The sequence below is a fragment of the Tyto alba genome, unplaced genomic scaffold (genome assembly GCF_018691265.1).
Source record: "Tyto alba isolate M040663 unplaced genomic scaffold, T.alba_DEE_v4.0 Super-Scaffold_1, whole genome shotgun sequence".
In the NCBI taxonomy this organism is placed as follows: domain Eukaryota; kingdom Metazoa; phylum Chordata; class Aves; order Strigiformes; family Tytonidae; genus Tyto; species Tyto alba.
Window position 1 is genome coordinate 18,919,921 of NW_024881261.1, and position 241,540 is coordinate 19,161,460.

Genomic DNA, 241,540 nt, shown 5'->3' on the forward strand with positions numbered 1-241,540 from the left:
TATTTTCCAACATATTTAACACTGGTTGGCCTTAGTGAAGGAATGTACTGTGCTTTCTCTGAGAGAAATGGCATAAATTGACTAAGGAGAAACCCTGTGAGTGAAGATGGATATGTGTGTGTGTGTGTGTGTGTGTAGAACTCGAGAACCTGTTAAAGGATAAAACGAAGATATGAATGATGGCACTGAGTCCAAGGGAACCACAAAATCTTTGAAGGTGGACAAAGCCTTGAAATGAGCTGATGGCTAAAGTTTTTCCCAGTTTGAAGCTGTATGTGTTTCAAAGGATCTGAATGACTGTTAGTACTCAAATATACACAAAATATGTGGGCAGTGCTGTGAATACGCAACTTGCTGTTCACTGCATACCTATACAAGATTCTCAGTGGGCCTGAGTGAGGCAGTTCTGATCTTGTGGCAGGAGTGATGTATTACTAAGATCAGTTAATCCTCATATTAAATACTGAGCTAACTAGCTTGGATGCTTGCTCAGGATTGAAAGAGACAAACCTTTCTATGTTGTGTCCAATGTGTATGTTCCTTCATAGCAGCTCAGTTCAGGGCTAAAATTAAATTAGAATGAAATTTAGAAAAAGGTAGATCGTGGAGAAGCTGGAAACAAGTATTGGGGCTTCCAGGGTTTTCACATTGAAGATGACACCTCCTCCCTTTCCCTAAGCTGGTAATCATGCAGAGAAGGATGGCAATGAGGACCCTCTAATTGGTATAGGGATCAGCTGTGGAGAACTGATGTCAGACCTTCACCATGTGGAACTGATGAAGGACAAATCACCATCTGCATAGTGCAAGTTATTGTCATTCATTGCCAGGTGAAAAGGTTAATAAACTTGCTGTCTGATTAAACCATGTCTCTTGCATCTTGTTTTTTATTTCTGCATGTCTGAGACAGGTTTCAGCTGCTGTTCGGTTGCTTGATCTCACATTTGACTTAAAGGTGAAAAATTTTCAGTATACTATATGGATGGAAAAAAAAAATTAATACAGTGATCTTTAATCCTGATGGTTATAGTGAACATAACATATTGAGGATGGTGTAGGGGGGTTGACTAGAGCTTTTCTGAACAAGACTTGCAAGTTGACTAAATGAAAATGTGAAACTGTAGAAAGTGGTCTTGCTCGGCTCATAGTGTTTAAGCTGTTAAAGAAGTCAGCTCTCTCATCTGGGATTCCTTTCTGCCTTTTTTTTATCCTTTGTTTTTACAAGACACTGATTTTATCATAATAATTCTCATTGTTGATCAAGAAGGTTACTTTATTTTGCTATATTCCTGTTTTTATTTGTTTGTTGGAGGTGTTTACAGTCTTTGTTTTATTTATTCTAACAGGAATTCCTTACATCTTAATTTTTAAAGTTTTGCCTAGCTTATGATGCATCTTCCCTGCTATGTTTTCAGCTGAACTTCCTGTAGTGAAAATGCAACATTGTAAGAAAGTTAGAATTACACTCTTCCTTTTGAGGACATACTGTCTTTGTTTAGATAACTGAGTACTCTTAAATCTGTGCAGCAGTTGAACTAGAAAAATGTTGATGATTAAAAATTGAGAGAGTGTGATTAATATATGTAATTCTTTGTATTAGCTTTAAACAGATTTAGCTCTAATTTGATGATGGTCTGATAAGTGGCAGAGAAAGAATTGATTCACTAAGTAGCTACAGTTATTAACTCTGATTAATGTAACTGGAGAATTGAGGTGATGCTCCCAGTTTTCAAGATCACAGTGCTACATATTTGCCTTATATAATATATTTTAATTGTCAGTTATTTTGTGTTCCTTTATAGTTTATCTAATCTTTCTAAGAGATTCTACTTAGCAGTGTCAAGTTTGTTGAACTCTGTACTTCGAAGATTTTTAATTCTGCTGCACTCCCTTTTCCTACAAGTGTGACTGCTCCAGAATCTTTTTCACCTATTGACACTATTTTCACAGTTCTTCAAAAAGTTAAGGAAATTATTCTAGAACTACTTGTTCAAAGATGGGAAAGGATAATCCCACCTTTAATTGTTAGAGTTGTCATACATCTCAGATAGGACATCTGAGTGTTGATGATGAAATTACAGCTTTCAGATAAGGCCATTTAGCATGAAATTCAAGTAACCACTGGACAGAAAGTTTATTTAAACAGAGTATTGTAGATCAGATCTAGAAAGAAATAAAGAAGTGACCCTGACAGTAAGATAAATTCAGTCCTGGGTTCTCTCAGTGTGTCTCCTCATACAGAAAAGGAATTTCTGTAAAGAAAAGAAGAGTGGAGCTGGTATCTGGCAGTAACTTCAGATTCTGCCTGATGCAGTGATGAATGATGAGGCAATTGAGGGTTCACCATCTGGCAGCCATTTGCACAGTTTGAGACATCTAACACTTGATGATGTTTAGATACGTATTCTAGAAATTAAAAAAAGACTCTCTAACTTGACAGGATATATAAATATTGTAGTTTTTTGAGATTTTTTTGTTGTTGTTGAAACACAGACAGTGGTGGTTCTCCATGATGCTCTGTGCCAAATAAAATGTTGTTATAACTTGCTTCTAACTGTTCAAATAGGGCTTATGTGCATCTTAAGTGATTCTTAAGAGTCTGACTATTTCCTCTTTATTGTTTGCCCATGGTTCCTCAGGCAGAAGAAGGGTTTAGAAAACTGATGATGATGATACGTTGGTGCCCTGTTCTTGTACTGGTATCTTCTCCTTGTTTCTGAGATAAAGCACTGTAATGAAAAACTAACAATATATATGATACAGGATAAATTCAAGAGGAGTTAATAAATGTGGGTTTCTTATTCTCTTCAAGGAATTTGTCTGGAAGAAACTGTAGATTATTTACTAAAAAAAAAATGCTCACTACATTTTTTTAATTATAAATGCATAGTTGTAGTATACAAACAACTTTCCCCGTGAATCAGTTGTTTCCTTAAGAGTTTAAACTGGGATTATATTGTTTAAACAGTTGTTGGGGTGATGCGAGTGAAATGATCAACAGTTTTGTATCCACTTACCGTGCCAAATTATTTCTCTATTTTACTGTTTCCCAATAATTTCTTAGTTATTGACTGCTTATGCCTTAGATGCTGTGTAAATATTTATTAATTTGAATTAATATAAATATCTGGTTGTTGGGGGTGTGTTTTGTGTGCCGGAATGCCTTTTGTTTAGGGTAGGTAGTTGCCATGTATATGTTGTGTGTAGGATGAAAATTGGAGAAATAGCTATAGATGGCCCAGCACAGCTGGGAAAGGAGGGAGGATTGTCAGACCACCTCCATTTGCCCTTTAGCTGTCTTGAATTACCTTCTGTGCCAGTCCAATAGCAGTTTGCCCATAGAAGCCACCAGTATGTGTTTTGTACCGTCTCATATCTGTCAGTCCCCCGCATTCTCTGCACCCATAACCTTGGCCCCTACTGGGCATTCACTGAGTTCCCTGTAAAGCTCTCACAGTATCCTACATACTGAATTGCATTTGGTATCTCTGGCAGCACGCACCTTCTCTAAATAATACCCATCTTTACCATGACACCCATTCCTTACTTGCCCCTCGTAGAGTTGCTGTTTCTTCCCACAGTCCAACCAGCATCCTCAAATACTTTTCTAATCATCCTTTCCTTGACAACTTAGTATTGAAAGGCTTTCAAACTTAGCACATTGTGTGTCAGTTCTATTCCTTAATATGGCTTTCCTTAGACTAAATAATAATGTAAGTTTTAACATACTGTTTTTTTTTCTCAGAAGTAGAATTGCTGCTGACTTTAAAATGAAATTAGCTTGAGTAATGAATTATAGGTTAAACTGATACTAAATTAATACAATTTTATAGTCTTTGATTATGTTGGACTGTTGTAGTTTTTAATCCCAGATGACTGGGGAATAAGGAATTATTAAACATTATTAACTATTATTAATACTAACTAGAACCAGCTTGCACTTAAAGTATATGCAGCAGTGTAAGGAAAAAAAATCGTGAAATTAGTTTTGTGTCTCATGTTTTCAGACTTAATACATTTTGTGAATGTGTGTGCTGAAAGGTTGCCAGATTGTTTATTTTCATTATTCGTTTGTCTTTGTTGGCTGATCTCTGCATCCAGGATGATTCACTAATGCTGGATCTAGTTTCTTACACTTTTACTTTCCTTTACTAACAGAAGGAGCACATTACATTTCTGACATAACTTAAGCCTTGTAAAATGAACCAGTGTAGTTATTAATGGATTTTGTTGGCTAATCTAGTGGCTTTAGAAAATGTCAGCATGTGTTGAATACAGTGCAGGCTTAGCTGTCTACTTCATGTACTTCTATATTCAGATTTACTGGTGAGTCAGTGTGTTCTGAGTTGAATCTACAATAGGAAGAATATAATTTTGTATAATTTCAGCACTGTTTTTATATGCAAATGTATGTATATGTTCGTATGAGGATCTAGGCTTTGGCCACCTATATGCAGATATACAAGTAAGGGAAGCAACAGGGAGTGATAATTCTAGAGTAAGTTACAAAATAGTTTTATTGGTTGAGCTTGTGAGTTTTACACTTGATAACATTTATAACACTGTTAACACACTTCATAACATGTCTAATGAATTCCAACAGTTTAAGGAATTTGCTTGGCACAGTGAATTGAAATCTGTTGATTACAGTGGAAAGCAGAGACTGAGAAGGGTGTAATGGGGGACACATGAAACCCTTGTCATCTGTTCAGCAGAGCTGCAGCTTCAGATATTTTTGCAGTTGTACATAGATCAGAGGCTCTACCATCATGTTTTTTACTTGCTGTTTCATGAGATTTTAGCATACTTGTACACCAGATAACTTTTTTCCAAGTCTGTTATGTTCAGAGTGCATTTAGACATCACAGCAAACATCATCTAAACTGAAGCTACTACTGAGATGTGTGGTCCCTACCAGGCATTCTTAGTATTTCGTATTCATGGAATATAGTGATCATGTGGCCACAAGGTGAGTCAATTCATTTGGATGAAAAGAATAGTTTTCTGACGAATCAGCCAGCTGAATCAGCTTAACGCTGTGTACTCATGATCTCTAGATGCACGAGATGAGGGAAGTGGGGACCAAAGGTCAAGAGTGAGGGACAGAGTGGATCTACCAGTTTTGGTGGCAGCTACCTGCTAGATTGACATAACTGAAACATTAAATTACATTTTCAAATTGGAAAAATGTGTAAACTACCTTAAGCAGCATTTTCCTTCCTTCCTCATGCTGCTCATTTTCTCCCTTGTGCTGTTATAGCACATATGTTTGTACGACCATATATGAACTGGATTGGGAAAATGATTTAGCTGTGAAGTAACTTGAGCAAAAAATTCTTGAGATGGATCAGTTGCCTATCATATTGCTATGGTCATGAGAGGATGGGAACAGCTGGACATAGACAGGGAGCTTCTTAAGCAGACATTATTCTTGATGAGGTGGATTTCAAACAGGCACAAATAGAGCGATGCTCGTAGAGAGAAATGGGCAGGCATTTAGCCTCTGGAGTTGAGGAGGGAGGTGACTAACAAAACCACTGTTGGGGAAGATTTGAGATAAAGTTTCTAGAGAAAAAAAAAAAAACTGAGAGAAGCAAGGCGGGACATGTGTGGAGATACTTTGGCATAAGAGAGAGGTGGGAGAATGATGTTGAAGGAAGGAAGACTGGAAGACTAGTTTTGGCCTCTGAATGAGCTTTGTGGACAGTTTGGAATATAAATGGACGTCTGGTTTTAGCACGTTTCTGTTTACAGAAGCCCATCAGCAATATGATTTTTTTTTTTTTTTTTTTTAAAAAGTTTCTCCATAAAGAACGCTGTAAAAAATTTCAAATTAAAATGCATGGTCAGTTTTGTGATTTCAGATTCATTGTTAAATGTTAAAGTTGCATAATGATGTTGTCTTTTTTGCCTCATAGAGTGATGTTGTTTTGTAAGAACTTCATTTGGCAATGAGCATAGTAAGAGGTATATTATTTGCAGTGACAATCCATTCTATTGATTTTTATTCCTGGTTTATCAATATTACAGGGAGTACATTTATGAATATATTTTGGTGCCTTGTATTTTCATTTGATTGCCTGGAATTTTTCTGATGCAAACAGGAAAGATGAATCAGTAGACTGAGATGTTTTGATAGGTGAAATAAATCCTTAAAAAATCAGTAAGACTATTACTAATATGTATATATGTTTTATACTTTTACAAAGTAGTATTGTTACTTGAAATAGCAAGAAAGAAACTTAAGAGATCAAGAAAAATACAACTTTCTCCTTCTACCTCCTCCTAGATCTTTCAACTTTGATCAGCATCATTGTATGTAGATTTGTACTCAAAAGCATGGAATGGTTGCCAGAAGGAATAAGTTAGGAACATTTCTAGACAGATTGCTTGCAATTTTCTTCAAGTATGTAGTGGCAAAAAGTTACGCAAGCTGTTATCTGGGGACTTGAAGAGGAACAGGAAATGGTAGAAGATAATTGTTGAAGTGCTTTCCTCTTTTGTGTGTGTATAATGCTGAAGTGTGGTTTGTTTGTATTTGTTAGTGGTTTTTAGTTTTTTTTTTTGTTTGTTTTTTGTTTTGGTTTTTTAAGTGAAATGGGTAAGATTGATGAAAGTGAACTAAAATAAATTTCAGGGTACAGTTTAATTATATAGGGATTATCAGGGAATATAGACTTAAAGAATTGCTTGGATGTTGGTTTTTCATTGTATCTCCTCTACAGTTGTGCTGTTACAGTATTTTACAGGGTTCTCTGTGAACTGTGTTGGTAACATGACCCCAGTTTAAGCCCTGTCCCTGCCACTCTACCCAACTAGTGCTATCTTATTCTACAAAGCTTTTCTATAAAATGTAGCTTTTATTTTCCATTCTGGTATTAATCTCTCTCTTGTACAGGATCTGAGTTTACCATCTTGAAACTCCTCTGGCTGCTCTGGCATGCACATGCATTTTGTAATGCATGGAGAATGTAGTTGTGGCTCTTTGTTCTGTCTCTGTCGCTTTCCTTTGCAACCCACCCAGATTTCTCTTATGTCGTTAAAACAATAAAATTGAAATCTTGATTGAAATATGTCGTAGTTTAGGCCTGGTTGGCAGCCAACCACAATGCAGCAGCTCTCTCTCCCATCCCCTCCGGCAATGAGAAGGGACAGAGAGCCAGGCTTGGGGTCCGAGATAGGACTGGGATGGGGAAAAATCCCCCTTTTATGATCATGAGCAAGAGGCAGACTCGTTAGGGGAAGAAAAAAAAGAACATACTTTTATTACAGACACTAACAACACATAACAGAGTAAGACAGTGAGAAGCATTGCCACATCTTGACAACACCTTCCCCCCACCCCTCCCATCTTCCCGAGCTCAGCTCTGCTCCCGATATCTCTACCTCCTCCCCCAGTGGCGCAGGGGCAGGGAATGGGGGGTGCAGTCAGCGCTGCCACTTCCTTCATGTTCGGTGAGGGGAGTGTCCGGAACTTGTTCCTCCTCGTGGTCCCCCTCTCACAGGAGACAGTCCTCCACAAACTTTCTCCGACTTGAATTCCTCCCATGGGCCGCAGCATTCCCCACACTGCTCCATCATGGGTCACCAACTTCCTCCGACTGGATTCTCTCCCACGGCTGTAGCCCTTCCCGGGCTGCTCTGGTGTGGGACACCCCCGCATGCTGCAATCCCCCCAGCACTGAATTACAGCAGCGGGGCTACCTTTTCCCATGAGACCCCGGCCTTCTTTGGGCACAGAACCTTGATTATGCTGAGCAGGAGCAACAGGCCATAAATCAATGTCTGCTTTACCGTAGATCTTCATGGGTGGCAGGGGGGGCCGCCCTGCCGTCTCACCACAGGATACAGGGGGTCTCTGCTCCGGCACACCTCCCCCCTCCTTTCTTCCTCCGTTCCTCCACTGACCTTGGTGTTCATGCAGCTGCAGCAACTCCTCCTCACAAGTCCCCCTGCCCGTCACCACGTCCCTTCTTAAATACGTTATCGCAGAGGCACAGCTGATTGGCTCAATTTTCCAAACAGCAGTGGAGCTGACTTGGAGCTGGGGGAGCTTTGAGAAGCTTCTCACAGGGGGCTGCCCCGATAGCCCCCTCCCCTGCCACCAAAAAACTCCACCACTCACTCAACCCAGGACAAAATATTAAATTGCTTTTTTTTTTTTTATGCATTTACAGTATAGTTACTGTCAGAAGAAAGAATGCTGTTCACTGACTAGCAGACTTTTAAGCCGTGGATTTTTAGCGAAATGTAATTTTTCTTCAATTTGTTTTTCCTTTTGGATCACACCCCCACCTCTCTCCCCCACACCCTCCCCTCCCCCCACTTATAAATATAGTTACACTTTTGCATTTCATTGGGTGAGAAAATAGCATATCAAATATCATAATAACTGAAGACTGTGTTTTACCTTTTTATTTGTGCCAAATTGCTTTTGGATGAAGATTAGTAATCAATAAAAATGAAATCCGGCAATCTAAAATGGTTTAAAAACATTAAACATGGTTACTCAAGAATAGTGTCAAAATAGATTTTACACTTCAAATTACTTTCATTATTAAGCTTTCCTGATTTTAGCCCTCCCATTGTTCCTAGTTGTTATATCAACTAGAGATGATATAATTACTATGTTTAGCTAAACTTCATCAACTGAGCTGAAGAAGGTAGTCCCTTCTGCGTATGTTGATAGTGCCTGGTTCAACATTTAGTGGATCTGTTCAGTAATCAGGCTGCTGTACCTATCCAGTGATTTGCCTCAGTTTTGTGATATGTTTTGCTACTGAAGTTTCAAAATTTTAGTTTTTCCCGTTTCAATTGAATTTAGACTGTTTTAGTAAACTTGGGCCTTAATATTTCTTTCTGCACTTGCCACATTTTTAATAATACACTTGATGTTTTTAAACATTAAATATGATGCTATAAGCATGTATTTGTTTAATTTTAATTCACCAAAGGTGTGTGTCCTTTTTTCTTCTGTTTCCTTTGTTGAACTATCTATAACCCTTTACTTTCTGATTCAAGATTTACTTCTATCATGCTGTTGGCAGGAAAGAAGTTGAGAATTAATGGCAACATTGAAGGGTAGATTAACTTTTTAGCTTAAAGTATATAAGTAAAGGGGTAAAAAAGATTACCGATAATATTTCAGTCTTTTGCCCTATTCTGCCTTCATGCTTTTTCAGTCATGAACTTCTGGCAAAAATACTGTGTTTTCTTCATGATTTTGTGATGACAACATAAAGTTTAATGAAAACAGAAACTACGTAACGCCAAAACAATTGTAGTTGTGATAGAGTTTAGTTCTGAACAGGAAAATAGTTTTAAAAGACAATGTAGGTTTAAAATTAATTTTGTTCTTCAAAATGTTTTAACTTATTCTGGCTATGTCAGAAGAATTACAGAGAAGACATTTCCTTTTTTTCTCTTTGTATATATCTGCTATGTTCAATTTCAGTGTTATAGCTTCAGTAAAATTAGTCTTCTGCAGTCATGTAGCTTCCCATAGTGAAGACAGCTATTTAAATATATAAAACGTGACTGTGATTTCCCCAAATTGTAAAGTGAGACTTTGACAGATTTAAATGTGTATTTTGGAATTCTCTAGGTCTCAGTATAATTAACTTGTGTTGTTTCATGTTCCTTTTCTTTACATAAAAAAAATTTCTTTCAGTTGTAGTTGTGAGGGTGGATTCTGTGCCATGGATTCTGTTCAATATATGTATTTTTTTCTTTTCTTTTCTTTTCAGAAAACCAACTTGGATGCCTTATGGGGAGATGCATCTTTGACATGGATTATGTATTTGGTTGTCTTCTACAGCCTAACGCAACAGTGTATGGGCTACGTATGATAGAAGAATTAGTTGTGGGAAGAGACCAGTTGAATGGCTACATCACAATAAGCTGCTGGTTTAAAAATGCTTGTGTTTCATGCCAGTAATCCAAGGCTGGGAAAGCCTAGTACATGATCAGTAAAAAAAATTACTTTTTTTAAAACTCAGTTCAAAAAGAACAAGTCGCCAATGCATATTTTGCCATGTGTTCCCTGATTATTTAACACTGAATCTTTTATTACACTGAGATCATGGTGTGAGGACTGGTAGACAACGCCCCCCTGTCATCCTCAAACCCACATCTAGCAACTAAAGACTGTCAAGATGACCTCTGAGGAGATGACAGGGTCTGTTCTTGTCTCTGTGGTACAGGGTAAAGTGATACCTGCTCAGTCAGCTGGAGATGAAAATACTGAAAATGCTTTGGACAACAGTGTTATAAAAAGACATACTGCCAGTCCAGGAAGGCAAACCACACACACTCTCTCATACTTACACAGACTTGAAGAAGAAAGTCTTCAAGGCTCAGCGCCCAAAATATTCACTCTGGCGAAAGAACAACTGACTAACGACAACAGTAATGAAAATTTCTGGGAGAGGAACAGCTCAATCCCTGATTCGGTGGAATTTCTTAACATTAACTGTAACATTGTACAGAAAAACTACAAGAGCAATATCCCATGCAGTCAGTTGTATAAATCTTGTGATCCTTTATCAGGGGCAGAGGCATGCCTGGAAACTGGAATTCCTGTTTCACTGGAAAGAGCCATGCTTGCTGAAATTCAGTTGGAAATGAATGGACCTCCATTAAGAAGCCAGACAGCAGTAAGTAAGAATGACAGCAATGATGCTGATAAAGTGGCCTTTTTTCACTTTCATTGTGCTAGTGAAAGGAATATATCAAAAGCTTTGTGCAGTTTACACAACGGCTTCATTTTGGATGGTTGCTTGCAGCCAGTAAGTGTTGGTGATGGTAACATCACTGGTTCCCCGGCCTGCACTTGCAGATTAATGGAGTTGACAAATAATTGTGAGAATAAAAATGGGCAGCAGCTGTATGAAGACGCTTTAAGGGAAAAGTATTTATGTCTGGAAAGAGCACCACGAAAGGTTAAAGTGGCGTGCTCAGAACACAGCTTCTGTGGAAATAACTTTACTGGAAGAATGCCCTCAAAGCCCTTTCTGAGCCATTTTGAAGACTGTAATGATAACTGTGAAGAAGAGATGGAAGACGATTTTTTTAGAAACAAAAAGGAACGCTCTACTTTATTAATAAGACGTTTCTGTAAAAATGATAAAGAGGTTAAAAAATCAGTTTATACTGGAACAAGAGCAATTGTTAGGACTTTACCTTCGGGGCATATAGGAACTGTTGCTTGGAATTACGTTGAGGAAAGGAGGAACAACAGTGGCTTGAAGTTTTCTAGGATTACAACAGAACAGCTAACTATAATCCAGTCCTTAATGAAATGGGAATTTAATTCCTTACTTGAGAAATCTTTATGGTATGAGGTAAGCTTTTCATAGTGTTGGTTTTTACTATTTTTTTGATAAAAATTTTGATCACCTGGTGACCTTTTCATTCAAAAAAAAGCCTTTGACTAGTAAACACTTAGTAACATTGAATAGGATATTTCACTTAACCACATTGAACTTATGTTGAACATTGCTCTTTAGAAGAATGTATTGTCATCCTTTAAAATTCATTTTGGTTTAAAATAGGCATGGGGAAAACAATATAATTTTATATCTCTGTAACATCTATACATAGATATGTACGTATTTATATATCTATATAAAAATGTATATAGGTACATATTTATATGTAGATGTGTATATAAATGTATATATGAATGTAATATACCTATATGCAGATACAAAATTATATACACATTTTATAGATATTTATAGTTTAAGTAAAAAAAGGAAGTAAAATAGATTTATTAATATATATTATAGATATACACAGTTGAATATATATGGCGTATATGTGTATATAAACATTTGATGCATATATTAATGATATAATAATTCCACGGATTAATTTGTCTAAAATGATAAGTGACAGTATTAGATCACAGTGAAAAATTTCAGTGCTCTAAAACAGAAAACATAGTATTTTTCCCAAGTTACTGATATTTATAATGCTTCTAAACTTGCAAATAATTAAAAAAGTTATGTAATTGAATAACATATTTTAATGTGTTTATATGCCCTGATTTGTATTATCTTAAATTAGTACAAAAAATTCAAAGTTTAGAATGAAATAATGAATGCATAAATCATTATTGTAGAAATGTCATAACACATCCTTAATAAATTTTTTTAAGCAGTAAAAGATTTTGTGATGGTAGAAATTACATAGTTGTCAATGGAATTTATAAAATACTTTGACCACAGATTCTCAAGGATTCATCTGAAAAGTTACTACTGAGAAAGAAAGGCCGGCAGGATGATCACAGCAAGAGAAACTCTTTCAAGGAGAGTAAGAGAAGAGAGGTTTACTGAGCTTAGCAAAAAATGTTGGTGCGATTTTTCTCTGTTAAAACGTGTGAATAAGCATTAGGGAGGGGAAAACAATGAAGCTAAAGGAGAGTATGGTCAGATAAGCTATGCTTATAAACAGGTCCTGAATAAATGTAGGTTGAAAACAGGAAGAAATTTCTAGCAGTTAGTGCTCAGACTCTGCATCGGCTTTCAGTAGGACTGAAATGGAGGAAAGCTTACTTACTTGTACAGAAATATAGAATCATTTAGGTTGGAAAAGACCTTTAAGATCATTGAGTCCAACCATAAAATAGATGAAATGGATAATATGAAATTTTGTCAGTGATAACAGAAGAGTGGACTTGGTGGCTCTGGGGCTCCATGACAGTTGTGCCCTACAGTAATATCCTCATGTCCTTCTAGAAACTATTATTTTTTACTTTTAAATAGTCGATTGAAGATTTCTGTGAACATGTGCGAGTTAGGTTTTTGTACTAGGTTGCAAAGCTTTGTGGCACTGTTCATTACTGTGATATTCATTATCCTAATCAGTGGAAGTACACACTTGCTGGTACAGCACATGTGCTTCATGGTCATGCTCTCATTAAGGAATGAATATGAGCCATGTATTTACCTAGCATGGTATCTGCTCAGTACACTTGTATTATTATTATAAGGTTTTTTGCGAAGAGAAGAAAGAATGATTCGTGGCTGTAATTTTCTAGTGTAATTTTCATTTATATAGGTATGAAAAGGGAAGGATGTGTTTAGGTTTCTTCACTGGACATTTCCAATTTGATTTGAGTTCCTTAGCTTTTAACATGCATGCCTGATTCACCACTTTCCACCACTGCTGCATAATAATGAATGTATAGCATTTTGGAGTGTGAGGGCTTTAATTTTAATATTTTTTTTTGTAGTACATATAGAAACTCAGAAATAAATGTAATAAGTACTCACTAAATAATTACTTAAATATGAAAAGTACTGTCTACAAATGAGCAAAAGATTAACAGGCGCGGTAAAGCACTCTGTGTAATTACAATGCACAGAATGTTTTCTCATGAGGAGAAAAATCTTTAAACTGTATGATTTTAAGTCCTTCTTCTTCCAGATGGCAATTACAAATATTTTTCTTCTTATCAACCTCTGTATTTAATCTCTTTATGTATAATATGCATCAAACATTCTTAGCATTATTCTATTATTTTAGTAAAATATTATTTCTGCATTAATATTTCTATTTGCTTATGACTTATATTAGTAGCATTATGGATTATTTTTACAGAAACATAGAAATTAACTCAGTGGATGTGACAAATATATGGACCTGTTGAACATATACACTGGGTTAAAATAATTTAATGAATTATGATCATTTGTAGGAAGTTTTCATGCTAATAATCAAAGGAAGAAGGAGAAAGTAGTACATGAATGTGGTAATTTGTTCTTTCTTTCCCCTTATCTCACCCTCTGAGCATGCATTCTGTTTGGAACAGCTAAGTGAACAGTAGTTCTGTTCTTCAGGGGGAAAAAAAGTTGGAGAAATTAAGTTTTCATAGCAGTACTGGTGTAACATGGAACAATAGAGACCTTTATGTTTTAAGTCGGAAAATGTGGGTCTCATTTGTGCATATCCCTTGCATAAAAATTCTAGTGCTAATAAAGGAAAGGCACTGAACTGTTGTCTTGATGAATATTTTTTCTTTTTTCTTTCTCTACATAGAAAGGTGGGACTGAGGCTTTGTATTATATAGAAAATACATGAAATTATATACTTTTAAAAATGTAGCATATGATTAGTGTTTATAGATATTTTATATGCAGATTGAGACTCCTCTGTTCTGGATTTAATGTATGTGTTGTATGAAGAGAGAAGATTTTTATGTTGAATATTTTTTTCTAATTCTGCATGTAGTTATTGCAGCTGTATACAGTGCAGCACTTACTCTTATCAGATGGATATGTATAACATGGCTGTTGTATCTATTTGTGAGAAATTTGCCTGTCTGTGTTGGAACAGTGAAAGCCCCTCACCTTAGTACATCTTTAATGTGTTGCAAATGCAAAGAATTTGCCATAGGAACAAATAATGAGAGTGCAAGCTTTGGTGTTGTTTTTTTCTTGGCTTGGCACAGTGTATTCACTACTTGGGTTCAGCTCAGCTGCATCATACCAGCAATCTGACTAATTACAAAAGTCAGAGTTTCTGGAGATGTTGAACCATCTGTGTAGGTGAGATGTTAGGTTCATAGTGCTGAAGTATGCTTCTTTTTTTTCCTGATAATGATGGTGTTTCTGTAGTGATGTAATGTAGTAAGACAAAAGTAGCCAGGTCCACCATTGACTGAGATACTAAATTTGAGCAGCTCACTAGACTACTGTGGGGTGATTCTCTCAAACCAGGTAAATGGCCTGAAGATCTCCAGATGACAGCTGCAACAACATAGTTGCAGTGCGTAATAGCTAAATTCTTTAGTTAAGCTTATTTTGCAGGCATCAGTACCATCTTTGCTGTGTCATTCAATTCCTGATGCCAGCAGTTTGAGCTTTAAGAAGCAAGAATTCTGCTGGCTTGTTTAACTCTTCTCAGATAGAAGTTAGCACACTAATATATCTTCCACTCTTCATAGCTGCTAAGGTGCTACTGAAATGCCAAATGCTAATAAGGCAACAATTAAAAAAAAAAAAACTTAATTGCCCCCACATCCTTTTCCAGACAGAATAATTATTTTATTATAGATTCATCTTGTAGGAGTGTTTAATGGTTTATTTAATGATTTGGTATAGTAGTTCAGGACTTGTTAGCATCAGATATTTTTTCCATGTAGTGTCCACAGTGTTTTTGATTCATGTGTAAAATCAATGTAATGCAAGGATTTTTGATTATGCATGGCTAATGTAAGGAGTCTTGTGTTAAGATTTTTTAAATTTCCATAAAGTTGAGGTGTAGTCAGTTGGTGGCATCTGTTAGCAAAGAATTAAGGAGAGAAAAAAGATTTGGAGGTAAAAAATTTTTACTATCCTGTTTTACTAATGTGATACTTAAAGTAGTCTTCTTGGATAATATTTTTAAAGAAACAAAGCCAGGCACAAGTAGTTTTCTGTTTAATAGATGGTATTTGTCTGCATATTTTTTGGTTTAGAATTCATTATTAATCTGAATACATTCAGAATTAAAATTAATATATTGTAATTAACATAAATGTTAATTTTAATTCTGAACCTATAGAGAGCTCAGTTTCCTCCCCTGCAGTCCCTCCCCATGAGAGATCTATAAGCCGCTGTAGTCAGTGTATCTTTGTTGCATGCTTTTTTGGCATTTCTGAAAATGGAGATAGATTATTTCCTTGTCAGTCGTGGAAATAACATCTTCTTTGACTGCTTTGACAACCAGTGGCACTAACTACATACAGGAGCACTTTACATCAAATGCTAATGTGTTTATGAACAAAGGAAGGATGCTGTATGTTCAGAAGAACATTTTTTTTGGTTGCTTTTCTCAGGTGTTGGGTTAATTGTAACCTCTTATTGATAATACTTTGTCAGAATGAATAGTATAACACTCTTTTATCTAGTAGTATCTTGGAAGATACAATTTTCCAGTGTATTTAAAACATAATTTATATAATGAAGAGGCCTATATTGATTTTTTGGAAGTGAAATAAAAACTTGAAAGCATCTGACTTACCCTCTGTGTTAATGATAATAATAATAAGCATTAGAGTCCTTGTGTATGTGCTGTGTTTCACTCAGATGACCGATTTGATTTAGTAGAACAGACACAAAACCTGTTGGAGTGGCCACATGAAATCACCTGGCAATAGAATTCTTATTAGTGAAGTTATTCTGCCAAACTCTGTGAGATTCACAACTGATGAAGCAGCCTAAAAAATTAGATTCTTACAGGCTTTCACTTCTTGATTCTTTTTAATTTTTTCTGTAGGAAATTCAGGTCTAAATTTGCTGTGATACCATCTTTCTGTTAGGATTATGTTGTTTTCCCACAGGTTTTTCCTTCTTGCTCCACATTTAAAAAAATTGAATTCATTAAATGCATTTTTACTTTCTTCCCTACCAGTTTTACACACATACCTAAAATGTAACACTGCTCTTTATGCTAAAGTTTATGCCATACTTGTACTTCTATTTAAAAAAAAGATAGTTTGCAGTTCTGGATTGTGGATTACAGACAGATTTGAGGTTTGAGATTTTTTGTTTTTCCATTTTGAAATAAATGCATAATAAAAGCAAATAATCTGCAAGTGATTGAGGTTCTCCTCCTAACATTTTTTTTTTATCTGACTGTGCATGAGTATTTTGTCTGTTACTAGTGTTACCATGTTTTTAGACATAAATGTTTTTATTAATATGGTAAAGTAGTTAGTAGGTATGGATGAGCTGGTTTTTGTTCTAACTGGACCCAGTGTTTCTTGGGTTTTGTTTTTTTTGTTTGTTTGTTTGTTTTTTTGCAAAAGAGTTGCAGTCTTTTTTTTAAAGAAAAAAGTTCATGACCAAAAATGACTATTTGGAAAAAAGTCAAGGAAGCAAAGAGAAGCCAAATAGGCATGAAATTATGTTTTCCCTTCAGTAAGTGCTGTAAAAATAAATTGAACTTTGTTAAATGAAGCTCTGTACTTATATTTGCTTTGGGTTGAGTTACCCCGGTTTTAAAGGCTAGCTTTAAAACTAGAAAATTTACCCTGTGTCTGTAGAAGTAGTTTTTTTACCATAATGTGTGATAGAGTTAGAGATAAATCTCTTAATACTTTGTATTATTTTGTAGTTGCCTTATAGCTTTAACAATTTTGAGCCAAATTACTAACAATAAGTTTTAGCTGTGAGCACACTTAGGTATTTAGAGCCAATAGTGTGGGAGTCTTGGCAGGAGCAATATATTATGTCTTCAGTTTTTCCACATTTTCTAACTTTCCTTCTAGTGACTGTTCATTAACTGTAAAGAAGCATGAAGATCTGTTACAGAAAATCTCCCTGCAGCACATTAAAGAGTTCATTTTAGAGTGCTAGAGTTGGAAACTTCTAAATTCTTTCTCAGTTGAAACTAAGTTATCTCCATTACCTGTATGAACTGTTGAAAAGTTTGGGTTGTTTATCCTGGTATGAGTGAATAAAAACTGTGCTGTATAAAGATTAGTGTGTTGGTGAGTGAATAATTAAAATCTGAACTGATAAGATTTCATACAGATTTTAATTTATTTTGTTTTTCTGCAGACTTTCGGGATCTTTTAAAAAGAAAGTGTTCTAAAATGGAATAAGCTTGGGTTGACAATAATTGGTAGGCCTATATCTTATTGGTATGAAATTTCAAGAAGGACTTACAGGAAAAATATCTACTGTAAAATTATACTTGCCACAATATCTAAGGATCCTCCCTGAGATAAGAGGCTATTTGGCTTCTCTATTTGTGTAAAGTGATTGATATAGTATGTTATAAGCCTCTGGTCATGAAGAATTTTGCTTGAAAATACAGACTGGTGACAGCTTAAAAAAAGTAATAACTATTAAACATAATACAGCTGTTAGGTACTGTCCAAGTACATATGAGCTGAAGTATCAAGGGATGGGAGAGCTCTGTGGGTGCTCCCACACCAACCAGAGCTAATTACATCAGCGCAGCAGTTGGAACCAGCGTGACTCAGGGCAGTGTGACAGCATACAGCTTTCATCAGGAATGTCGGAAGTGGGGCAGCTCTGGAAACACAAGCATTCAGCCTGAGCATTTGTTACCACTTTCTTCTTTTTTTTTTTTTTCTTTTTTTATTCTCCTAATGATTACACTAGAAAATTATGTAGTTAGAAGCTTTACCTTACCTGCAAAACACATGTATTGGACAATGATCATACTGTCCTGCAAACTGTATGAAAGTATCAGTAATTTTTAAAAAATATTTTTAACTGTAACCAGATATAATAATTTTTGAACTGCGATTGAAGACTCATTTTTGAGATGCATTCATCAATCCCCTAGTTGAGTATGAGTGAGAAAAATAGGCTGGATTGGCTTGTGATCATTCTTACTTACAGATAATATTCTTGTCTTCCCATTTGTATGAAGTTCAGAAGAGTCTTTTAATCTCTGGAATTATAACAGTTATTGTAAAAATTTATGATTTCCTTAGTATAGCAAATACTCATTCAAGATAGATACCTACAGATAAATTTGCTGTCATAGTATCGAAAAGTATGGCAGTAATGAAAAAGTGTTGTTTTTTTTTTTTTTTTAATCTTGAAATCAGCACATGCAGTTGTTGGACTAAATAATCTAACTCTTCTGAAAATATAAGATTTTTCTCTCCCCCCTCTACCCCCCGCTTTCCCAGTACCTGTAATGCCTATTGACTGTTGCCACTATTTGGATTTTGCATCCACAGTAAAATAATGAAAGCTTCTTTTAAGATGATTAAAAGTGATTCTGATGTACTCTTCATGATTATTTTTATTTTATTTTCCTGACACTAAAAATAGTTTTCAAGAAATCACAACAGATGCAAAGTTTAATTAGGAAAGTGTGGGCAAAACAAAGGTGGTATTATTATTATTATAATAATTATATTATTATTAGCTGCTCTAGTTTCATGTTACAGCAGTCTTAGTTCTTAAAGTGTTTAGGAATTCCCTTCATGTATTAGAGAATGGGTGAAATTCTGGTCATATTGTAATCTGTTGAAAATCTCCTATTGAGATAATGTTACTTGGCAGGAGAAAAAGAAGCATGTGCAAAACGGAGCTATTGGCTTCATGGGAACCATAATTTTATGTCAAACATTTTTTAATAGACAGACATATGCCAAACTTATATTAAGCAGTTTTAAAACTATAGTTTTAAACTAAAAATATTGTCTATATAAATACTTATAATGTATTGTAAAGTAGTCAGGTGGGATCGTTAATTTGATATATAAAATTTCCTTCAGTATTCTTCAGTTGAATATGTTGTTATTTACTGTTCCTGTTACCATGCTGCTTGGAAGCTCTACTTCTAGACTTGAATCTGTTGTCCAAGCTGTTTTACAAACAAGTGGTGATCTCATCTGTTCTATAGACTTAGAGGCAGTTAGTGAGCTCACTCAGGTTTTGGAGAAGATAAACTTCTCCCAAACACTCTCCATATGCTGTGGCTAAATTTTCTTTTATCTCAGCAGGCTTAGTAGCTGTGTGCTGCGCTGTAGTCTGTGGAAGAGACATACCCTAAGTTTCCAGTGGGGAAAAAAAACATTTTCGCACCAGTTCCAACTGTTAATATTTGGTCCTTTTAGAGTTATATGCATAAGAGCAAGGAAAAAACAAGTTTGTTTGGGTTTGGTTTGGTTTTTTTTTTTTTTTGAATGTATGTAGCCAATCAACACTGAAATACTTCTAGGCTGAATAAAGTTTTGAATAATAATTCTGAATAGTTTATATTTCGGCAAAAACATAAGAATGTATTTGAGCCGTGGTGAATTGTTTCAAATGTGATTGTGAGTTGGATTGAGAAAAAATCCCTGAGAGAAAACTGTCACCAATCTTCTCTGTTTTAAATTAGGAATTTATCTTAAGTAACTTTGCAGACTTAGAGCATCATGCTACAAACTTGAAGCCATTATAGTTCTGACCCTGGGTGTATGTAAGAAATTTTGCTTTATATAAGCATGTTACGGTTGCCATGGGAACCATAACATTGTACTTCCTGTCATTTACAATCTTGGGTTTGCGCTAAGTGGCTTGTGTGTGCAAATGTATGTATTTTAAAGGAAAAAAAATATTATTTCATGAACATTCGGAATATTTCCTTTTATGAAATTGACTTGTATTCTGGCTCACCTACATGTCCTTTTGAAACTTACCTTACTTAAAATACAGTCAGGGAGAATTACAGGAGTGCAAAATCTTTTGCTAGGTGAACATTTCATTGCCATCTAGTGTCTTGACATCAGCATAAAGGAGGTTTTGGTCTATTAACACCAGGTCATTCAACAGGTTGAGGCTGTAGAAAAGATAGAGATTATCAGCAAGCATGAAGTATAGAATATGAACTATGGATCATATTTAAAACAGTAGTGTATTAATTTTCTTATTCTCTGGCAGTCCAGAATAGAGGTTTTTTTGTTTATTTTCTTTTTGTTTCTTTCCTTTAACCAACAGATTGGAAATAGACTTTTATTATAATTTGAATGCTGCTTCTGAGCAACAAAGTTCTTTAGGCCTTAATCTTTAGCAGGCATTTGTGAATCACTGCATATTTAGTTTAGCTTGCACAGTGTTTCTTTGCCATTGGTTTGGGAAAGCTGCAGATACAGCTTTTGTAAATGATGATCAGTTTTGAGTCTTTTTTTTTTTTTTTTTAAGTTTTGAACACATTTCTCCTCATGCTTTAGCTTTGACCAGCTGTTTCCTGTTTTTCCTCTCAGTGGTTCAGCTGCTGAGGAGATAAATGCATCAATGGTTTGTTTCAGATTTAAAATTACCTTTATAAAATGATAGAAGAGTAAAACAATTAAGTTGGACACCATTACAAGTAAAGTTATGGGGAAATTCAGAAGATGAAATATTGTTTTCTGTACCTAGATCTCTCATAGATTACAAAGCTTTTGCTACACAGGGAGCTCATTTGATACAAGAAAATTAATCAAGCATCGGAAACACCAGGATGAAGCTTTATGTGGGGAATTTGGGTGTGTGTGGTGGAATTTTTCAAGCAGTTCCAAGTTTTTGTGTTCATATGAGAATATTTTGATTTATCTGATCTATGATCAACATAATGACCTGACCATTACATCATATTTGTCCTGTTCAACCTCCCTTCTGTTTTTTTGATTGATTTGGATAGAGGATATGTTCATTTTTGTACTAATACAAACTGTTTTGGGATTTTAGAACTGAGTTTGTATATGTATTTTTGCAGAGTAAAGCAGAGCAGGTTTAAAAGGGAAAATGGAGAAGAGTTGGTATATTACCTGTCTCTTAGGACTGGCTCGTGCAGTACACTTTGTTTCTTTTTGTTTGTGGTGAACTTACTCCACATCCACACAGATAACAGCTGCATTTTCTCCTGGCTCCAGACATCTTTCTTCAGGACCTTTAAATTAATAATTTACTAACCCGGAAAGTGTTTACATAGATAGTACTGAAAATATTGCCCTCTGTCTTCAGAATCTGAGGTTGTCATGGTGTACGATTGTGGAGGATCACTTGTTGCCCCTTCTTTTTTTTTGTCCTAGTGTAGGAGGCTGTTCAGTGGCATCCAGCATCACCTCTCCCTTGATCTGCTTTAGTTCTCCCTGTGACCTAAGTGGTCAGATCTTACTTAGTCTGGAACGCCTGGCATGGTAGAAAAGCACACAATCGGAGATAGTTGATAGCATGTCAACTCCAATGGCCAGTGATCCTCCTGGATTAAGGGCTTAAATATTCCTTGCATGAATTTCTTATCACTGAGTAGCAGAGGAAGAGCTGGGGCTTTGAGATGGAGGTCCCAGCTCCAGAACCTTAGAGCATGCATTTGCTCCCCTGGACAAGATGCTGTATCCCTCAGCTATTTTTTACCTTTATGCATTTATAGGCCTTATCCCATACCGTTTTTAGGGCCCTGCAGACTTCTACAAATGCCAGCTTTAATAGCATTTACTTCAGGGTATGGTCCAGCTGTTGCCGTTTGAAAAAAAACCACCCCTGCAGCTTACACTGTCTTCATTTCCCTATGGCTTTCCCAGGCTCCTTCTCTCCAGGTTCCTTTTAGTGGATGACTCCAAGATCCACTCTCTCTTTCTAGGCTTCCTGACTTTGGAAGTCTCCATGGGGTTTCTCACTAAATTCTGTGAGTGGAAGAGGAGAGCATGCCTGTCTCCGTGTCCATCCCATGTCCCTCCCCTCACCCCAACTTTTTTTATAACTCCTCCTAATGTTCTTCTCTTTTTACTTCAAGCCTATCAGTAGCTGTCTCTTCTCGTTCCTTAGTGCCGTTCCTGAACTTCGCTTCAGCTTGACTACTGTTCCCTAGGCTGGTGGTCTTTATGGAGCCTCCTTTATCCTTTAGTCTTTTATATAGAGAAAAGACTTTGCAATATATTTCCCTTTAGTTCACTGCTACTAGATCGTATTTTTTTCATAGTGTTCATAGTCTACTGTTCAGCCAAGTTTAATAGTTAAGGCTGAAGTTCCTTCTTCATGCAACTGTGTGGTCTTATTGGGTACTCCTGCTTCTATTTGACTTGCATTCAGATTTGTTGAGCTCATACAAATTTCTATGTGGCATCCGTGCCCCTTATAGCTATTATATTTCAGTTTTAGGTTTTTTTTGGTCCTATTCCTTTCCATGTTCATTCGTTTTTTTTTTTTTTTTTTTTTTTCTAGTGAAGGTTAATAAGCAGCATTTAAACTTCACATTGGACGATTGATATGCACATGGTTGTAGTATTACACTTTTAGACTAAAATTGGCTTTCCAAAATAGCTGGTATTTTTGGCTGAAGTTAAATGTCCATTTCGTCAAGCTATCGTAGATAATCCTACATTTGTAACTTTTTGCTGTTGTACTCATCAGGAAAAGAGAAGTATTTGCTAATTGGTATTTATATTAGGCATTAACGACCAGATTCCTCTGATCATTGCTTAATTTAAATTTCTCCAGTCTGCAAAGAAACACAAGGAAAACAACAGCCAAGATGAAAGCAGATTCACAGGACATATCCATGTGGTTGTGACTCAGTGGATCCAAGAGAACAAAAAATGAAAAAACCTTTTTTATTAAGTAAAAGAAGTGGAAATTGATTTAACAGTACTGGGCAGAATTTGCTAATGAGATATGAAAGGTAGTTAACTGAAAGAACTAATGAAAAGGAGACAGTGTTCTATGAAAAACTTGGAAGGAAAATAAAAGAGATGGTTGACAAAGAGTCCTTTGAGTTTTGGGACTTTAAAAATGTATAGAGCAAAAAACAAAAGCAATATCTTATTTCCAAACCTAACCAGAATTAAAGGTTTTACTGCTTTTCTGTGGAACTAAGACATATGTAAACCAGTGCTAATGTACAAAGTTTGCACTTTCTAGTAGAAATATGAAGAAAATTAATAGAATTTAGAGAGAGATTGTTAGTCATCATTTGATTTCTTAAGCCATTATGAAGTGAGGCACTCTGGCAAGGCTTGGTGTGACAAGGCCAAGCATGTGTGGTAAGGCTCAGTAGTTGGGCTATTTTGCTAGATTCTTGGATTTTTAATTAGATAATGTTTTATAGTTGTCTTTTTTTCCAGGAATATTTTCTGCTATGGAAAGTATCTGATGAAAATAACATGCTTTTTTAAAGTGGTTGGTAGTTTAAAATAAGAAAATCTGCAAGTAGAGTTACTGAGTCTCAGGTTTGTTAAAAATCAGTTTCAAATCCTTATATGGGCAACAAATTAAATAATGAGGTAGAATGAAACTTAATTTTGGAAAGCTCAGAATAACAAAGTTTCTTAGAAGACAAAGATAGGCATATCAGAAAATTCAACACTGCTATTGATATCTTGAGTCTCCATTCTTTCTAGAGACTTAAAGACTTTCACCTTTTTCCCAGAGAGCAGATCTCCCAAAGTTATCTTGCTTATATATTACCATTATCACGGTAGCAGCAGTACTTTACCATGTGCACGTGCAAGAAGCGTTGTTTGATTGCTTAGGTCACATTTGTGTATCATTAATACTATGTGCACCACAGCCTGGAAACCTGTGACTGAGTCCATGATTCAGCTGGATCAAATTTTGTAGTTTTTCCCTGAGATGAGATTATTTACTTCATGTTCTGTTGATAAATACTATGTTGGCCCGTATGTAAGACAATCTAGACCATAAGTTGGTTTTGTGTTTTTGGAGAACAGAAGAAAAGTTGACATTAAATGTAATTTTAAAAGAGAAGTTAAAATGAAAAGCCCCATAAGCACTGTATCATCATCCTGTCATCCAACGTATGCCTCTGCCCCAGCTGTGTCCATATTATCCTATTTAATTTCTTCCCTCTTCTCTTCCCTTCAACCTGCAGTGTAGCTAACTTTAGATTTTAAATTGCTGCCTTCTTTGCTATGGTCGTCTTGCCAGGCATGCTGATTTCTTTCAACAGTGTGAGTGGTCTGAGGGCATTGAAGCCCAGGGTCCAGCCCTACTGGTGCAGCCAAAATGTTAAGACATTAAAGTCTTCAAGACCTCTTAAGACTGGGAAAAAAATTCTTAATGGAATGTCAAGGTTACCATTGTGGGAAAACAAGTAGTTTGGGCTATATTTGTCTAGAATAATCATTTTTGTGTAACATTGAAAATGATATTTTTTCTTCTGGATATTTGCCTCATTATGAATTTTTTTCCAAGAAGAAAGGTTCATAAAATTAAAAATAGATTAAGCACTGACAAGTTACTAACTGGAAACTGGAAACCACACTGTTTTTGTAAGAGTTCAGAGTATTGTTGCCACTGAACATCCTGCAGTTTTAATTCTTATACTTCTCTTTTTTAACTTGTATAAGCAGCCCAGCACTATAAGCAAATCACTGATACCAATTTTTCTCTAGCACAAAACAACTGCTCATTGAAGACCATTACCTCATTTTCTCTGTCATCTGGTCTTTTGTAATTAGAGGATCTCCTTATTAGTATGTCTGTTAACACATGTGGCCCAGCTGTTGGTCCTCTGCATTTATTAACACAAGACCTAGGTAAGAATGAAGGCTGTAAAATAAATTCTGTTTGTGTTTCCTGCCTGAGTCAAATTTGATTGTAGGACTTGCTTTAATCACATGGCTCTAGGACCATGAGACTTTGTAGATCCCTGGTTCAAAGGCTGGCCTATTTGCTAACTGTTGCAGGTTGCTACTGTCCAACCAGCTGTTGAGATGATGTCTAACATGGTGCCTTTGTCTTAGCTGAATACTGTGAATGGGTGCAAATGATCTGGCTGGTATCAGTCAGAGAAAGCATGGAGATTTGAACTATTCTTTATCAGAATTTAGCCCCCCAAACCGGAGGGAGATGATATGAGAGAGCTTTTTTTATACAGTAATTCTCATTTTACTTTTTTGAAGGTAGAATTCTCACTTTAGTACTAATAAAAAAAAGTTATAGCCAAAATTTTTAAATACAGGCATTTAAATTATACACCAAAAATTAGTGATTAGTCTGTGGGATAAAATTATCATTATTTCAGAGATGCTGAATGCCTTGTATTTTTCATAATCAGACCAGCAACGTTCAAAAGGTTTATGGATTTACAGGTTTGATTTTAGGAGTCCAATTTAAATATTCAGGCCTAAATTCCACTGAAACACTCGCTCAATGTGTTGACAAAGATTTTTTTCTGTTCGGCTACCATATCTGCATAACTGTCATCACTTATTTCCACTTAGACCTAGTTTGCATATATATATATATATATATATATATGTGTGCGCACACATACATATACATATATATTCAGATTATAAATAACTGTGAATATCTGATGCGATACCCATAATAATAAAATCTTTGTTTTGCATCACTCCTCCTGACGATACAGCTTCATTAGAGAACCTGGGCAAACTATAGTGGCAGAAGAATCCTTATACTGTATTAATGCTGACCCCAGTCTCTGCAAGGATAATTTTACAGGTATACCTTTCCTGGTAGAACTGTATTAGCATCTCCTTGTTAGGAGAGAAAAGACTAAAGTTTCAAAACAGCTCATAGACAACTATATGTACTGTAAGTGTGGAAATTCATTTGGTTTTCCATACCTTGAATACAGCACGTATCTGTTCATTTGTTGAAACTGTATAAATTCTAAACTACTACTGAAATGTGTACATTTGAAGAAAAAGAAGCAAGAAAAGTCTGATCTTCACCCATGTCACTGAAGTTTGACTGTATTTGAAGCAAAATGTGTGGCATATGCCATCTGGTGGATAGAATTATTCATACAGTTTTATTGGTAATCTTGATATATGTAACAAGCAGCTTCTGTTAACATTTTAAATCCATTCCTGTTCTATGCTGAATTATGACTTTTAATTGGCTTTAGTGGATATTTCTGTAGTCAGAAGGAAAGGGAAAAAAATCTAAAAACTGGATTCAAGACAAAATGAAATTCTAAGCTTGGCTTTGGTGTATGATTAGTGAACTGGATGCTTGGAAGAAAAAACCCAAAACCCAGATGGAAAAGTAAGCATTTCCCCCCACCTCAAATATTAATTTTAAAGGTTTAAAAATGTGTGCCAATTAGTCAAAGATCTGCTGTGATACACTCTTCTTAAGGCCCTGCCTTACTGAAAATTGTGATCTGTTTGACATGGTCTTTGCTCTGTGTCTGCACCAATGTGGCAGGTGAGACTGAAGTAGACTTTCAGAGCTCCTAGGCTCACACTGTAGCGCAGCTTTCAGGTTCCTTTGCGCACTGGTCAGAATTGCTCTTTGCCAGCCATTTGGGGAACAGTTTCATCAAGTACCATTTTGAACAGAAAGCTGTGCTTTAAAAAATGTTAGACTGCTGACAGATGTGAATGTAAATGTGAATTGAGTATTTTAAAAACCTAGATTAGGCAGATACAGTAAAGAGTGTGGCCAGTATTAAATTTTTTTTTTTTTTCATACAGTAGTGCATGGGTGCATGACTTCAGGATATACATTTCAGGGTAGTTTTACAGAGTGGACATAGTGTGGGATAACAAGTGGAGCAGTCAATGTATATTGATTCTGATAGAGAATTTCTGTTGGTGCATAGTTTTCATTCTTTGCTCTTTTAGTGGACATGGAGGAATCTAACATCCTGTTATCTACTGGAAGACTGATATTGCAGCTCCCTCATTTTTTCTTTAGACTGATCAAACCTAATGTATTAAATTTATTTTTTCTAAACTTAGCATATTAAAAAATAATTGAAAAAGTACTTCATAATGTCTTTCATACTGTGATTTACTACAGATCAGATCGAATAAAAGCTTGTTTGGTCTTATAGTCTGAAAAGGAATAAATTATTCAAATACACTGTAATCAATGCATGTGTGAAATGGAATTGTCATCACCCTGTTATGTCATTGTTCCATTAGCTAATGTAATGGCAAGGAGAGAGCTGAAATACAACACAATGGAAAAAAAAGGTAATGGTATTGCTTCTACATGCTCCTGGTTTTACAAAGCTAGTTCAGGTGCCTGCACTATGCTGCACTGCATTCCCAGCTCTGAAGGTTTATTAGTTTAGTCATGGTGCACAAACAAGATAGAGATTTAATTGCACATGGAAACATTCATGGTTTGTTTTATTACTAGAAGTAACTGGCTACTTTAGAAGTATTTAAAAATATTCTTCTTGTCAGTAAATTTACTTACAGTAGACTCAACAGACTTATTATGTGACTCAAAACTTCATGGCTCTGTTATTCTTCTTGTAACTAATTTATTTCTCAACATTCAAAGATAAGTAACGCTTAAAAATCCAGAAGAATTCACATTATTTGCAAAAATTACAGTTGAAATGTGTTTGCATCATAGTATAATAGCTTCTTTCTGAACTAAGGTTCTTTGGCACTTTTTTATGTCAAATATTTCATGAAGGAACAGCATGTACAAGCTCACCCCCCGTTTAACTGTTTCACTGGTTAGGAAGCACGTGTTTAGTAGAGTTCTGCTAAAATGGCTACAAGTTTATACTTCTTCACGTGGTTCTGTATTCTTTCAGAAATGTATGTATGCTATATTGGGAGTAAATTAATCTGGTTTGTGCTATGAATCTTACTATGTCTAAAATGTTTTATATGATTGTTTACCCTCAGAAAGCCCACAGCACTTCAAAAGGTTCAACAAACACTGGGGTCTAAAGTTGCTTTGGAAAGGTCCTTTCCCATCAATTTTTTAAGCATTTTCCACATGTTGCTGTTGTCTTCCCATGAAATGCTGGATGACTCCTACCATATTATATTTTTAAAAAAGTATTATTCCCAATATGATTGAATGATGGTCAGCCAAAGGATAAGTGAATTCTGGCCTAAAACAGGCCAAGAGATTAAAAAAAAAAAAGGGGGAGGGGGGATGTAGAGTGTGGGTGTCTGTGTAGATATATTTTCCTCGTGTTTGGTGGGGAGAGGGAAGTGTTTTTGTGATATTTAAAAGGTAACCAAGGACTCCTTCAAGCAATTTGTGGTGAAGCTTTCCTCCACTCTCACTGAAAAGCTGGGCAGAAATTTTCTTGTTTTCATTTCCAACTGAAGAACACAGGGAGGCAGGTCTTTTTCCACCCTATGAGACCAAGCAGAAGAGTTAGGTCTTTTCATAGGCTTCATGATGTCATGTAGGTCAATTAGTCTAGAGCAAACATTTTATTTAGAAGAATAAGGTCCTTGATATGTATGTCAAACCTTACTTTTCTGAGATTTACACCCCCACCCCCTCTTACCATCTTGGGAATCCTCACAAAACGGTTTAAAGTTGGGGTTTGATGTTTTGCTGACTTTCTTCTGCAAACCAGACAAAATAATCTTTCCCTGAGGTGAATTTGCCCATCATGGAGCCAACCTCCCTGGCTTTTTTGTGCTTATATGGCTTGAACAGAGATGATATTTTCTCTTGGATAGTCTTATGTCATGACAGTTATGTTTATATGGATATAAACAAAAAGAAGATTTATTCCAAGCAAATTATCTGAATATACAAGATTTATTCAATTTGCTTTGTTGTGTTGCTTAAAATGTCCTATGTGTTCACATACACATTTGAAAAACATTTAAAAAACTGTATTTATGAAAATGTTTCTCTTGGCAAAATGATGAAACAACCACATTTTTTTCATATAAAGAACAGTGCAAACACTAAGATAGAATGTATAAAAGAAAAATTTAAAATTAAATTAATGTTTTTTTCAATCTTTACTGCTATGCATTTCAAACAAGTTTAGGCTTTAAAATTTAAAAGTTTACAAAAAGTCAAGCCTAAATACAGCCTGTGAATTTCAAAAATCATTGGAATATCATTCTTCAGTGATAGCCACTAGCAGATTTTTAATGTTGGAGATCAGATTCCTTGTTGGAAAAACCTGGTTGCCCATTTTACTTTCTACTAATTGAGTAAGATTGTGGGCAAAGCTTTTTTACTTGTTTGTACCCTTGTCATGGCTATAGAAAACAATTTTTCTACCAGTAGGTGGAATCAGATGAAAATCTTAACTATTAAATAGAGTGCGTAGCTGTGTTTTCTGATCTGGCCAAAAGAAATCATCCGAGTAGCTCCAGGTTTGAAGTTCACAAATAATAGCAGTTTTCGAAAAACCATTTAGCTCAGAAGAATACAAATTAGGTTGATATAAAGTTAGCATTTATATTTAAGAATAGCATGGCTTTGATACTGGTTCTCTGTGTGCACTTTTGCATAGTCTCCTGGATGGGCTAAAAATGTTCTGTTACTATATGCTGTTTACCACTGTCAGACTGTAAAACTTTCTCCAGAATGTTGTCTTACAGTCATGTTCTGGTATTTTTGCACTGTCTGAGTGAAAGAAAATACAGTTATTTGTTAATATCCATAGCTGTCTAGTAGGCAGTAGACAGTTTCTTTTGGGCAGCTTTTTTTTTCATGGATATTTAGAATTAAAATCTTCAAACTACAAATACTGACCTATATGATGCAAAAAATAAGGTGCTAAAAACTTAAGAACATGTGAGCTTTGTAGACACTATTTTAGAAAATCATTCTGAGCATCTTTCTAATTTTTTAGAATTATATTTATTTTAGACCTCTTATGAAGAAAGCTGACACTGTAATTCTTTTCTTTATATGTCTCAGGAACATTCATAAGAGGAGAAAAAAAGAAAAGGAAAAGGGAATGAAGGTTTCCCAGTTACATTGTGTATATAAAGTTTTGGCAGTTTTGATTCCTTGTTAATTTTATGTATGATTATTAAGATAACAGGATTGTCATATATTTGTATCTTCTGAAAAATGCACAAAACTCCGTCTAAGAGTAACTGATTCATACAACAATTTATCCTTACCCAGCTCACTGAAAGAGGTATGTAATCCCTTGGAAAGGTCAGGCAGTGGACAAAGGTTTGTCTAGCCTTGTAATTGTGGCAGTTGAAGGAGAGTTGTTCAGTGAAGAGGGAGATACTGGAAGTTAGAATTTACAGATTTTCCTTCAGGATTTTCCTCTGAATAGTTCTTATTTTGGATATATTATTTATATACTTATTTTCTCCACTTCTGCTGCTTGCAAAACTGTAGTAGTATTATGCACTGATTTTGGGGTATAGTTTTTCCTCCTCCTGGGCATTCTGAAAAGAGAAAAATTCACCTACCTGGTACTCATAAAACTTTTCAATAAACTTTAGAAATTAGGAAATATACAGGAAAGAAAATGTTAAGGTCTTTAGTGATGGATTCTGGCAAGGCTTTAACGCAGACTTTCCAGTTGGTCTTTGTCAGGTATAAAAAGTGTAAGCTAGACTTCAGTCTGTTTTTCTGAATTCCTCTAAAATGGTCTCTTGAATTTTTTTCTTCCTTCCTTCTTACCAGTAATTTTATGAGCTGGAGAGTTCCCATTTATGTTCTTGGAGGAAATAATTTTTCATGGGAATGTTTTTCTCCTTTCACCGAGAAGCAGCTTTCCAGGGATGGTTTGGATCAAATCATACAGAATATTTGTGATGAAAAGCATAAGTTACTGGAGCTCAAAACATAGCTCACACTTTCTCAGTAAAAGGACTGGAGTACTTAATGTACTGCAAATACATGTCTTGGTACAGACACAGGTTCCAAAATATCTAAGAAGCCAAAGCCCTTTGGGATAAACCTACACAGACAAATTTCATGAAAGGTGTGTGGGAGAACTTGTAACACCAGAGTTCGGCATCTGGATTTTTCTGCTTTGGGACAGATTTGGCAAGCAGACCAAAGAGGATGTGTTGGATGTTGTCTTCATTTCCACCCCCCCCCCCCCACCCCCCCCCCCATTCTCCCCCCACTGTATACTGTAATACAATTCCTTACAGATATGTGCTCTCTCCAGTTCCATTCATATTGAGAAGTAGAAAGCTAATGATATACGCATGTAATGATTTGTAGGAAACATGGAGTTTTCTTCCATGTTATAGCACAAATATTCTGCTCTTTGCAGTGTCAAAGAAGGTCACTGTGAACTTAACACTATTTTGGAATTGACAGACTCTTAATTAAGAGGTCATATAGTCAGTCTTCTGCAGAGATGGTTTGGTCTCTTTGGAAGGAGAACAAAGCTGCGTAATAGTGCACCTTCACCTTTTCATTAAGAAAATCCTGCAGCTGGGGAGAATGTCATCTTCTGCTAAAGCAGGTTGCACCATTTATGCCTCATGCTGGCACAATAAACTCTAAACTGTCATCCCTCAGGTATTTTGCAGTGGTTTGTTTACTTAAAATTCCTTGACATTATTGAGAAAACAGCTTTTCTTCCTTAGACTGGAAGAACAACAAATAACAAAAAAGCTGTTGATGTGGGTTGGAGGGAACAACGTTGATCATCTGTTGGATTCCACAGATGAGTGGAATCTCTCATAAATCTCACGCTATTAGGTCCATATGTTGCGTCAGGGAAAAATGAATGAAAAGTGTATTTGAAGGGAAAAGCATTTGGTTTCCTTGCTAACCCTTTTCTAAGATGAAGAGAGCAAGGATGACTTACTGGTGCCTGACTCCTGACTGCTTTAGGCATGTCAACACTTACCTCATGTCCTACATGCAATACTTGGAGTTCCTGATGAGATCTTAGAAACAGCTCAGGCCTAAATGCTTAAATGAACGTAGACTTGCCAGCTACCTTCTCCCAGTCTTTCCTTTTTTTGTGTAGAGAGGCACTTTAGGGTGCTGTGAATTTAGTTTGACAGGCCTGCTTGTGTAGAAAAGAATATGGTCAGGCTCAAGGGGACATGATGATCTTAAATTCAACTGATAGAGAGCATTACCAGACTATACATGGAATTTAGATAGTGTTTTGTTCTTTTGCACAAACCCTAAGTCTGCAAAGAGGAAGGAGAATTTAATTGTTTATCTGCCAGAAGTGCACTTAAATTGTATTTGAACAAATCTATTAGATTTTTGTTTTGTTGGGACTGCCAAAGAACAGATTGGCTGTCTTGAAGTATTTCTTTGCATAGTGGATCATATTGCACATTAAAGAAGCTTAAAAGAGTAAAGCAGTTTCTGTACTAGATGGTATCAGGGTTCACACTATTTGGATAATGACGTGGTTATAGGCACTTAGAGTGAAGATTTTATTATGGACTCCAGGAGTTAGGAATTTTCAGTTCAAATTATATCTTTTGTTCAGGTGCTTTATTCAAAATTTTCAAAGAACATTTTGCAGCAATTGTAGAGTAGTATCTGTGAAAGAACGTGAACCTTAGCAGCATATATGGGTAAAGCTACAGATTCTAGAGCTGCTTAGCTAAATCCACTGTATATTTTTAAGCCATTATTTTTTACTTGTGTTTCTTATGAGTTACCTTTTTTCAAAACCAGTTTGCTAACAAATCATTGGTATGTCCTTTAAAATGTCCATAGACTGGAAAATGTCAATACATTATGACCTAAATGCCAATAGATATTTGCCAACAAACCTAAAATTTATCTTGAAATAAATTCGCTTGTACTTAAGCAGTTAAAACTACTTATCCAAACTTTATTATATTCCCTAGTTTGCTTAATTCAGAACGATTGTTGTTCTCCTACTTTCCAGTGTCAATATAAGCTGCTGCTGGGACTGGAATGATTAAAGTAAAGATGGACATCTTTTTCATTACTATCTCCCATGCAAAAGTGGGGCTACCCATTATGAAGAAAGTGGTTTCAGTGAAATAAAGGAACAGGTTTGTCATGTAAGATGTCCATTTTCTTAATATTAGCAGGTAGAACATCTGTAGATATTTCTTTCTGTTTCCAGTAAAACATTTGACAGGTCAGCTAAAGAAGAATAGCTGGCTTCTGTAACTTTTAGTTGCAGGACATGTATAATGATAGGGGATTTCTTTGAGGAGCTAGTCAGTGCTGCAAACCTCAGTGTGTTTAGAAGTGTATCCAACATGTTTTCTGTGGGAGAGGTATCTTTAAATATTTATGATACATCTCTATCAAAGCTACTTGATTTTGACAGATGCTCTTCAACAAAGTTAATCAGTAGCTAGAAAACAGAAAGAGTGTATGTACCTAGTATGTTGTCATTATATGTAGAAACACACTTGTTACGGGGCATAAAGTATGCAAAGAAGAGACTACAGTTATCCTTCTCACTGATGACCCCCATGGACTCTCTTTCCAGCATACTTTTTCTGTTGGCCTTTTGCTCAAATGTTACTGATAGATCCCTATTTCCAAATAAAGTAATGAACTTGGTATATATGGAAGAGGTGTTTCCATGTCTTTTCACGCTTGGGAATTCCATTCCAGTAAAGACTTACATCAGTACTGATACCATGAAAAAGTGTTGTCTTCTAGACACAAATCCTTACAGGAAAAAAGAGCCAAATCTTAGCATATCCTGTAGTCATGCCTTGTCAAGCAAAAGTACATTTTCCCTGACAATAACAGGTAAGAAATTTCTTCTGGCCTTCAGCACTTGAGGAATTAAACAACAAATTGATATTAGGGAATTTTGGGTGCAGGTATTGTTATGCCAAGGCAATTCCAGAAAATCAGTTATTAGAGACACACAAATTATTTTTTTTAAAGAACAGTTCTCCACAGATACTTGTATGATATTTCATTATTTTTAGTAAAAGTGAGGATTCTTTAGAAAATTAGATACAGTGTATTCCAGAAGGTCCTATTCAGCAAAAACATGCATGTGAAATTGTCATTGCCTCAGTTCCAGAACAGTGAGAAAACTGTATTGTAATGCCAGAGCCTACAGTAGTTAAAATGGCTGCAATGTACTGATCTTTGGAGCGTTTAATGACGAGGTTTTGTGAATTTTTGTAACATTTTTTTAAAGGACTCAGCTATTTCCTGCTATTTTTACATTACTTGCTGGATGACAAGTACTGATAAGTACTATTAGTATAATAATATTAAAAAATTTGTTACAGTTTTTTCAGAAATTATTTTATCTGTGTTCTCTGGGTAGAAGTCATGGACAATGATGTCTGCAATATACCCTTTTTCTGTATTTGTTGCAGTCTGTTAATTACTGTAAGAGGACATTAAAGGAAGCTATCAGGTTTTACTGATAGTTGGATATTTTTCATGTTGCTTACTTTCCCGACACTCTAGCATGCAGCTGTAGCATATCTTTTCATAGTTTTTCTTCTGTGTTAGTTTTTCCATAACTGTAACAGGAGATATTTTAAAGGGGTGAGTTATGTTATTTAAAATATGTTTTCAGAAGATATGCAACTGTCATGTTTACTGTAGAGTTTCTGCTACTTCATGGCTTTTCTATTTTTACCTCTATCATCATTACCTTTATTACACATTTGGTTTGTGTTTGTCTCATTTTTCTCGTTATTCTCACCTATTGTGGCTTTTCAATCAGTGTTTGTCCTCTGATGAAATTACTCAAGAGCAGTATTCGAGAGTAAACTAAATAGTAACAAGGCCCACTTCTGAGATAGTTACCCAGGTTACAAGATACAGATTTATTCAAGTTTATTTGAAGTGTGACCCACTTTAAGCAGTCTTCCCGAGGGAGTGTAAGGCTGTGAAGCCACAAAATACCCAGGGTCCTGTAGTGCTTGTAGCACCATGTTGACTCCTTCATCTGTATTTTAATCTAAAAGAAAATGTATTTGTAAGGCTTCTTATTTCAGTTCCTGCAATAGGAAAAATTCTTCTTCATCCACTTTGTGTTCCTCTGCAACCCTCTTAAGGTAGCATACAGTCATCCTTGGAATTTCTAGGTTTGCAAAAATTACTTGTGAAACAGACCTTTCCTTTCTAAATTGTGCCCCCTTGTGAAGAAATATGATGGATCAATAAAAAAGGACATCTGCAGCATTACAGGAGAGCAGTGTGCAGCAATCTCAGCAGTATGCTTGGGAACTGTTTCAAGAGGACAGTAATTAGAAATAATCTCCTTGTGTTTATATAACTCGGCTCAAAGGTTTTTTTCCTATTAATCTGTATATTTTCTGCAATAATGTTGCATTAGTAGCTTAGAGATGAGAAATGTAATGTGAGAAGAATTATTTTACTTTTCCTTACCGTGAGTTTACATCATGCTAGTCACGACATTTTCTGTATTTAGAAAAATATTTTAGAAATTACTTAATTGCTAACATTGTAAAATATTTTTTTCTGTAAATACATACAATAGCAGCAGTCAAAGACAGTGCTTTCAGATAAATTTAGCATTGCATCATTTCGTTTGCAGTAATGTAAACACAAAGTCCAGTATGTCAGCAAAATTAAATATTAAATATTTCAGATTTTATTATCTGTGTGCCGTGGTTAAACTAAAATGCTTATGGATTTTTTTACAATGAACAGATTTCCACTGACTGTTGGAAAAGTAGACTTGTGGGAGCTGCAGAGGTGAGGCAGCACCATGTGAAATGCAGTGACGGGATTAAAATTTGGCAATGTACTTTTTTTCTCTCCAGGCTCTTAGGCAGTCTCTGTAGACGAGAACAGACTGTCATCTTGTATTGCTGAAAGCTAACTTGCAGTTTCTGCTTGTGTCTGCTTGTTTCAATTTCTATACAATTTTGTCATTTTTCCTACCAGTTGATATGATATGGATATGGTGAAACACAAGGGGAAAAGGTATGCTTCATGTAATATAACATATAAAAAAGTTTTTCTTACTGCAGGAATAACAGGAAGGCTTTACTTCTTCAGAAAGAAGAATGTAGTGCTGCAGAAAAATATATTCTTTCTATATTAAGTAGGATATTTCTTATTGAAACATGCTTCTTTTTCAGTTTGTACTTACTCTGCAGATGTAAACAATTACTAATTTCTAAAAGTCTGTGTTGTTTCCTTTTTATTTAAATTAGGCATACTGCATGTGAATGTTTACTAGCTTATTGTTTGTAATTGATTGTAAAGCCACATACAGAATTTTAGTACTTAAAGTTATAAAACTTGGATGAACTTCTATCTACTTGTTTGCTTAGTCTGGGGTTCTGATTCTATAAATAAAGTAATATAATTACAGATTTTTTCTTACTTTGTTGCTTTGATAAAATACTTAGACACAATTAATGAAGTTGGCATTAAAACCCTCAATGAATACCTCACTGTTACTGTAAATTGATGAAAAAACATTTCATGTACAGCAAGGATTTATAGAAAATGCTTGCTATTTTTTAGTAAAGTATATTGAAATTATAAAGTGAATATATAAGATTTTTTTTTTAATATTTGGTAAGAATATAAGTGAAAGCAAATTCTGCACCTATCACTTCACCCAGTGTAATCAATAGAAAAATGTTCAGTAGAAATACAATCAGGATGACATTTGATTATTATTTATGTTTTTATAAATACTGAAAATACTGTTTTGTCTTACTCTCCTATCATATGCACATGAAACTAATATTACAGGCAGCCCACTACACACTAGCAATAACAATGAGAGAATTGTTTCCTCTTCTCAAACATAGTTTGTACTTTTAAATAGTCAAAAAAACTTGAAAATTGGGTAATGTTCAAGTGTACTGGACTAGTCTTCCAGTAAAGTACTATGTTTCAGGAATTTAAACTATGAATAGTGCTTTTGACTTGACCCAAGCAATTTATTGTGTAGGTTGGTTAATGAGGAATCCAAGTACCTACTTGTAAAAATAACGTAATAATGTTATTTCTTAGTACGTAAGCTCTGGTGATTAGTGAGAATAAGTTGTGATGGTTATACTTAAACACAAACTCTGTATCTCTGTGACAACTTGTCTTATTTTCACTTACATATGCGGGAGGAGTTTTACCTCTCCGATGCCTTTGTAGTTTAGTGTTGTAGCTTTACTATGTTAAAAGGAAATAGGCTGGGAACATTATGACAAATCTTTGAGGTTTCAGTAAAGGGCTCATATATCTACTTTTTTCTTTGTCCTGCTATGAAGTGATAAAAGGTAACTGAAGGTTAAGGTGGTGTTACGTATACTGTGGTAATGTCTGGGAGCATTAGACTGTGGGACTTAATTTCCAAGGAGGCAAAAAAATGCACAGGAAGATAAAATTCCTATTTTAAAGTGTATACACAGTGATAAAAAAGGTGAGCTGTTATATATACATATATAACATATGATTAAATGACCATGTTGATAAGTAGCATGTATGTGAATATGGGCTTTTGATGATGTATTAATAAGTCCAGGGGAGTAATGCAACATGAAGAAAGTAAATACACAGGTGGCCAGTCAGGACATAAAAAAGAATGACTGGACTAAAATGTTAAATTACAGTCACACTTCAGTCAAGTACAGATTGAAGGTGCAGAGTTATCAAAACCATCTCAACTTAGTTTGTGGAACAGTATTTCTTGCCATCTTTACTCTTCCTCTCTTAATTTTGAGAGATCCCATGACTCTTAAGAAGTGTCATTTTTGTATCAGTTATTTTAATAATACTAAACTAGTGCCCAAACTTTCCATCTTAATTTTTGACAAGCAACTAAACTTCCATCATTGCTTCATTTTATGTTTTCATATGGTCTTTGATAGAAAATATTAATAGGTAGAGAAGTGTATTCAAACAGTTTGTAGAGTAACATTTGGAATATAAAGACTCAATTTTAAAATAGATTGTAGAAGTACGTGTCTCAGAAATTACTTTTTTGCCCTTTTCTATGCAAGTATTATAATAGGTTTATAGATTTTATGTATATTTAGGATTTGATAAGCCCTCTGTTATTAAAAGCATAAGAAAACTTTACCTTCCATGGGAATAGATTGTCCTTGATATGCTACTGAGAAAATAAGGGTCTAGAAGTTATCTCTGCTTCTTTATTCTGTACTACGGTAAAGATCCATTAGTTCTATATACCCTTTATAAAGTATTTTTTCCTGTTTTTTTTGTACCTGACATTGCCTCATGTTCTTACTGTAGAACCATTTGAACATAAAAGGCTTCCTGCCTATTCTCAGAATGATGCTACTGTGACAAAAATGCCCTCTAAAGATCTTAACAGTGTACATGTCAAGTTTAGAGTATTTGAGACTTCAGTAAATGTTATGCTACTACTAGAGTTTCATGGAAACACACGGTGCATTCAAGGTTTTCCTGTCCTTCTATGATAATTACTTAAAATGAAACAGCAAACAACCATTTTTGCTTGGGAGTTAACTGAAACATCTACTACAAATTTCCCTCCCTCAAGTACCTGAATACTTTATTATGTATGTGAAAACTCGTTGCAGGTAGTTCAAAACAAATCTGTACTCAACTCTCCCAGAGCTATTGAAGGGCACTATTTCTCTCTAAGATATAGCTTTTGGAAAATTAAAAAAATCCTAAATTGGGTATGTGTAATTATAGATAAATGAGTCCAAGTTTTTTTGACACCGGTGTGGTGGTATAAAAAAGAAGCTTATAATAGGAATCTAAGTTTTTTCCTTCATTTTGAGAGGTTAAGTATATACATAGTGCACTTCCACATGCAGTTCAGTGTAATATAATTGCAATTTATAAAAAAGGTTGCACTGAGCAGAGTGGCTATGAATTTTGGTAAGGAAGCTGTTGTATATACAAAGTTCAGTTGAAGCTGACACTAAAGCAAAATAAATCTCATGGATGACTAAACTGTAGTCCCTGGGTCTGTAACAATCCCAAGAGAATAAGGAAAGTTATTTTAAAATATTTTTGTTCTCTAGTCTTAAGCCAGATGACTTAAATTCTGCAAATCAAGCCTCAAGTGACATGCCACTCCAGTGGAAAAAGAAATGAGAACATATATTCTGGTCCTACAGAATCGTACTTAATTCATTAACAATTAAAAAGTGTAATTTAAATACTGAACTAATTTGCTCTCCTTTTCACTCCCATTTGGTCGGTCACTCATTCTCATTCTCTCTTTCTTAAAATAAGCATATTTACTTCAAAAAAACATTTTTTAACTGTGATAAGGGAATAAGAACTTTTGAAAATTGCAGAATATTAGATTATCTGTTTTGTGCAATTCAGGCAAGTAGAACTGAACTGGAAATATAATTAATGAATCATTGTCCTGTGTTTTGATCTTGGAATTGGATTCCCAAACTCCATTTGGAGACAGCAAAATAAACTCATCAATTTTAATCATAGTGTTACCATCATTTCATCTTTTTAGCAGATCTGGATGAAACTCAAAAACTTGAGTAACAATTACTTTGGTAAATACAGCTTTATTCTAGTATACAGTTGTCTTAATAGAAGTATGGCTGTTAGTGTGTATTAGGTATCCATAATCAAAATTGTGTAATAAAAATATAATGCGAAATTTTAATCTGCTGTGTTCTTCAAGACAGTTATTTAGCTTAAAGCAGCATTTGAACACACCAGCTGGACACAAGGAAAAGCAGAAATTATTTCCTTATGTCACTGAATTGTGTATTACCTGTTCATGCTGTTTTATCTTAAACTTTACTGAACTTTAGATACTTTCTATAGATATAATATGGTCTTCCTTAGCAATTAATGACTAGAGAAGATGAATAGCATTGAAGGTAGTATGTTACTGATTCAAGATACCAACATCAGTAAAATTGCTTCATTGTACCATGCTGGATTATTATAATTGCTTGGTTTTAGACAAAAATTTTAATCTGAAAAATTACGTAATGGCCCCACTGCCCCCCCCGCCCCCTTTTTTTGGGGGGGGGAGGAGCTATTAAATGTTCATTGTGAGCAGTGATAAATGGATGAAGACTCACTTTTTATCAGTAAATTAAAATTAAATGCACAATTTAAAAATTAACTTCAGAGTATCAATATTCTGTTGTTACTTTGGGCAAGGAGTGGTGCCTTTTCTATTTCGAGGTAATTAAAAAAAACCTTAAAGTGGAAAATACCTCTTTATAGAACAAAGTTATTTTGTTTCATGAAATCATGTTCTGTAGCCTGACCTAAAAGTCTATTAAACAATTCAGTCATGAAAACTCTGAGAATTTCCTGGCCCCTAAGTACTATCTAAAATAATCTTATAATTATTCATGTGACCCTATGAACCCAACAGCTGAAGTACAAGCAAACAAATAGGCATGGATTCAGTGTCTACAAAATTAGAAAATGAGAACTAGATTTCCTGTGCTAAAGAAAATGGTCCAAGTTGCTTTTTTATTAGCTATATGCCATGGGTAGGATGTGTAAATTTTAGAGCTGTAGTAATATGGCTACTGATATTTTACAACAATAGAAATTACAATTGGTAATAAATGAAAATATTTAGAGATACAGCAAGGTTCTGTTGCACTTTACATTAATGCAATACTTAGGTTTCTGACTGTAGACCTATACTGTAGACTGTTTCTGATAGATTTGGAAAGACCCACCTTTCAATATAAATCCACAATGTTTAGTACAATAAAATCCCAGTATGAGTCTTTCTTTGATACAAATAATAATAGTGACTGTATAAATACAAAGACAGTTTTATTACATATCCTTTGTCTTTGAGCTTTGACACATTTACTCTGAGTTGGAGACCTTTGTCAGCAATTCTAAACAGTTCATTTAGTTGAAGGGATGCAACTTAGCACTATGTAAAAACCTAATTAGCCAGTGCTGTGAACTTTAACCCCTACCATTGATTATCTTTTGACTTTTAATATCAGAGACACAGGAATAGAATAGACTGTATGCTTTCTGAATCAGTTATGTAAGTATACATATTAAAATTATATTTTAGAAGAGCAGGTAATCCCAGTTTTGCAGAATTAGTTATAGCTAACTTTGGCGAATAGATAAGGTTGTGGAAAGAGGATGACAAACCAAATGTTTAAGGGCTGGTAAGACACAGTCTTTTCTATACTGTGGGTTACCGCTCAAACTTGCTGCCAGTTTGTAGTTTAGAAATATGCAACTAAGCTAATTTTTCAAAGTTGTTTAAATAATCAGTTCACATCTGTGGGGATGCAGTTATTTTGAAATGTATGAGTTCTGTGGGAGCCTTTCCTCAAGTGGGAAGATAACGTTTGTTAGTAAGGTATAAAACCATAGAGATTTCTGCCAGTATTTGATGTGCATGGGGTTTTTTGTTTGTTTATTTCTTAAAGAAAATCTAGACTCACTATTGCTCCAAATATAGAATAATAATTGAAAAAACCAGACATGTGGGAAGGAGACTGTTGGGTTCCTTCTGCACTGAATGCTTGGCATTCACCTGTCTTGAATGCGCCTGTCACACCATCAGTGTTTTGGAAATGAAAAACATGAACATGATGCCTATTTGAAACCTGTAATGGCCAAATTCAAATAATTAATTTATGTCTACCTTTGAAGAAAGTAAGCCTTTAAGGATGTATTAAATAGAGTTTTCAGTGGCTTCTGTTAGCATTTCTTACTATTTTGTACTTGCATTTGGAAAGCTGAGATCCATTTTAATAGTAGCATCTGATTACTGTTTGATGTTCAAAGATGTACTATGAAAGGTGGATTTTACAACAAAAATGTGTGTCTCTCTTGAGTTGAAATTCTTCAACCGTGGCACATTTAATATTCTAACACCTAAGTGGTTTGACTGAATTATTTCAGTCTCCTTTCTGACATGGAGTTTTAATCCTAATTACTGTCTATTGTAGGTAGTATACTTAGCTACAGTAAAGCTTCTATTCTCTATTGAAAAGTCAACCTGCTAGTCTTTCTTGTTTTAAATGCTTTTAATAGCACACCTGAGAAGTTTTATATGAATGGAATACTTTTGTTTTTCATCAGCAAGAGATATCAAAGGTCATTATTAAAATATATTAAAGTAGTATGAGTTTTGAACAAATGTATGTGTGATGCATGTACTTTTATGTTAAAATCTCAGGAGACAATTTTGAGAACTGATAACTTGAGAAATTTCAATCCACATGATTGAGTGTTCAAAGATGTGACCTACATCAGACAAGTAAAACTTAAATTCTCAGTAAATAAAGGTGCTCAGTTATTTTTAGAATAGGTAGTTACTTTTAGAATAAAGTTGAAATAACACAGATGTTTGAATACAGATGTATTTAGTTATTAAGACAGAATATTGTTTGTAAGGTAATTTGTTGATAAAGGTTTAGAGGAAGTAAATAAGCACTCATTTAGAAAATAAAAAGAGAATACTGGCTGCGCAAAGAATTGATGAGTGGAATAATTAACAGAAATTTAGCTCAAAGTACTAAGTTGAGAATTACTAGAAAAATATAAAAATTATGATTTAAAGTAAAGAAGTTAGCAAGAGAATTTAGTAATCAAATAATTAATAACTATTAAGAAAAATATTTTTTCACATATACTTTTGTGCCAGCAGAAATATAAATAGTTGACCTGGCTGACCACAAAGTGATATTTTTGGCCTTTTCTGGGTTAAGATTACAGAAGTCTTTCTTACTGGCAAGGACATTATTTCATGTTGCTGAAAAGTAATGTGGAGAGCTCCTATGTGGTGTTTGGTGTCATCCTTTCATTTTCTCCTTAATCAGACTGAAATTTCAACAATTTATGAACAATCTTTCAAATGACATTTAATTGATGTCTTTTGTCAGCCTGTTTTATATCTTAAGATTATTATTCTTAGTAGTTTATTACCTGTCATAAGAAGTAACAAGCACTATTTTACTGTTCTCCACTGGACTAATGATTCTTTAAGAGCAGGACTTTTTGTTGGTGGAGATGGTGTGGTAGATCTGTGCCCCATTTATATCACACTGCTTTTTCTGTCTTCCAAATCAATGAAGTCCATCTTTCCTTCAGTAATGGCTTTTAAAATACTTAGTACTGTCACCTTACAGAAATGGAAAATGAGTAAGTAATAGCAACCAAGTTTTACCAAAAGTGAAAATGATGAAATGATGACTTGTTGGCTTCTGTTACAGTTACTGGTCATAAGTAAATCCAACTCTCAAATTTATTTGTTTTTTCTTGTTTGTTTTTTTTTTTTTTTTTTTTTTAAACTGTATCATTGTTTTCTTATGATCATGAATGAAAAGATTTTCCCTACTAAAGACATTGCTCATATACCAGAACTGAGTGGGGATGGCTGATATTATTTCTGAAGAATGTTGAGTTACATTTAAGGATTGCCTCTGCAAGACAGTTTGATCCTCATTAAATTCAGTTTCTGTTTCTTGAGATGATCTCATCCTTAACAGGATGCAATTCACAAGAAGTATTGGCTGGTGAGGTAATGCACATTCTGTAATTGTAATTGAAGCTGTAGAAAGTTCACAGAGCATCAGTTAATGAAAATTAATATTTGGGCACATCTGTGCTTGTTCACTCTTTTGGCAACCTTACAGCTGCTATTGATACTGCTCCCTGTGTTACCAGGGTGAACTCGTCTGTTTTCCCGTGAGACCTCTGCTGCTCTATGCCATGTTGCCCAGTTACAATTTACTGTGTAAAATTTGATACACAGCACAAATTGCTGTTGAATAAGTGACCATTATTGCTCTGTAGCATGGTACTCTTGTCTTGTGCTCTGTTCCAGCACTGTAAAGATCCCCATCTTCCTAATCATAGAAGAGAGAGCGAAAGTTTGAAAAGCCTTTGAGAACAGGCATTGCAACAAGGCTATTGACAAGACAGTTGCTGGAAGGCTGACCAATGGGGAAAGGTCACTGCAGTGTTTTATCTAAATTGTTAGAACCTGAAGCTCATTTACCGAAAAGCAAAGGAAAACATCTGGGCCTCCCACAGTGACTGTAACACTAGATGTTACTAGAAAAGCTATGAGTGAATTAGTTTGTTGTGAGTATGCTGGAACAAGCATTGACTCCTCTGATTAAGAGGTGCCTGAAGACAGTTACTCCTTTCCTGTGATGTGTTCTTTCCTTCACATGTTTAAGGGGACTGGACAGACTCTGCTGCATGCACCTCATGGGCCAGTCATACACACTCTGCCCCCAGGAAGGCAACTGCCTTTTGCCTCAGTATATTTATTCCTGTTGTAAGGAGAAAGTAATAATATATACTAGACTGCATCTTGGCTTCATCTGTGCGGGTCCTTCCACCACCAGTCCCGCCCTCTCCCATTCCCCTGTTTCTGGGCTGTGCGGGCATAACATACAGTGTTTGCTACTACTCACTGCCGGCAATTGCACATTATGCAAGCAGAGATCTTTTTTAAAAATCACATTCTTGTTAAATGCATTGAAAAATGCTCACAATGCAACAACACCCCCCCTATCCCCTTCATTTTCCTCTATTTCCTTTTTTTCCTTTTACCTGCTTCTTCTCTTTACTGCATTCAAAGCATCCTCAGTGCAGTCGTACTGAAGTTCTTTCTACCTCAGCTATCTACTTGGAAATCCTCCCCTTTTTATTTCCTGATGCTTCCATGCTGATCTGCTGCTGCAGTAAACAGACCTTTCCATTTCTTGTTCTTAAAGCAGTTACTGGTTTTCTTCTTTATAGTGTACCAGACAAAAGCACCTGTGAGTCACAGCACCCTGAACATGCCTGAACCATCCTATAGTAAATAGTGCATTTGTCAAGTGCTGGGAAGACTGTAGCAGAATTGATTACTGTGTGTATGTATTTTGAGCAAGGTTTTCTCCCTGCCTCTCTTCCCCCCCCACCCCATCCCCAAGACAACAGTATTCTTAGTATGTTATGAGGTACACTTCAGATTGTACCATGGCACTGTGTTCTTTTATTTTCTAGGCATTTTTTCAAATACAAACCAGCATTTCAGCAGTCTAGGGATATTTTAAGGAATTTTTCCATTACGAAAATTAGCATCTCAGCAGTCAAGATACTCTGTTTAAGCACCATGTGAAAATACATAGAGCAAGATATGAGCAAATTAAGATGTAGAGAACACAGTTAACCCCTGTTGTTCTGAGCAGTCTTTGCACAATTTTGTCTATTTCACTGCAAATGTGTGTTTATAGCTCCAGCTTTCTTGTTGATGAGTTGCTACTGCAGCTCTGAGATTACCTGCATACAGATCTCCAGAGGCTATTTGTCATCCTGACCTGCTGTAGTGGATAGTGACCATGTCACACTGTGCCAAAACAGTCCTTTACTGCTATTTCTTGAACACAAATGCAAACCTGCACCAAATGGCCGAGTTTCAGCAAAAGTTCCTTCAGGTGATGACAGTTCTTTTTCTCCTGTTGGCAAAGCTGCAGGCAGGCTAGATGGCAAATGCTATTGATGAAACTGCTGTCAGTTCTGCTTTGCAGGGCAGTCGTTGGCTTGTAGAGCCAGCTGATAGGTGACATTCAAACACATCTCCAAAAACTGTTGAGTATGAAGAAGGGCATCATGATATATAACCATACGATTTTATTTTTATTTTTATTTTTATCTGAGATGGTTGTTATACTTCAAGAATGTTGCCTGTTCGGCAAAAAACATGGCACATGAGATGCTGGGAGAGGATTCATGGGAATTTTTGAGTTTGACCCCAACTTGCAAAACTGCAGTTGCTTCCAGATAGCTGTTTCCATATTTGCCGCTGTGCATCTAGGAAGAAACTCTGCAATAGTGTCACGATAAACAAGAAATCAGAGAAGCTTGGGATAGGTAGTGCATCTTGCGCAAATTTGAGTGGCAGCACAATTTACTAAAGCTTGTGGATGACTGTTTTGTCATCATCCACTTCATCTTGAATAATAAGTTAGGAATGACATTTAATTGACTACAGATTTTATCCCTTGCACTACTTGTCTTGTAAAATACCAGAACTTAGTTAAGACATGTAGCTAAAAATTTAATAAGCTCTTCTGGTGTGTGCTCATTTGGTCACAGGCTGCCAAGTGCCACCAAGAAGACAATGTTCTAACAGTCTGAATGTCTAGCTTTTGTACTCCAAACACTGAAAAATACTTACAAAAAAGCCTCACATTAGATAAATTTCTCAAAAGGGTTTCTGAAGGCCTCATCTATTTGACTGCTGACATGAACAAGACATGTCAGTGAACAGAGCTAAGAAACAGTCCTGACAGAGCAGACCTTTCTGCTGTTCACATCATCATCTGTCAAACACAGTAACATCCTTTAGCTTTGAACAACTTGCATACCTGTTTCAGATACAGGGCTCTGGCATGTCTTCTTGAGAATCTGAAGTATATGATAGAAGGGCAAGTATATACACTATCCTAGACATAACAGAAAATGCATTCTCATGATTGATAAGTAATCAGAAATTGTTACAACAGATTCAAGTTTTAGAAAGTCCATGAACTAAAGATTTCCTTCTTCCTGAAGATCTGAAAAGTATACATACTAAACTTGTGTCACCCCATTCTTTTTCTTCTATGAAAGTCATGTACTGATGGTCAATTTTTGATCTTTTTTGAATGTGGAACATTTTCAGTAATGCACATTTGAACCCAATACTTGGTCACCTCCAGTCTCTCCTGCTGTCATTTAATTTTTTAAATGTAATTTTGTAGCTGGAACCTTAATGTGATAAATGAATACTTAATGCATAATAACATGAAGCTTCTCTCATGAAACAGATTTACTGTCCTGAAACAGACAGATGGTGTAAAATTGTAAAAAAAAAAAAAAAAAAAAAAAAAAAAAGTAAATTTATCAATTTGTTTAGGAAAAAAAAAAGTGTATACATTTGCAGTTCTTAATTTTTGCAGGAAAAGTTTGAGTCGTAATAAAGTTGCACACAGATGTTTATTAACTTGCTGTTCAATATTAAATATTTTTTCTTATAGGCATGTCTTTCATCTACATTTTTGTGCAATTAAAATATTTTTCAAAATTTGAACTGATGACTTTAGCAGTTGCAATAGAAAATATGATACAACCATTTTTGCTGTAGCTTTTTAAGGTGGGTTTTTTTATTAAAAGAGGTTTTTTTTCCTTTGACATTGCAAACATCAATCTGTACAAAAACTGATTTCTTGCTGTTGTCTTAACCAAATTTTGTGGTGAATTTCTCTTCTGAGATGCCTGTGCTTTACGAGATAACAGAGAGGAAGTTGATTGAGAAAGCACTGTAACTAGATTCTGTATTGCTGTAAGCAATAAGTATGCACAAGCAAATAAACCTTCTCAGAAATGGGATCTCTGGCAAACACAATGCTGAGAAATGGGTAATTTATTTGGAGCTAGTTTAGGTTGGAAAGCTGTAGTGCTTTTCCAGAGGTGGCCTTCAGAGCACTGTCCAAGTGTCTTTGTACCTGTGATGCTTACTCAGACTAGATAATTGTAAATTAAAAGTGCAGAATTGACTGCACAAAGCAGTGGGATACATTTCTATTTTTGCACAGCAGGAATTATATTTGAAAATATGAGCTAGATTAAAAACCAGGTCAGTAATTATTCTGTATTGGTTTAGAAATCTGTATGAGTTCACATGACCTGACTTTAAATCCCATCAGTGGCAGACCTTTCTTCATAAATTGGTCTGATTTTCGGCATTTCTGCAGATCCCAGTTGACATATGTTAGAACAAACAACTTTGAAAATCAAGTGGTTAGCAATTTAGCATTGTTCGAAAGTGACTGGTTCTCTCACAGTGAACTAGATCGAGGGATAAATGTTAAAAATAATTATGACCAAAATGGCTGTTGTGTTTGTAGCTAAAAAAACGTTCTTGGGCTATGACCTCACTCTTGTGTAAGCAGAGTAATGTTGGGTGATATTTTGAGATTAATTAGATGAACAATTTTTCAGGTAAGAATGTTGGGAAATGTAATTTATTAATAGAAATTTCATTAGGAAATTTGTTTATTTCCACTTCTAAAATAATACCATTTTTTCAAAAGATGATAATAGTAAAAGAGTAATGGGAGAATATTATTTCATTTTTGTTTAAAAAAACCCCTGACGCCACAACATCCTTAGAAGAAACTGGCCAGTGGCAGGTGCTGGTTCTAGGTAGGCAACATCTTTACAAAAAAAAGTGTTTCTTAATCTATTCTGCATTTGTATTTTAGTAGTGATCTTGAAATGCCATGGGCTGATCTGTGGGTATGGTCATAACCTGAATGAGATAAATTTGAGAAAACCCAAGATCCTTCAGAAAATGATGTGGCTATTAGCATCACTTCTTTTAAAAATTTTATTAAATAAATGCTCTGAAGTGTGATTCTGGAGTGCCATTTTGGAAGACATAAAACTGAAGTATTGACTAGTGGCGTTAATGCCTAATTGTTTTGGTCTGAGCAAATTCTCATTCTGATAAGTGTGTTTCCTCTTTCAGTCCCCCTTCCGTCCACCCAAGTTCACTTTACATATTCCATTCTTTCTGTCCAAAGTGCTTTTTCATAGCAGACTGTTGTTGCATGCCACGCTATAGATATTTGAATCACAGTGTTGTGAAGAAATACATGTAAAAGCGATTGGAATGAATCTTGGATGTGACTTTCAAGAGATCACTCTTAGCTTCATTTGATCAATATTAATGAGGGTTTCCTTCTGAAAAACCTGCAGTGCCAAAAAGAAAAATCACCACCAGAATTTACTCATTTAAATTAAATTTTTCTTCGAAGACAACAGATTTAGAAAGAGCAGTATTTCCTGTGATGTTATTAATTGTGTTTAGGCTTGTATGTTCTGTAAAACCTTTGTGTTTTCGAAGAAGATATTTAAGTGACCTTCAGGACATGCTGTTCTGAGAGTTGTTAATATACCATTCTGGTTTACAGGCATTTAAAATTGCTTTAAAAATATGCAACAAATTAAGGTTTTGTGTTGCAGGAATACTGTGTACAGGCTGTCAGCAGCCCTCTGTAATAGAAATGTTCTGTAGGTAAGCAGCCAGGAAACCAGACTGGAATGCATAGTACCATTTGTGTGTGTATATATATATATATATATATATATATATATATATATATATATATATATATATACTCGCACCTCCTACATTTCAGTGTTTCATTTTGATCAATCAAGATATACTGATGGAGGTTTTTAGAAAAAGTTTGGACGGATGTCAGTCAGAAACAATGCAGTGAATTATTAAAGCCCCGTTAGGGCCTATTTTCTGTTATTTTTATAGTGTAGGAGCATAAGCATAATTTTTTGTGGCTGTTCTTTATAATGAACTTTTTGGGTAAACATATTCTTTATTATTGTAATGAAGTTAGAGAAATTAAGCCTGCTTCCTAATAACAGGAATCTTTGGTCTGTTCTTATTTCTAGTTTCTGGGTTTCATATATGCCGAGCAGCTGCTAGATGTTTGGCAAAATGATAGCATGCCCCCAGGTTCTAAGCTAAGGCAGAAAAAAACATGAAAAAGAGAAACAAATAAAAGATTGCAATAAACAGGAAGAGATACATCAGAACAATTATTTTTATGAACTGCTATATCCAATACAGCAGCCCTTGTGGACTCCAGCTTCATTTTGGGGGAATATCTGTCATAAGCTGTAGGGCTAAAAGTGGCTATGGTGTTTAGGTTTATGCTACTTTTATGTAGTAAACCTACAGTAATATTAGTGGAGAAAAGGGCATGCTGCACTTTGCAATTGCTGTGATGATTAAACAGAAGAAAAGATTATAAGAGAAAAATGAGGAATAGTTTCAAGGCCAGCATGGGTTACTTGTCCTTACAGTTATTTTTAAAATAATATTTTAACAAAATACGTCTGTTGTCACTGCAAGAAAGTTTTATTGCCTGAAGGTTATCAATAAGTTAACTTGCAGATACCATTTTAAGTTACTAGAAGCAAAACTGAGGTTTTTTTAAAGTAAAGTTTTGATGATTTATTGCATATGTTATAAAGAGCTGAAAAATATATTTTGTTCCCATTTATTTTCCAAGTATGGACATGGTTGTAAAACTACAAGGATGGAATTCTGCATGAATTTAATAATTATTTTAATGCTAATTTTAATTTTTGAGTTTGAGGACGTGTTTTCCTTCTGTAGTATTCTGGAAAATTTTATGTTGTAAGTAATTTTTTTTTTTTTTTACTTACCATTAAAATCTCTTTTAAAAATAGAAAAAAGTAAAAATCTATCAAAGCCACAGTATACTTTCATTGGAATACCAGTGTATTAGGATATGAAGTTACTCGTTTCAGCTCATTTCTTATTTTAAAAGTATCATGAAAAAGAAAAAGAAGCAGCATTATAATGTATGCTTTTATTGTCTACAGTAAATATTAAGGTAGTATAACTGCATATAAATTTTACCATTTATATGTGTGCTCATTTATAGTAGTATAGGTATAGAAAGTTCACCCTAAACTCCTTGTGTCAATACTTGCACTACTTAAAAAGAAATTTGAAGTATGTTTAATATTGCAATGCTTTTAGATCTAGATACTGTCCTCAGTTTCCTGTGAATTACTGCTTGATATGTATTATGCGAGATATTGCAGCATCAGACTGCAGATGGCCTTGAAATGTTCAATTTGTTATGGAAGGTATAAGTGAATCAGGAGCTATATGCCTTTGTGAATCGTTTTTTGACAGGTAGCTGTCAGTTTAGTACTGCATTTTACTCTTTTTGGTTCGCATTCATTTTTAATTACATTATTCTTTGGTAGTGATATAGATAAATATAACTACATCTGCCAGGATGAACTGTAAATCCTAGTTTGAAATCAATTTTTTGTCTCCCAGGCAAGATTAAGTTTCCCCAGTTGTCTGGTGCAATCTCACTGAAAGGTGATTTTCCCTATCATTTACCTGAGGGATATGTTCCTGTTTTGATTGTTTCAGTTCTTTTCAGTGGCTGATAAGTATACACGTTTTAAGTCTGTATTTTTTCCTAGCCTCATCAGTGAGCAGCAGAAGTAACACATTTAGATCTTTAACATATCAAAACAAACAGTATTTGAAAATGTTACATGAAGTGCAGAGTCTTTGGAGACAGCTAGTGCACTGAAGTCTATTTTATACAAAAGAGATTAACACCATTATTCTATGCATAATCTCTCCAGCAAAACACTGTCGCCTATTTCTTTCAACAAATGGTTTCTTTGCTTTGGCAGCTGAAGGAAATTTTAGTTGTGTAGGCAACAGAACATGCCTTTATAAGTTGCAGAACTCAATTTTAAAAATATTTTGGAAGGTAACTGCAGTTTTGAGAAGTTAAATTATTTTCATTAACTAAATATTATTTTAAACAAGCTACAAAGACTAATTATGTCTACTATGTGTGACACGCTCATAATCCATGCATAAGGCAGGTTCACTATTTTACAGTACACCTTTTGGAAAGGTGTATTATATGCACATCCCACTGTTCCTTGGAAACACTTAACTGAGTAAAGGTCTGCACATATTCTATCCAGATAACACACACTGTGAGTGCATTTTCTTTCTGAATAAAGGTGGAGATGAGAGGTGTTCTTGCTGAGAATCTGAGTCCATAAAACTGTTGTATACCAAAGAAAAGACGATAGAGGCTCAAGTAAAGTCTTAATATTTCTAGATGCCTCACAACAAATAAATTTTGGAAAATTTGCAAGGAGGAGGGAAAAAAAAGATACCACAGAATTTCACTGTGTAATGTATCACAGAAGCTGTTTGACTGAGTACATGTGTGCTTGCACCGTAGGACTGGATGCGATTTCTACTGTGTTGGTGGATATCTCTATTTTTTTTATATATGGCAACAAGAAACAAGCCATTAATCACAAAAAAAGACATTAAGCCATCAGCTTACTTCTTGTGCACATCTAATGACTGATGGGGAACAAGCCCATGAAAATTGTCTCAGCACCTGTCCTGGTAACAGTCATAATGACCTTTCCCTATGTTAATTTTTAGTTTGGTAATTTACACTTTTATAATTACAAAGCATAGATCATTGTAACAAATTATTAATGTTAATCAGTAAGTCAGCATACAAGAATGCAAAGAATCAAGTCTCTCCTTGTATACTAAATGAAAAGATTTCTTCCAGATTCTTGCTTTGATCATTAGACTCTTTTAAATAAGCAAACATGACTTAGTTGCTAAGCCACAGACTGAAGTTTCATTAGTGTGTTAGCACAAATATTGGAAAAAGAGTGCTAAACCAATATTAGATAGAGGACCTGTGCGTAGGCTGGACATAATGCAATGAACATGACACCAGAACATTTTGCAAGATTGCTCACAGTGATTAAAACCATTTCTGTTTGCAAAACCCCACCCTGCTCAGCAAGAAAAAGTGCAAACCCTGAGTAGATCTGTTTTCCTGATACTGATATCTGTAAGACTTTACTGAAAGTACAGTAGATTTAGTAGTCTTATAAATAATGTTGTGTATGTACTTTATTTTAAAAGTTGACCAGATGTATTGATGTGGCTTCATTTTTTTGTCTAGTGGTGGTCCTTAAAAATGGTTTTCATTAGAATGCTTTTAACCATATATATTGAAAACCAGAACACCATCTTATTTAAATAGCCTGTTTTGGAACTCGACTCAAAATCTTCACAAATCAGTTTTGAATTCATAGATATGTCAGGTTTAATGCATAAATGCAGTGTTTTAACACAGTGCCTTTTTGCAGAGGCTGTTGAGCTTTACAAGAAGTCATGCTGGTTTGGAATTTTTTGATGTTTAGTTTATTATCTTAAGCAAATGAACTAATAGTTCATGCTTTTGCATTCTTCACAGATCTTCAATGCAGTGAGAGAAGAAGAAGGAGCAGAAGATATTTTTGAATATTTTCCTCATCTTCTTAGAAAGCTCCCAACACTTGATACAGACTATATATGCAAAGGTGATGGTTCTTGTGTAAAACCATGTGTAGCAGGTGCTTACTGTCAATATCGTGCCACTTTACAGAGGACTGCACTCTCTAACTATATAACTGGTGCTTTACTAGAAGCAACTACATCCTTAGGAGCAAGAAGTGGTCTTTTAAATATCTTCGGAGGATCAACTGGAAGAACAATGCTTAAAGGTAATGAAGTTTTAATTTTTTTAACCCTGTCCACTTTAAGTATAGAGTGTATTGCAAAAAATATAATACTATGTAATATTCTGTAGTTTATATACTCATATATGTAGTTAACATATAAAAGAAGTTTTTCATGTTTTCAAAGATTTCCTTTGCAAACTCTTTGTGTCATAATGACTAGTTATGTTAGTTTATTAAAGTAAAAATGCATGCAAAACTGAAAAGATTCTTACAGACACCTTTTCAGTTTTGTTTTATTTTTAGAGTTGTTCCTGTCTGCATCCAAAGTTAATGCCTAAGCTATTGTCATTAGGGTGTTCCTTTGTATAGTATTTTTCATTTACCAAGTGCTCCTCTTGCTCATGGGCTGACTTGGTTCAGAACTTGAGAAAGGAGTACATACTCTACTTGGTTATTGTTGTCATACAGCTAGCTGTCAGCATGGCACTGTGTGGTAAGCATCTACAATTCATTACTGATTTATTGTTGGTCTTCTCCCAGATCCATCATCTTTCTAGTACTGGATCATTTCAAATAATGTGGGTATCACCTATGTGGAAAATGCCTGTTGGAGGGTGGATGTTACACACTAACTTTCCATGCTGATCATCTTTGTGTGCAATGAGAATACCTTTATATGATTTATTTTGGTGCAAATTCATTGCATTAAAACAGGGTTTTGTACAGAATAGTAACTGCATTTTAAATTAATTTTTAATTAATGCCTAGGATATTTCCTAAGGTACTCCAGCATTTGGCGTTTTATCATTATCTGATATACTGTAACAAAAGGATGTAGTATCTCAGCTGTGAAACTATAGAATTGAAGCATGTGGGTATTATGGCTTGCCCAAGATTTACAAGGATATGACAAAATCAATACAGTATTCTCAGTGCATTTCCTTAACTTGTGCAGATATTGACCTCATTTTTACAAACAAATGCTACAGTTGTGCTTGGATCAGGTTGTGTTATATCCCAAAGAGTTGTCCTTTCCAGGTTTAATTAGTCTTTCTTTAGGTGAATTAAATGACAGAGAGAGGCACTAAAATGATGCAGCAGTAATTAGCTCAGACTCACTTATACACTAATATGGCTCTATCTATTTACAGACCCTGAGCTAGTGACTGCACATGTGTACTCTGTGTACCAGCACACTTTGCACTAGTCTGAGGATTTCTGTGGTGGCTATATTACATAGTGTACACTTCTTGTTTTCTGAGCCCAAGAATGTGAGACCTTAAAGAAAAGGTCAGCATCTTGAATTTGATTTGCAATTCCACAATTTGTCTACGTAGTAGAGATTTGATTTACTGCAGTGTTCTGGGCATGATTTACTGTAGTGGTCTCCATTGAGGAAGAGATGTGCTGCAGCTTTAGGATACTGAAGTTTTCTGGATGTGGAAGGTTCGTGTTCAGGTATGTCACAGTGATTTAATATACTGGAGAAATTATAAAGGTATCAGTAACAGAGACCTCTCTAAAATCACTTACAGAGTGTTACTTGGTAATGTTACTGAGACATTAGCATTAGCAAGGAACCCAGTAGTATTCTGAATTCAGAGCTGTGGTTATCAGTCATGGGTGTGTACCTCTTAAGGAAGAAAATTGTCCTGTCCATGCAAGTTGATAAAAAGGTTATTTTCATCTATCCAACATCCTTTCTTACTGCTGAATTTAACTTCAACCAGAAGATAATCTCATCTAAACCTGAGAACTTTTAATTGACATCGGTAACAGCTCTGTTGTCAAATGCAATGGAAGATTTATCTCAGGATACAGCATGTCATTGGACCACTTCTCTTAATAATTGTATGGAGGTGTTGAAAAGGGGATATATTGATCCTGGTATGGTTTAATATTTGTTGTGGTTTAACCCTGCTAGGCAGCTAAGCACCACAAAGTTGGAAATAAATATTTGCTTTGATAGACAGAGGTTTTGAGTGCCTGTGTAGTAATGTCAGTGCTGTGCTCTGAGTTAGTATTAGCAGCAGGAGAATAGCATTATGTCATTTTAGGTTGGGTTTCTTCACATTGCTGAGCCTGCTGAAGAACAGAGGGAAGAGTCCTTCTCTGATTTTATTTTTACTGTTTTGATCAATAATATCAAATGTTGTTACTGGGTTTCACAAACTGTGACAGGGCAGATTTTCAAGTGTTGGCTTACTTCCCTAAAAACTTAAAGAATAGGTTCTCAGGTCTTTGTATGTAATTTATTTATTTTTATTTTTTTTGTATTAGAACATGTTTTACAGGTCTTCCTTTGCAAATTCTTTTTCAAATAAAATTTTAATGTAGGAAGATGTCATAGGACAATTGAAGGTACAAGAATAAAGGTCCTAATGGAAGTTCAGGAGAGCATTGATATGATGTTTGTTTCTTTCAGAAAGAAGGAAATTATAGACATCTAGTTTGTGCAAGATGGTGCAATGTAGAGACACTTAGCTGTTGCTGACTCATTCAGACCTGAACTAGAGTATTCTCATGATGCAGCGAAATCCCCTATAGTGGTTTGACTGAAAACAATATAGACAGTCCTAGTTAATAATCCTTTAAAATATGACCCTTACTGGTGATGGCACTAGCTGAGATGGTGGTTTGAGTATCATTGCACCATACTTTGCTATATAGAAGTAGGCATGCCCAAAGGTACCGATTATATTGATTACTTGAAATAAATAAAAGGAGCCACTAGCAAATAGAAATGTGAACATCAATAGCACTGACACAGGTGGAACTGGAAAACATTATGAAAACAAAAGATGATATAAATTTCTTTCAAAATAATTTGTAATGTTATATAAGCATAAGTAAAAGAATTGTTGAACTATCCAGTTACTGTTCTGCCACTTGGAAATCTGAACTCAAATTTCCTTTGTGTCCTGTAAACGTTGTAATAGCTAAAAACATTGTAAATGAAAGCTGAAAGAGGTAGTAAACTATTATGAAGTAATCATAGTAGAACTTTTCTGCAGTGGATCCAGTTCAACAGATTTTTACCCTGTAAAGATGTACTACATAAAGGTGCTATTGAAGACTTGCTGTACTGCATGTTACTACTTACAGTGTTAGTGATAAATACTGTTGTGTATTAGTGTAAAAGCTTACACATTTGAGGCTCTGAACTGATGGCAAGTGGCAATGTCAGCATCAACTTTAATCACTTTTCTTCTTCCTGTGTTCTTGTTCCTAGAAAAAGATTTCACTTCAAAAAATCCTGTAAAGGAGAAGTCTAATAAGGGGCGAAGTCACCTTGGCCTAGTACTGTCACTGTGTGTTTCATTTTGTCAAATTGTGTCCCGAGTTAGAGATCCCTGAATTGCCTTAGATATTTGTACATGTATTATGCATTTCAGCTCAATGAGTTAATAAGACTTCATCAAAATGTTTACTATAACATAGGCAAAATACAACTATGTTTAAAACATGCAGTGAATAATACTGTAGTTTTTAATGCCTGTATACTTTGTCATGTATTTTATTTAAACATATCATTACCTTTGTGCAGGCATTATGCAAATATATTCTGAAGTGTAAGAGGATTCAATTTTTATTTGATTGAAAAATGTGGATTAGCTGAGTAATTCTAGTTTTATTTTGTAAAATGTTTGGGAGTAGGAAGGTTGTATATGTGACTTTAAAATTACTAGTGATTAATGATTTGAGGAAAAAGGTCTTTTACTAATATATATGAAACAAGATTTAATTTAAACACGTTCTCTGGCAAGTAAACATAAAATTGTAGGCTTCAGTTTACTGGATTTTAAACCTCTTTTTGTTTTTTTATTTGCTTGTTTGCTTGCTTGTTTGTTTGTTTTTAAATAAGTATAGTTCTTTCTGTTCCAAATTAGGAAACAGCTTGGTCAAACCTTTTTTTCAGGGTTGGGGAATGTTGTCTACTGACCATGGTCTTTTTTTGTGTAGCATGTCATGTTTCTGTGACAAGAGGAAGTAGAAACTAACAAATATGTGATTGTACTGAAAGGAAAATTTGAGTAATCTACCTGTGCATTTTTTTCTGTGAGGGTGATAGCTCTCTTGAGAAAAAGTTTCCAACTGAACCTGAAAGGTGGAGTTTTTATTCTACTTGTATAAATAGTTATAAGTTAGCTAATCTTTAGTGTTTTATGATGGAGTTTATTTATAGGCTCAATGTAGTCATGTGTATGACTGTGAACTGTAGAATATCTCTTAATGGCATGTGGCTGAGCAGCAGGTATGAAGACTGGTTGCTTCCCCTCATGACTTTCAACTTTGTGGGAACTGCATTTTTAGTGCCTTTAAAAAAAAAAAAAAAAAAAAACACAACAAACCCTCAGAGGTACTCAGAATTGCACCAAACTGCTTCACTCACACAAGCATTTTACTTATTTTTTCTGAAATTCTGAAAATACAGAAGTATCCCTATTTTTTGTCTAGATCATAATGACTTACTGTCATACCTTATTCAAAACAGTTGCAAGAGCCAGCAGAGCACAAAGTTTTTTTCCTACCATCTCAAATAGTCACTGAAGCCCTCACAGTAGGTGTATGGACCTTTACTGTTCAGACTGGGAGCAGATGCTTTTCACAGGTGAGAGACTCTCAGGGGAAGTACTTGAAACTCTTCCTTTTCTCTTACCAATGAAAAAACCCCCATAATTTGTGCACCTGTGTTGATCAATAGTATACCAGTGTAAGGGAGAATTAAGTTTTTCTGGTAAGAGAGTCACAAGCCATTTAGAAAGTTACAGCTCAGACCAATAAATTCAGTCTGAAAGCAGTAAAAAGCTGATGCACAGGGTATGTAGAGGGGGTGGACTACTGAATTTCACACTTTGAGTTCTAAATTGCTCTCAGGGACAGCCCACGTACAGATTGTGTTGCAGTATATCCAGTCTTGTGCCAAAGACATGTAACATGATAGCAAGGTCCATGTCAAGTAGATGTGTATCTTCTACCAGGTAAAACCATTCCTCAGATTTGCCACAAGGTAGGCTTCAGTACAGGCATGAAACTGTGGTCACAATTTAGACAGTTGTCAACTTCAAATATTACTGCACTTGAAATGATTTTCAAGACAGTTCTTAAAAAGCTTCAAAAGTGGAAGTGAATTTGTTTACTAAAACCAGTCTGTATCCGCCAGTCTTGAAAAGATCTCAAGGGCTGTCGGATTTGTGTTTCGAGGACCTCTTCTGGACCAGACAACATTCCACTACTTTTCTTTTAAAATGTTTGCAATTCCTGGAGATAAAGTTCAGCATTCTCTTGCACAATCTGTTTAAAGAGAAGCCCATTACTTTAATGGGGAGTGACTTTCATGATTTAAAAGGAAGGCTTCTCAAACTTTTATACCCTCTGTAGTCAGGGATTTTAGGCAATAACTACTCCAGAAATAAGGATCCTGATGGTAGAGTGTCCCTATAGTGCTGGGATAGCCTCCTGTTTTTTTGTCTCCCTAGCACTAAGCACATTGCGAGTTCTTTGTGTTCAGTCCTTCAGGAGTTCAGTGACTTGAGCAGTGAACCTTACAGTCACAAGTAGTCCGACTCCAGGAAATACTGTTCTGAGGTTATATTCGGTAGCTAAGGACCCTAAATGCTCTGAGTCCCCAGGGTTAGGATGGTCTTGTGGGCAGATCAGCTGCCAGTGTTGTTAGATCCAGAGAAGGCTTCCAAACATACCAGACCTCTGAAGCCAGAATTCCCAATCACGTGGATCGGGACTGAGAGGCTTTCAAAACTCATGTAGGGCCTGCTCTGTAGGAGGCTTATCTCTTGGGCCTTCAGCAGTGAGCCTGCAAGCCCTGCTCTCAGATGGCTCACAGAGCTGTCAGGCTCCCAACTGAGGAGCTGTGACTCTGGTCCTGGTAGCACAGGGACAGTCTGACAGTGGACTCCCGGGAACCACAAATGTCTGGAGTTCCCACAGCTGGTCAGTGACATTCACATCCTTGTCAGCATCTTTGTTACTGGAGAGAACATAATTTTCGTGTATGAACACTGAAGACACTTCAACAACACTGTTTTAGCATCTCTGTATGCAACTCAGAATTTCTGGTTCATAAGAAGTTTTGAGAATGTCTTTCAATGAGATTTGGACTGAAACCAGATTTCTTCCCATGGAAATGAAATCCTGATTCTCAGCTTGTTCTGTTTCTTACAAATTAATTGTTACAGAAGTTTGTTCATAGTTGAGAACAGGCCAGAACTTTCACTGGAATCATATTTGAGGAATCAGTCATTGTCACAGTTCATATAGTGTTGACATTTTTACACAGAAAGTGCAAAAAGGTTTTGGCCCTTTTTTAATCTTAAAGAAGAAACTAGAATATGTAAAAATGTTTGTGCTTTGTATATGATACCTGTATCCAGAGTCATTGTTGGAAAGAAACTTGTATCTTTTCTTCGCTGTCCTGACTGCCTGGCGCCTCTCCTCCCCCAGCCTCTCCCTCCCCTCCACTTACAAGGATAAATTCTGTAGCTTTGTAATTGAAGAAAACCAAAACAGAAGTAAAAAGAGATGTCTGAGGACGGAGAAGGCTGCAAACATTTCGTACCAGTATTATTTTCATTTTATTATATTTCAAAGCTGTTCAGGTTTGATGCTGCTTTCTTGAGTGATATAAATTGGACTACATCCTTGATCACTGTTGTTCACCTTCCAGCGAAAGCTCACTCAGAACTTGTTAAATAGACAACAGCAATTTTTGACCAAGAACAGAAGGAAACTGGTTTGTGATTAACACGGAGGCAGACTGTATTGATCTTGAGAAAATTGACTTCATTCATCCCTCAGTATTCAGAGAGAACCCTTTTTCTATAATCAGACTTTGCCATCATCAAAGACTGGGCAGCAAACAGGACCCAAGTCACTGTGATTTCTCACACTGCTGTTTCTCGTACCATTTGCACAAGGCTTATAATATTTTGGAAATTCCAGGATCCCTGTAGCTGGGACAGTTGTCTGACAGCTATATGTCAGTGTCATGGGCAATAACAAGCTTTATATACACAGATTTAGGAAGGCCAACGTGATTTAGGTGTTCTCTGTGTTTTCAGTCCCAAAGGTTAAGACCATCTAGAGTAAGGGATAAAGACAAACAAGCCGAGATTAAGACCTGAAAATATGAAATGTGTCTTGGGCTAAGTATCTAAGGTAAGATGGGTCAGGCAATGCAATATAGAAGAGAAAATCAAATCCAGAAGATATGTCAGACAGTAATTAGATAATGTGGCCTGAGGTGAGGGTGTGAGTCAGGAAATGAAAGATTTCATGCTACTCTGTTGGCTCCAGGATGTAGGTCAGGAAGACCAGGAACAAGTGCAGGTCACCTAGTTAGGAGCAGAATTAAGAGTTATGTGGCAGGAAGCATACATTAAAGCTGAGATGGCAGAAAAAAGAGGGAAGATTTGGGAGGACAGCTGTAGCTAAGGGATACCTGGAACTGTCTGGAGTCAGTTATGGTGGTTGTCTCTGTAAACTGGCAGAATGGAAAGATCACTGCATTCAGTCTCCCAGACCTGTCACCATCTGGTCAGGTCTGGTCACAGCCAGGTTGGGTACAGCAGTGACAGTAGGAAAGGGAATTAAGGAGGATCCTTGCCAACCTTAATTTAACAAAAATTTCCTTTAATCCAACGTGTTTAATACATTGTAGGCACAAAGCACTAAGCTCTGCCAGCAGCTTGTCTTCACCAGCAGAAAAGAGTTTAAATTCATAGAATGAGTCCGACTGTGCTATTAGAACTTTGTTGTGAGAAAGGGAATGAAGAACATACTGTCTATGAATGAAGGCTGAGAGAGCAGAAATTTGTGCTAAGTGATGTTAGTTTTAAAATGAAACTTCGTATTTTTTTTATGAAGAGTAATTAGTCTTCAGAAATAATGAAATGGGATTCTAAGTGCAGATAGTTAATCCCTGAGCTGTGTATTATTGTTTATTATTTTAAAGGTCTGAACATTTGTTTGAATGGGCCTTGTAAAAGTAGTGTCCATGGGAACTTTTAAAATGTAGAATGGAACTTTTCTGGTATGTTTATGTTAGCATGTCAGTCATAAGCAAAAAACCCCAAGGACCTTAAGCCTCAAGATAACTCAAGAGTCATCTCTAAAGATTCCCTTGAAGTTTTGTTTCTAGGAAACAAGTTAGAAGAGTAATCAACTTTTGTAGGATAATGCTTTTTGATTTATATCCAGATACAATTTTGGGGGTTAAATTCTGAGATACAGTGTACAGTTTTCTTTGTAGAATCAAGAACATCCTGATTTTTTTTCTTTAGGTTTTCTGATAATTGCTTTTATAATTAGTGGGAAATTCTTTAGTATTGACCCTATAATGATGAGAAATGTTTAATCTAATGGTTTATTTTGTATTTTTGTAGGGAGATAGCATTAATAAAATGAATATTTATAAATAAAATTATTTTAAAGTTTTATACTGTATCCCCATGGGATCATCCTTATGTTATCATATTTAACATGAATTCTTCAGGAATCTAAGCGTACTAGTTTTTAGCTGGAAGTTGGAAACAACTCTAAATTGTCATTCTTCCAATTAAGAAAGAATATGCTGGTATTGTCAATGAAAAAATAATGGTTCGTTGGCCAGGTTCCGTGATTGTTCTTCTAGCAGAGGTTTTTCAGACAAGACGTATATTCACCGTATAAACAAAGTGACTCTGAGTGTACTGCTTGCATTCCAGTTCTGCACAGATCACGCTCTCAGACTTCCTGGGGAAATGGAGAAAGGTTTCTTGTGGCAGTGTATTGTTTTTCAGTCTTGTGTACTCTAGCAAATTTCATAACTAACTTTTCACTGATGTAGTCCTGCTGCTTGTGAAAGTGATGTAAAATGTGTGTAGACAAGACTAAGGTTAGAATGAAGAAAATAAGTGATAAAAATGCCAGAGGCTGGTATTAATGGCTCCTGGTTTCAAAGCAGAGTTTTGGTGTCTACTTAGTTTATGAACATGGATGCAGCCTGAAAGTCTATGCTGTCTTTTTAAGTCCCTCTATTTGTAATTTCTTTATGGTTAATCACACTTCTGGAAGCCTCAGAGAGGTTTTCTTCTCCTTTGCTTCTCAAAGAAACTTCTGAATTGTTGCCTAAGTCATAGTCCTTTGTCCAGTTAAAGCTAATGCTATTTCCTTTTATTAGAGACTCTAGTGCAGAGGGCATAATAGCTGTAAAGGTAGGGCATTTGCTAATAAAGAAACTCATGTCACTGTTTTTGTAATGCTTCAGCTGAAGTTTCCTAAAACAAAACTAACTTCGTTTATTACTTCTGGCCTGTTTAAACAACACTGATATAAATATAACTTGTATAAAAGCTTGGGTGTAGGCTAACTTATTTCTTTATACATTTAAAGACATTTTCTTTATATATTTAAAGACAAAAAAGCAGAAATTATATCGCTCTAGTTTCTAATTCTGCTGTCAAAATCAAATGCTTTTAGTCTTAGCAGGATGTATACTCATCCTTATTTTCTAAACTTCCTTCCATTCGAATCCCAGTGTTTCAGCTTTTATCTGGGGAGGTGGGTAACCTGACCTTTCAGTGAGCCAGCCAAATGCATGTCTTCTTCATGGCTTACACAAGGCATGTCAGTTATGCATTTTGCCACAGTTTGTAGCTTTAAACTGAGCAGCTGTTGCCTGACTGTTAGTTTGGACAAGTGCAGCGTGCGGACTTCTTGTGGTATTGGAAGTACCTGCTCTTCTGGCAATTTAGGAGGAATCTAAGATTCAATGGAAGACACGTTTGTTTGCTGGTAAGCTTTGCATTTCTGTGGCCCATAGTACATGTTCTGATTTTAAGTAGGTAGCTAAAACAAAGAGATAGTTTTATTTCCAGACTTAGAAATAGATTAGGCAAGGGGTTTGTAATCTAATGTTGCACCTATAATGTCTGAATTTAATAACAGTGCTACAAGGACACTTAAAACTGTTGCTAGGTGGAAAATGGAATAAGGATTTAATATACGCAATATGAAATATAAAGTCCTCTCTCAAACTTAAGTGTGTATTTTGTACTTCAATTTGTTCAAAATGGAATGCAATATAAATACAAGTAATTTGGATATACTTTGCATTTATTTGGTTCACATTGCAACTATTTTGATATCAAATTATGTTGTAGGACATTCCTTTGTTTCTTACTCTACAAAAATAAGAGCCTGTTATGAAAAATGCTGGACAAAATATGAATGTCAGATATAATAAAAGTTTTTAAGAATACTAGTACAGATAATTATTTTTTTCCCTAAAGTTTATAAATGACTTAAATGTTACAAGTTAGTAACATTTTTGAAAATCTACTGCTGCTTTTTTCTTCATCAAGCTTTTGTTCTTGGATTTTCATTATACAGGTTTATAACTTGTAACCAAGTTGTGTTTTGTGGATGCTTAAAGCAGTTGATTTTTTTTTCCCTTTCTGAATTACATGAGTACATAGCAGCATGTAAAAAAAATGTTTTCCTACTAATTGGTTGTAAAGAAACACCTATATTTACTTTTTTAAAAAAAAAAAAAACCTGGCATATGTAACCTGAATGAATGTTCGTAATATTTTACTCTGTGAAAGGGATGTCTTTTATGTGCTAACCCTCCCATTTCCCTAATCTGGCTGTTAGCTAAAGGCTATGACAAACATTCAACATTCAAAGAGACAGTATCCCATTGCAATAGAAAGATTGTATTGGTTGTCAACACCTTTATTTTTCACCTCAGTGGTTCAGACAGCACAGAAAAAAAAAAAAAAGCCCTGATATCACATGTATCTGCATTAATTGAAAAACTGTTGTTTTTAATCCCTTCATTTAATCAGTGATAACCAATCTGAGATACCTAGTGGGATTATAAGAAATGGAGGGAAAATTATTTTATTTAATTTCAGAAATGTTAAAATTATAAATTCAGCACAGACCCTGCCTTTGATAGACTGTTTTGTGATGTTTTTAGCTTTGATTTGAGGTAGAATGATGCAAGCATTTTCTAGAAAATAAGATGATATGAAAATTTTTGTTAGTTCATCATTTGTTTAGTTTTTATTTAAGGGGCTTCATAGTGACATAGTTTTTTAACATTTAGGTATTTGCTTTAGAAATAGTTGTTATGTATAAAAATGCATTGCTACACATTTTAATAATTCTGAAATAAGTAAATTACCAGTGAGATTTATCAAGCACAAATTGAAAATATTTTGCCTACAACATACCATAACAATAAAAGAACTAGAAATACAATTTGATGCTAAAAATACCATTCTTGTGATTAATGTTGCACAATTGTATAGCAATTAAATATTTTTATCCTTCATTTCCTGTGGACTTGGTACAACAAATTTCATGAGCATTTTCGGCTTCCTTTATAAAGTGTTCAGATCTTCTAGAAAGGGGATAGATCTGATGCTGATACATTAGATCTCCTCTCTCCAAGCCCCCACAATCACCATTTCAATTTCTCTTTCCTCCGCTATTTTGGAGTAAAGCACGGATACATACCTTCTGACTTACCACTTCTGCTGTGGCAATATGGTTGTCTTCTGAGAGCAGTTTTCATTAGGGTGAAAAAAGAAATCTCAATCTGGAAAAACTATAGTTTTGAATGCCTTTTATATGTTACTGTTAGATTTGGAGAAGATTTGATCTGAAGTTGTTCACCTGTATTTGCTTGTTCAGAATTAAATTGCAAAGCTCTGCAGAGAAATGGAACAGGTTTCTTTAACATGGATATTTCCTTATAAAAAGTGACGTAGTTATTGAAGTATCATAAATATGTATGACCTTTTCTAAAAATTCTCGTAAGATTTTTTTTTTTTTTTTTGTCAAATAAATTGCTCTTTTTGAGTGTCTAGAAGTTTCAGATTAGAATTCGGAAGAATTCAGATTGTAGACATTGTTATTCTTTGGGACCTGATCCTGAAAGTAGCTATACCTAAAGCCATTAAACTACATGTGTTGTTTTGTTTTGTTTTGTTTTGTTTGTTTTTTTTTCCCAACTACACTTTGTTTTGTAGAATATTTGTAGGTAATACTACCATTTCCTACTACCTCTAGCTATGGAACTGCAGCCACTGGAATTGTATTGAGACCTCTGCAAATCTCTGAAGGGCATAATGTGCCAAATTTCCAACTTGATTTTCATGTACCCAACCATCCTGAGCTGCACAAGGTCATGCTAGAATTCATAGGTTAAAGACTTTACAGATATTTATAGAGTTCTTTAAAATGTCATTTTTATTGTTGAATAAATTAAACAAAAACAGTATTATCAAAGATCACAATAAACCATTATGGCATTAATAATTCAAGCTAAGAAACCAGTACAGTAACTAATTTGAACTGAAAAAGGTAAAAAAACCTGTTTAGTGTGGTCAGAAAAGATTGCTTTTGCCATATTTGCTGAGTTATATCATAGTAATTAATTCTGGGTTTGTGTCAGTGTAGGTACTTCCTTGACTGAGAAAATGTAATTAATATTTTATGAACTTATTTGTGGTGTCATACATTAAAGCACCATGAAGTAGTTTTGTTATTATTTAATAGTGTCTTCAATTTGAGAGAGAAAACAAACCTTAAAAGCAGAATTTTCCTCGTTTTAGATCTTCATAATATGCTGTTCTGTAAGTGCCATGAAGTAGAAAGGATCAAATTAAATCACATAGTTCTTGTCTACCTCATAGGTAAAGGATTTGTGAGTGTAAAATCTCCTAAAAGTTGTCAGCAAGCCATTCAAATATGTGCATGGAACACAAAAGAGAAAGGTGCTGGCTTCAAGTACTGGTTGTCTTGAAGATAGTGGTAAGATTTGGCATACAAGCTTAGTGTTCTGCAGGAAAAAAACTTCAGGTATTTTCTATAACCATATATAGAGTGAATTGCTTTTAAAAAGGCAAGGAAAAACTAAAATATATTTTAAATTCCTGTTAATGTTACTCTTAAAAAGCATAATTCCTTTCTTTGTGTTTTCCATAAGCCTTGTAAAAAGCATGGAAACGGTAGTCTTACATTTCTATTTTATTTGACTTACAGCAGACTCTTGCAGACTACCTTCCTTCATGTTTGATCTCTCTCTTATATAATTGAAAGTTAAAGAACTGCAAGGGTGTTGAGTGTCACAAACGAAACAACTCCAATATTTCCATAGTGTGGAAATTCACTACACTTTTTAAAAAGGGAAATAAACTTGCTCTTGTTCCATTACTTTTGGCCACCACAATGAGTGGAAGTTACAGCCACTTCTTTGATGGTAGATATGGTTAGTATTGTAATATTTTATTTCTAAGTGATAGCTACAATAACAAAATTGAGGGAGTCATGAAACTAACAGTTTTCTGATTCTATTGGGCAGAAAATTATGTCACTTTTTATGTCAGCGTGGGAGGACTGGTGAGAAACAGCCTGCAAAAAAGCACTTCTTGGTTACAGTGCATCACAAGCTAAGTATGCCATGTTGTGGTAATATGTTTGCTGTTTTACTGGGAGGCAAAAATAAATAAGTCTTATGTAAAATTCATGCAGCAGTCCTCTCAGTCTTGTCATTGCTGACTGTCTAGCTTTAAGCACTTTCTGTAGAGTGAAGTTCAGGGGATACATGAAAACCTTCAGCTAGATAATAACTACTCTAAGGAGAAAGTAAGCAGTTGTCCTTTATGTGTCTACTGGGACAGAAAATGGATCTAAACATCAAACACCTCACCATAGGTATTGTGATAGAAAGGGGATTTGACAGAGGAGGGGTCCAGGCAAATTGAAGGACTTTTTTTAAATGTCACTTGAAGAAACACAGGTGGTGTTGGCTGGCGTAACTAGCAGGATGAAAGCAGCAGAAGTGGTGAGGAGATGCATGTGACTGAATACGGAAGGACTAATTTAAGAAAGATTTTGCAGGAAATGGAAAGCTTGAGAGGCAAAAAGAAAAAAAAAGTTTAGTGATTGCATGAATGATGGCACATCAGATTTTAAGACAGGACGGCAATAAGAGCATCTTGTTTGGGAAAGTAAAACAGCTCACAGTCAATGGGGGGTGATTTATTCTAGTTAGAGTTTGTCTGTTGACAAGGACCAACTGTTCTTGTTACACCTTTTTTCTGCTGGATTAAAATCTTTAAAAACTGACGTATTTTCCCCATTGGAGATGCTTCCATATCTGCTACAGTCACCTCTCAATTCTTATTTAATTGAACTAAAGTTATGCATTTCTGATCTAAATCTCTTCCACCAGGTCTCACTTTTCAAGCCTGGAATAATCTTATAGCTCTCTTCTGCATGCTCTGTGGTTTGTCCATGTCTTTAAAAACATTGAAAAGATAGTATATTATTTGTGTTATTGGTGATTTATGCGGGAGGACCTGTTTTGCATTTCTTGTGTCTAGAATACTTCCTATTTCCGATAGACTTAAAATGTGTACACTAGCATGACTACTTTTTGCTTCACTATTAAAGTGATACTTAATGACTTGTAAGGTGAATGATAAACTACCATGTAACAATCCTGGAATCATTTGGGTTGGAAGGGAGTGTGCTGGTCATTTAGTCCAACTCTACTCAGAGCAAGGCTGATGTGTTTTATTTTCCTAGTTGATTTGTTTTCTTAGTACGTGAACAGTATTGTTGTCAATGTTAGCCCTAATTCAATTTTAAGCCTTAACCACAGTACAGGTAGCAGTGGCACCATAAGGAAGGGAAAGAGAACTGTTAATTTTTACTATGTACTTCTAGATAAATAATTAGTTGTATTTGAAGTCTTCAGATTAAGGGAGATATTTTAAAATCTGAGGAAGTAATCTCAGAAGGTGCTAATTGTGTTTTTGGATAGCAAACCCATTAATTTTGAAAGTTTTTATGTTAGAAAAGGACTGCAAACATATTTTCTAGTATAATTTGCTAAAGCTAATGACAAAGACACCATTCATTAAAATGTCTTGTGACTGTTTAGAAGAGCTTTTATGTAGTACGTATTAATCCTGTGAAAACCAGATGGAATAAATACTTTCATTTTTACAAGATAAGTAGTTACAATGGTTCAATACATATAGCTGTGCTTTGTTTGCTTGAACACAATCTTGGATAACCGTATCTTCATTAATTTAGCTTACATTAATTCCCAAATGACATGAACTAAACAAAAATAATTATAGGAAATAATTGCTTATAGCAGAATTTAGTCTAGCAGAACTACAGTTCACTAGTGAGTATGTAAAAAAGCTTGCACGGATAAGTATGTCTTTAAAGCATTTATATTTGAGGTATGAAGAAGTAAGTGATACTGAGGCAAGTTGTAGATGCTGAAATCTCTATTACGGAGTTAAGGTTGATTTAATAGTTTGTGTAGTCTATTGTTTGACTTCTTTTGGCTTCCAGACATATGCCTGCCCTGTTGTCTGCAGTCTGCTGTATTCTACTAATCCCTCTATGGTTTAAACTCCTGAGTCATTGAACATATTTCAGTTCTAAGGCTATATCACACAGACTCCTCCACTCAGTAATTTAAATACGTCTGAAGGAAAGAAAATCTTTTCAGCTTTGACTTCTCGTCAGTTCTTGTTACTGTGCTGAGCGCTTTTCATTCAACTACATAATATTTTTCCTGTCTCAGGACTATAGATTCTTGGACTTCACGGTTTTGTTAAGCATACCAGCACTTCTATTGAGATAGAGGCATGCTTTAGAACAGCTTTTGAGGACATGAGTGAATTTCAGCAAGGAACTTACTGGTTTATTTGTTTTGTGTCTGTTAGCCTGGTTAAATCATGACTATTGGAATAAACTGAATTGAGAGAGCTCATAGAAACAGAATGGAATTTTTTAAAGCTAAATAGGCTATTAAGAAGTGGTGAAAAAAAGGCCATGTGTCTAACTGCTAGATCATATTAAGAAAATGTTATTAATATTATTTTTTAAATGAAGAATTAACAAATTGAGATATTAAGACATTTGCTTTAGTTTGTCAGGAAAACTGCCACATTCTTTTCAGACCAGGCCCATGCCATTTACTTTAAGACCCTACTGTTCAACAAATAATTCAGCTTAAAATATGTTTTTGATGATTTTTCTAAGAAATTTGCAGGTAAAGTTTTACATACTGATGTATAGCTGTAGGAAGAATACAACCAAAGATATTAAATTTACTGTCTCTGAATGTTAAGTAATCAAAGAAGCAGTATACAAAGGAGTTAATTGGTGGTTCATGATCTGCTCTCTGAGTGCTTTACACAAGTAAATGCATGTACTTAAGTTCATTTGGAGCAGCTGAGAATCTTACACATATTTTGTTGATTGTTATCATCTCCAGGAATTTGAGGATTTCCTTAAATGGAAATTGTATAAATGCATACACAGTTGTATGTTTATTCTGTCAATAAAGTCTTTGCTTTCTGGTACATTTAAAAATGTTTTAGTTTGTTCATACAGCAGTGTTTTTCACTTAGTGAGGTTTACTTTTTTGTATAGGAGTAGCAAAAGATTCAAGAATTTCTAATAAGCTTATTTTGGGTCATGCCACCATATTTCATGGAAGTTAAAAGATGATCTAGCATTTGCTGACATATATATACAGGTGAATTTTCCTTTTGACTGTAGAAAATCCATATGTGAATTTATGAAGATCTACCTGCACATTAACAGTGTACATTTGCTGACTTTTTTTCTGAGAATATAGCAGAGATATACTAGCTCATATACTAGCTTATCAAGAAAGATGTACGGAAAGATTTAAAGAGTGAAAGGCATTGCATTATATATGACATGTAGGTGTTCAAACGAAATGGTATGATGAAGTAAAATACTAGAATTTTATAGAAAATAATTTTTAACTAGGCAAAACATTTATTTTTTTAGTTACTTGTTTGGAATACTAATTATTTCTCCTGGAAGAGTATTTTAAATGTATGCAAAGAGCTTTAATTTTTTACAAAATACAGGTAATAATCTCACAAATAGAGAAATCCTTTTGACCGGTTATATAATCAAAAGAATAATACATTTTCTTAATGTTTGCTGTGCTTCCATTTCTACACTTCTTGGCTGGACTGTCAAGAACAGTATTTGTTTTGATGAATACTCTTTCTGTCATAGTTGGACATGTTGAACATAGAATCTGTTACTAAAACATGTACACAAATTTTGCCTTTCACCTGACAAGTATCTAGCTCAGTGAGTTACATGTTATCCCAGCTAGACTGCATCTTGTATGTAATTTTACAATACACATTAAATTCTGGGTTGCCCTCAAATTGCATGGATACCTGGTAGCTCACCTGGCCATGTCTGTACTGCACAGCAGTCGTGGCTCTCACTGTGGAGTGGTGAGATAGCCCAAGATGGCTAGGTCCTTCAGTAATTGGTGCAGCCACTGAAATTAAGTGACCTTGCCTTTGATCTGTTCTCTATGTCAGCGGAAGGACGTTGACCATATTGACCTGGGTTTTGCTGAATTTTATTTTTCTTTTGCCTTTTAAAATGCCTCTCAGCTTCCTTTAAACTGGACTCTTGGCACAGTCTTTGTGATTCCAGAAATCTTGCTAAGAATAGATGGCTAGTAGCAATACTTTCTTAAAAGAAATACTGGCATGATATAATACTTATATAACATCACAAACATGACTTACTATGATGGGAAGTTGTAAAATCATGTTAATCCTTTATAACAATAGTATATGATTTTCCTTTAGCTTCCCTTTCCTTTAGCTTCCCAACATCCTCCTCTTGGGAAAAATCAGCTTGTTAAGGATGCCTGCTGTTACAACCCTTTTGAAAGTTTTCTGCTAATTGGTGTAATTAGATGTCTGCATTAAAAAGTAGCTTTTAAAATTACCTTTTAAAATTTGGAAATTGCATTCTAAATTCAGGAATAACTTCTTTAATTTAAATTTGTAAACTCATTATGCAATCCTTATCTTTACTTGGTAAATTGAGCTATGGTAATTGGTGTTTACCAAGTAGGTATTGTACCACACTGGAGACTTGCATTCAAATTGCAATTTAGAAAAAAATGTGGGACTGAGGGTAACTAAGAGGATTACTGCTATTCTAGGCAGAGAGGTTGGATTTACTTTTCCCAAGTTAAGAGGGGGAAGTATTCTATACAAGAAAGAGCTGAATTACTTCCCTTCTGAACCAACTCTATGGTAAAAATTTTATTTTATTCCTCTGTAGTTACAGGCTTTCCTTTCCATAGGCTGAGTTCCTGGGTTATACTTTAACCCTACATGAAAAATACTAATTTGACATTTTTTTGTACATTTACAGTAATCTGGTTTTAATAGATACTACATATTCACCCATGAGCTCGGAGAAAAGACTGTGTCTGGGGGAAGAAAGAAAGAACATACACTGATTCATCCCGAAACAAACAATAAACACATATTAGGAAAGCCACCTGTGCTTTTCCTGCACTGATCCTTTTCCATGTTGTGTGTTGTATTATACATGAGATACTCTGCAGGTGTCCTTGGCCACCTGCATTGGCAGACATTCTTAGAGGTTCCCACAGCTTTCAGTTCCAGTGACTACTCTTTTAGTATGTCTTAAATACTTCTATATACTATTATGTCTTAAAATACTTGTGTGCCATTTCTTTAATAATCTTTAATAATTCTTTATGCCATTTAATTTAATAATAGTATAAGTGCTAAATGGTTGTGATTTAAGAGTATTAACTTTTCCCTTCACACTGTTGTGAAACCCAGCAGTTTCTTTCCAGTTTGTCATTCTTCTCCATTTTTGGCAACTTTTTTACACGTATATGTCCTTGGTTCATTCATTTATTCTTGTATGATAGAGTCTTGTCGTATTTTCCTCTACATAGTGAATTTTGAAGTCAGAGGTAGAATTACTGCACTGTAAAAACTATTTCTTCACAGCAGTATAGAATTCACTAATTTTAGTAACTCTTTGTTAATTAACTGTCTAAATTCTGGTACTTTCTATAACAGCACTTTGAAAGGCCATATTGTTTTTGGTAGGTTCTTCCTGCTTTATACTGCTGACATGAATAATATAGAAAAATTACCACAATGGTTTTGTGATATTCCAGTACAGTTTTTTGACAGATGCCTTAGTATATCATGCTACCTTGTCTGTTGTGTCTTAGGGCATTTCTTTGTGTATATTAAATTTACATTTTTGTTTAAATACAGATATATTTCCTGGATTTTATTTTTGTCTGAAATCTAAAAATCTTGGATATCAAATTAAGTTACAGCTGATACAATAATTCTTCCATTGACAAAATATTCTCATTATCAGGGAATGTTCAGAGCACACAATAGAATGAGTTAAAGAACCCTTACCAAAGCCAAGTGGCAAAGGTGTAGGTTGAAGAGTTTCCACTACAGTTATGTGGATAAAAAGTTGAATTTGTATCATTCAAAGTGGAATATAAAAGAAGTGAACAAAGCTCCTTAGCAGATCACACAAAGATATTTTGAACACAAACGCACAATCAACAATATTTGCGGTTAGTAGTTCTATTCTCTGTCCTTTTTCTGTGAAATAATTATGTAGAGGATAAATCTCAAACTAGTGTTATGATTGGTACCTGCTGAAAGCAGGCCAGAATGATGAAAGCTCTAAATTGATCAAACATTTTTAAAGTGTATTACATTCCTTTGAAATTCTTTTGCTGCTAAGCTTCAGGGCTTAAATAAGGAACATTTTATCAAGTGTTGTTTTTAGTGGATGTGACTTGGATTAATTTTGTTCTAATGATCAGTAAGAATAATAACCAAAATGCCTTATGCAGCAGATTTGCCTCCTTTGGTTCATGTGGAAAATCTGGTAGCATCTTTCATGCACCAGACTGTCTTATGTAGGAAGATTCATGAGGCAAGAATCATTAATCATAAAGAATATACACCTCTGAGATCTTACTTCATTCTCATGTTATTGACATAATTATACTTAAAATTAATTTCTCAGGTTGGCATCTTCATCTTATAGTGCTAACATCAATGGCAGTTTTAGTATTTTCTTCTCTCGGTATGCCACTGAAGCCATAGTGAACATTCTTATAGTTTTTACCTGAAAGGACTATATTTAATGATTGTTTTCCACAGTGAAGCAATTTTCATTGGAATAGTTATTTGAATTCAGAAATTCCTCTTCTGTGCAGTATTTGGGTGACTGACAAGACAGGCACACACATTCCTCTTTCCCCCTATCCTTGATGGGTCTCTTGTCGCATGTTATCTGGCCTTTAGAGTGAGACCAAAGTAAGGAAGATTGTTACGAAATTTATTTCTGAGGATCTTAAAGTCAAACATGCAATTTGTGATTGTGGTAATTGTTAAAAGCTGTGCAGCCAAGGAGCAAACTGCAGCAGATCATTAATTAAATGCTGGGGTGGCTCATGTGGAAGACCAGTGCCGTCAGACTAGAAAAGAGTGCCTCAAGGCTGAGGCTCTGAAACATTGAAAATGTCTGTTGTTGCAGTTATTTACATTATGAATGCTATGTATTACTGCAACTACAGTCTCTCAAATTTAAAAAATGCCTAACAGAAAAAGAAAATATGAAAAATGAAGATCACGAGCCTCTGCTTTAATGGGTACCTAACTTTATATACATGTTATTTTTAACATCCTTGTTTTCTGTAGGTATATATGTATTCTCAAATTACATTTTTGCTTAACTTTTTTCCTATTCTCATTGATTCATAACAGAGCTGTTTTATTCTTCAAACTGAAGAAGTACTTAATTTGTACTTTATGTAAATGGAAAAAAAATGAAAATAAATTTAATTTGATCCATCTTGTTCAAAATACTCAATATTGGAACCTGATCTGAGATTCCTGCATTCTATTTAACCACTGGATATTTTTCTATTGCAGAGTTAACTCAAATTTGTATGCTTTTTAGTTTAATTTTGTTTTGTCAGTGCACAGAAACTCCTGCTTTGATTTTGGGCGTGCTTTGTATCAATTTTTGTGGGTGAAGTTAGAGCATGGGTTCTGCTTTAACTCAGGCAGTAACTTGTTCATTTTGCAGTGAGAATCGTACAGATCTCTTTCTAGACCACTCTTTTCTTCCAAAGCCAACTCATAAATCTTCCCTTTTGACCATTTCTTTCTTATGTGCTAGAATTTATCTGGTAATTTATATATACATTTATTTAGCATTTGAACTTAACATTACATGTGCTATGCTGTATTTATATCCAATATTTTAAAAGGTCTTGAATACAGATGCTGCATAGAGAATCCTCCTGCTGCTGTGTTGCTCAAGTCAAGATTCTAGTAGACTACCACTGTGACAAGCTTTAGGAGAAGGATTTGTGAAACGTGTGAAAGTAGAATATTTCTGAAAACATCTCCAGGAGATTGGCAGAGGAGGAGATTCATCACATAGGATTTCATTGCAGGAAAATAAGGAAAAACCTGAGAGTTCAACAGCAAGGGTGGTGGTGTCATATTAACCCCTTTACAGCCTTTCCGTGTATCTGTTACATTGGGATATAAAGGTGTAGATTACAAGTCAGACATTATTTCCCGTATTTCCTTCACCCAGCTTTCATGATGATAGTTGCCTCTGAAGCAATAAAATCTTGTGTCTGCTCTTGCATAATGTGGACTGCAGCATGCCACAGCAAGGCAGATGGCATGTTGGTATCAAACAGCTTTTGAGATCTAGTTTTCAGCCAGCCAATCGGATACTCACTGTCTATCTACCAAATTTATAATTAAACCTTCTTCTGGCAGGTGTTCTGAAATCAGGATATAGTTTCATGAACTACAGCAATAGGTGAAGATCCCCTAAAATAGCAGGGCCCAGGTGGCCCATTGCCAAACATGTAGACTGAAAGCAATAAAGATGCTTTCTGACTAAACATGTAGATGGTGGATCTCGTCATACTTGTGACAACACACACTACTGATTTGTCTGTCCTTAGTATCTATGAACATGTCTATGTTCAGCCAAACCTTGTGTAACACTAGGTGCCCTCTGTAGTTGAGGTATCCATATGCTACTGTGGTAGCCTCAGAGTCATTTGTTAGGGGACTGCCTTCAAAGCATATTATTTCAGGTGCAGAATAAACGTTTGCTGGCTGGGGTTAACCCACAATATCATACTGATTCTTACACAGCTATTCTGAAGGCATTGCTAATCATCCTGTATCCGCATGAAGATGCAGTCCCAGCTCTCTGCTAGTTGCCCTGAAATGGAATCAAGAAATCACCATCAAATGGGATAAATTTTGTCCTAAGATCTGCTACTATTTTTGCAGAGTCAAAATTACTGTTACAATGCTACTATTTTCTTTTTTTTTTTTTTTTCCAGTGAGCATACAGCCAGAAGCAAAACCAACAGATCCATTTATTATGGACGGGTCTGTGAGTGTTTCTATCAGCTGTAGCCAGTACCAGCCAAACTGCATACAGAGCAGGAAATGGTTGGTTAAATGTGTTGACAGTATATGGTAATTCAGAGACAAGCAGCCAAATTCTTCTTTTGTACACTGCAAAATATTTCCGTGAATGACTCAGGCTAGTGGAGTGGTAAAAGCCCTGGCATACACTGCCAGAAATCTGAGCAGCAGTGTAGATGTAATTACACAGGGGAGTTCGTAGCTGTACACTTGGGATGATGGGAGGCAGGCATGGCAATCTCAGGTGTGGTGAAATGATGGTGATACTTTAAATTCCTCCCATATAATATGTCAGTGCTCATATACATAGTTTACAACCAGGATCTTCTGAATCCAACCACAGAGTTTAAATGGGCTTTCAAGGTCTTACTTGTGGGTAGTAACTTCAGAAAAATAGAAGGATTGCTATGTAATTGTTAATTTAAAGTTAATATACTAATAAATACTTCATGTTGATCTTCTTTAACTCAACTTTAAAAGCTGAATGAATGTTTGTGCATAGTTTTTACCCTGTGAGAGTGTTTATCCACAACTTTCTGTGGTAAAAAAAAATAATAATTCTTTCCCATGCCTGTATGACTCAACTGTCCTGATAAGTATATAATTTCTTTAGTCACCTTAAATTTGTTTCAAGTCAGAAATTATATAGGCAGGTTGTATCTTTAATTCTACAGTACTTGCCATTTTTTCCTGGGATTTCATTTGTCTGATGCTATAATTGCAAAAGATAAAAAAGAGCGCACAGTTCAGAGTCTGGTTTTCAGAACTGAACCCTTTCCCATTCGCTAAAGCACAAAGTGATTTTAGAAGTGAGTGGTTGGTGTTACAAGCACTACATATCTTTCTGTTTGCCGAATTCCACTATGTCGGTCAGTTCGCGAGTCAGGATTCTGTGGTATATAATTGTAATTGAATTCAATTATACCTCAACATGTTTGCTGTCTTTTAAGAAAAAATTATCTCCAGAGGTTTCATATCTCTATTCAACAATAAAATCTCAGTCTCAATGGAAATATTTGTGTGTTTTATTTTCATAGCGATCTATTTCCAGCAAAATTCTGTTCTACAGATGATTTCTATCTTTTTCTTTTTTCCCTTTGTACTGTAGAAACTATTATTCTTTTTACCTGGCCCATTGTGATGACTTGCTGCTGCTCCACCAGAAAAGATCACCTTCTTGAATGTCTTACTATTACCATGATCAAATTAAACTCAAAGCAGGTATTCTCAAGCTAGCTGTGTAGTTTACTGTTTCTATTCCAAACCTGAAAAAGATCTTGTGCCCCCAGAGTACATCTGTAATATTATTTGGTCTAATAAAAAATTATTTTCCATACAGACCCTGGCTAAATTAATCTTCTTTTCTTCAAGTCATCATCCAAGAATCTTCCTTTGCTCAGAGTATTATCTTCTGCTTACTGATGCTCAGGTCATACTGAACTCAAATTTTATTTAGTGCAAGTACCCTGTAGCTCCAGAGCTTCCTTGCTGATAATTTACAGTGCATGCTGTATGCAGTTTTAAGAGGTAGCTCATAGTGCTAGATTTAGGGATATGGAGAGGGATCATATGCGTCTTCTGATTCTTTGATTACTTGACTCATAAGTAAATTTGAAGAAGAAATGGGATCTATTAATTTCAGTGGTTTCTACAGCAAAATTAAACTTGAATTTGATACTGTTTTGTGGCAAGCTTCCCAGTGAGTTTAATATCAGGCCCTTTGATACTGGAGTGACTTGTTTGCAGTCAAAATTGATAACGGTGAACTCATGTTCATTAAAAGAGAGAGAGATGTTTTTAATTATACAGAAGAGCAACAGGAAATTAAGAAAAGCTTGTTGGTTTGGTTATTATGGTACTGAGATATGTCACATCCAATGGACAGCAAAACAGTGCTATCCCAGTTATGCTGTTGTGTGTCTGAAGCAGGTGTTCAATTAAGCTGTCATATATTACATACGTAAATGTCTTCTGTTTGGAGGAGTTTTTTATTGCGCTTTCCCTCTTTTTTGAATAGAACACTTCTGTATTGTATATATTGACAGTTGTTCACTTGTGAATCTTTTTTGGTTTTTTTTTTCCATGGTCTGCTTTTATTTTCTCACTGTAAACATAATCCATATGTTCTCTTAAAGCATACAAACAGTTCAGATGATGTTTGTAGCATGGCTTGTTAAAAAGGCTTCTATTATAATCCATTTATTGCATTACCTATTAATACCAGCTGAGAAAGATTATCCTCTAAGATTTTTTTGTAATTTCCATCACAGTAGTATAATTTAATGGAAGTAAAGTCTGTTATCAAAAAAGCAACTGAGTTACAAGATGTTATGATAGGTTGAATAATTATTTATTCTTACTGCTATTGAAATCTTTTTTTCTGATTTCGAACACATAGTTTGTCATAATCTTCCCCCGGTAGCTTTCTAGAGAATGAGCACTTTTTTAGTGATTATAATTTTCACTTTACTGCTTTCAAACTGCTCTTTTTTAAATGTATAGAGAGAATACCTTTTTTTTTTTCCCCTCCAAGTAAGTGTAGAAAGAAAAGCAACCCAGAAATAAAACTAAGACACAAATCTGGTTATCTTATTTGTCAATTCATCAAACTGTTGAAAGTCAATTTGCATCTTTTTGGCAGGCTTACCCTTTCGAGATTGTGCTCATTTGAAAAATACGGTGGCTTTACCTTGGGTGTACTCCCATACATATAGCACATACCTACAAGTATCAAATGTAAGAGTTGTGTTTGAGTTAGAATGAAAGTAATTCTGTACCACTGTCCTTACTTGGTCACAATTCACATGGAAAGTGATGTGATTTTATCAGTTGGCAACTGTAATTTTATGCAGGATTAGCACTTTTGACACTGATGTGATTGCAGTCGGGACTGTATTTATTTTCCTTCTGTCCTAGTATGAATTCCACATACTTTGCTCAAACCCAATCCTGAATTTCTGCTTAGAGAAAATTGATGGCAGCAGCCCAGCATTTATATCATATTCTATATTAATAAATTATGTGTTTGCATGATGAAATAAAATTTAATAAACAAACACCTTTTAATTTTAGCTTTACAAGAAATATGGTAAATGTACACATAATTTTGCTTTTATTTTAGGACATATCACATGTCACATAACTACTGTGTTTAGTAGAGCATACAAATGTGGAAAAGTTTTATGAATGATGAGAGATAATTAACACGAGCAGTATTTTTCATGGTTTTATTTTTAAAAGTTTCTCTGAATTTTTCTTTAAAGTGAACTCTGTTTCTCATATTAAAAAATACTGAATCAACCTCTTGCTAATGTAGCAAACAAACATAATATGGTTCAATAGAGAAAAGCACCAGAAAAAACATTTTTTTCAAGACTGTCTTGAAACATTTCTTTATACACACATAAAAACGCACACACAGTTTTTACATACTTTAAATTTATTTTTTCATTATGGTTTTTATAGAGCCTATACATATGCAAGATATATGGAAATTCTGAGTTTTATAGTAATGAAGACTGAGTTAATTTGAAGTTAATCTGTTGGCAGAAGAGCTCCTTACTAAACGTTGTAGAAAGTTTTTAAATAAATTAAAGTGTGTAATTCTTGAGGCAGCATTGTTTAGAGTATAGGATGAGCCTAGGCTGAGTAATATCCTGAAGCACACATTCTGTATTTTTCACCCATTCTTAAATAGAGTATTCTTTTGTTAGAGATGAGACCTTTATTCCCATGTGTATCAGCAGTGATTAAGTCAACCCATGAGTCCTTTTTTTTAAAGCTAGTCAGGGGTTATTTTGTTTTGGTTAATAAAAGCAGTGTTTGCTATTTAAAAGATTATCAGCTTCAGTTGTTTATCAGAAGGATAAGCAAAGCTATCAATTCCAGCTTCAGACAACTTGCAAATGAATAGTCAGGGTCCTCATTTTCTTCTACTAGTTTTAGCATCAACTTGATGTAGTAGAGCACAAAGAATAATACCATTTACTGCAGCAGCAGCTAATTTTTGTGAGGATTGTATCCTGCCTTAACTCTAACAAAATCTACTGTGATTTTTGGCCGGAAAGTAGTTCCATTCTGCAAGTTAATCTAAGGACCTGGTCTTCCTTTGAAGCACAGAGATACGATCTATTTCCTGAAGAACATAAACTGACAACACAAAGTCAGAGGACTTGTAGATGAGACTGGTTAGGAAGTTTTATAGCAGAAATGGAGAACTGCAGATCAGTTCCTGGCATGAAAAATGATAAAAGTCTTAGACACAAAGAAGGGACAAAAAAATAGTCTGGGAAAAAAAGACTAGTTTAGTACAGGCAAATAAACACAGAGAAAGAAAAAGGAGTAGACTTTTGTGCAGAGTATAAATCATGAAGGGTGGTGAAGCTGAGAATGAGGATCCTGGATTTTCTGTGATAAAACACAGAAGACTGGAATGAGGAAAGATTAAAAAATCAGAATCTGGAGAGGTGAAATATGTCAACAACCAAGACTTGTAAAGATGTGAATTATGGATGAAAGAAGTATTTTATAGGTGTAGAAACAGTCAACAGAAATAAGTTATATTTCCACTTCTTTAGTATTTATATCCATACTTCAGCCATGAGCTGGGAGCCTTTGTAATTCTGTTTGGTCTGTGTGCCTCTCCTTGGGTATTGGTTGCAATCTTGCTGCAGCAGCTTATTCCATGGACTCTTTCAGTAAAGACGCAGCACTTATTTAGTTCTTCCAGTTTAATGGAGACTCGAGAAATGCTAGTTAGAAATTCCGGTTTTTGAATCAGGAAGAGTTTTATTTATTTTCTATCTTCTTCCAAATCCAGCAATACCAGTGGCTGATCTTATTCAGACCATGACTTGAATCATGTTTGCTTAGCTTCCATGAAAAGATTTTCTTTTTGACAGCTTCATTTTTCTGTTGGAATGAAGCTGTCTTGTGAAGCCTTCATTACAGAAGATGATGGTTTCAGTAAAGGTGATTTCATTAAAGGCTTTAAAAATCCCTGCATTAGCTTTCTGCTGGATTTGAAATAAAATTAAAATGAGATATTCCTAGTAGTTTCTGTCAGTCCAAAGATGTAGTGTGAAGCCACCTTCTTACCTCTGGTCACTTCAGTGTGTTGAGCCTTGTTCTTAGATGTGAGGTTGTAATAAGTGGAGCCTGAAGGGTGATTATATGTAGGAAAGACAGTGTGCAGTAGGATCATGATTAGTGCTCTAGCATGTTGCAAATTCAGTGTCAACCTTTGCTAGCTTTTGAGGTCTTTGAGCAAAGCTGGAGTTCTGAGACAATGTTGAATGTACGTCTGTTGAAAGTGTAAATGTGGGCAGGTTTTGTAGTTGATATTGTAAGGGAGAAGGTGAATTACTGAGAATGACACCTAAATATCATCAGCAAGCAGTGCATCAGGGAACAGCTCATCTTTACTTGCATGTTATCTCGCTTTCATCAGTCACTACTTGAGTGGGCACTCCTTATAGAGTTACGCCTTCCTTTCCTACTATACTGATAGATATAAGGTGTTTATAATGCTAGTTACCAAATAATGTTGAATTTGCAAAGCACCAGTATTTCTGTGGCATTGCATTGTCCATGCTACTTGCTGTCTTGTCTCCTGTGTTATGTGATCACCTGCAGCCGAGCCATGATCTGAGCTGTCTGGTCCAACTGTACTTTCCTGACCTCCCCAGAGCTCAGATGTCACGGACAGCTACAGCTTGTTAGCAGTTGGGATGTTTTAGTTGCCTTCTGGGAGTGCCTCTTCTGGTGCAGTTTTGTCTGAAAAGGATCCACTTTGTGTGCTCAAAGACTGTAAGCTAAAGCACAGTAAATGAGGATGTTTGGGAGATTGGCTTCAAAAGTGTATTTGTGATCTGAAATAAATTGGCAGTGTAGACACAACCTGTACACCCTCAGTTTCAGCAGTGAGGCACAGGAGAGGTTGGTACAAGCTGTACTTTCTCTGCCTCCTCCTGGCTGACAGGGTGCCTTGTATTCCCAGGTAAGTCTTTGAGTGAGAAGAGCTGTCGTGTGTGGGGTCAGTGAGGCACTGTGACTTCTAGGGAGCAAATCAGTAGTAGCAGACATTTGCATCATGCCTTCCCTGTCTTCCTGTTTCTAAGATAATGCTGGTTGTGACAGTGACAGTTTGGTCCATATATGCAGAGTACTACGCAAATATACAATTCCTGTAATATAAAATCAACATTACATTTTGCCTTTTTTTTTTTTTCCTATTTTCACATAAGCTTATGTTCTGTTGCAAAGTGAAGAGCAGTGTAAATGCGCAACTTCAAGAGCTTTTTCTTACAAAAACTTTCAGAATTGTTCTGTGCAGATTGAAGTAGAAAAAAGAATTGGAGTATCGTGTAGAATCAAAGCAAACAAGACCGAAAGGAAACCCAGAAGCTCACTGCACTTCACCTGCTGCCCAAAGCAGGATTGACATGTCAATATGATATTCTTAACTGTGTTTTGCCCCCCCCCCCCCGAAGTTTTTCTTTCTGGAGTTTCAATGACAGAGATGTCTTGATATCTGCAGATATTGTAAAATACTACTTAAGTATACTTGAAGTTATACCTGTTTTCTGCTATGTAACCAGGATATTGCTTGTTGCAAACATTACTTTTTTCGTTACCAGTCTATATACAGAAACAATTACTCTTTGACTCTTCAAAAGGCTTTTACGTATTTGAAAATTTCTCAACAGGTTCTGTTAGCCCAAAGGCAATATTTAGTGCTGCTATAATTTATCTTTTGACTTTAAGTAGAGTTTATTAAGAAAAGGAAATTTTCTGTCTTTTTAACTTCACACTGATTGACAATAGAGTTTGTATAAAATGAATGTAACAAGGGAAACCTAATGTAGCATATTTTATGTTTATTAGAAAAGAATGAATTGTAATCAGTCATGAATTTGGGGATTTTTTTAGAGAACAAAAAGGATATTTACTCCCTGTATGAAACGAGAGTTTATTGTTATAAAAAAAAAATCGAAGTAAAAGATAGATCTGGCGCATACCATCATTATGTGTACAAAAAAATTTCTAAAGATATTTTGTGGAGCAGTGCAAAAATGTAAAGTCCTTTTCCGGGGAAGGAAGAAGAGTACAGAATATTATAGTATGACTGTTTATACATTTAAGTAATTCTTGAAAAATTATTGTTCAGAGAACCCATTCTAAACTTATCTAGTCAGAAGATTCATGCTCACTCTTTTGGAATCATAGTGTTGATGTTTCAGGCTTCCCACATGGTCTTACAAAGCTTGGCTTCTTCCTTCTTAGGAAAAGTTTTATTTTTCAAGCGACATCACTGCTAGGATATTATAAAACTACCACAAATGTTTTGTAATAATGGATAAAACTTGCATACTCCCAAATATATGCATTTCCCCAGAGGAATGGAAAATGTTTTGTAACTTTGGACATGTAGTTTTACAGTGCAGTGAGCTCAGATAAATTGTATCTTATAGCAAGAGGAATAGGAAGAAAAATGCTGACCCACATTGGTTTTATGTGATCATTATACATTATTTTTTGTGGCAGTAGAGTCCTAATGTCCCAGTCAAGGCCTCAAACCCCTTTGTGCTGCAGGCTCATAAAATGGAGACAAAGCAGAGTCACACCCTGCTCAGATGATCCTTTTATTTGACATTTTGACAAGACAGCAGGTGACTGAAGCAGGCATTTGTGTAAGTGAGGAAGCAAGCATTTTTTGGCAGGTAGCTTAACAATCTCAGAAGCCCCAGTTACCAGCTATCTAGAGAGACATGCAGAAGGACCCCAACCAAAAGAATGTATTAGGTTGTTTAAATATAAAGTAGTTAAGATATAGTGTACTGCTGAATAAATTAATGAACAGTTTCAGAGAACAAAAAGAACAAGTTGTCCTGCTTTTGCATAGCCCACTCTAAGAGTTAAAGATGAAACCTAGTAAATTTTTATTTGTTTTGTTTTAGAACGTCAAGCGTGTACATCTATGGCTGGCTCCAGCGTCCTTCCCTCCAACGTGGCTGGTATCAGCAAAGAGCTGATCGAACTGCAGCACCTCATTCAGTTTCCAGAGGAGGTTGCCAGCATTCTGACTGAGCAGGAGCAGGAGCTCTACCGGAAAGTCTTACCCATTGACTACCTCTGCTTTTTAACCAGGGATTTGGGTAATGCTGAATGTCAAAACAAACTGCCATCTATTAAAGCTTCCATATCTGCTACTATTCTTTCTTCCCCCAATGGTGAACATAACGCTGTAGAAGATCTTGTGACAAGGTTTAATGAGGTAAGACAAAACTTTTAAATTACTTTTCATAAGGGTTATTACCTGATTCGTGGGTTAGTTATTTCCTTTATCTCTCAGAGCTGAAATTAGCTGTAATGACAGATTTTTCAAACAAAAGTTAAGATGACAAAGGGATTTGTTTAACTAAATAAGTTCCACTGAATTTAATGGGAGTTATGTGACTGATTTGTTCGGTGAGTTTGGAAAACTGCAGCCTAAGTTTTTCTTGCATGTTTTACAGTAAACAGGAAGAAAAAAATGACAGACTTGTATTTCTTTGTGTTTATACTGACAGTATGGGGTATACTTTCAGTCAGTTTATTATTTTGTTCAGGGGCTGGAGTTTTATTTATTTGTTTTGGATTTTTGTAGACTAAGCATGATCTTAGGTCAGCACAGAAGTATTATAAACTAGAAGTTTCTGTATTCTGTATAACTATACTAATCTGCACTATTTATTTATTTATTTAATCACTGTGTATGTCTTAAATATTGTTAGACGAAGAAGTATCATTTGGCATGACACATATCCATAAGCCAAATTGTGAGTTCTTTACTAAAAATTTTACTTTTAGGAAAGTTATCCTCTGAGTTTAATCGGAAATTGATCAAGTATTGAGAGAACTGTAAAAAAAATCCAGCTCAAAAACCCAACCCAAAACAAATTAAAAAAAACCCCTACATAAACCGTCAAGTTTTAGCTGCAGAAAAATGGAACAGTTTCTTTCTTCCTTTTTTTGGGTGAACCATAGGCAATGTCAGCAGTTTCATTCGCAGAAGTGGAACAAAATGAAGATAGTCTTGACATATGCTCTTTTAGTTTGTTATCTGCTGCATTCTTATCGTATAATAAGAGATAAAAATTGTGCAGGTATCAAAAAGACAAAATTAAGTAGAGTAGACTATGTAGTGAACTTTCTGTTTCTTGGGCAAATAGGAATCTGTGACTGAATATCTAGGATGTTTTGAAGTGTTCCTGTTGCTTCCATGTTGTTGATATTTAGGAACTAAAATAGCGTAAATATGTTAGCCTTGCTCACCTAATTATATTATGGGAATACAAATAAAAGTTGCAACTACAATATTAAGTCTTTAGACAGAGCCTAAAAATTGTTTAAATTAGCTCTAGTTACTGTATTTGGGAAAACACTGTGTCTGGTGCATAGCTGGAGAGGAATCTAGCTGCTGACTCAGCTAGGGTCCTCCTTCCTATGATGATTCTCTTATGGTGATCACTATAGTGAGGGCAGTGGGAAAAAGGTGAAGTGGTCAAGCTCTGGTATGACCTGGAGATGCGCAATGTCAGAGCAGTTTGTTAGGATGTTTTGCAGTTAACTGTACAAATCAGATTGACTGTCGTGTTCTGACACTGAACAGTCACAGGACTGAAGAGCAAGTAGGTGGTGAAGATCTCTTGTCAGAAGTGACTGAGACTATCCCATATCAATGAGACTTTTAGCATTAAAGTTGCTTTTTGGTAAAATTGTCAACATTATCTTTTTTTGTTAGAGGTTAGTGACTTTGCAGTTTCTGTAGTCTAGCATTACTTGTTTGATAATGCTAGAGGATGATTTTTAATGTAATTCCTGAATATCTGGTATATAGATTATATAATATTTAAAGCAATGGATTATTTTATGTATAATCTGGAATAATTTTTTAAAAGCATAGATGTTATATGTTTAAATAGAGTTATTGTACAATATTCACTGCTTGTAATAAATCACTTTTTTGTTATCTGCTTTATCATATGGTGGTGTATATCAGTTGACATAGCCAATCACAAGCGTGAACTTTCAAAATGTCTTTGTTTATAAATGGCAAGAAAATTCTTGTGCAAAGAGTCATGCTTTTGTTGGCAGAAGTCAGTGAGCACTTGCTGATTTTTTTTGGCACTGCCTATAGAAGTACTGAAGTGTATTTATAATGTGGGAGCCAGAATGACTTTTAGGATGACAGGCTTCTGATACATAATGGGAAAAAATAATTTTATGCTATTGTTCTGTTAAATGAGCAATTATAGGACATGGAGGATTTTCATCAAGCAATATGCTTTTTAGTGATTTTTCTGACACTTATTACATATTAATGAGGAACACTTTATAATACTTGTTTAAAATGACAGTCAGTAATTGCTGAAGAATTGAAGGACTGAATCAGAAATCAGTTGCCCTCTGCAGTAGGTAAAATTGGTACTTGAAGAGAATGAACATGGCTGAATGTGTAGTAAATAACTGCAGTTTTTCCTATTCAGTTCTCATTTGTAGAAACGTGTGATAGTGGGCATACTGTCTAACACTGGATGAAGCCTGTAATGTGCATTTTCTTTTGCTGTATTACCTGGTTAAGGTGTTTTGACTTAAATTACTGGAAGTGATTCAGTGATCACATTAATACTGATGATCCATGAGGAACAGTTCCTATTTTTTTTTTTACTCCTGAAAGGCAGGATGACAGTAGCTGGAGCTTTTGCCAACTTCAGTGTCTCATTATATCCATAGCTTGTTTTAACTTTTTGAGTGTCTTGCAAGATTTCTGAAAACTATTGGATCTCTTAGTATGATAATGGAAATACATTTTTGTCAGATACTCCTGTTCTGATATCACAGTGTTGTAAGCCTAATGAGAGGATCTGAAAAGTGAAAAAAAGTTTAAAAACCCCTCAGAAACGAAGTTAAGAAGCATTTAGTGAGAAATCTGCAACACAAATGGCTTAACACCCAAGGAGAAAAGTTGTGGTTGTGCCTCAGGCCAGAAGGACTTTGTGTTGAAGTGTGATGTGTTAGCCTTTTACTTGACAAGGGTTGAATAGGCTTTTGGCCAGCCAGACATTAACCAGTATCTTAGTGTTACCGAGTGACAGTGCAAAAGATAAGTAGCGGTAGGTGGTATAGATGTAATTTGTGGACTTTGCTTCATTTATTTGATTTTATTTATTTATTTATTTATTTATTTAAATAGGAGCTCTATTCCTGCTTTAAAGCTAAAGTAACCAACTGAAATGATTAGGAGATTTCCTTAGTTCTTCGAGCTTGTCTTTGTGGCAAGGTTTCCACAGCCTGCTTGCACCTTGCCTGAAGAGCCACATGATTTGTTTTTAACCTGCAACAATCTGAAAATAGTAGTCATAATGTCAGTGTGTGTTCGGGGTGTCAGTGGACCGAGTCCTCTATATTATGGAAGAGGTACAATTTGTTTGCCTCTGAGAGCGGTGATTACTGCTCATCTTGCACTGTTTTGCTTGGCTTTAGTGAGTGCTTTGACCTTAAATTCAGGGGTACAGCATGGAACTCTACTGCAGCTAGAGATATATTTGATATATTGATGTATTTGTCACGGATACTGGATGAAAGTAATAGCTGCGTGGCTTTTGTTTCTGATATATGAAAATCTTAAAAAATATAAACAACAAATATTGGAGAAATAGAATACCTTTATTAATATTCACAGAAGATGGAAACTATAGCAATATAGATCCTCTTAAAGTATAATTTTTTTCTTTTGATTGTCAAGAATGATAGGGAAAAAAATGTAGTAGTGTAAGTAATGTAGAGACATGAAAGACGGATAGCACAGATTAAAGCTACTGTCAAGTACTCCATGAATAGTAGGACAAACATGCAACTGGCAAATTCTGTGCTGCTGAGACTGGGAAACAGAAACTGCTGTTGTTTAAGAGACCACAATTAGAGCTTAGACCTGACATACAGTTACTAGAGGGGATTCAGGCATTATGTATTTCCCCACATCTTATTGTGTCATCGGTTTCCAAGTATCAGTTTACTATCTACTGTGTTAGTCAAGGTGGCAGCCATGGCAAGAAGCTTGATCACGCAATGACCTATTTAAAGAATATGTTGTGAGAAAAGTCAGTCATGAATGGTCAGCTTGAATCCCACAAAATGGGATGGAATACATTCTCAGATTGTATTTCATTTGTATTTTTAAAATTTTGGGCCATTCCAGCTCTCAAGTCTGTACAGAAATTCACAGGGAAACAAAATATTCACAGGAAAATAAGAATCTTATAATCTGCTATTGCTGCAGTTTGTCTGCAGAATTTAATGTCTCTGGAATTTTCAGACACATAGAAGTTTATATAATATATGTACCAGTCACTAAAGATTTGTAATGTTTACATATATAGACATGTTTTTTTCAGGTTTCACTTCCCTAGAGGTACTATAGAAAGGTGATAGTCATGGTGGAGATTGCCACTGAAGTTAAGTAACTTCTGTAATGGTGCTATAGAAAGCCTGGTCAGTACTGTTTAGGAAATAGTTCATAAAAATAAAGTTAAATTTAAAAATAATCGAAGAAATAGATAAATTTTCAACACATGGAGTAGATGCAGTAGACTTAAAAAAGGAAAAGTTAAAAATGGTGGATAACCATAGAAGGATGAGAGATGCAGATGAAAGGTATTGCCAAATCACTATGATTATGTACCATGCTGCAGAAAGAATATGGATTATTGTGTAGTAATTATCAGGCATTTGATGAGGAGAACAGAACTGAGAGAAATGATACAATGCTCTTAATGGATTTGAAATACACATATTGCAGAATTAATGAAAATAAATGAATAGGTTTTACTGCTTAAGAAGGAATGCATCCTGGTGTTCTGCAATTAGCAAGGTGGTAATTCCCATGTTAAAAACAGATCCAATCAATAGTGTAGTATCAAACACTGAAAAACAAACCAGAAGTTGTGTTAGATTTGAAAAGAAGAGAGAAAATTATATTGTGTTCACTTACATCTTCAGCTCTTCTAGGCAGTGCTTGTACTATCTTAGACATGTAAATGTGGCTGAAATTGGAACTTAATTTATCAGAAATGTTCTTTTACACTCCTATGAGTAAAATGCAGCTTTTTTTCAGTTGTTCCTTAATATTGAAGTTTAGATCAGACGTAAAAAATATACAAAGTCCAAGGAGAGGTTAAATTACTAAAAAGAAAAAGTTTAATTGCTGTGCCTTTAGGCCCCAGATATATTCCTGAATTTTCATTGATGCAGTAAGCATCCTCATTTTCTAGGATGGTAATTTGTAATCTTAGCTGTCATAAAGTTTGTGTGTTTTGACCTCTTGTCTCTGTACTGTATAGAAAATTTAGCAAAACTTCTTTGTAATATTTCAGAAGACATTTAAAGGGGAAACTGAAAACATGGGAAGTAATTTTGTTTTTTAATTAATGTATTGTAGGAAAATTGGGCACTAGAATTAATGGATCCTGTTGTTTTTTCTCTCCCTTTCTCCTTGCAACAGCCTGAGGTTTCAAATGATCTCAGAGAAAGGGAATGACATTTCTGTCCCTTTAACCTATTTGACCTGAAATTCTGTTATACCTGTTGTTCCTGTGGGTTGTTTGTTTCCTTACCTGTTAGTATCAGTAGTTCTGTCACTTTATAAACGTTTTGAAGAAAACATCGTTTCAGATATTCTGGATGCATTTGGTTCAAATTTTCAACAGCAGGTGACTAAGTAAGATTTTTATGAAGTAAGTTTGGTAGAATATTCTAAGTTTGCTCCAATTCTGGTTTTATTGCCAGAAGACAGTAAGGAAAGCCTTTTTTAAAATGATGGACTTTTCCTGTGTTTTTAGAAGGTGTATAGCTCCAAACTTGGAAATATTGCAGTGCAGGAATTAACATCTCTTTAAGTCTTTTTCAGGTAGAGAAGTATCTTTTTGTACATTTTAAGGATGCATAGTATCCCTATATAAAGAAGGATAAATATATTGCTAAGCTGGATGTATTTGAGAAAATACTGTGGGTCTGTTACATATGCCAGTTTATAGCATGTAACTTTGATTCAGTAATTAATTCAGATTTACAGGAGTGGAAGAAGCAAATCCGCCTGTAGATATTTCAAGTATTCTTAAATGTTTTCACTTTTTAGGTTTGTTTGTTTTTTTTTTTTTTAACTATGCTGGAAGAATTTAAAGCTCTGTTGTAGCCTGTGCCACATGTACATAGATGATTAGAAGGTATTTTGCTATTCAGTTTTTATTTATCATGATGATTTTGGGCTACATGCATTGAGTATCACCAACTATAAATAAAGCCCATAGTCTTTGAAAGTTTGATTAAAACTGTAGTTATGCAATAGTGGAGACTTGGGCACAACGTATACTCATCAGCTGAGACCCAGCTGATATTTCATTGGCTTCTGTTATTATCAAATTGATCATAGAGTCTTGTCAGAGCAAAGCAGTGGATCAAGCTAAACACAGACATTCTTTCCTGTTACTAAATGTAATTAAAAACTGATTCTGAATTAGTGGCTAGTGTGGGAGAAGGAGAGTGAAATATAGTAACATCTAGCTTTGCAAAACTATTGACTTTGGATTCTCTAAGACTGTTCAGATACTAGTAGTAATATATTTTTCTGTTCTGATAGAGCACTGACTACCAGAGGTTTAGTTTTCATGGATGTATAAAAACTCTGGGAGGAAACTATTAAGGAGATTCTGCAGTTACCAGAGCCCTGGTAGCTGGAAAGAGATTAGGAAAATGGTACCTGAATGTGTTTAGGACTCTGAGAACTGTAACAATGTACTTTTTTTCAATCTCTCCTTGTTGCCTACTGTGCCTTTCTCTTCTTCATTTAGTTATTTTCTCTGATTTCTGTCTGGTATTATGAATTTGCCCTGCTTCTTCACCTCGAGTGCCATGTGGTCTTTATATCATATATTTATGGTATGTCACAGTCTTCCTGGCCACCTCTTTCTTTTTCTGCATCTTTGCCCTCCTGGGCTCTTGCACATTTGTGGTTTTTACTCCCAGTCACTCTTCTGCCTCTCACCAGCAAAGCAACCACAGAAACACAAGTTCAGTGTACAAGTTGTAAACAATTATCTTTATGTAAACATTTAAAATAATTTCAAGCATTGCTTGACATAAACATTAAGAGAGTCTCTTGTAACTTGATCTTTCTGGCCACAGCTTCAAGTCAAAGAAAAGCAATAAAATCTTAAAACAAAATGAAGCATTTAATTTTCCATGCTGAGATATGCGTACAAAGCAATTGCGATGTGTTAGATTGAAAGTAGCACCAGATTAAAAGATCATTTAGACAGCTGTCTGAATGTAGTCCCACTATGGAACTGAAAATGCAAAATAAGATGGGCAATACATAAGGTGATTTTTTTGGAAAAATTGATTTGCCAGAAAAGAATCTAAGAAGGTAAAAATGTTTGAACTGCTACAGTATAGCACTGCTACTGGGCTGGTTTCATCATTCACTAAGTCATTCTTATATTCAGTAAAGTTAATTAAAAATACGGCTATTTAGGACACTAGCTGATGATAATTTTATTCTTAATGGTGTAAACTTGTAAGTTTTCTTCATTGTTCATTCAAAACACAAATTTAAACCCTTCACCAGCAAACCAGAGACATATCATTTTACTGAAATATTGGAATGTAAATAAATATTTCAATCTGTCTCTTAGTTGAGCATTTTTTTGCAATGCCTAAATGGGTTTGCATAATACTTTTAAAAAGATTATGTTTGTACAAATATGAAACTGTTTCCAGTCCTTGTTTGGAATAGTGTTTAATCAGATTTAAAATGGTAAATGTTCTTTGTAAGGTTATATAATTTCACTCAAGCATGTAAAATGAACCATCCGTTCATAAGATATGCAATTTAAAATACTCAGATATTAAAAATGCATCAGAAAATTATGTTGCATATTATAACAAAAGCCCCAAAATTTTAATACGGGAACGTTAATGAAACCAATGTAAAATAAACCAATTCTGTATTATATACTGTGATCCTTATATTCATCCATATGCACTGCTGGGTATGTGCACAGTTAGCAATGCAAAGGAACTCATGATACAAGCTATTAGTGCTAATGCTGCATACTGCTAGTGCAGTAAACATCGTAAATATGAATTTGCTCCTTATAGTTTGATAAGAATAATATTCCCCAACAACACTTCTGCTTTGTGGAAAGACTTTGTAATGTTGTGAAAGATGGATTTAGGTTTTTTTAAAAGAGGGAGAAATCAGAGTACACTGATATACTAAGAATTCTGCTTTTAAACAAGATAATGTATATTTTTCTTTCTTGCCATGAATACTATGTGATATCTAACAAGGATTATTGTTTTACATGGATTATTCTTGTTATTGAGATTTTGCTTAAATTTTTTCATTGTATCAACCAAAATCATTCAAACCAAAATGTCTTGGTTATATCTAGATATATGGAAAATCAACTTCTTGTTTTGTATTCAGGGACTTCTCATACACATAGTTTACACATACTTACGCTTTCTCGCTTCAGTATAGGCAGTAGTTAAATCAGCTACAATTTATTATAGAAATACAAAAGTATTATTTAAAGATGACTAATTTTTGTATGTTGGGCGTTAGGGAAGGTATGTACTGTAATCTTACTTTGTAGTATGCTAAAAGATTTTATTTTACTTGCTAGCAATGGTGTTAAACTTCAGGTAGATGGCTTTGCAAATTTCACCTCTGAAAGCTGCATCCCTCAAGTATTATGAAGTTCCTAAAAAATGTAATATAAAAATAGAAGACATAATTTCTTCCATGTAGCATCACCCATTGAAGTGTGTAGCTTGAGAATTGCTGTAAAAGCTTTATAAACTTAAGAGCTAGGGAAATGAGTGTAAAGCAGTGCAAATGATAGAACACTGGGCTTTGCAGATGGAGATTCTCAATAGTTTCCTCGCTCAGTACCACCCCTGCATTTACATTCTGATAAAAGATAAACAATAAATTAATTACCATTAAAAAAACCCCACAGACTACATGTAAGGAATAGTAAATAATTATATATATGTATTAATTACAATCTTGAGTATTAGGAAACTAAAAGAAGAAAAAGAGTAAAGTAAATCTATGGCAAATTTAGGGATGCAGTTAATTCAACATGCATTAAGCGCTGTTCCATCCTGTGTACTACATGGAGCAGGATTCCTGTAGAGTAAATGGTAACTAGTCCTGTAGTTTATACTTGTAAGGACTTTGAGGTCATGTGCCATACCTTGAAGATCAAGTTCCATCATGGGTGTCTGTTTCACATCCTGCATATTTTATTAGTAAAAGCAGCTGAGCATCAGTAACAGGGTATATCCTGCCCCTGACAAGTTGGGAGATTTTTTGCCTGCATATAGACCTGACTTTAAATCAGCAGTAGGTCAGTGATTAGGTAATCAAAAACACAGGCTCATTATTTTTTGAACTATTGATACAAATTTCCCATGTTTAAAAGTTTAGGGTGGTTTGTCTAATTTTTGTTAGTAAAATGCTATAAGTTTCAAAAATGTATTCCTCCTACTAATTCTGACAGTTGAGTTATAGGAACTTTTCTGTCTCATGGCCTTTTTTTTTTTTTTTAAATAAAAAAAAAGTAAAGGGAAATCTGAAAATCAGAACAGAAATCTCTGAAGCCTTCTGGGAATGTGATGTCCTGAAAAAGAAAGGATTCTCTATCCTAAATAAAGGTCTGTCATTGCTACAGTTGTGAAAAATTCCAAGTTAAATAAGTTTAAATGCTGAACGAGATTCAGTCACTGACTTAAAAATATTCACAGTCTGTTTGAAGATTAACGCTGAGTTGTAATATGCTTTTCCCAAATGTATTAGCGATATCTAACTTGAGTTTATTTGAAAACTTTGATCAAAGTAAGATAAGACTAAAAACCTTTAAAAAACCCAAGTTTTTTGAAAAAAATAGATTTTAGTGAAGTTAAAATAGTAAGAGGTGATATAAAAACATAATTTCAAAAAACCTAAAACTGTATCTAGATCTAGATCTTTTTGTACTACCGTGCTTGAGATCATTGCTCACCTACACTTTGTATAGCCTGGACCTTTGAAGTAGATCCTGTGTGCTCAGATTCAGATTTGAAGGAGGCTCTTATACTTCTGAAAATTTCCAAATGAGGCTATTTTACAACATATCTGAAAATAATTTGGCACAATGTTGTCAGTGTTTCTCTGTATTAGGGCACCAGAAAATATTTAAACCTTAACTAAGTATCTGTTTGATTTGATTTTGCTTGTTTACTACTTAATAATAGTATGTAGTAATCCAGAAGGACACTAATTTTTATCCATCTGAATGAAAAGATGGATGTTATTCTCTACTTGTTTAAGTGGATTGTGTTTTAATTTATGACTTTTCTTGTGTCTTGAAATCATGTGGATTATAGTAATGAAGCCAGGATACATTTTCTCATACTTTTCAGACTCATCAGCAATGCAGCGGAAATCTAATTATAGGTTTGCTGTGATGATTTTTGTTCTGAAGGGAGTTTAAAATGAGTTACATAAACAGAACTATGTAAATCAAGTGTGAAAAAATTAAACTAAGGAAATAGTGATTAATATGTTGATATATAGATTGTGATCAGATGTTTAAGTGATATCTAACACAAAAACTTGGTCCAAAAAGTGTTACTGCTCGTTCTGAGAAATACTCGCAATGTATTTTGATCTTCTTGGCAAGGCTGCTACTGTGTGCTTTTGGCTGGGGCGTGCGGTCTGTGGTCCTAGAGCTGGCTAGTTCAGACATCACCTGAGCTGCAAAGCCCTCATGCTGCTGTAGTGGCAGCCTGAGAGCTAGGAAGCTGGCTTCCTGATGGTACTTCATCCTCGGGTTAGGTGCTCCTTGCGTGTGATGCAGCTGGGGAGGCAGCTCTGCAACCCAACCAAGAATGAACTGCTGGGAGAGGAGGTGCCATCTGTATCCAGCTGGTTTGAAGTGTCCCGAGCCTGTCAGGATGAAGCTTCCCTTTGTTCTCTTCCCTCTACTAGAAAACCCCTTTTGAAGGTAGAGATCACACCTGGTTTTAGTGACAGAGAAACCGTGACCCTTCAAAATACTGTCTGTGCTACTTGATTGCCAAAGTGGGAAAACAGGGTTTTGAATTCCACTTCCAGGTGAATTCCATAGCCACCAAGAAATAAATACATACACAGAATTGTTCTCTGCTTTTCTTTTGTGTGAGGTGCATCCAGCTCACAGACAGCATCTGAGGAATCCCACTTCTGAACTTTCATTTGAATGAAGATCTTGAAGAGTTTGTTCTTTCTTCAATACCATCTGTGCAGAGGAAGTTTATGCATCCCAGGCAGCAAAATATAGTATATGTATATTGGGTATTTTGAGGATCCAATGGCAGCTATACAGATATTTGAGAATGGCAGTGATTCCTGTGGAGGCATACCTTTGAGGATATACCCTGGACTGCTCACATATTTATCAATATATCACAAAATTAAAGAGTATGTTTACTGAGTGTTGTTTAATGAGTGTATGTTTTAATTAATATACTTGTTTCCTCTAAGATGCCATACATGTTTTTTCCTGAAGATTGCAGTCCTTTCAACTTACCTACATTTCATTGTTTGTATGTCATTCATTTTAGCTGTGGCCATAATGAGTAATCTTCTCAATGCCATACCCAAGCTATTCCAGTGTACATTTATTGAAAAGCTTTAGAATATTGTTGTTAATTATAAAGTTCCTGGATCCATCAGTTCAATCTCCCTGGGCAGAATAAAATCTTCAGGGAGTTCAGAGCTGGGAAATGACCTCAGTGATCTAAGGTTCAGCTTTGATTTTCTGCTCCTTTAAAGCCTATTCAATTCAAACGGATCTCCCACCTTCAAAACTTCTATGAGGAAAATCCCTCATGGCATTTTAAGTGAATAACTGACAGTTCTGCTTATTAATTCTGTGTTTGTTTCCCAGCTGGGCTCCAGGTTCACATTTAGTTTTGGGGAGATGCCCCCTGAGCTCTGTTATCAGACTAAATTCTTTTCCCTTTCCAGCTGTCTTCACCAAAAAAGCTAGGAGCAGAAAAGCAGTTGTAGATGTTAGGCACAGCACTTGGCAAAAACCTCACTGAATAAAAGGAGACAACCTTTGCTCACAGCTTCTTTCCTCTGCTCCCTTCTTTCTGACAGAACTGTTGCATTTTATTCACATCTGTTCTAGTCTGAGACTGATGAAACCATCCAAGAAATCAGTTTTGGGGCATCAGGCTATTAGGCTTTTTGAGATTCCATAATCCCCCTTTCTGGGGACTGTATGATGCATTCAGATTAATCAAGCAGCAGTCTCTGAATAATTAATAGAAAAACTTTATGGAGACCTAATGCTATTCAGAACCACCAGAAAGGTCAATTTATACTCCTGGCTACTGCTAGATATGATGAAAAAGAATGGTCAGTCAAAACAGACTGTAGCATATCTAGAGGAACAATTCTGTTTCGTTCCTAAATTCATCAATATCTAAAATGATACAAATTAAATTTTCCATAATCTACATGTGACAAGTATCCCAGCCTGCTTCTCACACTTTTCCTGGTCTCCAGGAAAAATGAAAATACCAACATTTCTAAAGCAGGCATGTTCATTATTTTTCAGGAGTGGGTTGTATCTTTAGATATTCTGTTCTGTCCCCTGATTCTGCCCAATCCATTATATCTACCTTTGTCTAGTCTGTTTTAAATTTAGAAATTAGGACACTTTATTTTTCCTTCTTGTTCAGTGAAAGTTTTAAAAAATGTTTTCTACTCTTCCTGTATGTCTATTCTTGTCCTGCAAGAGGAGTGAGTACAAACTTCATGGGAGATTACTGCCTTTTGCACACTTATTTTGCTCTTACATATACATACGCCATCTTGAGGCTGCAAAGGCTGGTTCACGATGACCTTTATCATTTTTTGTTTGCTTTTACACTGTGTTTGCAAGAGTTCATCATAACTGTTTATATCAGTCTTAAACTCTCCATTAAATAAAATTTTAACAAGTGACTGTCCTAGTTTCAAGGTTGCTTCTTAGTGTGGAGTCTAAATTCAATTACCTTTTTAGACATTCTTTTTCAATTTTGATACTGTTTTCTTCTGACTATTACGTCTTTACTACCTTAGATTAAAACAGATCTGTTTAAAATTATATTATTCTTTAAAATGTTTAAACACATATTAATCAAAATGTCATTGCCACACTTGGTATTTCATACCAAACAAATACTAATTTTTTTGTGAGATTGTTTGTTTAGCATCTGCATTCCCTTATAGAGCCACTTCTGGAAAATGGGAATAATATCCAAAACCAATATGTAATTTAACTCCAGCATACACAAGCAAATCTATGTCAACCTTGAATCACAGTTTTAACTGTTTTGTTTCACAATTTCTGACTTTTTAAAATTCATTTATTTTATTACCTTTTATTCTGGTTTTGCCTTCATTTGTTCCTGTGACATACAGTGCTCTGGGTTTTCTGTATTTTTCCATACCTTCATGCTTTTCAGGTATACACTTTGTTGATTCAGTTTTTACATTTTAGGAATAACCAGTTGAGCACTTCAAATCAAATTTCAGCTAAATTCAAATTCTCATTCAGAGCTGGTGCAGCCATTAGGTATATCTTATATAGGGCAGCCAATATTAATGGTTTTCATTTATTTATTTTTGTATTGTGCCCTCTCCAGCGACAATGCATTAAGACTGTGTCTGGGAAAGCTGCTTGAGCACGTTTGCGTGTATGACATTGGACCATGGTACTTGTTCTACTTTTGTTGAAAACTCTGTACCTGCTACCTGCTCCTAATCTTTTCTATTGTTACATGTTAGTTATAAAAATGTACAGTAATTACTGAAACAGTAGTTAACATATTTTCCTTCACTTATCACTAGACTTGAAGCGTGTTTCTTCCAACTGTCTTCCATACCCAAGGTGTTTGATGAGGGCTAGAGCAGGTGGAACAGTTTCTTAATGGGTCTGTTGTCCCATGATCCTCACAATCCCGTTAGAGCATCCCCATCCCTGGGGTACACACCCTGAGTATGTCCTCACCGCGTGAAAGACAGAATGATTTTATAACCTCATTTCTTCAGCAATTCAGTCTTGAATATTTTTTTTTTGCATATTCATTGCATGTATTAGAGCTATGGCTTGTCTTTTCATCTGTACATTTCTTATTTATTGTTCTTGATTGATTTGGGCATCAAAAAGATCAAATAGTAACTTAGATTTCAGGAGTGAGAGGCTCAGAACACTGTGTATAGACTTGTGTAAATGGAAGACCTATATATTTTTAGTAGTGTTCTTTTTTCTGTTAGTACTAATGCATTTACATTTTATTTCACATGCATGGTTTTTTTTAAATAAAAGTCTATGCCCTTTGAGCTGTGAACTAACATTTTGTAATTTTTATAAGCCTCTCCTCACACTGGTATTGTCTGTAAACACTTGAATCCTTCAGGACCAAAGAATGGAACTTGTGTCAGTAAACAAATCATGTTTATTGCTTCCTAAGTGTTTACACAATGACAAAATTCAAGACCTCAGGGAATCATATTGTAAAAAGGAACAGTTGGTTTAAATTAGGTTTCCATGTGAAGTATAGCTACATTTTATGGATGTTGTGGGAACATAAACTCAAAAGAAAATCTGCACACTGATGAAATGAAGGTTTGATTTTTATTTGTTTAAATACAAACAGAATCATGTACTAAATTAATTTCTGATTCTGACATTAATTCATCATTGAACAGAAGTTGTGAATTATTTTAAATATTCAGTGCTTATAAGAGTTAACAAATCTATACAGCAAATACAACTACCAGTTTTGTGAAATTAAGCAAAAATAAAAATTGCAATATATCAATTTTCACTGTCCATGTTGTAAGAACAAGGGCTATTTGGTGTGAAGCTGAGATTTTTAAGCTATGTTAATAAGAATTTGCACTGTGGATCTCTCTGCTAGCTTTAGAAATCAGCATTACCTTAAGCTGTCCATTTTCTTTCATGTCCTGAATACATATTCAGAATATTTTATATTGATACAGTACTTTTTTGTTTAATGTATTTCTAGAATAGCTAATGCTTTAACTGTTGCAACGTGAGTATGTCTGTGTGTAAGGTCTGTTTGCAATGCATATGTGATTTGGCCATGAGTGTATAAGTAGAATTTTGACTGATGCCCTCCTGATGGAAGGAAACCAAAAAACCCTACATTATTATTCAAGTATGCATGAATGCTCCAAGTGACATTGCTTTGACTGACTGTACTGTCTGTTTTATTTTACAAGGTGAGCTCGTGGGTTACCTGGCTGATCCTGACTGCAGGTTCTATGGAGGAGAAACGAGAAGTCTTCTCATATTTAGTACATGTGGCAAAATGCTGCTGGAATATGGGCAACTACAATGCTGTAATGGAATTTCTGGCAGGGCTAAGGTACTGGCATCTCTTTTTATTAAATGGCTTTTCACTGATAGATTACACTGCAGCATCCTTTAAGCAGATGTCTGTGGAGAACAACGGACTAAACAGAAATCTGTGGCTAAATCACATCATCTCACCCTGTGACATTCTAGTAATCCCTTTTGGAAAAATGAAGCATGCTAAAAGCTGTTTTTTTTCAAAATGATCTGGGGACATCATTGGTTTTCCTAGTACATGCTAAATACATTATATTAGAAAACACGCTTTTTTTTACAACACAAATTTTTAAAATGTGAAAAGAAGATGAGAAAGCAGTTGTGGTTTATCTAATCAACTAAAACTAATGTAACTTGGGGTTCAAGTTTCCAGAACACAAGTGAAACATAATTGTGGTAACAGTTCTGAAATTGTTCTAAAATTCTAAAAGGGCCAGTTTTAAATTGCAAAAAAACCCCAAACAATCCAAAACATCAAAAAGCCCCAACAAAACCAAACAAACAGCTAAGCCTCTTTTTTCAATGCCTCTAATTTACTTAACACTGACTGATGTTGGGATCTCATGCTGTCACGGTCTTATATAGCCAGACCTGCAGTGTCTCCAGGAGAAAGACAGAGTGTGAGGTTAAAGACAGTTTGTTGCTAGCTTTCCTACAGAATTGCAGTTCATACTGGCTGGTGTGCAGGAAAGCAGTGCCTTGGGTAGTTCAGAGGGCAACAAATGGGATTGAACAGGGAAGAGTTAAGATCAGGTTTCCCATCTCTTAGCTTTGACCCTCCTTGTATATCCTGTTTGTGTAACAAAAGTTTAAAGTGTTTGTATTGTGATCTTTGTGGTTTAGTAAGGATTCTCATTGAGCTATTTGTTTACATTTTTGGTACATAAAACACATTTGAAACACTCATAGGCACAGGGGAGTCTTTTTGAGCAGAATGCATTCACAGTCCTCAAACCATGTAAGTTGTGAGGGAAAATGCAAAGCCAGTTAAGGGCTTAATTTTATGTCTAAGGCATCTGCACAGCACAAAGGAAAAAGAGGAGAGGAAGGCTAGTGCTGATTAGCAGGGACAGGGACAGAAAGTGGGGTTAAGTATGTTCTACTGTTAGCCTTTCTACAGACCTTTTGGTGTGTCTGGGGCCAAGGGTGGGTGGAAAGGCCTTATCATTGCATAGACACATACAGCTCAGAAGGTGAGAGAACTCCCAGCAGTACTTACAGTCTGCAGGGAGCATCAGGAGCCATTTCAGTTTGAAATCAATGATTCTCTTCAACTACAGCACTGCATTGGTGTCTGAAAGCTGGAACATGGACTTGACTTACTTATTTCCGTGAAAAAAAATAAATTATTTTGGGAGTGAAATGGGGAAAAAAAAAAATCAATGCAAATTATTTTAAATAAATTTAATTTTAAAACCCCCAACCTTTTCCTAGCTTTATGGATTGTTCATAATACAGTTAAATGAATTTGTAATAAACCATCTGGTTTATCTTTATGGCATTTCTTTAATATTTTCTTATTTCTTTCCATGCCCTTATAAATTTAAGACAATGATGCAGTGAAAGTGTTAGAAACCGTACTTGTATGTCTTATGCATCTGGGCTTTTATTAAAATGTCAAATGTTACACCATTAGATCAGATGGCTTGTTTCTCCTTCTTAGTTTTGTTCTTTAATAGTTTAAAGGGGTAAAAATGCTCCACTAACCAGTATTCTCATAAAAATGACCTTGATTTCATTCATTTATTTCTGGCTAATGATGGTAATTTCCTATATCACATATATGCTGTGGATATTGAACTTGAATGTAAATTTGTGTTAATTTTTTTAAAAAATATTGTATTATCTTTTTGTAATAGATCAAGAAAAGTTTTAAAAATGTGGCAGTTTATGGACCAGACTGATATTGAAACCATGCGAAGTTTGAAAGATGCTATGGCACAACACGAGTCATCATCTGAATACAGGAAAGTGGTTAACCGGGCACTCAATATTCCAGGCTGTAAAGTTGTTCCTTTCTGTGGTGTATTTTTAAAAGAGCTTTGTGAAGTTTTGGATGGAGCATCAAGCCTCATCAGACTCTGTCCACGATATAACTCCCAGGATGAAACATTAGAGGTAAATGAGATTGATATTCTAAGAGATTATGTTCATAGCCCTCCAGTGCTTTATTTTACATTATTTTATTTTATATTATTTTATATGAAGGCATCCTCTAATTAAACTTTTCTAAACCAGACTGTTACCAGACTGTTCAGTTACGTGGACCTCGGTGTAATTCCCATAGTTACTGTAGCAATTTAGATTTGGTTGTTTATACCTAGTTCAATATTGGAGTACTGAGAAATTAACATTAGTACCAAAGGATCATGTTTATACTTTGGGTAAAGTAAATACATAAATCCTTAAAGATGTAACTATTTATATACTCTCACCTTCCACTTAACTCATTGGGAATTGGAAGGTTTTCAGTTCCTTAAAAACTGATTTCAGAAGCTCAGTGGATCAAGCATCTTGTCTATGAAAAGAGGCAATTCCTTTCAGTTTTATCATTTTGGTTTTAAAAGAAAAATTCCTCTGTTACATGAAAAAAATTTAAGACTGAGTCTTTTAAAAAGTTTTCAGAAGTTACTGTAATTTATGTTACTTGTATGCAGTGTTTTGGTCTGTTTAGGGTTGAAAGTAGGTACAAAATCCCATTAGAAGCTAATAGGAAACATATACTAAATATCCTTATTTCTTGTAAAAATTTCTCCAGTGAGAAATAGATGATACAATATTCTATTTATTACTATACTAAGCTTTTAGTTATCTCTAGTTTGTTTCAGATTACAGTGGACAAGATAATTTCTTGCAACGAGTAGGCCAAGATGGTTTAAATAATCCAGAAAAAGAATCAACAGCAAACAATATATTTCAAACTATTCGGAGCTGCAATCGCAGTTTGGAATCTGAAGAGGGTGAAGATAACTTTAGTGAAGGGAGCGATTCCAGAAAAAACTCTTTGAAGGACAAAAACCGGTACCAGTAGGTCTCATTTTATTTTCTATTGTCATCTTTATATTCCATGGTTTTAATCTTTAATTTCCTCTCACCAAGGCTTGCTTTTGGAAATAAGGGCAACTTTAACATCTTCCCTTGTATTTATCCTCTTTCAATTCAGAACTTTTCTGCCTTGCAGTTATGCTAAGTATCTGATACTCAAATGCTTGGAAACTCTCTGTATAGTTATATTTTCCCTCATGATGTAATTACTTCCTCTTACGATAAGGGTAAATCCTTTTCGTCTTACACATAGAGCTTTAAAAATCCACAGTTATGACTGCAATTTTGATCTGTGGTGACAGGAATAGCACCAGGACATATCTGTTATCAGAGCTCAGAACATTATATTCTGCATGCTCAGGCAGCGTTCTCCCCCTTGAAAATAAATGTTATTTATTATCCTTTAAAAGACCTCTTCTTTTAAGGACATGTTTGTATCAGGCTTTTAAATTATGTCCAGAAAACATTTGTAAGTCAGTACACATTTTGCATTTTCAGGTTGCTGTAGTCCTGCTGTTTTGAATAGAAGTTTACTTAATTGTGGCCCACGTAAAAAAGCCCAGTGTTCAGTAATCTCAGATTTTTACTTGAGAGACCTGGTTTGTTCTGTACTATTCACCAGCAAGAAATATGGTAAATGCAAAGTTTAAGACATCACTTGATATTCTAGGATGTTGTTTTGCAGTGAAGTTGCAGTCCATATAGTCATAGGTGGGTCAGGTACAAACTAAGTAATTGTGTTAGAGTAACTTCAAATTAAGTAACAAAACTGTACTGTTCAGACATGAAGTGCTGTAAAATTATATGAGGGCTTGCATAAAAGAGCATACTCTAGGTCACTGTTTGAGTTTTTTAATTGATAATGTGCGTCAGAAATACCCATATGTTCAGAAGTATCCAACATATTTCATCTACTTACACATAAAATCTAGTAAGTGACTGCCTGATAATGAACTACCATTTTCCTGTTTTAAATGTATTTATTTCATTAACATGCAATTCTAAATTTAATTTCAAATAAATAACAGTTGTTTCCTGAAAGAATGGTTTCTAATAGAATTATTCACATCTGGCTTTAGTTGCTTCTGGAAAATGGCACAGTAGATTAAGCGAAGACAGACAGACCCAATTCTCTGTCCATTTATGTTATCTCTTGAATTACTTCAGTTCAAATACATCTTCCAGGAATTATATTTGTTAATTAATATTCTTTAAAATCAGCTTGCAGCTCACAGTTCAAATGGAGAATAAGGTAGGGAAATAAATACTTCACTTGGATGAACAAAGTAGAATTTAAATATAAAAGAACAATATGGAGAAAATGAAGGGCTCTTTTCTATGTGTTTGTGAAATCAGTTCTTGGTGAATTATTTATGCTTTATGTTTAAATATAATCCAGTAAAATCCACTCTAATTAAAGTAGGAATTAAATGCAAGAAAAAACGCCTAATATGACACTGAAATTAAAGTTTAAAATTTACATGAACAAAACTGCAGATCAGTCATTAAAGTTATGTTTCCTGATTCAGGCTACAAATTACTCAGTTATTAGTGTCTGGAGTTCTGGTTCAGTAAGTACTGATTTTAACAGTATAATGATTTGTAGAAAAATACTTCTGAAAGTATTAATTCAGCTGAAGTACCTCATTGACTTTGGAAATTCTTTATTTACCTGTTATCTCTTTCCTGGGCACTCAGAGAGCTGGGTGAGGCACAGGAGCAAATTGCTGCAGAGATAGAAGGGCCATATTCTGTTGTCCCTGTTATATGGAGGATGCAATATTTGGTTGATTTTAATGCTATGAACAACTAGAGTTCTAAGGAAGAAACTTAGGTGTCTTTCTTGTGAGACCTAAGGCATATTTGCATACAGTAATATAAAATCCAAATTCTCTAATGATTATGTATTACATGATAATTGTACTATTGTGGTCATAAAGACAGAAGAATACACTGTATAATATGTGTCTCATTACTTTAAAATTTCAAGGAAGATTTTTAATTAGTTTGCCTTTTGCTGATTTGGATTAGTATTGTGGAACATGAACACACCAAAGTGGGTAAGTTAGTTTGATTTAAAGAAAATGAAAGGCATCTGATAAAATCAGTGGGTAGTGGGTATAATTACTTTCCCAGTTGTGTTAGCAAATAAGCTCTATCACTCTGTAATCAGTTACCCATCTAATTACCCTGAAGTTCTGTATGTGCCAGAGAAATATAAAGCTTTAATCCTTATTAGAACTCTGTCTTGACAGTTGTCAAATAAAGGTAAGCAGGAAAAGAAAAAACATTTCAAGTTTGAAATACAGTTTTTATGGAATTGTTAATCAGATGACCTGTTAAGATACTCTAGGATTTGATGCGTTGCTTTATTAGCTTGATCTCATCTTCGATTTTAAATTTTCCTAATTACAGTAAATACTTTTTAAAATAATAGGGGATAACCTCAAGTTTTTTCCTTTTTGTATCCCATGTAATTTTTCCCTCTAGAACTGCAACCTATTTTAATGTTTCCTTTATCCTTTTCATTTCCTTGCATCTCAGTGCAGCACATGTAAAGAAAGCTGCTGATTCAAACCGAGTTCTGTAAGTGTGTTCTCAGTAACTTATAGCTGTATTGCTTTTGGCAGCTCATGTCAGAGGTTATGTTTCTGTATATGATTACGTGTGTGTGCTTGGCTTACCTGCTTCTTGTACATTTTAATCTGCAGCATGCTAGTGCTATCAAATGTGAAATAAGACATAAACGAAACTCTGTCATTTCTGTCTCCACTATACTAGACTTCTCCATCCATGCACATCTAGTCTGAGAATACATTTTCTAGCATTTTTGCAGAGACTTACTTGATTGTTTTGAGTGCATGGAGGAGAAAGTGCTGCTTTAGTTGTTTGTTTAGTTTAAAAATCTTCATCTTGTATAATACAGGTAAATATTTTAATGAACATGTGTCTGGTAAGACTCTGCTAAGACAGTTTATACCAGTTCGGTAACAATGCATGACCTTTGTTTTTAGGAAGATTTCTTAAGGAAATAGAGCTACAGTTAAGGCTGATACAGTTATTCTGCCTTTGTCAGTCCCCTCACCACAAGCAGTAAGTCCTCAGCTTGTTGGCCACATTTTTTCTAAATTTGACAGAGAGGTAGAGATCTCACTGATTAATAAATTTGTAGAGCAATCATTAGAATTGATGAATGGAATAAGAGAAAAATTCAAATTAATTAGTGCCCTGTGTAGAGAAGAGTTTGAGGAGGTGTTAATGGTTATCTGTGCTGCTTAGCTTAGGGACATAGTATGTGTGAGTTGGAACAAGTCACAACATGAACTGTCTTTTGCTCAGCTGGTAGGACATGGGCAGGAGCTGAAATTACTGTGGTGATAGGAAGGGGAAGCACTAAGGATATTAGGACAAGATGCCTTAAAGAATATGCAGAGGAAGCTGGTTTGCATTTTATTAGCCTTTGGAAAGCTAAGTTCATTAAAGCAGTATCAAAATATTGAACATTTGTGCATTCATACATGTTGGAAGCTTCTGCAGGGAAGAAATTTTATTTAAACTACCTCATTTATTAGTTCAGTATTATTGCTCTGTATCTACTGTTTCAAATTATGGTAAGATATTTCAAAAATTTTGGTTGTTGCATAGAAATTTCATGTTAATATTTTGCTTAAGTAAAATGAAGTTTTCTAACGGAAAGTATCTGATAAAATTCTTGCTTCATTCTTATGAGGAAGATATGTATTTTAACCACTATTTTGCAAGTGTTAATCAGATAATATATATAATGTGATAGGTGTGCACATTATATCAATAATAGAATAGCGATTAGAAGTCCTGTCTTCAATCCACTAGATCCTGCTAACAGTTTCCACATACAGTACTTGATATTTCAACTGCAGCACTCTTATGCTGTGGATTTAGAAATTGGAATCGCTTGGCTTCAAGATCCAAATGGACACTTTTTTTTTGTTAATGTAATGTTTGGAAAGTTCTAAGATAATGTAATTATATTGTTACAGGAGTTAAAATTAATTGTAGCAGCATCTATTAATTAATTCAAAATTACAATAATATAAATTGTAATAGTGTAAAAACTACAGATATTCCTGTAAGTCCAAATTATATAATGACAATAGTATTCTTTTTATTTAAACTACAGCAGAAAAAATACTCATCGATCATATCATAAACCAGCACATGTATCTCTAAATACAAGTCTCTCATCTTTGATCACATACAGATTTATAATCGGAGATCTTTCAGATTCTGAAAGTGATATATTTGAGCAGTTGAAGGAGTGGGACGCAAATTCAACAGAAGAGCAACAAAAAGCTTTTTGCCATGGGATAGAACTCATTCCCTGGTACGTGTTATCTATCAGGGCTGATGTCCATCAGTTCTTGCAACAAGGGGCAACTGTCATTCATTATGACCAGGAGACACATCTCTCAGCACGTTGCTTTCTTCAACTTCAGCCTGACAATAGTACTTTGACTTGGACAAAACCCACAACAGTTTGCCCTGCAAATGCTAAGGCAAAACTGAGTGTGCTGAGTAATACTGCTGAGCTTGGTAAATATCAGTTTCTTGGTAATCCTGGACTGGTAGAAGGTTTTCTGGACTTGTTTTCAGCCAAGGCTGTATATATGGGACACTCTGGCATTGATATGCACACTGTGTGTGTTCAAAATAAACTTTGTAGTATGTCCCTTGAAGAAAATGGTATAACACTACTTTATGGACTTCAGACTACTGATAATAAGTTGCTGCACTTTGTTGCTCCAAAATACACTGCCAGAATGCTGTATGATGGATTGCTGGAATTGACTAAAGCTGTAAGAAAAATGAGGAGATTCCCTGATCAAAGACTACAGTGGCTACGGAAACAGTATGTTAGCCTTTACCAGGTAAGAGATACTGTGATTTTGTGTAAGAAAGGTTCAAAGATGTAAACAACTTAATGTAATGCAATTAGTCTCTATTAAAAGTAATCTAACATTAAAGATGACCACCAAATCTCCAACTTTTTAACATGTTTTAAGTCAGATCTCATTCTCCACATAATGTTCTGTCAAACCTTGCATGTTCTCAATACAGTGAAGTTAAATATTTTTTTATTATGAAACTTTTCATATGCTTGGAGTTTTGGAATAAGTATTATTAAAGAAAAAGCAATGACTGTACTTGAAAAGGATGCTGAAATACTGAGTGATGAGAGTTTGGGCCAAAAAAATCCCCAAAATAGCAAACAAAATATCCCTGTGGTATTCATGCAGTAATTAAAAATTGCCTCTTGATGTTTTGTCTTTCATTGGTTCCTTAGAGATGTCTATATTACTGCTTAAGAAAATGTGTCTGTTCTTATTCTCCTTGTTTTGTTAACACTGAGAATTTTTGTAGGAGGATGGAAGATTTGAAGGCCCCACCCTGGCTCAGGCTGTTGAACTGTTTGGGGGCAGACGATGGAGCACAAGAAACACAAGCACGGGAACTCTCACCAAAAGTGCTGAGAAACCTAGTGTACAGAGGAACAACACTCTGGGAATAAATACAGCTAAGAAAAAGAAGAAAGTACTCATGAGGGTAGAATATTTTGTTGCTTATCTAGCTGGTTTGTTTCCTTTGTACAGTTACTGTGTACCTAGCTGTATTCTGAACCAGAGAAAAGAAGTTAGATGATAATTTTAAAACTGTTTATTGCAGATTCAGATTTTGGGCTTATTGTGTTCCAGTAGTTTGGGTTTCTTTTCTCATGCTTGAAGTATTCTCAGGACACGTAGTCACTGGGGCTAGCAGAAGGGGACAGAATCTTATTGAGTTGAGACCTTTAGGTGCTACCTCAGTGTAAAGGTAAAATAAATAAAAGTGTTAATGTGCAAAGTGATGTTTGTAGGCTGGTGTCAGTTTCTTTGCTTCTTTTTGTTTTCATGATACCCGAAACATCACCACAGTTATTCTGCCTCAGATTGGCATGCAGTTTTACCTTCCTTGGGTGACAGAAACACTGGATTTTGTCTGGCAGTCTCCTGTCTTTTCCTGGACTCAACCACTTTCAGCAATAGCCAGGAGAGAAGAAAATACAGGGTCTAGCAGCTCTTCACTATCCACATGTTCTAGTGGGCAGGTAGCGGAAATCCTCAAATTACAAGACTCGTCCTCTTTAGGTCTCCTATGCACCAGCAAAATAGCATAAAACCAACCGCACCACTTTAGAGAGGTGTGAATATTCTCATCTTCTGTGTGATGTCAAACTGAGGTAACACCTAATGGTCCCACACTTCACTATGTATCCTGTTTAAGCTTTCTCTTTTCCACTCGTGTTGGCCTTATAAGAGTCTGTTTCATAAGGAATAGCTGATTTATCTCATGTTTTTGTTACAAACTGCATGGATGAAAAATGGGAATAGTAATGTTTTTGGGATGTTTATTATGATGCTCATTATTTCTAGGGTGAAAGTGGAGAGGCCACTGATGATGAAATGGCAACTCGAAAGGCAAAAAGCTGTAAGGAATATCGTAATAGAAGTGGTTCAGATCCTCAGGATATTGATGAACAAGAAGAACCAGGTAGATATATTGCCTCAGTATGTAAAAGTTCCTCAGAGTTTTGCTCAAAGTCCTTTTATACAGACATTTTTTATGATGTTACAATATACATTTAAAATGCCATAAACTTTAAAATTAATTTCTGTAGTTATTCATGGTTGTTCTTTCATTTAGTTTCAGTATCACTTCCATACCATTCAGATGAAATGGATATGTAAGTGTTGTTCAGAATGTATCTTTTTGACTCTCTTACGACAAATCTAAAATCTCTTTAGTGCCTTACTATGCGTTAGTGAATTATGATATAGATCTCTTAGACAAAAGCATTTTTATTGGTCCAGATGCTGTAACTGTGCTGTAAACTTGTGCTTTCTCCACAGAGCAAAATATTATTATTAATACTTCTCCATCTAACAACCTGCCAACAAGAAGAGCTCACTCTCTGACAGCATCTGGATCTCCTAATTTAGGAGCTACATCATCTTCACCAGCAAGACCAGTCTCCTCTCCTGTAATGTCTTCAAGCAAGAGTCAATCTAGGTGAGGACAAAAGCAATGCTTTCGTTTAAAAAGAAAAAAAGTACTGTTGCCTAATTATCACAATATGTAGTTTTCATGCCAGATTGACAAAATCTGACAAAAACAATTCCAGAAGTGTCATTAGCCTTTTGATAGACATCTAAACCACATTGTCGAACAACACAGAACATTTAAGCTGAAATACCATGTATCTGAGGATGGCTTTGTAGCAAGTCCCTGAGCAGCATGCTTCAGTTTATGGCTGTTATGGAAGCAGAATGGAATGCTGTTCCCAAACTACACAGATATGGAGTTTAACTCTTTCTCCAGATCTTCTCCAAAACATAGTTATAAACCTCTTCTGTATAATGAAAATAACAGAAATATTATTGGTGTGTGAACTGAAGTTCTGAGGTTTCTCAGCACAAGTCATTTCTACCTGGGGGAGTATTAACTTTTGTTGACATTCCTGGTGATGACTGCAGTACTGTGTCGGGGAATTGGAGGAAGAGGTTTGAAATCTTTCTCTTACAGGCCTCTTCTCCTTCAACATTCATTCTTTTTGTGTTGCTTGAACAGTGCAAAAGGTTATGCTGTGGTTGTGCAGTGACATAGTGCACTATTATATTAATTCTATAAATAGTAATGGTGGTGGTGGTAGTAGTTGGAGTAACAATAATATAACAATCATAATATGTCAAAGTTGTGGATGGTACTTTATGACATACAAAGACAGTCTCAACAGAGGCCTTCCATTGCCTCTTAACGAAATGAATATTGAGGTGAGTATGAATCTTGGGGTTTCCAGGAAAGCAATGGAAAACAATAGAAGAGATCACTGCTGCTTGTAGAACATTATTTTAGAAGAGGCATGTCTTGTGTAATGGTTTATGTTGTGTATTTCTTAGGTTTTTTTGTTTGGTTGGTTTTTTTGTGTTTTGTTTTGGTTTGTTTTTTTTACACTTGGATTTGGCAATAGGCGTGAGTAGCAGAGAAACCTGTGGACATCTGTGGTTGGCTGCTTCTTCTTTTAACAGTACCTTCTGAGACTCTTACTATGTTCTTTGCTTTTTTGTTCTTCACTGTTATTCACAACCATGGGATGAACATACCAGACTAGGATTTACCTCTGTAAGATATTTATCTTTTTTAAGGATTGGAACAGATTTCTTTTACATTAAACTGAAGAAACACTGCTTTACTACCGCTGGAAAATGCTGCTGTTTTGCAAATTTGCTTTTTGCTTTTATGCCAAAATAATTGTTGTTCTCTAAATGAGATTAAAGGGCTCAACAGAGAACTCACATTCCCAGGGGAAGGACAGCTAATGTTCCTTTAAATCCTCTCAGTTCTGGGTTTCTGTACAGATCCCTGCATAGCTTAATACTATGGGCCTTGCCAAGTTATGACAGGTTTTCCCTGGCAAAGTTGGCTGGTAGCTCCACAGCGTTGCTTGGTAGAGCTCTCCCCAACTTGCTATGACCCTTCTTGCTAGAATTTGCTTAGGATACAGCTGTATGACTGATCTGCCCTGAGGAAATCTTCCTCAGAACAGAATTACATGTTTTATCCATTATCTTGACACAGTTTTCATGAGCTGTTAAAAGACGTGGAGCACTGGAGAGAGTTCTATTCTTGGTATTTACCCTTCAGATCCTTGATAGGTCTGAACTGGGCTTGCCAGTTTTCATGTGTGTGGACATGTGCCTCAACTGTGATCAGTAAGTCTAACCTATCAAATAGTTGGCACTCTGGTTTGCTGCAAAGTCCTGTGATCATCCACCCTATATGTGTATTAATTCACTCTTGGGACCTCTTTTAGAGTAAACCAGCTTGTTACCTCCAGGATGTAATTTAGGTGCAGTTCTGGGAATATTTGCTGCAGAGACTTCTGTAATTAGATAGTATGGATGGAGACCTTAATCTCAAACCATCTACAGTATACTGTCTTGTAGGACATACACCCAGCAGGGATTGTGTACCTTCAGGCAATCCACGCACAGTCATGGCATATCCTATTGCTTTGTGTTACATTAAATAAATGGCAGTCTGTCAGGTAGTAACATATGCCACAGTTTATTTCAGCCACTTCAGATAGAATACACTACAAAAATGAAAATGATGTTTTGGAACAGGCAAGCACCATGGAGGACCAAACCAGACCTGAGCCAATTGCTTGGCAATGCAGAGCAATGTCGACTTGAGCGTTTCTGCCCCACTCAGGAAAAGTGGCAGGAGGGATGCCTTTAGCAGTATAGGTGTAACTGACAGGGGAACAGATTGGGGCAGTAATCCACAAGCCGTGGTACATATAGTCTGCAAGCAGTGAAATATTCTTTCTGGAAGCTGCTGGCCCTAACAGCAGTGATACACAAGCAAAGTAAGTTTGGGAACACACACAGGCTGAACACAGACATCTTTTGTTTCTTTTTGCTCCATTTTTGTTGTTAATTCTGCAGTCTCATAAAAATTAAGTTATATACTTAGTTATACCCAACCAGTTTTGTCAGTAGCATCATAAATTAAGATAAATTGAAGTATCCATTTTCCAAAGTAACAGAAAGTTGGAATGACCTGGATAATGAAATAACCTAGAAAATACAGGATCCACTAGGAGTGCTTGTATGCATTTATATGGCTCTTCACAGATTAGAGCCAATAGATTAGCAACTGGATTTAGACTCAGACACTGACAAGGCTTCATAGTTGGATGTAGTGCTGAACATGAGTTGGTTGTGCATGATCCCTCACAGAACCCAGAATTTAGGAGAGTGGGGAGCAGAGGGTTCCACCAGGCTGCACAGAAGTCTTTGCAGCACAGAAAGCTGAGCTGGTAATAAATGATTGTTAGCTGCAGTGTAGCAGCTAGAAGGAGAAGATCAAGAAAGATTTCTAGTTCTTTTTTTCTAGCCATATACATGCATTAACTTTACCTGACTAGTAAATTAGATCAATGTCTCCACCAAGTGAGAAGTGCTAAATAAAATAAAATTTCTTAAAGTAAAAAAAAAAAACAAAACACCTGAGTATAGTGATAGCAATTTTAAAAGAGGAGGCCCTGGCTATCTTTGTTATACAATTTAAATAATACTAATTCTTATAGGTGGAGAAACAGTATTTTCTTACAGGCTGAAAAACAGTATTTTTACATGTGTAACTCACAACCTTGATATTCCCGACCTCCTTACAAATAATTTACATTGATAGCAAATCCTCGTATAATCCAGATGTCCAGATAATTTCCAAACACAGGTAGCCTGCAGCTGTCTTCTGTCATTTTTTTCAAAGCAGAAGAGCATCCAGTAAATTCCCAAGTTCTTTGGAAATCGAGCGCCTCCTGTAAGGTGGAGGAAACAGGGGAAGGGGTGGCAACACCACGGGGAAACAAATAACAGGATATGGAAAATTAGAGATGGGGGCTTTTTTGCAAAGATAGAGTAAACTTCCTTTCATTAGCTGTATACAGGTGTAATCCAGACTGGTACGAATTACGGTTTTGGTTGATGATGACAGTGTGGTTTCCTTGGGGTTTTTGGCTTTTTTTTTTAACAACCTGTATTTATTACCCATGGAATCATTGTGGAAGATACCGTTTAGTGATCAGATCCGATGAAATGCTGAGCATTATCATCTGCTGCTGGTCTTCCTTTCAGTACTCTACAGTTCCAGTCTGTTTTGGAGTCAAGAAACGTTCCTCATCATGGTGTATTTTTCTTGTCTGCTAAAAATGTTAGGAATGATTTTAGCCAAAGAGTTATATGCAGTATGTAACTTGCCATAGTGATGTCAAACAAATTGAACATTATCAACTAACGTAGATGGTATTTTTAAATACTTTAAAATCTTTTCAATTGCATACATCCTTTCCAGTCCAGGAGTAAATTGAGGAATCTGATCTAGCATATTTATGTAGAAAGTCACCTGCTTGCATCCAAGTGACTGCAAACGTCTTTAGGAACACTGGAAAATAAGCTGGTCCTGTTTTTCCATCACAGCTGCTGGAACTATTTGTACTGAACCTAATGACAGAATTCATAGATTGATGGGTTTGTAGATTTGAACATTACAGAGCAACGACGTCTGACACCTGGTCACCTAGTCTGATATTTTGAAACAAATACTGTATCATCTGGAGTTATTTATGGTTTAAACTAGACAATTCTTGATATTTGTGCTGGCTGCTTAGATCCCTTCCTTTTCAGGTTGCTGGTGCTGGTGGATCCCATTCCTGCAGTGTGTGTTCGTTGGTGTTTAGGCCCAGGAAGGGGCTCAAGAGCTCAGCCCATCATTGCAAATTAGTACATGAAATTCACTAAAGACTTGTTCATGCTGCTGAAAGGATAGTTCAAGTTGGGGTGTAACTACATTTACTAGTGTAAATCCTGTAGTAGCCTAAAGATTTTGGGATGTGGTTTTTGGAAACGTACTGGCTCTGCTTCAAAAGCTTTGTTCGGCTGCACAACTTAGATTAACAATTGCAGTTATAAAGGAATTGGCTGGGTTTTGTATTCCTCAAGTCAACTAAAGTAATTAGCAGCAAACAGTTACTTGTTTCTGTGATCATTTTCTGCCTTTGCTCTCAAGAAATTCCAATCTGCTTTCCTTCCTTCAGCCCTCAAAGCTGAAAGGAGGAAGTCATTAGAACCTCATTTCTAGAAGGAAATGGTCTCCAGAGGCTACTGCTCAAGCCTAAAAGAAAAGGAGGACTGTAGCTTGGCCTGTCTTTGAGATATCTGATGAAAATCCTGACTGTTCTTGGGGAGTATCTAGGAACCCATGGGCTATTCCTGGTTGAGTGCCAGGAAAGGGGAAGCATTATGCTTCTTAAAACCTGCACCATTACTGCTCCCAGATATAAGAAACTCCAGGTACGTAAGGAAAATATTTGGTTTTCTTACATATCCAGTCAGAATACTACTATCTTATTTTGACAGTGCAGAGCTTTATGGAATTCTACATCCATGTTTTATGTTTCCTTTAGCAAATCTTCAATGAACCTCATAAAGAGCCTGCACTACAAGAATACTGACATTGTTTTCTTTAAAGGGAAAATGAGAATGCTTGCATTTATGCTGTTTGCATCAGGACCTTTTGCACATGGAAAAGTTTTAAATAGCATGCATATACACTATTAATTCTGTCAATGTCTGCAGTTGTCTTGAGCAAAAAGAATAGCTGCTATAAAACAAGAAGGTACAAACTGTCTTTATACATCTTATAAGATACTGCTTTACTTGTTTCTTCCAGATAATAGTAATAAATGCATTAAGGAGAGCACAAATAAAGTGTTAATGCAGTAATGCATATTTCAATATGTAGAAATTTAAAGTAACCAAACTACAACAGTCTCTTTCTGTTTTAGCACATGGAGCAGCAGTAGCTGGCATGGCCGCGTTAAAGGAGGAATGAAGGGGTTTCAGAACTTCATGGTGTCTGATAGTAACATGACTTTTGTGGAATTTGTAGAGCTCTTCAAATCTTTCAGGTAAAATATATTTTTATTCTGTACTGATTTTATTAATCCAATGAAATTAACAAGTTTATTAAAGGGCAAAAAATTGAACTTTTCAACTCTTTTCACAGTGTCCGTAGCCGCAAGGATCTGAAAGACCTTTTCGATGTCTATGCTGTGCCTTGCAATCGATCTGGTTTAGAGCCTGCTCCGCTTTACACTAATTTGAAGATTGATGAAAATAGCAGTGGATTTCAGCCTGATTTAGGTTTGTTAAAGAGGAAAATACAGCTGTTAGACTGCTGAACAGCTTCAGTTACTGACCTTAAGAAAAAGTGTCTCAGTCAGTCTCGAAGAACTATCAATTATAAGTTTTAAGTAGAGGATTGCTGCCGTACCCCCACTAATACCTAGTTAGCAGGATCTAAGACAGGTTATTTGTCCAGAAATGAAGGGGAGGAAAAGTATTCCTGCTTTACATTAACCATATGTATTTGTAACCGGTATAGCAGAGGCATAAAACTTGTTACTGAGCGGCTGGGCCCAACACAGGGATCTGTATCTGGTTGCAGGAGCTCTGGAAAGGCTGAAATACTGAGCAAATGCAGGGAGGAGAAATGAGGAGGCTGTGCCTTGTTTCTCATTTGCTTAGTTTTTTCCTGTCTGGTTTCCTAGTAGATCTGCTTTATGTGTGACAAGGGGGAAGGAAACCTCTGTACCCCTTCACTTTCCCCAGTTACCATAATCTAAATCTGGAGCTTTGTCCACCTGTAGAGAAAACAGTCTTTTTGCCAAGGAGCCTGTGGGGAAGGTACAGTACAATTGGTGTGTGGGACTGGAAGAAGATAAACAGTGATTGCACAAGAAGGGTATGGGGTTGTACACAGCAAAGGAAGGACTTTGAGGCTGTACATGGTGGTGAGAGGAAGCAGGAGGGTCCTGTGTGACAGCATGTGAGAGGCTGTGAATCCATGTTAAAGGTTCCAGGATTTTGTTTATCATAATTGAACACTTGCAGTCTGCTCCCACTGTTTTCATACACGCTTAATACTCTTTCTTTTATTAGTTAATAGAAACAAGATGGTATTGTTCTAATTTACTATGTCAGTGCTAAAATACTCAGATACTTATGTGTATTATGTATTACGTTATATTCTATACAGTGTATATAAATATAAGCTACGTAATTATGTGTGTTAAATTTCCTTTTTTTTCTTTTAAGATTTGTTGACTAGGAATGTGTCAGACCTTGGTTTGTTCATTAAGAGCAGGCAGCAACTGTCAGACAACCAGAGGCAAATATCTGATGCTATTGCTGCTGCCAGTATTGTAACCAATGGTACTGGAGTTGAAAGCACATCGCTGGGAATATTTGGAGTGGGAATCCAGCAGCTAAATGACTTCCTGGTGAATTGCCAAGGAGAACACTGCACCTATGATGAAATCCTCAGTATTATCCAGGTCTGTAATACAAATATCTTGCAATTCCTTTTACCTGAACTCTTGTTACTTCTGCTTTCCCTACTAGCATTATCTGCCTTGTAGTCAGAACAGCATATCTGTGTGGATATCTCCTTTCACAGTGACACTGTCACTACAGTTTACTTGAATTTCAAATGTAATACTGTCTTTATTCTGGGCTATAAAATTTTGCACATGTCCATAAATATGTTCATAAAAAGAAAAAAAAAATAATGCAAATAAACAGTTTAGTGGCTGTGTGTGCTTTATCCAGAAAGGGATGTCACTATTTGGGGAAAAGTATTCATGACAGTGAATTTCATGACAGTTTTCTCTTTGTCTGTGACCACCTTTGATAGAGCTTAACCCTAATTTGGAACTTGAAACCCCCACCATTTCCACATATTTTTATTTTATTATAAAAAACTTCCCAGGGCAAACATGGACATTTCATTCCAATATGTACAATGACTGAAGTGATTAGGAAGTATGTAGAAAATTTTTAATTCTTCCAAACATGCATAATTAGTATACTCCAAAAGTAAGGCCCCTATTAGCAGTTAGCAAAGGCTAAAAACTGTATATTTCAACTATCAACATGTAATACAAAATTGCAAAGTTTAAAAGACAGAAATTCTAAAGAAACATCAAGTTAGCGCACCACAATTCTCTCTAATTCGAGATGGTGGTGTGTTGTGTTTAATCACAGTAGATAGCAGAAGGATGCGTGATTATAGATCCCTTCTATTTTCAACTGAAGTGCTGGCTGTTTTGAACAGGAGGTTGGATTAGATGACCTCCCACCATCCTTTCCAACCTAAATGATTCTGTAATTTACATTTACAAGTTTAATATGTTTGTTTAGTAATTTGTAAAACAAGCATGAGCATACTGCAGGCACCTAATTACTTGAGCCACAAAAAGGCTGGTTTTACGTACTAGGTGGTTAGTTCAATGAGCAGACTACACTGAAAATATGAAGAAGCCATGTTTCTAAGAATTGTTATTATATACTTCTTAAATCTCTTCCTCTTTTTAGAAATTTGAACCCAGTGTGAATATGTGCCAGCAGGGGCTGCTATCTTTTGAAGGATTTGCAAGGTAATTACTTATGTGCTAGTGTATTGAGGTTTGTATGACAGTCATAAAATACTTAGCACAGCATAAAATTTCCTCACATCTTCTCATCTCTAGATTTTTGATGGATAAAGACAACTTTGCCTCCAAAAATGATGAGTCACAGGAGAATGCTGAGGACTTGCACTTTCCACTGTCATATTACTACATAGAATCTTCACACAATACTTACCTTACTGGCCATCAGCTCAAAGGAGAATCCTCGGTAGAGCTCTACAGCCAGGTATGCAGGATTGGGTCATTGTGTAGTTTTCAACATGAACTTGTTTGTTTAACTGGCAAGTTGCAGAAACATGACCTTTTTGCTTTGAAAAACTAAATGTCATAAACCCCTACTTGCAAAACGTTGGAAAACATGATGTGTGGGAAAGCTGCCTGTAAGCACAGTTGTGCTCAAATGCCTTTTCAAAGGCAAAAAAATGGGTTTAGTTTGAGATTCATAGCATTTAGACACCAGTCAGTCTGACCCAACCTACTAAAATTAGACTTTCCCACAGGAAAGACTGATCTAATATTTTAGTTCATTGAGATGTCAAAAACACTACTCAAATAATGTACATCGTACTGCAAAGACAAATTTTAAATTGAACTATAACTTCTAAAAACATTACTTCTAGGAATATTCTACATTTTTTTTTAGATTTTATGCCTGGTTGGTGGTGGACAGGAAAAGAACGATTTCTCCCTAGGGGTTTTGGTTCTGTTTGCTTGTACATATATGTATATTTGTGTGTCTGTGTATTTACCAAATGCTAGAGAAAGCATCAAACTTCCTGTGAGCATTGTTTTCATTACTCTAAATGTTAATGACTCACCATTGAGAAGGGTTCATCTGGTGTCCCATGTGCTGCTTTGCCTGAAGTTATAAGACAGAGGGGTGAGGCTGTGTTAGGAAAGCCTAACATGATTGCATTGAATAATGAAATTTCAAAGGAGGTTCCTTTAGTAGCACTATGCAGAGTGATGTGACTATTGTGTTGCTAATAGATGGGAAGTGAGATAGAGCTCAGCTGACTTAAAAATTTGCATGATGCAGAAAAGCTTCTTCCTATCCCTCAAGTAGTTGTTGCCAGAAGAGAAGGGCACTTTCTCCTGGCTCTTACAGAAGTGGTGGTGTGCCAACTACTGACACAACTGTCTGAAATCTAATTACTCAGGTTTTGAAGGGGTGAAGTAATTTTTCCTTTGTTCATGAGTGTTTTTGCTGGAAATGGTTTTGATTGTTGAGATGCTTGTTTTCAGTAAAATATTTAATTGTAATACAGAGAAGTCTTTCAATGATAGGCATGCTAAATACTGATAGCAATAATAAGCTGGGCTGCCAACAGATGGGTTAACTTATCTTTCCTTCCATCATTCCTTTTTGCTTTCTTCAGGGGTTTTCTAGCAAGTAGGGCTTTCTAAAACAAATAAATAAAAAGTAAATGGATGGGTGGGTGGGTGGATGGATGGATGGATGGATGGATGGATGGATGGATGGATGGATGGATGGATGGATGGATGGATGGATGGATGGTAGCAATTTGGAATAATCTGCCACGTTGCTTTATAGCTGCTTTTGCAGGTACAAATATGGAAATGTTTATCTCCCTCAGAACATTAAGCTAGCTATACATTAAGAACCATTTTCTGCATACAGACTACATGTGTCCTGTAAGACAGAATGAAGTTCAAAGCTTTATGATATTTCTCCTGACAACATAAATGGTTTCTTAATTTTCCCAGTCTTTCTCAGCCTATGGCACGCAGTTAGCTGGGGACTGTAGCTTCTGTGGGCTATGTTTGTGGAGATTGCTCTTTCCAGCACTTTTGCTGAATCACTGGGCTTTCATTTAGCTCTGCGAGGTCTGTCTTCTGTTTTGATGGCATGAGACTGTGGCTTGTACATGCTTAAACTGTTTAATTGCATTGTAGGTTCTTTTACAAGGCTGCAGAAGTGTAGAATTAGACTGCTGGGATGGTGATGATGGGATGCCTATCATTTATCATGGGCACACTCTTACTACTAAGATCTCTTTCAAGGTATGCTGGTAATTGCTCATGGAAACAAAAAATGAGAAGAAAATCAGTAACTTTTTCTCCAACGAGGGAAAAAATTAGCCTGCTAGAAAAGTAGAAATCCTAATGGGATAAACCCTAATAGAATATGAACTATGGACTATGTCAGACATGAACTCCTCAATTGTAAACATTACACTTTTCAAATTAGTTTTTGTAGCATATGTACTGTAATTTTCTGTTTTATTGTCAGCCTAACTAAGTAGCTGTTACCAGTTCTGTTGTAACAAGATTCTAGGTTGATCTGTAGGAGTTTGGTTTGAAAGCAAATTTGAAAGAATCCACATTCTTTCCTTTTAGAGGGGAAAACACATGCCTGCTTTTCTCCTCTTTCAACTAACAGTAAGTTAGCTGCTGCAAAATAATCACGTTCTTTCAATGACCTTTCTTTCTCACAGGAGGTAGTTGAAGCTATTGATCGAAATGCATTTATCACCTCTGACATGCCAATTATCATATCAATAGAAAACCACTGTTCATTGCCTCAGCAACGAAAGATGGCTGAAATTTTCAAGGTAGGCCATAAATTGTGGCAAATTATTTTAAGTGCATGCCTTGGGATTTTCCATAATATATCACATTCTCTGTATTTCAGAATGTATTTGGAGATAAGCTGGTAACAAAGTTCTTATTTGAGAGTGACTTTTCTGATGATCCCATGCTTCCTTCACCTGGCCAACTGAAAAGAAAAATCCTGCTTAAAAATAAGAAGCTGAAAGCCCATCAAACACCAGTGGATATATTGAAACAAAAGGTAAAGTCCTTCCTTAATAGCAGCCAGTGAGAACTAACTTTTGTAGAAATAATTCATTTGTGTTTGAAGTTTTTGCCATTCCAGTACATACAGTTGAATAATCTAATGAATATTCATGCTTGGAAAACTCAGAGTGGATTGAAACACTTTCAAATAAGTAGATGACACATGTTGTAAAGTGTAGATACAACATAACAAAATTTTACTGTTCTTTAGTTTTATAATACCTCATAATATTATGATTAGCACCATATGCCCTGTTTGATAATCATAAATGAAGTTTTAATCTCTGAGTTTATAGCATTTTCTATTCATGTTTGTTGAGAATCGTGATATGCATTGAGTATGTGTGTATATATACAGTATGTAGTAATTTTTAGTACAATTTTGCTTTGTTTCTCTTTTCATATTCAAGCCAGGCAAATATTCTTTTTTACTCCCTTTTCGTGGGGAGTCTGCTATTCAAGTAGTGCTTATACCTGTAAGAGTTTTTTTTTGTTTCTAAAAATTAATGCTGCATCTCTGGTACCCTCAATTTTTAAGCATGTCTGTCATTAGTCAGCAGTTACATGAATCCTTGAAAACTATTTGCTTTTACCCAAAATGTAAACACAATTGAATTTGAATTGAATTCTTGTGTCAGAATAAGTAAATCACACTGATTGTACCAATATATGGACATTCCTCCTACACCCCTTGTAGTGATGCAACAAGGGCTAATGGTTTTAGACTGAAAGATGACAGATTTAGATTAGATATAAGGAAAAAATCTTTACTGTGAGGGTGGTGAGACACTGGCACAGGTTGCCCAGAGAAGCTGTGGCTGCCCCCTCCCTGGAAGGGTTCAAGGCCAGGTTGGACGGGGCTTTGGGTAACCTGGTCTGGTGGAAGGTGACCCTGCCCATGGCAGGGGGCTTGGAACTAGATGATCTTTAAGGTCTCTTCCAACCCAGTCCATTCTCTGATTCTGTGATTCTTCATCTTTTATAAATTTTTAACTGTTTCAAAAACAGCATACCTCAGACTGGAGAAGAGGCAGTCTTGCTCTGAATAATATACAAAGTGGGCATTTTCCCATAATTAATTAGGTTTCATATCTTATTGTGTGTTTTTCTATCAATACAAATTTTCTTTATATTCAAACCCTTAAAATGGTATTTTAATTTGATCTTAACAGTCTTACTTATTTCTCATTAAATATGTTCAATGTTTCCATATAAATAAAATAAGATGTAAACAGTGATGAAAGCTCTTTTGGTTTTTAAAAATACTTCCCAAAAATGTAATAAGTGGTTCTGTTACTTTAGGCTCACCAGCTGGCACATATGCAAGCACAGGCTAGCAATGGTACTAGCAACCCCACACCTACCAATGAAGAGGAAGAAGATGAAGAAGACGAATACGACTATGACTATGAATCTCTCTCAGATGGTAACCCTATATATTTATTTATTTATTACGGTGCTGTTCATAGAACTGTAGCAATAAAGCATGTAAATATTCTAGTTCAGGAATGTTATAGGTATATTGATCTTACCTTGTGAGAAGATGATGTACTAAATGTCCTTGGTGTCACTTTGGTTCTGTAGTCTATAATACTTTGAAAATCATTTGACCATGTAGAGGACTTGTGACTTTAATTCCAACCATTAGATGTCTTAACTGTGCAGTGTATGCTAAATTGTAGTCTTTGTAAATTATATTTTACATTATTTATATTATGCAAAAATGATTGTGTTCATAGTGTACTCTCCACATTCAGCTGTATTGTCTTTCATAAGGAGTTTAGATACCTGAAAGCTCAAGGTTCACAACTGGCTTAGCTCTTTCATCTGCATGATTGCCATTAAATTGGCCTAGGATGCAGATTCTCCAAAGTTGTTCTTGGTTACTGTCTAATCCCAGAAAACCCAGAAGTACCTATTTTAGTTATACTTTCAGCATCAGCTATATACTTCATGCATAAAGGTTGAGAAGCCACCAAGTCCCTGACTTGTTCAGTAAAGATGGCTTTATTAAAGCTTTAGCTATTCAGTGCAAAAAAAGGCAAGGCATGCCTTAATGACTTGCCTTGTAATATCATGTGCTGTCTACGCTGCAGCTATCCTAGCCTTCAGGAACTGGCAGTTTAGTGTAAATTCACCTTTAGGAGCAGTTTATAGATTGGATATAATGATTGGCACGCCAAAGATGATTAAAAAAATACTGCAGTTAGTAACTTCCACTAGTTCCTTAGCTCTCCAGTCAGATGCATTTGATTCAACTACAGATGGAGGATGGAATGTGCCACACTGAGGTGGCTGAGCTGAAGGCATGCATCTTTTTGCTTCTCTTGCTGCAGGACTGGTAGATTCTGGTAGAGCAAACATCTGGACTCAGAAACATTTAATCCTCTCAAGTTTTGTCAAAGGACATTTGTCAAAACCCTCATGCATGGATTGAACAATCTGGATGCATCTAAATGGGCTACTTGTTATTTTTAATTGGTAGTTTTCAGAGAATATATCAAAGTAGATCATAGTATGTTTACCCAATGAGACAGCAGTGATGGTATAAGTGATATCAAGCTCTTTGGGTAGTTAAATGCTGCACCATTGTTAAGCTTCATAAAGGGGTCACAAAACTGACCAAGGAGACAAAAAAGTTACAGATGTGCTTCAGTGTGCATAAACATAAGGTAATACATTTAGGGTAAAAAACTTGAACCTTGCTTATATGATTCTAAGCTCAACAATGGAGGTATCAATTTTGGAGATCATGGAATTTATTGAAGTTTCTCTGAAATCCACAGCTTGGTGTGCAATGACAGCCAAAAGATGGGGATCATCAAGAACAGTACTGAAAACAAAACATGTTTTTGCTTCTGTGTAAAATCTTAATGTGCCACAACTTCAGTTCTGTGTCCAGTTCTTGTCCCCACATCTTGAAGATGATATGGTGGAGTTAAGGAAGTTAAAGAGAAAGGCAACGAAAAAAGTAAAGGGAGTGTGGTGGTGGCCTTGCACGAGTCTGAAAAGGCTGAAATTCTCCAGAGGATTGAGGGGTGAATTTGAAGCAGGTTGACTAAATCTAGAAGTGATGGATAAGAGGGACACAGAACTGTCACTGATTAGATCTAAAGGTGTTCAGTAAAACAAGTGGAAGATCAGTCTAAAGCAGGTAAAATAAAGTATTTCTTTGTGCAGCTGGCAGTAAACCTCTGGAATTTGCTGCCACAGGAAACTGCAAAGGCAAATGCTGTCAGCAGACTGAAAAAAAGAATTGGATAATTCATGGACAGGTGTATAAGCAAATGATAAAGGTAGAAATGTACAGTCCAACATCCCTAATATTCTGCAATTGTGGATGTTTGGGTGGTACCAGGGAAGTGGACCGTGACTAGTGGCAGGATGCTCTGTTTAAACAGCATCTCCCATTGACACTGTCAGAAAGAGAATGCCAAGCTAGATGGACCATTGGTCTGATGCAGCTGGGCATGTTCTCCTAGGTAAACAGTAAAGTACTTCACTCATTGAACCTTTAAGTCTAATGGGTACCTGTTCAACTTCTAAGTACCATGTTCAGAGAAGATGTAAGGCTTGAGCATGCCCTACAGCACAGGACTTATTTTCAGTTGGTCTCTTATTTGCATTACTTGTTTCTGTGTTTAATAATTTTAAAAACAGTCACAAAATGAATGAAAGCAGTTCAGGACCTGACATTGCTTGTGGGATAGCAGTATTATTTATGCTAATATGAAAACTTATGAGTTTGGTGCTGGTGCTGCCTTCAGTTGTGTTTTGCTAGAAAGCTGGCCTGACTGGCTACTTAAGAATACTCCTTGTGTGGGACAGGGTTGAGACAGGGTTGATGTAAATTGCTGTGAAAAACTTAGATCTTTGTTAACAGACTTGCCAGGAAAATATTGCAAGCTAACTGCAGTCAGTAATGTTTGAGCAGTGTTCCAGTCAAGAGAAGGTTTGAGAAATCTGAAGCTAGCAAGAAACTTTCACACATTCCAATATATGAAGGAATCTGCGGCATGGTTTATTGCTTTATTACAATGATTATTCTCTGGGATCTTTAATTACATTAATATTTTGGCAAAACTAATCTAAATAATGGTCTGTAAGCTTTCTAAAAGATTTTCAATTTTATTTTCCTTACTGATACATTAGGTTTGCATAAGGCTATTAGTTTTACAACTGACACTTAATTTTCATTTCTCTGGCTGTAAATCTTAATTTCCTTTACTCTTATTCCTTCTCTGACTCCATTTCCCTGTAGCTGATGTCCTTAATGCTTCTCCTGCTCCTAACAGCCAGGAAGGTAAAGGCCATTTGGTTGAGCATTTTAACTGCATGAAATCAGCACTGCATCTCCAGCCTGTTAAATGTGACAGTGTGAATATATGGTTTCTACTTCCTATTAAAAATGCAATCATATATTTTTATATGGCATTGTTAACTGGTCAGGAACTATTAGAAAGCTGCATGTGTGACACTGGTTATGCATAAAAAGAATATGGCGAAAGCATCAGGAATATCAGGAATGAAATAAAACCATTCCTTTTGTGACAGTTACAATATTTTGGTCCAGAAAGACCAAATTAGTAAGTGTATTATTCTCTGACAAATATGTAGCTTTGAAGACGAATTTCTATAGATGTAAAAAAGATTTGTTCATGGTGAATATAAGGAGAGGAAAATCAAAGCTTGCAGTACAAAGACATGTACATGTTTGATGTGGTTAATTGCGTTTGGACTTGAGAAATTCTTCGTTGTTCAGGAATATCAGTTGTTTTCAGATGGCAAACTTAATTCATTAGATGATTGTGTTTTAAGCATTTTTCTGAGCACAAAAGGATGGGCTTTAAAAGAAGTGCAACGTATTAACCAAAACTGAGCATTAAATTTTTAAATTAAAAAGTTACTACTAAAAGAGAATGCTTTGACCAGTAAATGCATTATTTTGGCATCTGGTTATTCAGATAAGATTCACAGCATTGTCCACCGATATTGTTAATTCAAATTAAATTTGAAGTTGAAATTCTTTGGCTTTATGTTTATTAAAATCCCATTAATTTTTAGATAACATTCTTGAAGACCGACCAGAGAATAAATTATCAAGTGATAAACTGCAGTTTGAATATAATGAAGAGACTGCCAAACGAATAAAGAAGGCTGATTGTGCTACTTACAATAATAAAGGAAAGGTAGTTCTGCTTTTTCCCCCTTTCTTCTCAGCCACACTTTGATTTATAACCAGCTTCAAAAGGATTTTAGCAGTTTAGGTAACTGAGACATTAGATGGCAAATGCATTTTAATGAAGACAAAATAGTAGAAAGCATGGAAACGCACCAGAGAAAATAGATTAAATAGAACAAGTGCTCAGCATACTGTTCAAGAAAAGTCCTTGGAGTTTATTGCCTATATAGGATGTTTGGCTGAAAATTTTAACTGTCAATGTTCTCAATGAAAGATTTCATTGAAGTTAGATCCAGAAGTTTATTGAGAAATCTAACTGCCATTAACTTCAGTAGAAATGAAGATTTCATCTAAATCTTCAGCATCTTTGTGTATCTAAATGACATTAAAATACCATACTATGATACCAAATAGCCACATTACCTTTTATTAAGTCATCTGGCAACTGAACCAGTGCATTGCTGTTTTGTAAATTGTAGTTTCTCCTGAACACGGATGTTTTTTGTGTAAATGTTTGTAGAACTGACTCTGGTTGAGGCCTTTGCACACTACTGCAGTATCAGTAACAGGTATTGATGCATAAACCTGCACACAGAGATGTGTTAGATGAAGACTGCAAACCATATAGGAAGAATGAGATAAAGGATTTTAAGGACATAAGTAAGATATGCAAGAGTACTTTCACATTCAGTAATTTTATTATTATATGTTCTTGGAATTGTCACTTAGGTTTATGACATGGAGCTGGGTGAAGAATTCTATCTTCCGCAAAATAAGAAGGAAAGCAGACAGATAGCCCCTGAGCTATCAGATCTTGTAATTTATTGTCAAGCTGTAAAGTTCCCCGGTAAGTACACTGCCCTGGTTTATTGCTTTAAGCTTTCTAATTCATGGAGATGACATGTTTATGTTTTGAGTTGGTTAGTACAAGCATTTTCAAATTGAAGAGTGGAGGAGTTTTTTTCTTGATGATTTGGTAGTCTACATAATAATAGTTCCTGGCTGAGAATTAGTATTCATCAATTATGTGGAGACGTATTGTTTGCTGTATTAAAATGTTTACAAAAGTGAAATTTGCCAGTCTCCACAACTTAGACAACTGCTTCATTGCCAAATGACAGATGACAGAAAGCTTTATCTTAAAAGCTCCAAGTTTCCATGTAAGGACCTACTGAATTAAGAAGGAAAATATTCTTAAAACCTTGCAGGAAGAGCTTGTCACATTTCTTTAAGTGACCTCAGTTCAGTGTGGTTCACCTTCGGCTGCAGCTGCATCTTCAGTTCTTTCCTAAGCAGATAGGAGGGAAGCCATTTGGAGGGGGAAAGCAGCCTTTCCATGGGGTGGGTGAGGACAGCTGATTGCAGACTCCTATGCACTTTTCAGGGGAGGGGTTAAGCAAATAGGAGGGTCTTCTTTTGTACAGTAGGAAGAATAATGTTTGCAGAGGAAAAGGAGAGGGAGTAACTGAAGAGGAGATCACTGATAGTTACTTGTTCAGTACTGAAACGTGAGGTTGAGTATGTTTTGGCTCATGCTGTGTACATAAATACTTTTAAATTGAAAATTAATTGTTTATTGATGTCTTTAATGTTTTGAATGAAAAATCTGCTTTTTAATGGAATGGTTTTCTGTGGAAAAGTTAGAAATTCTGCCAAATCATGATCTTATACAAACACAACCGTAATCAGATTAGAGAAGCTAACCAAACATAAAATAGTGTCAAATAGGCAAGATAAACATGCTGAAAAATGGAGACACATTCTTTTATAATCTTTTATAACTTAAGAATTGTAGGTGTCACTTGTAAAAATAATAACTTCTAAAAATTCAAATCTGATATTCTTTTTAATGAAATCTGCAATGAGATATCTTTCAAATAAAATATTTACTTTTAAAGAATGATATTCAAGATTAAACAGATAGTTTCACTTGTTCCAAGTGTTTTGACACACAAAGAAGTTCTGATGTTCAAAGAAAACTAAAATATTTCAGTTTTCCAATGTAATTTCAGTTACAAAAGAAATACCTGCTTTCCTTATCAGATTTCTTTCTCTTGCTTTAAAGGGGACACGAGTAGAAATTAGGAAAATTAGTTCCTTTCACAAATGAACACATGAAGCTGTAGAAATTAGTTTTCCATGAAACTTTTGTCTCCTTTGAGACACCTTCTCTGCAAGATACATAGATTTTCATGGCCACCATGCTACTGATTGGATTCCTCTGCTCAGCTGGAGGGCACATACACAGTGCACTGCCATACCCCAATATTGTCCATTAATAATGAGAACAAGGCCAGTAGATCCATGACTATTTAGCTTTATTGACCGGGTTCCTAACCAACTCAAAATTGCAAGAGTTTTGGAAATAGGGAGGGCAGAATTAATCTCAGTGGCTGATCAATGGTGTAAATATTTTATTTCTCCTGTCTTCATATATTTCTATTCTTTATTTACAGTTGCCTATGTCTCCGAACGTTAATCACTGATTTATGACTATAAAAAAGGACAAGGACCGTTATGTTCACTTATCCTAGCCTACTAAGTAACACAGACTTCTCTAAGTGCTCCCTGGTCGAAACAGAGTTTATCATGTGGAGAAAATAACATTTCTTGTTTATTAAAACTCTGGTAACAAGAAACCCACCACAGCTCTTGTTGTTTCAGTTGTTTTTGACCCTTACAGTCCTTGATTAACTTCAATTCCAGTCTATTGGCTATCATCATACCATTATCTAAGAGGGCGAAGTTCTGTTCTTTTGGGACAGTGAAGCATACCTGAGCACAGTACTGCTATAACTCACTGGCATGTGGCTTGTTGCCTTGGTGCTGCTGAGGATCCGTGCAGAAAGAGTAGAGAAAGTTGAGTCTGTAAAAACAGGATTTGCACAATCAAGTGTGGAGAGCAGGAAGTCACCTGAGCTAACCAGCATGAGATTCAGTCACCAGCTCCATTGTATCAGACTATCTGCCCGTATGGTGTCACTTTTCAAGAAATTAAAAGAGAACATTAAAAAAGGCACCCTACATACAAAAGTACCATGAATTCTTTTTCAAGGTCTGCAGACCCGCAGACTAACTGGCTGTTGGTCTGCAGCACATGGTGAGAAGGTGACAATTACAGTTTAACCTGTTACTTTAGCATGGCTACAGTAAGAAGAGTGGGGAAGTTTACCATCCTCTGCATTTAAAATCTAAAAGCAGTAAGCAGTGTGATTATATCTAACCTGAGAGATGGGCACTAAATTCTGTAACTCAAAGGACAGAGCGTAGGGGTTGTAGGGAAACACAAAATATTTATTCTGTCATTCTGGTAGTATGATAGGATCTATGTGCAGAATGGTGGGCTCTAAGATGGTTCTGGTTTGACCAGAGGATCAGACCAGATGACTACCAGATCTTTGCCAGCCTCCATTATTTTATGAATTTATGATTCTATGAATAGGTGATGCTATATTTTGGAATCAAGGTTAAATTGGAGTGGAAAATGGAGCTTGCCTCTGGGAGTAGGCATGTCACATACAAAAGCATGGCCATGGGAAAGGCTGAAGGAAAAGTCCCAGGTGCAGCTTACCCTGTGCCCATCACACTGGGTTCAGTTAACCCGAGTGTTTTGCATTGCACTCTCTGTTGATTTATGAGGTTACTCTGTTTCCTCGGTGACTGTCTCCACAACATGATTTTGAAACCTGGATCTTGCCTGCCAAATCCATTTGATCCATTGAAAACTGGGATTAAACAGTGCTAGAAGCACAGAGTGTGTAACTCCTCATTCTTCTAGTCAGTTCATATTCCTTGATCTCAGCTTCTATCTTCTTCTGTGGTTTATGTGTATGCTTTGGCCCAAAGAGACAGTATGTCTCCAATGCTGAAAACATTTATGTATATCCTAAATTTTACTAGCCCAAGCAGTTCCATTGAAACTATCAGCATAGCTTTACTAAGTACATGTAGACGTGCTGTAAAGATTGAGAGCTGAAAATTTACAGCTGTGGACAGACTTGAGTAGAAAGGAGCCCAAGGTATCCTCTTTGTGATTTGTATTTGTAGTTGAAATATTAGTATTAAATCCAGAACTGTCTTTAGGCAGGTGTGAATTGATGTGATTTCTTGAGGGTTGATTTATGAATTACAGTTAGGCAAATAACAGTGTACTTGCTTTGTTATATTTTATAACACAAGTACATCTTGGGTCTCTCAGACCATCCCACACCTCACTGATGTGGGGGTCAGAATAACTATTGTGCATTTTGATTTACTTTAATTTTGGTCTGCCATGTGCTCTCTCCAAGTCAACAGAAAGAAACTGACCTTAAGGCGTATTAAGTCTGTTTACTTCACTGGGATTTAGGTCATGATTTTAATGATTATTTTGCTAAAATACATATGTTTGAATAATAGCTTTACTAGAGCTTTCCAGCTTCACGTCTAGTACAAATTGGCCATTAAATGCTTAATGGATTTTACACACCTACCATATTTCCCATCATTGAAATACAAATTCTAAATAGAAGAATATAACTCTGAAAATATCTTGAGGTTAAACTGTTTAACCAACAGCATTTGGGATTTTTCCTTTACATTATATCTTTGCATCACATTCTTGCATTTATTTAATTATGTAGGTATTCTATCATAGATGAATTCCATGATATTCACTACTGTATAGATTTCTTGCTTCTGCAGAAAGGGTTGGTTTGTTTTTTTTTTTAATTATTCTAAGGATAAGTACATTGGGACTGTTACTGCAGATTTTTTTAGTATTAATTAGGACCATTTGGTAATTTGAGACAGGGCCAATACCTTCCACAAGCCAAAAAGTAAACCAGAGAAAAGTTATATCACAGAGAGATAACTGTGTATTTTATTGCTTCATATAAGTTTTTATATACATTATATATATAAACACACATTATATATATATATAAAGGCATGCATGTATGTAAAGATGTTTAAATTATAGAGAAAAATACACTGCTTGCCCTGTGTACTATATAACAGGAGTATTCATGCCTTCAAAAATAATGTGAAATATGATGGAAAATGTCATGCCCTCTTGGTCATGTTTCTTGGCTCATTTATTTTACATTTATGGGAACAGGCTTGTCAACTCTAAACCCATCTGGCTCTAGCAGAGGAAAAGAAAGAAAAAGCAGGAAGTCCATTTTTGGCAACAATCCTGGCAGGCTGAGCCCTGGGGAGTCAGCTACTCTTGCCAAAGCATCTGGAAAAGGTAAAGTTAGCATCTTCTTTCACCAGTCACATGGAATGACTCTGTAATTCAACACATATACCAGACCAAGTTGTTAAAGATCAAATGCTTTACAATGTGTAAGATGTTGAACTTTGGAATGTTTTTTTTTGTTAGCACAACAGCTATTACAATAACACTATTATAACTGAAGTGTTGAGTGTGGAATGTTAAAATAAGATTTCTTGGTCAGGAGTATGAAGACCCTAATTCATAAACGATTCAAAACTAACATACACTTTAAGTAATGTATCTTGAAGTTTGTGTTTTAAAAGGTATGAATGAATATTTTCAAAGTACAAATGGAAGGCAGACCTCTTGGGCTAGACCCAGAGAAGGATTTTTAATGTCTGAAGCAGGACTTAGTTTCCTAAATTTAAACCGAGTCCAAACTTTTAATTGTGTAAACCCCTGTGTTCCACCTTGGGAGTATTTAGGCTCTGCAGGTGATTTCAGTTTGTGAGCTTGGAAATGGTACTTGAACAGATGTAAAGAAATACAAAGGAAGTACAGAAAAGGTTCTTGAGCAGGGATGAGACCTGGATCCCATGCCTTTCAGGTGAATAACATAAACAGAAAGTACAGAGTTGTGCCCTTTCTTGTACTTTTTTTCTAGCTCAAGGAATGTTGTGTTTCTTTCAGCCCAAGGGCTCAGCTGCAGCAGACAGGTTAGACTCCCTTCTAGAGGCCAGTGTCCTAGAAATGAAGATGTCTAGTATCTCATTCTAAAGTATAGAAGTGTTTCTGGTGTCTTTGTCTCCTAGCTCTTATGGCCTCTGTAGTCTGCCTGTTTGGTGACTTAGCAGTTGGGTTTCAAACTTCCATCCCTTCCTCATGTAAAATGTATAAATGAGAAGAATGGAATTTTATTCCTTTATTTTATTAAGGCAAATGCCAAGTAAGTATTTATTTATTAAAATGGTGTTTAGCACATCTAATCACGGTATCATTTCATTACTTAAACATTATGTTTCCTCTCATGGATTGTTCTTATTGCATAAAGAAGGAATGTGATACACTGACTAGTGTAATTTTCCAGAATCACCCTTTTCTACCATAACCAAAGTATGCACACATACTTCACTAGAAAACATTGAATTTCTGGAGTCTCTGGATCTGGAGCTGTAACTTCAGGGTACTGTTTATTTTCCAGGTCCTTTTGATGTGATGCGGCAGACCTGGGAAGATCCTTGCTCTCCTTACAACTCTCCAGCTTCTCTCAGTGCTATCATAAGGACACCCAAGTGCTATCATATCTCCTCCCTGAACGAGAACGCTGCCAAGCGGCTGTGCCGGCGGTACTCCCAGAAGCTGATCCAGCACACCACCTGTCAGCTCCTGAGGACCTACCCCGCTGCCACGCGCATCGACTCCTCAAATCCCCATCCGCTGATCTTCTGGCTCCATGGTGTACAGCTCGTGGCTCTTAACTACCAAACAGATGGTATGGGCACACAAACACACATTTTAATACATTTTATAGAATCATAGAATGGGTTGTGTTGGAAGGGAACTTAAAGACCACCTAGTTCCAACCCCCCTGCCATGGGCAGTCACACCTTCCACCAGACCAGGTTGCCCAAAGCCCCGTCCAACCTGATCTTGAACCCTTCCAGGGAGGGGGCAGCCACAGCTTCTCTGGGCAACCCATGCCAGTGCCTCACCACCCTCGCAGTAAAAATTTCTTCCTTATATCTAGTCTAAATCTTCCCTCTTTCAGTTTAAAACCGTCACCCCTCATCCTATCCCTGCACTCTCTGATAAAGAGCCCCTCCCCATCTTTCCTGTAGGCCTCCTTTAAATGTCCCTTTAAGTATTTTAAATGTGAAATACGCCCTTAAACTGAGAATTTGTATTTGATATTTGTTTTTACATGTCTGTGCGCCCCAGCACAACCAGGTTCATACCATGACAATCTGATTCTTGAGAGTAGCAACCTCAGGGCTAAGGAGCTTTATGCCAATGCAGCAGATCTCCTGGCAGCACAGAAGTACCTGGGCAGCAACATCTTCCATTTTTATTTTTATTTTATTGCTGAAGGTTGGTTTTATTCACCAGTTCAAGTAGTTGTTATCCCTTTCTGATAATTTCAAGTATAAAAAAGGACTGAACTATTTTTTTGACTTAGTGCCACTTTTGATGCTGGTTTAATGTTGATCAAAACATTTTTGAGCCATTTTCTGTCGTATCATCCGTTCCTTCACATTTTTGATTGGGGATCCATTAAATCATCTACAAAGCTGCACAGTCAGTGCTTTTACATTCCGCAGTTCAGGGAAAATACCTAGAAATTTCTCAGAGAATAGGTGTAGGCAAGCCCTAAAGTTGGATAAAAGACAACAGTAGGGGATAGAAAAGAATGAACTGCTCTTCTAGTTTTGTATAATTAAGTATTGGATAGATTGGATACATCAATTACAGCTATCTCTGAACACTAGGAATTAATTGATAGTACACAACTAAAATTAAAAAAGATACTTAAGACATGTCTTTGTCTTCACTGTTGCAGTTTTTCCATTGTACCATTGCTCCTTGTCAGTTTTGGCTGCCTTACTTTCACAGATCTTCCTCTGCAACTTAATGCGGCAATGTTTGAGGCTAATGGTGGCTGTGGATATGTTCTGAAACCTCCTGTTCTGTGGGATAAAAATTGTTCAATGTACCAGCAGTTTTGTCCACTAGAAAGAGATCTTGATAATAAAGAGCCAGCTATATATTCTTTAACAGTAAGTACATTAAAAGGGAATTTCATACAGCCAAAGAGGTAGAAGTAGACAACATTTAACTACAGTCTTTAACCAGCATTACAGTCATGCCTCTGTATGAAAAGATTGAACCTTTAATTGTTGCTTGTACTTTAGGTCAGCATAACTAACAAATTGGAGAGGAAAGGAGGAAGTAATTACCTTTATTTTATTTTATTGGCTGGTTTGTATCCATAGTTACTTTCACTGTTTCCTTCACAATATTTGTCGAAACCCAGTCCTGAAAGCACTTTCCCTGGGACTGTGTAAAATTATACATACGCCTGGATGTTTCACACACTTGTGAACAACTGAGAAACTACACAAAAAGCCATTATGAAAAGCTGTACTGAATCTTAAAAAATCTATACAATAAGATATATAATTAATGGATTTATGGCCAAAAAAAAGTGTATTCTAAGAAGCTAGTCCCTTCTAGGAAATGTTCCAGAAAAGTGAGATTCATAAGAATCAAAATTGTCCCAGCTGTGGTAACTGCACCCCTAATTCTTGTGTTGTGTATGCCAAAACGAGCCAGAGGTCAGTGCCATCACCCCAGAGTAATGGAGAAGAAAATTTGATCCTTTTTGACTACATTACCGGTACATTCTTTCTGGATTAACTTTCAGATACCTTGAATGGTTACACTCATGATGTATAGTGTATTTTTTTCTGAGGAAAGATACCGCACCAATGTCTTGAGGGGTGGGTAGAAGCAGCTCTGCTTCAGCTGCCATGGCAATTATAAAAGTAGGGGAGCATTGTAATTAAATCAGAAGGTTAACAAACTGTGCTCAGGAGTGTGCTAAACAATATTTGGCTCAGGACTGTGACAGTAAGAGAATTACTCCACTAACTGGTGTACTCTCTGTGTACTCCTCGGCTTCAGATTGTGTCTGGACAGAATGTCTGCCCTAGCAATAGCACGGGCAGTCCGTGCATTGAAATCGACGTGCTGGGGATGCCTCTGGATAGCTGCCATTTCCGGACGAAGCCCATTCATCGCAACACTCTCAACCCCATGTGGAATGAACAGTTCCTTTTCCGGGTTCACTTTGAAGATTTGGTCTTTCTTCGGTTTGCAGTTGTCGAAAATAACAGCTCAGCTGTAACAGCTCAGAGAATCATTCCCCTAAAAGCTCTAAAAAGAGGTACAGTATAGTTTGTAATAACACCCTATGCCAAAGTGGTCCAGCCGATTCCTGGACCGAATCCTGCCAGAGGGATATTTTTATTCAGCTGGTTGCATTTTTCTACAGGAGACAGGGAGCAAATATCAGACAACATATTTTGCCCTGGCACTATGATGCTGATCTAGTAGACTCCTGGGGAGCTGGAGGCTGCCCCAGTGACTTGTAAGAAGTCAGATCCTGTGCTGTTGCGGAGACGGGGGCATCTTGTACGCATGTGCTCCGATCCTGAGCTGTGGTTGTGACCTTGTGTTCACCTTGAGACTTGCTGCTCCCTTAGGAAGCGTGAAGTGGTTTCACTCCCTGCCTTGTCCTTTGCTCAAGAAACTGCTGTAACTGGTGATCACTGGGCAGAGGGGAATTGCACTTCTTTCAGCCATGGCTGGAGGAAAGGTGAAGGAAAGGTGAAAAAAGGTGTGAGAGAGATGAGGAAGCATTGTTAATACTGTGACACCTGGGGGAGGGAGTTTCCCTATTGCCAGCAGCTCTTCAGCAGAATGGCAAAAATACTTGCACGTTTGCTTTGTGCCACTGTAATACCACACAAGAGTCTTAGCACGTGAGGAGATCTGGCCGTAGACGTGCATTTTCCTAGTGAGAATTTGTCTTGATTAATTCATGTTCTAATATTTAGCTATTTCCTGTATGAATATATTGAATGTTACTGCAAAACAAAGGTAAGCAGCTGTATGAGCCACTCAGCAAATCATAGCATTTGGGTTACACTGTTGTTCAAAGAGTGTTAATGTAGTGGTTTTACAGTGCTTTAAATCTTAAAGATGATGCAAATTGTAGCTATAAATATAGCAAATTTGAGTTTTCTGTTTGAGGCTTCTGTCCTAGGATGTAGCAAAGTACTTACAGAAGGTTTTTCTCTCTTCAGGCTATAGACATGTCCAGCTCCATAACCTGCACAACGAAGCATTAGAAATTTCTAGTTTGTTTATAAACAGTCGGAGAATGGAAGAAAGTCCCTCTGGAAACACTCTGCCTGCATCTGTGGTAATTTAATTATTTTTTTGTGAATGCCATGCATTCTTGTCTTAATGACTACTATGGTCTGAAGACTTCTAGAACCAGACTGATAAAACCTGCATATTTTTCAGAAGTACCTCAGTACCTATTTCTTTTGGGACTTTGGTGGAAGTAAGGTTATCCCATCAGGCTGAAACTGTGGGAGGGTCAACCTTTTAAAGATCTGGCTTCTGGTGTATTTAGATACAGCACAAGAATGCCTGTGCTGCAGAAGGACTGTGGTTGAGCAGTAAGGTTCAGAGCTGCCTCATGCATTCCTTTATGCATGAATCATAAGCAATGCATTTGGGACAAAAAAATAAAGATGCAAATTATCAACAACTTTGGGATAATGAGAATAAAATTGATTGCAGGAAAAGATGGAGTCTGTATTTCCATAAATATGTACATTTTTATATACGTGTTTGTGCACATCTATATGTTTTTATGTACAAAATGTATTAATACACATACGAATGTGTGTGTAAGATATATAAAAAAACCCCATATGCATGCATGCATGAATGGATGTAATATAATTTTTTTTAAAATAGCTCTTTTTGTTAGGTTACCTGGGTTACTTGTGTTTTAGTAACTTTAAGCATGTATTTATAATTTTGCTGATTCCTAAAGTGTTAGATAAAACCTCCTGAGCTACTGTGCATGCAGCGGATGTGTTGCAGATGTTATCCTCCTGTGAATACACGCCAAACACGTATCTTGGTGAATCACTGGGACAGAAAGGAAGAACGTAAATAGTTTGGAGGGGAGAATGAAGCTATAGATTTTCATCCAGTAATTCATACACTGAATGCAAATAGTGTGAATGAATAACGAGTGATGGAGGTCTACCCTCTGTCCAGTGGCAGTTTATGCACTCTCACTGGAAAATTTCCTTTTTTCTCTTCAGCATCAAGGTAGGGTGGGGTGTGGTCTTTTGGGGGGTTGACTTGTTTGTTTTGGTTTTTTTTTTTTTTAATGCCTTGATCTGTAGTGTAAGAGCCACGTATTGGATGGATAACTTTGCTCTGTCAGGGTCATTACAGCTTGTGTAGTTTCTTTTAAGCAACCTAAAAACAAAATGCCTGTGTAAAAACATTCAGTAACCTGTTAAATGTTGTCTGGACAGTTGTTTAGCATGGGGGAAAGGAAAGCTGCTGTGACTTACAAGGTGACAATTCACGGAATTCCAGGCCCGGAGCCTTTCACAGTTTTTGATATAAGTGGGGGGACCACGGCTGCACAGCTTCTCCATCAGGTAAGTTGCCTGCTGAATTGCAGACTCTAATTGCAAGAATCCACACCAACATCATTCTGGACATACACCTCTGCATTTCTCACATGCAGGGTTGTTGTAGTTCATTCATCACAGCAAAGAGCTGCTTTAGAAATGTATTACTGTGGAATTAATTACCTTGCAAACACAGAATGCCATCAGTGACATTTTCCCAATCTTGGCTTCAGAGAATGGGTTTATAATCTTAGAACATACTCCCTATTAGTATTTTAATATTTGGGCATATGTAGATAAGAAAAATAATCTTTCTGACCGACAAAGTCAGTGGGCTGTCGTTACAAGGGCAAACATTTCTGCGCAATTCTTTGAACTTGAGCACTGTAGGAATACAGAGTAAAAGTTAGAGGGCTAAGTTCATGAGTAGAAAAACCAGATAACTCAACAGGGATTGTTATTCTAGCAGTGGGAAAAGACTGTACTGTCCTGGGATTATGAATAAATTGTCTGGCCAGCCAAACAAGACAGAAATAAGCTTAAATAGGACTGCCTCGTCTGGAATAGTTGAACTGCTTGGCTAGGCTAAAGAGAACAGTACATTACCCTGGAGTAAAATATCTGAATAATAAATAGCACATAAAGAAGTCTTGCCTGCACTATCAGAGTAGTTATTGATTCTTAAAGCTTCCTTATTCATTCTCATTTATAACTACTAATTATGCAGTGTTTATATTTATCATGCTAATTGCTGTGTGTTTATTGTGGTCTGTCTTAGCTCTTGGCTACCACAAAAGGCACCAAGTCATGTGCTGCAGACTATTTTCTGATGGAAGAGAAAAGTTTTATATCTAAAGAAAAGAGTGAATGCAGAAAACCACCATTTCAGAGAGTGATTGGTCCAGAAGAAGGGCTAGTGCAGCTTTTGAACAGTTGGTTCCCAGAAGAAGGCTATGTTGGAAGGATTATCTTTAAAACCCGAGAGGAAGTAAGTCTGTTTCAGATATGTTGTTGTTTACAAGCGTAGCTAAAAATAGCTGTTAGGAGGAGGAAACAAAAGGGGGCAGCATTTGTTTCACCACTTGGTGAGTAATGTCAATACTGTGTACATACTTTAAAAACAAATTTAAGTCTTCAGTAAGCACAACTAGACTTTATACACGTGTGTGACACTAACTCAGCTCCGTGGTGCTGTGTAGTATCAGCTGTGTGGTGTTTAATCATTATTCCTTCAAGTCAGTGGTTCAATGCCACTAGCTTACTGTTTTGACTGATAATCCTAATTTAATGCAAATCTATATTTTGATGTGATAGGAAATTAATATAAATAGCTAATACCAAAGGATTACAGATAACAGAACTACAGACTACAGTTACCAGTCAGTTTAGATGTCAGCAACTTCTCTGTTCAGAAAAATCAGAAAGGATTTTAATATTAAAGAAGTTTGGTTTTTAGAAAAAGGGCTATTTATTATTAGCAATAGTGTCTTGTCAAAACTCTTCTATAGAAGATTTGCATTTAATGAAATGATGCTGAGGCCACAGCAGTGTCTCCAGTCTTCAAGTGATAAAAACCTTTTGTGACCACCAGATATTAGTTACCTCTTTGAAGTAAATGAATTTGGCTCTCCTTTTTTTTCTGTAGAATTTAAATGAGAGAAACGTCTTTCAAGAAGCAAAGGAAGATGCAGCCATCAGCTCAGAGGATGACAGTTTCTTTGTTCAGGTACATGATGTCTCCCCAGAGCAACCACGCACCGTCATCAAAGCTCCCCGCTTCAGCACAGCTCAGGATGTCATACAGCAGGTAAGCAGCACGTTTCCATGTAGTAGGTCTGTAACACGTAGGGTGGAGGCTGGTTTCACACAAGATCAGGTGGGGTTTGTTCTCAGCACTAGGGATCCCAGCGCTGAGGAATTGGTTTAGTAACCCGAATCTGACAGAATGCCTTCTTTTATTGTCTTTCTTTTCTCCTGCTTTTAAACAGACTCTTTGCAAAGCCAAATACTCTTACAGCATTTTGAGCAATCCAAATCCAAGTGACTATGTGCTCTTGGAGGAGGTGACAAAAGAGCCAGCAAACAAAAAGTCCTCGACATCTAAACCATCTCAGAGGATTCTCAGTGATCAAGAGTGTGTATTTCATGCCCAGAGCAAGTGGAAGGGAGCAGGAAAATTTATCCTTAAACTCAAAGAACAGGTTCAGGTAAAAGATTAAATTACTTTGTGGCAGATTTTACAGATGGTGTATCATCAGTTTAATGGGAGGGACACAGGATTGGCATGAGGGTGGGTGGGAAGCAGAGACCTACAGGGAAATGCAAATTCCCCTTTTCTCCACACCTTCCTCACTTCTTTTCTTTGCAAAACTGCATCAGTTATGTCCGGCAACGCGATTCCCTCACAGCCTGGAAATACCGTGATCTTTATCGTTTGCTACCAGCTGGTTTCAGAAGCTGGCTGTGCATGCCATGCTCCCCATCACGGTACAGCAGGACTATTCAAATGGGCAGAATTTAAAAGCTACTGGGATAAAGTTCCCTTTATTCCTGCCCAGTGAAAAAGTTGTTCTGTTGCTTTATCTCAGGCTTCAGAAAATAGCAGGAATGAAGTATGGGCCTGCTGGGAGAAGGAGCTGTGTTCGCCCTTCCAGCAGATGCCACCAATCCACAGCAGTTGCTGCTTTAAAGTAACTGTGTCATAAATACAGATTTTTAATCAATGTTATTCCAAATTTGCTAAATATATCCTTAACAATGCATAATTCTCTATTAATTTATTTAGAACAATCAGAAGAATGTGCTTGGCTATGAAAACACAGCGCACTGAATTTTAAAGGGAGGCCCACTTAGAAATAAGTATGTTAGGTGTTTTCATATAAATTCCGTATTTCAGAGCTAACAAACAGCCTGTTGAACTACCACTATGATCTGAGTATTTTTTTTTTTATAGGCAGCACGAGATGACAAAAGAAAAGGCATTTCCTTTACCAGTGAACTCAAGAAGTTAACCAAGTCAAGTAAGCAGTCTCGGGGATTCACATCACCACCTGTGCAGCTATTGCCAGACAGTCCACAGGGCAAGGATGAAAGGTCTGCGTGCAGCCTGACTTTTAGTGACATTATGGAATAATTACCACCACTGCCTACAGTACAGTCTGTTCAGGTATGAGACATCAATTCTAACTCTGAGCAGTCAATTAATACATGATTTGCAGAGTATTTTTTTCAAAGTTGTAGTTGGTTAAACCATAGTGAGGTACAAGGGACTGGCAGATCCAGAAGAGCTCTTACACGTTGCTGTGCACAGGCCCAGTAAGATCAATAAAGTCTCTGATCATTTACTGTGGCATTTGCTACAGTGAATCAGAACAGTGCGAAGACTGGAGTTTCACCCACTTTCTCTGCCCATTTTAAAAAAAACAAACCCAAAATGTTGCTCTAGGCCAAAGTAAATAGAAGTATCCAGTAGAGCTTTTGTTATTTTTTTATTACCTGCTTATAATAAAATCATCAGGATTGACAATCTCCTTTTTTGCTAAAACAAGTTTATAGCATTAATTTTTCTCTGTGGAAATTTTGCCAGAAATGTTTAAACATTTTTAGTACCCTTTCTGTCTCTCTTCAATTTCTTCCATTTTGCTGACTTAAACCAACAAATGAAATACACAATGTAAGACTGTCACATCTGTATGAAAATAGCACATGTAACTTGTCCACTGATGTACACTAACCAGGTATCTGTATGGTGCTACTACAGCACTGAGATACCATCTGAGAAGTTACAGCTAACTGTAAATGAAGAAATCTTTTTCAGTGTTGATAATCCCCTCTCATGTACGGACAATTTAAGATTACATTTTTCTTTCCACATACACCTAATTATTAAAGCTTTATTTGACATGCACTGTTACTCTATTCAAATAATAATTTCATTTGCAAGACATTTCAAATATGAAGGGACAAATTTGGTACGTTATTTCTAGGCTACTATAAAAAACCCTAAATCATCAAAACAATCTGAATTCAAGTAAAACAAAGTAAATTATGGAATAATCCCAGTCACATTGCCTCTTTTTCTGCATTTGTTCTTCCCTTTTTTTGAAAACTGGAATTTACATCATTGAATCCTCTGCAGTGCCTTTGAGGGAACCTGCTGCGGACCAAACTGGTCAGTAACTGTGTGCCCTGTGCTAGATGCTTCCTCCAGGCAATGCTGCTGGATTAACATCCAGAATCTGGGAATCCTAAGGGGATGGCGTAGATTGGAAAGATTCCTGTCAGCTATTGGAAGATTCTGCTCTTCCCACATCTTCACATCTGCAGATTCTCGGTAGGCGGAAGAAGAAGTTTCTTGGACTGTATGTTGTAAACAAACATGTGTTGTCACTCTCCCTTTTTTAAACAGAAGATAATTTTAGCTAGTTGCCTCTAGAGAAACTGAAGGCAGAGAACCAGAGGTTTCTTTTATGTGTATTATATTAAAATAATGCACTTTTACCTGAAGAATTCTGTTAAACACTGTGTTAAGTGATTGTAAAGAGATTTAAATATACTGTAACTTCCTTTGCATATCTGTTTAACTTTGGTGAATACACACAAATGCTCAAATTATTTATGGTTTATCTACTTTAACAAAATAATGTACAATAGCTAATTACACCTAACTGGTAGTGTTAACTTTGACAAGGAACAATATTTTCTTCTTATCAATTCTAGTTTTCCAGGCTTGTGTTTAAAGAAAGAATATTTATTATCATGTTCCAAAGTATGTGCCATTGTATAATATATTTATCATATACTACTTTTTAGAAAATGCAGAATTTTTACCTCTCTGGATTTAGAGGAAAAAACGTTTGAACTTTTCTGGTTTCTTTTCAGCACAAAATGTTTAATACCCTGAACTGACCAAGCTCAAAACAATGCATTGATAAATATAACTAACATTTCAAAATTTTGAAATCAAAATGCATTTTTCCATACAGTCAGGAAATAACTTTTTACTTGTCTGTTAAACCCAGAGAGTATAAAGAACTCTTACACTATAACTCTTGATGTTTTTGTTTACATAGAAACACTGTTGTAAAGTTTTATGTCTGCTGAATTAATCTTTTGATATTTAAGTTAGTTGTGACTGTCTCTCTTATTTCTCCATGGGAGTTACTAATCTGCTTGGTTAGTTAAAACAGTCCATACCAATTTACAAGGGCACAGATGAAACAGTTGCTGAAATAAGTCATCTCTTTGATTTCTCACAAGTGTCTCTGTGGTAAATAAAATGCTCTGCACATGTTTTGTCTCCCTAGAGCAATCCCTAAACAAAGCATTTCAGTTACCTGGTATGACTAAATTGGGAAATGCATGAATACAGGGAGTGATGCATACAGTTATTCCACGTCAGCTTTAGCACTCGAGCACAAAACGCTTCTGCTCCTAAGAGAGAAGCTGCATCAGGCAAAGGATAAAACAGCAGTGTAACTAATCTGAGGTTTACTTTTGACAGTGCAAGGATGAAAGCTAAAGAAGTTACAGGCAGTAGTCCCATGATACCCAACCCCCTCCCCCCATAATGAGAAAATTAAATAAAAGAAACCAAAGTCATTACTTGGCATGTAAACAAGCTGACAGAACCTGCCTTCTGTCACCAAAAGCTACAGAGTCTTTCACTATACACTACAGACAATCCCCATAAAGTAGCTATTACCAAAGCAAAAAAGTGCCCCCTTGAGGTCATTTCTAGCTTTCAGAAAAAATAACTACAGATGCACAAAGAAGTCAAATTTCCCCGGGACGTACCCTCCCAGAGGCCAGGCACTTCCCACTGCTTACCCTCAGTATTGATGTAACACAACAGCACTGGGCAATTCAGCAATATGATCCAACTAAAAAACTAGCCACCACCTAGCTCAGACTTGTCACTCATATTACAAATTACAACTACATCCTGTAAGGATGAGGTATGCTCTCTCCCTACCCCACCCCCATGGCACATGCATAATGCACGACTGACACTTAAGTCAACTGTTTTAAGTGACAGCTTACCCATAGTTTTATATGCATGGTTTGCTTTGGAATACTTTGGAATTACTGGGAAATACTTACATCAACCTACTGCACAATGCAACTAATGCACCATTCTCTGTTATTTTAACACAGTAGCAGTTTCACATTGCTAAGAATTCTTTCTTCTGGTGTTCATGGCATTTTAGAAACAATACTTACTTTCCTATAAAGTTTACTCTTACCTGTTTGGGTTTTTTTTTGTTGTTGTATTCAGCAGCACTGAAAATAAAATTCTTAACATCACCTGTAGTATCATAGTAGTCTGGAAGACACGCTTGCTCATTCATTAGATTCAACACAAAGTTCTTACACCCATGTCATCATCAACTCATAGATTTAAAAAGAAAAAACCCTTGGGAAATCAAGGGACAACAGTAGCCATGTCACACTGTGTAGTGCAGGTCTAACATGAGCCTGAAGTCCAGTAGCAATTTAAAACCAGTAGTTTTGTACTATTTCTGCCAATAAAATAATTTTCTAGCTGTGGGAGTAGTTTATTAACGTAAGTATCTTCCTCATCTGTCAAAGTCTAAAGTTGCTTTTGCTGGTGTTTATCACAGTGAAAGAGAACAGCAAAATATTTAGCTTTCTATTAAAAACCCCCAGTTTTATAGGCAAGTAGACATCTGGAATTGTGTAAGGCTAATGACATTGTTCCAGTATTTTCATTAATGTACATACATCAATCAATTTCAAGCTTAGGTATTGGTAAACATCCAAATAAACTTTTGTTGATGAAATGTGGTACATTTTGGGGTGAAGTTGGAAAGGAATACGGTATCTTTCCCTTTATGTTTGTTCGAAGTATCCCAATAATGAAAATACAACACCACTTGAAGTATTAAACAGGTTGGGGGTTTTTGTTGACTTTTATGAAAGCCCAGTTAAACAGATTTCATGTGCTGAGTTGTTATTCTAATAGGAAAGTTTATTCTGCTTGGCCACCGATCTTATTTCTGCAGGAATATCTGTCCACATATTCCTACGACAAGACTGACAAAACTTTTGGCTGGGCATGGACACCAGTTAGGAAAATACATTCATTTTTGCATTACAAACTATTTACAGGAAGCAGCTTCCAGGATAAAGTCTGAAAGAAAGGAATGTAAATAATCAACACCTTCCAGAAACATGCAGTCTCTGAGTGGTAGCAGGCCTCATGCTGAACAGTTTACAGGTGGAAATCTCACGCTCTGTTGCCTACTGGCAAAAATACAGAAGTATTTTATTCAATACTATTTTAAAACCACTGTTAGTTTTCTATTAATTTCTTACATTTTCCTTGTGTAGCATGTGCTGCTTGCAGCAGTGTGACTGTATGGGACGAAAGTTGGGCAGCCATGGATCCTGGCCCCCTTGCAGTACTAGTCAGTTTGCAGGAACTGAGGCACACCAGGAGGTAATTCCTACCCCCTGAAGGGTTTCCTGTTTCTATCTTGCTGATTCCAGGTTTAGCACTTAGAAGAATAAAAAATACTGTCAGCTGTAATTTTTAAAACCTAGTCACATTATTTTTATTGCTACAAATAGTACTAGATGAAGTATCTCAGTAGCCATCTTTAGAAAGCTACCTGCTTCTAGAAATCACATGCTTTCAAGAATTAAAGAGTTTAACATGGAAATAGCTAAATATTTCAAGAACATATTCTCTTACATTCATAGTTTGTCTTTAAAAAAGAACTTGCTGGTAGCTTTACACATGAGTGAAAGGTTGAGTCTGCAGCTTCTCAAACTGAACTGTTGGTCCTGCTCTAGCTCTAAATGCTTCAACTGACATTTGGTTTTTAATCACTGGCTGTTACTATTCCACTATAAAACTCAGTTTACTTTTAGGGTAGCCCACTAAATGTAACAATGGTGGTGTTTTTTTCTGTCTGTGTGATTGATAAATATTTTGTAACTTCAATAGCGGTAGACATTTGGCAGAATTTGCAAATTAAACACAAAAATAAATAGCAGTAAATGGATTTCACTCCAATACATGTATAGGGTATTTCAGAATGATGTAGTTGTGCAGTTATCTTCCTCTGCCTCTTAAAGCATGTCAAATTATTCTGACAGTGCAACATCACTATGTGCCAGTCTTTGTAACGTTTGGAAACTATGTAAAATGAACAATTTTAAACATGACTTTTCCACCTGGACTATTTTCTCTCTGCTGACTTGAAGAATAAACTTGTATTTGTATATGTTGTAAAGAAAATAAATGGTTTAAGACATTGAGTCTTTGCTTTTGCCTTCCTGAAACGACAAAGTACTGGCAAATGGTTCCTGTGGAATTTTTCAGAATTTAAATCACATCCATATTTGCAAACACTTAATAATTAAAATGAACTACTCAGAAGCTATGGGAATGTCAACCTAAACAGACAGAAACACATGTATTACCATCAGTATTATGTAGGCAGTTTTGTAATCTACATAGTAAAATTTTCTAATTCATGGATAGATACCTATTCCAAAAATGTCTGTGAATGTTTAACTGCTTGAAATTTTACAGTATGTTTAACTACCTGGCATTTGATCTGATTAATACTAAAACTAGTCTGATTAATACTAAAAACATATATTAAAATAAAAATAAGTTACTTATAAAACTATCTAACAACCGTAAATCAGGACAAAGGACTAAATACCCTAGAAAAAAAGACATATTTTCTTATTACTGCAAGGAGGTTAAGTGACTTGAACAAAAGCTTTGCAAAGCTTACAACATGCATCATTATCACATCATGGACTAAGCACTACAAAATGCATTAGCCACCAGCCAGGGACAGCCCACCACACTCCTCTGTAGAATGGAATTCACCTAAAGTCAACACTTAAGTTATTTCATATATTTTACTTACTGTTTGCAAAGCCAACATGCAGCTGAAAATCGATTCTAAAACAACCAGGCAATAACTAGTATGTGGGGAATGGGGAGAAAATTAAGATAAAAAAAAAAAAATTAAATTCTTACCTTGAATTTGTCCAGTATTTTTGACAGCAATGGTTTATTGAAGACACTGTAGTAGAGCATTCAGTCATGGTGATAGCTCAGAACTGGAATTCAGTAATCTCAGTTTGCCAATACCAAGATTCATCAGAGGGAAAAAAACCCACCAAATGCAAAATCATTTCAAGATGAGACAAATGGTTAAGAGGCATCAGATGAAAAACAAAAAATGCAACACCTATTCCAAACCTCTAGGTATTTTAAACATCAAAGAAGTCAGTATTATGTTAAAATTTCCAAAATATTTATTAATTTCTCAAAACAACCCAGTGATTTCTCAGAAACACGTGTCTATATTATGTTATAAAAATTAGAAAATATATAAACAAAAATACCACACTGTATGGTTGCAAACAATTTTAAAATGACCTGGTTTTGTATCTTTTAAAATTACTGATGTGACTGTTCAATTGTGGTTCCCAAGCTCTGAGAACATGGGGTCGGTGGGTAAGTGGAGATGCCTTGTAACTGTGTGAAAAACTCGTGTTAAATTTTTTGTGTTTCTATATTCAAACAAATGCATACTTGAATTCTTTTAATGGTAAGTGGAAATCTCTTTCAGCCAATCTTTCTCCGTTATTAAGAGGCCAATGGAACACTGATAGATCCATTTACAACAAGGACAATTCCTTCAAGTGTTTAGCAAAATCCATGGGTTTGTGAACAACAGTCTCACTGACGTGTTGTTGAAGCTGTTTGTTTAGCTCTTCGTCTATAAATGAATCCATTTGTGAGAACGTGTCCTGAAAATTACAAAATATTAGCGGCATTAATAACCAAGGCCAGTATGCGTTTTCCATGCATAGCTTAAATCAGCCGTCCTGTTTCTCCCCCATGCCCCTGCTCATCTAGACCAGACCTATGGAACTGGGAGCTCGCGTCTCTCTGGCCTGCCAGGAAGCTTCCCTTGGCTAGCAACAAAGTGATGTGTCAGGCAGTCCTTCATAAGCTCGTGGTTTTGGTGAGGATTTACTGTTGTAAAGTGTGCTTTAGAAGAATACCTACTACATACAGCCACAGCTTCCAGTTCTGAAGGCGCTTACACACTGCTGCTGTTCAACACACCCTACAACAGCAAATCAAGCATCTCTGATCAAAATGCCAGTGAGAGCAATAATGCTAACGGTAGAGGCTGAGGCAGAAAAGAATGCTCTGACCCTGCCTCAAGAGTCCCCTTCTGCCTGCGGCCAGGGCTGGAGCCCTCCCCACTCTTTCCTGGTACTCAGATGGGGAAGGTCATGTATGTAATGTATAGCTCCCCGTTAAAGTCTTCACACTCAGTCGAGTACTTTGTGCACTCAAAGACGAATGAGAGCCTCCCTTCAGTGGTGCACAGGGAAAGAAAACTCCTGTTCAGAGCTTCTGTCAGCAGGGTGGATGACAGCATGGCACACAGAGGAAAATATGCAGGAGGGATAGGCAGGTCCATCAGATACTGCCAAGACTTGTTAAATGAGTCAAACAGCCAGAGAGTAGACAAGACCCCAAGGTAATTTTCCCAGTTATGTCCATTATAACTGCCTGTGGACAGTTTGCTCTCTCTGTTATCTTCCTCTTCCTTTGTTTCTGCTACCATAAAGAGCTTGTGTGTTTCCTTAGTCAAGCACTACACAAATCTCTCTCCTATCTGCTCTTCCCAGTCTTATTCTGTCAGAGCTGCTAATGTAACACCCTAGCAGGACAGACACATCAAGAAGTCATTGTAAAAGGACAGAATAAGTGAGTAAAAATATATTTTCAGAACTTGCTTCTCTAAAATGGAAAAAAAAAAAAGTGCTCTCAAGGCTTTAACTGACATTACCGAGTTACAAATTGAAGGCACTAACAAGGTTGAGAGATTGTAATGTTTTCATTAGGAAGAAAGAAAATTATAGCTTGTTAAAGGACACACCACTCACTGGACATTCAGGGGAGGATGGCATCTGGAAAAGATCCAGTGCTGAGGATCCAAAAAGTATCCATATTTCTCCTCTTTATACACTAGGCTCTTAGTTCCCTTCCAATTTACACTTTAAAGCTATAAAGTGACACTAATGGAAATCAGTATCCTTCTATGTACTGAATCAAAAGCTCTGGAAATCCAGCTGTTCTGCCAACTACCCACACTGGGGAAAGAGAGCTGGTTTTTTATTACTGCTTTTTGAACAAACATCAGTTCATCATTACAAAAAAGGGACAAGAAATCTACACTGAACCACTGCAAAGTGCAAAAGGTAAGTACAGCAATAGCTACCACATTCATCTTGCTACATTAACTGCTGCTACGGGAGGTGGCACTATTCATACAGCTTTTCTTCCTTCTTTATAGTCAGTGCTATCTTATGCATTAAAAAAAAATACTTGACACAGAAAGTACAGAAACCAGGAAGCCAAACTAAGCATGCTAATGCCTGGGCACTGCATAGTGAGCCAGCAGATACGGGTTATATTGGTGTATCATGTGGTTAAAAACAGACACAGAGAGACGAGATGTTACCTTTCTTCTGGGTGGTACGGATGCAACGGGAGGATTAAAGGTCATTCCTCTCATACTGTATGCCTCAAAAAGTTCTGTAGCAAGCCTATAGCAAAAAACAGTGAAAGAAAAATGGCATTAGATACATTTTCAAATAATGCATCACCAAACCAAGAGCAGCTTCTCCCCCACACACACCATTCACACCCTCCACCATGCTTAAAGAGAACTCCTCAGAGTAATAAGCATCACTTGGAAAAGATCAGAAGTCCACAGCTGGGAAATGTTGAAAGTAAAAGCAAGTAAAATGAGTCTCAAATGCTCAGTTGGGGGTCAGAAGAAACAAGAGATAAGAAAACTGTTCTGTTGGCTTGCCAGAGCTCCAATTAGTCACTGCTTGCTGTGTACATTTTCGAAAAAGTAAAAAAAAAAACCTATGTGGATAAAGGTTATCTAGCGGATACAATACGCTAGAATTCCAACAGTTTCTTACCCAAATGCTTTATGAAAACTAAGAAGCCATAAGAGAACAGGGAAGACTTGTCACATGGGAGAAGAACTGGTTAAAGGACAGGAGTTTATGATCAGTTTTTGCAGAGGCAGGAAGAAACTATGGATTTTCACAAGATCTGTGCAGGACCTGTGCTTTTCAGCACACTCAAAGATGAGCTGGAGAGTACCAAGTTATTTGTGGTGCTAAGAATGAGCTGCCTGTGAAGAACTGCAGGTATATTGTATGAGAGGGTCAGCAAAATCACAAATGAAATTTAGTGTGGAAAAAAAAGACATAGAGAAAAGCAATCTCAGCTTTTCTGTGACCTTAATGCTGTTTGGAACTGAAAAGAAACAGAGAACAGAATAGAAAATAGTTATATCAGTGTCTAAATCCACAGATTACCCACATCTCAACTATTTTATTTGAGTCTCCAATTTCCTCATCTTGAAATACTTTAATTAGTAAAAGCTCAGGAACAGGCAACAAAGATGATGAAAAGTATGGAAGAGCTCCTGTCTGGGCTGAATCCCTTCAGCCAGAAGTGAGAGTAGACAGAGGGACAGTATGATAGAGGTCTGCCAAGTCATGTGAGGCACAGGAAGAGTGTATTAGGGCAGACTGCTCATTCCCCTCCCAGAGCAAGAACCAGGAACTGTTAAATGATGCATGCTGGCAGCAGGTTCAAAACAAAAGAAGATAGGTCTTAACATAATGAGCTGTGGACTCACAGAACCTGTACCAAACGATGCTGTATTTGCAAAATGTGTGCTTTGGTTCAAGGGATACTGAACAGTTTTGAAAAGAATTCCATGGAGAGGTACTAAACAGAAACGGGTAGCATGTTCAGGAAATCCACCATGCTGAAACCAGTCGGAGGCTAGGACACTGCTCAGAGCATGTCTCTTACATGCTTACCCTGGGTTCACTCTTCCTGAGGTACCTGCTTGCAGCCACTCCCAAAGACAGGATGCTGAATTAGATACTTAGTCTGAACCAGGATGGCTGTTCTTATGTTTTAACATGCTATGGACCTTTTGCTGCAACTTGGTTTCCAGTTTACACTGGAAAACCACAGTTCAGTGATCCTGATCCATATTCAGATCAGGGCTGCTACTGAGGAAATGCAGATACTCTGCTCCCACGGGAAGAAAGCACACTGCACTTTGAGATTTTTTACCCTTGTCACAGCCTGGCAGCAAGCCTCAAAAGAAAAAAATCAAGCAAACAAACAAAAAAATGCAGCCAGCATTCTGTGCTGGCAGAAGAACAAAGAAAATTAGTTTGAAGAACAGAATCTTTTCATTTTATGGATAATTATTTTTAGGGATTCCTTTAATAAAGTATGAGCAACAGCTTCTTTTTTCAGGGCACTATTTTTAAAAACAAAACTCTCTGATAACTCACCTTTGGCTCAAATCAAGTGAAAGAGCTCCTGAGCCTTCAGTTGGAGCTCCAACAATAAGGTGAGCTGCAAATTTCTGCACTGTTGGATGATAATGTCTCTGAAAGAAAGGAAGAAAGAAGACAGTTGACTGAAGGAATAAGGGATAAAGTATTTACGGATTCTAACATTTATTTCTATTTCAGTAAAACGGAAGGTTCTGCTTTTGTTTAGATAGAGAAACTGAGCACCCCAAAATCAGTCAGTTTCTGCGGTTAAGTGAATGAGAACACCCAGTCATACATTTATTCACTAGTATGTGATGCTGTGAGCGTAACTCTCCACAGTTAATCTAACTCCTACTCCCAGAAGGCAGGAAAAAGGACAGAGGAAGCCCTCCCCAGGCCCCAAACTAAGCCCTGGCTAGAATGACAGATCAAGGTGTCAGTTGTTCCCTAGAGAAGGACTGAATTGCAAGGGAACTTAACAGCTTGAAAAAGCCACCAAAGGAGTCTTATTAGGCAACTTGCAGTAAGATCCAGTGTGGTACTATCATAGGGGATGTGTAACATCCCCTTCTGAGCACGTTCCTTCCCTGAGCTCATTTTTCCCGTGGAAAGCTGCCCAGTGCAAAAGGACCTGGGGGTGCTGGTCAACAACTGGCTGAATATGAGCCAGCAGTGTGCCCAGGTGGCAAAGGAGGGCAATAGCATCCTGGCTTCTATCAGAAATAGTGTGGCCAGCAGGACTAGGGAAGTGATCGTGCCCCTGTACTCGGCACTGGTGAGGCCGCGCCCCAAATACTGTGTTCAGTTTTGGGCCCCTCGTGACAAAAAAAGACACTGAGGTGCTGGAGCATGTTCAAAGGGCAATGAAGCTGGTGAAGGGTCTAGAGAACAAGTCTTATGAGGAGTGGCTGAGGGAGCTGGGGTTGTTTGGCCTGGTGAAAAGGAGGCTCAGGGAAGACCTTATCGCTCTCTACAACTACCTGAAAGGAGGTTGTAGCAAGGTGGGTGTCAGTCTCTTTCTCCCACGTAACAAACAACAGAACAAGAGGAAATGGCCTCAAGTTGCATCAGGGGAGGTTTAGATTGGATATTAGGAAAAAATTCTTCACCACAAGGGTTGTCAAGCACTGGAACAAGCTGCCCAGGGAAGTGGTTGAGCCACCATCCCTAGAGGTACTTAAAAGTCGTGTAGGTGGGGACATGGTTTAGTGGTAGACTTGGCAGTGCCAGGCTAACGGTCAGACTCGATGACCTTAAAGGTCTTTTCCAATTTAAACAATTCTATACCATTGTGCTCCTCTTCCTCTTTGTATGGAATAGGCCCATGTGGGCTAGATTTGATTGACAAGCCTGAAGACCTCTGTTCTCTATTTGTGTAAAGCATATAAACATTTAGCAGCTATTTACTGCTGACTTTTACTTCCCAAATCACTCAGCTACTGACTAACCTGCAGTAAATGCAGCTCCCACAGAGCTGTGTTCTGAGCATTGCAATGCTCTGGTTCATCTAGTTCTGGGAGATAAACTCCACTGCCTTGAGATTCGTTGTCTAGTAAGAGGTCCATCTTTGGGAATATCTACAACACAGAAAAAAAGGACTGAATTGATTAGATTACACATCCAGTTATAACATGGTTAAGTTTAAGATCAGGATTCATTCCATGTTATTCAGTCTCAGCAGCATTTAAGGATACTCAGTTTTCATCACCCTTGCTTAAGATGCTTCAAAATATTATGCACAAAAATCAATTTGTCAAAAAATTCAATAACCTTTAACCAGTAAGCTAAAAATTTCAACAAATAAAACTTACTTGCATTAATACCCTGTTTGTTGCCAAGATCCCAATACCAGAGTTTGGAAGCACATGAAGAGAAAGCGTGGAAAGTCGCTTTAGGAAAGCAAGAGCTCGCTGCTGGGAAACTTGCTTTCTCCGCTTGGCAAACATGACATCCAGGCACTGGAGCACAATCCCTGTATCATCATTGGTACCACCTCAAAAGCAAAATTTCATACAAAGAGTAAATAACCATTTCAAGGAACATACAGCTAAATATTCTGCTATAGACTGTACACTGGAACCTGAGAAACAGCATGAAAACTAACAGGTTCACACACAGCAGTAATGGAATACAAACATAAGCATCCATCCTTTTTTGCTAAAAATAGTCCAGCTTTGAACAGGAAAAATGTATCATTATTTCTGTGCTCCTTTCTAAGAAAATATTTGTTCCATCAAAAATGTCTAAACATTAGAAGCATTCGTGTTTTAACCCTAAGTGCATTCATTATATCATGTTTTACAAACTGTTAAACAGTGCAAAGATTTAGTCTTCTACCCATCCAGAACTGTAGAATGTTTTTCCTCAATCTTTCCTCCTTAGTGAACACACATCTACGAAGTTAATTAAAATTATGTTCACTTTGAACTTTATAAATATCTTTTTTTAGAAACTATTCAGCTTCTCAGATTAGAAAATTTAATTAGAAAAATAGAATATCAGAAATATATATCAGAAGATTTTCGAAAACAGATTTTAAATTGAAATTATTTTAAAAGTTGGAAAAATTAGCTTTTCCTCTATTAAAGAATTTATCCTGTTATCTGTTACCATGTATTGCAGTAATACTTCTAGTATTTGTATTGCAGTAATGCAATACGCAACTTGAGAAAAACATAGATTAAAACAGACAGTAGTCTTTTCAGAACCCAGATATCTTAAGACAAGTGTAGTTTATTAAGACTGTATTAAGGCTATGATACCAAACAAGCAGAATAAACATGATCTAGGTAAGCACTGCAAATAAGAACCTAGAGTTACCTGCATGTAGGCTGAACAGCGTCTTGTAAAGATGTGTGTAGAATTTCATCGGATCAATGTTAAGAACATCACCTATTAACATAATCCAAAGTAAACACATTTACTCCATTCATTTATTAGACAATATTAAACAAAAGTTTGTTCTTAGAAATCTCTTACCTTGGCCAGAAAGTATATGAAAAGCACTGAGAATGCAATGAAGACTTTCACGATAGCTTAAACCCTAAGAACACAAAACTGATTAAGTAACCAAAAGAACATAATTTTAAGAAACTGTGTCCTGGGCTGCACCAAGAGAAGTGCGGCCAGCAGGTTGAGGGAGGGCATTCTCCCCCTCTACTCCCCTCTCGTGAGACCCCCCCTGCAGTGCTGTGTCCAGCTCTGGGGCCCCCAACATAAGAAGGACACGGATCTGCTCAAGCGGGTTCAGAGGAGGCCACAAAGATGATCAGGGGGCTGGATCACCTCCCCTGTGAGGGCTGAGAGTTGGGGTTGTTCAGCTGGAAAAGAGAAGGCTCTGGGGAGACCTTATAGTGGCCTTCCAGTGCTTAAAGGGGGCTACAGGAAAGATGGGGAGGGACTCTTTCTCAGGGAGTGTAGGGCTATGGGGAGGGGTAACAGCTTTAAACTGAAAGAGCAGAGATTTAGATTAGATAGAAGGAAGAAATTCTTCACTGTGAGGGTGGTGAGACGCTGGAACAGGTTGTCAGGAGAAGTTGTAGCTGCCCCTCCCTGGAAGCGTTCAAGGCCGAGTTGGACGGGACTTTGAGCAACCTGGTCTGGTGGACGGTGTCCCTGCCCATGGCAGGGGGCTTGGAACTAGGTGATGTCTAAGGTCCCCGCCAACCCAACTCAGAAAAGAATAAAGGAAAAAAGGGAAGAAAAGAAAACTAATAAAAGTAAACTCAGCTTACCCCAGATGCAATAAGAGAATGAAGGACAATCAGCAGGTCATCAAAAAATTCCACATTTATGAGATGAGCAAACCTTGAATCAGAGATTTTTATCTTTAGGCTACAGACATTATCTGCAAACTCAGTTCAAAGTATTTTGAATTGCCAAAATCCACACCTTAAAAGAGCTAAATCAAATGCTGAACATCTATTATCTTCACACAGATGGATGATTCAGCCCCCAACAGCTAATCATGTCTTCCCTATAGCACTAGGGACATGCTAATGTTCTTTAGGAAGTAATCAGACAAAATAATCATCACAACCTGCTGGGTTCACATCACATCAATTCTAGCATGGGAAATTTCATATCACATTGAAATGTTTTTAGAAGTAGGTGAAAACTTCAGCAAAAAGATAAAAGAATTTCAACAAATTTGCCAGGAATGGTCTTTTCTCACTGCTTATAAATCCCTTTAGCACTTTATGTCCTTTCCAACGCACACAAAAGAAGGTGGACTCAGTTCTTACTTTGCAAGACCTTCTAGCACGGCTGGCAAAAGTGGAGACTTCTGAGCTTTCTTCAAGATTCTAAAGTAAGTTACAAATACAATATTCAAGGTCTCTGTGTGCTGAAGGAAATAAAACAAAATAAAATACTTAAGCATGGAAAACAGACATTTCTAATTTACTTAAACTCAACTGAAAATGCTTCTCTCTGTTCAAGCCTGCACTCACGCCCTCCAAACCAGTCCTGGCACAGCCATCTCTGCTCTTCTGCTGAAAAGCTCAAGTCCTGCTCTCCTGCCCCCTCACACTCCTAGCTAAAGAGCCTTTCTTCCCCTCAATCCATGCTAGCCACACTTCTCCTTTGCCTAAAGGCCACTCTGAGAGGCTGGTAACAGCCATTACATAGTGTCATAGGGAACAGGGCACCTGGAGGACATATGTCACTGGACTGAAATACCTTTTTGTGTTGAGAACAAAAGGAAATAGGAATGCCTAAGTTGGCTTTCCTGGGTAAACTGAGAGGGTTTGGTTTACTAAAACCTAGACCTCTGGCACAGGCAAAATGTTTGTAAACTGCCAACATTATCTAGAGGTGTGGAATGCTGACAGACTGGGATGGAGGGGAGATGCTTGGTTACAAAAGGGTTAGAAGCTGCTACTTTGCCAAAAGAGGAAAATAATCTCTAAATTACTTACTAGCTTCAGTTTTTTTTCTTTACTTTCTGACGCTTCTGCTTCCAAGAGTTCTCGTTCCAGTTTCTCTTCTGCTTTCTTCCACTGAAAACAAACAGTTGATTTTAAAACAACAGATTAAATGTTTCCAACTAGCCTGGATATGCAGGTTCCAAAGATACCCAGAGAACAAATATTCCATGCTTGGTGAGTTGCTTAAGTCACCCTGTGATGCTAGAGAGTAACCTGCTTAGATACATTCCTTCCTATTAGAAACTACCAATCAAAGGCATTATCAACACTAGAAAGAGAAAAAAAGTAGGAAGATAATTAAATTCCATGTAGACCCTCATAAATGTTCAAATACAATACAAACCCTGATCATTGATGCTGAGAGCTAACAATGGCACCAGAAGTGTAATCATTGCTAGGATGAATTGCTAAATAAAGTCAGTGAAATAGAGCATGAGAAAGCACGTCATACCTTTCTTTGCATTCTTGAAAGATTTTTTCTTTTCTCTTTGTAAGTCATGAACTTTTTCTTTGGTGCAATGTCTTCAGAATCTTTTTGTAATTCTACTTCCTTAATTCTTAAGTGAAGAAATACTTTTAACACCTATTATACAATCAAATAAAATAAATACCATGAAAGGTGATCCACAACAGAGGACTGGAAGATGAGAAATCCTGAATTCCACTCCAGCTAGTGTGCCTTGCTGCTCAAAGGTTCTTCTGTTTACTCCCCTCCTGTACCATCATACCTAGATCTCTCATCTCTTCTCCCAGTTCCTTCCCCAGCACTGTCCATTTATATCCATTCCTCCATTTGCCTATCTCACTTCAATTCTCCCTGCCTGACCTAACCCATGTCTCCGTCAGGATCTGATCTCCTCCTCCCAGTCTCCTTCCCTTGCCTCTTTCTAACCCTCTGACTCAGTTCACTCCTAAGCTGCCTGTGTTCTGACAAGTGAGGAAATTCTGCTTGTTTGTAGCCAGCACCTGCATTAACTTTAACTTTCAGATATTTTTTAAACTATTGACGGAAGAGAATTGTGTAATACAACAGAAATACTCTTACCTCGGGTCTGACATCGTAATTTCTACTTCTCACAAGGCCAGAAATAACCTTAACTACACCAAGTGAAGCATAGCCCAACTTGTCTTGTTTAAAGAGCTTCTTAACTGCCTCAAAGCACAGTTCAGAAATCTGAAAAATTAATTCAAACAAATTCTTCTGTAAAGCCAAGTCCACAACAACAGCTAACTGATAATACCGATGGTATTTACTAATTAGAAAGCAGACATAGCCTGTAAAATAGCAAAAAGATATGACCACAAGATCTGGATATTGTGGAATAAAGCTCAGAAATAGATTTTTTTTCATGCAAAACAAGAACTCTTTCGCTAATCCGAAAGTCACTTACCATTTTTGATGCATCATTCATGAGCGGAACAATGAGAACAATAATGTTATTGTGGAAGTTAAAGTGTGGTAGGGTCACAAGCAGCTCACACAGACACTTCACTGCTATCTCTGCTAGACCTTTATATGCTTTCAATGAGATGACATTGCTTTTCTTCAATTTCCTTTGTTTCCAATCTGCACAAAATATTATTCTTAGTGATTACTGTTCAGAATGTAGGGGAGCTCCTAAATATTTAAATTTGTAGTTATTGCAGGCATTCTCCTGCATACTTCATACAAGTACTACTTCAAAGACAGCAGGTAGCATTCAAACAGAGGAGGTTAACTGTGATGCCACAAGCAATTCTGCATTTACTACAGAAATGGGCAGTGTTGACTGTACCTTTAATTGTTTGTTCCAGATTTTCCAAGTAAAATTTATACTGGCTCACAAGGCCTTCTTCAAATTCTCTCAGTTTCTGAGTTTCCTTTTTAACCTGTAAACATAATACAAATTAATTTTTATTTGGAGAGCTAAATCCTGAAATTAGCCAATGGTGAAAAAATAAAGTAGTTTTAAAACAAGTATCAGATATCTAAGTAGTTTTTTCTTCTAGACAAGACATTCCTAGAAATGTATTCAAAATATAATATTTCTACATACTTCTATAGATGTTCTTGTGCTCAGAGAGCCTCTTCCAAGTATGCCTATTTCATTTATAGAGACTGAAGTGAAATTTTCAACCAGATGTTATTTTAAAGCCATGACTCTATACTGCTCTACCTATATTCAAGAAACCTGCTAAAGAATTGGTTAAAAACAAGCTCCAGGAAACAAGTTACTCTCCATTTGTTCAGCAGATTGTTGAACACATTCCAGAGAAATCTGTGCCAGATAGATGGCAATGTTGCATAATTTGCATTCTTTCTAGTTCCCTTCAGTGTGACACAAGACACTGCCTTATTCCAAGGTGTATGATGAAAGTCACCCAGCTCTGGTATACTACTTTCATCCCAGGTTTGTTCTACTACTTACATCCACTATTTTTTCCCTCCATTACCACTAGCATGTCAGTTACTTATTGAAGGAAATACGTAAGAATTAAAGGTTCTAAACAAAGACCTCTGTCCCTAAAAGTGTCAGAGTTTCAGAATTTCCACTAGTACTTGTATATTTGTCACCCTTTGCTCAAAACTATAAATTCATATTAAACAAATCCGTATTAGTATTTGGCATAACTTTAAAAAATCTGAACTACTCACAATAGTCTATAAAGAAATTTGATATTTCACCTTGGTAGCCTTTTCTGCTTCAGTCAGAGGCCGAATTTTATAAGAAGGTGCAATATCTTTGAATATCTCCATCAAAGACACCATGACCAACTTCCGAACAATCACAGCCACATTAGGATCCTGTTCCATCAGCATGGCACGCAGTTCCTTCAACTTTTTAATCTGATTAAGAAAAGAGGCAAATTTAGCTGAAGATCACCCACAAACCAATGTACAAGTACAACGTGCATTTCAGCAAAAGTCTGCCACAAAAAATGTGCCTCATTTTTGAATAATAGAAAGAAAAAGCCATTAACTCAGCAGTTACTCAGACTCTACTTACCACTGCATAAAGAACCAAGAAATACTAGATATCCCAACAGACTTTTTATCTTGGGAGTGTTCAAACTATCCTGCTATTACAAGCTTGCACAGAATCGTAGAAAATTACTAGCATATCCTGAAACACTGACAACTATCAGATACAACCCTGAAATCGGAGCTTAAATAAGGGTCATGCTTAAGGAACAAGGTAGTTTGGACAGGAAATACCACAGACAGCATTATTCCTAAAACCACAAGTATTCATTGGGTCAAATTACTCTGAACATAGCAAACACCATCACCTGAATCTTCACAGGATTCAAATCCTTTGTATCAATCTATGGCAGCAGTTTCACTGTTTACCACCCCCCTGAAAACTGATACTACAGTGACCTTTTCCCTTCTACTACCCATGTATTTTTTTCTGTTTTTTCCTATTGTTTGGTCACTTCAGACCTTTTTTCATTGACTTACTGCACAACACAGACACACATTCATGCATGTTAAGTAAATGCTACCTACATTGTTGTCTGGCTCAGAGAGAATGGCAGATGCTAAGGCAGCTATGTGCATCTTCCTTTCCTGCAGCTTTTGTCTCCTTTGAGCAGACATTTCCTCAGAGGTGAGAACAGGCAGGGGTTCTTCATTAAAGTCTAGCACAAGGTGTGAGAGTTAGAAAAGAGGGTCACCAGGAAAGCCGCCTGACAAATACCATACTGCAAACTACAGTTCTAGATACTGCATTTCAGATGGGTACCACGGTAACCCCACACAATAGCAATGTGCAGTTCCACAGTAAAATAAGCTTTAAGAATGACCTTGCTAGAGCTTGTATTAACGCAGATTAATTTTTGCTCCACTCCAAAATCTTATGCTTGCAAAAACAAATGGATTAAATGGCTTTGAATCTGCAAATGGTATTCTCTAAGTATAGTGGGAACACAGAAATTCAACATATGACCTCAACTGTGCCAAGAAACTGGAGTGCTCTGCAATTTGCAGCAAATTATTCATCATTCACTTTCTCTTTTAAAAATACAATTGTTTTACTTTTGTTTTCTGAATATTATTTTGCTACAAGTATGTCTTTCCCCAACTTCAGGTTGTATTTAGAGAATAATGACCCAGAAGTGGCAGAGTTACAACTGCAATTGTTATTTGAATAAGACTCTTAACCAGATAGCAAACTGTAAATCAAAATCCAAATTTCCCAGTATTCTGATATTTTACATTAAAATAATAAAAGACAAAGACAGACTCAAAAGCCTATACAAGTCTGTGTCTTGAGCTTCATTTCAAAATAATCTCAGAGTAATCAAACTAGAACCACAACAAAAACTCTTTAAGACCAAGATTTCCCTTCTCACTAGCAAAGATGATACAAATAATATAGGGAACTTCATACCAACATCAATCCTAGGTAAAAATCAAAATCATTTTAAAGAAAGATATTCTGAAGCCAGCTGTTCCTCAGGCACTGGGATCCTAGCAGGTAAGAAAGCAAGATCTGAATCACTTTTATGCTTTGGGGGTAACATGGTAATGAACATATTCAAAAACACCCTAAACAAAATATATTTAAATTACAAACTTCCTTAGGGAACAGGAAAGTACTCTTCAGATACATCAGTGCTTTGAAAAACAAACAAACAAACAAAACAACAAAAGGAAAACATGATGTTTTATTACCCTCTGCTTCCTCCATTTCTTCTGTATCCTCTTCTTCATTCTGTGCAACATTGAGAACTGCAAAAACAGAGTATCTGGTGTCAAGTATGTAATAAACACTGTGGAATTTTAAAAGAATATATTATATACAACTTGGCTACTATACTGATTGCAGATTCTGTGTCTTACCTGGCTTCTCCACAGTTTGGGGAATAATGCCACTCTTGTCTTTGATGGGGAGCAGATGGATGAGTTCTTTTTCTGGCTCAGTCTGCATGCGCCTTGGCACCTTCTCATATTTGTCAATCACGCTTTCATGTTTTCGTTTTTTGACATGAACAGGTTCACTGAAAAATACAAGGCAAACTAAATGAATTAGCCATCTAATTAGACAAGAACCATGTATGACAGTATACTAGCTGGATTAAGTATCCACACTTAGAAAAATAAATGACTGATCTTATTAAGTGGAATGTTGGAGTGTGTTCACCACTGACAGTATCAGTCACTACTCAATCAATGTTAATGTGCATATATATAGCATCTTTGAATTCATGACTATACAGTGCTTCCCATCTCCATTTTATAGGACACTAAATGTAAAAAGAGCGAAGACAAAATGAGATGTAGTTAATCTGTCAAGTCAGCCAACTTCATGAATTTTGAAATGTTGGCATATGAGTGTAAACACACACATGCATGCAAAATGCTTGCATTGATTTTGAATTTACCATAAAAAGAAAAAAAATGGTGTAACTGCCTATAGTACAGGTACACTATGAAGTGTGTTATCTGTTTATCTTATTAAGAAACTAAAAGCCAGGGATGAAGAATCACATTATTGAAGCCACGTGGTCTGTCTTATAACAGGAACACTTCTTTTGTTCTTATAAGGGACAGAGTTTCATCTATGGACATCTGAAGGACTCTGAAAGCTCTGTGGTCAGAGACTGCTAGTAAAAAGTAAAAATCACTTGTATGAGAAGTAGTTTTACATCACAGAGTCTACCTGGATTCCCTGCACACGACACAGTCCCCCTATGCATGCACTGTAAGGACAGTGCACCAGCCTCAGCCTTGCAGTCCCTGTACAGGTCAAACCTTTCTTGTGTACCCAAATCCTACTCAACAAGCACAGGAATTCTACAAGTCTGTGACTGATCTGTTGAACACGAAGAAAATACAGTTGCTGTAGAAACGAGGGAAATTCTGAGTCACGCCAGACATCTGCAAACCCTAGTACTAGCTGATGGGTTTTGAGATGGCACTGCTCCCATTCATGGAGCAGTAAGGGACTTAGGGACCCTTCAAAGTAAGGCAACAGTCAACAAATCAGATGAAGCTTGTAAAGGCAAACATCCTTCATAAACATGAGTTCAGCCTAAAATTTTAAAAATTTTGGAAAAGTGTAAAAAAAATACAAAGATTCAAAATAGAAACTATCAAGATCTCAGCACAGCCTGTCTCTCACCAAGGCCAGAGTACTATTTTACCTGTCTCCCTCCCCACTGTGCTCCTCCACTACATGAGCAGGTGCTCTGGCACAGCTGAGGCTCACTAAAAACTTAACTCTGAGAAGTCCTGCCATGAAGGACTCCACCAGCAAGCAAGCAGGACTAGGACCCTCTCACTGGACAAGAGTCCAGTGTCTTTCTTAACATGTCCCACAGCCTCGCTCTCCCCTACCATGCCTTGACTTCCCATGCAAAACTTAACCAGGATGTGGTAATGAGTGGGTCACTGCACATTTTCATTTATACCCACTCCTCATTAGTTTTTACTACTACTATTATTGCTTTTCTACTCTGCTCACTGGGAAAGCCTGTGTCACACGCCACTCTCCATGGATAACAGAAATAATGCAGTGTGGTGTACCACACTTTCACAGGATATGTTCCTAATATGCACATAAGCATATAAAAACATAAGTATTTAGTCTGTGCTAATATGAACACATCATTTATAAGTGAGGTAATATTTGACAACCTCTTAATAATGATTATAGTTGATTGGAGTAAAGCAGATTAAAAAGACAAATTCTCTAGTTTAACAGAACACTAATCAAGCTTGTAACAGGTAAACAGGCAAAAGAGCAACTATTTCCATTGCGTTTTTCCACCATTCAAAAAATGCCTTGTCATAATGAATGCAAGACACATAGAGCTGCATCTTGCAAGATGACACTAAATAAAAACACACAGTAAATTTTAAGTTTTGCAAGACTTTAAACTTATGTGACACCCAGTTAGTTTGGGGGGAGGACAGGGTTTGAAGTAAAATTCTTTTAATTCAAGAACTTGAAATGTGGCTACAAGAGACCATACAGTAGAGTACAGCAAAATTGCAACTTTGGAAATAAAAAGCTCTCTACTACTTTCCTTAGAAACTAGACTAAATTATTAATTAGTAACTATAATCAGCATTAACAAATTAATTTGTACTAGAATTATGAAGCAAAAAAATGCTAGAAGAAATGCTCTGTCTTCTTAAAAACAATAAGAAATGTTTTTTCTCGTTTCAACATTTAGTCTGAAACTACCACTCCAAAACTACAGAAAACTGAAGTTTACAGGGAAAATTAAAACCGCCCTAAAGCAGCTAGGCATACACAGTCTTTTCACATTCATCAAAAAAAACAGTCATGTAACCAGACTACTCTGTAGAAGTGTATTTGTAAAGACTTACAACTCTACAACTAGGAGTGCTATCCCTCTATATATTTCATTGTGAACTCTACCTAACACCTTGCTCCAGAAAATCAGTAACAAATTTTTTGTATTAATGTTCTGGTACTGCCTGAGTTTACAGACACAGTTTCCACAACATTTTTTTTTTTTTCAGCAATTTGCAATGCAATATGGAAAAAAAGAGTGGCCCAAAGTCCAGGGAATGTCTTGCACACTCTATACAGAAAAAAAAAGACTCTGTATACAGATTAAAGCATTTCTTTCACTTTGAGGAGTGCTACTCATCTCACAGCCAAGGACCTCATGGGAAGGAACACTGTGCAGAAACAGTATCCTGAAGGTCAGGCAGAGCAGGTGAATGTACTGATATACATCAATACATTAATACTGAATGTACTGACAGACTAAGGAAACACTAAACTGGAACTGCAAAGAAACACGACTGAAAGTGAACTCCTGATGCATGTATTACATTACATATTAATCACACAAACGCTGAATTAGTATGAAAAGTAGACATCACAACAACACTCACTTAGAAGAAAGATCTCTGGTTAAAAAGGATGCTTTTTGAGCCAAATCCTCCATTAATTTTAAGTCATCTTCATCCATCATGTCCAATGGAAGAGCATCTTCTTCCTCTTCTTCCTCCCGTTTTTCAGCTATTTTAGAAGATGATGTGTACAGATTAAGATCTTGTATGTATATTCAGACTTGAAAACCTAACCCTGCCCACACCTGTGAGACCACTTTACACCTTGCTTCAACCTAGAGCTCATCAACCTTCATGCATGGGTTTTGTGTTATCCCAGAAAACTGCTCCTTTATTGCAACATCCAATAATGATCAGAGCAAATGCATTTTTGCCATCTCCAACTGTCAGATAGTGTTGTCAGAATGGCTACATTTTATATTTTTCATAAGTCTCCCTTTCTTTCCTTTAAACAATATCAACAATTATTTGTACACAGAAAATGAAATGTTTTCTTGATACATAATTTTACAACATGAAGGAGCAGGATATTTAGTAACCCTCACACCTTTTTGCTTACAAAAATTACTGAGCAAATACTTACCAACTTGTTTTTTCTTGCATTCTTCCAACGGAAAAGGTTTTCTAGAGATAGCATCTCTGACAGCCTCCCTTAGCTTCTTTTGCTCTTTTCGATACTTCTTAGCAGCACTCTGCTGCTTGTACTGTTTATTCTTTAATTTGTTGTCAAGTTTTATTTTACTAGTTCTCAGTAACTTGCGAAAGCTTGGAACCCGTTTTGTGTTTTTTCTCTAGGAAACAAACAGAAAACTACAAGTAACTGACATGTTCATAGTCTTCTAAAAATTTATTTCACTGTTTCAGATCTTATTTCTATCAAGGCTGAACATTGTGTTTCTTCCAAGTAGTATCATCACTTAGCTCCGAATTTACGTAACCGTGTTACATTTTTGAGAACAGAGACCTGCAAAGAATGTTTTACAGAAACACTCTTTGACAATTTTTTTATTAAAGCTTATGTCCATCACTTTTAGACACATGAACACTCAAAGTATGGTAAACAGACTGTTAGGGCACAGTTCTCTGGCCTGTGTGCTCCCAAGCACGCTGTCTCCTCTCTTCAGGATGCTGTTCTTCCCCAGCACACAGTTAGGTATGAGGCTGCCCACCGCAAGGCTCAGAAGAGCATGATGCAGAAGCTGTGTATGTGTTACACATGCCAAAGTGCAGGGAGCCACAGTGGGCACAAAAAAGAGGGCTCTGATCAGTACAGGCACTCTGTGCCAAAACCACACAACACTCCCAAGAGTGTTCAGGACAGAAACTGAGGCAGCACAGCTTACCTACTAGAGGGCATGGGAAGGCAAGGGCTGTGGACAGAAAACACACCACTGTATTACAGTCTTGGTAAGGGGAGATGTGTCCCTTTAGTAAGGCGACGAGTGGCTGGACCAGCGTGGGGCTCCTCCAATCTGGAATTTTTGTCAGTTCACCTTTAGCTTCCCTTTTTAGTTTCGACTTTGGGAAAGTGCTGAAGAGACAAAAGCAACGCTGGTGCTTGTCCCTGTGCTATACACCCACCACTGCGCTGGAACAGCTACAGCCAGCGAGGCTCCTGCCCAGATGTCTGCTCCGACTCGGCTCTTCCCCCTGAGCCCGAGCCCGGGGCAGCAGGACACGCCGCTGACTACCTGCTCTCTATTAAAGCTCCGACCCCTGCTCCTCAGTGTAACGGACCACGGTGATTCATTTCTTCTTCCACGCCTTAGTTCTGGCAAAATCGCCTTCTCGGGGTGAGACACGAACCTGCATTTCGCCGGGAACCCGCCGCTGAAGGGGCGGGCTGCTGCCCGCTCTAGGCACGCCGCATTTTACCACCCGCTCGGAGTTTTTTTACCCCGACGCTGGGAGTTTTGTCGTTTCCAACAGCCCCGCGGCCGCAGCACCACCGGACACAGCGGCTCGGCCGAAGGGGAGGCGGAGCCAGCACCTGCGAGCAGCCCGCTCCCAAGGAACCCGAGGCGGAGGCCCAGGGGCCGCCTCCCGCAGCGGGCCGGGCCGGGCCGGGCCGCTCCCGCGGCTCCCCGTCCCACCCGGCCCCGTGTCCCCCCCCGCTCCCCCCGCCACTGTGCCTTACCGGCTTCATGGCGACGGCCCCCAACGCGTGCTGCGGCGGCGACGGGTAGCGGAAGTGCCGCGCGGGGGCGGAGCCGAGCTCAGCCCACCCCGCCCCGCGCGGCCGCAGCCACAGCGTCCCCTGGCGGCGGAGGCCGGGCAGGGCCCGGCTCGAGGGGCGGCAGCCATTCCTGAGGGACAGAGGGGCGTCAGCTCGGTGGGGAGCTGCTCCCACTCCATAAGTAAATAAATCTTGTCATTTAGTGCTCCACCCTCTGTCCCGAACCAAAACGCTCCCTCGGGGAGCCTCCGAGCTCACCCCCGAGTCTCAAAAAGAGCAAAGCTAACCTCAAAGCGTACTACACTGCCCTTCGCCTCGGCTCCTCAGGGAGGCCAACAAATCCAGGTACCAGGACTGTGATTACTCAGGTTTTCATCAAGACAACACTACTCTTGAGGCACTCTCGTGCCCTAATGAGCAGCAAGGTATAGACGAATCGAAAAGAACCACAGCACAGTTCTGCTATTAAGTTTTATTTACACAGGAATTGTTACTAGTGGTCTTAAAGGAAGGCTTGATCCTTCTATTTACAGTTATATACAGATTTATAGTTGAAAAGTAAGAAAACTGTACAAGATAACACAAAAATATAAGACAAATTGGATCCAATTAAAGTAGTGAATACATAAGTTAAGAAAAATCTGACATTTACATTTCAAATTGTAATGTTATGAGTAGCATATATGTAGTTTTTAGACCAGATAGCAATGTAAGTTACACCACACTAAATCTTTACCCCAATTATGTAGACTCTGCTTTTAAACACCAGACAATTGAAAGCCTCCTGCACTTAAAAATACATAATGGTAATTTTGACTTGATTTCCACAGAGGGACCAGTTACAAAAACCCACATGTAAGGAATATATTTACATTAAATATTAGCAAAAATGGACCAAGAAAGTGCAAGTGTTACTCACCTGCAGTGCTATCCATTTTAAATTTTCATCCCCTACAATCACAAGTTGTTGTACAGCATCTTTGAGAATAGGAAATGTTTAAAAATATCTGCCGTGACACATACAATATGACCTTATGTCTCACAGTTTAAAGATGTTAAAGAATTAAGTATCACTAAACCAGATGCTTTTTGGATTTCAGTATTGCACACTAATAAAATATAGTTTCAAAAACAATTCTGTGTCTGCATTATTCTCAAGTGTTAAAAGTGGCTGCTCCTTTGTCAACACAAAGTCTGCAGATAGCTTTGTCAGCTTCTAGTGTTCACCATTATGTACAAGTATTTCTTAGTTGGAAATGGCTCAACAAAATAAAACTTCTGGTGGCAAAACTCTTTCACAGAATACCCACTCCATTTTTAGTAAGCTGCACAACCAATACACCAAAACAAATGCTTAACACCACTCCCTTTGAAAGATGTACAGTCTGAAAATAATAGCCCTGATCTCACCATTGTTTAAAATTCAGATGATTTTTGCTCTAACAGATTTGGGCACAATACTTCCACAGTTCCTGAGTTAATTACATTTGCCCAGACTGAAGAATGAACCTGAAACTTAAAAAAACAACAACAAAAAAAAAGATAATACCCCTTCCCAAATTTTAACCATCTTGCACATAAACATACCAAACAACCTTATTTGGTCCTCAATACTTTCAAATGGTTAATTTTGGAGGTAATATTTGTACCAAAGCATTTGGTTTGGATAGCATTTTTGGGGCGTTAAGATTTAGCATTTCCCTCATCCCCCAAAAAAAGTGCCTTCGTGGTATTTGTAAAAAAAGTTATGCCTCAAAATTTTTTTTAAAGTACCAACAGAAGTTATTACAAATGTTTATTGCATTGAGCTGATCCTTTTAAAGTATTAAATATGAACTCCCCCACTTCTCATGTTCATAGGTTTTAGTATTCTGTGTGAAAATAAATCTTCCCACGACAAAAGCTAATACTGGCAAAAGGGTGAAGATTTCATCAGTTCATTACTCCACTGAGCGCTGTGTCATTTTTCCATCTCATTTTCACATTTTCTATAGTGCTTTTCCACATAGAAGTGATGTGAAAACTCCTCTGTCATCAAGTGGTTTTCCACATTTTCAATTGACCTCAACATTACGACGATTAGCTTTTCAGTGCTGGGCTATGGTTCTTGTCCCCTTCTTTGTTATCCTTCATCAGTGAGGCAAACACCTGGAAAAGTAAATTATTTAATGAATATAAATAAGCCAGTCTTATAAAACAAGATCAATATTAACCACCAGAATATTAGCATGGAGATAGATTTCTAGAATGAGACACTAGAAAGGAAGTACCCATCGCTCCAAAGTCAGACATGCAGCATAAAGTAGTCATTAAGAAAAGTGCCCCATACACTCATGTGCTGACATGTCTGCCTTGATATATATTATCCAAGAAACTCACCTGTGCCCATTTTTTGTTACTATTCTGCATCTGAATAGCTGCAATACAACTAAAAAGCTTTTCTGATGTAATGTCTTCTGGAAGTTTTGTTAAAAACTGTGCTATATGAATAAAGTCCATCTGTAGTAGAATATCTTCATACAACCGAAGGATTCCTAACCCTGTCCTAAACAAAAATTCTTCTCCATCTCTACAGAAAACATCCCAGACACGGCAGGCCAGATCAAGTGGTAATGACTTGCTGTAGAGTGTAAAAATCCTGCAATTGAGAAAAAAGGCACAGTTACAAGTTTAACTTATTTCAGAAAGATGAAAATACTACCTCCTGTAAATCTCAGTTACATTAGCTTCCAAGATGACAAGTTATTTCATATGTTCTTATTTTTTTCCATATTTCAAAGATCAACAAGTCTCTGGTTTTTGAAGTCAGAACTCTTATTCTGAAACTAATCTCTTAATGATACTGGAAATCCTCCATTTGAAAGCCACCTCCCTTTAGGAAGCTCTGGCTAGAGAAGTTACAAACATCTTTACACTCAAACAGGGTATAATATGCAAATAAGAACTTAAGTAATGGGAAGGGTTATGTTACACAGTTATGATCTTTGTTGCTTAAGCCATACAGTTTAACAGCTCTGTTCATCATTTGTTTTCTAAACTAAATCTAAAGCCACAAATCATCTCAATAGCAGCCTACATCCCTCCAGCGCACGAATGAGAATTCAGTAACTACAGTTTTGTGATACATTTTGAATTTCTATTCACATTAAAAATTGCCAAAAATTTCAAGACAGTCACTGTTCTATTCTTACTGGGAAAGGTCCAATTTCAATTCTTATTGTAAAGTTTGTTTTTAAAAAGCATTCATTATACATGGGCAGAGAGTCCTGTTTGCTATATGTACCATATTGTAGAACCCCTCCCATAAATTTGTAGTGGTTCCTTTGATACAAAGCACAATGTTCTCTGTTTTCCCATTATTCCTATTGGGAAGTGGTTCAGGAACCTCAGGACACTCCTTATTGCAGGCTACCATAACCTCTTCTACTCCCCCTTTGTAAGATGAGCTCTTTGTATCTCAAGGCCATCTTTGGAGCATGTGCAGGAAGTACAGTCTTCATTTCTCCTAGGTACCTGGAAGCAGAATATTCTAGTACTTTGTACAGCAGCACTATTTCTGCAACATATATACCTCTCAGAACTGCAGCACACCCCTGACTCAATGCTGCTATTGTATAACCTGCTCCTGCTGAAACTTAATGCTTACTGATAAACTGCATCTTATAGCCAAAGTTCAGGTGACATGTTTTTATATTGTTTAATTCTACCTAACTCAGTTTACTCTGTTAGAAACTTCTAACCCATATAATAATCGTATATGAAGCACATACTTATCTACACACACACTTACGAATAGACATTTCGTATTTGGCAGCACTACACAAACCTCATGAATGCTTCCACTGCCTTCCATTACAGGTACATAATGTAGTTTGGTACCCCCTGCTGTAGAACATTCATTCCTTCAAAACGTTCGCTGTATTTCTAAGTTTATCCCTTCCCAAACCAGGTCCTAAATTTCATCCTCCTTCTGCTTTAAAAGACTCTATGCCTATGTTCATACTTTCTTCAGTACTGATTATGCTCATTTCGTCATCACTTACAATCAGTCCTAACCTAAGACAACTGTGAAGTAGTAGCCTCCTTTTCCCTACTTATGTTACACATAGTTGACTCCTACCTGCAGCAACAAGAAAATGAGACACACAGGGCTCCTGTGCGTCTTATTTTCTATCTGAATAGATGTCACTCCTAATCCCAGTTCATAAAGTTTGAACCTTGCCACAGGAACTGTAGTTTCAAAAAACACCATGATTTCACAAGACCTAGAAAGCTGAGGTACACAAACACCTACTGAATGTTTTTTATGCTGTATTTCTATTGCTGAAAGATCTGTAGCAAAATGGAAAAGTGTTCCAACAGCACTAAGGTTATGTTTGCTATGTTCTCTGAACTCACCAGTCTATCAAATATATATCTGGAGTAAGACTGTATGATTTGAAATGAAGAAATAATTTGGGAAGATTTTCTTCAAAGAATACTTCAAAGGCTGCAAAGTATTTCAGCATCTGTAGAGACAGTGAAGCACCTCATAAACAGTCATAAAAAGAATATTTTGTCATAAAATAACACAAAACCCCATTAAGACTTGAGGATATCAACATAGCATAACATGGGTTCTTAGGGTAAGTACAACAAATTAAGTGTTTCTAGAGGAAAAATCAAAACAGTAGAATGTGTTATATGGATTAGTATCTGGTATTCTCAATTTTGTAACCACAGGTTAAAGTTCTCCATTATTCAACAGGACAGAAGGAAGTAAACAATAAATCAACTGTGCTTCACGTCAAAAGAATGTTATGGTTCAAAACCAGAAAACTCTGTGCATACCATGCTGTGATCCACACGGAAAAAGGCCAGCTGGCATGGCTTGTTTAGAAGGTTAGCAAAGGCAATGAAAGCATCTGCCTCTTCCAGATTGAGAATGAGCACAGCAGCAATGAAGGACATCCCTTGCACCTTCGGGTGAGAAAAGCATTGGGCAAATAGGTGAGTAGGTTCAGTACATTTTATATATTTGGAAATGCAAATATTTGCAGTCTGCAATATATCAAATACCATTGCATAACATTTCCAGATAAACAGAAACAACACAGACAAATAACTTTTATGCATGCAGTCAATCTGATTTCAGCAAAAACACTGTGTCTTCAGATGGCGGTTTTAGGTGCTTTGTGGAAGTTCTGGGAGGTCTCATGATCTCAAGCCCTCAGGACTTGGAATGCAAGAAAGTTGAAAACCACACAGGCTGGACACACAGCTCGTAAGAGTCAAAACTTGGCCTTAAATTCATTGTTAAGCTACGGGAAAAGCAGACATGGAGAAAAACCTCACATATGGGACAGTTTAGACCCAGACAGATATGTTGGAATTGAGACAAAATTCTGTTTCAGAACAGTCAATACATATCTTTCCATTTGCCAGACAGTATCTGTTCACATAAGTAAAATTGGTTCTAAGTGGTTAGCTACAACACAAGTTTACATTTTTCCATGATTACTCTCTCAAAAACACTTCAGCCTGCAATACAACTGAAGAGCATTATTCTTGTAGTTGTTAACTGACGATCTGGCTACTCATTATGCTAAAAATAACTTTACCAATTTCAACTGCAATGAAGATTATTCCACTGTTTCTAGGCCTTTATGCTGCTTGCTCCTCATTTTAAAAAATGCACTCAGTATTTTAACTAACTAGGGAAGGGAATATTGATATGCATCAGAAACAGTCCAGCAGCTTTCCATTTTTGTGGATAGATAGGTGTGGAAATAAGATTACATTAAATTTACTGCCATATTAATATTTTTTAAAAAATCTATGATCAGAAATATCCAGGCTAGCTCTATTCCTAATGAAAAAGAGAAGACCTATTATGAAAAATTACTTGTTTGCCTTTTAAAACTCCACCCTAGGAACAGGCAGTCTCAGAACTTGCAGAGTAGGGGAGGGTCTCCAAAAATGAGGTCACAGATGACAGAATTCAGGGCTAGAAACATTTGAACATGAAAAACCAACTAGGTATTGACGTAGAAGCTCAAGCATGTTTGATTTAAGAGAAGAAAACACACCCTGTGCTAAATAATGCTTTCTTGAATGGATCAGACTTAAAACTCTTCCAAGTTCTTTTTTAGCCCAGAAGTGATTAGAGCTTGTGAAAGGTGTTGCTAGCTACCCCCAGGAACAAAGGAAGAAAAAGAAGGAAAAAAGCATCTGCTTGTTATTTAACCGTTTCTGTTAACTGACAAAGTTTAGAGAGATGTGAGGTTTAGTTGATTTGTTTGCAGGTTTTTTGGCAGTTTTTTATGGGTTTTGGGGTTTTTGTTTGATTTTAAACACAGTAATGTTTGCTGCAAACAATCTTACCTTCACTGAACTCAGATGGAGCGATTAATCTTTGACAACAAGACACCAACAAGGAGTTTCTGGATTTTAGGACGTGTGGTAGTGAAGCAGAGAGTATCACTATGGGAATGGAGCAACACTAAGACACAACAGGCTAAGTTCTCACTGGAATTCCGCTAGCAGTTTGTTTTGGTTTTTTTTCTGTAGATAATCAGGGTCTCTCAGAACTACAATGCCTTGTGAAGACATCCATTTAAAATTTTCTATGCAAGCGAGATAGTATACTTATCCTTGACATTCAGTACATTTTCAACCATTTAATTATCTCTAAGAATTACCAAAACTGTAACTGCTATGAAATTAATTAAGTTCCAAAGTTGATTTTTTTTTTAAGTGATAGTAGCATAAAGTTTAGATAACCTACCTGCTTAATACACTCTAGTACATGATGTCTTAAGATTATTTGCCATGTTATAAACATTTTACAGCAAATACTTACATATCCCACATCCGGTCTGTAACATGTATATGCTCCTAAAACACTATGCAGGAGATCATGATACGGACCACCCTAATTCAAGGGGAGGGAGGAAGGGGAAAAGAAAAAAAAGGGTTTTTTTCCAAATTACTTCATAAATACAGGAGGGTAACAAGTCAATGATTTATTGCTTTGTTCACATCTAGAATACCAGTTTTTACTCTCTGCATTACCATGTATGGCTTTGAGGTTTTAAAGGAAAAGTAACAGTCCAATCCAATCATCTTATGAAGTAGTTCAGTGGAAATCAGTACATAATAGAAAAATAGGATATCTGGTACACACCCAGGGTTGTTTTTTCCTTTTCAGATACAGTGGACATTTTAATTCTTAGTAACACAAAGTTACTGTATTACAATACTGCATGTTATTTTATATACGTGTGTGCATATATTATATCTATATAAAAATCATAAAGCCTGAAAATGTGCACTAAAATGCATCAAGATTTCTGTAAAAGTAGTGAGAATATTCTAATTTTTGCATGTAATTTCATAAGCATTAATAAGAACCACATGTAATTTTTCCAGAAGAAAAAGCCTTATAGTGAATCATTAAGTGTCCCTACTTTTTTTTTTTTTTAAATGAGAATAAAGAGATGACTATTTGCTGTTGTATGTAGAAAAGCTAATTTTTTTTTTTTTTTTATACAAACAACTTCTAAAAACTATTCCATATTTAGCCAGCTAGGTTGCTTCTTTTGTTTAACTATTCAGAAGTTTAAAGTTGTCATAACTAAAGTTACAGAAATCTCACCTTCTGGAAAATATACAGGGATGGAAATGTGCGTGATATATCCAACTTAATTAGCTCCAGACTGGCCTCACGATCAGCAACAGATACACCTGCATCTGCAAGCAAAACCAACACCTATTAAAACTGATAGATAAATTTTACAGACTTCAGAATAAAATTGCCATAGGCACATAAAGACTTCAACAATCTAAGGAAAAGAAGTTACCTGCTTTTAATTATTGGAGTACACTTCTATACTTCAAGAGCTAAAACTTTCCACTGATGCCTGGTATATGCCATCAACTCCAAAAAGTGAGGGAAACCATCAGGAATTACTACCTGTCTACTCATTCTTTTTCAAGTCATACACCTTTACACCATTCAGACTTAAAACCAACATGTTATCTTTTACTTCTGTATAGCACTCTATGCAAGCCCAGACTGGCCCTGCATTCCCTAGAATTTGAATTGCCCAGCCCAGTCCTTAAAACCCCGTTTCCCTTCTTATATTCTACTGTGACTTCAGTTACTGAGTCTGTTCAAGAACAGAGTGAGAGCACTTCTCTTGATCTAAATGTGATCCAGTGGGATCTCACTTTTCAAATTTTTCATTTCTAATCAGCTCATTTGGTGGCTCACTTCAACCAGCAGCACTGAAACATACAATCTACACTACAGGAAAAAAGATGAATGATATCATTATCACAAGAAGCCAGCACTTCACCTGTAAAGTCAGGCATATTACTTTCAAAGACAAGCATTTCTCATGTCTCACTTTTACTGAAGGTAACTAAAATATACAGAAATTTCACTGATGTTTCCAGAATTGACTACAGATATGAGTTACATTACTTCTGAGCTCTCCTTAGCTCTCATTTAGCTCAGATTTTTTTTCATCCTTAAGACTGGCATTCTTCAAATGGCAGGAAAGAAGGCATTATTCACTCAAGGACCTCCAGAAGAAATTCAGCTGGCTCTTGAGTTACCTCTGTCTTATCTTCTACATAGGGACATCATGCAAATACTAGTGATAGTGAGGAGAAAAATACATGTGCCACTTGGGAAAGTGCTCTTTCAGATGGCTTAAACCAGACAAGAGCCATTTGGAAAGCAAAAGATCACAGAATCTTATGAATAGGCTAAACAGAACCTGCTCTGCTGAAGCCTGGAAAACAGCATTTCCTTCCAGTCCTCCTAAAACTACAATAGTTGCATTCAGAAGTGAGTAGGACTGCTGCATGCTGTGTTAGGGGAATTTGGAAGAAGAGAAGGCAATTATTATTACAGAGAAAAAACATCTAAAATAAAAAATTCGAGAACTGCTGCTTAATCCCTCCTTCCTCTTTCAAAAGGAACAGGCATAATTGGATTATTTGGGATCATTTCATTTTGGACAGTAACCATTTAGAGTAATTCCCAGAGAAGATGAGAATCTATGATACAGAGCACAAGAAACTCTGGAATAATACAATAAATTCAGTTCTGTGAAATCCAAAAGAAGAGTTGCTGAAGGTCTTTCGAACAGGTCTGACTGATAACATATCTTTTTTGAGCGGGAAAAGTCCTCAGAACTACTTAAATATGTCAAATAAGGCTAAAATAGCTGATATTTCCAGACTTTGTTACCAAAGATTAGTAATAAGCACAGTGGGTTGATTTGCTTTTCAACCAGAGATGAAAATCCTATTACTCTAATATTACTCTGGGCTTTCCCTTATTACTACATTTTGCAGAACATCTGACACAATCAAAATGGACCCTTTACCCTTTCATTCCCATCCAGAACTATTATCTTTCCACAATAAACAAATTACCTGAACTTTCCCCTATGCTCAGCCCACACCCCCACACCAAAAGAACAAACCACCACCCCACAAATGAAGGGGCATTGCAAATGTGTTTTCCATGGATAAGCATATTTACAGTCACGTACACACAGATTTTTTTTTTTTATATAAACAGTTTGTCTCAAGACAAGCTTCAGATGAGTCACAAAAGTAGCCCAAGGAAGACCCAAATAACTTACAACGTAGCCAATCAGTCAAGACTAGCTATGGCAATTACAAACAAAAAAAGTACTTCTTGCATTACAATGCCATTGTCTTTCCCCAAAAAAAGAGACCAACTCAAAAAAAATAGTTACTTCATAGCAGCTGGTACTGAGATTTTCACATAAGACAGCATTTTTAAAAGGAACTGTTGACAGCACAAGGAGCTAACGTTTATAAGAAGGATATATCCACCATTAAAAACATAATTGATGCTATTTTTAACAGAAAGAATACCCACAGGAGACAGCAATATGCCAGTGATAAAATGCCATTATACACAGAAGTGTGCTAACATCTCCACTTAATAGATTTGGGAGGAAAGGCCATCTGGGCAGCCAAAGAAACCCAAGTGGGATGTGAAACGTGTAACGTTACACATTCTTCATCTCTCAGTTCCACAGTCTAAAAATCTAACATTTTCTTTCCCAAAAGTGTGGAAGAGATACTGACGCAAGAACCATCTAATCAGAGCTAAGTAACAGTATCCACTGTAATATAGTTTCCCATTTCTTCTTCTTGTATTTCATCTAAAATTTTCATGAGCGCTTAGTCCTGGTATTTCAGGAATTCAGAGGAAATCACATTCATTTGAAAGTGAACTAGCATATGCAATACTCTAATGCATCTTTTATTGATATAGTAAATACTGTTAAGCCCCTCACTCACTGACTTGCTATAAGAAAACAAACATTTAAGTAGGAAATGACCCAGAGAGAGCACTTTTAACAAGTGTTCCTAATGCCACAATTGCAGCTGAACTTGTGAGACTTCCTGGGTTTGTGAAAGTGATTCAGAGGCTGTCTAGCATTCAGATCTCACCTTCTATGTCATTCTCAGAACTTGTCTCACTGAAGCTTTTCCATCGTTCTTTAGCTCTCGACAAGAAGATTTCATAAAGTTCTGAAAGAAAACAAAACAAAATTAACAACAAAAATTAAGAGATAAAAGCACTCATCCAAACCAAAAACACAATATGTATTCTTGGCTTTGGTTTTGTTGCTTGGTTTCATCTTAACCACTGGGGTGGGGGATTAATCTATTAGATGTTACCACTAACCAGTGGAGTACCACTATACAGAGTTTTATAGCATGCACTATATTATGCTCTCTTCTGTGGTGAACATGCAAATAACAAAGGGGAAATCATGTCTTACATAATTCAGATTTTTATTTTTGTGAATGGGTTACAATACTTCCCATTCATCAAAATCATTACTTAGGAAATAAAGCAATTCCCCTTTCTATTCCCCTTAAGAAAGCAAAGCTACAGATTCTGAATTTTAAACATAAAAAAATTGGGGTTGTGGGTGGTATGGAGGAAGAAGGGAGGAAACACCACCTTAACTCTTATAAGACTAAAATATTTCTGTAAGCAGGTTTTGAACCTTGTTTCCATAATTTATCACGTTATGATATCTAATTTTAAAAACCATCTGTATTTATATTTTTTTTAACAAGTTTAAATTTTTCTTTGAAAATAATCAACTTAATTTTGCATTAAAATGTGATCTGTTAAGGCATACCAGGAGTGATATTTAATTCGTTTCCCACAGCTAGACTCCAAACCTTCCCACGTACACTTGGGGGTAATCCCTGCCACCACAGCTCTCGAACTCTTCGGGTAGCACGCCTAGAATAGAGAAGCAGTGGGCAGGGGAAGGCACATATTGCACATCTTGTTTTCCAAAATCATTAGGCAACTTACAATCAAAATAACATATTATTTCATCAATCAAGGTTCAAGGATCTCTGGTTATGCAGAAGTCTCATAAAAAAAAAAAAAAAAAAAGGAACTAAAGCATTAACCTCCCAGAAAGCACACGTTGCTCTCTAATGCTCTAATGACCTCTCACTGTAACATGGCAACAAAAACTGACTTCTTGACAAAACAGAAAGCAAAAGGAAAATAAGGTATGTGGGTCCTCTGTTTCCAGAGGTGAAACAAGCCAGACTTGCCTCATTTCCACAACAGAACTTTACTTACATGCCTTCCCAGTTAGGTAGTATTTCATTGACCCAAATCACCATAGCACTAGCAATATTCTCCTCCTGCTTGAAACGCTCTCTCATTATTTTTTTCCTTTTATGTGCTTCTTTAATTTCTGTTAAGCATAAATACGTTAATAATTCTGTATTAGTGTATATAAATTATTAGGTAACTAATTCAGCTATTACCTAATTTTTTAAATGTCTGAAAGTGATCAAGAGTAAATTACAGTTGCACGTGAGTTATCTGGTACTATTTCTGTTGACTGTAGATGTATTTCTCAGGAGACTTTTTAATTTAAGCTATCTTTGACTTATTCAAATACACAGTGATTTAGACAAGTTAAAATCCAGCTAGAAAACTCATAGCACTCTTTTCTGCAGTACACAGGCTGACTAATAAGCAAGTACATCAGTGCTGTTTTTCCTGTAATCCATTTCATACCATGTTCTATCAAAGCCTTACTTATTACATAGACTAATCAGCAATAATTATAGGTAAAATTATTATTCAAAAGTGCAATTCTACATCCATTTTACAATTACTCAAATTTTACTGAAACTTCCATCTAGAAGGATAATGTCTTTTCTTTTCTGGAAAGATGACCTAAAGATACAAGACATAGCCACAATGCTGAACAAGAGAGAAATGTTCTGCCTTCTGTTAAAAAAGGATTATTTGTAGATCTCTTTTATTAAAAAGGCTAAAAGAAGGGCAGAGCAGTGCTATCTTGACATCACTAAGAACCACTGTGAAATTGCAAGACATTTGCTATACATGCATGCATTAGATACATTAATGGAGTAAACATGCCATCCCTGGTAAGCTGATATGGCTGACCAACTTCATTAATTTTTTCTGAAGCTTTGTGTGTGTAGCAGTGGTTAATTTAATGAATACTAGGGCACACATACTAAAACACTACACATGGCTGACCCTCCAAAGATGCAGTTAGAGAACATGGACCACAGATCACACCTTACAAGATGCACACCACAAGAGAAGAGTAAAATGAGTTGTCAAAAGCCTTGGATTTCGTATTACATCTTTCAGAGTAAGCTGCCACATATCCATAGAGGGTCCATCAGTTCAGAAGCTTGTATCTCTGACAACAGTCCAAGTAAAACATGCAGCACAGATTCTTAAAATAGCTTATTCCCTGAATACTAGGCACGAGACCACGTAAGTCCTTTCAACAGCTATTCGTAGGTTTGACACAGTACCAGATGCGTTTAATTTTAAAACACAGATCTAGTGGGAGTAGGAATGTTCACACAGGTACAGCTGGTTGGAAAAAAACGCAAAGTTTTCATCTGTCTTCACACTAAAACTGATTTCAAATTCCTGAAAAAACAGATCTTTAAGCAGTCAGCTTTATTATACTTTGGCTCTCATTGGCAACTGCAGCAACACAGCTTGAAAAAAGAGTCCGATTACCCAGAAAGTTTCTAGCTGATCTCATTACACAAGTAGTTTAAAAAACAAAACAAACCAAAACAAAAACACAAACAAAAAACCACACCAAACCATCAAGTTTCTACTTAAAAATTAAAAAAAAAAGCTTAAACTGACTTCTGAATCTAGTTGAATTCACTGTGGTGGAATAAGAAAACACTTTGATAATTGAGTTCTGGTTTAAACTGCGTGCACATATGTATCAGAGAATAAGCTAGATATTAAACACAGCTATTCTAGTACCTACTAGTCTTCAAGCCAGAATCTACTTTATTTTTGCTGCACAGTTAAAAAGAATTATAGTGATTATTGTCAGTTAACATACCTCGTTTTTTTGCCTCTGCCACCATCTCATCATATTCTTGTCGGTGACGTAAAGCCTCTTCCACTGATTTGGCAGGAAGATTTCTGAAAACAAGTTGTTCCTGAATTCAATACACACAAATGACATTCTGAACCATTTCAAAACAGGTTTTAATTTGCTTTCTCTCTAAGGTGAGCTTTGGGGTTGTTACACTACCAGTGTTTCAGTAACAGCAATAGAGAAATACCAGATGTTTACTGCTTCTGTTTATTAGTTCTCCTATAGCTTCCCCCAAAGCAGGTTTATTAAATTTGTTGAACATCTGGAATGATGCTCAAATGAAGTTTGCATGAACTGACCAAAGGGAAATACTGATATTCCATATCAGTATTATTTATTCCAATGCATTTCTGCACATGCCTATTTCAATCATTAAATATACCTGCATATCAATACTCCATTTGTTCATATGAAATCTATGATGACCTATTTTCAATAAAACGTAGGAAGTTTTACTCATTATAGTCAGCCTTTTAAAACTCCCACAAAAGAAGATAGGTTTACCAAAGGAAGAAACAATAGATCCCCATTTATGTCAGCTAAAGCTAAGGAAGGTTGCTGCAGTGCTACAACCTCACCAGCTTATTAAAATGTGTTTGGTTTTTGGCTGCATACTGATCCAATAAATTGCCAAACACACACTCCCTTTTGACCAGACTCATTCAAAAACAAATCAGAACACAATGTTTGGTCTCAGTCTCTTACCCAATCTCTAGTCAACTGTGATTCAAAATAGACAGAAGACACTTTTGTCATTTTAATATATCAAAAAAAAGTTTTCTGGCTCCTCTTATGCAAGCAAAAAAGATCACTGTATTAATATTTCCAATGAAAGCGAGAGCAGAATATATTTTCAAGGATGAGACTGTGCCAACACATTACACACTTGGGATGGCACTCCAATTTCAAACAGGTGGAAGTGTCATTTGTAAAAACATACTTATATTAGCTTGTTAATTGTGATGTTTTGAAAGTACAGAGAAGCAACAGCAAACCAGTTACTACGTATCTTACTCTCCACCATACAGCAAAAGAAATAATGCATTTACAAAAAAATAATTGTAGTAATCCATACCTTCATTAAGAATATTTCTGTCTTAGCATGGAATGAGCTTATATACCACTAGAGAGAATATTGAAGGAGACACTCTATGTTCTATTTTTCATTTCCTAATTGGAACTGATTAGAGCAAACATTTAACAGTGCCATCACAAGCTGTCTCAAGGTACAATTTGAAAGCTTTGCTCCATTTGCTTTCCTTCAGCATATGCTCCTAGTCAACAGATCCTCCTCTTTCCTTCAGATTGCTGAAGACTGTATGGCTGAAAATACTGACCAATTTAGTGCTCATTTTTCATTATTATTCTTATTTGTACTTAATGCAGCTTTTGTTGCATCTTCATCTGCTGTTTCCTTGCCTTCAGCTGTAGTTTTACAGAGCCAAGAAAACGTAACTGGAACAGGGGCAAGGAATGGTTTCAGTGAACATTGTCACCTTGGTACCAACAAAACATTTAACTGTAGTTGCTAGGTACGAAATGAGCATTCAGCATTTGTGACAGGAAGGTATTTCTTGTGTTTCAAAGGCAATTCTTCTCACTCCTGCTGCTACCTTTTTTTTAAAAAACACCTCTGGTAAGCCAAGTCCTGGTTTGCTGAAGTGACAGCTGCCACTTAAGTCTTTACAACTGGTCTAGGAAATTAACTTTCCAGAATGGGCGGAAGGAGAAGGGAGTGTGAACTGAGATAGCAGTGAAGAAATCCATAAAAGTCTTCAGGAATTTTCCTGATTAAGGATGTCTACAACACTGTCACAGGCAGCTGTGACTGATACAAAGTAGATAACAGACCAGTGGACCTGCTACAGCAAGAAAGAATTTCTCATATAGACTATATTATACTTAAAAGTTCTTCTGGAGGTATTTGTTGGGCTGTTATCTGGGATGGAATAATCCAATGATACTTTTGTGTAAGACTTGTGAAGTTTAGCTCATCAGAAGCATATCTAACAAATTCAGTCATCACCAGTTCCACAGCAGAATCATACTTACGCTGGTCGATCCTCCAGAATCAAAGCAGTAGTTGAAAGTGGTTCAAATTCAATATTTTTACGTCTTGCTGATGAGGGTGGAGGTTTATACATTCTTCCTGTCCGTGCTTCATATTCCTAAACAAAATTATTGATAAAAATTAAATTTCAACTTTCAGCCTCACTTCTAGTTAGTAAGCATACTATTAATTAACAATTATTATATATTTTAACATTATTTAATATCAAATAATTTAAGACAGCAAGGAGCTAACTTTACAAGTTGAAATTGTTTATAGCAAGACAGTGCAGCTCTCCAGGACTGCTAAGTAAAGATGAATGAGAAAGCAGTTTCTTGTATCAACTTAATCTTTGACCTATTCTAGTTCAAGATTACTACTGAGCATCTAAGGATCAGTTAGGAAATCTGCATAATCTTCCCAAACTAATTAGTGTGCAAGTATATTTAAGTAATATGTGAAGTTGACAAAAAAACCCAAAACAAAACAAACACCAACAAAAACCACAGCAACAACCAAAACCAGTAGCTAAGAATATGTGTTTCTTCCCATTTCTTTCCTTTTGATTCTAGCCACTCTTGAGATATGGTACTCCTTACGTTTCTGAAGACTTTAGCAAGGCCCTCAAACCCACATTATCCAGAACTACCTATACTATACTCAGTGGCAGTATAACAGTATTTATCGTTACCAGTCTGTTTCACATCATTTCTCTCAGGGGTTAAAACATGCAATCTACTTAGAAGTATTTAACAGCCTTTAATATACTGAAGATTCTAAGGAAGAAAGAATCCCATTCCTTTTTCCACAAGAGCAACTCCATAAAAACAGAAATTTGAGGAAAAAAGCTAGACAAAGTCAGATGAAAACTTCAAATCTCACGTTCCCTCTTTTTTAGCCCCTGTAAATAAAAATTTACTGCCAAGTTACTCAGAAACCCATTCTGATGATCCAGCAAATCTTAAAAGGTTATCTGGGAGAAGACTTTCAACTTATTCCCAAACCAAGTTAGCTTGTGGGTTCACACTCTCCTTAGGCATGGAGGTCAAATACTAGTTTCTCTGCAAGTCTTCCACATGCTGGAATTCAAACACAGAATACTTGGAGCTGAAAAATCAACTTTTTAAGAGAACAAATTAAAGGTACTTTAGCAATGTACTTCCACAGATCATACAGCTCTATTCTTAAGCACAGCCAGGTGAGCTCTAACTTGTATAAGATTTCTTTTTTATCTAAAGACAGATTGTTTCTTGACAATTGTTAAAGCAACAGATGTACAAGTAAATTCAGCCTCAAACATAAGATATTTTGGTTAATCTAAGTCACTAAAAATAAAAAATTGATCAATTACTAACTAGGTCATGTATCTTCCCAATCAAACATAACTTTTCTCTAAAAACTGCTCCCAAATGAATCTTACACCTAATACACATTTTCTGGTACACACTAGTTCTCCCAAGGAGAAACAGAGGGCTTTACACATTCAGTGTTCATTGACAGCACTATAGAAACAGAGCTGCAACCTTAAAGATATTATATAGCGTAAAAGTTCAGTACACAGCTGAAGCCCATAAAGTTAAACGGGAAAAGACCTCTTACAAATGTGACAGTGCAACCTCAGCTTTCCAGGAACAAAATTTCTGTTCTTTCACACAGGACATAATACATTAAATGATCCAACAAGTCTAACCTTAATGATGCCATGTTAATCTCATCTCAAAAGGAAGTTATCACAGAATCACTGAGATTAGAAGGGACCTCTGGAGATCATCTAGTCCAGCCTCCCTGCTCAAAGCAAGGACAACTACAGCAGGTTGCACAGGGCCTCGTTCAGCCAGACTTTTAGTATCACCAAGGATGGAGACTTCACTCTTGCTGGGCAGAGTCTGCAGCACCCAGTATTCCCAAAATGTTTCCCATCCAAGTACTAACACCCCAACCTGTTAGCTTCATAAATCAGAGGAGATCAGGTGTGTTTACAGTGGTAGCGCCATATGCATTATGTCACTACACTTTTCAGATCCTGAGGAATTATCTGGACTTCTTGCTCTTCTCTCTTCCTAGTTTGTGGGAGTTAGAAAAATAGTTTAACTGATGAGAAAAAGTGACTGCACCTCCACAAACAAACCAAAGAATGGGTTTGAAACATTCTCATATCTCTTGAAGGGGTTTCCACCCCCACACTCCCCCAACATTCTCCCCGAAAGTGTTCAACTATCCACCTATTAACCATTGTATCATACTCTGCCCCATGTCAGCATACCAAATGACTCATCTGTTAGTGCCCTGGAAAGACAAGCACAAATCTATTGCAACAGCCTACTAGTTCAACGAGAAGAGAAGCTGTGTTGCTTCTGTCTTCATAAAATGCCCACATATACACCTTGCAAAGAAAAAGAGTAACTATTTGCCATCGTCATTTATACATACATTCACACTAAAACCCTAATTATTTGTAAACACAGTGACTTAAATTTACTAGCCAACTGTTCTTAAATAAAACTTAGTTCTAAATATTTCTAAATCTCTGGCCAAGAACAGTGGTTATACAAATTTCCTAGAACATATTCCTGTCCTGAAGGGTAATTCATAAGACAACTTTTGATTGAAAATAATATGCATTCAACATAATTTGTCAGATTCAAACACATATCTTGAACAACTGGACATATAGGATTGGTAGAGTTCTGTTGTATTTCACACAAGCATGAGAAAAATCAGAAAACCAGCATTCATTATATGAATGAATATACATATTCTTAAGCCCAGAACTTTTTCATTCCACGTAAAAGCAGAGATATAGGCATTTCTGCCGTGCTTTATACCTCAGGATACCCCAGCACATCCTTAAGATAGAAATGTATCTTGTGATAACACCCAGAGATCAGCATCCAGGCTGCAATACAGTAGCAATGTATATTCATGGTAGAAGTTCTGATTTACTTTCACATTTTCCAGTACTTTGCAACAGGAGCCACAAAATCAAGTTCATGTAGTAGTCAGAGATGAGGAAGCTCTAACAATACCAACCTTTTCAACATTCTTACATACCTAATTTGTATGCAAGTTAAATAAAAAGGCACTGTGACATGGACATTAAAAATTAAGCCACTCTCACCTTTTTATTACATGCAACACATTTGAATGGTGCTAGTGCTTCTGGCTATTGTACATGCTAAGAACGATACACTGTTTCTAAAGCAACAGAGAAAGAAAAGAAAAAAAAAATAAAATAACAAACAAAAAAATACCTAAAACAACCAAAGAACCAAAACCAAACAAATGAAAACAAACAAACAAACAAAACACTAAAACAAAAACACGAAAAAAACCCTTCAACAGGGATTCCACAAAGGCAGAACTCATCACCCAACTTTGTTTCTGGAAGTAAGTACACTTTATGAATAGTTGGTCTTTGCAAGAAAGGAACACATGAAGTGAGAGGGAAAACTAAGTGTTACTTGGAGGAGTCAAAGAAGAGACCAAAGCAGCTTCAGGCTCAAACCGTCATGGTTGTACATTACCCGAGATTAAATATTTTCCAAAGTATCAGAACTTCCCAATGGAAGGTGCTTCTTCCTCAAGAACCCTGTGCTCTAGGAAATTTATTTGAAGATTAGGTCCAAGAACCATCAGACACGCATGAAACTCACTAGTTTGTGCAATTCAAAAGCCTTTTTTTTTCTGGAATATTTTGTATGACTAGATGTACAGAATCCAATAGCCTTAACCATGCATTTGATGCAGAATCTAAAGTTCTTGGCATGGGATAAAAAGCTTGAGCCAACATATAATTTTACTTCAAAAGATGTGAGCTAATACTCTTCTATAATAAGGTAAAAATACAATTTAAAGTCAAATGTCTTGTAGAATGCTTAATATGCAGAGCATATGCCAGAGGCTAGAACAGATGACAGCTAAGAATCAAAACTATGTAAGACCTGTTCATGTAAAAAAAAAAAAAAAAATTTTTTTGGAAGTGTCACATGTATGGTTTCAGTAGCTTAGGGAATGTAATTTAAAACTTCTTTATTGCAGCATATCTGGTATTCATTGAAAGTTACAGAACATTTCACAATCCCAAAACCAAGGAAAACAAATCTCAGCTTTAATGGAAAGTAAGAATAGGTATCTCCTTATGAAGGCTGGAACTGCATCCTGTCATCTACTGCCAATAATTAACCTGTAAACAGGCTAAAAGTATGTTTTCTTGAAAAACACTGTGACAGTATATTTAAGAGCACTTTGATATGTGGAGGGACTTGTATTTCTGGTATTTACTCCTACAGAAATACAGATAAGCCTACTAACCTAGAGACAGGTAACAGGTAAACAGGGCTGGGAACAGAGTATTTTGCTTATAAACTGCCTTTGTGCTTAGGAAAATAAAGATATCCCAAATTGCATCTTCTTTAAGAAACAAACAAAAACACACACACAAAAAAACAACAAACCAAACGAACCAACCAACCAACACAACCCAGAACACCCCACCAAAACCACCACACCATAAAAAAAAATCCCCTAGTGTTTTAAGCAAAAGAAAAATAATAAACCTGCAAAGGTCTTTATTGCCTGCACCTTTTTGATATCTAGATGGAAAACCCAAAATACTGACGTTTCTTTCATCCTTCCTCAGAACCACCATATAGGACAGCTAGACCATTCAGAGCTGTTTTAGATATCTCCAAACACTACTGGATTGCACCGTGTAACATATGCATAATTGCCCATAGCTTCTCTTGTCATCTAAGCAAACTACCTTAAAGAAAGGAAACCCATGTGCATCACAGCATTCCAAAAGCGTTAACTGATCTTAAGTAGGGTATGCTTGTGGGGATAAAGTATTTAACTAAGCATGCACATAAGGAGTCAATTTTAGAAGACAAATTTGCATCTACAGTACCCAAACCATAGAGCTTTAAAAGAATAAATATTGACCATGAAACTTAACATGCATCTTGCTGGGATAAGTTCTGATCTATCTAGGATCCAACAACAAAAGTGAACTCCTGGGAAGAGTGATAAAAGCCTTGGATTGCAAGGATCATGAAAATCCTCACAGTCCTGAAAGTACCAGTTATACAGATTAAGCACCACAGATTCAATTATGTTTTAGGTATGTGGGAAAAGAAAGTGCCCTGATAGGCAACACTGAATTAATTTTCAATATCTTATGGATTGCCTCTATGAAAAATAGGTATCAAACCATATTAATACTCCAATTAAACAAAGCATGCACCCTGTATATGACCGTTTCTTTTAACATGCTTTACTCCTCCAAAATTCTAAGCCTAATACTGAAACAGGTTTTATTCAATCAATCATGACTTCTGTGAGGTAACGATGGGGATTGCTACATATTCCACAAGTGGTTTTAAACCACTCTCCCCTCTACAAACACGTGCAACTCTGTGGAGCAGATGGGCCTCTAAAAATATCTATATAATTATTTTCACAATGTTGTAACGCTAACTAGCAATATCATCAGAAAGATTCTTTCCCTTCATTTCAAGCAGGGTTGATCATCCAAAAAATGAAAGCATTAAACGAATTGGTTAGGAAGACAGCCATCTACATCACATAAACAAAACTAAGAGAAAATTTATGTAAGAAGAATTTCTGCTAATGCATAAGGACTCCCTCCTGTGTCATTATCTGTGTCCTCCCCAGGTTAAATGTTAAAATTGCTGAGCTACCACTGGTTACACGGTGATTATAAAGAAAGCAAGAGTAGATGTCACTGAAAAATTCTGTGAGTCAAACTAGACAGTTCCATAGAACTAAGAATGCCAGATGCTGTCAGGACAGACAGAACAGTATTCTTTCCTTACTTGCAGGCAATATAGTAAGAACCTATATTGAAGGAGGGAAAAATACTAATCTTCACATAGTACAAGAGAACAACCAACCAAACACTGAAGAATTTCTACGTCGACCTTCCAAAGTAATGCCATCCATCTTCAATTGCTCATTTACTTCATTTTTTCCTCAACTGGATATTTAACAAGTTGCATCAAGTTTCACCTTTTGTTGTTTAGAAAGAGCATGAAGCCATGGGCTTTGGGCTCAGTAGAGCTGAGAGTGGCTGGACCATGTAACATAAACCACAGGCATCACGTATCACCTAGCAGTTACATTACTGCCCTATTTCACACGCCAGAGTAACAGATCCACAGAACTAAAAAAACAACTTGTACTATTTATGTTTTTCCACACTGTTAAACAGGAAAAGTTTTCAAAATAATAGGCATGTGCATTGGACCAATTTCAGAAGGATACCAGTCACAGCAAATAGAAGACATAACGTATAATAAAAGTTTCAATAGCTACACTTTTCTAGGTTTCCAATTTCATATTGGAAACTGTGAATAAAAGCATCTGGAGTTCTGAAGTGCCACTGTTAATAGCTTGTGTGACTTAGTGACAGGACAAAAAAGGGTTCTAGGATATCAATTTTCAAAGCTAATACAAGGTGTTCAAAAATATTACAAATTAAACCCTTTAACAACTTTTACCATTAAGCAAGGAGGCACAGCAAACATAGAAAGTAAATTACTGTCAAGCTCTAGCATTACCTATTTCCTGCTATTCAAGAACATGCAATATAAATTATAATAAACAATAATATTCTATCACTTTAAGTTGTTAGTGAGATTTATGTGTGAAGTTTATTTGTTTGTTTATTTTACTAATGGTATCTAATGAGTTGATGGTTAGTGCCAAATATTCATGCTACTGTGAAAATGTGATGTTGGTTCTATTTTAATGAGTGCTACATAGTCCCATGCATGGCATTGAATACAACTAAAAAAATATATATATATTAAATTTCATACCCCTGGGTTTAATAGACTGAGAGCAGATATTGACGCAAGACTGCCAGAACTGTCATCCTAATGAGAAAAACAGAAGCAAAACCTTAGTGAATAAATGAAGGAAAACACCATTACAATATAGCAACATGCAAGCCAAAATTTAAATTCACATGTAGATTATGTATGTTTGAAGAAACATAGATGTGTCTGTTCCTCCTACTTCTCTAGCCCTCAAAATATACAAATACACATACAAAGATTTCCCACTTGTGCAAGATGTGTATAGACATCTATTGGACTATTTTTCTGGTTTACTTGAAATTTTATATTTTCTACAATCAGCACCTTTGCCCGAAGGGAGATCTTTTTCCATGGCGCTTCTCAGGCGCATGACAAAAGTATTCCCTGATACCCTGTCTCTCCCTAGTCAGTATCACCTATAAAAGTTACACTTATTTAAACACTAGCCTTGGAAGATACACTGTTAAAACGGAAAGAACAAAACATTCTCTATAGGCTGACACAAGAAAACAAACTGTTTCCTCTGAAAATGAATCCTGAAGACCTTGCTTTCATTCAGCTCATCTCTGATTGCATGTCATACCCAACTAGATCTTTGCTTACCAGCATGTAAGCTTTAAAGCTTAAAATGAATGCTCAAGAATAGTACTTGCACTGTGGAGAAATGAAAAAGAAACATAACTGGTCTTGGACAAGCATTTGGCAACACACAAAATACTAGGGTAACTTTCAAACAGAACGTTCCCATTCAGTGTTTGGGTTTTTCCATTTAACATGAGAGGGTAGAAAATGTCATTGAATACCACAGTGACACAGAGTGGGCATTTAAGTCCCCCACCTTCTTCCCCACCGTGTTATAATTAGTATTTCTAAACTGAAAGCTCAGAAGTGGACTACACCTCCACCTCACTGGTGAGCTGATGAGAACAAAGATACATTCATGAGGCTCTGAGAAACAATCACTTACAAGATCCTAAACATCAACCTGAAACGCTTCATACGACATTGCAGCAAGGCAACCAGGCAAAAACATGGCCAACTACAGGAGATCCTGTAGAACCACTGCTCTGCAGGTTTCCATTCAGAAGTCAAAGCTGGTTTTCTAATGGAGAAGTCAAGCTTAAAGACAGTGGGGTGCAGGGGAGAAGGGGGAAAAAACAGACGTTGCTTTTAAGCATTGGATTACAGCACCTGGAAATAGGAAAATAATCTTTTTATCATGGCTTCAACATTATTTCTGAACATACCTGCAGTGTTGTACCATGCATACCCCTGACTAATAAAAAGCATTTTAAGGGCTTCCTTCTCCCTTGCCATACTATTTTCTCATCTTCAGTACTGAAGTACCATGCCAGCCTCGGAAGGATAAGGTTTACATTAAAAAAATATATACTTTAAAAAAAAGTCCATGAAAGACAGCATCTTTACCACCTCAATCTTTAGGCTAAATCCTATCCCTTTGGAATTTGATACAGCCTGCCTAAATGATGATTTTGCTATTGCAGCACCTCAAGCTCACCAACACAAGTCTGCTTAACCTGCGAAAGCTTATTTCTTAAGAGAAGAAAAAACAATTATTTTTATCTGTGCCATCCTTCACTAAAGAAATTCAAAGGCTCAATAGATGGGGAGGCATCCCATCAAAAAGAGGATCCAGAAGAACAAAGAAAAAAAAACAAATCTAGTGTCTCACCAAATCAAAGTAAAAGAAGTTCTATCATTTTTATTACTCTAACTTTGTTTCTATATTCTTCATTTCCCCCAAATTCAGCAACATCCAAGAACAGAATTGAAAACATGTAGAATGCTTATGCTTTCTTTTTCAAGCCTTGAGAAAGTTTGCTTCAATACTCTTCACAGTTGACCTCAAATACTTTTTTTATTAAAAACAAACAAACCAACCAACCAACCAGCAATCAGATGAATTAACATAATCAGAGTCAACACCTCCGCAGTATTTTCAAAACATTGATCCTATGCTCACTGTGGAGTACGCCCCCCCTAAAGATGCATTTGTGCCACCCAACATAGCACTGACATCATGAGAAGTTCTTGACAAGTTTTCCTTGTCAAGGCATCTCGGTAAGCCAAGTACTAGGAGCTAAACCCTATTTTGTGTCCTTTACCCAAACAAAAGGAGACGTTTGTCTCACTGAGGTCCTACCAGTTTCATTACCATTTTACTGATAAGATAATAATTGCAAAAGTTTAAAAAGCTGGGGAATGTCTTTGTTTTACCTCTAGCATAGCATTTTACTGAATACATATGTGACTCTGGACAGATGAGGGACATTTCTTGAGAATCTGACTGCTAGTGTCTACAAGGAAAACCATCACAGCCTTATCACTCCTGCTAGTAGACAAATTGTTATTCAGGTGTTATGTGTTCCTTGCAAGAACCAATACCGCCACATCTATTGTCTGTCCTGGCTTCAAGGCAGTTTGTTACCAAAGTATTTCTACCCTATATCTGCCAAACAGGCATAAGTCTTGTCTTTCTCTTCTCTCCAGTAATAGCACAAGACAAGCCAAAGTGACCTCTGTCTAAGTAACAAACTGCTTAAGAACCACTCCTATGAAAAAGCATCTAGCACTGTATTTACCTACTTCTTTCAGATATTCAATCCTTAGATTAGTTGACAAACATGCCATATACGCTTTTTAGGTGTTAAGAGCTTCATTCACTGTTAAACTGAAACAACAAAGACTGGAGGGAAGAGATAACATTGCAAGTTAGAAGGTCTGAGTCATATGAAAACCGATTCAAAATGCATCTGTTCCTCTGAAGAGAAACCTCTGACAACTCTTGTCCCTGGGAGACCATGGGAGTTCTGACGATTCAGTGAATGCAGTTTCTCCATTAGATTTCAGGCTGGAGATAACGACACTGGAAAAATATGCAAGTGAAGACACTGAGCTTTTTAACCGTTGAGTACTTTTTGTTGCTGTTGTTGTTTGGGTTTTTTTTTTAAGATTTCAGAGCCACCCAGAAATATTTTCTGAGGTTAGTTAGGACAGTGACCCAGTCATCAAAATCAGTGTTAGTATTGAATGGAGTGTCTAAAATTAATAACCTCCATTTTGTATAGAAGGTGACAGCTTTTGGAAAAGATTAATTCACTTCTGAATAAGCAATAATTTCTAGATCACTGCAAGCTTCTCATAGTGTGCCAGATTTAAATAGAAGGTTTTTTTTCAACACCCCCCCCCATTTAAGGCTACCACTGACAGTACTTTGTTAAAATTGCTGGTACAGCAAATTTGGTATAGTTTACTTTTCTTTATCTTGCAATGTGTATTCCAATATTTTGAGCTTACTTTAATTTGGAAGTATTAAGAAAAAAAATGACCATACTGCTGTAAACAAATTAATTTTAAAAAGCATTCAAGACTCCTTTAATAAAAAAATAGAGCTAAATTTAATGACTTGATACACAGAATCATTTTGATCATAACTTAAAAGTTCTTTTTTTTTAACCATAAGCACAAAAAATGAAATTGTGCTTGCATTTTTAAACAGCACTTGGACTTCGGTCAATACACACTATCAGCCCACAAGTTGGTTTCTGCTTTAAATGCTTCTGCATTAAAATATTTCAGCAGACTAATTTAAAGCAGATTTCTGTACAGACAAAAAGAATTTAGCAGTCTGATCATTAATGACCACACGCTTCTTATAATAGCCACTTTTATTAGCTGCAGTTCACAAAAAAAGGCACACTTCCTAAATGCATTTGACATTTGCAGTCCTAAGGAGCTGCTATTTTCCCTTTTTAAGAAACAGTGAAGGAAGGAAGCCTAGAGAAGGGAGATGTCCAGCAAAAGAATTGGCCTCAATCACATCCTGCTTGAGCAGCTCTAAATCCAAGGGGAGCCGAGCGTGCCAGCAGCTGCGAGTGGGGAGATGCAGCTGCCAAGAACTTTCAACCTCTGACCCAGTTTGAGCTAGAGCATCTCGCCCAAAGCATGCTGATGGCATCACAGCTGCAGTGGACACTGCCATCTCCCCAGTCAGGCGAGCCCTGCAGGCTGCTTTTCGACAAATTTATTTTCTTCTGTGTATGCCAAGGAACTTGCAAAGAAATTATTTACAGTAATATTCATTAGACAGTCTCTAAAGACAGAGCTGGCTAGTGTTGCTGTCTGAAAAATGTCCGAAACAGCATCCCAAACTGAGTTTCCAGATTTTCTTGGAAGTTATTCAAGATACTAGAATCACTACCTGACTTCTCCACATAGACATCTGTAGCAATGTCTTGTTGACAGACAGTGACTGGGAGCCACAAGAATTCTTTTGAACATAAATATCCATTTACTACATCATCCTTACCAAAACAAATCAAACAAAGGAGGCTTCTATTAACCAGGATGGAAACAGGCATGTGAGCTCTCCATCCTTTTGACTATAAATCTACATTGATGCAATTTTTTTCTTGTTTTACTAATAGGAAAGTCCTTTTTGCTTCTTAATAGCATCATAAACCTTTGATAAAAGTATTACCCTTACCCAAAAGACTTCCTCCTCCTATTAATCACAAACTTTTCCTGTTAGGAGTTAATTCTTCCTGCAAAAGGGCTTCTTAAGATCTCATTTTTCATCTGAAGGATGCTGACTCATCACCGAGTTTCCTCAACTGAGGGTTTATTTGCACCCTCCCAAACCTGGCCACTGGCATCAGTGAAGTCACAGAACTTTGTGTTCAACCATGCAGAATGCCATAGCTGTTCGGGAACAACAAGATTTGTTGCTAATAATAAACCACCATAAACTCCCTCACAGGCAGCTTGCCTACAGCTTAAACCCATTCTACCTGCATAGTGTTACACCTAGAAGCTCATTTTACAATAGCTGGTAAACAGTGAGTAGCCATTGGTCTGACCACAGATGGCTAAAAAAATTGGGAAAAAATGCAGGTTTTGTATTTCAGATCACACTTGACTTCAGTTTAGAAAGTCAATGTGAAAGTTTGTAGAGACACTCCATGCAGGATATGAAGTATTCTACCAGATTCACAGAATTACTTGTGAGAAGAACATATTAAGTTTTAATCATATTTCTGTCAACAACTTAAAGCCTTCACAACTGCATTCTTGCCTATATTCTTTTCACTCTTACAGGAGATGAGTGAGAAGTTTAGTCTAGGGACTTCAGTCAGCCATTCAGAATTTAAGATACTATTTTCCACTGATCTTCAATAACCAAGCGCACCTATATTCATTCTAACCCACTGCCACCTTTGCAAATTTGAAAATTTTTGAGAAAAGAAACCACTGACTTTTTTTCAAAGGCATATGCACAAGGGGCTATATTGTAAATTTTAAGCACACATGCAAGACATTTGACTTATGTTAAATATGGAGACATCAGGCTCACCTCTCAATTTAAGAATCAAATTTTCTCATGTACTGTAAATCTAACTCTGTGCAGAGTATACTGTCAATCTGGATCCCCCTTTGATAACTGTGTATCTTAGTTCATGATGCTTTATCCAAAGACCATGAATGCTTTATCTAAATTAAAAGCTAAAAATATTAGCTATTACTGACACTTTATTCAAGATTATATAAATCCAACAGTAACCCTAATCTGGCAACCATTATAACACAAACCACATGAACAGCAGCTAGGACCAACTCAATCATGTTTAAAGACAATACACTGTTTTAATATATTTGCTTTTCTGCCATATTGGGGAAGTTAAAAAAATGGCAACGCTGCAGTTCAAAAGAAAAGTAATCACTGAGGGACAACAGAATAAGAAAGTAAGACTATTTCTGCAGATTATGACTTGGTCTCCAGAACAAATGTCTTCATTACTACAAAATGGGAAGCAGATGACTGGTAGCATTGTGCACATTCTCTGTTTCTCATGATGGAATGGACATCTGGATTTTTACCACAGTATTTTAATAGCACGAGGCCAACAGCATTCATCTGCAAGTAAACTAAGAAAGAACACTTGGCCTCTCCTGAGCAAAAAGGGGAAAGCATTTAAATATGGAAAATTGTATTTGAAAATGTTGAAAAAGCATCCAGTTTACTTCAGAGTAAATAGCATCTGCTGCAATCACATAATTTTTCTACACCTCACTGTGTGACCAGTCCCATTACATGTCCTTCAAAAAGAACCTCTCGTTTTTCACTTTAGTTGGTCCCAAAAGGCCCTCTTCGCCACGAATCTCTTTCTATAGAAGGTGGCTGAACACTGCTTCATTCACAGTCATCTGCACCTGCCAAACACACCAGCTTATATGGAATTTCAGAAAGGAGACAAAGAGAAAGCAGCTCTCAAGAAATTCAAGTTACTGTTTTCACCAACACAAGGGATATTCATATTTCTTATGTCAACAAACCTTTCAACTTCAGGACTGCATGTTAACATGAAGTTAACGATACATTACCAATTACTCATCTTTAAAGACTATACCGTTCTGTTGTTATTTTCTCAAATAAAAGACAGACTCCATAGGAATGAATATATGGAAGTGCAACTTGCTATGAGGGGAAGGAAACCAGAATTACCTTTCTGTAGTACCCCAGTGACTCCAAAACAAGTTCAATTTACAGTATTATTTTGAAACAAAAACACGTTTAATCTCACTCAAGGTATAAATCAAACAAGATTAATGTTTCAGAATTCTAAGCAATTTGTCACAAGTTATCCAGATAGTCTTCAAGGTAAAAACATCTATGGAAAGAGAAGTCAGATTAAAAAAAAATAACTAAAAAAGAAAACCACACCCAAAAAAACAGTTTTGCAACACTACACTATCAAAGAATGCTTTAAGAGGATAAGTTTTACTAGATTAATATCTAGTTTGAAGAAAAACTGAATACACAAATATGACTGGTTTTATTGCTCAAAACAGGCCAAAATAACTCAGAACTGAACTTCATAAAGGAAAACTAGAGTATTTCACAATCGCTTTACCATTAAAGAAATTGTAGTGTATAAATAAGGCAAAATTTTACAGGAATAAATACAAGTTCTGATGTTTTGATCTAATGCTTTGAAACGTGCATCACCTTTTTATAAGCCCTGAGCTGTACTGCAGAATGTACTAGATAATCATAAAACTCACACTCCTTCACAGTAACTACCATTCTTTAGACAAAGTCCCAGAAGAGTCTCCCCAGAGCACTCCATGGTTGTACGGTAACAACATAGAGACAACAACACAGAACTACAAGTTTTGTACCTAGAGTTGCGTGATGTTTACTCACCTGCTGAATAATTTTGGAATCTTTTGGAAGGTTTTCCCTAGGTGGGACTTTTCCAAACAACTTCCAGCCAGGAGCACTTTGGACAGCAGGTTTGAGTTCCTTTGTCCTTTTAGCGAAAAAGTTTCTGAAAAGAGAAGAGGGTTTTCTTTTTGTTTATTATAAGCAAATAAACAAATTATATCCGTACCCACTTACATTTCTTTAAACCAAGTTCACCACTGGAGAGATTTACTGCTCAGCAAAAGCATAGTGTGCTAACTCAGCTTTTTCTTATACCTAAAAATAATCAACTTGAAGTGAACAGCTTTCATTACAGGTGCTTTGATACAAATACATTCATACTTAACACTCTGTTTTATCTCTAATTCTAAACTAGTTTATGCAATATCAGAACTCATTTAGTAATACCAGATACTTTCTTAAATGTAAGTTAACAGCATGCAACAGCTCTCAGACTTTTGTTTGGGGGTTTAGTGTATCTTGTGGATCTATATGGAGACTGAAAAGAAAACATCTGGAAATCACTGTGTAACTTACAGATTTCAAAAAGAAATGGTGAACTATTACTTCTACTAACATTTTCTGCAATCTTCACACCTTCAACTTTCATAACATGGACTAGAAAACCAGGGAAGACGCACACAGCTTCAGTTTAGCAGATAACCTTTGCCAGTGTCTAAAGCAATTACACTCAGACAGATGACTTCATTGATCTATTACTTCTTAAAAAGCTGATCATCACAAGATGATATTAGCAATCATTTGTCTAGATCCACGGCTATACTAGTTGACTCCAATCACAGGCTCCCACAGAGCATGCTTAGTACAAGTGCTTTGAAAATTAAAGTAGTGCATTTATTCTGAATATTGAAAAGTTCTTTCTTATGAAAAATGCAGAAGGATTAAAAGTTAAGTAGTCTGTAAGGACTACTTCTCAGGATGCTCACAAGTTGACCTCTGAGCAAACAGAATATGGAGCACTTAGTGGAGGATGTTTTTGTGCAGTGCTAACTAGTTACCCTTGTACTTTCACACTCTTCCTCTGGAAAGAGATCCCCAGACTTATCCTTCACTTACAGCATTTGCTGTATTTTAAAATACTTTTTTTTTTTTTTTCCTCAAATTGAATGTATTCACATTTGTGCACAGAAAACAGTCTCTTGGCTTTGCCCAGATAGAAGTAGCATGCTTCAACAACCACAATCTGTCTGAGAAGTGCACAGTCACACTTAAATTCCAGTGCTGTCAGGGTCTCTGGCCATGCAGCACAGTTTAACAATTAAGAACTGTTAGTGTTTGTAAGATGTTGTATAGCTTTCAAATACAAACTATCTTTTCAGTTCCCAGAATGTGGGGTTTTTTTGTTATTTGGGAAACAAGCAAACGCCTGTCACAGAAATCCCTTCTGTGCAAGTCTGTGTGAATGGATTCTACAGATAGTTGTGTGTAGCTGCAGATCTAGCCACCAGAAAACAGCAAGCTAGCAAAAAGGAGAACTAGATGCTGATAAAATGTGAGTCTCCCAAGAACTGGTGAGCTCAAGACTAGTGGTGCTGTGGAATCCAGGAGAACCGAGAAACTCACAACACGAAGACCCTGCTCACTCTGTCCAAGGCCCACCAGCACACACTACCACCACCACCATCTTGCTAAAAAAAAGGAAGACTGCATTCAAGAAAGCAACAGCTGCTATAGGCAGGCAGGGAGTATGGGATTACGCTATCTTCAGGAGGGAAGGAGGAGTGGTCAAAGAATCATCAAAAAACCAAAGTATTCTGAAGACCAACATGTCACTAAAAAAAGCCTTGTCCTTAAATATGCAACTACTGCAGTGGCTGTATTTAAACTTAGTTGGAGGAGATTTTTTTTCCCCAAAGGCTGCTAGGCAGGAAGATACATTCTGGAGTACCAGTCTTGAAACACAAAATCGCTCATGCATCCTGACTTGATGGATAGCCATGACCATCCAGTCTCTGCACATACTACGGAATACCACCAGAATTACCTAGCAGTGCAGCTCCACTGCTCCTAGCATTTGTGGAAGCTGAAAAGATGTATGTATGCCTTTAACACTGATGGTAACCTGTCACTGTATCAAAGCTGTTTGATCATTAACCAGGAAGTTGGCAGATTTAAAAAGGAGAAACATGTAAACATACAGAAGGTTTTATAATATTTCTGTACAAAATATTTAAGCATGTTCACGGCTCTTAAAAGATTTGTCTTTTTAAACAAATATAACATTAAAACAAACTTTCCACAACATAGTCCTCACCATAATGAATCTTGAGGTGCTTTTTTAAAATATTATCTGGTGTACTGAATTAAGCAAAGTCTTGTTTCGCTTTTTATGGATGCAGAAGCAAAAATATACAACTTTTATTGAGTAGATATTCATTTTAATCTGTTTCTTGTGAAGGCAAAAAGTTGGTCAAACTTTATATCATGTCAGAATAAACCTCACATAGGAATTCTAATCCAAGAGACGTTAATGGGAGGTTTACAAATAAGCTTTGCTGAAGATGGAAGGACACTTTTAATACATTGTTTTGTCAGTTAACAGTATCACATCTAATGTGTTGATGACAACAGTAAAGACTTACAAAAGCCCTGTTAAGGAACAGCATCTGTGAATGCTTACAAATTGCATTCACTGAATTTCAGGAAGTGTACTAGATTTGATATATTTGTTGCTGCTTGGAATATTCACAAGTTTCACTGATCCCACGAAAAGTAATCCACTGAGATGGACTGAAAAGTCAATAGCATTTTGGTACAGAATCTCAAAATCCATTTGAAAACTTCAAAATTCCTTAAAAAGAAGCCTACACTTTAGAACTAAATAATGCTTTCTGTTGAAATGACCTGTGGGATAGAAATGTGAAATTAGTTCATTGAATTAAGCTCTAGTATACAAAAGCCCAGTGGAAAAGTTGCAAGTTGTTTTTCTCTGCTTGTTTTATATAACCACACTGGAACACATATTACTGCTCTCAAATCATACTCAAAAATGTTTCAGTAGCTTCACTGAAGAGCTTGAAAAGTAACTGAAGCACCACAGAATAAGCTGTCACTCGTACATACCAAGACATCTATTCCTAATATTGTTTGGATTACACTACACTACACAAAAAAAAAAAAAACTATGAGCTCTCATGATCACACAACTACAACAGCTGTAGTAAGTTACAAGTGGTAGTTTTCCTCCTTATTTAACATTGCTTCAGCTATCCCTGCTTGCGCCCACGGCACACTGTGCAAGAGTTTTACCATACTGATTGCACAGCAACACAAAGATGTTAACCATTTCCACAGGTGACATTAATGTGACGTTCTAGTAATGCAATTTCTTGTTTCCACTTCACTTTTGCTTTTCAAATCAGATAAATTGGTAAAGTCTAAATGCAGTTAGAATTAAGTCTCAGAAGGGGATATGTGGAACTTGATCTATTTTAATGGGATTTTTTTTGTTTACTTTGGGGTTTTGGCTTTCCCCATCATCATCATAAAACCTGAACACAAAACTTTTTTCCACTTTTCAGGACAGTTGTATATCAGCCCAAGAGGATGACAGACTTCCAAGTTTTAGAGGAACTTACTGGAAAATATCAGAGACAATTACTTCAAGCTTGGTCTTAAATTTCATCCAACACCAGATTAGAAACTGGACTGCCATATTTGTACAACAGCCACTCAAAGGAAGCTGGAGTGCCTTGAATAGCAGCAATCATGAACATCAGCAAGTAGGAAAGGCACTAGGCTAGATACAACTGCAGCACTCTGCCTCTAGGTATAATTGATTCACCTCTCCACTAAACAAAGTAGTCTTGTGATAGTCTCCTGTTTAACCAATAACGTCAAACTCTAATCTAGTTTCAAGTTAGAAGTTATTTTGCTACAGTTCCTTCAACAAAAATAACACTTACTGATCTTCTCTTTCTACAACTCCACTGTGTGTCAGTAACAACAGGCTATGAGTACTTCACTGTTTTGTGCATCTTAACAAAACCTGAAGTTGTTTTCCTTCCCACCCCAAACGTACATCCTCAGGTTTCCAATCTTTGAGCCTCAAAGCAGCCTGCCAGAAGAATCATCTCTGATAATTCCGAGCTCTAATGTTGTTGAAATATCGTACTGCATTATTGGAAGCAATCGACTTCACTTGATTCCCACTTTTTCCCTAAAACTCCCATCTGAGTCCAACATTCTTAACAATAACACTTGGAAACAGCATTCACAAGCCTATATATGCCCTTAGTCCTCTAGCTTTAAAAGAAGATATAGATCCTGACTCACCTCTCCACTCCCTCCATAAAACTGTAACCTGTAGCCTTTAAACCCATACATTCAGCAACACTTGCTAAGTGCCAGCCCCAGTGTTCAATGCTACAGGACTAAAGGAAGTCATTTGGTAGCACAGCTATTCTAACCTGGTAGAGAAGCAGGAGTGTGAATTGTCCTAGAACCACAAATGAAAACAGTAGTCTAGAAATCTGTGAAATGCAACCAAGTCATGAGATGGCAAGCTAAAAATGCAGTCCTGGTGTGTATAGCTTACTCTTCATTGTTGAAGTACTTTTAATGATGAAAGAAACAATTTTTTCCAACTAAGATATTCAGAATTCAGGGTTATCTTAGAAAAAAAATAATACTGTGTTTAAATCTTGATGCTGAAAGCTAGACTACTAATTTATTTCCCTTGCAAGATAACTCTGACCTTGCTCAAAATGTTTACTCACTAATCTACAAATAAAACAGTTCCAAGAAGTGACCACTTAAATAATTTAGTACTCCAATATAAATTTTTCTAGAAAAAAACTTGCTGTTAAAACATTTTTTTCTGACTTTTACTTTACACACATAATAATCTGTTTTACTGTCCTTTTCAATCAACAATCATTTCTTTTCATTGCATCTACCTTTCAAGATCTATGGTAAGAAGAAAGCACTGAGAAAACAAGATTTGAAAGCCTCAAGAACTGAAAAAGGAAGTGAGAGCTAATTATATTTTCCTTTTTATTAAGAATCTAGTGCCTGTTATTAGACACTGCATAAGACAACTGTCTCATGTTAAATCCAGGGAAGCAAGACACAAACAGGAAGGAATCAGGATCACATCAAGAACATCCTCGCTCTATCCTATACAACTTTTCCCAGAATTGCAAAGGCTGAGAGGGGGAATGCAGCATGGAATTATGCTTCAAATGAGCACAGAGTTGGACAAAGAACAGTCTAGCTTTTCTGTCTGTTTTAAATATAATTGCAAAAATGCAGTTTAAAACCCTGACCATCGCATTCCTCTTCAATAACTAAAGTGCATTAAATATCCACTGGTTCCAATAAAACCTCTGAATTTGTAAACAGAATAGGAAGTAACAGAACTCATTAAAAACTGTGTATGTATTACAATACAATTGATTTTGTATCTCCAGGAAGATTGGAGTTTTGCTCGTGCACACAGTCTGTTCTTGCTCTATCCCTATGCTGATTTTTAAATAAGCTTCCTATGCCTATAAAATAGGTCTATGTTTAAAATTTGTTGAAAATTGAATTAGCTGAATGGCAAACTGATAAGGAAACTACTTATGTACCTAGCAATATTTACCTATAGAGCTGTGTCAGTGAGAAGTTATGAGGTATATCCTAGGAATTGTTATAGATGCATTTTTACTGGTATAGCGTTAAAAATAATAATTTTGACTTAAACCCATACTTTCAGATCAGTCTGCACAAATTCTGAAGATCCCTGCAAGCCTGTGATTCCATATTACCCTATGACTGCCTGAGTACATAACAAGAATTATTACATTCACATTGGCATGTTTTTACCATGTGTAAAATGCAAAAGCTACTTAAGAACATAATAGAACTTTTCTTCATACTCAAGTCTTGTCCATTCTGTTAAGGTCTTATGTGAAACAATCTGGAATTAACAGCAGAAAAAACATGGCTTGTTTTTATACAATTAGCTTCTCTGCTTTAAAAAAGACTTTTCAATAATTTACATACAGAAACAAACATAACTGAACTCTAAGCATAAATAATGAATCATTAAAAGGAAATAAAATCTTTTTGGTCAGCCACTTACAAAACTTGCAGAGCAACAGAAGCAGGATTCTATTTTTATATTTAAAACTGTTTATATACAGTACAAAATTTGTAGGAATTGATTTTAAAGGTGTCCAAAAAGTTACAAAGTATGTTCAGAGTCCACACAGTAATCATTTCTTAGATCAATGGATAGGGTGTCACTGCTTCCTCATTATTTTAGAATTTAATTATATGACATTGTGCAGGAGCTATTTACTCACTTTCACATGCTCATAAGTGTTCTCTCACATTATTAGTGATGGCTGGAAAAGTGACAGGAACAAAAATATTAAGAGCAAATATCCCCTACTTTACAAATATACTTTTCAACTCATTCTTTACACTCAACATTTCAACCTTAATTTTTAAGTTAATATGCAAGTGTTTTTAGGCTTAGTTTAAAATTCTTAACTTGGAGATTTAGAACAAAACAGTAATAAATTTAGAATTTATTACACATTCTGCATTTTTAGTTTCAATCACTTAGAATAATGTCAGCCCATTTTGATTCAACACATTTATACAGTTGCTCTGAGCACAAGTTTCAAAATTCTGCTCTGTGCTGGAGGAGAGGTGACCCAACTTCACAGTTCACATTTTCTACCACCTTGCTACAAGGAGAAGCTAGACACCAGTTTCTCTTTAAATTTTGTTACCCTCAAACACAGATCTATTTCAGGATGTTTCTAGTTTTAGCACCTTCTGGCAGTACAAAGATCTCTTCTTTCTCTCCACACCAAGATAACCCCAAAAATATCCCAAACCACCCTCTCCAAAGGAAATTCACTGTTTGCATCTGTAAAACTCTAAAACTACAGTCTTCAGTGCTATGCAAGCAAGTTTTTCTGTTTCCCCCTCATCCCCCGCCAAATTAAAATAAGAAAACCAAAAAATCCCAACCAAAGAACATACATCTTCAGCAAGACCAAACTTGCAGTTTTGGTTTGTTTTGGGTTTTTTTTTTTTTTTTTTTTTTAATGAAACTATGACATTTGCATTGATAGGTCAACTAAAGCCTCAGCTACAATTAGTTATACCTGAAATCTAATGAACTGACAAAAAGTAGCTGCTAAGGATTGAGGGATAGTGAAGAAGGAGATTTCTGGCCTCATAGTGAGGACACAAAGATTAACAGATCTATTGTGGAACTGCACTGAAGAAACTAAATTAGATCAACCCTATTGCTCAAGCTCCTAGTTGATACCAGTCCCAAAGTGGCTTTACAAACTCTGCTGGCAAAACAGTTTTACTATAGCTATACAAACACTTGGGAAGTTTTAAGAGTTGCAAGTGTTTAGTAATATTACAGAACACTTACTAGTAAACAGTATTTTAACAGTCTACATTATACTCTTAAAGAGCTGTTGCACAGGTCTGCTTTACAAACAGGCTCAAGCATTCAAAAACATATGTAAACAAGCAGACACATATGCAAGGTAACAGACATGGTTAAATTTCAAAATGTTCAACCACAGAAAGAGTCAAGGAAAATAATCAGTGTGGTCTCACCTTTACTTTTCAGAGTGAACTAGCAAAACAGAGCTCTTTGTCAAACTATTCTATCGTCTTCATATTTATTCAGGCAGTTGGGCAGCTATTTTGACACTACATAGAACACTATAGTCAATCTTCTGTAATAGCCAAATGTCACTTGTCCACAGAATCTCAATCAAAATCCTAGATCCCGGCTGCAAGATGTGAAGAATTCCTACCAGATGACTACAGATACTCTGCTATTTCTACTCCAGCAAAGCCACAGCTGGTTAACCAGCAGCATACCCTAAGCAAAACAGTGCTAGAGGAGTAAGACCCCTTTCTTCCGCACAGGCACATAATGGCCAAACTGTTTCAGCCCCACTAAGCAGAAGCCCGCTTCTCTTCCTTGCACCAGTAATGTCCTACACTCCCTTCTGTTGCATTGTTTCTGAGACTCCAGACCTTGCAAGTCAACTCAACCCACTAATCCCACAGAAAAACATCCACATTTTTGCACTCCCCAGCTTAATGAGATGCAGCAGCTCACAGAGGATCAAATAAGTACCAGAAGCAGGGAAGACATTCCCTTTGTTTCCTGACAATGGCAAATTCTTCAATCACCTCACCAAGATCTCTCACAAAAGTACAAGGTAATAAAGCAAACTACCTAAAACTGTTCTCATAGTGACTCACTTTGAGTTAAGGCAAAACCACCAGCTTTATCAGGGCAGTCACTATATCTATAGTTCAGATATCGTATACGATATACATTTTCAAGACAAAGGTGAGAGATTTCCAGCTGTCAAGACAGCCTACAAGTCTGTGAACTCTAAGCTTAAAAACAGAGAAGAGTTTTATTTTGAAGACTGTCCCAATCCCAAGAGTTGGCGATGCTCACTACTCCAACCAGCCTTGTTAAGACTCAATATTTTTCCCTTCTGGTCCCAGACAGAGTGCCTGTTGACTACTTGGTTGTGTAATGTAGTACTACAAAGTACTACTTCTGTAGCCACTCAGTGTATCAGGTTTCTGCTGTGGTTAGCAATTCACAATATATTTTATGTCACTGCTTCAGTAATAAATTGCAGAAATACTACAAAACACAAGAATCCATTTTTGATCTGACAGCTGATATTAATATCTAAGAGTCTGATTCCTTTCAGCTTTGCCTGATGGCTTTTTAAAAGTGAGGAAGGTATTTCCCAATCTACCACTCAGCTGCCTACATAATTTAAGGATCAGCAAGCAACTTGCAAAATGCCTGAAGTTTACAACAGAAAGCCAGAATCACATAGCTTGGAAAAGACCCTTAAGATCATGGAGTCCAACCGTAAATCTAATGCTGCCAAGTCCACCACTAAACCATGTCCCCAGGCGCCACATTGCACATTTTTCAAACACCTCCAGGGATGGTGACTCAACCACTTCCTTGGGCAGCCTGTTCCAGTGCTTTCAGTGAAGAATTTTTTCCTAATATCCAACCTAAACCTCCCCTGGTGCAACTTGAGGCCATTTCCTCACGGTCCTATCACTTGTTACCTGGGAAAAAGAGACCAACACCCATCTCACTACAACCTCCTTTCAGGTAACTCTAGAGAGCAATAAGGTCTCCCCCGGCCCCCTTTTCTCCAGGCTAAACAGCCCCAGTTCCCTCAGCTGCCCAAACTAGAGATATTTTGTGCTCTGTAATCTCCGCTGCTTCCCATTTCATAGGAACCAACTGCCCAAATACCTTTGGTAGTTCATGATTTGTTTCTTATTTTAAAGCATTCTGGCATCCAGCATACAGCTTCATTACTGCCCAGCAGAAAGACAGACAGGAACCTACATTAATGGATGCATTAGGCAACTGAAGCAGTACAGACAGAACAGAGCTTTGAGGGGTCTGAGACCTGGTCAGGGCCAAGCTTCCCCTGCTACAGAAAGCAGAGGACCTGGCATCAACAACTCTGCCGTTCTTGGAGCATGAGTAAGGCGTGTGAAGTACAATCACCCTTCTCCCATAGCATCTTCCTTGGCACATCAAACCAGACCTCAGTGACAGAGGTGGTGGCAGCAGCAGCAAGCCTGCGTTTTTGTGGCTCCAGAGGCAGACAGGGTATAGATGTTTTGTTGCTCTCTCCATCTCTGGTGTCTTTTCTCCTTTACTTCTAGATAATCACTTAGTTTGCCTATTCATATAGCTGTCCTTCAGGAAGTTTGTTTAGATCAAGACAAGTGCCCTAGGTAAGGGGAGCCAACAAGGCAGCTTTTATTATACTACCTGATCAAGAAAGACTCTTTCACTTACATGAGAGCACATTAAATAAAAGTTCCCAATATAACAACGGAAACTGAACATGGTTTCTACTTAATAAAGGAGTACCTTGGAGAAGGATGGAGAAAAACGGCAAAGAGCTTCCTTCTGTGGGCTACAGGTATTATTTTTAGTCAGGAGAAATAGAATTTACAAGATCACCACTCTGAGCATTTGGCACTCAAGTTCTGGAAGAATAAACTCATCTATGACCATCAAAACTAGTTTTCTACTGCCTGAAGTCTTAAGTTCACCCACACAACATCCATCCACCTCTTACAGTGCTACCCCAATGCCAGGCCACAAGCAACATGCTCTGCAGAAGGTTTGCACAGCTGAATGGTTTCTGCAAGAACAGAGCCAAATTAGCAGAGTCTGTCTTTTGCAGGCTCTCTTTATGCTCAGCCATCATTCAAAAACCTGTAGGATTTTTATATTTTACTCTTCTCAATCTCAGACGAATTTGACTGAATCTGGCTAACAGGCTGCAGTATTAGGGATCAGGCAGTAACTGCCTAAACTTCACTTCCTTTGAAAACAATGATGAACAGGCTGAGAAGCACAGCACTGTCTGAGGCTGAGACACTTAAAGCAACGCCTACCATTCAGTATAACAAACCTAGTCCATTCCTAGCTGAACAACAAACAGGACCAATAAGGAATAAAAAAAGGACAGGCTTTATATCATTAATATCTCAGCAGTTATCAGAAACCAAAGAGAGAAATAACAGGTTTTGCAACCATGTGAATGAAATGTGACTAAAAACCTTAAACTCCTTTTTTATTCTTAAACAATTAAGACAAAATAGCCTAATGAATAACTGAACAGCCACAAGAGCAAAAGCATAAAACTATCATTTTCTTAGACGCCAGCTGTGATTAAAGTGACCTCCTTCGGCTGTTGTTTTCCATGTAAAACATTCTCTTTTTAGTCATAGCCTATTCAGAAGAGAGGTCAAATTCACTTTGTAACAGTATTCTCAATATATTGAGTCTGTAAGAAAAATCTGTGACACAAAATAAGTAGAAGAGACCAAGGAATGAAAAAGGCCTTCTGCAAAATGAAGGGGGAAGCAGATACTTTCGGATTGAAGTTTAAATGCCTCTGTAAAACACCCCTTAGCAAAAAAAAAAAGCTACAACTCCAATAGTTTGTTGCATACTAAACAGCAATTTCAGTTGTTTGAATTGAAAAAATCACTCACAAAATGCCCAGAAAGCTACAGCATTAGTTTAAGGAGAACTATCTCCAGGAAAAATCTCATTAGGATTATAAAACTCTCAGTGCAAATACCTGTACCAACGCAGAATATTACACTGTCTACCAAGGAGAGCAGAGAAACTGCTAATAATACCTTGGGTAGTTTAAATGGATAAAGATTATACATATGGCTTTAAGATCTTAGAAGAGACATCTACTTGGTCAGCTTTTGGGGTGAGGGGGGAAGATGGGCTGCAGACAGAAGCTGGAGAAATAGAGCAATCTGATACCTATCCAGAGTTAAATCAGCATACAATTGCTGATAAATCACTTGCACACCTGGTTTGCTACTCAAGAGAAAACCTAGCCAAAATGATAACATGGGTGCACAGCACCTTACATACAGTGAAACACCCATTCTTAATGTTTTTCAGAAACACAAGACTCTTTAAAACCCATACATCATGAGGCCTGGGAATGAAACTTTCTCGAACAGGCATTTTCAGCCTGTAGACCTTGAGGACTTGCCCATTTTTTGTGAGCTGCTTGGAATTGATTCACTAATAAAAACAAGGCTGCTGTCATTTGGTAGGCTCTTGCCTACTTCTCCAGTCAGATTTAATTCAAATCAACTATAAGTATCTGCTTGTTCACTTAAGTTACCAGATTACTTAGAGAAAGCAAAAAAATAGGTCTGAAAGACAGAAGGGTGAAGGGTGTCCTCACAATTTCTGGAGGGAAGCTTTGTTCTATTCCCATAGCTCTTCTTTCTAATATATTGCCAGTATATTTCCTTAACCTGTTAGAGGCACCCTGAACCATTGGGGTTTTTCTCTGGACAGGAAAAAAACCCCCAACCCCAAAATCAAATACAAATACAAGTCTTTCAGGATGTCAGCAAGAAATGACCAAGATATAGGCACAGGCAATACAGGAATATAAATTAAGCATTGTGAAGTGCCCCCATCAATTTCTTCTTTGGTATTTATACAGACAGAAGGTTTAGAAGTTCTATTGCAACTAGGAAAGCTCATTCCCGCTTGACTCTCATTTTTGTCAAAACCCCCACAAAACAGATTTCTTCCCCATAGATGCACAGTACATCCCCTGAAGTTTCATGCTGATTTATGAAACGGGAAAGCTCTGTATGCAAAGAAAAACATTGATTTTGGTACTAAACATTCACAAGATGCAACTGTAGACCAGGAATATGCCTACATAGCTCAATGAGCTGAAAGTGCTACTTAGTAATAAATTGAAATACAAACTGCAGCTCTAGAGACATTGCTATGTACACAAGTAACAATACTCAGGGAAGTAACCCTCCACAGTCTTTGTCAAGGACATTTGTAAGAGCAAGATTAGCAGCTTTTTGAAGAACTACCTACTTACTGAACCACAGAACTGTGTTTACAAGGAGGGAGAAAAAGATGTGGGTTCAATGATTTCTTACTTCTTTGTTCCTAGATATACCGACTCCCTTCAACTTCCCATCATCTCCCTGAGTGAAGATTTTTCAAAACTTCTGGATAACTGTTCTGGGTGAATAAAGAAGAATGATACTAAAGACAGTTTTTATAAGCTTGTGTGCCAACTACCATATACATGCTTACAACCCCCTATACCTGTCGCTCACAGGACATCCTAAAGACCTACGAGAAGTGACAGTTATGAATTAACCTCCTTGAAATTTTATCAGGAAAACTCATTAGATTAATTCTGAAAAACAAGTATTTGGAAAAACGGTGCTTTACTGCAACAATGTAATTATCATTGCTGCTGTCAACAGTATGCTTTAAATCCAGGAATGAGAAACTTTGCCAACTACCAGATACCTAAATTTATCTAGTAAATACACAATTCAGAAAGAAACAATATCTACACAAGCTGAGAAGATGCCTGGTACGGACATGTAGAATTATAAAGTACAATTCATCTTTAAATGAGATTCAGAATCACCATGGCTTTATCTCAGTCCTGGAATACTCACTGCTGCTTGCCCTTTCTGGTTTACTGTTCTGCTCAGTGTGTGGTGCTTTGGGGGATAAAGCATACTGCAGTCAAGGTAATCATCATGGCTTTAATTCTACTGTCCATGCAACATTCCTCCTCACTGAACCATTCTGTACCCAACAGCAATCCACTGGGGCTACCCAAAAGTGATCAACCCAAGAACGAGCGCATTACACGCGTAAGCTGCTACGTAAGACCACAAACCATATGAACAGTGCCTACATATGACTATTATGAATCATATGCAGGAGTATGAAGCAGTGACAGGTGACTTTCAAGAAGCCATTTAATGCTCTGACCATAACAGTAGCACAGTGGAGACAAGTGACCAGTCTTGCAATTTTCCTTGCCACAGCACTCTGCTCCTTGTACCTCTAACTTACCCCAGGCATCCCACTTCACATGCTGAGAAAAACAAAAAGGTAGAACAAAGACAGCAAAACTGATTATTTTTCAGTTAAAAGTTGTTAGCATTGATTTGACAGGCTTAATAATTCGGCATAAATACAAATTTCCCAGGATCTTAGAATAATTATGTCATGGTTTGAGCACAAATTATTACCAGCAATCTCAAGGGCACAGCCACTCTTCCTGTCATAGAGCTCAAGCAAAATGCTGCTGTTGATAGCTCCTTGCTTTTTCCCCTACCTCACCTCAGTGGTTTCTCCCCTGGTTCAGTGAAATGAAGACAGATAATTAACATGGATGACTTCAAAGAACTGCAAAGCAGGCCAGTCTGATAACTGAAGAGCTGGGAACAAGCAGCTGGAAACAGCAGCCTCCTAACCCAGATCTGCCATGACGAAACAGTTTGCCTGACCGGGCAATTAAAACAATGAAGCCTTCACACTGAAGGCAGCAGGACTTCCCTCTTGACTTCTCTGTTTTTAAATAACAGCAAGAAATGCTCACCTTTTAAAAGAATTTCCATATAATTATGACTATTAGAAAAACCAATGGGAGGTACCAAATTTTAGACAGCTTGTAAAGTAGACAAAGAGCATTACAAGTGTGAAACATTGTATGTAAGATGCTCCAGGCTGCCGAACTACCTGTGTTTAGCACATCCAGTACCTTTTCTCATACACGGTGGAACCAGGTACATATTCTGACAAAACATGAATGAGTTGTTCTCTCTTAGCAAGTACTTTTGATAGAACACTGCCACCCAGTACAACTTAAACTTCGGGGAGCAACATCATTTCTGGCTCTCTGCTCATTCAAAAATACAAGCAACCATCTGCTGAGAAGCTTCACAAGGAAGTATAGTTGCTGCCAACATTCAATCACAGGACAATTTTTATACAATTTGAGTCCTCATTACTAAGGGCCAAGGTGTTTCTCTAAGAACTACAGAAAAATCCATGTACAATGACAACTGTCAGTTTCTACTAAACCTAAGCAGTTTAAAAAAAACAAGTGAGAAGTTTAAGCTTTTAAAGTATCAAAATAGTTCATAAGACAAGAACTAACTACTCAAAAAAATGACGACAATAAAGTTTTATTACCACTTTTCTAAGCAATAAGGACGAGTAACTCTAGCAGTACTGTATTTAGAGACAAATCTATTGAGAAAGAGAAGTTTGGGTTCATTTTTTAAAAATGAGTAAAACTGTTTTTTTATTAGTTGATCTCATTTCAGCTGCTCAGATGAAATCAACTGTAACTAAGGGACTTTTATGAATGTATAAGCAGAGCTGAAGGTGAAGTCTCTGAGGCCAATACTGCTCACCAGGCCAAATGTACAAGAGGCACAGCCAGCTGGGCCAGTCAGAGACTATGAAATTGTCTTTCTGGCAAATCTTTTTTTTCACTGAGGTGTCACCACTACAGCTTTTGCCAGGATAGAAGCAATTAATTTTTTCCATGTACTACCCAAGCCTTCACTGAAAACAGCAAAAGTCAGTGTATATTGACAACAACTTCTACTACACACCAAGTTCACTCTTTTCTATGAGGAAAATTCTCCAGATTTTCATTAAGGTATTGCTCTGGGGCAAAAAGTAACAAGTACCAATGTTACTGGTCAAAGTGTTCAAGTAATGTGGCAAAAGGAAGGTAATGTATTGCACTCCACATGCCATGCAAGAAAAAAAGGGTATAGGAAGGAAGAATGCTGGTAAGAAATAGCAGGAATAGAGGGACATCTCTCAATCCATCCTTGAAACAGATTGGAGGCATCAAACTTACCCTGCAACTGCCACTATCCTTATGCCCAGGCATGAGTCCATCTCTCCTTTCATGAGGGTTGGCAGAAGGAGCCTATTTCTCAATTTAGGATCCTGCTTTGAGATCACACCTCTCCTCTTCTATATCACTTCTTCAGTTAATAGATTTAATCTTATGCTGTCTTCTCAAAACACTTAATACACCCACTATGCTATCAGAGTGACTGTCACACAGTAATGATAACCCCAGGGTTTTGGAGAGTAAAAACTGTTAGAAGTTTGGAAATTAAACTCCCTTGTTTGAACACAAGTAGTACAGAGTATGTTACAAACTATTACAGTCAAGACGCAGCCATCTCCTGTGTAGTATGTTAGAGTGACTGATGATACAGTCCCCAGGTTATGAAGCTGGATATCCTGAAGTTTTTGGTTTTGTGCTGGAAACTTAACAGAAACCTAATTAATTTGAGCACAAACCCTAGTTCTTTAAGCTTTCCACATCACGCATTAGAATAAATAAGTAAACTGTACCTACACCGTCAACAGGTAGCAAAAGCTTTATGAACCTTTGCAACTTTAACGATGATTCCAATACCAACAGTTTTCACCTTATTCCCCAAGCAGTTTAATGACTACCACTGTGTTCATTCAGACAGTAAAACGCTGCGGCACAGGAAGCAAATTCCAGTCTGAAGTCCACACCGCTTCTAGCAGCCAGAGTCCCTTTATCGCATTACCCTCACGTCTAACCCAACGCCTCTTCCTTGCTGTAGCAATACTGGCTTGGTGGCAGAAGAGCCCGTCGGGGCTGGAATCGCTCATCACCTGACCAGCAGCAAGACCCCCAAACAACCCCGCCGCCCCCCGCGAACTGCCCCGGCAGACCCTGCCCGCCGCCGCGCCGGGCCCCCCCGCTCCCCGCGGGGAACGCCCTGCCCCAGGCTCAAGGCCGGGGAGCCGGTACCGGCCCCGCCGCCGCCCGCTCCTTTACCTGGTGAAGAACTCGGCGAAGCTGCTGCCGGCGCCGGCGATGCCCGCCCGCCGGGCCCTCTCCGCCGGCTCCTGCGACGGCGCCGGGGCCGCGGGCGCCGTCCCTCCGTGGGACAGGTGCTCCGGGGCGCTGCGGCGGCGGCTCACCTCGTAGGTGTTGCGGGAGTTCAGGTTCACGTCCGTGAAACCGAGAGGCGCCGGGGGCAGGGCGGGGGGTTCCGCCCGGCCCCGGGGGGTCCGCACGCCGGGGGCGGCCTGCGCCCAGCTGCCGGCGTCGTCCCCCAGGCCGAGGGGCGGCGGGGGGCTGCCGGTCGCCGCCGCCCCCCCGCGCCTCTCCACCTCGCTCTGCAGCCGGCAGCTCCTGAGCGGCTCTTCCAAGGCGGTTCCCGCGGGGCCGCCGCCTGTGCCGGGCGGGCAGGGGAGGAAGCCCCCGTTCTGCAGTTTCGCTTCCTCCTCCCCCGACCCCGGCTCATCCCGTCCTGCCCGAGGGGGCGGCGACAGCGGCTCCTCCGGCGGCGGCGGCGGCGGCAGCAGCAGGAAGCCGACGTCCCCGTTGGTCATCCTCCCGCGGGGGCCCACGGCGTAGGCGGCCCCGTTGGCGGGCTTCTCCGGGCAGCGCTTCCCTCCCGCCGCCGCGGCGGGGCCGAGCGCCGCCAGGTACCGCTGCAGCAGCCGCTCCTGCCCCGGCCCGCCGCTCCTCCGGCTCAAGCCCCGGCTCCCATCCCGCTCCCCGTCCTCCTCCTCCTCCTCCTCCTCCGCCGCCGCCGCCTCCTCCTGCCGGCCCGCGGGAAGCACGGCTGCGGCGCCCGGAGCTCCGGCATCGTCCGGCCCCACCATTTGCCGCCGCCGAGCCCCGGGGATGCCAGCGGCGCAGCGGGGCGGGGGCGCGGCCCCCCCGGCGCGGCGGGGGCCGAGGGGGGCGGGACGCGCGCGTTCCTCCGCCGCGAGCGCTGGCAGCCGGCGCCGCTCCCCGCTGCGGACAGCGGCCTCGGCGGGGGGGCGGCGGGCCCGGCTCACGCAGGCGCGCGGCGCCGGCGGCGGCCCTTCCCCCCGGAAAGCCACCATAGAGAGGCAGGGCAGGAAGAGCGCGTCCGCCCGCCCCGGCGCCGCCACATCCGGGACCATAGAGATGCCAACGAGACAGGATCTTCCCCGCCAGAGAGGTGCCTCGGAGGCAGCTCCCCTCTCACCCACCCCACCCTCACTACCGTATTCCTCCTAAAGGCTCGCCGCGCGCAGCACCTACCGCGTTCTGCCGGCATGCCGCGCCCCGCTGCCGCGGGAGAGCCCAGCCCAGCCCGGCGGGCGGCAGCCGCCTCCCGCCCCCCTGGAGCCGAGCTAACACTCACCGCCCGAGCCAGCGCTCCGCGCCTCGCTGCCTGTCCACGCGTGCTGGAGTTAAACAAGTCTGCAGGACGCGCTCAGGGCTGCCCCTGCACCCCCGCGGGCTCTGGGCACGCCGCTTCCCCCTGCGCCGGGTGCCGGGCAGATGCGCCGCCCGCGGTCCCCCGCCCCGCGCATCCACGGACCGCCGCCGCGCACCCCAGATTGCAGCCCCGGGCAGAAAACGCCTGGGCTTCCGGAGGGGACGGCGCTCAGTAGTTTCACTTTTTAAATTTTTCTCTTTTTTTTTTTTTTTTCTTTTTGAATGAATAACGATAATAAAAGGACGTTTTAACAGCAGCGAGGGTGTTGCGAGGGGCGCCCGGTCCCCTAAGTTAAGGTGTGCTTACGGGAGGCGAGGCAGGGCGGGGAAGGCGGCAGCGCCGCACGGACACCGGCGGCAGCAGCACGGTCCGGAAGCCCGGGAACGGCAATCCCGGGGCTTGGAGCGGGGCGGGCGCGGGGAAGGACGGCGGAGATCCGGCACCCGTTTCCCCGCGGGTGCGGGCGGCAGCGGAGAGGGGGGTACGGAGCTCGGCGTCGTTATTCGCCGAGAGCCGCACCAGGGCGTCGCCGGGGAGGGAGGGGGGCGGAGAGGAGCGCGGCGCCTCGGGCCGGAGCGGGCAGGGGCACAGCCCGGCCCCGCCAGCGGGCTGCGGGGGACGGGTCTGCCTGGGGCTGGTTTTTTGAGATCGGACGTACTTGAGCATTGGGGGGGAGGAGGGGAAAGAGAGAAGGAGAAAAGAGAAATAGGGCGGGCACTTTGAAATCATGGGGTGAATCCTCTCCAAAGAGTGGTGGGATCTCAAAACTCTTCAAATTAACACTGGGAAAGTGGATGCAGGATGTGTAGAAAGGCAGGTCCCATCATGCGTTCCTCCTGCATCTCTCAAAGGAAAACCCAAGTTATTACAGTCCCCTCTGCCTGGTAAGGGAGCAAGGCTGAAACGCACAAGCCAAAGTAAAAGCAAAAGGGCCTCAAGTCCCCATAGAAGCGGTAACAGAGGCCCCATGCAAGAGCTAGTAGGCTACAACTCATCCTAGGTAAGCATCAAAGGTAGCAGCACTTCAAACCAATAGGTTACAATAAATACTCACAGCTGGTAACAAGGGATGTGCCAGTCCATTGGAAATCTCAGGCCAGAGAACTCTCGTAACTCCACCTTCAAAGCTCCTGAAGTGTGGTGGAGGTCCTTGCTTTTAAAGACAGTCAAGTGGGGCATGCCCATAGAGGCCAGCCTCACCCATCACATGGAAACACTGGAAACACATGGAAACACATGGAGTAGCCATCCTCTTTGAATGTTTTTTTCTTTAAAATTGTGGGCATTTTAGAAAGAAACGTTTCAATTGGGAATCTTCACCTAAAAAGTTGATGGATTTTGTTGTATTGTCTTGTTAGGACTTTGCTTTGGTAAAGAAATAACAAAAAAAAATTGTACATTGGGTGTTGTACATGTAACAAGCAAATCTGATCTCAGCCATTTTGACTTGAGTAGCCGGCAAATACTTGGGATCTCAGAGGTTGGAGAATGAACAAATTTGATTTTGTTTTGTTTTGCCTTGCCTATTTTGATAGCCCACATGCAGCCTCATCCAGCTACAGCTGTGCCAAATAAAGAACCATTGGCCTCAGCTGCTTGCAAAAATGCCCAGTAAAGGTTGCCAGGATTACCTATCCAGCTGAACTGCTTGTGGGAGCACTTTGTAGGCTATTTCAGTCAAAACAAACCATTAGCAAAGATGAACCAATTAAGCTTTTTGGTTAATTAAAGCTTTTTAATTAAGCTTTTTTCTGTAACTAGGTTGCCTGTTCTCCACTGTGATTGGGTCATCTCAGATATGTGGGGTCTGATCACCATGTCTGCTGAGTGAACGTGCATCCTGGGTGCTATAGAGGCTTTATCTACCTTCACTAGTGAGGATTTTTGGTTTAAGGAAACATTTTTTGGCTTTATATGTTTGTCTTCATTTTCAACAAAATGTTCGCTGTTTACCTGGGATGCTGTATGGCAGTGACACTCTTGAATAGACTCCTATGATTTAATTAATGTAGAACCTGCAAAACAGTACCAGATGTTAAACAAGCTAAGCAAAATGAAGAGTGGCACTGAGATGGTAGCACAGGATGGGCTTATGGTGAACTTATTTCAGTCAGTGCAGCTGGGATAGTTGATAATTATGTCAGGTATTCCAAAGGATAGCAGGTTGTTTTGCACAAAATAAAACCACTTGATTTGCTGCATTTGCATTGATTTCTGCCTATAGGGCTTGCTAGACAGACAGATTAATCTTATATATATACACACATATATATTTAAGAAAAAAACTTATTCCCAAATAATATTTTGGATTTTAAATCACTCCTGTGGGATGGAGTTTAGAGCTGAATGAGAATTTTTGAAGCTCTGTATTGTATTTTCCAGAAATGCTCAATCCTGAGGAATACCTCAGTGAACTAAAGAATTAAAAAATGTGATTAACAGGGATATGTATTATACAGTTCTTACACAGCTGATAGTGAAACAGCTTTGAATCAAGTATCTGAAAGTCAAGGCAGTAGTTCACAGGAAAGCACATGCTTCCTGGGCAACTAGTTTCATGTTAGGTGGACATTCTGATTTGGATGAGCAGGTAATTTGGAGTCTGTAGAGGGTTGTCAGCAATCCACATGGAAAAACTGGGGACTAAATGGTAAATAGGTGGTTATAAAATCCAGGAATTTTAAGAGCAGGGTTGCTGAAAGGACTAGGAATGAAGAAACACATTTTGAGCCTTGTGAGAGTGCAGTCCCATGTTACATTTATTACAGCAGATCTGCAAAATCATCTGGTTCAGAAAATCAAAATCCCACATCATTTCACTGATTCACTGTAAGGCAAGGCTCCCCAAACAATTGAATTATCACAAGTGAAAGAGAGTTAGACTGTGGCTAGAGGTTGGGAATGACTGGCCAGAGTGGGAGCTTTTTATCTTCACCTTGACATTGAAGAAATTACAACAGAGGATTCTACCCTAACCACACTGCATAGTAACTGTGCTGTTGCCTGATACTGTTAAAAATTACATAATTTATACTATAGTTCTAATCTTGTAATGAGGTCCTTAGTATCCAATGTTTTCAGCATATTCCCATGAGAAATAGCATAATTTATTAGTAAATATAAAATAGCTCCTTAGTTGAGTATCACGAATAACTTATTAGACAGTGATTTTGCATTGTCCTCAAACTGATTAGGGCAATTTGCATATAATATGATCCTTTCTGCATCCTTGACTGTTTTTGACAGCTGACCTTTCAATACTGTCCCTCGTTAGGAATAGCCCCTGTCAATAGCTGCACCCTTTCAAAGGTCTGAACAGTTAGGAAATGTCACACATCTCTCATATAATTAGCACAATTCTAGGTCATTGGTTTCAGCTCTGCTTTCCATTTTGATCTGTACTGCCCCATCCATTTATGGAGCTTAGTGATACAGACCATTTTCTACTCCTAAGTTTAAAGCATAAAGAATATCCTGCAATAACACAAGCCAGGCAATTGTTTTCAAGGATGTTGTAGACACAGGCAAAGGATTTAATCTTGCAAACATTTATGACAATGTATACTGTGAGCAGTGCTAAAAATATGTGGTTGTGAACTCTGTATACTTTGGTGTGTGGTCCTTGCAGAACTAGACTCACACAGTGCTACTTCCAGTGTGGAGAAAATCGTGAAGCATTCATTCAGGAACAAGAACTTGTCGCTGAAATGCAGAATGTAGTGATCTGATTTCTCCACCAAACTGACATCTCCATGGGTGCTCAGGTCTAGTGTGAAATTTTAAAAACCTCAGATGTTTAACACCATCATTTTAGCACAGTGAATTTAGATCGCAAAGCCTGCAAACTAGTATTACCATAAACATTCTTACTTTGCAGTAACACTGTATGTTTGCTTAGACTGCTCATGAAATGCTGGTAGAATCTTTTCAAGAGCATGCCTTTGCCATAAACCAGGAGCCATCTTTCCCCTTTGGTGCTAGATATCTGAGATTTTTTGGACTAGCCCTAGCATTAATATATCCCAATGGAAATGCCAGCCAGCTGTGATATTGAATGAAACTTGAGAAAACTGTTCAAAGAAAAGTAAACACCTAAGTCTTTTCTTATCACTAGCACTTTGCCATCAAGAAGGTGATGCAGCTTTGTATTTTGAATGTCTGCACACAAAACCTAATAAACCAATAAATTTTAACAACAGAATGGCTACTAAAAGTGCTAAGCCTGAAATTGTTAAAAATAATTTTCTTTATGTAACAGGTCTGGTAGTGAGAAACAAAGAGAATGTCTCTATTAACTCCAAAATCACAGCAACTGTTTTGGCCAGGGCCATCTACCACAGTAGATATAGTAGCACTTATTAAAACCATTTGTTAAGTATATTTATTAAGAAATGTTTGTCTGTTTATAAAAACCAACGTGCAACATTTGGCACCATGGATGGATAGGAATGAGAAAAATGAGAAAAAAAAAAAAAAAAAAAGAGGCGTATATTTACTATGCAGAAATATCACCTTCTAGTTATGCAGTGTTGCATCCTACACATATCCTGAGCTATTTTCCAGGCAGCACTGAAAGCTTGTGTTGCTGAGTTATTCTACACAGTTTTGTATGCTATGCTCATCACTGCAGTGTCCCAATCTAGCACTGCATTAAGTAATGACTATAAGTGCAGCCATTTGATAATGGCTATGTCTGATATGTTGGACAGTGGAACACTTGTAATTTCTCACTTCCAGGGATATAATCCATTTTATCCTGACTCCATGTTAAGAGCTAATCATACATCATGCCTCCGCTTCTCCATGCAACAGTTTCCATAGATAGAAAGCCAAGGAAAGACTGAAAGGGGCCTGTCCCTAACCTGAGTGGTTGGGTGTCTCATGAGTAATGCCTATCATGCAATGAAGATATAGCCAGTACAATTAGTATTTGTCATGTTCTACCACAGGGAAAGAAGCTCATACTACAGACAATAAATTTTCTTTATTTGTTTTGTATTTGGACAAAAATTTGCTAAGCTTTTGCTAGAGAAGCAACATGGAACGCTAGGTAGCAAGGTGTATGAGGTGCTGGAACTTCTGGGGCAAAGACTGTAGCCAAGCAATTCCTGCAGGATGGATTTTTTTCCTGACGAGGGACAGTTCCCAAGTAGTTATTAATCGTGATCTCTGCTGTGAACATTTTATGTGGCCTTTATCATCCTGAAGTCTGGGAAGGCCTTGAAGATAAAGAACAAGAACTTGAATCTGAACCAATTTCCAAAGTAGCCTGTGGATATCTTATCTATTGTGCCCACACATCTGTTAGTGCCCTTGAACATCAGTGCCCAGTTACTTTAAATGCTGTAGTCCCACCCTAAGCTTGCAGTAAGTGGTTAAATCAGGCTTGCCATTGCTTGTCAGTATGGGCTAATAACCTATCTTAGATAATAGAAAGTTTGTGCTGTGAAATGAGTGTTTGAGAGGAATCCAAATATTGTTCTAAAATACATGTTGGATAGATTGTAGGATGTGGGATCTTCAAAGAAATAATTAATATAGTGTTGTGAAGCCTTCAGAAGGCTTTTATCTGCCTCCTGGGATCACTTCTGCCTTGCTTACATTCTGTGTATTTAATTGGTTTTATTCCTCAAACACTGGTTATCCAAGCACCAAGCCTTACTGGTGGCAGTGGCACAGTCATCTCTTCAGTCTAATTGTGCATCATCCCTGTGTTGTCTGACCGTGTAGCCCAACCAGTTCTGACAGTGGTTACATGCAAACTTTTAACAAGATGAGAGACTGAAATAGTCATAGAATCATAGAATGGTTTGGGTTGGAAGGGACCTTAAAGACCACCTAGTTCCAACCCCCCTGCCATGGGCAGGGACACCTTTCCCTAGACCAGGTTGCTCAAAGCCCTGTCCAACCTGGCCTTGAACCCTTCCAGGGAGGGGGCAGCCACAGCTTCTCCAGGCAATTTGTTCCAGGGTCTCACCACCCCCACAGTGAAGAATTTCTTCTTTAAATCTAATCTAAATCTACTCTCTTCCAGTTTAAAACCATTACCCCTCATCCTATTCCTACATTCTCTTAGAAAGAGTCCCTCCCCACCTTTCCTGTAGCCCCCTTAAAGCACTGGAAGGCCGTTATAAGGTCTCCCTGGAGCCTTCTCTTCAGGCTGACCAACCCCGACTCTCCCAGCCTGTCCTCACAAGGAAGGTGATCCAGCCCCCTGATCATCTTTGTGGCCTCCTCTGGACCCGCTCAAGCAGGTCCATGTCCTTCTTATACTGGGAGCCCCACAGCTGGACACACTGCAGGTGGAGGCTCAGAAGAAGGGAGTAGGAGGGGAGAATCACCTCCCTCAACCTGCTGGCCACACTTCTCTTGATGCAGCCCAGGATACATCTGGCTTTCTGGGCTACAAGTGCACATTGCTGGCTCATATTTAGTTTTCATCCACTAATACTCCCAACTCCTTTTCCACAGGGCTACTCTCAATCCACTCATTGCTCAGCCTGTATTTGTGCATGGGATTGCCTTAACCCATGTGCAGGACCTCACACGTGGCCTTGTTGAATTTCATGAGGTTTGCACAGACCCACTTCTCAAATCTGTCAAGGTCCCTCTTGATGGCATCCCTTCCCTCCAGCGTGTCATTGGCAGACTTGCTGAGGGTGCATTCAATCCCACTGTCCATGTCACCAACAAAGATGGTCTTTGTGAAACACTAAAATGCAGTGGCTGTCATTTATCACATCTGCTGTGTGCTAGCAAGCTTTTCAGCTTGTTGACAGGCTCTGTTTCACTAAATCTTTAAAATAAGCAAACACAAAACAAAACAAAAAGCAATGCTGTGGCTGTCTGACATCCTTTCAAATCAAATCATTCGGAGTAGAGATTAAATTGTACTTCTTAATTCTGAGTGCTGAGCATTGTCCCGTATAGACAGAAAATCCATTTGCAGTCTACCCTTTGAAAGTATCACACATCTTGTCTCCAAAACCTATTCACACATTGTGGGGACATGGGCAAAGAAATAAGGAAAACTCACATTGATTTTCTGAATAATTAAAATTTGCATATTCTGAAGTAAACCAGAGAGATACATTCCCAATTTAGCAGATAACTTTTTTTTCTGAAGTGGAGCACAAATTATTCATTTCTATAGGAATTTGAATATGATTTGGAAATAGTTCTGTCAGATCAATTAGAGCAGATTTCAAAAGTTTTTCATTCTGAAAAGTGCTGTATGTGCCCTCTGTTGGAAACATGTGATGGATTGCTTTTTTTAATCTTAAATTTAAAGCTTGTTTTATAAATGCAGTGACAGTCAGTGAAGCATTTGTACCCTGAAATATACAGAGGTAGCATTTTTAAATAGTCAACACTTTATTATAGACTGATTTTCACATTATTATTATTATCTTGATTACTTTAATCTAAATTAAAGACTGGTTAAAATAATGTAGGTACTGATTACTACAGCAATGTAATGGATTTTGCATTTCAAAATCAAAAATCTCTTTACTGTGCCCTACCTCTGGAAAAACACAGCCACCGTCATAAAATACCTGAGCAGCTGGACACTTTGCTTTCTTCAACAGAGAAAGTGCTGGCTTTTGTACTGTGCAACTTAAAAATACAGCTCACATGCAAGACGGCAAAGATTGAATTAAAACCATCTTTCTGCCTCCTAAATTATGGGCTGTGTCAAGAGCCAACTCAACCCCACTGTTACTGCAGTCAGCTTGTACGCTGCTTTGACTTACAGGGGTGCTTCACGGCTGCCAGTGAATGGTGCTCAAGATCAGAAGAGTCAAGAGCACTGTCCCACTGCTCCCTGGGCATTACAGCCTCTGGTTTTACCTTCTGGATTTTGGACTGTACCTAAATGCCGCAATGGGCATTTCATCCCTGCCTGAGTTGGGAAGGGTACACGCTCAAAGGTATTTGCCTTTGAAGGTGCTGAGTGAAAAATACTAGTGTTCAGTCACTGGCACCCCCCAGGAAGGTCCAAACCAGTGGGCCAGAAGTGATGAATCGCCAGGCCTGGTCTCTGATCCGAGCTACTTTGGTGGAAGCAGAGAACTAGAACTGTGCTGGAGAGATATGAGCCGAGGGAGCTGATAAAAGCCAGGCCACTGGGAACACCAGAAGGGAAAACCCAAGAGACTCACTTGTGCTAATTCTGGAGAATAACAGAAAGAATACCATATTGATAAAGGAAAACAATAGGATGACCTTATCAGTATGATATCAACACAGAACCTCCCTGGAGAACCAGCTGAATTACTGAAGCTGATCAAAAAGTGCCATCACCAAAGGTGACCTATTGAAAACATTCAAAGCAGGATGCTCAAAACATGGATTTTAACTTTGAACCAAGCTTTACCCATCAGACTAAAATAAGGGACAAAGACTCCTTTTAGCTTTATCTGTGGTAAAATGAGAGCATGATTTTTCTATTTAGTAATAAGTATTCATTTGTTTCTTGGTACAATACTGAATTCATTTGTTTGACTTTTTGAAGGAAAAAGTATAGAAATGTTAAATTTCTTTATGTATATTTATCATTAGCAGAAAAGATTAAATAGAAATTCAATGTAAGATAGCTCAGGTTACATGCACAGTTATGAAATGTTTCTTTGCAAAGCAAACTCTTTTGAATTAGTTATTTTTCATGCTGTTCACATTAAAGTTGCAGTTCAAATAACAATTGATTAAACCACCTCTACTGCTTCAGTCTTCCCATATTTATTTTTATAGTTATTAAATATTTTAAAGCCTACTTATTATTTTTAAAATCTCAGTTTATTATTTAAATATATTTTGTACTCTTTTGTTAATTACAGTAGCTGTTAGAGTAGTCATATGCTAATCACTTTAATTTTATGTGAAATGGTAGACTTCCATAAAATGACAAAACTAATGAAAATGCTCAAATAAGGGAATAGTGAAGGAGGCAGAATCTTTACATTAGCACTATCTGTTGCTTAAGGAAACCACAGAGACATTCAAACAGATGTGTACCTCTGAATATGAGGAGAGCAATTTGCCAAAATCCCAATATGGCTAAATGATTAATGTCCAGCGTTAGCTAAGCCAAAGCGCAGTCCTTCTGAATTCTGGGGTCCAGTTCCAAAATTAACTACTGAAAACAGCCTTAGGAATAGTAAACTACACCAGACAGAGGATAAGAAAGGAATTAGAAGGGTTGGTACAGCCCTAAATGGATCTGTGTGTTTCCTGTGTCACCAGATGTTAAAGGGAATAATCAAAGAAGGTTTAGGCAGTTCTAGGTAGGAGGAATGTTGTCTTCTCTATTTCAGTTTTAAACTGGAGAACATGATGGGAAGATAGCTACCCTTGACCTAATTTTTGTTAGCAGTGAAAATAAAGCATTCTATCAGCCTGAAGAGTATCTATAAAATAAATCTGAGCAATCCTATCATTTTAAAAGCATGAGAGACATCACGTCCAGGTAGCATAACCAAGAACTCTGAAAGCACTTATAGATGAAGTGGTTAGGCTGTTAGCAAAAATATGCAGCTTTTGTGTGAGAACCAAAGAGTCAAAATAGTGCACTTGTATTTAAATTATACCTCTACAGTGCTGTCCCCAGGCATTCCCAATGAGGGTTTTACTCAAGACACCAAACTGAAAAGGATAGTCAGCAGAGTTTCAGTCAAATGCCTTGTTATCTGCTAGGAGCCAGTATCAGGTCCCTAACTAACACCTGTGATCTCTACACTGAGGAAACTCTGAAAACAGCAGAACTTTTAGGTCCAGATATTCTTGTGTGTACTGCCTAGATATGTCCTGACCCAGCCAGAGTGAGAGACCAGCAGGTGTTACCCCCATCACTCCCTGAGCACACTGATGTCCATGGGAAGGAAACTTGGGTACAACTGCAGGAAGGGAGCCAGGACATGCTCTAATGAAGTTCCTGGCCTGAATGAGGATGTTGGAGAATGCTGCAATACACACCTACAGCTTAATTTAGACAAAGCTTGAATGATCCAGTCACTAGAAGACCATAGAATGACTCTGAATTACATAAAACAGATACACAGATAATGGAGAGGTCCTAAATCCAGTCAATTTGTCAATCACACTACAATAAAACACCTTACTGATTATGGTAGGAAAGAATCTGATTGGCAAAATTTCTTCAAAAAGCCATCATCTCTTGCTGTGCTGATATAAAATATTGTCTTGATTTTGTCAAAAAAGCAACAAGGGAGAATTGATGGCAATTATTCTTTGACATTTAAAATTCCTTAAATATTAATTAAATATTTCCAACATGAAAGATTGCTAAAAAAATCAGAAACTTCCCTTTGACTCTTGAGGAAACCTGTTTAACCGCTTAGAGGCCCAAATGTGCGAGGGGTAGCATCTTCACTGCTGAATAACCATTGCACTATAATACCAGCAAGTGTTGTGGAAAAGCTATTTACCTGTAGTTATTGTTCTTCTAACACCTTTACATAGGAAATCCCAATTGCAAATAGGGACTGTCTTCCAAATTAGAAGCACCACAGCATCCCCACAAACTGGTATTCATAAGCAACCATATAGTGATACTTGGAGTCCATTTCCAAAAAGTGAATTTGACAGCTTTGGCCTTTATATCTGGGAGAGAAGCCAGGCACTTTTCCCAGAAAAGTAATTTAGTTATATATTATTTCACTTTTATTCTTCCTTACTTAACTTTAAAGGTATTCCAAACTCAGGAGTTGATTTACTAAACAATTCATAGTAAAATAGTAAGAACCTTATTAACTTCAAACGATGTGAAGAGCTACAAAGGACTCTGTATTGGACATCACAAATTAAAATTATTTCTTTTAAGCCTGAAAAGCCTGAACAGACTAAATATACTTTTGATACTTAGTTGTTGATTTAGTTATTCTTTCCTTAACTTGTCTAGGCAATTTGTGAAACAATGAATTATTTGGTGACTTCCAATACTATCATACAGCTAATCCATATCTCTGTAATAAAATGGTCATTTATTTTCAACAGTAAATGCTGGATTCACAATACAAATAGATTATCAGTCTCAGTATATGATCAAGTTCACAAAACTCACATGGCATTGAAAGCATGAATATAATATATAAAGCCAGGATGATAAGTGTACACATATACATGTATGTACAAAATTGAATAGATTCTTTAGGTATACAGAGATGGATAGAATGACAGACAGAAGGAAACTGAGTTTGGTTTCTTATATAGGTCTGTCTATTCCAGGCTTCCTTCTTTCTCTTCTTGGAGGGAGAGATTTTGAATACAGTGACTGCATTTAAAAACTACAATATCAAGACATTACATACATTGCAATATGTTTTACATATATTCTCTGGGTAAATTTATTTTTTCACAGGTGGAATAAGCAGAGGCAGTTTTATCCAGTCTATGAGTATTTTTCACATTATTTTGCTCAGACCCTTCCTATTCTGATTAATATTAATTCAACAAATAGCTACAGGCCTTAAAATCAAAGTTTACAGCATTTTCAATACACTGTACACACTGATTTTCACACAGCACTGTGTTTTCCGCTGTATCTCTCTTTCCTCCCTCTTCAATAAGCTTACAATTCATTCCACCGTGCCCATTATAGGAATAAGAGCAGGGCAATGTTTCTATTCCTGTCTTTGCCACTGACTCACTGTATAGTTTCTTAAGCATTTTCATCTTGCACTTGGATCCTCTGGTATCTAAGAAGATGAAGTGTCTGTTGATGTTTTCTTTAGGATAAGAGCATTCATAATGTCTCCCTCTGTGTGGATTCTCATGTGTTTAATAAGGGTTGAGTCTGCACTGCAACCTTCCTATTGGTGAGGATATTAGTAAGGGTTCTGATTTCTACCCATATGCATGCTTTAATTATAACTGTAGGGAATTAATTTTTCAAGACATCTACCTCTTAGTTACGTTTTACTTCAGTCAACAGCCTCAAAATTTTGAGGTAGGACACTCTCATAAAAACACATGCACACAACAGCATGAACCTGTACACTTCCCTTTATATATAATGCATGCTAAAAAGGAGCTACGGACCTTTGTAAAGCATAATGAGATCCTGGGAACTGGGGATACACAGAGACACAGAAAACAGTTGTTTTTATAAGGATAATGCTAGTTTAGTTCTGCTACAGAGCCCCGTAGCACTACTATCTGCTGAATATGCAAAAGCATTACTTTTTCCTTTTTGTACTACATTGCCTTAATTCCATCTACTGTCCCACTTACAATTTTTCACAAATATATTCTGTTCTTCAGGGTAATTTTATTGATTGTTTATTAAGAGTAAATGTGTTGAGTTGAATTAACAAGTGTGTAGAAAATTCATACAAACAAAGATTTAGTTCTTAGTATTGGAATGAAAAATCAGAGACTTACTGTGGTTTGAAGATGTTGACAAAATCCATGTACGTGGAACTACAGATGATTCCAAATAAAGACAAGGTATGGAGTTGGCTCTTCTCTTACAGCCTATATTATTTTGACAGCTACTACTGTTTTAACAAAGTATATACTTTATCAGAGAAGATTCTAGATAAATTATTTGAATTATGAGCTAGTCTCATAGACAAACACATTAACAAGAAACGTATTCCGATTTTCATTGTCACAGCAGGAATAACACAGTGGGCTGCATTATGAAGACTGTGGTCTCCAAGGCACAAAGCACAACTTAAAAAACATGACCAAATGTTATCAATCTGCTATGAACTGGTACAATCCAGCTAGTGTATCTTAAATATGCTGATTTTTACAGGCTAAGCTGCCAGCTTTGCTGTTCAAAATTTGTTCAAAAAATTTCCAGTCTCTGTTCTAATTACCAAGAATATCATGACTTAATGGCTTGAAAATTATTTGTATTGGCACTAGTGGATGAAGTAGTTTTAATTAGGAGGCAAAAAGAAAATATAAAATACCTCATCTAAAAAGAAATACTTGTTTGACATATTAATTAATTACATGAGTTGATATTTTCTATTCACACCCCAATCTCTCTTTCTCGTGACAGGATTACTGTATAAATTATTCCAAAATAAAGGATTATGCCCTATTTGCATTAGGATACTTTATTAAAAGTAGGCTGTAAATATATGCAAGACATTTCTATGACAACATGTATATTATTATAACAGCAAACGGAAGACAGTTGAAATACATCAGAAAACACCTTTGGCTGAAAAATAAAGATGCAGGTTTTAGGTGCTTGTGTCTGAGGAAATGTATGACCAAGCTTCTGCCAAAATGCAACAAATCCAAACTAGAGATGTCTTCGGTTTCTCTGCGTTTGGTTTCTTTACACAGAATTTCAATTCAAACCAAAAAATAAATAGCAAAATACTGTTCTGATGAAAACACAGCTTGCAACACGGAGATTTGGTAACATTCTCAATGTAAATGGACGCGAAGTGCTATCCCGCTCTTTAAGAAACCTGAAATTTGATCGTGGTCTCCAAAGAAGGAGATACTTGGGAAGCGCCAGATCCCGGTCGCTGGCACTCACGCAGGCACAAACTGAAGACTGACAAATGGCTCTTCCCCGGGCGATGCTGCGGGGAAGCCTCCCTCGGTGCAGTCAGGAAGGTCGCTTGATCCTGGGGGCTCTCCCCGCCTCTCCCCTCCGGCAGCAAGCTCCGGCTGAGCGTGGGCTCGGCCCCCGGCCCCCCCCGCGCTGAGCGGCCAGCCGCCGCCCGCCGGCGAGCGGCACACGAAGCCCACGGAAAGTTGCCGCTGAACCCCGCGGAAAGCCGCGGGTGTCCCCCCGGCACGACGCGGCGCCAGTGCCGCGGGGCCGCCGCCCGGCCCGCACCCCACTCGCGGAGCAGCGGGACGGTCCCTTCCCCTTCCTCGCAAGGCGCCGCGGCGAGGCGAAAGGCGGGCGGCCCCAAGCAGCCGGCGCGGTGAGTACCCCCGGGGCAGCCCGCCCCGCCGCCCGCCGCCGCGGGGGAAACTGAGGCAGGCGGCGGCGGGCGGGGATGCGCCGACGGGCGGCCGCCCTCTCAGCCGCGGCCGGCGCCGGCTGCCGGGGGTTCTGCCGCCCCCTCGAGGGGTGTCCCGCCGGCAGGAGCGGCCGGGGGGCCCGGGGGAGCGGGGCCGGCCCTTCCTCCGGGGAACCGGAGCTCCCCTGATGGGGGCCGCGGTGACGGGGGGCGGCCCGCGGGCGCTGCGGGCCCTCACCGGGTGCCTGCTGGGCGCCCTGGTGCTGAGCACGCTGGTGGGCAACGCGCTGGTGTGCCTGGCCGTCCTGCGCTTCCGCCACCTGCGCGCCAAGGTCACCAACTGGTTCGTGCTATCGCTGGCTGTCTCGGACCTCTGCGTGGCCCTCCTGGTGATGCCCTGGAAGGCAGTCACTGAGGTGGCCGGAGGCTCCTGGCTCTTTGGCAGCCGCTTTTGTGATACCTGGCTGGCCTTTGACATCATGTGCTCCACCGCCTCCATCCTCCACCTCTGCATCATCAGCCTGGACCGGTACTGGGCCATCGCCAGCCCCTTTCGCTATGAGCGCAGGATGACGCAGCGCCTTGCCTGCACCATGATAGCCATGGCCTGGGCCCTCTCCATCCTCATCTCCTTCGTCCCAGTGCAGCTACACTGGCATAAAGCCAAGGATAGGAGATATTCAGGCTCCTGGCTGCCTGGAACACCTCACTGTGATGTCAGCCTGAACCGCACTTACGCCATCACCTCCTCCCTTATCAGCTTCTACATCCCTGTGGCGATCATGATCATCACCTATACCAGGATCTACCGAATTGCCCAGGCCCAGATCCGCCGCATCTCCACCCTCGAGCGAGCAGGGGGGCAGTGGCCAGCTCATGGCAAGGAGCCTACCTCCTCTTTGCAGAGCTCCCTGCGCAAGGAGACCAAGGTGCTGCAGACCCTCTCTATCATAATGGGAGTCTTCGTTTGCTGCTGGCTGCCCTTCTTCCTGCTCAACTGTCTGCTGCCTTTCTGCCAGCCTGAGCTTGAGAGAGATGATGAACAACAACCCTGTGTTGGCCAAACCACCTTCAACATCTTTGTGTGGTTTGGCTGGGCCAACTCCTCAGTGAATCCAGTGATCTATGCTTTCAATGCAGACTTCAGGCGGGCTTTCAGCAACCTCCTGGGCTGCCGGTGCTTCTGCTGTGGCACACCCAGATCCACTGTGGAGAGGGTCAACTTCAGCAATGAGCTGGTTTCCTATCACCATGACACCACCTACCAGAAGGAAGGACCTGCCTCATCATCAGTACCCCTCCCTCCCATCACTGCCTGGGTGCAGCCCATACCCCATGCCATAAACCTTCAGGGGGAGGACAACAGTGAGGAGGTGTCTATGGAGAAGAGGGCTGTGATTTCTCAGACACAGGCTGCCCCTGGCAGCAGCCCCAAGAGTCATCAGGTGCCAGCTACTTTGCAATCGGATTGCAAGGCAGAGCTATCCCTGGAAACTATCACCCCCTGTACAGGGCTCAGTCGGTATGAGGGACCCCATCACCCTGTTCTGGAGGGATAAGAGATTGCGTGTTTCTGACACGCACAGCCATCCCACAGGGAGAGTTCATTCTGCTTCTACAGAAGCTATGCCAGTCCCCCAGCAAAGTCCCATCCTAGAGGGATGGGAACATACTGCTCTTAGCCCAGAGGGGTGACAGGCATATGAAGTCCATTCCAAAAGCATATAGAAGGCACATATTAACCTCTTCTCACAGCAACCTTCACCCCTTACTCTCCTTCACAGTGAGTAGTCATTTCCCTTGCTTTTGTTTACCTCCACCCTCCAATCAAACTTGTGATAATTGTTAAGAATAGTGAGATAATAAAATAAAAACAACCCATAGTTTGAGACTCTATAATCTCACATAGATAACACTAGATTTAGCTTCATTGCTAAAAACCATTTCCACCCCCGCCCCCCCCGTGGTTTCACATCATACATGTGAATAATTCTGCTCCTAAAGGTTTGTGTTTGGTTTTACTTTTGTGTTTATTTCTAAGTCACATGTCTGGATTTACACATCTGAACCTGTGTTTAGTCTCTTAAATAAAAATTGCTCTCTTAAAACATCACTATCTTATGTTGAGTCAAAAGACTGCCTAAAACTCTGGAAAATTAAGTTGCTTTTATGTAGGACCCCAAACAGTTTCAGGTGACTAAATTTCATATCCAGGCTTAATGATCTTGAGCTAGGATCTTCCTCATCCTCAAATGTTAGAAACTCTATTATTGTATTAGGCTAACGTTACTGGAGGATGGTGTTTGAGAACTAACACTACAACTCCAGAGTGATTTAAGTTGCTATCAGATGAGGCAGCCACAATCCTTCCTTTTTCCAACTAGTTCAGGCAGCCAATCCTTCCAGAAAGCAAGCTGGTCCACAAAATAAGGAGTGACCAGGTCATCTCTCTGAACCCATTTCACTACTTGTAGGCATCAACAACCACAGAAGGCAGAGCAAAAGGGTGTTGGATGGCTTGCAGGAGAGAAAAAATTGGGGAAACTTGACACACTGTATGCATTAAAGGTTTCAGCAGATATTAAGAGAATATGGCGGCACCTCACCATCCTTCACTTCTCTATCCACCACTTGGAAGTTCTGTTGCTGACCATTTAATACTGTGCTCCACTAACCACCATCGTTACTCCATTTTTGCTGTCCTTCACCTATGATCAATTTGATTGACCTTGATTCATCTAAGGAAGATGATGAAGATGCAACTGTCCAGAAAGAGACATAAAGAATGCTTACACTGCAAAAGTTTTCTAGGACATTCAGTCTCATAGATGCTCTCTCAGAACAGGGATCCATGCTGAGAAGCCAGCTGATGAAAAGCCAGTGATCCTGTTCCCTGTGAATTTAAACAGTTCGTAGTTCTTAGGTCCCAATATGCATTTCCCCCCATCGCATTAATTCTTATAGGAAAAAATGATTTTGCTATCCTGCTCTTTTCAGGAATGTGTCCTTAATGGATTCTTGATATCTTTTTTAGTCCTGCTTCACTATGACAGCATGACTCCTTAAGTATTGATCTTAAGCTGTTTGGGTTTTGGTTTGGTCAGTTGTTTTGTGGGGCTTTTTTTTTTTTTGTTATTTTTAAATACAATGATCCTTAGCTATTTTCTTGTAGGCAAAAAAGCATTTAGATAAGAACTTTGAGACCCCACTGGCATATTTCCCTTCTTCTCTTAGTGTTTACCCATTTTTCTTAGAATTTAACAATGATCACTCAGCATGCCTAGTGCCTCATCTGGAGAGCCACCCTGAAATAAACCTAGTATTTCCTTAAAAGAGATACAAGATCTGTGTTCTTTGTTTTGATTCCCTTTGATTATTTTCTAGGTGATCATACATGAACTGTACATGCATTGCAGATGCTAAAGGTTCAATCAATTTGTGAGAGGATTTTCCTTGCTACATTTCTTCTTACACAAACCAGAAACCTGTATCGTAAGAGTGTCAGCATCTTATCTCCTCCAAAAAAACCCAAATTCTTAGAGGTGTAAGAGACTTCTCATCTCACCTCCCTCCACACTAAAACCTATCCTGGGGATATAGTGACACACCTGATAAGACACTATCCTGAATTACGGGTCCCTCACTGCCTCCTCCTACACTTCTGTTTGTTGCAAGAGTTTCAGCTGGCTCCATCCTTCAGAGTTAACTCTCCCTGTACCCACACCTCTTCCTTCTCATGGGCAGACAGTCTTCTGGCATTCAAGGCCACACATGAAGTTATGATGCACAGGAGCTTTTTTTTTTTTTTCAGTGTTTGTGTGTGTACAGTCTCATTATTAGTGATAAAAGCTGTCAATTAATGGAAGGGAAAGATTTACCTTCTCACAAGGCTTGCCCTGCCCATGGGAGTTGTCTTGCCCAGGAAGTCATCTGGACTTACTACATAGAGTGATGAAAACTTAGTGTATGGTAGAGTGGGTGGCAGAAATTAAGAAATGTATATATTTGAATAACATTTTATCTTAAGAATAATCAGAAATGCATGGTAGCTTTGATTTATGAAACTTTATTTGTTATAAGTATGGAAAAAGATATTTGTATCAGTGCTTGTGGCTGTAGTTTAAATAAAATTTATTAATAGGTCAAATTGTACCTGAAAATAAATTGGCATTTATCTGAAGAAAAAACCTGGTCTCTACTGAACCTTTTCAAAGGACAATTTAATATTGCTCTTTGTAAGTGATGCTGGAAATAATTGCTTGCACCTAATTGATAACGGTCATTACCAATGTGCAGGTGATACAAGTTACAATAGTTTGCATTGTAGTAAGTGCAATGTAATGTTCAAGGATGCAATAAATTTCAGAAATTGGATGTTATAAACTGTTTATACTCATTTTGAGTCACATATTACTGAAGGTACTCCATATGAAAGCTATACCGTATAGCCCTTCAGACTACATCATCTGCTGTTGCTGATTTAATAACACATAAATATTGAGAGTGTATGTATTTTTATTTTCCTAGACTAGGAAGGCTCCTGAATATTAAGCATACTACAAACCATGCAGTTCTGTGAACAGTAAATGAACAAGATTTATTTTCCCAAGAATGTTTTCCAGTGATTAACTGTGATTTCTAATTGACATTTTTCTCATGACAGAGCAAGCTGCTGTGTTATATTACACAAGATACAATTAGCATTGTTAGGTTCAAGTCTGATGAGATATATTAAAATTATTACAAAAAGCCAAAGGTTTGCTTTAGCAGAAATTAAGAGGCAAAATTATTTCCTATTTACACCATTGAAGCTACTCAAAGGAAACACCTTTGAAAGCAAATACTTGTCAGCATTTTGTTAAGCATTTCTGGGTCACAGCTTTTTTTTGGTTTGGCAGGACAAAATGAATCACAAATAGCAAAGGTATTATTTTAGGAAGACCTATTCCTCAAACATACTTTTTATAACTCAGGTCATCAAAACTACATCCTACTTTATACATTCACCACAATATACGTAAGGTATTTCACTGACTAAAAGCAGTTCAATTCCATACCTAGTAGTTCCACATTTACAATATCATTATCATCACAGTGACCTAAAAAAAATAGCTTTTAAATACCCGTGGTGTCAAATCAGTCCAACTTCACAGATATCTTATCTAAACACTCTTATTAACCAATGTCTAAACATCCAAATCAAAAAACACTCCAGTTCAGCAAAGTTCAAGCAGTAGGGCTTTATGATGCATAACAAATATCTTCTCTGTTCAAATAATTCCCACTCTGTTTCCTTCTGTCCGTCTACAAAGTTCTCAACCAGCTACAGGTCCTATTTATTTATTACACAGCTGAAATTTATACAAATGTCTTGTGGTAAATTAAAAGCTTATGTAGCTGAGCTGCCACGGCAGCCCTTCTCACTATTACATTGCACATGAGAAAGAGATAATATCTCTGTAGCCTCCTTGAGTGACTGTAGAGATGCTTACTGCTGAGAGCTTTTCCCTGATGTCAAATTTCTCTGAAATTCTTCGTTGAGTTAAAAGTTAAGCATGGGGGTAAATGTAGAGAGATACGTGTATGCATGTGTACATGCCACCTTAGACAACTGGGCTAGAAAGTAAACAGCGCTCTTCAAGGAAAAGGAAACTTAAACCTCAGGGCAGGGCTGTCTGGAACTGGAGATACAGCAGGGAAAGGACAAGAACTTCCTGGTGAAAGACCAAGGCTGGTCTGACCACCCTCTGTGGCAGAGGTTCCAGGTGACATTCCAGTAACCAGCCATCAAGGTGTTGTTTCTAAAAACAAATGTAGTACCACCAGTCACATGCAGCACCTCTGTAGCAGAATACAACAATAGACAGCAAAGATAAACACCATTAATGTGGTGTTCAAGTTTCATCTTGTTTCCTAAGCAATACTTTAAAAAGGTTAACAACACATGTGCATCCTTGACATTTTGCTTACATTTTTGTGTTCTGTTGTTTATTGCTTATCTGTTTGCTTGTCATCTTATTTATGTAGAACTTCATTTTGCATTACACACAAACTGTCAGAGATTGTCACTGACTTTAAGAAGCTTGTTACAGCTAGAGCACTGCCTCTACATCTATCAGTTCCAGGAATTAGAAGGGACTGAAAAAGCACGTCACTTGGCATATGAAAACATAAAGCCTTGGGACAATTCTTCAATTCAAACCATAACAACAGAAAAATACATTCTCAATGAAGCTCCCCGTTAGCAAAATCCTAATAAGCAAAATCTGAAAATGCTAGATTTGCTCCCAGTCTCCCCCTCCCCTTGCACTGGAAGTCTACCAATGTATCCAACCTGCAGAGGAAATCTACCTTCCCCATCTTCTTTCTCCTTCACAAACACACACAGACATGCAGCTATTGTAGAGGGATATTAGCCCTTATATATTGCAAACTATATTCCCAAGGCATCAGATGAAATAATCTTTTTCCAAAACTAGTCTTTTCTCCTCCTCCCTTTATTTCTTGCTAAATTGTAATTTGTTTTGCCAAGTTGAATACAGACTAAATAACATTGTGTCTTTAGAAACTAAATCCAAATATATATACAAATAGAAAATTAATTAAATAGCTCTGATTTAGTAACTATTACATATAGTTGCTATGATAAAGGTAAAAAAAAAAGAAGTACAAAAAACCTCATCCACAAATTTGTAGCTAGATATAACTTATAAACGCTGACTTCAGTGGAAACACCAATGTAAAGGAAAACAACACCATACCTCAACTGTATATATTTTTTCTTATCACTCTGATACTAAGATGATGCCTTAACATTTCAGTTAAACTTTAATTTCAGTGAGAAACAGCTGACCTAGGTAGCAAAAAGAGAAATCTGTTATACAACTTGGTTTTCAGAAGCATCTGTTGTTTTACTTTTGCCAAAATCATGCCTCTTGTGTTGGATTTCAGATGATGCACCTACGCACGCCATATTAAGCATATTTCAATCGGTTGAATATTTCTCAGTAAAAATTATTTTGTGAAAATTTCTCTATTCTTCATAAACTGGTTGTTTTAGCTTTTTTTTTTTTCCCTCACCTGGGAGGTTGAAACAGCTTTCTGGATGTTAAGTACTATCAGTCCAGTCCCTCTGGACTCTGACATACTTAAGTGGTTTCATCACTATGGTTACAGACTCCCACCACATAACTCTTAACTTATTTATCTTATTGTTATAATTTAACTCACTTTCCCGAATACTTACACCTTTCCTACTACAAAGGGACATACAGGGGGATGCACCATCAGGGCACAGGCTATTCCTCAGATTTCTTGTTATCTTAAGAACCAATTTGCATTTACACCAAAGGAAGGCACAAAGCTGTGAAAGTAATGAATTTTTCTAGCATATTTGTCTTGAAAAAACTTATGTTGATCCCAATCTGGGTTTGTTATCCCTCCCCAAAACCTACCTGTGTCCAGTTATTCAAGACATTTTAGAAAACTCAGGGTTTATGCCTACATTTCACATTTTTCTATGTTAACTAGCTACATGATAGAAAAACTGCCTATCAGCGGGACTACTGACAGCGATAAATGAAGTGTGGACATGTATGCAGGATCTTTATATGCGCATAGCATAAAATGAATGAAGATGCTAGGGAAAATGTGGGTTTATCTTCAACCACCAGAGAAGCAGAATTTCATCTTGAGCCAGTTTTATTTTAGTTTAGGTAGTGAGAAGACATTTCCATTTGTAAAATTTGTAGAAATTGTTGCTAGGTTCCACTTTTTCTTTAAAGATTATTTTCACAGAGTTTTCTGCAGTTCAACATTTTAATATATTTTTAACTAATTAAATTCATCTTTGCACCCACACTCAGTGACAACACATCACTTCATTTTACTCTTTTCATATTTAAATCTGAACTAGCTGAATGGAGTTTATATACATTATTTCATGGGCTCTAATCTTATGATGACTTTTGCATGAAAGGTAACTAACTACATGTGAGCGAGTTGTCTGAGCTTCTATTACAAGCAGTGGAGATCTAGGCCAAACAGACAAACATGTCTAGAGTGATTTACTGGACCAGATGAAGATACCTGCTTCACGATGAGAGGAAAAGCTCCCTAGAATCTGACTAGCTGAAGGGGAAAAAAAAAGCCAGTGGTGCAGGATAGTAACAGACAGCAGATAACATGATCACGTGTGCAAACTAGTTGCAATTTTTTGCTGTTGGTAACAAAGCTGAATCAGTTAGAGATCATACTAAAAATCTGTATGCAGAACTAGATTTGCTCTTTTGTTTGATGGTCAGTCTGAAAAGTCTCTGTCTAGATTTCAAGAAATAAAAAGATACAAGCCTTCAAAGTGACAAGATTTATCAATTTTCCAAAGTAGTTTAAATAAATGAATGCATAAAATAACACAGAGCATAGAGTGTTAACTAATGCCTAAATCAGTAAGCGTCATCAGAGGCAACATCATGGCAAATGTTCTTGCTGTGCATTTGTTAAGAGAGGGAGGGAAATACATAACAGAGCTGAATTGCAAGACAGCAAACTGATAATTAGATATCTTGTCTCTTATATTTTGGATTATAGCAGAATATTAGTGCTGCCAAGCTACATTGGGACAATAAATTAACTGAGAGTGGTAATTAATCACCATAATTTCCACTAAGTGGACTTATTCTGTAGTACCAGTGCTTCTGAGCCATGAATTACAGTGGGCACCAGACTGGTACCTCCTTGGTGTGCTCTCAGCCTTCAGACTGGAGCTCTTCAAGAGCTTAAAACATCTGCACCTCCAGTGTCATGTTGTTCTTTCAAATAGTTTTAAAAAGGTAACAGTGGCTACTTCTCCCTTTGTTTCCTTTCCCACTTTTCATTTCCAGCTGCATATTGTTATGCCTCCTGTTTTGCCTTAACACTTTAGCACTGGCCACAGGTATTCACCACAGGGCCATTATGGCCACCTAGACTATTTTTTAACCCAGCCTAATAGCATTTTACTCATAGGAAAACTCTTATTTGAAAACAAAGGCAATTTTTGTTGATGGAGCTGCAACAAAAGTTCTGCACCACTGATGCGTCTCAAGAACCTTTTAAGGCCAGATTTTAATAAGTACTAAGATAGTTAGCTCTCAAGATAACTGCCTAAATGACTTCATAAAATGTGCATATACAAGGCACAAGAAAGCATAACATATAGAGCAACTATTACTGGGAACAATGGGGTGTTTTTGAGACACAACAGCTTACTGCAGGCTTCTTTCAAAAAGGGGCTAGATTTCCACTGTACTGATGACAACTTATGCGACTGAAGGAGCATAAAGCAGCTTTAAATATGTTTGTGGTTGAAGCTGCTTCCTTCAGGTGGGATAAAAAGTTGCTATGATGATCCTTAGAGGCACCATCTTAGTACATCTGAGGCTAGTCCAGGGACTGGGGAATGAAGATAAAGAGTAATGCCTTTTGTGCTGTGCTGATAGATGACATTTCAAATAAACTGATTTTATCTGAAGCACAGATCACTGCATTTGATACTATCATCACTTTTGCTTCCAGATAATGTGCAACAGCTGCTTATCTGAATATGCATTACCTTTTTTTTTATTATTATTTATAGAAACAACGTTTTATTTTGCTTCTGAACAATCCCTTTTGTGAATTTAAGCCTAACTTCCAGAGACAGCAAGCTGGACAGGCAAAAAATATGAACTGTAAATGTCTTGTTGACCTTCTATTGTTGTTTAGTATGTCTTACCTTATAAAGATGAAATGTGTAATTTTGGGGTGGTACAAGTTAAGTTCAAGCAATGCCTCAAGTCATGTGCTTCCACATACATTTTTTTTCTCCTTAGGTGTTGCTACAACATGCCTGTTCCCCTGCAGTCCAGTCAAAATTGTCATTCCTGGGAAACACACTGACAGAAGATGAAGGAAATTATATACAATTAAAAAAGAAGTAACCTTGAAGGCAGAACAGCAGTACGGGAGAAAATTTTCATGTAGTTTAATACCACTGAGTATTGACACTAATTTAGCTGTATTACTTAGAAAAATCATCTATTTCCATTCAGGAAACGCTCATCAGTGTTTCTTACCCTCAGCTATAGTGTGTTTTCAATGAAGCAATTTTCCTCGTTAACATCATATCCTGACTTAGGCTATGGGGTTTTAGAGGTTTTTAAAGGCAGAAGACCCATTGCTCTTGGCAAGGGTATAATGTGTGGTAAGACATGAAAAAAGATCTTCGCAGCATATTGCTCCAGGAACAAAGACTTCTGTAACTTCATTCTACTGATACATGTTACAATGGCACCCCCAAGGAGTTAACCTGGAAGAACTGGATGTACCCAGCAGAAGGAGTCATTGTGATTTTACTAGCCTTTAGGCTGAGCATCTAACATCATGCAGTCTTCTATCAACAGAATAGATCTTTCCCAAATTTCAGCCTGCCTGCATGCAATCCCACTGTTCTATATTGCCTGCTACCATGGTAGTATGCATCCTCCATATATTACAAGTAGTTCCTTCCCTGCCTCATACTGTAGCATTTGCTGTGATTCTGTTACCACCTGACCTGGTAATTATAAAGGTCTCAGCCCTATGCTCTCCTAATAAACCTAGGCGTGGAAAAAAATAGCTTCCATTTTTAACGGAGCCTTTTAGGCCCAGAAAGGCCAGGATGCAGAAAGGGGAAAGCAACTATAATCTGCTAACAGAAGAAAAAACCACATATCTGACCACATTGGATATAGAGAGATTGCACAAAAGGGCAGAGTACATGCACAAGGTGCTTTGTACAGGGATGGAACTAACACTCTGTACACCTCGTGTCTCCTGTCTCCAACAGTAGCTTTCTTCTAGGTGCACTCAGTCCACAATGGGAAGATTTGTTTCAGAAACATGAGGTCTTTAGAAAGATTAAAAGGTAGATCCCAAAGAATGATCCTTTTCAGGCTTAACAAGTCCCAGATCCTGGTTGGAGGCTCGGTGGTCACCCAGTGATGTAGCCCACCACATAACAGAGGGGACGGTGGGCTGCAGCACAGGGGCAGCAGCGGAATGGCAGGGCAGGACTTTGTCTATGTGATTTTTCTCCTTTGAACCTCACCAAAATACAGCCAGAGACAGACCACACCTCCAGTGGGATAGGCTTGTCTAGCTGACTGTCAGGATACCTGGGTTTTTGGTATTCCTGGATTTAGGGATGGGAACACATTCTACCTGCATTTCAGTTTTGCTGTATGTGTCACAAAAATAATTCCCACTTCCTTCCTTGCAGAGCAAAGGGGATGATTTAACTAGTTTCTCCACAGCTCTGAAGAACTAGCACAGGTGTAAAAAAGATTTATAGGTTTATGATTCATGTTTCTTTCTAAATCAATGGAAGAAAACCTCATAGGGTGATTTTTATCATGCTTAAGAAATAAGAACTTCAGTTTACCAGCTGTCCAAGCCTGTCCTACTTTGCTAATCCCTTAGTACATATTGAGAGTAGCAAGGCAATGGGGAAGTAATTATATACTTTGGGAAGAGCAGCAACTATGGTATGTGAAGGGAAAAAGTATGTTTTGGGTATAAATTCTGTTATCACTTCCAAACTTTACACAACTGCCTATGTGAAGCTCTCCACATGTACCAGAAGCCTTTCACAGCCGCGTTAGGACTATGAGTGCAGGCAGAGCCTGGCAGCAGAACTCACAGAAGCTACAGTGCACCTGTGCTTTTAGGGATCCCACCCAAAGAGCTAGCAATAGCAAACTAAACCAAGAAAACAGATGGGTAAAAATGTGCAAGTGCAGTGTTTACTATTACTCGCTTTTATGGGCAGATTATTCCGTATCTTCTATCACAAGAACAAAATACTGTATTTTCTAACATATAAAAGAAAAAGCCAGAACTGCTTGAAAAACTGTGCCTGCAGCAAATGCTTGGTAACAGGATGCACATTTGTATCAAACCAGAAAAAACCCTTTTGGAATCTCAGTGCCCTGTGTAGTGTCAAGGCAAACACACATAAGCGAGAACATGCTGCTCATCTGCTTTTATTAATATTAAAAGGAGAACTAAGAACCTCATCAAGTGTCTTTCCTTGATGCTTCTTCATTATGGTGTGTTTTTCTATTTGATACTTATGCATAGTATAGTTCTACTTAAACACAATATCAAACTGGTTTTAATTCTGTAATAAAAGAGCCATGAAACATATGCTGTCAGAGTATACACAGCCCATGTGTCTGCCCCATAAAAATCATTTTAATTTATAAACCAGGGCCAACTTCATTGTTTGCTAGTGTCTAATACACCAGCATTCTCCTCACTACCTCAAATATTTAGATAAAGCCACAATATAAAAATAAACATAACCCATAAAATGTTTGGGTGTTTTTTTGTTGTTGTTGGTTTGTTTTTGTTTTTTAAAAAAACATGCACCTCCTAGCTACATAACATCTTTCATAATGATCTCTTTTGACATTTACTTTTTCCTTGTAATAGTCTACGTATCAGCTCACACAATGGAAAGCCGATCCCCAGGCTTCAGTTTGTGAGAAGTTGGTAAGAGAACTAAGTTCTGAATAAACTGAATGGACAAGTTAAATATCTGAACTTGTTCCAGTTTCAGGTGAGGTACTTTACTGAGATGATATACAGAAAGCATTATCCATGTTACTTTTTTTTTTTTTTTTTCCCAGAAAAAATAGACTATTTCTATTATTTTTTAATGAAATAAAATTAAACATACCAGGTCAGTTTATTGTATGTTTTATAAATCTGCCATTTAGTTTTTCTGGAATATTAACTGGAACTTGGTAGATTAGACCTTTTGTTCTAGAAATATATTTTTAAAAATACCCAAACACTTGTATTCTAATATAAAGCTTTGAAATATTTTTACTCAGTCCACAAGACATTTATCTATTTTAAAGAACTCTGTCTTCTGTTTACAAATAGATTGTCAAATAATTATAATTTGTTCCCTTTTTGAAAAGCTCTGCAACTACATTTTGTTAATGAAACCCTCACATTTTCAGAACATGAAATTTCCTTACATTGCACAAAAAGAAGAAAAATAAGAAGCAATCCCACCCCTCTGAATTTTCTCAGTGATCTGTACAACAGGTTTCCTCCCACACGTGGCGAATGGGGATTTCATGCTGCAGTACCAGGTTTTACATTACCATCCGTCTGCTATCCTCATGCTATGCCTGCTGCTTCTTGAATAAAAAGGCTCTCACACCGTCTGATACAAGCATTCTTTGGTAACATTTTAATAGCTGATCTCCTGCATCATTTTAGCTTCCCCCTCCCCCATACCCTTTAGCTACTCTTCTCACTTAAGTGATGAAATAAACCTTTCATAGCATGTTGATCATCACCACATTGTGAAAGACAACAAAGTCTCAGGATGCATTTGTCGAGTTAATTTTAACACTTCACATGTCTAGAAGTGTTCAGATTAAATGGGTTCCCCCCCCCCCTTCTGTCTGTCTAAAATAAGTGGCCAAGATCAATTTAAAAGGCAGTTGATTTTCATTCTACAAATACTTGCATGGTCTTTTAATTACATATAGGTCTGTATGCATGTTGCTACAATAATGAGGAATTTACTTTCTGCTTTTTTAAAATCAACTGTAGCATGACCAGCCACAAATTCTATTAAAGGAAATGGTGGTCTTTGGTATCCTAATGAATTTTTCTGTTTAGTAGTAGCTGAAATAAATTCTTTCTGTGATTTCCTTCACGATTAGAGGCCGTAGGTGGATTTATTTTGAACAAGCTTACAGGATGGAAAAGGTAAAGCTGAAGTTCGGCCTTTCACAAGACTTAAAATTTTGATCAGCTGATAGAAAAGCCTGGAGTGGTAGCAGTGTTTTAGCAGCTCCCATACCAAGCTCAGCAAGGGTCATTGTCAATGCTGAGGTCAGTCCTTTAATTATACAGTGAAGAATAAAGGTAGGAATAGCAACTATGTGGGCTCTCTGCAAGACAACAATGACTCTTTGACAAACATTTGAAGAACAGAAGTGAAAAACCTTCATAAGTTTGCTTATGAAGGTATAAAAATAAGTGTGAAAACCTTTACAAGACTGAAAAAGAAGCATCCTCACAGGGGAAGGCAGATTAGAGACAAAAACATTTAATAGGTGGTATTTTAAATATGAAAAATTACATGCTTAGAAAAATTAGCATCCAGTTATGTATCTCTAATCAGAAATACAGCAATCTGAGTTGAAAATATACAAGTCAAAGCAAGAAAGGAATATACACATGGTGTGAGGAAGAACGTGCTTTCTATGGAGCAAAGGAACCACTACCAAAAATTCAAATCACTAAGATTTCCCAAACTCCAGTATGAAAAACACAGAGTGGAAGAACACACAGCAAATGACTCAGACCAGCTTGTGAAAAAAACTGCAGGGAATGTGAGACAGAAAAGATGGTGAAAACGTATGTGGAATATTTTTTATTAAAACAAATTAATTAAGGAGAAATGGTATTCTGGGATGATTCTGAAGCAGCCTGCAACGGCCTGGCTTCCAACAGAGCACTGAGCAACACCATGATCTGCTGACTGAAGGATGGGCATATATATGATTTCAAACAGATCCTGCAGCATAAGGAATTGATTTATAAATCTGCTAATCTTCGATCAATACTGTGCAGTTTCTTCAACTTTTCTATCATTTTACAGAAAGACATCTTTTGAATGAAATGTTGGATTGAACTTTATAGGAACTTTATTGGCAGGAAAGGAAAGAACCAACACAAAAACATGACAAAAACCCAGACAAAGGCATCACTTTGGCCCTAGAGAAGTGCTTAAATAGGATCTAGAAGAGACTTAAATGAAAATTTGTTTCACTTTGTTCCTTCTATGCTATTGAAGAGAGGACACAAACCCCAGAATTTCAGCTATCTGAAGGCCAAATGTGCTAATAATATATTAACCTGTAAATAATCCTACAAAACTATTCAGTAGTCACGCTTATTTGCCAGCTTGTAATGGAAGGAAGAAAGATCTTGAAAAATGCCTCACAACTTTTCCTTGCAGTGCTTTTGCTGAGAGTGAGGAACCTTACAACCATCTGCATTCAGGAGATCCTCCAGCATAACTGGACATGAAGCATTAGACACATCTAATATAAAGCCAGTAAATACATGATACTCCTTAGGGACTGAACTTCTGGGGTGCCCAGCAGAGATGAATGGGACTGCTGGACACCTTCCCAGTGTAAGGTAATATTTTATTACACTGCATGACCAAATTGAGAAATCTGTCTCTTCAGCCACCAGTTTTCGTCTTTTATACCATGCAGAGCTTGGCTTGCCCTGAGCAAAACCAGATAATTGAGAAGGTCAGTCTATCTCCCTGTAGACTGTGCTTA

General features: G+C 37.2%; 4 protein-coding genes across 7 annotated transcripts; 2 read left to right on the forward strand and 2 right to left on the reverse strand.

Moving 5' to 3' along the window:
- Positions 1-10,145: 10,145 nt before the first annotated feature.
- Positions 10,146-144,917, forward strand: PLCE1 (phospholipase C epsilon 1). The gene is made up of 32 exons (XM_042808477.1): positions 10,146-11,342; positions 52,910-53,198; positions 83,503-83,819; positions 98,916-99,061; positions 100,905-101,163; positions 101,864-102,072; positions 106,331-106,997; positions 107,491-107,673; positions 108,540-108,657; positions 109,017-109,176; positions 114,518-114,640; positions 114,739-114,875; positions 115,830-116,068; positions 117,108-117,169; positions 117,263-117,428; positions 119,120-119,227; positions 119,662-119,778; positions 119,859-120,017; positions 121,325-121,448; positions 125,087-125,211; positions 125,934-126,051; positions 130,303-130,434; positions 131,606-131,896; positions 133,015-133,178; positions 134,086-134,347; positions 135,270-135,388; positions 136,530-136,658; positions 137,410-137,619; positions 138,277-138,438; positions 138,620-138,838; positions 139,585-139,797; positions 140,770-144,917. Exons 1-31 carry the CDS (start codon positions 10,155-10,157, stop codon positions 139,762-139,764), a joined length of 6,882 nt encoding a protein of 2,293 aa, XP_042664411.1. The 5' UTR covers positions 10,146-10,154; the 3' UTR covers positions 139,765-139,797; positions 140,770-144,917.
- On the reverse strand, positions 142,928-164,980 carry NOC3L (NOC3 like DNA replication regulator). 3 transcript variants are annotated; one of them, XM_042783729.1, is made up of 23 exons: positions 164,914-164,980; positions 163,360-163,567; positions 162,819-162,945; positions 159,786-159,943; positions 159,618-159,674; positions 158,451-158,581; positions 157,626-157,787; positions 156,736-156,829; positions 156,352-156,527; positions 156,006-156,134; positions 155,412-155,543; positions 154,952-155,032; positions 154,277-154,377; positions 153,767-153,839; positions 153,012-153,075; positions 152,853-152,924; positions 151,844-152,025; positions 151,481-151,609; positions 150,048-150,145; positions 148,169-148,253; positions 146,290-146,435; positions 145,178-145,179; positions 142,928-142,938 (listed from the first exon to the last, which is right to left on the reverse strand). In XM_042783729.1, the coding sequence occupies exons 1-21, from the start codon at positions 164,920-164,922 to the stop codon at positions 146,304-146,306; spliced, it is 2,400 nt and encodes a 799-aa protein (XP_042639663.1). In that variant the 5' UTR covers positions 164,923-164,980; the 3' UTR covers positions 142,928-142,938; positions 145,178-145,179; positions 146,290-146,303. The 3 variants fall into 3 exon arrangements, with proteins under 3 accessions (XP_042639663.1, XP_032840054.2, XP_032840052.2); XM_032984163.2 differs by lacking the exons at positions 142,928-142,938; positions 145,178-145,179 and having other exon boundaries at positions 145,363-146,435; XM_032984161.2 differs by lacking the exons at positions 142,928-142,938; positions 145,178-145,179; positions 164,914-164,980 and adding an exon at positions 164,583-164,870 and having other exon boundaries at positions 145,363-146,435.
- Positions 164,981-165,409: 429 nt separating this feature from the next.
- On the reverse strand, positions 165,410-211,796 carry TBC1D12 (TBC1 domain family member 12). Of its 2 annotated transcripts, XM_042790843.1 has the most exons (14): positions 210,774-211,796; positions 194,539-194,662; positions 187,314-187,370; positions 180,477-180,592; positions 178,386-178,468; positions 176,603-176,720; positions 176,142-176,248; positions 175,438-175,518; positions 172,589-172,683; positions 171,794-171,865; positions 169,783-169,911; positions 169,351-169,460; positions 167,332-167,590; positions 165,410-167,100 (listed from the first exon to the last, which is right to left on the reverse strand). In XM_042790843.1, the coding sequence occupies exons 1-14, from the start codon at positions 211,607-211,609 to the stop codon at positions 167,032-167,034; spliced, it is 2,256 nt and encodes a 751-aa protein (XP_042646777.1). In that variant the 5' UTR covers positions 211,610-211,796; the 3' UTR covers positions 165,410-167,031. The 2 variants fall into 2 exon arrangements, with proteins under 2 accessions (XP_042646777.1, XP_042646778.1); XM_042790844.1 differs by lacking the exon at positions 187,314-187,370.
- Positions 211,797-226,345: 14,549 nt separating this feature from the next.
- Positions 226,346-227,716, forward strand: LOC104367089 (D(1) dopamine receptor). Its single transcript, XM_009974146.3, has one exon. The coding sequence runs from the start codon at positions 226,346-226,348 to the stop codon at positions 227,714-227,716; it is 1,371 nt and encodes a 456-aa protein (XP_009972448.3).
- Positions 227,717-241,540: the final 13,824 nt, after the last annotated feature.

Excerpts from the sequence above, each read along its gene's own strand:
- NOC3L (XM_042783729.1), bottom strand. Across the intron at positions 155,033-155,411 it reads TTTCAAGAATGCAAAGAAAG|TGGAAGAAAGCAGAAGAGAA; the intron begins GTATGACGTGCT and ends GTTTGTTTTCAG. Across the intron at positions 146,436-148,168 it reads CCGTACCACCCAGAAGAAAG|GACACGTTCTCACAAATGGA; the intron begins GTAACATCTCGT and ends TGTAATTTTCAG.
- TBC1D12 (XM_042790843.1), bottom strand. The coding sequence starts at position 211,609 with ATGGTGGGGCCGGACGATGCCGGAGCTCCGGGCGCCGCAGCCGTGCTT. Across the intron at positions 175,519-176,141 it reads CGAATTAAATATCACTCCTG|AACTTTATGAAATCTTCTTG; the intron begins GTATGCCTTAAC and ends GTTTTCTTTCAG. Across the intron at positions 167,101-167,331 it reads GTAACAAAAAATGGGCACAG|GTGTTTGCCTCACTGATGAA; the intron begins GTGAGTTTCTTG and ends TTACTTTTCCAG.
- PLCE1 (XM_042808477.1), top strand. The coding sequence starts at position 10,155 with ATGACCTCTGAGGAGATGACAGGGTCTGTTCTTGTCTCTGTGGTACAG. Across the intron at positions 109,177-114,517 it reads TCAAGCAAGAGTCAATCTAG|CACATGGAGCAGCAGTAGCT; the intron begins GTGAGGACAAAA and ends TTTCTGTTTTAG. Across the intron at positions 120,018-121,324 it reads TGGATATATTGAAACAAAAG|GCTCACCAGCTGGCACATAT; the intron begins GTAAAGTCCTTC and ends CTGTTACTTTAG.
- LOC104367089 (XM_009974146.3), top strand. The coding sequence starts at position 226,346 with ATGGGGGCCGCGGTGACGGGGGGCGGCCCGCGGGCGCTGCGGGCCCTC.